The sequence below is a fragment of the Carcharhinus amblyrhynchos genome, chromosome 20 (genome assembly GCF_965287045.1).
Source record: "Carcharhinus amblyrhynchos chromosome 20, sCarAmb.v2.hapA, whole genome shotgun sequence".
Classification (NCBI taxonomy): Eukaryota; Metazoa; Chordata; class Chondrichthyes; order Carcharhiniformes; family Carcharhinidae; genus Carcharhinus; species Carcharhinus amblyrhynchos.
The window spans coordinates 27,198,093-27,440,822 of NC_137343.1; the positions used below are offsets into that span (position 1 = coordinate 27,198,093).

Here is a 242,730-nt window from a genome sequence, read left to right on the forward strand (position 1 = left end):
ATTCTCTGGCCCCGCTGCAGTGAACGGAGAGTTGGCTGACTGCCAAAAATACTTCATCCTTGCTGGCAGCAGAGGTGGGAAGTGAATGGCTGGAAATTTTTGGCCATAGACTTGATGACCTTTAATTGGAACTTAACTCCCAGGAACCAGCTCAGAAAACAAGCTCAGTAACCAGACTTGTTGACATCCAATTGTAACAAAATAAAGCCCCAGAGAGTGCAAACTGCTCCAATGTTGCATCTTATAATAGATCTTAACTGATTGTTTCTGATTTCAAACTGCATTGACATTTCTGAAATTAATAGTCACGGTGATGTTAAGTGTTTCAATCCATGAGAATCACACAAGGTCATTAATTTCTTGCCACGTTTCAGAGAGTGTGGAAGTGGGTTTGAACCTTTGCACTCACACAGGGGAGGAAATAATCAACACTGAACCCGCTTTAACCGGAAAGTCCCTGGCTGAACGTCCGCAATCCTGAGCAAATATCACGTAATTTCATGTCAGTATAGATGATCCTGACAGGGGATTTTTGTGAGAAAATGACTGGAGCAAACACCCTTGTCAAAGTTCCTCAGTTAAGTTTGAGGCGTTCACGTCAGAGCAAAGACACATGGTTCTCCAGTCCTGCGATCTTCCGTTTGCACAATTTAATTGGGTAACTATCCAAACATGCACTCAAGCGGAAGCAAACGTTTTCAAAAGGGTGAGACAGTGCTCAGTGAATTCCACTCACTGTTGTGATTACTGCTCCTTGATTCTAAAAAGCAGTTTATTTTTAATTTGTGTTTCAAACTCCCGGTTAAAACACGCCACCTGCTGTGAATTTGCAATATGTGACTTTTTAGTCAGGCACAATCATTGGGAAATTCCTGTTTCACAGCCCCTCATCGGGGCGGGCGGGTTTCCGGTTCTTCCCGCCAGCGGAATCTTCCCTTTGAAGTGAATTAATTTATTGTCACATGTATTGAGATACAGTAAAAAGTATTGTTTCTTGCATGCTATACAGATAAAACGTACTGTTCATAAAGTACATAGGGGTGAAGGAATGTGGTGTTAGTCATAGCTAGGAGCAAAATGAGATTGTTTAAAAGATTTAAAATTCCCCTGACCCAGGCGGGGCCCCTTAGCAGTGGGATGGGTAAATGGCAGCAGACATCAATGGGATCAGAGGTTCCTGGCGGTGGCCGTTAGCGTTGCCACCTCAGATATCAGGAAACACACCACAGTGGGCTGGAAAATCCTCCCCAACACATTTTCACATCTTTAAAAAAAAGCAAACCACTGCTGATGCTGGAATCTGAAACAAGAACAGAATGCTGGGAAAACTCAGTGAGTCTGCCACGTCCATTCTTGACCCACTGTAATGCTCCAGCAAAGCCTGCTGCAACTTGGAGGTGCAGCACCTCATCTGCCGGTTGGGCAAGTTGTGGCCCTTGGGAGTCACCGTTGAGTTCAGCAACTTTAAATTGTGACCTCCTCCATCTCAAACCCCTTTTTATCAGAGGCATTCAGCCTCTGATTTTCGGGTAAGCATTCTCCAAGGCAGCCTTCACGACACACAACAACGCAAAATCACTGAGCAGAAACTGATAGTCGAGCTCTGCACACATGAGGACGGCCTCAATCAGGATCTTGGATTCATGTCACACTATCTATAACCCCCATGACTTGCCTGGACTTGCAAAATCTGACTAACTGTCCTGGCTGGAGATAATTCGTACCCCTTTAACCTGTGCTTAACCTTCTCTCCACTCACATTGTCTGCACCTGTAAAGATCTGATTACCCGTTAAGACTCACATTCTAACCATTATCTTGTAATTGAGTATGTGTCGAAATATGCTATGTGAACTGAACTCTTCACTCACCTGATGAAGAGGCAGTGCTCCGAAAGCTTGTGCTACCAAATAAACCTGTTGGACTTTAACCTGGTGTTGTGAGACTACTTACTATAAATATCCCAGACACATATTGACTCCCCTTCCTCCTCCCACACCAGGCCATCTGTCTTTTGTACTTGAGGTTGCCACCTTTTGTTGCAATCATTCACAAAGACAGATTAACATCTAACACATTCTCTCTTTTTTTAAGAACATAAGAACTGGAAGCAGGAGTAGGCCATCTGGCCCCTCAAGCCTGCTCTGCCATTCAATAAGATCATGACTGATCTTTTTGTGGACTCAGCTCCACTTATCTGCCTGCTCACCATAATCCTTAATTCCTTTACTGTTCAAAAATTTATTCTTGCCTTAAAAACATTCAATGAGGTAGCCTCAACTGCTACACTGGGCAGGGAATTCCACAGATTAACAACCCTTTGTGTGAAGAAGTTCCTCCTCAACTCAGTCCTAAATCTGCTTCCCCTTATTATGAGGCTATGCCCCCAGTTCTAGTTTCACCCATCAGTGGAAGCAACTTCCCTGCTTCTATCTTATCTATTCCCTTCATAATCTTATATGTTTCTGTTAGATCTCCCCTCATTCTTTTAAATTCCGATGTGAACTCAGTCTACTCAGTCTGTCCTCATAAGCCAACCCTCTCAACTCTGGAATCAATCTAGTGAATCTCTTCTGCACCCCCTCCAGTGTCAGTATATCCTTTCTCAAGTAAGTTTAGTTCTGACAAAGAGCTAAAAGGACTCTAAACATTAACTCTGCTTTCTCCCCCTACAGATGCTACCAGATCTGCTGAGTTTCTCAAGCATCCTCTATTCTTGTTATATTTTCTCATGCGTTTGAAGCGCATCTCACATGGCAGAATTAGGAAATCGCTGCATTGAGGAAGAGTTAAAGGTCATGCAAATAATAGTGAGCCGAATTGGATTAGACAAAAATAACTGACTGAATTTTAAGACTGAGGTTGAAGTCCTGCCATATGGGTTCAAAGTGGCACGGTGGCACAGAGGCTAGCACTGCTACCTCACAGCACCAGGGATCTGGGTTCGATTCCCGACTTCGATCACTATCAATGTGGAGTCTGCACATTCGCCCCATTGTGTGTGTGTTTCCTCCGGGTGTTCTGGGTTCCTGCCACAGTCTGAAAGATGTGCTGGTTAGGTGTATTGGCTATGCTAAATTCTCCCTCAGTGCACCTGAACTGGTGCCACAGTGTGACACCTAGGGGATTTTCACAAGAACTTCATGTTAATTGAAACTGTGTTAATGCAGGCCTACTTGTGACACTAATAAATAAACTTAAAACTTAAACTGGGAAGTGAGCTTGCTCTTGCTGGAGGCATACCCCAGCAGCGGCCGACACTGGAGCTGCCCTTTCTACTCAGCCAGCTCAGCAACACCATTGCAAATGGTGGTAATTGCAAAACTACAGGATGAGGGCACACCGACGGCTGAGCATCTTCGATGGGGATGCCAGCGGCAGGCAGGATCCTGAGCTTTATAAATAAGAGCATGAACATAAATAAGGGAAGAAGCTAACCTGTATCCAACACTGGTTTGCCTTTCTGGAGAAGTTCATCCAATTCTGGACACTAAGGATGTGAGGCATTGGAGAGGGTGCAGAAAGAATCAATAGATTTATTTGGTGGAATCTGATGGTCAGCCAAGGCAGAAAGAACCATTTAATCAACACCTCCAGAAAAGAGAAAGAACTGATCCAAACAGTTAGGGTGATTTTGACATCTTGGTAATAAAAACACTCGCTGTCGAGATTGATGAAGATGAAATTAAGAAATCATGAGGGGTCTAGACAGAGTAGGTAGTTGGAAACTGTTCCTATCGGTAGAAAAATTGAGATTACGGGACACTGATTTAAAGTAACTGGCAAAGGAAGTAATGAGAATATAAGGACTTCAGCAACAGGTGAATTGAAGTAGGGAGGAATGAAAATGTTATGCCAGGTGGGACGAGGCAGATTTGATGGTGGAAAAGATATGGGATCAAATTCTGAGCCCAGGGTCAAATAAGGTTTCAGTCAGCCTCAGGCAGCAGTAGGGAGAGGGATTGAGTCAGTAGTTAGAGAATAGAGATTGCACAGGGAACAAATATCAATGCTTTCAGTCTTCCCGATGTGTCTGCTCATCCAGCAATAGATGTCGGACCACCAGTGTGACATGTCAGAGGTTGTGTTAAGTGTTGGTGGGATAAAATTGGGTGTTGTCAGCGAACATGTGGAACCTATTGCATTTTTGGAGGATGTTGCTAAGCAGCAGTATGTAGATGAGAAATGGGAGGGGACCATGGATAGATTCTTGGGGGACACCAGAGGCAACAGTTTTGAAGTGGAAGCAGAAGCCATTTTATGGCTATGGCCATTTGGATGGGAGTGGAACTAGGTGAGGGTAGCTGAATGATAATGGAATCGTATTGGAGATTGGTGTGGTCAACCACATCAAAAGCTGCAGACAGGTCAAAAAAGATAAGGAGAACTAGTTTATCATGTTCACAGTCACAGAGGAGATTATAGGGCAATTTCAGTGCTATGACAATGGCAAAGGCTGAAACATTACTGTGATCTTGGTAGAGACCATTAATGTGTTTATTTTTTAGTTTAGAATCCCCAGGTATTTGCTAAAAGAATTAAGCTACAACGCTCACAATTTAAATCAAAATAATTTTACGACAAAATAAATAAAAATAAAATTTAGAGAACATGAATACTGATAACTACACTCTATCTTAAATAGTTACATGAAGATATTAAGTATGTAATAAACAGATACTGAAGGTCAAACTTCTTAATTCAACTTTCCTTCTAAGTTCATTTGATTTACACCCCAGTAAACGCGTGTAATTTATCAAAACAAAATGGAAGATTTTAGACTACATAGTATTTCAAAAGATTTGCACAACAACTGAAATTTCTTTGGCTGTCCAATTACCTCCAAGGTTGGCCCTGCAAGCTCCCCATTCAACAGACGTTACTAGTGTTTTAAAGGTACCTCAATTCAGAAGTCCTCTACTCCCACTATTCTTTAAAACTGGAGCCTTCTATCTAAAAGTGTTTCCCTCACAGTGGCAAAGTGTTTAGCACTGCTGCCTCACAGTGCCAGGATCCCAAGTTTGATTCCCGGCTTGGGTCACTGTGTGGCATCTACACCTTCTCCCCGTGTCTGAGTGGGTTTCTTCCGGGTGCCCCAGTTTTCATCCACATCTGAAAGACATGCTGGTTAGGTGCAATGGCTGTGCTAAATTCTTGCTCAGTGTACCCAAACAGGTGTTGGAGTGTGGCAACTAGGGGATTTTCACAGTCACTTCATTGTAATGTCGATATAAGACCACTTATGACACTGGTAAATAAACTTTAAAACTCTCAACTCTGCTTGGCTACCCCAGAGGTTCAAACTCAATGTTTGTGAAGTCCTTCAGGTTTAAACTCTTTTAGCCAAAACTCAGCATTTCAATTAAGGACTTCAAGCTCTCAGCTTATTCTAAAACTAAAATCTAAAAATTTAAATCCTGCTTGAGACCAGAGCTGGAGACATACTCACCCCTATAATTAATTCGTCTTTGACCTTTATTTTTCCCTATTGTTTATCTCCCAGGCAGCCTGGGCACATGAACATTTATTGGGAACCAGGTGCTTTACCAAAAATCATCTCATAGAGAATCTTAATTCTTATCATGACTGTCACTCCAAGGTTAAGGGTGGAATGTCGCCATTTTTTTGGCAGTGTCTCAGGCAGTAAAAATGGAGGGGAATCTGCTGGCACAGTTGGCAGGTTTTCCCATTTTTTTTTAAAACTGCCAAAAGAAACTAAAGGGCCGGTCCCTTGCAGGGAAGAAGCTGTTCTTGAATTGTTTGGTGTGTGTCCTCGGACTTCTGTATTTTTTCCCGATGGAAGAAGGTGGAAGAGAGAATATTCTGGGTGCATGGGGTCCTTGATTATGCTAGCTGCTTTGCCGAGGCAGCGGGAACTGTAGACAGTGTCTTTGGATGGGAAGCTGGTTTGAGTGAAGGACTGGGCTTTGTTCATGAACCTTTGTAGTTTCTCGCGGCCTTGGATAGAGAAGGAGCTGTACAGAGCTGTGCTACAACCAGAAAGAATGCTTTCTGTCATGCATCTTAACATGTTGGTGAGAGTTATAGTGGACATGTCGAATTTCCTTAGTCTCCTATGTAAGTTTAGGCATTGGTGGGCTTTCTTAATTATAGCGCCGGCATGGAGGGACCAGGACAGGTTGTTGGTAATCTGAACATCTAAAAACTTGAAGCTCTTGACCATTTTTACCTCATCCCCATTGATGTAGACAGGGGCATGTTCTCCACTACACTTCCTGAAGCTGATGAGAATCTCCTTAGTTTTGTTGACATCGAGGGAGAGATTATTGTCTTCGCACCAATTCACCAGATTGTCTGTCTCTTTCCTGTACTGTGTCTTGTCATTGTCTGAGATCTGACCCACTACGGTGGTGTCATCAGCAAACTTGAAAATTGAGTTGGGGGAAATTTGGCCACACAGTGATAGGTGTATAAGGAATATTGTAAGGGTCTGAAGATAAGGGCACTGGTGTTGAGGATAATCACAGAGGCGTTGTTGCCCACCCTTACTAATTGTGGTCTGTGGGTAAGGAAGTTACCGAGTGTAGGGTGTCGAAATTTGCTGATGACACCAAGATTGGTGGAACGGCAAATTGTGCGGAGGGTGTGGAGAGTCTACAGAAGGATCTAGATAGGCTGGGCGAATGGGCCAGGAAATGGCAAATGGAATTTAATGTTGGCAAGTGTGAGGTGGTCCACTTTGGTAGGAATAATGGTAGGAAGGATTATTACTTACGTGGCGAAAAACTGCAGCAGGCAACGGTGCAGAGGGACCTCGGGGTCCTTGTGCATGAGTCGCAAAAACCCAGCTTGCAGGTGCAGCAGGTGGTCAGGAAGGCTAATGGGATGCTGGCCTTCATAGCGAGGGGGATTGAATATAAAAGTAGGGAGGTCTTGCTGCGGCTGTATAGGGCATTGGTGAGGCCGCAGCTGGAGTACTGTGTGCAGTTTTGGGCGCCGCACTTACGCAAAGATATTTTGGCCTTGGAGGGAGTGCAGAGGAGGTTTACTAAGCTGATGCCGGAGTTGAGGGGGTTGAGCTATGAGGAGAGGCTGAATAAATTAGGCTTGTACTCGTTAGAGTTTAGAAGAATGAGGGGAGATCTCATTGAGACGTATAAGATGATGAATGGGATGGACAGGATAGAGGTGGAGAGACTCTTCCCGCTCAGAAAGGATAGTAGGACTAGGGGGCACAGCCTCAAGATAAAGGGGGGGTGGTTTAGAACGGAGTTGAGGAAGAACCTCTTCACTCAAAGGGTGGTGAATCTCTGGAATTCTCTGCCCGTTGAAGTGGTGGAGGCTACCTCACTAAATATTTTTAAGACGCGGGTTGATGGGTTTTTGATAAGAGAGGGGATTAAGGGTTATGGGGAGAGGGCGGGAATGTGGAACTGAGCCACGACAGATCAGCCATGATCTTATTGAATGGCACGGCAGGCTCGAAGGGCTAGATGGCCTACTCCTGCTCCTATTTCTTATGTTCTTATGTTCTTATCCAGTTGCAGAGGGAGGAGCCAAGCCTGTGGTCATTCATGTTGGTGTGCCCTCACACTGACATGAATGGACAATTTAACATGGGAGACTAGCAGACGTAAAGGCCTGATAACGAGATTGAACTTAATTCAAATGGGAATCCTTTAAATTAGGGATTCCTATTATGACATTGGCCAGGGGTGAGAACATTCAATTGTAGAAGTCTCACTGGCTTAAAAGCCATTTTTGGATTCCCATGTGATTTTCCATCCCCTCTGCTGTTCTCGTCCCCTCGAAAACAGGAATGAAAAAGCCACCTCCCCCAAAATGTTTCCCTCTCCAAAAGCACATGAGTCATCACAACATGTAGCTATGGGAGAAATGGATGTAGATGTGGAGGATGACAACATGTTGAAAGACTTTGTAGAGGGAATCAAAGTTGAGGGAGTGATGAGAGCAGATTTGAAAGGGTGGGTGCTAACACCGGATAGGAACAGCTCTATCTACTCTGTCCTATCTGTTCAAAATATTAAATACCCAAATCAAATCATCCCTCAAGCTCTTGTTTTAATTAAAACAGTACCAGTTTTTCAAGTCTTCCTTCATTCCTATTTTACCAAACTGCATTCTCATACATTCACATTATATATATCCTGCTCTATTGCCTCACTATCCTTTCTATAATGTGTTGTCCAAAGCCACAAACATCTAACTGTAAACTGGCCAATATTTTGTACAGATTCACCACTATAACTCAAATTTTATATTTTATTTCCTTTGTCATAACATCCAGTAGATCTTTAGCTCTTGATCCAAACTAATGATATACACAGTAAACAGAAATGTCTCCAGACTCTGTGGGACATCATTATCCACATCGGACCATGCTGAGAAGCTGCCTTGAACTCCCACTTTCCAGACCTGCAGAGCTGCTCCAAGACTAGAATGCTACCACTCAGCCAACGTGAACATCTTCCTAAAATACAAGTTGATAGTTACTAATTACTCTCTCCTCATATGGAGATTTTAGTAATTTCATCTCTAATTAACAATTCCAAGATTATCTCTGGCTTCCCTTGTGAAAATAGGCATTACTTTGGTCAATCTTCAATCCTTCAGCACATGTTCCTTCTTAATAAAATTCTGAAATGTCATTTTAGAATTAATATTATTTTCCCAACCTGTATCCCATTTGGCTCTCCTTTAGTTTAACCAGCTTCTTTTCATTTATTCCAAACTTCATTTTGACAAATTCAAATTTACCTGTTTGCTAATATCCTTCATGTTTATAAAACATGAAGTGAATATCCCCATCAATTTCTATTGATCGCCCAACTTACTATCCTTTCCTCTCTTTTTACAAGGTTCTTTTTCCAGTCATAGGTGTAGAGCTTTTACTTTTTCTACATTTATTATATGCTCTCCTCATTGCCTCTCACTTTCCTTCGTACTCTTTTGGCCATTATGGAGTGTATATGTGGGAGGGAGTGAATGAATGTGTGTATTTGTGCAAATAAATGATTATGTGTAAGTGTTGTGTATGTGTGTGTGTGTGCAGGAGGGAGTGCATTTGTGTGGGAGTGAGTGAGGGAATGAGTGAGTTTGGGCAAGTCAGGAATAGAGTGTGGGGGAGTGAATCAGTGTGAGGGTGTGTGGGGGGTGATTGAGAGAGTGTGTGGTGAAAAGGTTGAACAAACCTGGTCTATAGGGAAGAAAGTTGCAAAATAGATATTTAATTCATCTGCTATCTCCTTATTTTCCATTATTAATTCTCCAGACTCACGTTCCATCGGTCAATGTTCACTTTGTTAACTTTTCTTAATTAAATATTTTGAGAAACTCTTTATTTCCTTTTATATTTCTTGCTATCTTTCTCTTGTACTCTATTTTTTTCTATCCTTAATATTTTTGTCAATCTTTGCTTTTTTTGCCCAATTTTCTGACTCGCCATCCTTCTTTGCACAATATATGATTTTTATTTAAGTTTGATACTATCTTTAACTTTTCTAATTAACCATGTATGGAATTCCCCTGGAATTGTTCTCACATTGGAACATATCTATGTATTCTGAAATGTCCCCTTAACTGTACACCACTGCACTTTTATTGACCTCTGTCTTCACCTCATTTGCATGCTCAGTTCAGCTAGCTCTGCTTTCATGCCCTCATAATTTCCCTTATTTAAATTAAAATGCTAATCTTGGAACCATTCTTCCCTCCCGCAAACTGAATGGAAAATTCAATCATATTATGATGATGCTCCCTGGGGATGTTTTTATTGTAAGGTAAACTAACTGCACCCCTGGTCTTTGTGTGCTAATCTGGAGTTCTAGTTCAACTGTGCTGGTGTGTGCTGTGAAGATTACAGCTGAAGGCATCCCTGTGCTTGCAGATAAAAAAGTGTTTCTTTCTCTCTGATTGCTGGATGCAAGTCAACAAAGCCACATTTGAAAAGGTAACAAGACAACTTCTTTCAGCTACCCTGCAGAATCAAGAATCTCCTAACCAAAAGCTCAACTGCCAAAGCCAGTGCTGGAATCACCCAACTTAATGACTGCAACATTTCACCATCTACTCCTCACTGCCCAGCCAAAGACTGAATCATATGTCTTTCTTTTTAAACTTTTATTTTTGGACTCATTTATTATTTTTAAACTGTGTGCATGCATGTTGCATTTTTATTATTGTGTTTTACCGCACTATTCCACCAAACCTCTACATCTTGGGACACTAAAGGGCAATTTAACATGGTCAATCCACCTAACCTGCACATTTTTGAACTGTGGGAGGAAACCCATGCAGATAGGGGGAGAATGTGCAAACTCCACGCCCAGTCATCCAAGGCTGGAATCGAACATGGATCCCTGGCACATTTAATTCAATAGCCATCACCTTTCCTATCATGGGATAATTTCTGGTATGTCTCTGAACGTGTGAAACTGTCACAGGCAAATGATCTACTGGTGAAAATTAAGGAGTACCAGCAAAAACCAGTTGGTGGCATCAACTCAATAGGTAAAGGTAAGAGTAAAAATGTATTAGCCATTAGCATGGTACACTAAATAATGACACTTTGTATCATAGGAGCATACAGATAAGTTCAGTGACCATCTTTGCAATCGACTAGCAGCTAACAATGGTATGCCTTTATATTGCCTAAAAATAGTAGATCAGGGTCTACATTCAGTCAATAATGTAAAATGTCAACCATATAAATAATGACAAAACATTTGTACACCATATATTATACTCAATGCTTCTTTTTCTAGCTGAGCATAGTTGAATTCAGTATTAGTCAGAGTATGCAAAGAAAACTCTATTGGTTGTTCTTCACCCAGAGGCATTATACATGAAACTAATGCCCCTACTCCTCAAGATGAAGTGCTGCAAGCAAGCAACAATGATAGCTTTGGATTCAAATGAGCCAATATTTCACATTTCTGCAAAGCATCTTTGACATCCTTGTATGCTTTCTCACATTTTGATGTCCAGTCCATGACTGTTTCACACATACTAACTTATGCAATGGCTTCAATAATATAGCTAAATTAGGATCACATTTGCCAAAATAATTTACTAGTCCTAGAAATGACCTCAATTGCATTGCATTCATCAGACATAGTGTTTCTAAAATAGCATTCACCATTTTACTGCTTTATGTAAGCCTTTCCTTTTAATAATGTAACCAAAATATTGGACTGACATCTGGAAAATGTCACACTTTTCTTTCTTGATATGCAGACCATGTGCTTGAAAACATTCCTGTGTTGCTTCTAAGCTTTTCAAGTGCTCTTGTTCACTGGACCCTGTAATTAGAATATCATCCAGGTAACATTGTACATCACAGAGACCACTTAAAATCTGATCCATCAATCTTTGGAATAGGGCAAATGCGGATGTGATTCCAAAAAATAAGCTTTTATTGTGACAAAGACCTTCATGAGTAACAATGGTAAGCAATGCTCGAGATTCAGCAGCTACGTTTTTCTATACACTTGTGAAATATAAATCTGCTAAATTTCTGCCACCTGATAACCCAGCAAACAAACTTTCAATTAAAGAAAGCAGATATTGATCAGTACATAACACTGGATTTATAGTTGTTTTAAAAATCACCACAAATACAAACTAAACCATCTGGGTTCATGACAGGCACGATGGAAGCAGCCCAGACACTCATTGCAATCACCTCTAACACACCAGTGTTAATGAATCATATTAATTCTTCTTCAACCTTGAGGCAAATTGCACATGGCACTGCTCTTGCTTTGAGATTATTGGTTGTCTAGGCTTTTTCTTGAGTTTCACTTGAACTCCCTTCATTGAGCCAAGTGTCTCTTTGAATACACTCTTGTATTTATCCAGAAGATATTGTAGGTCTGTTTTGGCATCGACCAATCTGTTGACAGTACTCCAGTTAAACTTTATCTTCTCCAACCATGACCTTCCAAATAGAGCTGGAAATTTACCTTGAAGTACATGGAGAGGCAACTCCACTATTTGTCGATTCGACTCTACATTGACCATGATGTAACCCTTTCATGTCACAATCATGCATGTCCTCAACATTTTATCAGCTTGTTTTAAAGAAAGACACTTCAGCTTTTGTTGCTTACGTAGTCTCTGGAATTAAAGATTCAGCAGCACCAGTATCAACCTCAATCTCTATCCCAATAAGTTGTTTGCTTAACTTCAGAATCAGCCAGAATCTATGGAATTCACCATATATGGATAAGATGTTCAGTTGGAGATCTTCATCATATTTCTAGATATTCTCTTCTTTACAGTTGTAATTCTTTTCTTCCAAGTTGCAAATTTATTTTGTGAAATGCAATGTGTTCTTCTTCTTGAATGTACCCAGATTCTTTGTCTGAATATTCTTCACTGGGGAAGCTGGTCTAGCCCAACAAACTTCTGCAATATCACCCATTTTGCCACAATTCTTCCATTGACAATCCTTCCTCCAATATTTGTTCACACAATGGGCCATTTTGGCACATCTGTGACACGCTTATTGCTGTTTTAACTTTTTATGGGCAGTTCCTAACTTGTAGATCATCATTCCTGCATCAGATTGAAGTCTATAGCAGCCAATTCCACTAGCATTGTGATTTCCACTGTTGCCTTTAAAATCAAAGCCTGTTCAGTAACCAACCCCCTTTGGATAGCCTCATTTTGGAGACCACAAAGTAGATGATCACAATGATTACCTCAGGTAACTCATCAAATTCTCAATGCTATGCCAACCATTTTAAGATTCCCATGAACTGAGCAATGCTTTCACCTGCCACTTGATTAATTCAATGGAACCTGAACCATTCTGTGATGATCAATGGCTTTTGAGAATAATGCTCCGCAAAGATCTTTGTCAAGTCATCATAAGTTTTGGTCCCTGGCTTTTCTGGATTACATGATGTGGAGATGCTAGTTTTGGACTGGGGTAAACACGAAAAGAAGTCTCACAACACCAGGTTAAAGCCCAACAGGTTTATTTGATAGTAAACACCTCAAGGTTTCAGAACGCTGTTCCTTCGTCAGGTAAGTGCAGAGTTCTGATCACAAACAGGGCATATAAAGGCACACACAGTTGACAGAATACTGATTAGAATGCAAGTCTATACAGCTAACCTGCTATTCAAATCTTAAAGGTGCAGACAATGTGAGTGGAGATAGCATTAAGCATAGGTTATCTCCAGACATAGGTTGTCTCCAGACAGGACAGTAAGTGAGATGTTGCAAGTTCAGGCAAGTCATGGGGGTTACAAATAGTGTGACATGAACCCAAGATCCCGGGCGAGGCCGTCCTCATCTGTGTGGAACTTGGCTATTAGTTTCTGCTCAGGACTGCACTGTCATATGTCGTGAAGGCTGCCTTGGAGAAAATTTACCCGAAGATCAGAGGCCAAATGCCCGCGACCGCTGAAGTGTTCACCAACAGGAAGGGAGCAGTCTTGCCTGGTGATTGTCGAGCGGTGTTCATTCATCCGTTGTCAGCATTCTGAAACCTTGTGGCGTTTACTATCAAATAAACCTGTTGGACTTTAACCTGGTGTTGTGAGACTTCTTGTGTTTGCTGGATGAACCAAACTCTGGAGAAAATTGAAGGCTTTACTTCCTATTGTACTGACAAAAGCTGGTTTGCAATTTTATTCATTATACAAAGTGCAGAAACAGCTCTAAATAGGAACTCCATGATTCATTTTCTTCATTGAAAGGCCCCATGGATGTTAATTGTCCTGCCATTTATCTTGGAGGCACGAGTGACTCGAGACTGTTCACTATATTGTTTTAACTGGCTTCCCAGTACTCCCCTATTACCATTGAAATCTGTTGACTTGACTTTCAAACAGCCCCAGCCGTACAGCAGAGAGCATCCTTTCTTTTTAAATATCCCAAATATTGCCTGGAGTCTCACTCTTTGCTGATCAGAAAGACACCCTTATTAAAAACCACACAGATGTTACTCATGATAAATGGTTGCAATGGAAGAATTACTTCACACTTGTCTTTAGGTTCAAACTGTTTAATTGTAGGCCTCTGCATTAGAGCTGCAGGCAAACAAGGAGCTCAACTCTCAAAGTGTTGCAGCTGTTTCTATTTATGACACAATCAATGTTAGAGGTTTTGCTGGCAATTCTCTTAATGAGATGATTGCCACACACTGATTGACAATAGAGGGCATTTTCTCTTACTTTAATCCTGTTGCTGCTTCTCCCCAGCTTTAATATTCAAAGCGTGAAGACCACAATGTTGTTTTCTTCTACATAGGATCATTTCTTGATGTTCTCAATTAAACAAACTCCCAACTCATTGCCAATGTTTTCTTTGTTTGGGGTTTGTTTGAGTTTAACACAAAAAGAAAAAGATGTGGTTTTCACATATAGATTCAAACTAGCAACAAGATTTATTTTAGGAGCAGTAGAAACTGAAACAATACAGCAGCCTGCGCAACAGTCTAATGACATCACCATCAAATCATGTGACTGGGTCTTAAAGCAATCATGCAGCTACTTAAATATATAACACTTCCTGCCCGATTTTACCATTTTCATTCCAAGTGTTGAATCTGGGCGTAATGCACATCTGACTTAGTAATCTGCTTTCTGACGCCCCCATACGCACTCAGCCATCTCCAGTCCCATTTGCGCTGTGGGCGGGACTTAGCGCACCCAAAACGATCGGAGTTCTGAACTGCGCGTACACAGTTGGAAAAAAATTTGAAAAAGCGCAGCCATGTTAGATTGCTCCCAGGCCACAGAAAGTGGAGAAAGCAGCCTGGGAGCAAAAGCGGGAGTGATAGCGCCCACACACATCACTGTCCCCCTTACCCACCTGCCCCACTACCCACACACATCACTGTCCCCATTATCAACTGCCCCCCACTACACAGACTGATCACCACCCCTGCCCAGCATGTAAATGCATTTAAATCACCATTGCGCCCATTTTGGGCGCGAAGCGGATCGCCACCATTCCGGGTTTCGTTAAAGTGGCAATCTGCGCGGACGCAGATCACACTATGGCCTCACACCCGACTTTACCATGTTTGTGTTCCTCACCTGAAATCAAAACAAATTGGGGGATCTTGCCTGGCAACCAGTTATAGCAATGTAAATAAAATCCCCCATGATAATTGCTGAATCTTTCTGATAAGCCTCCATTATCTCTTCCTTAATATTCTGTCCCACCATGTAGTTGCAGTTAAGAGGCTGTACACCATTTCCACAAATTACTTTTTGCCTTTATCTCATCGCAACCCAAATTGCTGCTACATCAAAGTTTCCTTAACTTTTGTTATCCCTTTCTAATGCTAATATCATAATTAATAACTGGGATCACCTCTCTGCCTTTTCCTAGCTTTCCGTCCTTCCTGCCAAATTCATTTCAGAATCTATGTCATCATGTAGCCATGTCTCTGTAAGGCTATCAGATTGTACTTAGTTATTCTTTTTTGTGCTGTTTTCTTTTCCTCACGAATGATGCATGCACTCAGCTACAAGGCCTATCATTTTTGTAATGTCTAGCCTTATCTTATTTTCTGATTTACTCTCAGGTTTGTACTCTCGGTCTCTTCTTTTAACAGTCTGTTTATTATTTTCCATTTCTCTCTTGCGTTATCTCTGCTCTTTGGTTTTACACATCTTCCCAAATTTGATTTCTTGTCCCCACTATTTTGTTTAAAATCCTCCCTGCTTTCCTAATTATGCAGCTCACTTGAACGCCAGTCCTACACACAGCAGGTGTAGACTACCTCAATGGTACAATCCCCACTTTCCCCAGTTCTGATGCCAATGCCCAACAAGCTAGTCTTCATTCATTTCTCTAATTTTATTTGTCCAAAATCAATTTGCAATGGCTCAGGTAATAATCCAGAGATGACCATTGAGGTTCTGCTTCTTAATTTGGTCTAGTTCTTCACACTGCCTATGCAGAACCTCTTTCCCTGTCCTGCCTATGTTGTTGGTACCTGCTAGATCCTCCCCGTCCCACTACAAGTCTCCCTCTAGCCCTAAGCACATGTCCTGAACGCTGGCACCAGGCTGGAACATAGCTGCCTGTACTCATGCCCTTTGCTGCCGAGATCAGTGTCAATCTCTCATTGTACTGTCTCATACTACCACCACATTCCTTTTTGCTCCTCCCATTTGAATGGCTTCTTGTGCCACAGTGCCATAGTCAGTCAGCTCCTCTACCCTGCAGCCCCACTCTCACTGAAATAAGCTGAAAGAACATCAGAAGTGTTGAATGGTTGTACAGGCAGACTCTCCTGTCCTCTGAATCCCCTTATCTGCCTCAGCTGAAGTCACACCTTCCTGTTTCAGACTGCCTGTCCTAAGGGGTGAGACCATTTCCTGGTATCCAGGTAACTTCTCCCCCTCCCTGATGTTTCACAGTGTCAGCAGCTCAGCCTCCAGATCAAAGCTCTTGAGCCAAAGCTTCACAAAAGCCACAGACACTTACTGCAGACATGTTTGCCCTGGATCACACTGATAGCCAGGATCTCCCACATGCTGCAGCCATGACACATATTAGAATGGCAGGACAGGTGATGTGTGAATTAACTATTTAATCATTTTTTTGTTTTGTGAGTATTTCATTTATCTTTCCACAAATTCCTGTACTTTTTTAAATTTTAGGACTGGAACAGACCTTAACCATTTATCAGATACTCTCAATACAGTTAGCTTCTTTTTCTGTAGTAGAGTAAGAACCAAGTCACTGTGTGGAGTTTGTACATACTCCCGGTGTCTGCGTAGGTTTCCTCCAGGTGCTCGGTTTCCTCCCAAAATCCAAAGATGTGCGGGTTAGGTTGACTGGCCATGTTAAAGTTGATTCTAGTGTCAGGGCAATTAGCAGAGTAAGCGTGTTGGGTTACGGGAATGGGGCCTGGGTGGGATTGTGGTCAGTACAGACTCAATGGACCGAATGGCCTCCTTCTGTACTGTAGGGATTCTATGAAATCCTACAGGGGGAAAAAGCAAAAGGAAAGGAACACATCCTGCCCCTCCTCATCGAACTCCCCCCTCACGAAACTCACAGCTGCATACTCAGTTCCTCAGCTGCACATTTTTCAATCACTCCAATATTGGTAAAAACCTGAGAAAATACTACATTCAGCAATAAAGGCCCTACACTCTGGAATTCCCTCGTATTACCTTTTCTCCTTTAAGACAGTCATTAAATCTCCATCTTTGATCAATCTTTTGGGCATCTGACTTACTGTCTCCTTATGTGACTCAGCAGAATTTTCACACCTCGCCCACCTCAGGAATCATAGCAGGCAGGCCATGGACCCTACAAAGGTCCACCGATCTCAGATGGGATTTTCTGGTCTTGGGGTGAATGTGGCAGTAAAATCTTGCCCTCAGTGTCAAATTTTGGTTTATAATATCTTGTGATGTACCTTTGGACTATTGAAAAAGTTACACTGTGTTTAATGAGATGTAGCACTAACTTCATCAATACTGCAAAACACCCTGACCAACTCAAAAAAACTTTAATATTTATGAAGTAATTTCTCCACCTTGGTCACATATTTACGAAAATATTTTTTTCTTTTGTCTTTATTTTTTATTTTAGCTTTTATCTTAATGCAGCCATGCATGTATTTTGCCACCTGAAAATACAAATTAAAAAGTGGCGTTTTTCCTTCCTGATTTGCTGTTTGATTGGTTTGTCACCTATCTGCTTTTAGGCATCACTGCGGCTGCACACCACACATCCACTTGCGTGGTACCAGATTCAAACTGCCACTAGGAAGGAAGAAATTTCTTTCATAGAGATTGCTAAATGGTTGTGTGTAGTTTCCTTCAAGGTCGATGGAAATGCCCTTTGCTATGCGTCTGACCATGAAATCCATGTCACTTGCCTTTTTCTATTCCCTCTCCCAATGTTCTTCAGACACAGCCCTGTTTTAAACTCTAACCTTCTCTTTATATTCATGGCTCCTTTAGTCAGCCTTTTTTTTGATTACCAGTGTTTGAAGAGACACTGGAGGGGTGGTATGTAGGATTGATCTATGCTACTGCATTTGGGTTCTGTGGTGTAATGGTGAGCACTCAGGACCCTGAATCCAGTTATCAGAGTTCAAATCTTGGTGGAACCTTGCTTTTTATGGGCAGCATGGTGGCACAGTGTTTAGCATTGCTGCCTCACAGAGCCAGGGATCCAGGTTCAATTCAGCTTGGGTCACAGTCTGTGTGGAGTCTGCATGTTCTCCAAATGTCTGCATGGGTTTCCTCTGGCTGCTCCAGTTTCCTCCCACAGTCCAAAAAAAAGTACTGATTAGGTGCATTGGCCATGCTAAATTCTCTCTCCATGTACATGAGCAGGCATGGAATGTGGCGACTAGGGGATTTTCACAGTAACTTCATTACAGTGTTAATGTAAGCCTACTGTGATACTTAAACCTAAGAATTTTTAGTTGAATCACGGGACTGATGAGTTGTGCAGTATCAGCAAGCTTGTTTCCCTTGTACAATCCTGGATTACAATTTTCTGTAACAGCCTCGGAGAACTACCAAATTCCATGCGTTGGAGCCAGTGTTCTCAGAAGCCATTGGAATAAGAATTTCCTAATTACAATAAATAATGTTGGGTAGGGAGGAATCATCGGTGTAAAAAACATTTTATTTTGGATGTGGTCATGTCGCTTGCTTTTTTCTCAGATTTTAAACCCAACAAAGTGTCACTGGAACAAACCTGGCTGCGTACTAGAGAATTTGGAACTGCTTTAAAAGACTATATAAAAATAAATTTGAATATTGAAGACATATCTCACTGTCTGAATTGCATCCAATTGGAAGCCCAAACAAATTAAACATATCAGCTTACGGCCCATGGCATTGCACACAGAAAATGAAGACCAAGTGTAGTTTTCAGATAAAGCCGAAGACGACTGGACCAGGGCAGGCAGATTTAATTCTGTACCCATTAAAAGGTGGTGCATTTTATTATTTTTAGATTCCCATGATAAGACTTTGCCAAATTTATAGCAGAATGCACCAATTTTTTTAAAAAATCATTCCATGGGCAATGAGCACCACTGGCTGGATCTGCATTTTTTGCCCATCCCGAATTGTTCTTGAACCAAGTGACATACTAGGTCATTTCAGAGGACATCGAATCAACCGTATTACTATGCATCTGGCGTTACATGTAGGCTAGACCAGTTCAAGATAGCAGATTTCCTTTCCTAAAGGCCATTAGTGAACTAGATGGGTTTTAACGACAATCAACAATGGTTTTATGGTCACCGTTTGAGTTTGAATTCCAGATTTTTATTTTAGCATCTACCTTAATGGGATTCGAACCTGGGTCCCCAGATTACTAGTTCAGTGACAATACCACTGGGTCACCACCTGTTCTAAATGAAATATATCTTGGATTAAATCACAGAATTATCTTCACTTATGCAGGGCACAGGTGGCTGATGTTCTATTTCAATTACATCTTAATTTTTTAAACTGTTCATATAATTTACTGACCACCTATATTTTATTTATACAACTTACATTAAACTCTTCTCTGTTTGAATCTGTTTCCTTCCTCCATTATTCTGCTTGTTGATAATTAGCTCCTGGTTGTAAACATTCCTCCAGTACCTTGCCCAAGTGGCATTCTTCATGTAAGGGCCTCGACATCAGGTAGGCTATTAAACTGTGGAAAACATCAAACCGGAGCTTTACTTTGCACATAGACCTGATATTTGCCTGGGTCATCATCTGAAATAGAGGTATTAACACATTTTGCCCTTTTCTGGTCCATGATCATAAACTAATCTTAGCTACAGCTAACTCAGCACAAAGCAGGAATTGATTTAATGTTGAATTCACACACTTCTCTTAGTTTGTCTACTATTTTTTAATCGAAATCCTATATACCATTGTGGCACAGTGGTTAACACTACTGCCTCACAGCACCAGGAACCTAGGATTGATTGCTGGCTTGGATTACTGTCTGTGAAGAATTTACACACTCTCCCCCTGTCTATGTGGGTTTTCTCCAGTGCTCTGGTTTCCTTTCAGTTCGAAAGACGTACTGGTTAGGTGCATTGGCTATGCTAAATTCTCCCTCAGTGTACCTGAACAGGCACTGAAGTACAGCAACTATGGGATTTTCATTGCAGTGTCAATGTAAGCCTATTTGTGACACTAATAAATAAACTTAATGAAACTTTTTTAAAAAACCAGAGCCTGTCCATTCCCATAGAATTATACCTTAGCTTGTGCACTTTTAAGAGGGAAATTATCGATCATTAACAGTCAAATAAACCACCATACATAATGGATGTTTCAATAGAGTGATGTGAAGATGCCAGCATTCAACTTGGGTAAACAGCGTAAGAAGTCTCACAACACCAGGTTAAAGTCCAACAGGTTTATTTGGTAGTAAAAGCCACTAGCTTTCGAGCGCTGCTCCTTCAGCAGGTGAGTGGGAGTTCTGTTCACAAACATGGCATATAAAGACAGAAACTCAATTTACAAAATAATGGTTGGAATTCAAGTCTTTACAGGTAATCAAGTCTTAAAGGTACAAACAATGTGAGTGGAGAGAGGGTTAAGCACAGGTTAAAGAGATATGTATTGTCTCCAGCCAGGACAGATGGTGAGATTTTGCAAGCCCAGGCAAGTCGTGGGGGTTACAGATAGTGTGACATAAATCCAAGATTCCAGTTGAGGCCGTCCTCATGTGTGTGGAACTTGGCTATTAGTCTCTGCTCAGCAACTCTGCATTGTCGTGAAGGCTGCCTTGGACAATGCTTACCCGAAGATCAGAAGCCGAATGCCCGTGGCTGCTGAAGCATTTCCCAACAGGAAGAGAACACTCTTGTCTGATGATTGTTGAGTGGTGTTCATTCCCCCATTATCATAGTGTCTGCATGGTCCTTAGTGTGAAGCAGGATTGCAAATGATCCAACCCTTTTTGGTTGCTTGCAACGTGACATAGCAAGTTGTATCAGGATCTACACAAATTCCAACAGCCACCATCATTTACAACTGGAGCAGATAAAAGAACTTTTAGTTTCTATGAACTTTTAATGATGATTGGCTGTACAATACTAACTTGTTTGGAAGATTATCTAAAGTATATTTGCACTTCACTTGGGAGTTCTGTGTTAGGTCAGTTTAAAGCCAACACATTTATGCACAGATTAGAACCTGCAATGGATCCAATAAGGGAAAGCCAAATACTGTGGAATATATATCCAAGCAGCATGCTCAATTTCAAAATATAATTACACAAATAAATTAACAGCTACATCAAGAGGGCCAATGTGGAACACACATCATTACTTTTGAAACTAACAGGCTGAAACTGAAGACAAATTTTCAAGAATGTAGCATTTAGTTACAACAACCTCTCAAGTCTGCAAAATGTGCACTTCCTACCATAAGCATTTGAAAATATTCTACCACCTGCATATATCTGATCTAATTAAAAATAACTCACTGGGATGAGTAAACACTGAAGTTGCCAACATAAACACTAAAGTCATGGTTGTACGGCCCATGAGCTGACCATGATGTCTGCATATTAGATGAACAGCTTCCTAAAGTTGTATTCACCACCGGCTGATAAGTAAAAGGAGACCACACCAGGGGAAGTGTTTCAATAACAATGTTTATTTATATATTTCAATGATAGAAAATGTTACATGCATTCTGAAACCTGGTAAAATTTTGTCAAAGATTTGAGAATATGGCATGAAGTATGATGATGTGGGTATGCCGGCGTTACCTTTCAAAAGTGATAGCATATTAACAGAATACTTCGCAGAAGACCCAGCAGTGACATGTATCTATCGTGACAATTGTATTATAATACTGAACAAACTGATCTCAGCTGGGACATCAGTGCCCTCAGCATCCCTGGGATGGGGATGAAAGAGGGTAAAAGATCAAGCACTAAGATAACGCTGGGAGTGACACTGGAGGTCCACTCCAATGCATTCCCCAACCACACAACAAGTGCTCTTTCTGCAATATTGGCTGAAGCCAATTGTCAATCCTGATAAATAAATTTGAACCCAACTATCTCACGTGGTGCTCAAATCCTTTTGTGGGCTTGGCTGACCAAGCCTCACTAACAACCCATACTGACAGCGTTCAAGTTTGTAGAAAAAAACCCACTTCTTTCACCTTTTTCTGTCTCTCACAAACACGTGCATGCACATATCAGTTTCTCACATTATAATTCACTTTCACTTGTTTTATTCTGCATTTCTGTTTCACACACTTCACTCTCACTTTTCTTTCTGGTATTTTCATTTTCCTGCCTTGTTGCAAGGAGCAGAATTTTGGTTGGGGCATGGCGGGCACAGTGTCACCTGGATTTTGCTTATCCATAAAAAATGCAGGACTCGGATATTGTCATTGTGACTCCTGACAAAAAAAAAGTTCTTTGGGATTGTCCTCATGATTTCAAACAGTGATCTCACCAACGAGGATGAAGCAACTGATATTGATTATTATCCAATGGCCTGAGCTAAAGAAAAACCATGCGGATATTTGGAAATCAGTCTCAACAAACCTATCAACACTTAATGTCTAATCTCATGCGAATAACTGCCAGACCCTCTGGGTGGATTTTTGGCCTGTTGCATAGGGATAGCAGGAATTATAAAGGGTTACGAACCAATCGCCAGCTCAAAAAAAAACCCAATTTACTTGAAGAGATCCACACAGTTAGTGTTTGGAACACCAGGAGCTGTCTTTTTCTAATGGCTGAGTGTCCCAGGATGAGCGTTAATCTTTCACAACTGCTGAATTCACATTGGCCATGCTAAATTCTCCCTCAGGGTACCCAAACAGGCGCTGGAGTGTGCCGACTAGGGGATTTTCACAGCAACTTCACTGCAGCCCACACTTCAGTAGCCTGATATAAGCCTACTTGTGACAATAATAAATAAACGTTATTCCCATATTGGTAACTCTTATTTCAGATGCACTGCCAGGGGTGGTGGTACAAGCAGATGTGATAGGGGTATTTAAGGGGCTTTTAGATAAACACATGAATATGCAAGGAATAGAGGCATATGGCCCAAGGGCAGGCAGAAGGGATTAGTTTACTTTGTTGTCATGTTTGACACAACACTGCGGGGCTGAAGGGCCTGTTCCTGTGCTGTACTGTTCTATATTCTAATTGCCTAAACTCCTCGAAATGCCTCCTGGAATTGAATGGGCGAGATATAGAGTCACTTGACAATTACACAATGCACATCATGATGTACTTTAGCTTCTGGGACACTGGGCCACACAGTGTTGGCTCAGTAATGAATTTTGTTGCTGGAGGTGGAGCAATGAAATTACTGTCCGATTGATGGAGCTGCCCTGGCCATTACACGGGGGCGGGGGCACACAGACAAAACAATGGCCTCATTGCAGTGCCCTTCACACGGCGAAAAACATTCATTTCGATGAGTCATTTCGGCTCGTGATACACACGCATAAAAAAAATTCACTTCTCCCACAACCAACATTTGCAGGGTTTTTTTTGAAAAACCCTGGTGAATGTTTTGGGGCCAGCGCTTCTGAGCTTCTACTTTCACTGATGGCGACCTCCCTTCTCTTCGAAACAGAAACACGTTTCACTGATCGCATCCTGACTGCGGCCTGCGATTATTCAGCAGTTTGTTCTGCTCGTATTCGCTCTAAAGGCCTCAATGATACCAGTGCACCAGCTCCATTTTGTTTCGAGCAGAGATTTCCTTATACAGTACAGAATATCCATCTCCCTCTCTACAGAACAAAAACACACTACGCCTCAGGGCTATTTGTGCAATCCGAAACTATTTCAGGAGCCCATAACCGCCCACAGCTCTCAACAACAGAGACACTAAATATACAGCAACAAGAGTAATCGTCTTGTATCAGTCTGCCATGACTTGTAGCTCCCAGTGTAATGGCAACACAGAACGGCGAGCATTTATACTAAGAATATCTTCGTTTCAGAAATCGGATTCAGCCCCAATTGCCCTCTAAAATAAATTCAGCATTTAGCAGCTAATTTTAACCTTTTTACAAAATTAGCGAACGAGTATATAAAGACGCAAAAAGTCACACCAAGAATTTGTAGGCGAGACGTTCACAGCATTTTTTAAAATAAAAAATGTGAATTAAATGCACCTACCTTTATTTTTAAAATGTTGTGCACAAAACGAGGAATGTAATGTAAATTTAAAGATCGCAAACAGTGAAGAATGATTCAATGAGAACTCCACGTTTATTTTAAACCAGTGAAAATTTGCATTATTCACAGTGGAAATGCTCCAAACACGGTACTTCGCCGGATTCGGGTAATAGAATAAGAGTGGTACAGACCTTCGTTTTAATCCAGGTTTAAAATAATGTCACTTACGGCAGTTGTCGGCGCACTACCGACTAGATTTTGAGACGAAGCTCAAAAGATATTTTTTTCCTAATATATCTGCAAGTTGAAAACGTGTATGCCATACAAGAAAGTGTTTTTAAAAAAAGCAACGACAGTCCTGGATAAGGAGTCAATGTTAATTTGAGGGGTTGGGGAAGCAAGGCCCACTTTGAAATACGAAGTTTGGCGATTTCCTCTTGCAGATCCCATCAGAAAGAAAAATATTTCTGATTCGAACCCGAATATTAAAAGGATTTTTCCTTCTGAAATGAAACCCACGCAATTACTTAGCTTTTAAAGGAAATAAGAGATCCGAAACCAAAAATTAGTAAATTGGACATTACTTTTAATAGATGTCTCAATTATCTTCAGTTTCAGAATCACTGTAATGGACGGCTATATTAAAGGATTCGAACACATTAATTAAAAGGAACAATTCTAGTAGGGATTAACACGTCCAATTAAGGACAACGCCTAACTACTACAGTAAAATTAGGAAGCCCTCTATCCATTGTGTACATTTTAGAAGTCTTAACGAGTTAAGGCAAATAACCATAAAGAAAGATTCTTGGTAAACAACCCAATTGTGATTTTGGCGTACAATCTTCTAAAATGCAAAACGCACCTATACATATATTAAAAAAAAATCAGACAATGTATCTTCAAATTGAAAAACACTGCTCTCAAACGATCCATTTTTAAAATCCGCTTTTAGAAGTTGCATGAAAGAGCACATGAGGGATTGAAAAAATATTTTTTTGCTTCATTTTCTTTAGACTTCATGTCAATGTAACTGCAGACAGCGCGGGTGTGCCGTGACCTAGTTTCGACCCTAAAAGCTGCATTCCGAAAGGAAAATAATAATACCCCCAAAATAATAATAATCTTCAGGCTTTTAGCACTTCGAGGTAAGTGCATCCGAATTCGTCAGCAGTCCTTCCAGAGTGGTCAAAGGAATCTAAAATCAGGTCCATTTTTTTAATGTTTTCTGAAAAGGCAAAATGTAGAAAACCCACTGTGCTTTGAGACTGTGAAGAGAGATCTTTCCATTTGGTGACAAAAAGGAGAGAGAGGGAGGAAAAAGAGAGAAGAGAGCCGTCCTTGCTCTTCTTGCTCCTGTTGTTGTTGCTGCTGCTGCAGTGGAGAGACAGACACACACAAAAGCCCAGTTTGAGCCTCGCCTCTCCTTAAGGAGCTTTCAATCCAGCTTCGGAAAAAAAAACACCCACAAGCTTCATACAAGCTCCTGTCTGATTGGCTCCAGTTAGCAACCAACCTTTAAACAAGCCCCACACAAAAAAAAATCGGCCAACCATTCAAAGCACTCGGAAGTTAACGATTGTGTGACAGAGAGAACCCCGGGCGAAATTCCCTCTCCTCCCAGCTATTTGCTAAAGAGAGAGAAAAAAAAATAACACGCACCACACATTACCCACAAAAACAATCAGCAATGGCGAAATGGAAGTTAATGCTCAGCCGGGCTCCTCAAACTTGAGGCCACCTCTAAGCCCGTCTTGTTTGGAGAGGCTGCGTAAACCTAACATGGATTCGCGGCCCTGATTCAAACATTCGCCGTAAGTCAAGGTGGAGGAGCAGGCAGGAGGGGGGGGTGGGATAAAATTCACTCCGGTTTTTTTGTGTGTGTGCGGGGAGCCGCTGGTCCCCGGGGCGGGGGGGAGGTGGCGGAGGAAGGCAGGGTCCGGAAAAGGTTTTGAATGTGGCGGAGGGAATGGGAAACTAGCTGGGGTGGCCCTGGGCGGGTGGATTGTGGGACAGACACACTGAGCAGGAGCACACAATATGTGTTGGCTTGCAAAAAAAAAGGAGGCAGCCAGCAGCAGCCGCACAATGTAATCTAATCAGCGAAATGTAATTGTTTTCCAGATCACGCTCCCAAACCGACAGAAATCGACGACAATGTCGTTCAAGGAGCTGAAACCCGGCGAGAGACCGAGGCAGCACGAAGATCATGGCAAGAAACAGAGTTCAAGTGAGTGTTTTTTTCTCTCTCTCTCTCTTCCCCCCCCCCTTCTCGTCTCTTTTTCTCCAATACTCCCAGCCAGCTCTCCACATCCCCCCTCCACCCCCCCCCCCCACCATTTCATGTGCAAACCTATTTATGAAAGAGAGACAGAGGAAGACAAAATAAAAATTCGTAGCCCAGGCGTTTTGTCAGTTTTGCTTGAAAACCTTTCCTGTGTGTTTTTTTTTCCCCTTCCCTTCCCCTTCTTTGCAGGTTTGATCAATGGGATGGAGCATAGCCACGCAGGAGGGAGTTCAACGGAGAGAAAAAGTCACCATTGGCGAAGTTATAAGTTGATTATTGACCCAGCGCTGAAGAAAGGACAACACAAACTCTACCGCTACGATGGCCAACACTTGAGTCTCCCTGTGAGTGATATTTTGGCAGTGTGGCCATTAACTCCACGTCTGTTGTCTTTATCACAGGATGCTGCCATTGTTACAGTGTTGTAAGCGAATAAAGTTACACTGTGGTTCCTGCTTAAAGCTGACAACCCACTCACTCGGTGGCACGTTCGGCTGTTTGCCGCACATTCTTTGCACCTTTTCAAAACAAATTGACATCAGTCGTTTTATTCCACTGCAGAATTCCGGCGTTCCACCGGTTGATACCGTCAGAGACCCTCGACTTGGACGCATGTGGACCAAAAGCAAAGAATTGGATTTACCTGTTCCGAAATTTAAGGTAAAGTGGGGTCAATTTCAGAATACTCTCCCCACTCCTAAGTGGTGTTTCCTGACAGCAGTGTTGTTTGTGACTGTAGTATTTTCACCCGGTAACTCCAAAACGTAAACAAATAAACGTTGAAGCGACTAAAATAATCTTTTTTCTCGAGTAGCGAGAGAGACAGTTAAGTTTGTTTGATTGGTGCCCCAACAGATCGATGAGTATTATGTGGGACCCGTGCCTCCCAAGCAGGTAACCTTTGCAAAGCTGAACGACAACATACGAGAGGGTTTTCTGCTGGATATGTGCAAGAAGTATGGCGAGGTGGAAGAAGTGGAGATTCTTTACAATCCCAAGAACAAGAAGCACCTAGGAATCGCCAAAGTGGTGTTCGCCACGGTGAAGGGAGCCAAGGACACAGTCCAGCACCTCCACAACACTTCCGTGATGGGAAACATCATGCATGTGGAACTGGATACCAAAGGTGCAATAAAGTTATTACTTTTATAACAACTGGCTTCCCTCCGACTATGCACCCCCATTAGGATTTAAAGCTATGCTTGTTTCATCCCGAAGGACTGTCTTGTAAATATGTAATATTGACTCATTCTATAACACCGATTGAGTCACGTGTACACACAAATGTAGCTTGTTTAATGTTGCTAGGAAACAGGCAGAGGGACTTGCTGTCGTTTGTAAAATCCACTTAACCTGGGCATTTGGAGAATCCCGGTGCTGGATGCTAATGAGTGGCTAAAGCTTTGGAATTCGCGTTGCTGTCTTTCAGTCTAAACTTTGCAAAGTCGCGTTAGTTTTTATAAAGATCACAATCGCGTGTAGTTCTGATCGATATGTTGATTCCAGACTATGGGGGGGATTGCCCTTGTGTCCAATCGGCTAGTTATTGTGGAGACCTCTCTGCGTGTGTGTGTGTAAGGTTAAAGGCTGTAAGCGCCGCAGTCATCATACTCCTGCCATTCTGTAGGTGAACATCGGCTGAGATACTACGAGCTCCTGGTCAATGGTTACTTTACCCCTCAAACTCTCCCTGTGGGTTCCGATACTTTTTTGGACGCCTCTCCCATAACAAACAGCGAATTTGGACAGGTATGGACAGTTTTGTTGCATCTAAAGATATTGTAGCACCGGATTTACAAATGATTGCAAATGCATTTCATTCACTCTAATCCCTCCGCCCCCCTACATGCTTTTGCCGAGCTCTGTTTACTGTCATGTGGGATGGTATGAATCTCCACACACGCCGTGTTAGTGATGCTCGCTGTCAAAAGGCTGCTTAATGTGGAGGCTGCTTAGCAGAAGTTGCGCGGCTGTCAGAGATCTTTAAAGCTGGTCAGCAAATTAGCAAGAGGCGAGATATATGTTGCAGGATATAGAAATACAACTACTTGCACCGTACGTTTTAAAATAATTACTCAATTTGGGATAAAATTGATTCTGAAGCAATTTAGATACCTATGCTCTGGAAACTATTTCAGTAATCTTCCTTAAAGTTGACAATTTCCAATTCCAAATAAAATCAAATGTGAACTTTTTTTAAGTAGCAGCGCCCCCATAACTTTTTTGAGATAAGGTGTTCCTTAGTCCCAGTAGGCAGTTGAATTGAGTGTTGAGGTGTTAGAGAAATCATCCATCAGTGTCCACACCTTAATGCCTGGTAAATTGTAGCTCCAGCCACTGATTATTAAATACTACTGAGATAAAGATATCTATTGTTCCCTAGTCAATTAAATTGAGACAGTTGCCAATCTCAGTCGTTCCTTAAAGCTGTTTGGATACGGTGGTAATTGTGAGATGTTTGATAGCCCAATTTCTGCCTGGTCACAAACTTGTCTTCTGCCTGGACAGACTCTCTGATAAAACATGTCAAAGCTGCGGGGAATGACACAACTAGGGGAAATACATTTCTAACTTTTTTTTGTAAAGCCCCATGTTTTGGCCTGTCAGAAGTTTAATTAATTAGTGAAAATAAGTATTTCTGACTTGGTGTCAATGAATATTCTGTCATTTAGTTGCTGTTTTACTGTCAACTTTATAAAATTTGGAACTATTAAATAAAGCACATTAAAAATGATATGTTTCAATCTTTAAAAACAAATTCCGCCTTCATTATTTTGCAACATGTCTCAGTTCACCCTAACTTGTATTTTGCTGATGGTTTAGTGGAAATGTGTTTATTTATTTAAAATTATTGTGACTTAAAACTCTTCATTTCATCTGGAGCATTTAATTACATTTTCCAGTCCTTTAGCTCTCTATCTTATGGGTTACACTATCACCATTGAATCCCTGCAGTGCTGAAGGAGGCCATTCAGCCCATTGAGCCTGCTCTGACTCTCCAAAAAGAACTTCTAACAGAACTAGGCATTGTGGTTGCAGGAAGGATGTTCCCAATGGGTGGGGGTGTCCAGAACCAGGGGTCATAGTCTAAGGATATGGGTAAACCTTTTAGGACTGAGATTAGGAGAGATTTCTCCATCCAGAGAATGGTAAACCTGTGGCATTCACTACCTCTGAAAGTAGTTGAGGCCAAAACATTATATATTTTCAAGAAGGAGTTAGATATAGCTGCTGGGGCAAAGGGGATCAAAGGATATGAGGAAAAGATGAGATCAGGCTTTTGAGTTAGATGATCAGCCATGATCACAATGAATTGCAGATTAGGCTCGAAGGGCCAATTGGCCTACTCCTATTTTCTATGTTTCTATTCCCTAATACACAGGTTCCTTATGCTCCCAGTATAGCTAAAAAAAAACTTAATAAAACAGAAAAAATTATTTAGTGTGTACATATAAAATTGTGACTTAAAACTCTTTGTTTTATCTGGACCATTTAATTACATCTCTATAGTTTGAAAGCTTCTATCTCTATAGTTTGAATGGATCACTGATTTCAGATAACTTTCAAAGTTACAATTACATTACACCCAAATAATAGGGCAGGATGTACTATTTTAATATTGTGCATTTAAATAAACATCTGGTATAATTGAGAAAAGCAGACTGAAAAACTCCCAGGTTTGAACTGTAATATTTGTTGAGTTTACTGATGTTAGACAGATTGGCTCTTGGGGTGCTATGATTAATTTTAACCTCCCAGGGCTGGAAAGTGGAGAAATAACTACTCCTGATAGTGATCAAATGACACCCCTTTATTGGATGTGTGTATATTTGGATGTCACGTGACTAAAGATTAGACTTGGTTACAATCGCCCTGATTGAATAAACTGCCAATAATCATGGTGCTGGCTCATACATGCATAGTGACCACGTGGACAAGGTATCAGTGAGCTGCTGGAAATGATAGAACTTCACCTCAGTCTGTGTGCCAGCCTTTAGAAAAATGGAAAAGAAAGGAGAAGAAATTTGTTTAGGATAAAATCTTTTAGAAATTTAGTTGGTGTGTGTTATGTCAATTTGGTATTTCATCACACTATGCATTTTGGTCACCTTTGTGCATTAAGTTTAATTCAATCAAGCAACTTTAATACTGATTTCCCAAACCATTTAAAATGAACGCTAGGCGTATAAGTTCCTCATAGAGCGATTTACTGTTGAAAGCTGCTTTTAAGGGCAACTTAAGACCAGTGCTGTTAATTCCTGTCTAGGAGTGGTTATTTCTCCACTTCCCAGCCCATACAGTGTATGTTCTCAGTTGAATATTTGCAAGTCTTGTTGTTAAGAAAGATCTTTAACGTTTAATGTATAAACTGACACGCTGATCACAGTACTGTTTTTTAGGATATAGATGTATTTTATCTGTTCAGACAAAATGTTTGGTTTAAATAAAAATTGGCAGTATTTCTGAGTATAAGTAACAGTAGAAATATGCCAGTCAGTATTTCTTATAATTTTTTAAAAACTAGATTGGTAAAATATATGATCAAAATGTCATTTAATTGTGTTGCATTTAACTATTATGGAGTAGCAGATACTATTTCCTCATCTTAAAAATCCATTAATTTCATTTTGTGTTGTCCCTTTTTTTTATAATAATCGTGTTCTTTTGCCCACTGACTCCAGGCAAGCAGATACCTTACCACTAATACTTTGTCAATGTCACGTTGAACTGTGTATTAGAATGTTTATGAGAATGATTTGTCTATATGTTATTTACTCTGCTTTTCTTTGAAGCCAATAATTTATTTTGGTGAACTGGAGGCACCTCTCCGCTTTGGTACAGTTGGATTCATTAACTTGCCATATGGGAAACATAGGATATATTGTGCAGATAATGAAATGATATCAGTGTGATATTATTCAAAGGTTACTTATACTTCATGGGTTTTTTCCAAAATCTAAGTTAAATGGAAATGTTTGTTTTTGCCAATTAATATGCAAGAGCACCACCAGCTAACCAAGTAATGATATAATATTTAAACAGCCTTTCAGAAAAACTTGAGCAGAATGAAATAGTTACAGAGATTCAATCAACGTAGATTTAATTATAGATTTGTAAAGTGCAGTCTTTAAAACGTGATACTGTACCTTTTGAGAAGAGTACTCTCCCAGACATGATGTGAATCCATTTCAAACCAACACCACATCTATAAAGTAACCACCCCCAAAATATGTTTTTTTTTGTACTTCTAATTACTGTGTTGCAACCTGTAATTTGTCATTCACAATCAGTATAAATTTCTAGTATTATAGTTCCCATGTTAATGAAGCTTCACCAAACCCATGATCTCTGCCACCTAGAAGGACAAGGGCAGCAGATGCATTGGGGATACTGTGATCTGCAAGTTCCCCTCCAAGTCCCATGCCACCCTGACTTGTAACGATTATTACCGTTCCTTCACCGATGGCTGAGTCAAAATCTTGGAACCCTTCTCTAAAAGTACTGTGGGTGTACCTGCATCACATGGACTGCCGTGGTTCAAGGGGGTAACTCACCACCAATTAGGAACATAGAAACATAGAAGCAGGAGAAGGCCTTTGACCCTGCGAGCTGCACAGCCATTCAGTAAGATCATGGCTGATCTGATTGTGGCCTCACTCCACGTTCCTGTCTGTCTCCCATAATCCTTGACTCCCATGGGGGTTAAAAATCTGTCCAACTTAGTCTTGAATGAAGGATCCAATTTCTTGGCATTCCACAAACTAACAATCTTCTGAGAGAACAATTTTCTCCCCATCTCAACCCAAAACAGAAGATCTCTTTATTCTTAAACTGTGTCCTCTAGTTCTGGTCTCCCACACAAGCTGAAACATCCTCTCTGTATTCACCCTGTCAAGCCCCCTTGAGATTTCGTATGTTACAATAAAGTCACCTCATTTTTCTAAATTTCCAATGGAAATAGGTTTAACTCATTGCCCATTAGGGATGGGAAATAAATTCTGGCCTTGTCAACAATGTCCACGTCTCATGAAAATATAAAAGCATCTCATGAAATAATGAAAAAAAAAATCTGTAAACGCTCAGCTGATGTGTACACTGTCTATCTAGCTTGTCTGATTGGTGCAGAGTAGGAGGGTCATCTGTTTTTACTAGGAAGATAATAGCAAAATTATTATTGCCCACAGCATCCTTGGACTAGAGAGCACTTGTAAACAAACAGCCAGCATTCTTGCTCCTGCTGGAACATACATACAAACATAGGAACAATGAATTAGCAAGAGAAGACCACTCAGCGTTTCGAACCTGCTCAGTCATTCAAAAAGACCATGACTGATCTGATTGTAAGCTCAACCCCACATTGTTGCCTTCTCTGCATAACCTTTCACCCCCTTATTAATCAAGAATCTCATCTAGCTCTGCCTTATAAATATTCATACACTCTGCTTCCACTGCCATTGAGGAAGAGGGTTCCAGAGACTCAGGACCCTCTTGAAAGAAATAAACTCTCTCATTTCTGTCTCAAATGAGTGATCACTTATTTTTGAACAGTGACCCCTACTTCTAGATTCTCTGACAAGAGGAAACATCCTCTCCACATCTACCCTGTCAATACCTTAAGGTTTTGATCAAATCTCTCACTGTTATAAATTCTAGTGGATACAAACCTAACCTCTCCAACCTTTCCTCATAAGACAACCCATTTATTCTTGGCAGTCTGGTGAACCTTCTCTGAACTGCTTTTTACCAGCTGCTGGATAATGGGACAGAAGGGAGGAGGGCAGGTAAAATAGTGTTGGGATGCTCCTGATCACTGTTCAGCCACCAGGAATGTTTCCCACAGAGCATGTAGCCTTTTGCATAAAGAAGTCTTCGATTTTACAGGATTACTGGTATTTTGTTGATGGTGTGATGGCTTGCCCACCATGTGATGGCTGCCAATGTCATGGAGGTGGCCTTGTTGAGGTGGCATAGCAGAATATTGGCTGATTTGGGGCAGGAGGAGGGCACGCAATGGTCCCACAGATTTTGCCCTTCTACGAAGCATTTCTCTTTCGTCTTGCAGGATCTGATGCCCTCCACCTCCTGAATTTTAATTTTGCGTACCTGACCATTTTGAGGCACCCTCAAGATCTTTGGCTGCTTTGGCTGTGTCCACCTCTCTGTGGTATTACTGAGGTGTCAGAGCTTTTAGCCCTCTGGGCCAGTAGCATCAGGAGCCTGCCCACTGACTTTAATTGGGCAGTGAGTCTATAGATGGTCAACTAGGAAGCTGCATGAGGTAAAGTCATCCAGTAGGGTCTGCTGCTAACTCAAGACCCATCTTTCAGCCCAATGTTGAGCTCCTGAAGCTTGCAGTAAAATGTAGCTCTTTGTCTATTTGGTTAGACATGATGATGACCAGTTATAAGGGTGCAACAGTGGTTAGCACTGCTATCTCACAGTGCCAGGGACCCATGGTCAATTCCCACCTTGGGTTACTGTTTGCATGTTCTCCCTGTGGCTGCGTAGGTTTCCTCTAAAGATATGCAGGTGAGGTGGATTGGCCATGCTAAGTTGCTCCTTGGTGTCAGGGGCATTAGCAGGGTAAATATATGGGATAACAGGGATAGGGCATGGGTGGGATTATTGTTGGTTTTTGCTTGATGGGCCGAACAGCCTCTTTCTATACTGTAATGATTCTATAATAATTCCCATGATCAAATAACTTAGTCAAAACTCATTATTTGCTGATGCTTTTGAGAAACATCTCTACAATGAGAAAGTGGATGCTGCTGCTTCTTCAAGTATCAGTAAAAATGGGAAAGAAGAACTGGTGATGGGAGGATATTTAAAACCTAAACTAGGAATTTATAAATTAAACTAGTTTCCTTATTGCTTTGAATAACTTGTTTTTCAGGGAGAGATTAAAAGAATAGTTCACTTGTTGCTTTATTGTTATGGGCAGTCTTCTGGCATTGGTAGCTTGGAGTGCTTATTTCCATTATAAACAAATCTGTGAAATAAATATCAATATTTTTGAAGAGTTGATTTACATAATTTGGGCAAGTAAATTAGTAATCCGAGTCCAAAATGTCAGTTAACAGGGATTGGATTAATTATTCAGTGAATGTAGTGAGGTGCATAGACAAGTTTCGATCTTTAATATCAATTATCAAATATTCATTTCCGGTGCTTTTGCCTTAGATGGAGCTGAAGTAGCATTTTAAAATATATTTTCCAGCCCATTTCTTTTTGAATAAAGCTAACTTCTATCATACAGCAACAGAACTTAACACTTCATCTTTAAAATTGAATAATACAATCATTCATGTTTCAATTTGAAGAAACATGCCACTGAACCTTTGTAGAAATTTAATTCAGTTGATCCTTTTCAGCTGTAATTTCTTTTCTGTTTGGGTTATGTTCAAATCTAAAAATACACAGTGAAGAAAAGTGGGCAGCACGGTGGCACAGTCGTTAGCACTGTTGTCTCACAGTGCAAGGGACACGGGTTCGATCCCCGATTTGGGTCACTGTCTGTATGGAGTCTGCATGTTCTCCCCTTGTTTGCGTGGGTTTCTTCCGGGTGCCCACAGTCCGAAACTTGTGCTGGTTAGGTGCATTGGCCACGCCAAATTCTCTTTCAATGTACCCGAACAGATGCCAGAGTGTGGCGACTAGGGGATTTTTACAGTAACTTAGTTGCAGTGTTAATGTAAGCCTACTTGTAATACCCATAAATAAACTTTTAAACTTGTTTAAATTTTGATTTTTGCAATCCATTTCATACCATTCCATTAATTCCCTTTTTAAGTCATGTTATTCTATTGGACTAATTCATATATTGACTGTTTAATTACGAAGTTGGCAAACAACATAGCACTCTTTGTTTATATTGTTTAGAAGCAAATAATTGAAAGTATACTTTCACGCACAATGCAGTTGTTAAGCATGGGTTTGTATTTGTGATTTTCTGCATTAGAGATCTCTAATCTCAGCTGGGCTAATTTGGACAGGGGCAAATGAGCAGTGGGGAAGCCAAGGTTGCTGAACAGGGATAGGAGTGGGCCTTTAAGCTTGTTTCATGTCCATTATAATGTCCAGCAGCAAAGTTGTAAATGGTGTAGGTCTGGGCAATGCGCATGCAGCAGTGGGCTGTAAACGTGGCAGGAATTACCAGAAGAATCAATGGGAAACGCAAGTACTTCAAGCCAGTCACAATGATGCTGCACATTAGTATGCTGCCATATTGCATGGTGGAAGGATAGGTCTTTAGTTCTCTCTGCTTCGTTTTGCCCCTGTTTGTCTGAGGTGCCGACTGAACATCTAGACATTCCATCCACAGGAACAGGACATCAGAAGATGTGTCAATACAATTAGCTGTGCATCTTCTAAGGGCCAGCTGTGAAGTGGTTGTAGCTGAATCAGGCTGTGGTAATAAAGCTGATTAACCGAGTCAGCTAATTTCACAGCAGAGCCACAAGCCTAATTACAGATTGAATTTGGAGGAGGCTATAAATGAATACTTGTAAGACTTCTTCCCTTTTTGCAGAAAGATTAGTTGATTTAATCACGTTTACTTCTGTTCTGGCGTCCAATAGTATTAAGAGTTCATTGTTTGAAAACTATGAATGGTGGCACAGTGGTTACCACTGTTACCTCACAATGCCAGGGATTGGGTTCCATTTTGGGTGACTGTATGGAGTCTGCACATTCTCCCCCTGTCTGCGTGGGTTTCCTCCAAATGCTCCAGTCTCCTTCCACAGTCTAAAGATGTGCAGGTTTGGTGGATTGGCATGTTCTATTGTCCCTTTACTATCCAAGGATGTGTAGGTAAAGGGGATTGGCAGGATAAATAGGTGGGTTTATTGGGATATGGGTTTGGGGTCTAGGTGGCATGCTGTGTTGGAGAGTTGATGCAAACTCAAATGGGCTGAATAGCTTCCTTCTGCACTGTAGGGGTTCTGTGAATAGTGTAGAAAATTGTGTGCATGCATAGATTTTCATTTTGGCTAAAACTTTTATCCTTTTTCTCCTCCCACCCTTTGCTGCAGGTGAATGATCCACTGAAATGTAGAACGGGTGAAAATTACCTATCCATGGGACCATCTGTAACCCCTAATAGTAGTACCCCATTTTCCCATGATACTGCTTATTCCAGTTGTCGCCAGGATACACCAAATTCCTATAGCCAATATACGCCACAGTCCTCCCAAAGCACGCCACATACACCAAGGTTGGGAACCCCCTACTCGCAAGATTCCAGCTATTCCAGTCGACAGAGCACGCCAGCTTATTCTTACTCCCAAGAATCTGGGTACAAATCCAGAAGACCCGAATCTAATTATCAAGATTCCTTCAGGAGGTTGGGGCACCATTACTCTCACAACACCGGATCTTACAGAGCTACTGAGCTATCAGTCAACGCTTACAAGTCAGCTCGCTCAGAGAGTGGCTCGTATTCACATAATCCTTCAGCAAGCCAATCTGGGATAAGCTACCAGTCAGCCTTCTCACCATACCAAAATGTGCATTCTGCCCAACCCCTGTATTCCCGCACTCTGGATCAACAACATGGTCAGACATCCAGAGATCATGATTACAGAAGACCTGTGCCACCAGCTGAAACTTTTGGGCATAACAATACCAACTTGGACACTGTGCCTGTAAAGGAGAAGGCAGAAGATCCAGTTTCTTCGGAGGGTAATGTCTCAAACGATAAAACGCCCGTTTCCGTTAGCAAATCTCCTGAAAGGGCTGCCACTCCTGAGGCCCCAACGTCTGAAACGCCAAGTAGTTCAACACAACCCAACAGTTTAGACTCCCGTATTGAGATGTTGCTGAAGGAGCAGCGGACAAAGCTTCCTTTCTTCGACCAAGAATCTGATGTCGATGTTAAAATGGAGCATAGTCCCATATCCTCTTCTTCCTCCCAGCTTTCGCCATTACCGCTTCCTGGGTCAAATACCCACTCGCTTCAGCGAGGTCCTACTCCGTCGTCCCGTCCTTCCAGCACGGGTCTAGAGGATGTTAGTCCAACTCCTCTCCCAGATTCAGATGACGAGGATCCTATTTTTGAAACTGCTCAACAGAATCAAAGCTCTCGGTCTGCATCAGAGGCCAGTATGACGCCTGTTGACCAGTCTAGTCAGATGAGTAGATTTTCCACATCTTCAGATGGTAGGACTCCTGCAGTTAAAGCAGAGAGCTGTGAAGCAAGCAAGGAAACGGCTGAACCTACACCACCTCCTGATACACTGGAAGAAGTAAGTAAAATCGCTTTAATGCCTAAAGTTTGCATTATAATTTAGAAACACGTTGTGGTCAAACATAATCTCACAAAATTCCTAAGAGTTATTTACCTGCTATAGGAAGGATGTTCGTAAACTGGAAAGGGTGCAAAAAAGATTTACAAGACTGTTACTGGGACTGGAACGTTTGAATTATAAGGAGAAACTGTATAGGCTGGGAGTTTTTTTCCCTGGAGCGTAAGAGGATGAGGGGTGACCTTATGAGGTTTATAAAATCATAACGGGCATAGATAAGGTGAACAGCCAAGGTCTTTTCCCCAGGTAGGGAAGTCCTAAAGTAGAGAGCATAGGTTTAAGGTAAGCAGGAAAAAATTTGAAAGGGACCTGAGGGGCAACTTTTTCATATAGAGGGTGGTGCCTGTTAAAAGAATTTGGACAGGTGCATAGGAAATGTTTGAAGGATATGCAGCAAACACAGGCAAATGGGACTAGTTCAGTTTAGGAAACCTGGTTGGTATGGACAAGGTGGACCAAATAACCTGTTTCTGTGCTGTATATCTATATGACTACAGATGCAGGATATCTGTGTTTTGTTTGGTGATGGAGTCGGTGCGTGGCTGGAATTTAATTCCATTTGTAAACTTGCTGTCTCCTTTTTTAGGCAGAGATGAGGATTACTTTCCCTATCAGGGTTGTTTCGTTCCCTAGAAAACAGCGGAGGCTGAGTTTTCTAGATTTTGATGGATAAAGGAGTCAAGGGTTGGGGGATGGGAGGCAGACAGGAAAGTGGAATAGAGACCAGGGGGATCTTACCAAATAGCAGAGCAAACTCGAAGAGCCAACTGACTTAACCCTGCTCCCTGTGTGACAATTAGAACGTTTATATTGCCGCCATACCTACGATTTAGTTTCATGTTTTTTGTTGGGTTTCTTATAGAAAGGACTTTAGCCAACCACAATATATATACTTGTATAGTACCTATAGCATAATGAGATGTCCCAAGATACTTCACAGGAGCAATATAAAACAAAATATGATACTGAGCACAAAAAGATCTTACCAGATTACCAGAGCCTTGGATAAAAAGGTAGGTTTTAAGCATCTTAAAGGCGGAAAGTGAGGTAGAAAGGTGGAATTGTGCAGGGAGGACGTTTCAGAGCTTAGGCGCTTAGTAGTTCCTGATACAGTGGTTGAATGATTAAAAGCAGGCATCCTCAAGAGGCAAGATTTAGAGGAGCGCATAAACTTTGGGAGTCAGTTAGCTCAGTTGGCCGGTTAGTGATGCAGAGCGATGCCAACAGCATGGCATCAATTCCTGTACTGGCTGAGATTATTCGTGAAGGCCCCGCCTACTCAACCTTGCCCCTCACCTGAGATGTGGTGATCCTCAGGTTAAATCACCACCAGTCAACTCTGCTGCTCAAAGGGGAGAGCAGCCTATGGCCATCTGGGACTATGGCAACTTTACCTTTGTTATATTTTGGAGGGTCGTGGTGGTGGTGGTGAAACAGATTCTAGAAATAGGGAGGGGCGTGACTATGCAGAGATTTGAAAACAAGATTGAAAGTCTTAAAGCAAAGTCGTTGCTTCATTAGGAACCAATATAATAGGTGAATGTGCCTTGGTATGAGTTGGCACAAGGTGCAGAGGTTTGGATGACCTCAGGTTTTACCCAGGGTACAATGTGGGAGAACAGCAAGGAGTGTAGTGTTGGCAAAGTCTAGAGGTAATGCAGGCATGAATGGATTTTTCTGGTTTTCTGTTTTTTTAGTAGAAATGGTCTTGACTGTGTCCTAATTCCTAACTATAAAATTTGGTGTGGAGATGCTGGCGTTGGACTGGAATAAGCACAGTAAGAAGTCTCTCAACACCAGGTTAAAGTTCAGCAGGTTTATTTGGCAGCACCAGCTTTCGGAGCCCCAAGCTCCTTCCTCAGGTGAGTGAGGAATTGTGTTTACAAACAGGGCATGTAAAGACACCAAACTTAATTTACAAGATGATGGTTGGAATTGCAAGTCTTTACAGGTAATCAAGTCTTAAAAGGTACAGACAATGTACTCACATTGTCTCCACTTACATTGTCTGTACCTTTAAGACTTGATTACCTGTAAAAACTCGCATTCCAACCATTATCTTGTAAATTAAGTTTGTGTCTTTATATGTCCTGTTTGTGAACACAATTCCTCATTCACCTGAGGAAGGCGCTTGGGGCTCTGAAAGCTAGTGCTGCCAAAAAAACTTGTTGGACTTTAACCTGGTGTTGTGAGACTTTTTACCATAAAATATGGGTCAGAGTTGTGCAGCAGATTTTCAGACTGCTTTTCAATGGGTATTGTGTGTGGGGAAAGTAGACCTTAAGTTTCAATAAATTGCAGCTGTTCAATCAGAAGCTAAGAGATGAGATAAACACATAAGGGCACATATTGCCAACAATTAGACCAATATACTGGATTAATACTCTTTGAAAAGTGTGTACAAATAATCCTGAATTCACTACAGAGTAACATTATAGCACGAAACCAGTTCAGTGCGAATTATTCTACTCAATTTTATAAATAACCATGAGATAGCTTCTACATGAGGCAACAATACTTTTAGAATCATCATAGAACCTTATGGCACAGCAGGCCATTTGGCCCATTAGGCTTGTGCCAACTTTTTGAAAGCACAATCCAATTAGTCATTCTGCTCATTCTCCGTAGCCTTAACATTTCTATTCCAGGTCCATTACTGTAGAATCAACTTCTATCATCCTTTCAGGCAATGCTCTCCATTATATGATTTACTAAATAAAAGTAATTTTCCTGTCTCCCCCTTTTTCTGCCAGTTATTTAAAATCTGTGTCCTTTGATTACTAACCTGTCTGGCATTGAAAACAGCTTCCCCTTTTTCTTCAAAACTCCTTCTCGGTTAAATCCTTCCTTAACATTCTCTACCCTTGGGAGTACAGGCAGGTGTTTGTTTCTCATCACCATCTGCATCTATTCCTTTCATAATCTTAAGTAGTCCAATAAGACCACCTCTGAACTACCTTTTTCTCCCTAACATAAGCATTCCTAGTACTTTCAGACACTCTCTGGGTTGGCAGAGTGGCATAGTGGTTAGCACTGCTGTCTCACAGCACCAGGGACCTGGGTTTGATTCCCAGCTTAGAACATTGTCTGTGTGGAGTCTGCACGTTCTCCACGTGTCTGCATGGGTTTCCTCCAGGCGCTCTGGCTTCCTTCCACCATCTGAAAGATGTGTTGATTAGCTGCATTGGCCATACTAAATTCTCCTTCAGTGTACTAGAACAGATGCGGAGTATGGTGACTAGGGGAGTAAATTCATTGCAGTGTCAGTGTAAGGCTACTAAATAAAGCTTTCCTTAAAGCTTAGACACTGCATTTCATCTATCACTATAGTTGCCCTTTAATGTAATGCTCCAAGACAAGGTGTTCTCCTCTCTATAATGATGCCCAACCTGCCTATATTACTCTTGGTAGGGCAGATCAGTGCTCTTCACAGCTGTCACATCCTGAGATTTGTGCTTAATCTTTCAAGCTAGATATCCTAAGCTCCTATTTATTTTGCCAGCAATACACATGGTGCTGATGGTTTCAGGATGCTTTCTACTAAAATCCCAAGATCGCGCTGCTGTGTTGTCTGTTTCATTTGGTTTGCCCACTGTTTGTTTCCATTCCCTACTTTTATGACTGTATTTCTCTGTGTTAAATGATATCGCTCACCCCTGTGGCAAATTTTCCCACCCACTCCAGATTCCTCTTCACCTACATCCAAGAGTTCTAAATAGGTGGTTGCAGAGATAGTGGATACACTGGTAATGATTTTCCAAAATTCCCTAGGTTCTAGAATGGTCCCAGCAAATTGGGAATTAGCAAAGATAACTGCTACACAAGGAAGGAAGAATAGAGAATACAAAGAGCCACAGGCCAGGTGGCTGACACCAGTCGTTGGGAAAAGGCTGGAATTTATTATTCACAAAGTCTTAAAAATTCACTTAAAATATGGTAGTATCAAGCAAAGTCAACATGATTTTACAGAAATGGAGTTGTGTTTTACAATTTTTATTAAGAGTTCTGGATGTAACTGATAGAATAGATAAAAGGGAAATGGTAGAGGTAGTATGCTTGGATTTCTCGAGGATTTAGTTATCTTATTTTCATAAGATGCCTCACAAAAGGTTAATACAAAAGCTAAGGGCTCATGGAGTTGGGGGTAATATATTAGCATGGTTGGAGGATTAGCTAACAGGAAGCAGAAAGGAGGGATAAACAGGACATTTTCACATTGGCAGGATTTAAACTGGTGGTGTGCTGCTAAAATATATATTGATGATTTGGATGAATAAAGACTGAGAATAATTATTCAAATCTGCAGATGATAATAAAGTTGGGTGGGACTGCCAGCTAGAAAGAATACAGAGAAGGGCTGCAAACAGATACAGATACGTTAAGTGGATAGACAACTAGATAGAGTATAATGTGAGGGAGTGAGAGGTTATTCACCTTGGTAATCTTCTTTGGAATCCATTTGTCTCAGGAGATGATGGACTGCACCCAGGGTGTATATCACTTACATAAGAACATAAGAACATAAGAAATAGGAGCAGGAGTAGGCCATCTAGCCCTTCGAGCCTGCCCCGCCATTCAATAAGATCATGGCTGATCTGTTGTGGCTCAGTTCCACTTTCCCGCCCTCTCCCCATAACCCTTAATCCCCTCTCTTATCAAGAACCCATCAACCCGCTTCTTAAAAATATTTAGCGAGGCAGCCTCCACCACTTCAACGGGCAGAGAATTCCAGAGATTCACCACCCTTTGAGTGAAGAAGTTCCTCCTCAACTCCGTTCTAAACCGCCTCCCCTTTATCTTGAGGCTGTGCCCCCTAGTCCTACTGTCTTTTTTGAGCGGGAAGAGTCTCTCCACCTCTATCCTATCCATCCCATTCATCATCTTATACGTCTCAATGAGATCTCCCCTCATTCTTCTAAACTCTAACGAGTACAAGCCTAGTTTATTCAGCCTCTCCTCATAGCTCAATCCCCTCAACTCCGGTATCAGCCTAGTAAACCTCCTCTGCACTCCCTCCAGGGCCAAAATATCACTTCTGCACTGAATATGGTCTGTGGCATTAGAGGCCAATTCACAAATGGCAGTCCCTTCCCCAGCTGGCACAAATGAACAGTATTATCCTAAGATCAATTGATTTTTTTTTAACCTTTGGCTGGCTTCCTCTTCTGTCATCTGGTCATTTCTTTTGCCCTCTGCCTTTCCCATGCCCTTCCAGACTGCTAGTCTCTAGGCACTGCAGTCAGCAGCAAGGACTTTCCATGCATCGACACTGACCCTGGGCACCTTGAGGTTTTACTTCAGGATGTGGGTGATCTGTTGGTCTCATGCCAATAGTAAGCTCACCATGAAGCATGTCTTTGGGATAGGGCTGTCATCCATTCAGCACACGTGATCCAACTATCAGAGTCCCTGCTTGCTTGTAAGAATAATAAAGTCGATTATTTCTTAAAAGATGCGAGATGTTGAAGTTGAGAGGGACTTGGGTATATTTGTACACAAAGTTAGCAAGCAAATGGTTTGTTGGGCTTTATTGCAAGGGGTTGGAGTTCAAGAATAAGCAAGTCTTGCTACAATAGGGTTTTGGTGAGGTCACACTTCGAGTACTGTGTGCAGTTCTGGTCTCCATGTCTAAGGAAGGATTATACTTGCTTTATAGATAGTACAGCAAAGATTCATTAGATTGGTCCTTGGGATGAGCAGCTTGTCTAGTGATGAGAGGCTGAGTAAATTACATCTATACTCTCTGAAGTTTAGTGGAAGGCAAGATGATTGAAACATAGCAGATCCTGAAGGGGTTTGAAAGGTTTTGACACAGAAGTTACTTTTCCCAACTGGGAGATCTAGCACATGAGGGGAATAGCATCAAGATAAGGGACTAATCGTTTGCGGCTGAGGTGAGAAGAAATTTTTTCATTCTGAGGGTTGTGAATCTTTGGAATTGTTTTCCACTGTTGAGTATATTCAAGACTGACTGAGATTGATAGGTTTTCGATTTTCAGGAACCTGAAGAAATGGAGAGCAGACCAGATTTGATTTGATTTATTGTTGTCACTATGTATTAGTATGCAGTGAAAAGTATTGTATCTTGCATGCTATACAAAGTATACTGTTCATAAAGTACACAAGGGAGAAGGAAAGGAGAGGATGCAGAATGTAGTGTTACAGTCATAGCTAGGATTTAGAGAAAGATCAACGTAATATCTAGTAGGTCCATTCAAAAGTCTGATGGCAGCAGAGAGGAAGCAGTTTTTTGAGTTGTCTGGTACGTGATCTCAGACTTTTGTATTTTTTTCTGTCCTTTTGTAATTTTTTCCCGACGGAAGAAGGTAGAAGAGAGTATGTCAGGGGTGCATGGGGTCCTTGATTATGCTGGCTGCTTTTCCGAGGCAGCAGGAAGTATAGACAATGTCAGTGAATGGGAGACTGGTTTGAATAATGGACTGGACTTTGTTCACGACCCTTTGTAGTTTATTGTGGTCTTGGACAGAGCAGGACCATACCAAGTTGTGATACATCTGTAAAAGTTGGTGTGAATCGTAGTGGACATGCTGAATTTCCTTATCCTCGTGAGAAAGTGGAGAAGTTGGTGGGTTTTCTTAACTATAGCGTCAACATGAGGGAAGGTTGTTGGTGATCTGGAAACCTAGAAACCTGAAGCTCTCAACCCTGGAAAGTGGAGATGTGGTAGAAGATTAGCCATTATTTCAGTGGAGCAGGGCTGTATTTCCTGTGTTCTAATGTTCTGTGCTACTGGTGCAGATTTTTACTGCTATTTATAATGGATCCCAAATTGATACTAGTCAAAAGTGAAGAGCTTTGTTACTCTCCCTTTTGCAAGTTTATTACTGCATTCAAACATAGCGTCTCTGGACAGGTGAAGGGCAGGAGGTTTAAGGGGGGATACGAGGAAAAGCTTTTTTACCCAGAGGGTGGTGACAATCTGCCTAGGAGGGTGGTGGAGGTGGGTTGCCTCACATCCTTTAAAAAGTATGTGGATGTGCATTTGGCATGTCATATCATTCAGGGCTATGGGCCAAGTGTTGGTAAATGGGATTAGGTGGGAAATTTCTGACATGTTGGTGTAGACTCAATGGGCCGAAGGGCCTCTTCTGCACTGTATGATTCTATGATATTGATACTTGTGGTACTCTGACACCCTCTTGCCATGTAGTTGCTAGTTCCTTAATAACTGTCCTTTGCATCATTTAACACAGCTAATTAGTTATCTGCTTTAAAAGCTTAAGTCTATTTCATGTCTTTCTATGTTGTAATTTTCTGTATGGTCGTACGTCAAAGTCCTTCCTAAAGGCGAGGTATATTAAATTTACAGACTTTCTACTGAGCTAACATGATTACATATTCAAAAAAACCCAATGGCATGAATTCTTTTTTTCACTTTTCTTCCATTTCAAATATTCTGTTACTTCCTGACTGTGAATGTCAAACTCGAGTTTATAGATCCCTGGGCTACCCTTCCGTCCATTGTTATAAATTGGTGCCAGATTGGACGCTCTACTCCAGTGCTCTTTCCCAGTTTGGCCCCATGCATGATCTCAGAGAGAAAACTTTAGTGGAGGTATCGAGTGAGGAGGAAGAGTAGCCACCAGTTGCTCGGAGGAGGGTGGTAGTGAGCAGCCAATGCTGCTTTGGAGCTCGCGACACCAAAGTCTTGTCTTATGGGTTGTGACCCACTGGGAATCTCTGCCCTGGTCTTTGGCAGATTTCCTGTATTTAGTGAATCCTTTGAAATATCCATAAAGATGTGGTCAGTCTCTGATGTCCCTTTCTTTACTAAGCAGGTTTACGCCTATAGTACCAGGTTCTTGCTTCCTTTGTCTGGTCACTTCTTTGTGGGTAATTTTCTCCTTGTCTTTTTAGACAGAGTCCTCTAATTCATAAAACAATCCATAAAAAGATTACAGTTGCTTATTTATTAATTACCAAAACTTTCCTGGATATCCCCCTACCAGGGGTCTCACAGTTTTCTATATCCCATTTGACTTTCTTAACATTTTTCTTGCATTTTCTTTTCCCCCTTCATTCCTTTGGGAAGATGCCTTCCCTCCAATAAACCATCTCTTCACAGCAGCATATTTCAGGGGTGTGAAAGGGGTGATGTGTGAGTAAGCCTGTATCCCATCATCTTTCTGTCCTGTTGGCTCTTAGAAAGTGCTGTGCACTGGGGAAATGGATTCTGGCCAACCTCAACAAGATTTTGCACATTTTTCTATACTTTTTGGCTCTGATAACATACTTGGACTTCCTGACTTTGAAGTAACTTTGATGGAGAAGTACCATTGGTTGCCTTGAATACCTTCCGCAAAGTCTATCTACCCTACTGCAAGCCAACTTTCCTTAAATGTACCATCAGTGCTTCTTATTGAACCAAAAATATAAAAAGTTAAATGCAGGAGGGATGGTGGAAATTAATTGTAGGCTCGTGTAGTTTATGATACTTTGCATCTATCTATGACCTCTAGCAGGCTGTTGCACTACATCACTGAGGAATAAAATACAGTCTGTAAGCACAGTTCCTTTCTCAAACTGCTGAGGATCATACATTTTTAACCACAAATCCAGGTTCCAACTGGAGGATATCCAAAATAACTTAAATGTGTACTTATGGTAGGGGTGAGAACCACATGCACACAACTTCCCGACAGTTTCACATTCAACATGTGCCCTCATGATGAGTTTGAAGAAGCAAGTTGTGAATTAGATGGTGATGCTGTGTTTTCTGTGATGATAGGACATGTGTTCACCTCCAATGTGGTGAGTATTTAAGTACTGCTGGGATACATGGAGGGATAATAAGCGAATGTAAAGCCTTTCCCCACGATCCTAAAGGAATTCCAACTTATCCCACTTGTATATTTTATATCAGGTATTTACAGAGGCCTTAACATGACTCCTGAGACTGACACAAGGGAGAGATGAGGCAATTTGATAATTATGTGGAGGAAGGAGAGTGGGAGGGAAATAAACTAAAAAAAATGGAGAGGGAAGAAGAAATTTCAAGTTGGGAGGAGTGAGACTTCCTGCTGCTAGATCAAAATCTTTATTCTATTCATGTTCCTGGAGTAATTTACCTAAACGTAAGGGTGCCTTATCCCTCAGGCACTGCTTCATAGTGGGCCGGGATTTTGGAGCTGACTCTTTGAAAGGTTTACGTTCAACGGAGTGTAGGTAGGATGGAATTGGCAAGATTTCTGATGTGTAATGGCATCCTGCTGGTCCCTCCTTCATGGAGAAGGAAGTGAATGCAAATGGAGCCTTCCTCCTTCCTGTTTAGGAATTTTTCTGAGGAAAAAGCAGTGGGGACCTGGTGGTCTTAACCAGGATTCTGGCCTCTGTGCCCAGAATATACCCTCCTAAACCAGGAGTTTTGGAACTCTAGTTTTCAAAAGTATTTTGGGAGAAGTTATGTTAATTAAAATAGAGGACCAAATCTGTCAGACCTAAAGACAAAATCAGTACTTTTTTTTCCAAATATGGAGTGATGCACCATTCCTGAATGCAGTGGTTTTCAACCTTTTCTTGGCTGAGAAACCCTATAAATATATTGTGAAATTTTTTGGAACTCTAATCCTCCCTCCATATATAATAAAACAAAACTTCAAAGTAAAGCATCAGTGAATGAATTAAAATGCCAAAAGTTTAATTATTTTTCATTTAAATGGAAGAAGAACACATCTTTAAAAATTGGTACAAATAAATTGATACAATTTTCAAATTACTTAAAAATTACATGGAGCCCTTTAGGGATGCTGGCAGAACCCTTGGATTTGGAACGAACCTTGGTTGAAAAAAGCACTATCTCAGTAGGCAACTGGATAAAAGCAATACCTTTTCTTTAGTTTCAGCTAGTAAGGATTTGATACCAGTCTAGGCTGACTATTCTCAGTAAAGGCAGCAGCAGGGTGCTGGAGTTGACTTCAGCATTCTCAGCTTGAGGGGAAAAATCATTGAGTTCTTGCTCTTTGGCTTTGATATTAATGCAAAAGCAGGAAGGGTGCAGTGGAGCAGGCTGCAGGCAGAGAACTTAGCAAGGCCAGAGCCCCTCAACATTTAATGGCAGGGCCTTATTTCAATGGATGTTTGCTGTCTCCTACCAGATGCCTGGCTAGTGGGTGATAGTAGGAATTTTGTGTTGAGAAGCTGCAGCTGGCGGTTGGTGAAGAAGGCCCTGGAGTGTCAGTGGACGGAAAGCTTTGCAGGTGATTGGGAGTTTCAACTAGCTCAGAATGGGGGCTGAGGAAGCCCAAGGACTCTTTAGGGTTCTGGGGAAACCCTGCTTTCTCCCTGATCTGAGACAATTCTGAGAGTAGATGATCTTAGCTTAATCAGTCATGATTCACCCTGAATCTCCCTCCTAACATTCAGTTCATTTTGACCGCTCAGCGCAGATTTGTCATAGAAGGACCAGAGTGGGAAAGTAAAAAGTATTGAAAAGAGAGACCAGCAGCTAACATAAAAGGGAATGCCGAGTTCTTCTATAAGCATATAAATAAGGGACAAAAGAAAGAGTAGGGATGAAAAAGAGGACTTGCATGCAGAGGAAGGAGAAATAGCAGAAGTATTAGGTGAGTACTTTGCATCTGTCTTTACAAAGGAAGAGAATGCTACCCAGGCCAAGATGAGAGAGGAGGTAACTGGTATACAAAAAGAATTTACAGTTGAAAAGGAGGTGGTGTTAAAAAGGCTATCTTAAAATTGATAAGGCACCATGACTGGATGAGATGCATCCAAAGATGCTGAGGGAAACGAGAGTGAAAATTTTCAAGGCACTAGTGGTGCCTGGGGACTGGGGAATTGTGAATGATACACCCCTGTACAAAAAGGAGTGTAAGGATAACGTCGGCAACTATAGAGCAGTCAGTTTGACTTTAGTGGTGGGGAAACATCTGGAAATTATAGATCAGAATTCAATTAATACTAAAGTGCAGAATAATTAAGGAATTAAAGGACAGTCATTAAGGGACAGTCATGTTTAACAAGCTTTCTGGAGTTCTTTGAGGTAGCAGAGAAGGTTAATAAGGGCAATTTGTAGATGTAGCATATATGGATTTTCAAAAAGTATTTACCATACAACACACTTATGAGCAAAATTCTAGCTCATTGAACAAAAGGGAAAGTAGGCACTTGGATCATCGGGGCAGTGAGGGCCTAGTGGTATCATTGCTAGACTATTACTCCAGAAACTCAGCTAATGTTCTGGGGACCTGGGCTCAAATCCTGCCACAGCAGTTTGTGGAATTTGAATTCAATAAAAAATATCTGGAATTAAGAATCTACTGACGACCATGAAACTATCTGGTTCACTAAAGTCCTTTAGGGAGAGAAATCTGCTGTTCTTACCCAGCCTGATCTACATGTGACTCCAGAGCCACAGCAATGTGGTTGACTCTCATCTGCCCTCGGACAACTTGGGATGGGCAGTAAATGCTGGCCGGGCAGTAAATGCTGGCCAGCCAGCAACGTCCATGTCCACAAATAGTTAATTTAAAGAAAAAAAAAATTGATTGAGTGACAGGACACAGAGTAGTGATAAATAGTTGTTATTGAAATTAAAGGTAGGTTTATAGTGGAGTTCTCCAGTGGTGAATATTGGAACCCTTGCTCTTTCTGATATACATCAATGACCTAAACTGTGGCATTTAGGGTATGATTTCAAAATTTGCAACTGATGCAAAGATGTTTTGAATTTCAAAAGGGCCATGCTGGTGGTTTGGGAAGACAAGTGACAAATGCAGTTTAGTACAGAAGTGTGAAGTGATTCATTTTGAAGAATATGGCTAGACATGTAAAACAAAAGGAAAATCTCAGAGGTGCAGCAACAGAGGACCTTGGTCTACACGTACATACGTCATGAGAGATGGCAGGACAAGTTGACATAGCAGTAAATAAAGCGTATAGTAACTTGGGCCTTACTAATAGGGACATTGAGTACAAGAGTAAGGTGAACATGTTGAACTTATACAAAACACTAGTTAGGCATCATTAGGAGTACTGCACTCAGCATTGGAGAATGTACAGTGGGGTTTCACAAGAATGATTCTAGGGATAAAGAATTGTAACTGTGAGGATAGGTTGAAAAGACTTGACTTTTCCTTGGAGAAGGGAAGGCTGAGAGGAGACTTCATAGAGGTGTTCAAGATCCTGAGTGGGGTGTGGACACGGTAAATATGAGAAACTGTTCCCATTGAAGAGAACATCAAGAACTAAAGGTCACAGATTCAAAATAATTGGCTAAAGGAAAGTGAGGAAAAGTGCTTTCACCTTAGGGTGGATGGAGTCTGGAACAAACTTCCTGAGAGACCGGTGGAGGCAGCTTCAATCGAGGCCTTCAAAAGGGAATTGGATTGCTGTCTGAAAAGGAAGCATGAGCAAGGTTATGGGGATAAGGCAGGGTAGTGGGACTAGGTAGAATGTTCTTTGAGAGTCAGTAAAGACTTGATGGGCTGAGTGACCTGGACTGTAAAGATACTGTGATAGCGTACTGTTGAATTGTGTCCATGTTGGATGAAGGGAGCGTCCCTCAAAAGAGAAAAAAAAATGCCTTTTCATCCAGACAGAAAGAGGGAAGAAAGCAAATAAAGGATGTTGGCCTTCGAAGAAATGCTGCTGATGGAATTAGATTTGCCACCACTTTGGAAGTTCCGAGGAGCCCTGAGTGAATAGTCTGGAATCTGACGGATGTAACTGGAGATATCCAAACTTCAATTTCCAGTTGATTTGTTATGAGTTGAATCCTCAATTTGGCCAATCAATGATTTGATCTGATATTCTATTCTGTGCTGCTTCATGTTAGGCCTGGACCAGTATTATACTAAACTTTGTGACAAATGAGGTTCCAGAACTGGATTGAAACACAACCTTTTGGATAGCAATCTGATGTACAGTAAGGTGAATAGTTTGTTGAGAAATTGAACACTCCTATTTGGTCAGTTGAATACCATTATAATCTCACATGTATAATATGTTTTGCATGTACGTAATTGAATTTTTGTAAGAATTGCTCATTTAGAAAACAATTGGCACAAGTTCATAGGTAACAATCTTTACCTATTTAGTATTTTATTAATTATCAAACCTTTTCATTTTATTTTACTTTTCTTACGGTGTGCGTTTTCACAAGCCATAAAAAGTTGTGTTCTGATCATTGAAGTATAATTGGCTGCAGCTTGTAGCCAGCTTGCGAGTCTCTACTGGGATGTATGCCTGTAGATATCTTGATTCTGCGTTGTAGCAGAAACGCAGAATCGCCAAGCAGAAACTGATAGCCAAGTTCCACACACACGAGGATGACCTCAATTGGGATCTTGGGTTCATAACGCACTATCTGTAAGCCCCATGTCATGCCCAGGCTTGCAAAATCTCACTAACTGTCCTGGCTTGAGACAATTTACACCTCTTTAACCTGTGCTTAACCTCTCTCCACTTGCATTACTTGTTAAGACTCACATTCCAACCATTATCTTGTAAAGTGAGTCTGGGCCTATATGTCCCTTGTGAACCCAACTGTTCACTCGCCTGATGAAGTAGCAGCGCTTTGAAAGCTTGTGCTACCAAATAAACCTGTTGGACTTTAACCTGGTGTTGTGAGACTTCTTACTGTTCCCACCTCAGCATTTCCACTTCATGCCTTTTAAACTAATTGAGCTCTCACTCCCAAATCAAAATGTCTCTCTGGACTGCACTTCCTTACAAGTAGTGTGGATATCATGTGTCCAACTAATTAAGCCCATCTGATTTGTTTTTGATTTGATTTATTATAGTCACATGTGTTGGGATACAGTGAAAAGTATTGTTCTTGTGTGCTATACGGAAAAAACATACCATTCATAGAGTACATAAGGGAGAAGGAAGGCCGAGGATGCAGAATATAATGTTACGGTCCTAGCTACGGTGTTGCGAAAGATCAGCTTAATGTATGGTAGGTCCATTCAAAAGTCTGATGGCAGCATGGAAGAATCTTGAGTCGATTGGTATGTGATATCAGATTTTTGTATCTTTTTCCTGACGGAAGATGGTGGAAGAGATTATGTCCCAGCATGCACAGGAGACATCCTGCCTTGCTTCCCCTACTGACGCAAAATCTGAAAAACCCCCATATCCAGCATGCATCTAAATTGAACATACTGCAGCAATGGTGCAACTGAGGTTAAGGACTGTACATTGAGTTCAGTACAGTAAGAGTTACAGTACTGTAAGTAACTGCTGGCTCCAAGTGGAGAGGATCTCCAAGAAGATCGCGCATATCGACACAAACATCAAATTTCTACAAAGATGCAAGAATTCTTACCCCAGTTCAATGCTGGCATCTCCACATATTGAATTCAGTGGCAGAGGCACAGATCAGGGGCTTGCTCTGTCTTTGGCATCAAGCTTTTTGAATACTGTTGCAAATGTACCCATTCAGTGAGCATTCAAACCTCCTAATTTCAGCTCTGCCAATACAGTGGAGTAAATTTTCTGTTCCCTCCTGCCGCAGGAATCGTAGCAGTTGGGACATAAAATTTGGTGGATCGTGTAAAGATTCTTTGACCTCTGGTGGGAATTTCCGGTCTTTGGGGGTGTAAAGGTGGAAAATCCCAGCTGTTGTTTAGAAAATTGAAAGGCAAAATCAATTTTGATATTGTTTAATGCTCTATTTTGTTCAGAACTTGGGGAGAACCTCCCTGCTCTTTTTTGAACAGTGCGTACCTGGGAGGGCAGATAGGGCCTCTGTTGAATCTCTCTGCTGAATGATGCATATGACATTGTATTAACCTCTTAGTATTGCATTGGTGTTGACCGGGATTATATGGTCAGATCTGTAGGGTGGAAAGTCAACTCGCAACCTTATCAATCAGATACGAATATACAGCTAAGCCCAGGCTGGAGGCTTAATGGGCCTGGCAATGACCACTTTCTTCCACTCTTCAATGACATTGTCATCACCTAGTCCCAATTGAACAATCTGTGGACCTGCATATAGCCACCATGTTGATGTGATTGGTCCAGTTAAGGTTCCGGTTACTGATAACCTTTAGGATGTTGATGGTGTGGGAATAACAATGCTGTTGAAGTCTGGGGAGATTGTTATTTTTTCTTGTTGAGAAAGTAGTCATTACCTGCACTTGGGGGTTAGCCTTGGCTTAATGGTAGGGCTCTCAGTCAGATGATTTTGGACTTGAACCCCATTAAAGAGAATGCCCACATAATCTAGACCGGCACCACTACAATTGCTGAACAGTATATTGCCTTAATAGTGCTGTTTATGACTCTTTTTACATTAACATTGTGATAAGTGGCAGGGCTGATGAAGCAGTAATTGATTGAATTTGATGTGTTGTCCCTTTTCTGACTGAACGTACTTGGGCAATTTTCCATGTTATCTGGTAAATGCTTGTGTTCTGTCTTTGCTATTCAAGCGACTGGTTCTGGTGTGGAATTCTTTAGGAGCTATAGCTTTCGCCATGTCGTGTGCTGTCAAATATCTGTGCCTTTAACACTGGATAGTGGGGTGTAAACACTAATTTGATTGAAGCATCATGTGAAATCTGATAATTTAAGAACTTTTTTTGCTCCAATGTTCTGCAAATGGCACCAATTTATAATTATTTTGCCAAAATACATCAGTTAATTTTTTTGGGGGAGCTGGTGGAAATCAGTTATTTTGTGTCAACTTGCTACATTCTAATGAGTGAAGGTAACAAAACAAAAGTGAATTTAAAATAAAAGCACCTTTGGAACCAAAAAATCATCTTCTCTCAAAATCTTGGTGGACAGTGAGAGCCTTTTACCTTGGATGGTGATGGCTAACACAAGGGGACATAGCTTTAAATTAAGGGGTGGTAATTATAAGACGGATGTCAGAGGTAGGTTCTTTACTCAGAGGGTAGTAAGGGTGTGGAATGCCCTGCCAGCAGCAGTTGTGGACTCGCCAACTTTAGGGGCATTCAAATGGTCAACGGATAGGCATATGGATAACATTGGAATAGTTTAGGTTAGAGGGTCATTAGATTGGTTCCACTGGTCGGCGCAACTTTAAGGGCCGAAGGGCCTGTACTGCGCTGTAGTGTTCTATGTTTTATGTAAACAGTCCTGAGATTGCAGCACGTCATACACGGAGGTGGTGTTGCTTCACAATTCCACAACTCCTGTCAACACAGCCCTGACTTCAATTGGGCTGGGATTTTTCTGGCACCGTTATGGTGATGGGATCCATCATAAGAGATTCGGTGGCCCAGCTTGATCCCAGAGGCGGACGGAGCCAGAGAATCCGCCCTTGGTCTTTGCCAGAGAAAAGAATGGGATGAGGCAGCTATCTCCTGGGCACGTTGGGAGCAAAAATGACAGGGGGGCCAAAAACTTGCTGCTGTTTGCTTTGTAAGAGATGGCTGTGGAGCATAATAAGGACAAGGAAAGGAAAGGGTGCAGTGACTCGCCTCTTTTACCACTCCACACTCAGTTAAAGCAGAGGTTTTGGATTTTAAAACGATGCTGTATTGCCAGTTTGACTGTGTGCAGTTGTAAGGATGAAGCCAGACAGGTTCTTGTGTTAAACATGTAAGGGATTACTTCTATTGCTAAAATCCATCCAGATAGATTTCCCAAGCATGCAAAGAGTGAAAGTACATCTTTACAGACATTGTCAGATGTGTAAATGTAGCCAAGAAATAGCTTTTTTCCCATAGATTCATAGATGTTTGTAGCACAGAAGGAGGCCATTTGGCCCATTGTGTCCAAACCCGACCACTAAGATTTGATTACACTAATCCCATTTTCCAGCACATAAATATCTGAATACTTCTTTAATGTTACAAGAGTTTCTGACTTGATCATCCTTTCAAGCAGTGAGTTCAATACTCCCACCATTCTCTGGGTGAAGGAAATTCTCAGTTCCATTCTTAGCCTTTGACCTCTTATCTTAAGTCGATGCCCCCTGGCTTTTAACCCCTCCACTAATGGAAAAAAAGTGCCTTCCTATTCACCCTATCTGTGACCCTCATAATCTTATACACCCCTATCAGGTCCCCTTCTACCTTAATATAAAGGCAAAGTATTGCGGATGCTGGAATCTGAAGTGAAATCAGAAAATGCTGGAAAATCTAGATGCTGTCAGATCTGCTGAGATTTTCTAGCATTTTCTGTTTTATTTCCCTGTCAAATCCGCTGCTCCAGATAGCTCAGACCCTCCAGCATAGGATCCTGGTCTCCTCTGCACTCCCTCCAATACAAACACAACCTTCCTATAATGTGGTGACCTCAACTGCACATAGCACTCCAGTTGTGGCCTAACCAATGCTTTATACCGTTCCAGTATGATCTCCCTGCATTCTATACCTCAGCCATTAAACACAAGTGTCCCTTCCTAACCACCTTATCTATAAAATGAGGAGGCGACGGCCTAATAGTATTATCACCAGACTATTGATCCAGAAACTCAGCTAATCCCAGAGTTCTGGGGACTCGGGTTCAAATCCCACCCTGGCAGATGGTGGAATTTGAATTCAATAAAAAAAATCTGGAGTTAAGAACCTACTGATGACCGTGAAACCATTGTCAATTGTCAGAAAAACCCATCTGGATCACTAATGTCCTTGAGGGAAGGAAATCTGCCCTCCTTATCTGGTCTGGCCTGGCCTACCGGTGGCTCCAGAGCCACAGCAATGTGGTTGACTCTCAACTGCCCTCCAAGGGCACTAGGGATGGGCAGTAAATGCTGGCCAGCCAGTGACGGCCTATGTTCTATGAATGAATAAATAAAAGAACAAATATATAAAAAAAAACTACCTGTCCTGTCACCTTCGGAGAGCTGGGATATACACTCCCAGATCCTTCCAATCTCCAGTACTTTTCAGGGTCCTAACATTCATCAGATAATCCTTTGCATTGTCAGCTCACATTTTTCCAAGTTAATTCTATTTATCGTTTCTCTACCCCCCAGACCAGTCATTGATGTCTTCCTGCAGTCTACACTACTGCCTCCTCACTACTTGCCGCCCTACCAATTTTGGTGTCATCCATGAACTTCTTGATCGCACCTCTTTATATATTTAACATGAGTACATAAGAATTAGGAGCAGGAGTAGACCATCTGACCCCTCGATCCTGTTCAGTAAGATCATGGCTGATCTTTTTGTGGACTCAGCTCCATTTACCCGCCTGCTCACCATAACCCTTAATATATTTACTGTTCAAAAAATTATCTTGCTTTAAAAACATTCAATGAGGTATTCTGAACTGCTTCACTGGGCACAGATTCACAACTGTTTGTGAAGGAGTTCCTCCTCAACTCAGTCCTAAACTGCTTCCCCTTATTTTGAAGCTATGCCCCCTACTTCTTGTTTCACCTACCAGTGGAAACAACTTTCCTGTTTCTATCTTATCTATTCCCTTCATAATCCTATATGTTTCTATTAGATCTCCCCTCATTCTTCTGAATTCCAATTCAAGTCCACATCATTAATGTACACCATAATTAGGTAAAATAAATCAATTGTTTGAGTATTTTGGTTCTTACTGAGGCATTTGATTTTCAGTTGTGGTTGGTATATTCCCCTTTTTCCCTAAATCTCTTGTGTAGAAAGTCTCTGCAGTAGAGATGGAGACATATTTTTCTTCTCAGCAAAACAGGTTTCAGACCTGGGGTGGAATGTTGAGAGGTGGGGATAAGAAAGACAGCCATCCTGCTGCATCACAAACACGAGCTCAGTCACATGGTTTAGTCAGCAGTTCAAATAAATCAGTCGTGAATTCCGAAAGGAGCTGGTTGCCCACATCTGGGCTGATCTTTAGCCATTGTCTCTTTTAGTTGAGGTAATTATTTTTCAATGTCCCAGGCATTCATTCCCTAATGATCCATCCTTTACCTTGATGAGATAAGAAGGAGCTGTTCACACCTCCGGGGTGCTCTTGTCTCTGTTGTAGACTTTATGTCTCCCTGGAATGGAATGCAACTTCACAGGTGCAAATTAGCAGTGACTTCAATGTCCTTTGTTTAGCAGAAGTGTCTTTTTATATATGTGTGACCAGCTGATGAATTTCTGTTCTGTATGGCACATCTTTGTAACAAATGGCATTGACAAAAATCTCCAGACAGGTCAGTGAACAAGGTGAAACTGAAGACTGAATAAAGCTAAATTTTAACTTAAATTTTTTAAAAAAGGCAGACAGGTGCTATTTAAAAAGGCCAAATCAATTTGATGTGCACATACAGTATGATAGCCTGTCAACTCTTCAGCCATTGCCAGATTTATTATTTATGTGCTGAATTTTCTCTTAACTTTTCAGATATTTTGCACACTTTAAACCTATAACTAGGTGGTTAGCACTGCTGCCTCTCAGCACCAGGGACCTTGGGTTCAATTCCCAGCTTGGGTCACTCTGTGCGGCATGTTCTCCCCATCTGTGCAAGTTTCCTCTGGGTGCTGTGGTTTTGTTCCACAGTCCAAAAGACGAGCTGATTAGATGCATTGGCCACACTAAATTCTCCCTCAGTGTACCCAAACAGGCACCGGAGTGTGGCAACTAGGGGATTTTCACTAACTTCACAAAGCCTACTTGTGACACTAATAAATAAACTTTTTAAAAAGATATGTTGCATTTAAGATATTGTATACATTAACTTATGCGCAATGTTTTATCATACAATGTCCTAGCAATGTTAGACTTGTAAGCTTCTTTTGGCAGATAATTTCATCCTTAAATGGTAGTTTACACAGTCCAGTCTTGTGTATGATAGCTTGAAATAAGCAAATTACTGATAATAAATGTAGATTGTTAATCGGCCATGTCTGCTTCTGCAGCTTTTCTTTTTCACTCTTCTGTCAAAATCCTTCTCCATGGCTTAGTTATCTTGAGACGTGCATTTTCTAAAGCTCATCTAGCTGACTTCTCCCTCTTGACCCCTCACGATCTTCAGTCTATCTCAACTGCTGCACATTGAGTCAAGACTCCAGTCCCCTGTGTTTCCCTGGTTTCTCATGACCCAGCATGTCACTTTCAAAACTGTATTTCTGTTTTCCAAACTGCATGGCCTCCGTACCATGACTGTGTTTACTTCATACCCCGACATGCTTTATCTACTCCCTCAACTCCATCATTGGTGTCTGATCGACAACGTTGCCCTTTCTTTAAGTGGGCGGCACAATGGCACAGTGCAAAGCTGCCTCACAGCTCAAGGGACCTGGATTCAATTCCAACCTTGGGTGATGGTCTGTGTGAAGTTTGCACCTCCTCCCTGTGTCTGTGTGGGTTTACTTCCAGAGTCCAGAGATGTGCAGGTTAGGTGAATTGGTCACGATAAATTGCTCCTTACTGTAGATGCAATGGGCTGAATGGCCTCCTTCTGCACTGTAGGGATTCTACATTCTAAGTGAGGATTTCTGTATGTATTTGCTATCCTTCAGTGTTCACAATAGTTTGGACAGAGAATACCATAGTATGGAATTGATTTTGTCAACTTTTGTTTAAAAAAAAGTTTATCTTCAGAGCAGTCAGATTCTTTGCAAACATTTCTGGAAAATGCTGGTGTTATTTGGCTTTGTTTCAGTGTACCAGTTTGCACTGAAATTGGGCAGTAACGGATCTGTAAGAGTGAAGATAAAGGGTTGATGGGATCTTCTGGTCCTACCAAAGATGCCCCCCCCCCCCCCCCCCCCCCCCCCCCCGTGTGACAGGATGGGTGAGCCACACAGGATGCCGTAGACATTGGGTGCTGGAAAACATGCTGGGGGTGGGGGTGGGGGACTAATCCCACCCAGAATTTTTCAATAAGATCTTTGCTGCCACTTTTCTTCAAACGTTTTCGCAACTCCCCAGTGTGTACACCTTCATTTTACACAGTACCGAATGATCTGGTAGTACATATGCATTCAAAGTTAATTTGTTTTAAGCTCTTTAAATATATTAGCCTTAAAACTGTCTTGCGTGGCTATAGGTAACAGTTGGTCAAGGTCAAATTTTATTGCCCATTAACCTGATGATGACCTTTTACTTTTTTTTGCATTCATTCCATTGAGAAAGGAATTCCTTTGTTTCCTTTTTGATGTCAATATCTCTGCAGTGGACATTCCATTCAACTTGGAATCATGGGGACATACATGATGCTATTTGTGGAAACCTGGGAACTTGTTAAAAAATTATAGTTCAGTGAAATCAGTTTGCTAATTTTGGAAATAATGATTCTAAAGAAAGTTTCTATTTGAATTTAAACCAGCATGATGACAAAGTGGTTAGCACTGTTGCTTCACTGCACCAGGAACTCAGGTTCAACTGTCCGTGTGGAGTTTACACATTCTCCCCATGTCTGTGTGGGCTTCCTCCCACAACTTACATGGGTAAAATGAGTATAGAGGGGTATGGACCAAATGCAGGCAATTGGGACTAGTTTAGGGGTTTAAAAGAAAAGGACGACGTGGACAAGTTGGGCCAAAGGGCCTGTTTCCACACTGTAAACCTCCAGTCCAAAAATGCGCAATTTAGGTGGGCTGGCCATGCTAAATGGCCCCTTAGTGACCTGACTTTCATGGGTTAGATGGATTAGCCACAGTTATAGGGATAGGATGAGGGAGAGAGCGTGGATAAGGCACTCTGTCAGAGAGTCAGTGTAGACTCAATGGGCTGAATGGCCTCACTGCACTGTAGGGATTCTATGAATTGCTCCTTTGAGAAACATTTTTAATTGAAAAAAGTCCTGTTGGACCTCTGCTGCTGCCATGCACTTCTGCTATGCTTTCTTCTTTTAATCGGGAAGGCAGATGGGTGACATGGTCCCAGTATATTTCTGGAGCATTGCTTCTATGACTAGCTAATAAGATTTGTGATACTGCAGAATGGGTCTGGCTTAAGCACCATTTCTCCTCTCTCTCTCTCTCTCTCTCTCTCTCTCTCTCTCACCACCATCACTAGCACAGTTAGATCCTTTAACTGGAGTACTTCAACCAGTGAGCTGGATGAAAGCTGTAGTAGTTCACTTCACTGGAATAATATCCAGTTATTTATTTCTAGCCTGGTTTCATTTGTTAATGTTTTATTCAGGAATCTACATTGGCTATTTTAAATACTTCAGAATGAGTAGCTGGTGACTTCTATTCCCCCTACATCCATTGCCCGCGTTTCTGTGCAATTCTTGCATCTTCCCAACTCTTACACTTAGTAATTCTAAAAACGGTGAAAGCACTGATTTGGGAGGGCCCCTCATTCAAAACCTAAATTACTGATAAAATCCTAATCTTTATGGCACAGGTCCAGAGACCGGTGAGAGAGTGAGACATTAATGTACTGTACAAAGTTAATTGCCCAAGCTAAGATATTGTTGATGTCCATCCAGGGTGGCACAGTGGTTAGCACTGCTGCCTCACAGCTCCAGGGACCCGAGTTCAATTCTGGCTTCGGGTCACTGTCTGTGCAGAGTCTGCACGTTCTCTGTGTGTCTGCTTGGGTTTCCTCCTGGTGCTCCCTTTTCCTCCCATAGTCCAAAAGATGTATCGGTTAAGTGCATTGGCCATGCTAAATTCTCGCTCAGTGTCCCTGAACAAGCGCCGGAGTGTGGCAACTAGAGGATTTTTACAGTAACTTCATTGCAGTGTTAATGTAAAGCTACTTATGACACTAATAAACTTATTTTTTTCCCTCATTCATCTGTAGATTTTTACATATTTGGAACAAGTACTTCACGTACGTCAGAAAGTCTATCATTGTACTGAAATAAAACATGTGCTTGGAATTGTTCCACTTTTGAGTATACGAATGTAAATTATTATGTGATATCTACAATATTTTGTTCCATTTCTTTCAAAAGAATGCAGCAAAAGTGCACCAGAGTTCAGTAATGAGTGACTCCCGGTTTTAGGTGTGATTTATTTCATCAGACTGTAATTTTGGTATAAACTGTAATGTTTCTGTCTGGATTTTCCTTTAACCTCCAGAGCTTTTCGCAAGAATTGTGAACCCTGACAAATTGCTAAATTATTCTAATTGCATCTTGTAGCTGACTTAACGTTAAATGTGTATTTTTAAATAGTGGATGGAAGCCTGGCTGTTTGCGGGCTTTATTTGTACATTTGTTTTTTTTTTCAATCCATTAGATGCAGCCAAAAGAATGACAAATACAGTAATTTTAAATCCAGGAATGACTGGCAAAGAACTGGAGAACACTTTTCAGTAGGAAGTGCAGAGTAGGAAGTAAATGAGAGATACTTTCACTGTCAGGTATATTTTTTTTAAACTCATTCTGTTTTGACTTCAGTGATTAGAACTGATATGTGTGCATTAGTCTAAGCTGCTGTCACAAGCTTATTTGCCTCTTGGACTGTAAGTTTGCACCAATAACAGAAAATGACAAACTTGCAAAAGTGCAAATTAGTTATAATTGAAGGCTGGCCCTAACTCCCAGACTTTACTGTCTCAATATATAAATAGGACAGGACAGAACTATGATTCTATGATCTGTTTCTTTGGGGCTTTTTGTGGCAAAGGACCCCATAATCCATACGCACCTGTAAATGGTCCTCACAGTTTGAGTGAAATCTAGAAACACTGTGTCATTGTGCTTGACAGGCACAAGCAGGTGTTTTTTTTCATTGAAGCCCAGTCGAAGTCTGTCTTTCTTTTTTTTAAACTAATGATTCATAACATTTGTTGTAGCACCTGTTTCCAAGTGCAGGAATACCAAAAGCCAGGCATATGGACATGTCAGTGGTGTTTGGAATCCTGTTATATATGGAGGCGACCCGAATGGTTACACTGTCATAGTCTGCTTTTTAACCCAAGTTGCTATTAATTTGTACATCCCCTATTTGCATATTTGATTTGTTTCACTTTCAGAGGCGGCACGGTGGTTAGCACTGCTGCCTCTCAGTGCCAGCGACCTGGGTTCAGTTCTGGCTTTGGGTGACTGTCTGTGTGGAATTTGCACTTTCTCCCAGTGTCTGTGTGGGTTTCCTCTGGATACTCCAGTTTTCTCCCACAATCCAAAGGTGTGCAGGTTAGGTGGATTGACCATGCTAAGTTGCCCCTTGGTGTCAGGAGGATTAGCAGGGTAAATACATGGGGCTACAGGGATAGGACCTGGGTGGGATTGTTGTCCATGCAGCCTCAATGGGCTGAATGGCCTCCTTTTGTACTAGGAATTCTATGAATAGTTATTTTAAAATCCCTTTTAGCAACAGTACAATCAAATCAGTTGATTTGAATGAGATAAAGACTAGCTTGTGTTGGAATGAGAGAACTTGTCTTTTTCACTCCTCTTTCTTATAAATCAAAATAAATACTTTGCCTTTGTATCCCAATGCAGTTTATTGAGTTATATTTATAGCATTAAAATATTGAGAATAGTTGTGTGTTGCAACTAATATTAAAGTCGAATGTTAAAGATGGAGTCTGTATACTGGGGGATGGGGAGAATGAGGACATATACAACTAGAGCATATAACATTGTCTTCTCATTGTAAATCATCCTCCTGAAACCTCAACCAATGACGTTATGTTTGACATTATGCTTATTTTGCTTATTTTAACTTAAATTTTTTAAAAAAGGCAGACAGGTGCTATTTAAAAAGGCCAAATCAATTTGATGTGCACATACAGTATGATAGCCTGTCAACTCTTCAGCCATTGCCAGATTTATTATTTATGTGCTGAATTTTCTCTTAACTTTTCAGATATTTTGCACACTTTAAACCTATAACTAGGTGGTTAGCACTGCTGCCTCTCAGCACCAGGGACCTTGGGTTCAATTCCCAGCTTGGGTCACTCTGTGCGGCATGTTCTCCCCATCTGTGCAAGTTTCCTCTGGGTGCTGTGGTTTTGTTCCACAGTCCAACAGAAGAAATTTTGTTCCCATTCACGTTATGTTTCTATAAAAGTTAGATTCCGTTTGGAAAAGGTTTTCTCTTCGAGGTACTCAAGCCATTATGAATGTTGATTAGAATGGTTACTAGAATTGGGAGGGGTGGTGGGTGACAGGATGAAATACAAGCCTAGGCTATCATAAACATCGGAGTGTTTATTTTTGCCTCGATTAGCCTCGAGGCAATGAAGTTCAAAGAGTATTTGATCTTCGGTATTTATTTCTACGACTGAATGGTTTGAATTAATTGTGTCCAGAATGTTGCTTTCCTAGACCTGAAATGTAGGCAACGCCAAGCCCCTACGCCATGGGGCTGGATTATCTTTCAATGTGGTAATGTGGAATCTTTATGGGTCGATCTTCAAAATCACAAAGTTGAGGGAGGGTCAGAGGATTACTATATTTTCATTCACTTGCTCACACACACTCTCACCTCACAGACTCTCTTGCTTTCACTCTTGCCCTCTTCAATTCTCACATCGTTAAGGATGCAGATCAATTACCCTCTCCTGTTTCTCTAATTAAATAGAGAGAGACAGACTCTGGGCTGAGGTACAAATCTGTGTTCTTTCAACCAAGCTTTAAACCTCACCCTGACTCTCAGTATGATTTAATATTTTCATGGTACAAGGAGAAATAAGAAACTGGTTGTATTTGCCTGGAAAACTAATTTACTTTTACATATGTTGCGTGTGAAATAAACCAGCTTGTTGCTTTATAATCATGTCTTGCCACACAAAAGTTCTGTATTTCAGGACTATGAAGTAGAATTTCCTTGCTGGTATGTACAGGATCATAGCATTTAAATGAAGGGTCTATAGTGTGAACTCCAGGCTATGGAATCTACGTTCAGTGGTGAAGTACACTTTTGATTGTATGAGACATTAGGTTCAATAATGGGAGTGACACACAAAGCTTCAGAGAAGAGAATGTTCAGAGTAGATCTGTGAAATTTGTAACAAACTATTTAACCTAAGACCTAAAATTACTGGACATTTTTCTCAATCGAGATAAATGACACACAGCGATTTCTTTGGACATTAATTTCAAATCCTTATTGTAATAAAATCAATTTTATTGCAATCAGGCTCTTATTTTCAGAAGCTGATGCTCAAAGTATGCTTTGACCACTGACGAAGGCTCGAAGGGCTAGATGGCCTACTCCTGCTCCTATTTCTTATGTTCTAAGTGAGTGTAACTCAGAATCTCACCTTGTGGTAACTATTCTAGCGCAACTCACTTTATGGACTAGTGGTGTGGTAAAGGTAGTGATTAGTATTGTGACTGTATTGGTTATTTTGCATTTTCTTTGGGGCATATTGTGTCATCTGCTGCAGTTATTAAGGTGAACTAATTATTAGACGATGTCAATCCACAATCAATAACGTGGAGAAAATATCTAGAATGAACTCTATCCTTAATAAGTACTTTGTTTTGGAAGTGGAAGAGGTAATGGACGTGGTGACAGTTGACAGGAAGGATGCAGTGAAAAGATTGGCTTTACTTAAGATTGGATGGGTTGCCTAGTGACCCACACTCAAGTTGCTAAGGGAAGTAGAGGTGGAGATAATGAGTTTAGAGTTTATTTATTAATGTCACAAGTGGGCTTACGGTAACACTGCAGTGAAGTTACTGTACAAACCCCCTAGTTGCCACACTCTGGTGCCTGTTCTGAGGAGAATTTAACATGGCCAATGCAACTAACCAGCATGTCTTTCGGACTGTGGGAGGAAACCGGAGCACCCGGCAGACATGGTGAGAAGAAACTCTGTACAGACAGTGACCCAAGCCGGGAATCAAACCCAGGTCCCTGGCGCTGTGAGACAGCAGTGCCAACTACTGTGCCACTATGCTGCCCAGAGATAATGGAAAAGATTGTCCTAATCTTCAACTCCTCTGGATCTGAAGGAGGTGCCATAGAATTGAAAAGGGGCAAATGTTCAAAAAAAAAGGAGTCGATTTAATATCAAGGATGGGTAAGATTCTAGAAACTATAATTGGGGGGAAAAAATTACAAGACATTTTGAGAGCTTTGCGTTAAGCAAGGAGAGTTGACTCAGATTTGCAAAAATCAGTTTGTATTTGAGTAATTTGTTTGAATCTATTGATGAAGTAACTGCGAGGGTTGGAAGAAGGGAATGTGGTAGATGTTATTCATATGGATTTTAAGAAAGAACTGTACAGTGCACCATAAAAGACTAATTATCAAAATTAATGCTCATTGGATATGAAGGTCAGTATCAGACAAAAAAAATGGTTGAAGGACTGAAACAATGTGTCATGGTATATGGCTGCTTTTCAGATCAGCGGATGGTAGTCAGTGTTCCTCCCCAAGAGTCTGTACTGGACCACCATTTTTTTGAACATTTGATTTGATTTATTGTCACAGGTACTAGGATGCAGTAAAAGTACTGTATGTTACGTGCTATATAGACAAAGCATACTGCTCGTGAAGTACATGGGGGGAAATGAAAAGGGTAGGGTCCAGAATATAGTGTTGCAGCTACAGGTAGGGTGAAGAGGAAGATCAGCTTAATGTAATGACAGGGAAGAAGCAGTTCTCGAGTCGGTTATTACATGCTTTCAGACTTTTGTATCTTTTTTCTGATGGAAAAAGATGCAAGAGGGAATGTCCGGTGTGCATGGGGTCCTTGATTATGCTGGTTCCTTTCCCGAGGCAGCAAGAAGTAAATGGAGTCAGTGGATGGGAGGCTAAGTTGCGTGATGTGCAGGCTACGTTCACAACCCTTTGTAGTTTCTTGTGGTCTTGGTGAGAGCAGGAGCCATGCCAAGCTGAGATACATCCAGAAAGGATACTTTCTATGTAAAAATTGAGAGTTGTATGTCTAATTTCCTTAGCCTCCAGAGAAAGTAGAAACTTTGGTGAGCTTTCTTAACTGTAGCATCGGTGTGGAGGGTCCAGGACAGATTGTTAGTGACCTGAACACTTAGGAACTTGGATATTGGAATACAGAATAACATTTTTAAAAATTGCCCATTGTACCAAACTTGTGATAAGAATGGAGGATAATAGCAATCATCTGCAACAAAGCATAGATAGGATAGCAGAAAGGGAAATGGCAGATGTGATGTGACTTAAAGAAGTGTGAGGTGATCCATTTTAGTAGCAGGGATCAGGAGAGGCAATACAGAATTAATGGTACTGTTGCAAGAGGGTGCAAGGAGAGAGAGACCTGGGAGTTTATGTGCATTAGATCAGTGGCTCCCAACCTATTATATGTCACAGCACACCCCTATTCATATATAAAAAATTGAGGCACATTTCCTATTTTCTCTCTTCTTCCCTTATTGGAAGTTTATTTTTAACTTCTCCCGATCCTGTTTTTCATTAACCTCTCCCTGCCTGTCTCCCTTCTCCCATAGTTTTTATGCCCTTCTTGAGTTTTCATTTTTGTACAGGCACAAGAGATCTTTGTCTTCAGCTCAAGTCCCATTGGCCATGTGTATGGGTCTGACCAACATAAAAATTCTAAACCACGCACGTGCAGCTCTTTCCCAGCATGCGCATGTGCGGGAGGCTCCAGATTTGTCGGGCCTTGGAGATGCCAACACAGCTGAAGACAAAGGTTCATATTAATTTAAATCACATGAATTTTCAATCTTTTTGATTTTTTTTGCGGCATACTTGGGAATGGGGTCTTCACAGTATTGCTCACTGGTTCGGAACTATCGCAATAGAGCTTTGAAAGTAGTTGGACATTTTCAAGAGTATACTTTATAGCAACTGTATTGTGGGCTTCATTAATTGAGATATTTGAGTACAGAAACAGGGAAGTTATGCCAACCTTTTATAAAGCTTTGGTTAGGCCACAACCACACCATTGCACTCGTTTCTGGTCAGCATGAAGATGCGAGTGTCTTGGAGAAGATGCAGAGGAATCTGACCAGAATGTTCCAGGAATGAGGAAATTTAACTGCAAAGTGAGGTTGGAGAAGCTGGGTTTATTCTCTTAAGAGCAACGGAGATATAGGGATGATCTGATAGAGGTATACAAGATTAGGACAGGTTTTAGATAGGTAAACAGAGAAAAACCTGTTCTGATTAGCTGATGATATAAGGCTACAGAGATATGGGCTTAATATTTTGGACAAGAGATGCGGTGGTGGGGGGAGGAAGAGGATGTGACGAAGAACATTTTACACAGCATGTAGTAATCACCAGGAACTTGGTCTTCACAAGGATCTTGGAAGTGGCGACAATTTCAAAAGGAAATTGATGGACATTTGAGGGAAATGACCTTGCAGGGCTATGGGACAAGAGCAAGAATAGGACTGACTGGATTACTCTCCAGGGAGCTAGCATGGATTCGAGTGGCTGAATGGCTTCCTTTTGTGCTGTAATGACACTAGCTACAAAAGAAGTTATTAATTTGGAGTTGACTTCTAAGAAAAAAGGCTCGATGGAGCAATACTTTGTAAATGTAAATGTTGAGGAAAATGTTAAATTATACCCATGACCTATTTTAACATGAATAAATGGTCCAGATTGCACCAAACTATTTCGAATAGTTCGAATCACTGCATTACCTGATTACTCTGGAGGGTAGTAACTGCTGTCACATAAGCAACTTATTTGAAGCCAAGATTGAACCATTTACATTTAAATGGTGTTGTTCACACCCCTGGCATGTCCCGTGCTGATTCACAATTAATGAAGTACTTTTGAAATGTAGGAAATGTGGTAGCCAATTAGCACACAACAAGCTTCTTCAGACTAGTGTGATAATGACCAGGTAGTCTGCCCGAGTGATGTTTGTTGAGGCATAAATGTTGGCCAGGACGCTGGGGAGAACTCGCCTGCTCTACGACAAACTAGTGCCAGGGGAATTTTCACATCCAACCTGAGAGAATATACAGATGTTGGTTTAATATCTTTGATTGTTGATGCTGCACACGATTGTCTGTCTGGATGTTGTGATTGTGTCTCTCTGAAATGGAACTTAATCACACAACATTCTGACCTGGAGTTGAGAGAATTGGCTGATTGTTGATACAATTGCAAATGAAATTGGCTTGCAAAACCAACTCAAAAAGCACAAAGGATTTATTCAAACTATAGGAAACACCTGAAGAATGCTTCCACATTCTCTTCCAGTTTGAAGAGCCAACTTATACAGGCTCTTAATCTTTCCGTTGCTTAAAAACCATGAAGACTGTTGATAGTTTGTTGTAGTGTCTGCCAGATCATATTTTGTAGTGTGTGCGTAGATTGGGTATTAAAGTATGAGCGATTAAGTTGTCCTCGGAAGAGACAGCCATGACATCGAAGTCTTTTTTCCTGTATGTTTCCCATTTTAAAAAAATTCTATCTCCTTTGATGCCAAAGTTCAAACCACATTGTAGCTCTCCCTTTGCACTTTGGAATGTGAAATGCAGAAGACAATAAATATGCTTTAGCTAATACTCACGTAACTGTTGGGTTTTGAACCATCAGATCACAGAGTTCTGCTTTTGGGTCTGCAGATTGACCCGTTGTGATGCCTTTTTATTATACTCTGCAGCATTGAAGTGGAAATGACTGCACAGTGATCCCAAAGATGGTATATGCATAAAGTCATAAATGCAGGAAGTATCATTAAAAATTATTCCCATCCCTATGCTTTTATTTCTCTTTTTATAAAAGCTCTTTTGCTCCTATCTTTGTTCTTGAACCTTGCTATTTCTAAAGCCATTCCAGTCCTCAAAAAACTGTATTCTTCTAATTCTGACCTTGAATGTACCCCCAACTTTTTCCCCCCAACATTGTAGCTCAAGCCTTCAAATGTCTATGCTTCAAGCTCTGGAATTTCCTCCCTAAACCCTGCTACCTCTCGCTCTCTCCCCTCCATTAACATCCTCTTAAAACCTTTCTTTGACCAAGCCTTTGGCCAAGTATCCTAATGTCTTTTTTTTGGGTGTGGTGCTAGCTTTCTGTCTGATTTGTACTCTTTTGCAGGCCTTGGAACAATTTACAATTTAATGGTCTGTATAAATGCAAATTGTTATGATGATAAGGGTGGTGACAGCTTTTGCTACCATCTCCAATAGCTGTTTTCCACATCCTTTTCTAAAATAGGGAGCACGGATTGATTTCTTTCCTTGATTTTCATGGTGAGTGGATGATAGTAACAGTAGAAATCTTGGCTAAATGTTCCTCTCTCTGCTCTGGGTGATGAAGGCAAATTGCTTTGTTGCACCCGACAAGTATTTTACTGTGAGCTACTTGGGAGAGGAAATTACGCTGTGGGTTTCCTCTGAAAGATATGCTGGTTCGGTGCTTTGGCCATGCTAAATTCTTCCTCGGTGTACCCCAACAGGCGCCGGAGTGTGACGACTCGGGATTTTCACAGGAACATCATTGCAGTGTTGATGTAAGCCTACTTGTGACATGAAAAAATAAACTTTAAACTTGAAATCATTATTATTTCTAGCTATTTAAAATATTATTTACTGCATACAGCAAAAAATCCATGTTATTCAAAAAACTCTAAGGGTTAAATGTTAAGTAACTTCAAGCCTTTAACAGTACTTAACCCACAGATTAGTATTTTTAGGGTGATACATCCTTGTTCAATTACTCCAGATTTCAACAAACATTTAACTTGCATTACTTCAGGTGCCACCTCTTCAGGTCCCGTCTGCACTTAATTAGCTCCACAATAATTACATTAACTGGAGCCAACCAGCTGGAGTTGCTAAAATAAGACAGTAGATATACTTACAAATGTTACCCGCAGTTTCCTTCTGCATTTGCTGAATGTTGTATCTTGAGGTTCGACATTGCTGTTGCTTCAGTCCTATTTCCCAGGGGTTGTGTTTGTATCTGGCAGTTAGAGCTAAATTGTCACAGCTCGGATAAAAATATACTGCCAGACAATGTTGTAAGTACCTTTGGTACCTGTAGAAAAATAACAACACCTATTGTTTGTTCATCACATAAGCATGTCTGTCTGGAACACAATAGATTCTTTGATGTACCACATAATTAGCATTAATGACTTTTTACGGCACTGCTTTTGTTTATTGCTAGCTGTTTGTTTACTGGTATCGCTGTACCACAATATATAGTATCTCATTTTTCAAAGTGTTTTTGGTGTAATTTTGGGTTCCTGGTGTGTTTGAAGACAATGAGCCAAAAATCTGTACATTAGTAAGACTGGGACCTGAAAGTGTGATGGGAAATCAAGATGTGGAGATGCTGGAGTTGGACTGGGGTAAACGCAGTAAGAAGTCTGACAACACCAGGTTTAAGTCCAACCGATTTATTTGATGGTAAACTCACAAGCTTTCCATGCAGACGCTACGACAATGGGTGAGTGAACATCGCTCGACAATCACCAGGCAAGACTGTTCCCTTCCTGTTGGCGAACACTTCAGCGGTCACGGGCATTCGGCCTCTGACCATCGGGTAAGCATTCTCCAAGGCGGCCTTCACAACACAAGATAGCGCAGAGTTGCTGAGCAGAGACTGATAGCCAAGTTCCGTACACATGAGGACAGTCTCAACAGGGATCTTGGATTCATGTCACACTATCTGTAACCCCATGACTTGCCTGGGTTTGCAAAACCTCACTTACTGTACTGTCTGGAGACAATACACATCTCTTTAACCTGTACTCAATGCTCCTTCCACTCATGTTGTCGGCATCTTTAAGACTTGAATAGCAGGTCAATTGTAAAGACTCGCATTCTAATCAGTAATCTGTAAACTGTCTGTGCTGCTATATGCTCTGTCTGAGGCCAGAACTCTCCATTCACATGACGAAGAGGCAAACCTCGAAAGCTTGTGAGTTTACTATCAAATAAATCAGTTGGACTTAAACCTGGTATTGGCAGACTTCTTACATGGGAAATCAACCCAGGGACCTGGGTTCTATTCCTGGCTTGGGTCACTGTGCGGAACCTGCACATTCTCCCCGTGTCTGCATGGGGTTTCCTCTGGATGCTCCGGTTTCCCCCCACAGTCTAAAAAATGTGCTGGTTATTGGCCATGTTAAATTCTCCCTCAGTGTACCTGAACAGGCATCGAAATATGGTGCCTGGGGGATTTTCACAATAATTTCATTGCAGTGTTAATGTAAGCCTACTTGTGACACTAATAAGTAAATCCCAATTGGTCAGAGAATAGGCATCTGTTTGTACTCCCCCAGTGGTCAAACGGGCCAGTTTAATGATGAAATGGGGGATGTGGAAAGTTTTCTTTTGCTTAGATTTCCAGTCTCTCTCCCCATCCCTCGAATCAATGAATGGTAAGGTTTTACATACAGTAAAGTTTTTGTCAATGGATACTGTTTAATGTATTCTTTGGGGTTATATGCTAATTAAGAAGTATAAATTCAACTTCTAAGATAAACTAGGAAATTTTTCTCGAACCTGAAGGTCTTCAGCCTGCCACTACAGATAAGGGGGAGAGAGAGTGTGCTTCCATCTTGAGGCACCTGCTCAGACCATTAGCTATAGTAGCATTCAGTCCATCGAGTCTGCTCTGCCATTCAATGAGGTCACAGTTGATCTGATAGTTAGTCAATACTCTATACATACTAACATACGACCTCCAACACCATAAGCTCTTGCCTTTTGTGCAGTACCTTATCAAACATATCCTGGAAATCCAAGCATATTACATCTACTGGTTTGTCTATCCTGCTTGTTACCACTTCAAAGAAGTCTAATAAATTTCTTAGACATGATTTCCCCTTCATGAAGCCATGTTGATTCTGTTTATGTTATGTATTTCTAAATGCTTTGCAGTGCCATCTTTTACAACGGGCACTAACTTATTCCCAAAGTCAGATGTGAAGCTAACTGGCTTATGGTTACCTGCTTTTTGTCTCCCTTTTTGAATAAGGGTGTTACATCGGCTGTTTTCCAATCACTGAGAGTTTTCCAGAATTTAAAGATTCTTGGAAGATTGCTACCAGTGCGTCCACTATCTCTGTAACTACTTCCTTTAATATCCTAGAACGCAACCAATCAGGTTCAGGGGACAAATCGGCCCTTAACCCCATTAGTTTCCCTAGTATTTTAACTCTTGTGAACAGTATTGTATGTAGTTTTCCCTCCCTCCTTCCACTTTTGTCCCTTGATTATTTAGTATTTTGGAATACTGTTAGTGTCTTGTAGTATGATGACTGACGCACTGTTTTTATTTAACTCTTCTGCCATTTCTTGGTTCCCCATAAACATGACAGAGGGTCATCTGGACTTGAAACGTGAACTCTTTTCTCTCCTTTATAGATGCTGCCAAACTGGCTGAGATTTTTCAGTATTTTCACTTTTGGTTCCTGGTTCCCCATTATTATTTTCCCCAGTCTCATTCTCTAAGGGGCCAATGTTTACTTTGGCCTCTCACTTTTATTTTATATAGCTAAATATTCTCTTGCTGTCTGTTTTTATATTATGCTCTAATTTACTCTCATAGTTTATCTTCCTTTTTTTTGGTCGTCGTTTGTTGGGTTTTTTTAAAAGACTTTCCCAATCTCCTGGCTTACCACTTAGATTTGCCACATTGTCTGTTTAATACTATCCTTAACTTCCTTGGTTAACCATGGTTTATCCCATTCCTAGAATCCTCCTTTCACACTGGGATATTTCTTTGTTGTGAGTCATGAATTATTTTCATAAACATTTGCCATTTTTGTTCAGTTGTCTTGTTGCTAAGCCCCCTTCTCAGTCTACTTCAACCAACTCTGTACACATTCCTTTATAATTACCATTATTAAGTTTAGCACAGTTGATTCTGGCCCAAGTTTTTCACTTTTAAACGGAAAGCTAAATTCTACCATGTTATGGTCACTCTTTCCTAGGGGTTCTTTTATTCTGAGATTCATTGTGAAACAAACTCGTTATGGATCATTAGATCCAAAATAATCTAATCCCCGGATGGATCCACAAAATATTGTTCTGGGGATCTGTCCTGAATACACTAATTAATTCTTCCCCATAACTACCTCTGCTAATTTGATTTTCCCAATCCACAATGAAGATTAAACTCCCCTGTGATTAAATTATTGCCTGTTTTTTACATGCCATCATTATCTAATGTTAGGGGGCCTATAGACTTCCCACTACTGTTGTTTTCCCCTTGCTATTGCTTACCTTCACCCATATGGATTCTACATCTTCCAATCCAACATCATTTCTTGCTATTGTACTTACTCCATCGCATACTGACAAAGCTACCCCACTACCCTTTCCTTCCTGCCTGGAATTATGAAAAGTCACATACCCTGAATAGTTTGTTCCTGGCCTTGATCGCCTCATAACCATAGCTTTGTAATGGCTGTAAGATCATACCCTATTAACTTCACTTTGTGCCATTAATTCATTTATTTTTCTGCTGAATGCTGTGTGCATTTAAGTAAAAATCCATTAACCATACCTTTTTACATTTTTTTCCCCCTTTGACCCTATTTGCTGATTTGTTTTTTAATGTTTGTACACTGTCCCTGTCACACTCTGGGTATCATTACCTCATTAGCAGCCTTGCAGTGCTGCCATGCCCTTTTGCTATGTAAGCCAATGTATCCCTTCTCTAGAACCTTCCTCTCCCTCTGTTTAGTTAACCCCCTCTCTACTTACCTAGTTGTGAGGTTTGCAAGAACACTGATCCCAGCACAATTCAGATGTAGGCCATCTCATCAGTACAGCTCCCAGTGCCCCTAGTGCTGATGCTAGTGCCCCATGACCCGAAACACACTGTTACCACACTAGTCCTTGAACCACTTTTAAAATATTTGAAGTTTAAAAATAGCCACTGCTGCTATACCGCCATTGTAGAAGATGTGCGGCCATACCTGTACCCAGATAAAGTGTGGGGACAGCAATGTAATGGGTTTGGAATTTTAAAAATTCTTTCACATTTATTTCCTGTCCTGATTGCCATTGAGAAGATGGTGGTGAGCTGCTTTTTTGAACTGCTGCATTCCATGTGGTGTACTTACACTCACAGGGGAGGAGTTCCAGGATTGACCCAGTGATAGTGGAGGAACAACAATATAATTTAAGGATGATGTGTGGCTTGGAGGGGAATTTGCAAGTGAAGATGTTTTCATAGGCCTTCTGCCCTGTTCTTCTAGCTGGTAGAGGTCACGAGTTTGGAAGGTGCTGTTGAAAAATACTTTGTGTGATGTGGTGCATCTTGTCTATAATGCACACTGCTGCCACTGTGCACCAGTGGTGAAGGGAATGAATTTTCAAGTTGATGGATGGAGTGCAATTCAAGGAAGCTGCTTTTTACAGGCTGGTGATGAGCATCTTGAGCATTGAGCGTTGGAACTGTACTGATCCAGCCATTTTTCTGACTTGTGCCTTGTAGATGGTGGACAGACATTTGGGGACAGGATGAGTTGTTTGCTGTAGAATTCCCAACCTCTGACCTGAAGCGGGGTGGAATTCAGTGATCCTAATACAATTGAAAGTTCTGGGGAGGTAGTTCAATTCTCTTTTTTGTTGGAGATGGTCGCTGCTGGCACTTGTATGGTGTGAATGTTACTTGCTGATCTCTTTCCAATCCTCCACTATCCTTGTCCTCCATCTTTAAAGGGGGAAAGAATCTCTCATCCCATGTTGTATCAACTAACTTGTCACATTATTGTTCATTTCCATTTTTCCATTTCAATGTCTTTTTAAGCTTTAGGTTTTGACTCTTAACTCGATCACAGAGATGAAGCTTCCATTCTCCTGATTGAATGATGTGCGATAGTGTGTTTGGTATCTGTATTTTGGACCTTCCTTCACCCAAACAAAAACTAAAGAAAACCTAAAGCTCATCTCTAGCCAACAAATATAGCGTGCAGAATAAATGGAGACACGTATAGAGAAAATCTGTTCTGTGCTAGCTGCATCAAACAGAGGTGCAATTGCTTAGTATGTTCCCTTCTTAGTTTATTTTAGAAGTAGAGTTTACACTCCTTGATTAGCATTTAATGACAGAATATGTTATGTATTTTGTGACAAAACCTTAACAATGATTAGTTTCTGTACATCAAACTGCTTTTAAAAAGTTCATATGTTAGTTGAAAGAGAGGCCTTGGCTGGTGGAACAAAGGGAACAGATGTGAGAAATAACTTTGTTTCGGAAGAATGGAAAGTGGGTTTAGGGATGTAAGGCTATTAGACATCCTGAAATTATGGATTGATGGGACTGTGGATGGCTTTAAAGGTGAGAATTAGAATCAAATGGTTCACAATCAACAGAATTCAATGGAAAACATGGCTATCTTGAATATTGTTGAAAATAGAGATGTTGCCAAAGTTTCTTGTCTCACACTCATCAGGACAAACACAAGAATGTTAAATGTCAAGCTATCAATGATTTTTACTGCAGGCGGAAAGAATGCTGCTTGGTTGCCATGGTGATTCTGATTAGCTGAATTGTTGCCATGGAGAAAGCAATGGAGATCTGTAGGCTGTCCAAGCTCCCAGGTGATTCCAAAAAGCTGCAAGACTTGAACTTTTGTTTGCAGAGAAGAAGTTTCTATGTGTGTATGTATGGATGTATGTCACTTTCAGCAAATGGAAATGAGCTACGTTATGAGCTCAACTAATATCATAAATTGATTGTTCATGTAGCTATTAGTGCACCTAGTATTGTTCAACATGCGTCTGAAATACGGGTGAGGACATGGATTCTAACATTTGCAGTAGCAGGTCATTTATGGAGGTTAGAATTGTAGATAGCTGCGAAATCCTCCAAGGAATCTACACCCCATTTAATCCTGCCCTCTTGGGTACCCTTGATTTTAATTCTCTGCCAATGGTGATCATACCCTTTACCTGCCCTGAAGTCCAAAGCCCTGGAATTCCCTTCCTAAGCCTATCTATCTCCCTTTCCTCCTTTAATGTGCTCAATGAAACCTCCCCCTTTGACCGAATGTTTGGCAATCTTACAGTTACATGTGTCTTGGCATCAAATTTTATTATTCATTACGTTTTCATGGAACAACTTGGGATGTTCTGTTACATTAAAGGCATTATATAAATACAAGTTGCTGCTACAAAAAGGAGAAACAGTCTAGATCAAAATTAATAAAGGTGCATATTAAAGTACTGGTTGCATAGAGATAGGGGCTGGAGCAGAAGTGGGTAGTAATTCAGAGGTGATGGATTGAAATGGAGAAGAAACTTAAATAAATTAAGCAGTGTGCTAAGGTTCTGCATTTCAGCGTGAGATTACTTGAGTTAGATGTGGTAGATAAAGTAGGTGTTTGTGAAAACTGAAGAGCATGGCTTTGGACTTGCTGATGTTTAGTTGAAGAAAGTTTTTTGGCATATCCAGGTGTTGATGTTGAACTGACAATTGGAGAGTAGTGAGCACCGTGAGGAGAAAGCAAAGAGAAAGCTACCTGAGTGTCGTTAGTATCTGTCTGGAAGTTTATTCCTGCAAGAAGGTTGATGTAAATAGTCCTGGATGGAGACCTAATGATGGAACATTGACAAACACAAAAGGTGAAGTGTGCATGTTTGTGGGGTGGGAGTTCAGTTATTGTTGAAGCTGATATAATGATCAGTAGGAGTGGAATCAGGAGAGAACAGTGCAGCAGAATGTCAACTGTGAAAGTGAGACATTGAAGAAAGACAGAATGGCTGATTGTTAAGAGTAAAGAAGTTAAGAAGGATGAGAAGGAAAAGGGAGCAGCATCTGCGGTCAATGTAGAATGTTGCTGGGAGAAGCCTAATTGGAGGACCTGTTTCAGAAAGAGAGGTATGAGTATAGCGAGATGGTTGGCTGGAGAAGAGGAATTTGAAGTTGTTTGCTCTCTGGGTCAATCCTGGAAAGAGTGCATGGAAATTAGCCATAGAAAGTAAATATGGAAGAGTATTCATTCAGCTGGGCAATGTTGTACAGGATATTAGCAACTGTTGGTGCAACAGGCAAAAATTATTTTGAAGTCTTTGAAAGTAAGCCTGTTAACTTGTCGAGTATCTTCAACTTTGTGTCTGTAAACTGACAGAGAAGTCAGATTGAGAAAGAAAGCTGTAAACATAGCCTTGTCTGAGAATTCCAAGTTGTCCTTTTTTTGTGTATATTCCACAGTTATTTTTAAAATCTCCTCTTTTTGGATAACATCCATTTTACAAACTTCAGTGTTGTTAAAAACGTGTTAAATCTAGGGAACAAGGTATTGGATAATCAATGCACTAAGTAGATTTGGGGGGGGGGGGCGGGGTGCAGCAGCAAGACGGCACACTTAAAGGGATTGCCTGTAGTAGCTTAGGCAACAATACAACAAACTTACTGATTGCATTCCAATCATGAAGTGCCCCTGTTGATTCAAACTTTTTATTTCTCTTATTCATCCAGCAGCAAAATTAGCATGTTTTAAGAAGCCCAGATTTCCATAGGAAATGGTACATTTGATTTTTCCATCATTAAATTATGCCTCAGAAGGATCAGAAAATCAAGACCAAATCAAGTGTTCTTGGGATTGAGCACTTAGGAATATTTTATGAATGTTAATTTCACCAGAAACTAATGCAAAATGAACATGGTTTTTCACCCAATGCTGTGCTGCATCCATCTTATTACCATGCAAAAATCAAATTAGTTAATTCAGTAAGATGAGAATCCTCGCAATATTATGAATTCAATTTACTTTTAGCTATTTCTGCTCTGCCTTTTTGAAAGACCCTAATGTATGCAGATTGGTTGCTATATAAATGTACCTTATTTCTCGTTGTGCCATGTATAAAACAACTCTTGTGAATTGAAAGTTGCCCTGTTATTCCCAGAGACAATACCAACAAGTGTGTTCACAAAATGTGTATTGCATCTACTTTCAGTATTTGGGAAAGCAATTTCATACCAATTTCTAACATGCTGCTGAAGTTGTAAAAATGAACTAATGCTGGAGCCCAGACATTGGATCGTTTTTCAAAATAAAATTCCACCATCTCTGTATTTGAAGTCCCAGTTTGAAGAGCATGTTTGTTTTTGCCCAGTCCCAGCGCAATATACCTGAGGGTGTATTTAACTTCTTTCTATTGTGGTTAATGTCCGTTAACTTGGTGTGGCTGAGGAATTTGTTTTATTTGAATGCTGTCCATTTTCTTGCATGTCGTTTGTGGACGCTGCTTTTCATTGGCTTCATGACAACTCCTATAACAGAGACAGTCTTGTGGTTTGTGAATCCATATGGTCTAGGAGGATCCCACAATTAAACCTTGATCCGTTTTGAGTTGGTTGACATCTGCCTGGTTGGTGGTGGTTGCATCAAGTTGACTTTATCAGTCTTGGATTAGGGAAGAAAAGATCGATCATGATTCCCGTTCTTGATCACTTCCCAGGGACTTCTGCTAGAAATGTACAAGTGAGAACAGTGACAATGCTGTTCTGATGCCCTCTCTAGTTGAATAGCCTACAGCTATTTGCTGCCAAGCCTTAAGTGACGGACATTCACAGAGGAAATACTGGAGGACTCTGATGATTGTGGAGTCATAACCAAAGCAAGAACGCGATACCTTTAGATTACAGGGGAGAAGATTATCTATTTTAAACACTTGTGAACTAGGAGCAGGAATAGACCACTCGGCCCCTCTAGCCAGTTGATAAGATCACAGCTGATCTGATTATCTCTAATAACCTTTCACCCCCTTGTTATTCAGTCTCTCATTCCTTTCTCTCTTTATCTTTTTGCTTGTATGTTTATTTTTTCTTTCTTACTCTTTCAATAGGAACAGTGGGACTTTGAAACTGCAGAAAATTGCAGGGAATAGGAGATTTGAAATTGGCCTCTGCTATATCTTGGCTGAATAGTAGCTGTGCAGTGCTGAGATCTTCTGTTTTGTATGGTTCAGTGCTACCTAAGACTGCAAAAGGTGAAATTTAAATGATGGCAAAGGGAACGGAAGCTATAGTGCCTGTATCACAAGGTCTCCTTTCCTTTGGGGAAAATAGATTTCTTACTTTCTGAGACAGATTGATTAGTTATAGGTCGGGTAGAGTTTATAATGTCTGGTACATGAATGAATGATAAATAATGAGCAGCTGCACATCCAGATCATAAACAGAAACACCCTTTTAACTTCCCCCTCCTTTTTCCTGTGTTGGGCCTGAAGTTGTATCTCTGGGCATTTGCCCATATCATGCATGGCTAGCAGCAATGCAGCATGACTGCTGCTCTCATGCACGTTGCATTGCATCCAATTGCTACCTGCCCAATGGCCTTAGTCAAGATGGAGGCATTTACCATGTGGCAAATGTTGACTGTGAACCTGCAGCCCTCGAATGGCACAGCACTTTAAACACTTCACGGATTATATATATTAATATATTCCCCTTTTTCCTTCCTGTGTTAGATGAGCTCCCAAAAAAGTATGGATTTGAGGTCTTACCAACTCAACCGGTATAAACTTCAAACAAAAACCATCTGAAATTTTATCTAAACTTTTGGAGCATTTTGTATTGCACTTCGGGTGCACTTTACGAGAAGCTTTGAGTTTGCGTTTAGACAAAACATACGCAGTTGGTCATTGTTGCATTTTTTTTTTGTCTCTTCTATTTCTCTTTCCTTTTTAAAATCATACGGCAAAGAGTGATGCCATTCCGCCCAGTGTGTCTGTACTAATTTGTCTTACTCCCCAAGTCTACCCCAAAAACTCAGTATTTTTTCCCCTTCAGGTTTCCTTTTGAAGGTTTCTGTTGAATCTGCTCCTAACAGTCTTTCAGGCAATGCAGTCCAAATCACAACAATTCCCTGCTTATAAAAATCACTCCTGATTCTTTTGCCTCTCACTGTAAGTCTGTGTCCTCAGGTTATTGACCCTCCTCCCACCTGAAGCTGTTCCTATTTATTTGCTCAGTTTTGAATGCCTCTATCAAACCTCCTTTTGACTTTCTCCACTCCTGCCACATAACGGATGCCCCTCATCCCTGGCACCATTTAAGTGAATCTCTTATAGCACTGCTCCACAGCCTTGCTACCCTTCAAAAAGTGTGTTTTAAAAGTATTTATTAGTGTCACAAGTAGGCTTGCATTAACACTACAATGAAGTTAGTATGAGAATCCCCTAGTCATCACACTCTGGCGCCTGTTCAGGTACACTGAGGGAGAATTTAGTATGGCCAATGCATCTAACCAGTACATCTTTTGAACTGAGAGAGGAAACCAGGGCGCCCGGAAAAAACCCATGCAGATGCAGGGAGAATGTGCAAACTCCACACAGACAAGCCAGGAATCGAACCTGGGTTCCTGGTGCCATGAGGCAGCAGTGCTAAGCACCGTGCTACCCCACATTGCCACCACGTCACCACAATGGTGCCTGAAATTGGGCATAATATTCCAGCTAGGGCCTAACTGTTTTATGAAGATTTAGCAAAACTTCCTTACTTTCTGTTATGCTATGAATAAAGGACTTTAGGACAAGGATTGATACATTTTTGAACAGTAAAGGAATTAAGGGTTACGGTGAGTGGGTGGGCAAGTGGAGCTGCGCCCACAAGAAGATCAGCCATGATTTTATTGAATGATGGAGCAGGCTCGAGGATGTCAGATGGCCTACTCCTGCTCCTAATTCTTATGTTCTTATAAAGCCAAAGATCCTATCAACTTTCCCAACTTGTCTTGCTATCTTCATAGAATTGTGATACAGGTCTCTGTGTTCCTGCATATCCTTTAAATTGCACCTCTTTGTTACATTGCCTCTCCTCTTGCTTCCAGCAAGACCTATCACAAATTCCATTCAGTCTTTGTCCATGTCCTCCTGAAGTCTGTTACCACTTTCATTCTTCACTGTATTTGAGTTTCATTTCATCTGTTAAACAGTGTACGCAAAGACATGTAATTAACGTATATTATAAATAACACTGACCCTAATACAGGAGCCACTGCATACTTCCTTTCTATTTTGATAAACAATTGTTGACCATTGTCTGTATTTGTCCTTAGCCAATTTTGTATCTCTGCTTCCACTGTCCCTTTAATCCCACGGCCTTCAATTTTGCTTACAAATTTGTGTGTACTTTGTTAAACATCTTTTAGCTCTATTTGCATAACATAAAACATAAGGCCCTTATCAAATCTGTTCACTAGGTTGTCAAAGAACAGAATCAACTTGGCCAAACGCCATTTGTCCATCTCATTTAATTAGCCAATAATTTTCCAAGTGCCAATTCATTTTGTCTGGATTATTGTCTCAAAGTTTCTCCACTGCAGTTAGGCTGACTGTCCTGGAATTGCTGAGTTTATTCTCTCTCTTCTCCTCCCCCTCTCTCTCTCTCTTTCTTTCCCCACCCCCAGTACAGGTTGATTTGTTTCCTCTGTTATGTAACTGCTGTAGCATTCAATACATTCTGCTCTACAGCATTCTGTTAATGCAGACCAGCTCGAAACCTAAAATTATTGAATAGAAGGGTACAGTTTGCTCCTGACAAAACAGGGTCAGCTTAGCTGGTAACACTCAAGTCTCTATCAAACCGTCTGTGTGTCTAAGCTGTGAATTTGTCTCCGTTAATGCACAAGAACATGAGAAATAGGATTGAGAGTAGACTGTATAACCCCTCAAGCCCGTGGCTGACAACCTTAACTCCACTTTGCCACTTTCTCCTCATATTCCTAAGGGATCAAAAATCTGTCCAACCCAGCCTTGAATATACTTGATGATTGGAGCATCCCTAAGCCCTCAGGGGTGGGGAACTTTCTTCAGAACTTTTTGAATGAAGAAATTCCTCCTCGACTCAGTTTGATCCCTTATCCTGAATCTGTTCCCCTCTGTTCCAGATTGTTTACCCCAGTCCAACGTCAGCATCTCCACATCCAGATTGTTGGGCCAGGGAAAATAAGCTCACTATGTTGACCCTGTCGAGCTTCTTCAGAATTTTGTACTTTTCAGTGGAATCGCCTTTCATTCTCTTAAAGTCCAGATAATACAGGCCCAGCTTTCTGGGGATCATACTATGATGAGTAGCTTTAATCCCAAAAATCCATCTTATGAATCTTTACTATAAGAAAATCCTTTCAAACTGCATATAGCACTCAAGGGTGGCATCATTGAGTTCTGTAATAGTGTGATAAGACTTCTTTATTCTTGTACTCCAATCCCTTTGCATAAAGGCCAACATGCCATTTCCTTCTAATTGCTTGCTGCACCTGCTAACTTTCACTGTTCCTTGAGTATACACAGGTGTCTCTGAACAGCAACATTTCAAAGTTTTATACCCTTTAAAAAAAAGTATTCTGCTTTTTTATTCTTACTATCAAAGTGCACAACCTCACACTTCCCCACTTACACTCCATCTGCCACCTTGTTGCCTGTCACTTAACCTGTTATGTATCTCTTTGCACAGTCTTTCTGCCGTCAGCTTGCATTCTCACCGAGCTTTATATCACCTACAAGCTTGGATACATTTGGCGCATTAATCTAAATCATGAGCATAGATTGTAAATAGCTGAGCCCCAACTTGAACATGTCCTCTTTATACCTACTAAGTTTTGTGTCTGTTAAGCCAGCCCCCATCCATGCTAAAGCATTCTGCCCAATGCCATGAGCCCCTCAACTTAAGTATTAACCCTTTATGTGGCATCTTGTTGAATCCCTTTTGAAATTGGAATGTATTACATCTACTTTTATCTGCCCTATACGTTACACCCACAAAGAAATTAATACATTTGTGAACTATGATTTCAGTTTTTTTAAAACATCGTTTTCTGAGAACATCGTTAAAACTTGCTCAATATGAAAATCCAATATTTTCCTGATGACTGGCTAACTGGCCAATATTCCATGTTCCTTTTTTTGAATTGCAATGTTACATTTCCAATCCAGTGGTACCGTTATGGAATCTAGGGAATGTTGGAAAACCATAACCTGCACATTGACTATCTTAGCAGTTACCTCTTAGAACCAGAGAATGGAGCCTTCAGAACCAGGGCATTTGCCAGCCTTTAATCCTTTAGTTTTCTCCAATTTTTTTTTCTGCTAATACTAATTACTTTTTAAGTTCCCTCCAATTTTTCCATGCGTGGTGATAGTGACAAGCATGTCTCAAAGATCAGGTTTAACACAACATTAAAGATCAATTTCAAAAAACAAAATGTTGATGTATGAAGGAAACAGCTTGCTGAGACAAAAGAAGTCATGATGTGGATATGCTGGCGTTGGACTGGGGTAAACACAGTAAGAAGTCTGACAACACCAGGTTTAAGTCCAACCAATTTATTTAATATAAATCGGTTGGACTTAAACCTGGTGTTGTCAGACATTTTACTACAAGTCGCCATAACGAATTGATAGTTTGAAAAATGAGTAATAAATAAAGAAGACCATCACAGCATGTGCGTGCGTGTGTGTGCGTGTGTTCAGCTCAGTCCCATTCTGAGTGCTCACTTGCTCACCTTCACCTGCTGTGAGGGTCAGGTTGAATGAGAACCCTGGGACTGGGAGCGAGCCAGCCACACGCTGCCCACACCACATGCTCACATTGTTCTTCCCTTTGAAAGCCATGGGAAAGTGGGATGAAGAGTTTCCACATGAGTCTCTATCAAAATTCATGTACCTGGAGTTGCTAATTGTTGCTGCTGCTCCAGTTGCACCCTGTTTCTTTCCTATGTTTGCCACTGAAAGCGTGAGGAAAACGGATAATGATTGGAGGAGCAGCCTCCTGCAGAAATTTTCAGCCTCGGAGTTGCCCTACTGACATTTTCAACAGTTGCTTCAGGGGCCGTATAGAGGGGCTTCTGCAGGTTGCAAGTTGGGCAAACCTTATACAGAAGCTCTTGCAATCCATTTTTATATTCCTGGCAAGTTAACCTCATTTTCTTTGCTGATTTTTGAAAGTTTCTCAAGTCATCAGACTTATAACTTCTCAGCAATATTACATGCCTCTTCTTCAAGTATAGTGCTATCCTTAACTTTCCTAATAATCCAAAAGCAGACTTTTGCATTGAATTTTCATTTTGTAATGGAATATATTTTTGTTAAATATGTTAATAATTTCTTCACTGTTTATTTACTGCCATATCTTTTTAGTTTGTTTATTCAATCTGTCATAGCCAGCTCTCTCCACATACCTATGTAATTAGCTTTATTTAAGTTTAAGATTCTTGTTCTGGACTTGAGTATGTTGCCCAAATCCCACTGTGGGAATGGGCACATAACTTAGATTCATGTTTTAATACTAAAGGAGCAAACATTGTCAAATATCATGTGTTTCAGGTGAGACATTAAACAAAGGCCCCATCTGCTGGTTGGGATTCATTTAAAACATCCCAAGACACTGTACGATGGAGGAGAGAGTCCTTCCAATGATCTGGCCAGCATATTCATAGCAGATTTTAATATATGATGGAGGAATGATAGAGCAGCTTGTCTTTTACCTCCAACGAGTTTATTTTGCATACAGCTCAGCACAGACACAAATCCCTTATGGTTTCCCCACAGCAACTCTTGCAGCCATGTCCATTTATACTCTTGGAGGTTGAGCCAATAACCGTTACCTGTCTTTAGTAAGGCAATTAACTTAACGATGTAGTTGCCAAAACATGCACTTGCTGGTGCGGTTGCATGTTTCTTCTGCAGCTGATGACACTAGAAAGACATTATCTGGTCGTTCATTCATTTGCTGCCTGTGGAACCGTGTTATGCTCAGATTGGCAACCTCGTTTTCCTCCACACAAAATGTAACTTCACTTCAAAAGTGGTCCATTAGTTGTGATGCATTTGGACCATCCCGAGGGTCTGAAAGACACAATATAACTGCAGAGACTTTCTTTTTGTTATTAATTTAAGGGAAGTTATGATTGGAATTTGTGCTTTGCTAATTCATGGTCAGTTGGATAATCCAGCCCTTCTGTTAGGGAGCCTAGATGCTTTGCTTTCTGTGGAATGTGCTACCTATCACTATCCTGTTAGTGAAGTGCCAGTTTAAAAACCTATCAAACATTTTTGTTAAATAGGAATTCTTTGCATAACAAGGAAGTGTGTTTCTGAATGTGTCGACAGAAGCACTGCCTTCTCGAATTTCCCTCAAGTTTGCACAAGTGTCAGGGGGAGGGGGTGGACAGACTGGTGTGGAGGGGTGGGTGATGGGGGAGGGGGAGAGACGAGAAAGCCCTGAGTTAATTGTCTATCAACGTGCTGCAGTTTTTACTGTAGTAACAGCGAGATGTGGAGATGCTGGCGTTGGACTGGGGTAGACACAGTAAGAAGTTTGACCACACCAGGTTTAAGTCCAACCAATTTATTTGATAGTAAACTCACAAGCTTTCGAGGTTTGCCCCGTTGTCAGGTGAATGGAGAGTTCTGACCTCAGACAGAGCATGTAACAGCACAGACAGTTTACAGATTACTGATTGGAATGCGAGTCTTTACAACTAAGCTGCTATTCAAGTCTTAAAGAGGCCAACAATGTGAGTGGAAAGAGCATTATGCGCAGGTTAAAGAGATGTGTATTGTCTCCAGACAGTACAGTAAGTGAGGTTTTGCAAACCCAGGCAAGTCATGGGGGTTACAGATAATGTGACATGAACCCAAGATCCCTGTTGAGACCATCCTCGTGTGTGGAACTTAGCTATCAGTCTCTGCTCAGTGACTCTGTGCTGTCGTGTGTCATGAAGGCCGTCTTGCATAATGCTCTTTCCACTCACGTTGTCAGCCTCTTTAAGACTTGAATAGCAGGTTAGTTGTAAAGACTCGCATTCTAATCAGTAATTTGTAAATTGTTTGTGCTGTTATATGCTCTGTCTGAGGCTAGAACTCTCCATTCACCTGACGAAGGGGCAAACCTCGAAAGCTTGTGAGTTTACTATCAAATAAATCGGTTGGACTTAAACCTGGTGTTGTCAGGCTTCTTACTGTAACAGCGAGAGACAGACAACGCAGATTCAAAGTGATGGAGCCTGCCTCGCAAACTTGCTCAACTTCTCTTGACCGTGCTACAGATAAAGTGGGTAACAGAGCTCCTTGTGAAGCATTTTGTTTGGCATTTTGGGAAGCTTTAGACAAAAATTCCAAATGAAAAGTGCCTGGTTAAACTAAAAACCACAGGAATTTAAGGCTGCATATTAGGCAGGATAGACATGGCCCTACTGCTGCCCCACAACCACCTATCCTTCAGCCCCCCTCCCCCCACAGCTCCTCCCACCATCCAATAGACAGTTGGCTAAAAAGTAAAAATACTTGGGACAGTTCTAATGTCGTTGCATGAGGAATGCACAGAGTAGAATCTAACAAAGCCAATACTTGGAACCCCTACTATTTCTAATCCTTATTAATGGTCCAAATTTTGAAACCAAATTGCAAAAAAGTTTAGATCAGCAATGGCACTGGATAGTTGAATGTTCAAATAATACGTCACATGTTGCACATGGGTGGAAAAAAAAGTGCATCATAAATATACAGAGAATTGAATTGATTTGGCAGATGGAGAGGTTGAGAGACAGACACTCGAGGTGTCTGTGTTATACTGCAGGGTCCAGCAGAGCTACAGAGACAGGCTTCTGTCCAGCAGCTTAAAAGCAGAAGAGTGGCAGGAGATCACACTCCACTGATCGGACCTCTGGATCAGCATAAAAATAAAACTGCCTCTGTAAATTGCTGGACGTGACGATAGAATCTTAACTTTCAACATTTGAGTAAGCTTTCATATAGAAAGACTTTACAGTGCACTGTACGCACCACAATTGGAACAATGTGTTCATCATACCACAAGAATGTATGCAGTCATTGCAGAGGGTGGCGAGAAGGCAGCCAAGACTGATTCCAGATTTTAAGTGGTTGCACTGAGAGACTGATTTCGAGTAAGTCAATTATGATAGAATATACAGTGTGTTTTTGTTACCAATTCAAAATCGTTTTTGCACTCAACACTTAAATGATCTTATCATTTGAATAAAGCACTGCCATTACAATGAGAAAGATGGGAATTTGAGCTCAACACTGGACTTTGTGATGCTGGCAGTCCCGAGCCAAGAACATGGCTTCAGTCACGCTTCCAGTGCCATTCGCACATGTCCAGTTATGGGAAAGCATGAGCACAGGTGCACTGCGGATATACCAGAATCAATTGAGACTGTTGCCACCTTGAATGCCAAGTGACCATTCTGGCTTTCTTGACATCAGTTTAAGAAACATTTTTGCCTGTGCTGCTCACTCCCAGATGATCAGGAGTATCTCAGCATGAGGTCTATCAGCAGTACTATTTATAGGGCCAGGTACCAAGTTGCCCTTGCCTTCAGCTTGGGTTGATTACTGTTTTGTGTATGCAAGACTATGAAATGGAGGCACCAAATGGATTGAGCTCTGTGAAGAAGGTTCTCCGCAGAAGGCCGTATCCACTAAGGGTTTTTCAGGAACACTTGTACCTCCACCTCACTTGGGATTAAGGCTACTGTGGTAATGAACTTCTATACATTCAGGTCTCCAAAATATCCCAGATTGTCATCCATTAGAGCAACTGAAAGGGCACTAAGACCACCTGCTCCAGATGGGGAAAGTACACTGTCTTCTCCCTCATCAGGGGCAACCATTATGAAGGGGCTGGTGGTTTTGCCAAGGTAGTAGGGATTCCAATGGCTTTGAGCCCTTCACTTGCAGGTAACCTTGTCTGCAAGAGGGATGGCGGACTGTCAGTGATTGCATTGCACGTTGCATTACGTTTGGGTGATGTGCCTGTCATAGCTGAATAGTTGGAGGTATGTGGAAGAGTAGAGAGGTGGGCATAAGGCTGGCATCATTGGAAGGTCTGAAAATGAAGTGCTATATGAATGTTGGGTGTGAGTATGGAACTGTTGCTGTGTAAATGATGAGGGTTTGATGCCACAGATTTGCCAATCTTAATCATATGTGTAAGGTACTTCTTCTGATACCACTGCCAGGTCTTTGTGGCCAGACCCCAGACATTCACCTCCCTTGCCACTTGTTCCCTTTCCATTTGGAAGGTTGGCCTAAAGGCCTTCTGGTCACTTTGCAGAAAGATGACCTTTCCCCTTCTGTCCAGTGCAACATTGATAAATCTGGTGACCTCCTTTCTAGCCTGGCTTTCCATTTCCCTTGTTCAGACTTGCAGCAAAGTAATTTCTGTGAAACAGTGCAGTTTCGTCTTTTTAAGAGATTCAGACTGTCTTTAAGAGCTGGAGGCTAACTGGAATAACATGGAGGGTGCTAGCCTTCCATGCTATTCATGGAATCCCTACAGTGCAAAAGAAACCATTTGACCCATCGAGTCTGCACCGATTGCAGATACCCTCTCTGACAGAGTATCTCACCCAGGCCCTCTCGCCTGCCCTATCCTCATAACCCCATACATTTCCCATACTAGTGAGGGAGCAACACAATACTGTCTGCCTCCACGGTAACGGGCAGGGGCAAGTTGTGAATCTTAAGTGCCACACCAAGAACCAACCAATTCCTGGCCTATAATGTTTAAACATTGAATTATCAAATAATTTAGCAACTCTGAATTAAGATGAATGGACTGTGCAGGACTGGATAGTGGGCCATGTGGCCAAACAATTTCCTTTATCTCAATCTAGAACCAAGTCGGTTCTACGCAGAATCTAATTTGAAATACATAAAATATTAGACTGTGAATACAATGTAAACCCATAATTCTATTTCAGATAAAGCAGGACTGAACTTTCAATTAGTCTGAAGTAAATTGAAAGCAAGTTGGGAATAATTTTTTTCTCCCCGTCATAAATGTTTCCAATAACCTGGCAGCCAGGGTTATGGATTCATTAATTAGAGGTTGTTTGGTGAGTCCCTGCTGACTCTGTGGAGCAATTCAGCCTGTTCCATTCTTCGAGTCTACAGGTCACTAGGCTACAATTGTCAATTTGTATCTTTTCCTGAAACTCTAGAATGTACTCAATTGTCTATGATACCAAAAATGCATAGAATATGGAAGAACTTAAGAACAGCTTCTTCTCTGCTGCCATCAGACTTTTTATTGGACTTAGCATATATTAAGTTGATCTTTCTGTATATCCTAGCTATGACTATAACATTACATTCTGCACTCTCCTTTCCTTCTCCCCTCTGTACTCTAGGAACAGTACGTTTTGTTGGCATAGCGCATAAGAAACAATACGTTTTATTATATCCCAAAACATGTGACAATAATAGATCAGTTCAATCAACTTGGTAATCTTTCTTCCCCCTTCCCCACCATCTCCAGCATTGAAGTATCACTGACTTGATAAAAAGGCAAAAATAATTTTAGAAAATGTGACCAAAATATACATAAAGGCAAATAACTGCAGAAGCTGGAACCTGAAACAAAAACAGCAAATGCTGGAAAATCCCAGCAGGTCTGACGACATCCATGGAGAGAGAACAGAGCCAACATTTTGAGTCTGGATGACCCTTCGTCGGAGCAAAGTATACACATCTTTTATCTAGAAAAAGTCAAAATAATGTAAAACATGAACTTTTCAACTTTTTCTAAGACTACTTTGCCAAACAAGTTGTAATGAGTTTGTTTAGAGGTGTCCTTTTTTATAACGAATACAGCATATTATGTGTGACAAGTGAAGCAGCGCTTAGAAACATTGATCACCTGGAATGTATTCTACATGTTTACAACAGCAGCGTACATATTTTTTATACACTTGAAAAACTGAATGTAAGCTGAAAAATTCTAGTGAGAGGCATTAGCATTATTGAAGTTTGCAAGGCCTTATTCGTGAATTAAAGTCTTGTACATGTTAAGCAGAATGTTTTTCCTAACATTGGGTACTATTTCAGGGATTGAAAAACGATACAGTAAATGCAGGCAATTTGAAATAAAATCAGAAGATGCTGGAAATACTCAGTAGGTCAAGCTGTATGCTGTCTGACCTGCTGATAATTTCCAGCATTTTGTATTTTATTATTTCAGGTACATTTGACAGAAGGAGGACTAAAAATTGATTTAATCTTTTATCACTTGGTTGCATATGTCTTTATCTTTGCTGTAACCTGTCACATCATAATCTGAATGCACAGTAAAGGTACAGAGCTCACCCCCCCGCCTCCTTGTATGATTCATCTTTCCTATGTAAGGGTAAAGATGTGCGTGTTTATCTAGCTGGAAATATTTTACTTTCCAGGAGTTAATCTTAAACACTACCTTACCAGTCTGAGGAGATCTTTTAAAAATTTATTTTCAAATCCTTTCAGTGGGAATTCCTACTCTTGGGGCATGTGCAAGGATAAATCAGGCTGTGTCCTCCACGCTTATTCAAACCTGTAGAATATTCTGTGCAGCTCAGGCTAAAACTAACTTCTAATCCATTTCGGGAGAAAGGATGATATTAAGTAAAGGGTACAATTCTAAAGGGCATGTAGGTGCAGAGGAACTGGGGGGTATATGCGCCCAAATCATTGAAGGTGGCAGGACAGGTTAAGCAAGTGGTTTAAAAGGACAAACAGTCCTGGGCTTTATTATAAAGACATAGCGCAAACAAGCAAGGTGATTATGGTGACCTTTATAAAACACTGGTTCAGCCTCAACTGAAGTATTGAGTCCAATTCTGGACACCACACTTGAGGAAGATTATGAAGGCATTAGAGAGGGTCAGAAGAGATCTGCCAGAACAGTTCCAGGGATGAGGGATTTCAGTTATGAGGTCAGATTGAAGAAGCTGAGTTTGTTCTCCTTATAAAGAAGAGAAAGTTCAGAGGAGATTTGATATAAGTGCTCAAAGTCATGAGGGGTCTAGACCCAGCCAATGGAGGGAAACTATTCCCAATAGCAGAAGAGTCAAGAACCAGACGACATGGATTTAAGGTGAATGACAAAGGAATTAAAAGCGACTTGAAGGAAAATTTCTGATGCAGTGAGTGGCTTGGAAATACAATGCACTGCAGTATGTGATGGAGGCAGATTCAATCATGCCTTTCAAAAAGGGCTTTGATCATAATTGGAAGTGAGAAGATTTGCAGGGCTACATGGATAAGGTGTGGGAGTGGAGCAAACTAAGTTGCTGGTGGAGAGAATCGGCATGGGCTGCTGTGCTGTGAAGTATCTGGACAGCTCTTGGATGTAGAGCTGTTGGCTAAAACTAGCAACAGCAGACAGAACTCATCCAAGCTTGTTGTGGGTTTAAATATCCAATTAAGGCATTGACAGATTGGTCTTGGAAAGGTTGTTAAACCTATGACCTCAGCCAAATATGGCCTTAAACACTGGCAGTCTAGGTGCTGAAATCCAGCCTGTTCAATCTTCCTTGTGCTTTTATTTCATTTTCAAATTTTGTGAATGCAGATTTAAGTACTGTATGTTGTCTCTGAAGCTCTATGATACTGTAGACACCTAATTGGTGCAAACGTACAAAATCCGGACGTCTAGGAAGTGACTGCCTAACAAAGTTTACTCTGGCATAATTGCATAGTCAATAAGGCAAGTAAACTTCCCTTTAATAGTCAGTTAAAAGTCATGCTTGCTTCTTTAATACAATTAGAGGTGTCAGAGAAGAATGTTATCTTATTAAAGGTTTTAACCTTGAAACGTAATGATTTTCATTTTACCCACACACAGGCAGATCCACTCTCTCAGCATGTATTAATTTCTCAAAAGAAAAAAACAATATACCGTTACTTGGCCTAGCAAATCAAATAATTTGCATTTTCTAAAACCTGAGTTCCGATTTTGAGTTGTGATGGCATTGATCAGTGTGCTTGACATTCTACAGATGGGCAGAATTTGGTGAGATATTGTCGAGAACTTGATTTCCTGAATCCTCCCTTGCACTCCCTAATGCACTCTCACGTGCGTCACAGTTGGATCGGGCAACAGTACATTTGATTCTGTTCTAGCTGTGATTTTTATATGCAGCATATGACTGTTTTAAAAATTCTTTCATAGAATGTGAGTGTCATTAGCAAAGGCAGCAATTGAGAAGGTGCAAGATGCAAGAGTTTCTGATTTAATTTAAAAACGGGATGTTAAGGGCCAACATGTCAGGTCTCTGACCTTTCATTAGAACAGTAATGGACCTGAAATATTGGGCTAGATTTTTGCCAAGTAGGAATACCTTGGAAGCCCTTAAAAAAAAAAAGTGGCGGGTGGGTTCTGATTCTCAGATTCTCAACCCCATGCCCAGAGTTCATGATTTTTGGGAGTGCCTTTTAAGGATACAGGATGATCTGGGCCACAAAGCTGCTTTTCAATAGCCCAAGTGGCTGCCTCTGAATTTTTTCCCCAGGTAGGCTGGCCTGACTGTGGCCCGCATCCAACAATGAAAATCCCATCCTTGCGAGCACTTTCTGTTGCAGTGGGTCGGGTAGACCAAGAATTTTCCCCACTCACTTGCCTCAATGACGAAAATCTAACCCATTAACTGTGTTTCTCTCACATCAGATGCTGCCAGACCTCAGTATTTCTAACATTTACTGTTTCTAGTTTGCCTTTTCAAAAATATTCATTCATGGGATCTGTGCATCACTGGCTTGGCTAGCATTTATTGCTCATCCCTAATTGTCCTTGAGAAGATAGTGGTGAACTGCTATCTTGAACTGCTGTAGTCCATGTGTTGTAGGAGCACCCATAGTGCTAGTAGGAAGGGAGTTCCAGTATTTTGACCCAGCGACAATTTGGGGACTCGTGGGCGGTGCTCCCAAACATATGCTGCCCTTGTCCTTCTAAGTCTTAGAGGTCACAGGTTTGGAAGGCAGTTGATAGGGCCTTGGTGAGTTGCTGCAGTGTAACCTGTGGATGGTATGCATTGCTGCCACTGTGCATCGGTGGTGGAGGGAATGAATGTTTCTGGAAATTCCAGCATCAGCAGTATTTTACTTCCATAATAGATTTTAGTTGAGTTGTGGCAAAGCTTACTTAAAAGTTAGACTTTTAGGCCTAAAAGGGATACAATTCCTCTACATATGGCAGAAAAAAGACACTATGTATTGTGTGCAGTTTTATCCATACAATCATGATGTCCTTTGCAACTCATTTTCTGTCCTTGTTTTCCCTGACCTGTGACACTTGACACAGTTGACAAGGCAGTTCTCCATTTCATCTCCTTCATGGGACTTTACTTGTGTGCTTCCACTTCTACCTGTTTCACTGCTTTCCAACAATAGCTTCTCTTTCTGCCCTTGTGATTCACTGCCATAATTCTCCAAGAATCCATGCACTTGAACATTGAAAAGACTACAGCATTTGTTCCAGGCCCACACTAAAAGAATTCACTTTTCTGCCCTTGCCTTCATCGCCATCATCAAATGTCCGTTGAACCAGAGATTGTGTAACTTCACTCTCCCATATATTCATCATCAAAACTACTATTTCTAACTTTACAATATTGCTAATCTTCTTCTTTTCCTTATACTCCCACTGTTGGAAAAGCCTTATTCCAAACCCCTTCATCTTTAGACTGAATTCATGTAACCTGGCCTCTAGACTTCTATCTCCAAACTCCATTGTGATTCCTGTCTTGATGACTTTGTGGATGCCCAACGTAACCTCCACTGATCTACTGTGGCTCCCTCTCCCCAGTGTCTCAAATCTAAATTACGTCCTCATCTACAATTCTTTATGGCCTTGTCCCACTGTACCATATGATCACCTGGAGCCTTCTAACCCCACTGCCATTTGTCATGTGCTTCATCATCATTGTGGAAGAAACTGCAATTGTCTCCAGAATGTTCTTTCTCTCTCCCTCCTTGCCTTTACATAAAACAGTCTGAAAACCCATGAGTTTTGGTGATCTTTGCTGACTTTCTCCGAGACCTAGTTCCTCCTCTTCTTCTTTGAATTGCTTTAAGAATTTTTTTTTCTATTCGACATGCAGTGTAGATGTAGTTTATTTTTTATCATATACCTTATTGTTGGAACTGTAGGAATTTATAGCACATTCAGACCAATATGTTTCTGCTGGCGTTTTCCTAGAGCAATCCATATCTTACCCCACTGCCTCGCTTTCTCCCTACAGACCCATCAACTTATCTCTTTCACACGTTTATCCACATTTTCTTTAAAAGATAAAATAGGCTGTGCCTCAATTACTTCCTGTGGCAGAGCTCTTAGTCCTGTAACAACTCTGCCACAAGAGTCAGATCACCAGGAATATATGAATTAGAATTTTTATCAAAAATACTTTCTCAGTAATAAAGAAATGCTGAAAATGCTCAGCAGGTATCTGTGTTATTATTTCAACTGTTCATCTGAACTGGAAAAGGTTAGCGATGTAATAGATTTTAAGCAAGTACAGAGACAGGAAAGGTTGGTGGGGGATTGGCGTAGGGGAAGAAAGAACTACAGGGAAGGTTTATGATGGGGCAGAAGGCAGGGTAGTTTAAATGACAAAAGGAATGATGGTGCAAGGCAAATTTGGCTGGTAATAGGACAAAAAACAAAACAAAACAAAACGTAGAGGCAGAAATAAGAATATCTGAATAAGTGCCAGTAACTGCTCTCCGAAAGACTGGGAGCGATGTTTCTGATCTATAATTGTTGAACTTGGTATTGAACCTAGAAGCCTCAAACAGTCTATAATGGAAAAGATGAGGTGCTATGCCTTGCACTAACATTAGGTCATTGTCAGAGGCCAAGGGCTAAGATGTCAGGGAGTGGAAGTGGAGGTTCCAATTAAACGGGCAGGTTTGGTCATGTTTCTAGAATCAGCAGACATGTTCCACAAAGTGGTCAGCCAATCTGTACTTGGTCTCCCCAGTGGAGAAGAGAACACGTTGTAGTGTACTGTATTTGCTGCTCACATTGTAAGAAATGCAGTACATTGTTGCTTCACTTGGCAGGAGCACCTGGTGCTCTGGATGACAGGAGTGACATTTCTGGCTGGAGTTTGTGATTAGGATTTGGAGCCTGGCTATTTTTCTTCCCATTCCTCACCCTGAACATGTTGCGTTTGTGCTCACCTGTCTAATGTCAGCTAATTGCAGATTGAAAATTGAACCAGGGACCTTCTGACCTGTATGGCTTGATGTTAATGTGGACAGGCTACCATATTCTCCCTTGCCACCTCTCTTGCTTCAGTACTGATCTGCAAGCAGCTATCTACGAGCTAGCTAAGAGACAAATGACATGCGACCCTGAGCAAAACTCTCCTCCCAGCTTGATTTCAGTTATATCAGCTGCTTGTGATATCTGTAAAGTTTTCTCTAAATTGTTAAGCATTTGCATGCAGTTTCGATCATAGTATCAAAAGTCAAAGCAGTCCTAGAACTGTGCTGCTTAGAACACCATAATTCTACCTTAAATTTTAATTTTCTTTCCCCTTCAATTTATCTGCAGCTGAAGATATTGATTCCTGATTGGGTTTGGTGTCATTGCTTATAACTCCAGTTCCTTTGTCCAAGTAACCATGTTAAATGTACATAGTAGTTATTTGACTGTGGGAGGCATGTTATTGCTACAGATACTATTTTCAGCTGACACTTGGGTGTGGGTACTTGCTCTAGCTAGGTTTTGTGCTTAGGATTGTGAGCCCTATCTAATTTTCCCCTTCCTCACCCAAGGCTGACGGGATCAGTAGCTGTGCTAACCCACCACCAACCAGACTGCAGACTGAGAACTGGATCTGGGATCTTTTGGTCTGAATAGCTTAGTGTTACCCAAGCAATCTATCCTTTTCTGCCTTGCCACCACTGACTATTGTGAAAACATTCTTGAAGCAAATTGTTTTGACCAGTTATAGATTTCATAGAATCCCTAACAGTGCGGAAGAAGACCATTCTGCCCACCGAGTCTGCACCAGCTCTCCGAAAGAGCAACACACCCAGGTCCTATTCCTGTAACCCCACTTTTTATCCTGCTAACCCTCCTAACCTACACATCTTGGGACACAAAGGGGCAATTTATCATGGCCAGTCCACCTAACCTGCAAGCCTTTGGACTGTGGGAGGAAACTGGAGCACCTGCAGGAAACCCACGCAGACACAGTCTTTTGGCACTTCTCTTAATCTCTCCTTCCATGGCTTGGGATATGTTTCATTTATCAATTTCTATGGCTGGAATTTTTCTGCCATTCACGCCGGTGGGATTCTCTAGCCCCACTGCATTGTGAGACTTCTTACTGTGTTTACCCCAGTCCAACGCCAGCATCTCCACATCATGACTACTTTAACCTGGTGTTGTGAGTCTTCCCACTGCATTGAACAGAGGTCTGACTGAGTGCCAAATTCTGTGCCCTCACTTGCAACGGCACTGGATAATTCCAGCCTATATGTTTCAGATTGAAGTTGCCACAGTTATTATGAAACAGAACACAAACTAATTCCATGGGATATTTATTAGCATATGCAATAAAGATTTTCGTGTAGCTACACTCCGTGACAACTTGGTAGTATTGAGTACTATTTGACTGAAAGTTGATCTAAGGTGCATTAAGAAGTGTGAAAATAAAGAGAGGTCACTGCAGGTAAAACGTGCAACTGGCATGTTACATTGAATTACAAAGAAATTATAAGCTCAGAAATAACAACCAACCCAACCAGCCTGTGCTGGTTTTTACGCTTCCTATGAGCGCCCCACTATCTTATCTCATCTAACTTTACTTGCATATCCTTCTGTACTTTGTGTTCATGCCAAGCTTTCTCCTAACATGCATCTGTGCTAGTTGTTTGAATTACTATTCCACGTTCTCATAAATAGGCTTTAAAATCTGTGCTTTATTGAACTGTACAGACCCCATCTAGTGGTATTGTGTACAGCACCAAATCATAAAACTCCTGCAGTGCAGAAGGAGACCAGTCAGTCCATTGCATCTGCACTGCCCCTTCCACAGAGCATCTTACCCAAGCCCTATCCTCACAACCCCATGTATTTACCGCAGTAATTCCCCTAACCTACCACACATTTTGGGACACCAAAATAGCCAATTCACCTAACTAGCACCTCTCTGGAATGTGGGAGGAAACCGGAGCACTGGAGCAAACCCACGCAGACATGGGAGGAATGTGCAGACTCCACATACATGTGACCCGAGGCTGGAATCAAACCCAGAACCCTGGCACTGTGAAGCAGCAGTGCTAACCACTGTGCCACTCCAATCACTCTGCCTTCGACTCATTATTGCCAACTTAACACATCCACAACACAACAATATAAAGACTAGGTTGCATACACTAGACTGTATCTGAAATAGTCATCCAGGAGTGAGTCAAAGGACTTAACATAATTTTGGGCATGTTACCCCACTTAAGCTTCACTCTTCATTTTGGTGTCAGCTGAGTGTCGTAGTTTGGTCTTCATTTTATTACGAGACCGTATGTGATCATCATCATTGTCATCTTTTTACCCCACTTCTCAAACACACTCAGTGATGAGTACTGCGTTGATCATTATTTTCTGTATTTTTCACCGTCCACTTCTGCAAGAAATTGTCTGTTCTAGTTGCTCCTTCACTCACTCACTTTGTTTCTGTGCAATCCTGACAATTGCCAAACCAGAACCTGCACTGATATTTCTTAAGCGCTGAACGTAGAATCATAGAATCCTACAATGCAGGAGGAGGCCATTCAGCCATTGAGTCTGCACTGACATAATCCCGCCAGGCCCTATCCCCATAATCCCAAGCATTTATCCTAGCTAGTTCCCCCTGACACTAAGGGGCAATTTAGCATGGCCAATCCACAAAACCTGCATATTTTTGGAATGTGGGAGGAAACGGGAGCACCTGGAGGAAATCCACACAGACCTGGGGAAAATGTGCAAACTCCACACAGACAGTGAACCAAGCCGGGAATCGAACCTGGGTCCCTGACAGCAGTGAGGCAGCAGTACTAACTACTGTGCTACCATGCCGCCCGTAAATCTCAAGATGGGATGTAAACTAACATTGTGATTTTTTTTTAATGTTCGCCTGGCTTTATGCTAACTTGTTCTTAAATGTGGGAACTTTGCTTATTGAAGGTACTTTGCGCACTATCCATCTCCTTTCAGCACACACAGAATGCTTATTTAATTAGCACATTGAGTTAGCTAACAAAATTTACTTTGAATGACAGACAGATCTTCCAGTGTCCAAAGCACTCACCATGGTGCACTTTGGGATCCTGTGCAAGTCCCATTGTAGCAACATTAGGGGAAATGCCTCGGAAGGTTCCCCCTGCGCCCCTCCAAAAAAGTCTCCAGCTCTGAATTGACAGTCAGACTTCAGACAGTTCTGACATCCTTACCTGAATGGTTACCCAGAAAATGTTAGAAAAACCCTAGTCCAACTATTGGGTAACTGTATAACTGACACTCCAGCTAGTCTAATTTGACCCCCAAATCTCAATCTCTCTCTCTCTCTCTCTCTCTCTCTCTTCCCCCCCCACCCGGATCTGACTAGCCCCACTGCCTAAATTCCACCCCCATCCCAACTCCCTCGTCCCAACCAAGCTGCCCCCCTTCCTGTTTACCTCACCCACCCAACCCACTTACACACCTGCATACTCACCTATCATCTCTTCACTCATGCTCATTCACTAAAACACTGAAAAGCTGTTTAAAATTACCCAAAGCTTCTCTGTCTTAATGAGCACTTAACCAGAATACAGCAGCTGATGCTGTAAAAGGTAGGTGTGACTTGGCCTTCCCCGGTGATCCAGCACAGCGAGGAAGCAGCTCCATGGAAGACCGCTGCGCATTTCTGAAGGAGCTGTATTGGAATATCCAGCCAGAAATGTGGAGCAGAGAAGAGTTGTGACTCTGAAGAGTCGGAGCAGTGAATACCACTCATTGGAAGATTCGGGTGTGAGCCCTGAGTGTGAATATTCACAGACTATTCAATTTCCTTGACAATATACAACATAAGCACACACATTTCCAGCAGGCTATTCAGGCATTGGAGCTAGGATTGTTGCCCAGCTAGTCACTGGATATATTTAATGATTTATGGAAGAAGCACATAGGATGTGCAAGTGGGTACAAGAAATGTAGCATATGCGTGCGCAATGTAGCACTGTGCACGCGCAATGCAGCACTCTTCCCAATTATGTAGAGGAAATTGAGTTGTAAATCTCTGAAGTTGTAATGAGCATTATTCTAAAACCTATTAAAAATGTGAACAACTTCATAAACATTTAAAACTATTGAAGCTCCTTGAATGTTGGAAGATAAATGATGCAAAGATTTCTAGTTTCAAGAGGAAGTAAGAGACTAAATAATTTTATAATGTATCATCAGCTGCTCAATTTGTAAATGTACTACTCTAAGTTACTTGTGCTTTGATCTAAGGAATAGATCTGACACCTGGTGGGGTGCTGTGTGTAACTTAGTGAGCTTTTGAAGATTGTATCTTAACGTGAGGAAGCTGGAAGATGATATTCACTTTCTTCCATTATTACATTAGAATTGTATAGAATACAGAGAATGTAATTTTTATACCATAAGAATTTATTAGGAAAAATCAAAGTACTTATCAGCTATAATGTTTCTTTAATGTAGCTTGCCACCTGAGGGTGAGTTATGAATAGAACAGCAACTACCATGACAGGAATTGTATTCTTTTAAGAACTAGAAACATGTTCTATCACTATGATTGGAGTTGAATCTGCGCCATTGCTTTTTCTCCAATAAACACTTCTAAGCATAATTTATTCTTGAAATTTGATGGGGGGTTCATTGTTAGTGTAGCACTTACTGCGTTTGATTGTCACATAATTTGTCGGTGAATTTCAACTGCATAGCGTTGATCTATGTAGCCCTATATTTTCATTTTAAATGTCATTAAACACTTAAAATGTGAAATTTAAATCTATGCCTTCTCACCTTGATGCAGTTGTTGGTTTGATTCTAAAGCCAAATATTTAACCCAATATACTGTATGGTAGTGAGTTTCCATCAGTTCTCAGCCTTGCTTAGAACCGATGTCCAAAGATATTGGACATCAAGGAAAAAGGTACACCTTTGTTGTAGTTTTTAAGAGGTGGCCAATAAGATCATCTTTTTAACTGACAAAGGGTATTGCAGTAGCAAGGGGAAGTGTTGGAAATTCTGACAAAGGGAAAAATTATCCTAGAGAATTGACAGTGTGCTAAATATCAGGAGGGCTGGCAAGGTAACTTTTCTTCTTCTTCTTCACCTCTGGATTGTCTGCCACAAGATGTGCATTTTAGAGGGAGCGTTTTAAAAATCCTTTTTGAGTGTTGTGACTTTTCTTAATAGACAAGAAGCAGCTTTTCTGTTAAATTTAAATAAAATTAAAAGATAAATATTTATTCACATACCCCAATATGTAAAAACAATGAGAACACTCATTCCCTCAGGCGCATAGATAAATACACTCCAGTAAAGGATAGTAGGACGCTCAGAAAGGATAGTAGGACTAGGGGGCACAGCCTCAAGATAAAGGGGGGGCGGTTTAGAACAGAATTGAGGAGGAACTTCTTCACTCAAAGGGTGGTGAATCTCTGGAATTCTCTGCCTTTTGAAGTGGTGGAGGCTACCTCGCTAAATATTTTTAAGACGCGGGTTGATGGGTTTTTGATAAGCGAGGGGATTAAGGGTTATGGGGAGAGGGCGGGAATGTGGAGCTGAGCCAAGACAGATCAGCCATGATCTTATTGAATGGCGGGGCAGGCTCGAAGGGCTAGTTAGCCTACTCCTGCTCCTATTTCTTATGTTCTTATGTAAAGATGAATTCTGGAGTCAAAGCATGCACTTAGGTATTTAACAGAATAACAAAAAAGCAAATCACACATTTAAATTAGTCCTTTAAGTTGCAAACGTTGCAGGCCTGATAAGTTTGTTTTGAGGGACTTTGAATATAAAAATGGAAGTTGAAAGCTGCTTGGTTCCACGTGAACTGCGAGTTTCTGGAGACATTAAACTTTGCAGGTGAAAATAAATTAGTCCCTTTCTCATGACCTGGGTTAAATGATTTGAATTAGACAGGGTGCCATTCTTCTTGTTGGAGGATGGTCCCTCTTGTATCCTGTTGGTCTTCAGTTCAATTTACCCCTGGCTGGCCACTGGAATAATAAGAGGTCAGTTTCGATCATGTGATCACATTATCAATACTTCGTTGTCCATACAAATGATTCAAAGTTAGAAGCCATTGCTCCACAATGGGAGATGAATGATGGCAATTTACATCTTACATGCGATAAACTAGTTTCCCCCCCTCTAAAGTTTAGACAGATACCAAGTCTGGAATGACCATTGAATTTGAGCTTTGGTAAATACCCTGAAAATTGGATCTGTAAATTCAACAAGTGGCATTTTGAATATATTTTCATGGAATAGCTCTGCACTCATGCATATTTACATTTTAATCACTTTCCAAGGATATGAGTCATTTCTATGGCTGAGCAGAAAGGACAAAAAATTTTTGCAGAAGGATATGATTAATTTAAAAAAAGCAGAAGCTAATTTCAAAGAATCCACGTTGTATCTTAAACGTTAAGAATATAACATGCCTTTACTGCACATGATGTCAAATCTAGTTCCTCTATGCTGTACCATTCTGAATTTAAAACCTCTATTACTCATCTCCACCTGTTTTAGTACTAACAATTTTGAATAGATATTTAGTTGGGTGGCAGCACTGCTGCCTCACTGGGGATCCAGGTTTGATTTTGGCTTGGGTCACTGTGCAGAATCTGCACGTTTTCCGTATGTCTGCGTGGATTTCCTCTGGGTGCTCCGGTTTCCTCCCACAGCCTGAAAGATGTGCAGGTTAAGTGCGTAGGTCATGCAAAATTCTTCCTTAGTTATCTGAACAGGAGCTGAAGTGTGGCGTCTAGGGTATTTTCACAATAACTTCAGTGCAGTGTTAATGTAAGCTGACTTGTGACACCAATAAATAACCTTTCAATCAATGTATCAAGATCACTTGTTGATAATTACAGATTTGTAATGTTTTCCCTTCAACACAAGTCTCTTATTCTGTTAATTTGATCATACAGATACTTGGAAGTAATTGGAAGGAAACAGCTTGATTGTATATGTGATATTACATGATGCACTATAACAGAGAATCTCAATTGTTTCCATCTATCATTTGAACCCAATTTTAGTTGATGCAGGATGACATCCGAGCTAAAGAATTAGTTCTGCTGTGTAATTGTTGGATGCCTGTTTGAGTGACAACAGCTGATTTAAGGGAGATAATGTTCTCAGTGTGTGTTAGAAAAGCAGAATGGTGTAGTGAAATTCTAGAAAGTTTCTTGCCAAATGAAAGTGGCTCTTCGCTCAAGCCCTCCTCTGTTTTTCTCCTGGCTCACTCATCAAAAACCTTTATGAGGATTTCACCTTGAAATCATTCCAATAGCTTTATGCAAACTGCAACATCATTGCACACACTCCAAAATTAACATTTTGGAACATTATTTCTTGATTAAGAGAATATTTGGCTTTGCTGAAACCCGCATTCATTCCCCTGTCCAAGTGTACAATACTTCAATTACAGCCACTTTTCCACATCATTATAAGCAGTGACTTTTCCCTGTTCACAAAAATGCAACCATTTAAAGTGACATTCCAATAAAATCTTACACTGGGTTTAAAGACGTGTGCTTTTATTAATTTTATAAGGAAAAATGTAAAAAATACTGAAAATCACTAGCTTTGATTTGACCCACCCCCACGCATTGTGGGCAGGCACGGTGTTCAATATGTGTCTGGAGCACATCACAAAGAGGAAGCTGCTATTCATTGTTTCCTCTAAGGGAAACCTGCAGCCACTCTTAGCCTCAACAGTCAACTTTCCACTGACCCAAGACCCCCCCAACTGCCCACCATCCTGCTTTCTCCCCTCACTCCTAATCCACTTCTGATTGCTGATTTTCCTTCCCTATTCGATCACGCTTCTCATGCTGTTGTTGATTCCTCTTGTTTAAAGTTTATTTATTAGTGTCACAAGTAGTCTAACACTGCAGTGAAGTTGCTGTGAAAATCCCCTAGTTGCCACACTCCAGCGCCAGTTCGGGGACACTGAGGAGAACTTGGCATGGCCAACGACAGGTCCATAGCAAACGCAGCAGGTCCACAGCTGACACCATTTCCCTGGTCCTGCACTCAACCCTGGAACACCTAGAAAACAACAACACCTTTGTCAGACTCCTATTTATTGACTGCAACTCAGCCTTCAACAACATTATTCCCATGAAACTCATCTCCAAACTCCATGGACTGGGCCTTGGCACCTCCCTCTGCGACTGAATCCTGAACTTCCAAACTTACAGACCACAATCTGTAAGGATAGGCAGCAACATCCCCTCCATGATCATCCTCAACACCAGTGCCCCACAACGCTGTGTTCTCAGCCCCCTACTATACTCTTATATACCTATGACTGTGTGGTCAAATTCCCCTCCAATTCGATTTTCAGGTTTGCTGATGACACCACTGTAGTAGATCAGATCTCAAACAATGACAAGAGAGTACAGGAATGAGATAGAGAATCTGGTGAACTGGTGTGGCAACAATAACCACTCCCTCAATGTCAACAAAACGAAGGAGATTGTCATCGGCTTCGGGAAGCGTAAAGGAGAACATGCCCCTGCTTACATCAATGGGGACAAAGTAGAAAGAGTCGAGAGCTTCAAGTTTTTAGGTGTCTAGGTCACCGACAGCTTGTCCTGGTACCCCCCGCCTGTACTTTCTCAGAACATTAAGGAAATTTGGCATGTCAGCTACAACTCTTACCAACTTTTACAGATGCACCATAGAAAGCATTCTTTTGGTATGGCTCCTGCTCTGCCCAAGACCACAAGGAACTACAAAAGGTTGTGAATGTAGCCCAATCCATCAAGCAAACCAGCCTCCCATCCATTGACTCTGTTTACACCTCCTGCTGCCTCGGCAAAGCAACCAGCATAATTAAGGACCCCACGCACCCTGGACATCCTCTCTTCCACCTTCTTCCTTCGGGAAAAAGATACAAAAGTCTGAGGTCATGTACCAATCAACTCAAGAACAGCTTCTTCCCTGCTGCCATCAGACTTTTGAATGGTCCTACCTCGGATTAATTTGATCTTTCTCTACACCCTAGCTGTGACTGTAACACTACATTCTGCACTGTCTTGTGTACTTCTCTGTGAGCGGTATGTTTTGTTTGTATAGCGCGCAAGAAACAATACTTTTCACTATGTAAATACATGTGACAATAATGAATCAAATTTTTAAAAAAAATCAAATCAATGCACCTACTCAGCATGGCTTTCAGGTTGTGGGAGGAAACTGGAGCACCTGGAGGAAACCCACACAAACACGGGGAGAACATGCAGACTCTGCACAGACAGTGACCCAAGCCAGGAATCGAACCTAGTCCTGGCACTGTGAGGCAGCAGTGCTAACCACTCTGCCACCCTGCTGCCTTTGGTTGCTGGGCAGGTTGCTAATTAGGCTGTTTGCCAGGCAGAAATGGAACAAAAATGTCTTAATGAGCCCCCTTCCCTTGGTGCTCATGAATACCAGAGGCCAATAGTTATTACCTTGCACACTTATCTGTCAACTGGAATAACATGATTCTAGTCTTGAGATAAGGGTGGGCTGTTCTAACTCTGTGCATGATTGCTCAATTATGAATTTGGCATTCACATCCCCATCAATTAGAAGGGATAAATTTTGCTTTGTCATCTTATTGCATAATACTTGGTAGTGGAGAAACCTCCTGCTATTTTGATCACTGATGAGCTTCTTGTATTACCGCAGTGCCATGTCTATGTTTAAATTAATTAGATTAATCTGCAAAGTTCACAGCTTTTACGCAGTTGCCTGGAAGTAATTAGGTGATCCGTACACAGAACCAGTTGTCAGCTGGTGATCTTTGTAAATATATTATCAATGGAAAGCATTGATTGCTAGTTCATCAGTTGATGTACGATTTGTTCAGCACGAGTGACCAGGCGGAGTAGATTTGATAGGCAAGACAGAGGTTTTGATTTCAAAAAGGGTATTCAGTTTAAACGTGTATTTGTATGTCACTGGGAAAAGATCTGTCAGTAGGAAAGGCAGCTGTATTTCAGTCATAGATTATCTTGGAATAAGCTGTATCTTCCTTAGTGCCAGAAAAGACAGTCAGGGCTGAAATTTACTCCTCTACTGCATTTTAAAAAATGAATCGGTATTCTTCTGTTTACATCACTTCTGTTAATTAACTCTTGCTGCAGTAGTTTATTGGAAAATGTATTCTTTCTGAGGATTAGGATAATGATTTGGTTTTGAGGTGAGAAATCCTCATGTTGTGAAATGTTGGTAAGGAAATGTGAAGACCATGCTTGGCATCAAGCCACACCGACAGCAGGCTAGTGGCCGGGATTCCAGAGCTCACTTCAAAAGAAAATATAATCTGCATTGGTAGAAAGCCACAAGAAAGCTGATCTCAAATTACAGTATTACTACAGTCCCCATAGAGGCTGATAACATTTAAACTGCCAGTTAATAGCTGAAAATGATGATACAAGATTTGACATTTTAAGACATGCATAAAACAAATGACAAAAAACATTAATTAAACACCTTTTTTAGGCAACTTATACTTTAAACTACGGAAAGGAATGTTCCCCTTTTATACTTATCGCACATTGCACTTTCCACAGTCCTTAGAGCAAACATTCCATAGTCACTTCCAGCTTCCAGAGGATTCATGTTGTCCTGTTTTGCCAAGCAGTAAATTTGAGTAACTGTCTCCAGGTGCTTTGGTGCTTTCCTCAGTTGTCAGAGAGATTCCCAAATCCACTACCAGCAGTAAAGCCTGCTCCACCGATTATTCCCTCCCATCCCATCCTGGTCAAAGCTCTCCATAAATTAGTTTTGATAGTGTTGTGCACTGTTAGTGAATACTCAGAACTGAATGAGATGCTGAGTATTAGATATCTGCTTCAATCCCATTATTGATTCTGTTATTTTATTAAAATAAAGCAGTACAAGCTCTATCTCAAGTTTCATTTACTGGTTAACATAAAATCTTTCTTAGTCCTCAGCAAACATGCTGCATTCGAAGCCATGAGGCTATGAGACGTTGGCTTTGTGTATCTTTCTTCTCCCAGTCTGAAGTTTAATGAGGTTCACATTAATATTAATGCCACTGTTTCCTGCCAAGTTGTTTCATTCTTGTTAAGCTCCTCGAAGCTTTTCAAATAGAAATATGACATTTCCTTATTAGACAATCAGTTCTAAATGTTACAGAATGTAAACCAAGCAATACCTTTTTTAAAAAAAGTCATGCAACGTGAACATTGTTGCCCATCCCTAATTGCTTTTGGGAAAGTTTTTTACACTGTTACTGTCCACGCGGTTTAGGTATGCTCACTATGTGCTGTTAGGAAGGCTGCAGGATTTTGATCCAGCAATAGCCATGGAGCAACGATATTGCTCCAAATCAGTATGTGAAACATAAAGTAAAAACTGCAGTAGAGTCATAGAGGTTTACAGCATCGAAACAGGCCCTTTGGCCCAACTTGTCTACACAGTCCTTTTTTTCAAAACCCCTAAGCTAATCCCAATTGCCCACATTTGGCCCATATCCCTCTATAACCATCATACCCACGTAACTATCTAAGTGCTTTTTAAAAGATAAAATTGTACCCGCCTCCTCTTCTACCTTTGGCAGCTTGTTCCAGACACCCACCACCCTGTGTGAAAAAATTGCCTCTTTGGACACTTTTGTACCTTTCCCCTCTCACCTTAAACCTATGGCCTCTAGTTTTAGACTCCCCTACCTTTGGGAAAAGATATTGACTATCTACCTTGTCCGTGCCCCTCATTATTTTGTAGACCGCTATAAGGTCACCCCTCAGCCTCCTACGCTCCAGAGAAATGGAGTGGAAACATTTGAGAGGACTATTTTTAGAAGTTGTACAAAAGTTGTAAACATCAGTTCCTGCAGATTTCACATTTGAGATCGAGCATACCATAACAAGAAGTACTACTGTTTTCAGTTAAAGTATTTACATTTTATATCATATTCAGTTAAACAATGATAAATTACTTGATTATTTAGAGGTTATATAATTTTACTTTAGTTTTGTGTTCGAATGTATGATTACTAAAATTATTTTAATTTCCTTGTTTTAACAGAGCCAACAGTCATCAGGGGAAGACATGGAGATATCAGATGACGAAGCAAATACAAGTCCAATAACCAGTGCAGAGTGTACGGAAACAATTGTGGTCAGCTCCTCTGCTTCTGCTATACCCATACCACCACCCGGATTCCATCCACTACCTCCACCACCTCAAACTGGATTTCCATTGCCGCCACCTCTTCCTCCGCCTCCCCCACCTCCTCCAACCCATCCCACTGTTGCTGTTCCACCTCCTCCACTTCCTTCTCGACCAGACTTGTGCCCTCCTGGTGTGCCACCTCCACCCCCTCCGCCACCGCCTCCACCGCCACCACCACCTCCACCTCCCCTGCTTCCCCACCTTCATCCATTCCCTCCCAACATGTATCCATTGATGTCCATGGACCTAATGAACTGCATAGGCAATCAATGGGGGAGCATGCAGATGTCCTTTCAGATGCAGACTCAAATGCTGAGCCGTATGATGCAAGGTCAAGGGCCTTCACCTTACCCACCTTTCATAGCTGGTGGAATGAACTTGCAGTTTGGAAATATGCAACCATACCGCCCATATCTTATCAATTCAAGTCTTGCTCATGGTCAGCAATGGACTCCGTTGCCAAAGTTTGATCCCACCGTCCCACCACCAGGGTATGAAGTCAAGAAGGAGGATCCTCACAAAGCCACCATTGATGGAGTCCTGCTGGTGGTCATGAAGGAACTTAAGAACATAATGAAGCGAGACTTGAATCGCAAAATGGTTGAGATGGTGGCTTTTAGGACTTTTGATGAATGGTGGGAGAGGAAAGAACGTAAAGCAAAGGTAAACTACTCTTTTTACAGTTACATTTTGATATTGAAGTGTCTTCTGTATTTCAGACGTAATGCTGACATTTTGTTGTTGAAAATGTGTTCTGTTGCTGTCCCTGTTAAATTAACCATACTTTTAATACTTTTTACTACACAAAGGATTTGCTAATGAATAATTCCCCTGAAGTCTACATAAGAATATATCTCTCTCTTTCACAGGGCATGCATAATGTTGGAATTGACAGAGTTACCTCTTTAAATGCTGCTACCTCAGTATGATAGAAAACTGACGGGTACACCATTCCTAAAATAGATTCTCCTATTGAAAGCTTATCTGGGCAAGAACTTGCAAATGAATGTTTAGCATGAGTTGATCAGTTAAGGGTATTGGAGCCCAAGACTTTCTGGTTGGTGTTATTTGAATTCTAACATTAATTTATATAGTGTTACAGTAGTGAACGGGAAACCTAGGCTTGGATATCCTATTGGTGATTGTGATCATTGGGTTGGAAATTGTGCACTGTATACTCTAAGGATCTCAAAAATAGTTGGCTGCAGCCTTTCTAAACTAAGAATTAAATTGTTTCAGAATAAAACGTTATCCTTTTTACATCGATTGGCACAAAATTAGCACTGTTTAATAGGATAAAAATAAGCAACATCAACACGTGAGTCAATATATATTAAATCAAAGAATTGTCTCTTTTTAGGGATGTTGCATTGTTTTTAAATATTCACTTGGTTGTTTCTGGGATTACGCTAGTTGGCAAGGGCCTAATTCTTCACAGGTTTTTAACAATATTTTATTACTTGAGTTTGATGGTTTCCAGGTGTTCACTTTGACAGTCAATGTACAGAGTTATGAAAACCATGCTAATGGTTTGGCTACAGTGTGCGGAGACTTATTAGCAAAAGAAACTTTGATGAGAACAGTATCAACTGAAGCTAACAGGAAATTACCAGATGAGGTTATTACTAATTCCTTGCTGCCTGGAGATGCTTGTCACCAAGACCATAAGATGCAAGAGCAGAAATAGGCCTTTCGGCCCATTGAGTCTGTGTCGTCATTCAGTGAGTTCATGACTGGTCTGCTGTGATCATTAATTCCACTTTCCCACCTTATCTCTATCACCTTTGATTCCCATACTGGTTAAAATCTGTCTATCTCAGCCTTGAACATACTTGGTGACCCAGCCTCCACAACCCTCCAGTAAAGAATTCTACAGATTCAGTACCCTCTGAGAGAAGAAATTCCTCCTCATCTCCGTTTTAAATGGGCCACCCTCTAGAGCCTTTGGCTGTAAACTCTCCCACAAAAGGAAACGTCTTCTCAGCATCTGCCCTATCAAGCACCTGAGAATTGTAATAAAGTCACCACTCATTTTTCTAAACTTCGGCGAGTACATGCCCAACCTACTTAACCTCTCCTGATAAGAAAATCCCTGCATAGCCAGGATCAAACAAATGAACCTTCCTTAGACAGCCTCCAATGCCAGTATATTTGGATTTGTGCTTGTATCACTGTCCTGTTCTCTCACAGTGGCCTGAATATTATGAGTTACAAAGGCTGGGGAGGGGCAGAGATCTGGATGTGAAGAGCAGAAACACTGGTTTCCCTGCATGCTGTAGTATTAACCTGGCAGTGTGCATCTTGGCAGGTTCTCATAAGAACATAAGAAATAGGAGCAGGAGTAGGCCATCTAGCCTCTCGAGCCTGCCCCGCCATTCAATAAGACCATGGCTGATCTGTCGTGTCTCAGTTCCACATTCCCGCCCTCTCCCCACAACCCTTAATCCCCTTGCCTATCAAAAACCTATCAACCCGCGTCTTAAAAATATTTAGCGAGGCAGCCTCCACCACTTCAACGGGCAGAGAATTCCAGAGATTCACCACCCTTTGAGTGAAGAAGTTCCTCCTCAACTCCGTTCTACCCCCCCCCCCCCCCCCCTTATCTTGAGGCTGTGCCCCCTAGTCCTACTGTCCTTTCTGAGCGGGAAGAGCCTCTCCACCTCTATCCTATCCATCCCATTCATCATCTTATACGTCTCAATGAGATCTCCCCTCATTCTTCTAAACTCTAACGAGTGCAAGCCTAGTTTATTCAGCCTCTCCTCATAGCTCAACCCCCTCAACTCCGGTATCAGCCTAGTAAACCTCCTCTGCACTCCCTCCAAGGCCAAAATATCCTTGTGTAAGTGCGGCGACCAAAACTGCACACAGTACTCCAGCTGCAGCCTCACCAATGCCCTATACAGCTGCAGCAAGACCTCCCTACTTTTATATTCAGTCCCCCTCGCTATGAAGGCCAGCATCCCATTCGCCTTCCTGACCACCTGCTGCACCTGCGGGCTGGGTTTTTGCGACTCATGCACAAGGACCCCGAGGTCCCTCTGCACCGTCACATGCTGCAGTTTTTCACCATGTAAGTAATAGTCCTTCCTACCATTATTCCTACCAAAGTGGACCACCTCACATTTGCCAACATTAAATTCCATTTGCCAGTTCCTGGCCCATTCGCCCAGTCTATCTAGATCCTTCTGCAGACTCTCCACACCCTCCGCACAATTTGCCGTTCCACCAATCTTGGTGTCATCAGCAAATTTCGACACCATACACTCGGTTCCCTCCTCCAGATCATCTATATAAATGGTAAATAGCTGAGGCCCCAGCACTGACCCCTGGGGCACTCCACTAGTCACCAACCGCCAATCCAAATAGCACCCATTGACCCCCACTCTCTGCCTCAGAATTCTCCAGTCAGAATTCATCCGTACTGGCAAACCAGAGGGTTTAAAGTAATTGGCAAAAGAACAACAAGGAAGATGAGAATTATTTTTAACCTCGCAAGTTGGAATGAAAGGATTGCAGAAGCAATTTCAATGGGAACTTTCAAAGGGAAAATGGATAAAATCTTATTTTAAAAGTACAGGTTTTCAGGATAATAGGACAATGGGAAGGGATGGGGCTGCGGAATGATTTGGATACTTTTTCTAAAGAGCTAGCACAGGCATGAGGGGCTATGTCGCTGCCTTCTATGCGGTTAAACTTCTAAGTTCTGAGAATAATTAGTGGATTTAGATAAAGAAGACGAGGCATAGTTGATGTAGACAAACCAAATCTGGTGATGAATTACTGGACCGTTTATGTTCTTAGTTTGTGGCCCTCTGTACTAACAGAGGAAAAAATGGAGTGTGTGAGAAGGGAATGCATTAAATATTGGGTAGAAAGCTCCGTATATTTAATACAGTCAGTCTACAGCTTTAGAAACTCAGTGATTAGTAACTTCTTCTATGGTGTGAACGCATGGTTGGTTTGGGTGAATAGGGGCGGGGAAAACTATTTAGATCAATAGGTTTATAATTAGCTTTTGGACTAATTTGTTAATTGGTGAAAGAAGCCAGTTATTTAAATGGGTTAAATTGTTTTTTTAAATCTGTGGTTGGTGAAGGAAAAGTAATTCGGCTGAGCTGCTTGTAATTGGTAGTCAATTCAATGTTTGCACGAGCAGTGATAATTTGGAGGAAATGTTCTTGACATGGTAGGGTAATAGTCAGAATTGCTTTATCCACGTTACTCGGGTGGCAGCCGATTTTTATTTTTGTTCTGTTTGCAAATCATGGTATTATCTTTAGGGATGTCCAATTAATGCATCAAAACTCCAGAGCTTTTGAATTGGGAGCTCCTAACCAGGTTTGACTAGGGTAGAGGTGGGTGGGGAGGGGGGTGAGCATCTAATCAGTTTACGGGGCTTGGCCTCTTAATTCGTTAATGTGCAGCTCAGTAGATTTTAGTGCTGGTAGGTGAAGCACAATAAGCAGCTGGTGTGTTACATTTAATGTTACATTCTGTTGAGTCGCAATTCAAACAGTTGAGCAACCCCAATATTCCTAATGGGCCCGGGGGTGGGGGAGTGATTATGTTTGTCCAACATTGTGTGCCCATTCCTGCTATGTTGTGTCAGATGTTAGGCTGGTGTTTCGAATATAGCCTTGTCAGACTTATTGAACAACTCTTCTCAGTGAAATCATCAATACCGTTTCCCATCCAAATACTTTTCAAGCAATTCTTAGATCCTTGCGCCTGATTGCCATTTATTTAAAGCTGATTTGTGCAGGAAGGAGTCAGCCTAGTCAGGCTCCCGACACCTTTAGTTTGGTGGCTGTATAAAAAGCTTTGATGCTTGCGTCCCTTAAATGTCCGTACCAAATTAAATAACCATCACCATTCATGGCTCATGTGTAAAGGAGGTGTAAATGTCAATGTTTGCTGGAAGCATTATGCTTTGATCACTCGTAACTATATTTGGGTTTTGTGATAAACTAATCAGCTTTTACTATGTTTGGTAAGATATTATTTGAATGCAATTAACAAAAGTTCCCGAGACTGGGTTTTGATCTTTGTCCGTTGTACTTGGTAAAACCTTTGTCTTTTGGTCAGTGACAGTGTTGGGAAAAGTCTGTCTGCTTTCAAATTTGATGTGGATGTGCTGGCGTTGGACTGGGGTAAACACAGTAAAAAGTCTGACAACACCAGGTTTTAGTCCAACCGATTTATTTGATAGTAAACTCACAAGCTTTCAAGGGGACTCCCTCTTCGTCAGATGAATGGAGAGTTCTGGCCTCGGACAGAGCATATAAAGCACGCTCTGTCCGAGGCCAGAACTCTCCATTCACCTGATGAAGAGGGAGTCCCCTTGAAAGCTTGTGAGTTTACTATCAAATAAATCGGTTGGACTAAAACCTGGTGTTGTCAGACATTTTACTGTGCTTTCAAATTTCACAGTTGGTCATTGTGCTTGTCTGCTCAAGGCTGACTTGACACAAAGCTGTCACTGTGCAGCCTCTCAGGACGGTGTTAAGAGGCCAACTAAAGATCGACAAAGTTTAAATGGTGCACAATATAGTCAAAGCAAAACTGTTAGATGAAGAGGGATCTCCTTCTGTAGTAAAGCATGTTATTAATTTCCAGACAAGCAGCAAGTTATTAGCAGTGTTGAATTTGTTGCTAGGATATCTGTGTTTGAAATGTGGTTGTAAATCCTAGTTATCTCCATTCTCCTACCCCTGGGGGTACGGATTTCTCGAGAGGCCAAGTTTCCCTCAGTCTCTACTGAGACATCTGCAGGTGGTAGCAAAAACATGCTGCCCTGGCCTCTCCTTACAATCTAATAAATTGAACAAGGGCAACTAGGGACGGGCAATAAATGCTGGCCAGTCGTTGATGCCCATGTCCCTCAAATGAATAAAAAGAACGCCACATTTGGCCAAAAAAAATGAAAATGCCTCTAGGAAATTTCCTGTGTATTCAAAATTATTTTCTGGTGGTTAAACTAGACTTTACATTTAACAGAGTAAATATAAAGCACAATTTAAAGAATCATACTTGTGCAATATATATCCTCTCACCTGCTCCAGAATTAGTTATGCCACTGGTCAAGCTATTCCAGTACAGCTCCAATACTAGAATCTACCCACCTAAGTGGAAAATTGCCCAGGTATGTTCTGTCCACAAAGAACTGGTTAAATTTAATCCAATCGATTGCTGCCTCATCAGCAAAGTGACGGAAGGAGTTGTTGGCATTGCAATCAATTAACGCTTAGCCATCAATAACCTGATAACCAGTCCTTACTTCACCAAGCCTCGTTACATCCTTGATCCAATGATAAACAAAGGGGTTGGACTTTGGAAGTGAGGTGAGTGTGACATCAAGATAGTTTTTGGTTGATTTGTGTCATCAAGGAGCTCGAGTAAAATTAGAGTCATTGAAAATTGAGATGGTGGGAATGGGAGGAAGCCACTCCACTGACGGAGTTGAACCTAGAACAGAGAAAGATGGTTGTGATTCCTCAGGGCAGTGTGCTTGGCTGAACCATCTTCAACTGCTGAAGTCTCTATTATAGAGTCAGAAGCAGGGATGTTTGGTGCTGATTGCACAGTGTTCAATTCCATTAGAAATGCCACAGAGCAATCCATGCTGGGATGCAGCAAAACCTGGACAACTTCGAGGTTTGGACTGCTGAGCATAGCAGGTGATGTTTGTGCCACGTGTATGCCAGGAAATGACCGTCTCCAACAAGACGGCATCTAATCACCTCCCCATGACATTCAGTGGTATTAACATTATTGATTCCTACATTATTAACATTGTAAGAGCCAATATTGATCAGAAACTCATTGGACTAAATGAGTGAAAATAGCAATTGTGTGATGCATATTGTATGAACATTGTCGCCAGCACCATCGGCATAGTGACACCAGAAACTACCTGCATTTTGGGGGGAAAAAATCTATTATTACACTGCTGGGTGCTTTTCCAGGTTGTAGACATATGAAATTACAGATATGCATTACTGTAATGAAAGCCTAGTGATGACACTGAAGTCTTTATGAAAGGAATACCTACACATTAACACATGCAGAACATAATTAAGTTGTAAGTTAAATTGAATGACTCTTTACTGTGATAGTGATTTAGGAATACTGCAGCAAGTGTCAAAAACCCCAAACTCATGATAATTAGCATAAATCAGTGGACACCGAGACCTGATATTACTGGTTTAGAAAAAAGTCCTGTTTATCCACTGCTGCTAAAACCTGAGGAAGATCAGTATATCCATCCTGCGATTGCAAATGCTGTCCTTCTCCTTTTATTGTGAGGTTCTTTACCTGCTTTTAGAATATTCATCTGAATTATATCAGTAGAACAAACAATACAACACAAGTGTGAACACTTAGGACATGTGCTTTTTGCACGTCCTCACTCACCTGATGAAGGAGCCTGAGACTCCAAAAGCTAGTGCCAAATAAACCTGTTGGTGTGAGACTTCTTACTGTTTTTGCACGTGGCCATGATAGCTGCTGGAGCATCATGCGGTGTGCTCCAAAGGGAGCACAAACTGTGCTGAGTGAGGTGGCTTGTTTCTGTCTGGAAACAAATCAACGACTAAGTTACTAGGACCACCTGGGAACTAGGTCAGCTACCCATTTCACAGAGATGGGCAGCCTGTTAAGATGGTTGAGGCCCCAGTTTGGGGATGAATTTCTGCCGCCTTGATGGGGGGGCCTTCCCATCTCGTGTAGAGGCCACCCACTCAATGGTGGTGGCCTCCTTCTGGTATGCTGGGGTGTGGAGGAGAACATTGGAGTCAGAGGCTGCATTTATAATAAACAGCAATCGTGCAGAGATTGAACAAATGGAGATGTTTCCCCTACAACCCAATTCATCTACCAGTGTGGGTGTCAGTTGTTTGGTCAATGTTCTACAACAAGGCGGTGCCACTGTGGTCTGTAACCTGCCTCAGCAAACCCCACCAGTACTGGCTTCTGACAGGGCTGGCAGTACTGGAGTCCACCTTATTACGATGGCAATCTCCAAGGCCAACTCCTGGAAGATTAATGTTCCGGCTGCCTGGCAGCAAGTGCGGACTCACTAAGCTTTTGTTCCCAATGTCAGAGTCCCCAAGTTTGCAGGAAATCTCTGCTCTCTGACTCAATTTATAGTAACCTTACCACAAAACATGCTTTGAGATAGGGGTTCATCTCAGATGTCAGCAGAAAATTGAGCCAGCTGTCATGTCTCGCATGATATTCAATTCCACGGCATGATAGAACCTGCTTCGTACTCGTACCATTGTGCCAGCCTGTATGGCTAAGAACACTGCCAAGGAATAACAGCAGAGACCCTATGGCAGCAAGATTGGAACCCACACCCCATCATAAAAATCCACTTGCTCATCACAGATCCCATAGCCTGCCCACCTGGCTTCAACCTGCCATGCCAACACTGGGCATTCCTCTACAGTTTCTGCACTGGCCGAGGCCTCTGTGCGGCAAATTGGTGCAAGTTGGGGTGGCACAGTGATTAGCACTGTTGCCTCACAGTGCCAGGGACCCGGGTTCGATTCCCGGCTTGGGACACTGTCTCTGTGGAGTTTGCATGTTCACCCGTGTCTGCGTGGGTTTCCTACGGGTGTTCCACTTTCCTCCCACAGTCTGAAAGACGTGCTGGTTAGGTGCACTGACCTGAACAGGTGCCATAGTGTGGCGACTAGGGGAATTTCACAGTAACTTCATTGCAGTGTTGTGACTAATAAATAAACTTAAAAAAGTGGAGCCTTGCAGGGAACCCTATCAATGATTTATCATTGAAGACTGCCCCCTGATAACATTCAGCAGGGCACAAGGAGTTCCATTTAGCCACTACAGAAGGTATTGCCTGGCTTGGTGATCACTGCACACACACACACAAAAAAAAACTAGTACCCAAGAGCAATTTCTGCTCCATAGCGTCACTTTTATCACACAGTGTGGAGATGCCGGCATTGGATTTGGACACATAGTGACATAGTGTCCACTCCATAGCAACACGGTTAGCATAATTGCTTCACAGCGCTAGGGACCCAGGTTCGATTCCCGGCTTGAGCCACTGTCTGTGTGGAGTTTGCACATTCTCCGTGTGTCTGCGTGAGTTTCATCCCACAGTCTGAAAGATGTGCTGGTTAGGTGTGTTGACCTGAACAGGTGCTGGACTGTGGTGACTAGGGGAATTTCACAGTAACTTCATTGCAATTGTTAATGTAAGCCTTACTTGTGACTAATAGATAAACTTGTTCAAGTAACGAGCTTGGGAAACAACTGTTGTGCATGTCTGTGAATGAAGCAGTTGTTATCTCAAAAAGCAATCCTCTGATGTAGATTCAGAAGAATGGGGATTGCAGGTGGCATTCTAGGCAGGTGTATTTACTCTTCTGGCAATGAATGATGACATGCCCCGTTGCAGCTATTAATGTATTCCCAGATATTTTTTACCTGAAAAAATAATTTAGTACTTATATTTGGAGGCTGAGCTACCTCAAAGAGGCAAACGTGAAACTGTGTAAATTCTTCCAAATTTATTCAGCAGCTGGGCGCCTTATTTTAGTTACAGTTAAGCTGATACTTATGCAATGTATGGGAAAGCAGGAAATGTCTACTCAATATTCCAACCTGCTATGCACATTTCCTTAATGCAGCTCACAGGTGCCTTGTTTGTGCAGCTGCCTTGATCTCTGTTTTCCCAATTGAAAAGAAGCCCCTTTCTTTTTACTTTCTGGTTGGCATCTCCAAAATGCATTATTACCCATATGAATACCAGCCTTCATTCTCTTACAACTTTCACGAACAGAATGAGTTTCCATTTTCATCATTGTGCGGCGAGTTTGTGAACATAGGTACAAAATCATCAATCTGAATGCTCCACAATTTTGGCAGTTGTCATAATTAATCCATTTTATGATTGTATGACAATTAAAGGGTCAGGAAAAGTTGAGGAGAGAAGTCTATCCACTGTAGTCATGGCTTGCTCATTTTGGCAAACCCAGGGACAGGTGGCAAGGATCAATATAATAAGGTTTTACTGTTATCTGAATTTGGCTAGATATACTGTTGGTGTCTTGAAAAATTAATGGGGAATTGCTGCATTGCACCCAACAAAAGTATCTAAAATTTTTGTAGTCTACTACATTTTACATAGCTTCACCTTATGGTGGGAGGTTACTGTGTAGTAGGTGGTGGACTATATGCAGCATCAAAGGTATGTCTGCTCAAATCAGCCAAATCTACAGAAGTCTGTCATAGACAAAGCCTTTGCTTAACTGCATGAGCTATCCAAGTATCAGTCATTTTTACATGCATTCAATATCTTAACCTAACATCAGATCTCCCCAGCCCCTTCGATCTGCTTCAGAAATGAGCTCCTGGAGCATCTTGGCAAAGGACTAATACAATTTTATCTTCCATAAGCACAGGGTAATGGAGCTGAGGGCTCAGGAGAGGTTAGTAAAGTTTCCAGACTACGTAATAGAACAAAGGGTATAGAAGGTCGCAGGCATCTAACCTCAGGCAGAGCAAAAAAGGTGACAAGTATAAGAAGGGAGGTAGTCAGTGCAGGACTGAGAGTGTTGTCCCTAAATGCGCACAGTATGTGGAACAAGGTAAATGAGCTTGCTATGTACATTGAAATTGGCTGGCATGATGGTATGGGCATCACAAGAGATGTGGCTGCAAGGGGCTCAAGCTAGGATCTAAGTATCCAAGGATATATTGGAAGAACAGGCAGATGGGCAAAGGGGGTGGGGTTGCATTGTTAGTGAGGAATGAAGTTAAATCGAAAGCAAGAAATGATATAGGATCAGCAGGCATAGGATCTCTGTGGGTAGAATTGAGGACTTGCAACAGTAAAAAGATCCTGATGGCAGTTATGTCAGGATGTGGGGCAGAAAATAAATCAGGAAGATAGAAAAGGCATCTAAAAAAGGCAGTATTACAATAATCATGGGGGACTTCAATATACAGGTGGACAGGGAAAATAAATAGTGAACCTCAAGAAAAGGAATTTGTGGAATGTCTAAGATTTTTTTTGGAGCAGCTTGTGACAGAGCCTATTAGGGAACAGACGGTTCTGGATTTGGTGATGTGTAATGAGGCAGACTTGATTAAGGAACTTAAGAAGAAGGAATCCTTAGGGACCAGTGACCACAATATGATTGAATTTACCTTGCAGTTTGAGAGGGAGAAACTGGAGGCAGATGTAACAGTGCTACAACTAAATGAGGTAATTACAAAGACATGAAGGAGGAGCTGGCCCGAGTTGATTGGAAATAGAGCCTAGCAGAGCAGACAGTAGGACAGCAATGGCAGGAGTTTTTGAGAGTTATTCAGGAGGCATAACAGAAATTCATTCCAAGGAGGAGGAAACATGCTAAGGGGAGGGTGAGGCATCCATGGCTAGTGAATGAAGTCAAGGACAACATAAAAGCAAAAGAAAAAACATACAAAGTGGCAAGGATCAGTGGGAAGCCTTTAAAAGCGAGCAGAGGACAACTGAAAAAGCAATAAGGGGGGAAAAGATGAAATATGAGTGTAAGCTAGCCAGTAATATAAAAGAAGAAAGGAAGAGTCTTTTGAATATGTAAAAGATGAGAGAGACAAAAATAGCCATTGGGCCACTGGAAAGTGAGGCTGGAGAAGTAAAATTAGGAAACAAAGCAATGGGAGAGGAACTGAATAACTATTTTGCATCAATCTTCACAGTGGAAGTCACTAGTGAGATGCCAGAACTCCGGGAGAGTCAGGGGGCACAAGTGCGTGTAGTGGCCATCGCTAGGGAGAAGGTTCTGGGGAAACTGAAAGGTCTGAAGGTGGTAAATCACCTGGACTGGATGGACTACACCCCAGAATTCTAAAAGAGATAGCTGAGCAAATTGTGGCGGTTTCGGTGTTAATCTTTCAGGAATCACTGGAGGCAGGGAGGGTACCAGAGGACTGGAAAGTAGCTAATGTAACATCACTGTTTAAGAGGGAGGGAGGCAGCAGAGGGGAAATAATAGGCCAGTTAGCCTGACTTCGGTCATTGACAAGATTTTAGAGTCCATTATTAAAGATAAGGTCACAGAGTACTTGGAAGTGCGTGATAAAGTAGGACTGAGTCAGCACGGCTTCGTCAAGGGGAGGTCATGTCTGACAAATCTATGAGAGTTCTTTGAGGAGCTAACAAGTTAGATAAAGGAGAACCAGTGGACATAATTTATTTAGATTTCCAAAAGGTCTTTGACGAGGTGCCGCATAGGAGACTGTTAAACATCCATGGTGTTAAGGGCAAGATTCTGGCATGGATAGAGGATTGGCTGACCGGCAGAATGCGGTAAAAGGGGCTTTCTCAGAATGGCAGCTGGTGTGCCTTTGGTGTCAGTGCTGGGACCACAACTTTTCATAATATACATTGATGACTTAAAGGAAGGAACTGGAGGTACTGTTGCTAAGTTTCCAGATGATACAAAGATGTAGAGGGACAGGTAGTATTGAGGAAGCAGAAGGACTTGGACAGGCTAGGAGATTGGGCAAAGAAGTGGCAAATGGAATACAATGTGGAAAAGTGTGAGGTTATGGACTTTGGAAGGAGGAATGGAGGCATAGACTATTTCCTAAATGGGAAAATGCTTAGGAAATCAGAAACACAAAGGAATTTGGGAGTCATTGATCAAAATTCTCTTAAGGTAACATGCAGGTTCAGTCGGCAGTTAGGAAAGCAAATCAATGTTAGCATTCATGTCAAGAGGGCTAGAACACAAGAGCAGGGATGTACTTCTGAGATAATATAAGGCTCTGTCAGATCCCATTTGGAGTATTGTGACCAGTTTTGGGCCCCATATCTAAGGAAGGATGTGCTGGCCTTGGAAAGGATGCAGAGGAGGTTCACAAGAATGATCCCTGGAATGAAGAGCTTGTTGTATGAGGAATGGTTGAGGACTCTGGGTCTGTACTCGTTGGAGTTCAGAAGGATGAGGGGGAGCTTATTGTAACTTACAGGACACCGTGAAGCCTGGATAGAGTGGATGTGGAGAGGATGTTTCCACTAGTAGGAAAAGCTAGAATCAGAGGGCACAACCTCAGGCTAAAGGGATGATCCTTTACAACAGAAATGAGGAGGAATTTCTTCAGCCAGACAGTGTTGAACCTGTGGAACTCTTTGCCGTAGAAGGCTGTGGAGGCCAGGTCATTGAGTGCCTTAAAGACAGAGATCGATATGTTCTTGATTAATAAGGGGATCAGAGGTTATGGGGAAAAGGCAGGAGAATGGGGATGAGAAAAATATCAGCCATGATTTTAGAAGAATGAGGGGAGATCTCATTGAGACGTATAAGATGATGAATGGGATGGATAGGATAGAGGTGGAGAGACTCTTCCCGCTCAAAAAAGACAGTAGGACTAGGGGGCACAGCCTCAAGATAAAGGGGAGGCGGTTTAGAACGGAGTTGAGGAGGAACTTCTTCACTCAAAGGGTGGTGAATCTCTGGAATTCTCTGCCCGTTGAAGTGGTGGAGGCTGCCTCGCTAAATATTTTTAAGAAGCGGGTTGATGGGTTTTTGATAAGAGAAGGGATTGAGGGTTATGGGGAGAGGGCGGGAAAGTGGAACTGAGCCACGACAGATCAGCCATGATCTTATTGAATGGCGGGGCAGGCTCGAAGGGCTAGATGGCCTACTCCTGCTCCTATTTCTTATGTTCTTATGTTCTTATGATTGAATGGCGGAGCAGACTTGATGGGCCGAGTGGTCTAATTCTGCTCCAATGTCTTGTGGTCTTAACTTTATATGCTGCAATATCATTAGTTTATATAGCATTTGCAAGTGAAGTTATGTAAAATGTGACAAGCTGCAGAGTTTGTAGAATGTGATGTAGTTTTTTTTAATTCATTCATGGGACTGGACGTCACTGGCTGGCCAGCATTTATTACCCATCCCCATTTGCTTGAGGGCAGTTGAGAGTCAACCACGTTGCTGTGGGTCTGGAGACGTGTAGGCCAGACCAGTAAGGACAGTAGAGTTCCTTCCCTGGGACATTAATGATCCAAATGGGTTTACTTATGTGTGGCACCTTTGCTGCTTTGTGACCATTCTCTCATTCTGCTCCTTCAGAGTGAGGTAGACAGCTGCTGCAAACTGCTGGCTGCTCTAAGGATGAGGAGGACCAAGTGGCTCGTCCTGGATCCAGTGGATTTCAATCTAAAAGAAACAGTCCAATCCACTTCACAGTTAAGTGTAAGGAAACTGGATGTTGAGCCAGCTAGTGGGCGAAATTAGGACGAGTTAAGATTCAGGTAAAGATTTGGGTTTTGAGGGACTTTGAAGCTGGAAGGAAAGGCAGAGAGACTGAAAGATTTAAGGAGGAAGATTCTAATTTGGTTGGAAGTAACTGGAAAACAGCCTTCCAGCTTGCACCCCCGCATTATTAACAGGGCATTCTTACCACGTATAGGCCAAGTTCTAAACTCCCATAATTTTCATTACTAGTCAGCAACATGATGGCAAGAAAACACACATTTCATTTATAAAATGAATTAACCATGTTTTTAGAGCTTGTGCCAAAGAAGTAAAGGCTACTTGATGCAGTGTACAACTAAAAAGGATCAGATTGCTGAAGAAGGAGCAAAGAACTGGAGCTGTTTCAAAGGGAGACTGAGAATATTATTGATTTACTAGTGCAGTTTGCCAGTTTGGAGGATGGGCTCACTGCAGGAGAGGTCATAAGAACACAAAGTTCTAATTATTTGTGCAGGTTAGGGGAGAAACCCACCAAAAGGGATGTTTTAAGCTTCAAACCTGAAGAGCAAAGAATGGGTAGATTAAGAGTTCAGTTACGGTGGGTAAGAAGGCAGGATTCGGAGATGAAGGAAAGTGGCTTGGCTCATCCCAAATGCCAGCAAGGCACTGCTCACTTTTTCTCCTTTAATGACCTGAGCCCTGCTGAAAATTTACTCTGATCACACAAAGTGATATCTGTACAGCAGAGTGATGAACTGTCTGTCCTCAGTGTTTGTATTTCTACATACTGTTCAATATCGAAAGCAGCACAAGTGACCTGAGGGCGTGTGTAAAAATCCCTATGCATCCCAATAATGAGATAATGTCAAACATTTTGATTTAGGGGGAAGAGAAAGTGGCCTTTCCAGTGGGCTGGTTAGAGTTTTGGAATACTCCCTAGGAATACTTCCTATTTGAAGCCTGAGAGCATAGTATTGAACTCCACGGGGCCCTGTCAGATACACTTCCCCTTTACATGTCCTGAAGATTGTACCACAGGCTTGTGACAAAATAGAAGGAAGTGATTGTGCAACCAAAGTTTATAAAAGAGAGCTTTTGCAAGAAAGAAAGAAGAAATTGTTCTGCCCAAAGCTATGGTGTGTTATTCAGTGGAACCTATTGATATCAAATCTTGTAGAATAAATCCCAGTTAAAACTAAATTTCCCCTGAACATTATTGTTAAAACTAAATGCCCGACAGCTTCAAGATTCAAATTTTATTTTATTTTAAAGTGATCTGGCTCAGTATAGGGATGCACTGACATGCTTGTCATTGCAGAGTTAAGCCCATAATTGGCCAGTGTGTGATTTCCCAGCTATCTTAGAGGCTGCCTAGGGGTACATCGACAGATAAGAGAGCGAAAGGCAAAAGGCATGATGTGTTTTAGTTTTGGCAAATGTCTGATTTGCAAGCAGAGTTCCCATGAATGTCAGGGATGAGAAATCTCCTTGGTAGACGTCATTCCAGAATGTGAAATGTGAATGTATCTCCTGAGGATCATTAGCAACGCCATTGAATATTAAGGGGTGATGGTTAGATTCTCTTGTTGGAGATGGTCATTATATGGCACTTATGTGGCATAAATGTTACTGTAGCTGGGGGCATCTGGGAATCCCATGGGAGTTTGGTGAGGTGTCCTATGTGGGCCTTTGTCTGTGTCTTTAAAATAGTTACACTGAAGTTAGAAATGCCTTTAATTCTTTTAACTCTTTCATAGTAACTATTAGTGTAACACTGGCAGAACCATTCGATGTTGTCAATTTAAGTTGTTTTGTTGGATGGCTCCCAGCATAGTGCAGTTGTCCAGGGGGGATTACGCTGCTAGACAATTGCTGAGTAAACCCTTGGGAGCTTCCAAGAGGGATTTTCCAGCACATCTTTGGGGTCCCCCCTCAAATCGGATGCTGGAAAATCAGGAAGTTATGTGCCTATATTGCAAGTGGCTGAGGTTCGATAAATCTTTTTGTCTGTATCTGTCAGAACTGAGGTGTCTGTAACTACAAAGATTGTGTTTTGTTAGTTAGCATCCGCACAGTTCAGTTTATATATAAAAGGCAACCAAATGAAGCACTTAAAAAATTGTTAATGGACAGCATGTGAATTTGTTTAAAGTGAGCATTTGCTTTGAACCTATTAATTTCGCACTGCATGCTTAATGAATACCTTGGCATAGGGGTGCTCTCATTTAAAGGCTTTTGCGTTGTAAAAATGAATTCAAGTAAAAACTAGTCCTGTATGACACTGTGTTTAATAGTAATAATTGAAATGACATTTATTATAAATATTTTTGTATTGTAAGTATTCTAACAAACGTGATTGAGTCTCATGAAACATTCAAAATAAAATGTGTGGAAAATACATTTTATGCGGTCATCTGCATTAGACATTAGCAATTTGATTCACTCTGTTTCATGTTGGAAACCTTTTGTTCCTTCTAATGCTAATGGTGAGATATATGGTAAATACATGGCAGTAAAATGAGAGAGTGCTATGTAAATGTAGAGAGGCACAGGGATGCAAGACGTACAGATAGGGAAGGAAATACATACAAGGGATTTTCCTCCAACCACAGCTCTAATTATCCATAAATCACAATTTTTGTTGTCAGAAGAATTAGTTGGAAACTTATCTTTGATTCTGGGTAATTGATGACAGGAGCATTTAGAACCCTTTGCAGCCAATCCGATTATAGTTCATCAAAGGGAAAATGCTGAAAAGCACTAAATGGGATCAACATGGTGTATATTTTACTATAAATTCCATGATGCATTTTATATAGTAATATCCAGGTAACGTAGATTTATATTTTTGCAGTGAGAATGTTAAAGCCCCATCGTCTCTCTGCTTTTTATATCCCCATCCTTGCATTCTTGTTTTCGTGAAGGCAGCCTTTTCTGTGCCATAGGATTCTCTGTCAGGAAACAGACATTTTCAGCAGACATGTTCCAACTCCTCCGTGTACAGGGGAGCAACTTATTGTGTAGCCCGCCATCTAGTGCATGGCTGAGAAATGACCATTGATACAGATAGCTGAGGAAAGCAAGTGTGATAAATAGGCAACTTGAGGAAGTGTTTCCGCAACACCATGTGCTGTAGAAATTGACCTGTTCTGTATTACATAGCACTTCTGCAAAAGGTTGTTCCATTTGAAAACAACTTCTGTTTGGAAGCATGTACATATATGGCCTTGCAGCAATTTTAAGTGGTGAAAGCTGCTGAATGACATCCTGCCCTGTACAAGGTTGACATGAGCATTTCTGCTGTTCAGTCTGCCATTGCTTTTAAAAACATTGCCACTTTTGACATTTAATCTTTGTGTTGCGTTGTTCCTGGAGGCATTGACCAGAATTGTCTAGTGGGGGTGTGCTACCCAGAACAGTGCCTTGGAATTGCAGAGCACACAACCGGCCTCTTTGTCCTGATGTACCAATGCTGGCTTTTTGGAAGAACTACCCAATCAGCCCTGCTTCCATACTCCTTCCCCATACCTCTACAAATGTTTATTTTTCAAGTATCTATCCAATTCCTTTTAGGGGCAGCATGGTAGTTAGCACTGCAGCATCTCAGCGTCAGGGACCCAGGTTCAATTCCACCCTAAGGTCACTGTCTATGTGGAGTTTGCACATTCTCCCTGTGTCTGCATAAGTTTCTTCACGGGTGCTCCAGTCTCCTCCCACAGTCCAAAGATGTGCTGGTTAGGTGGACTGGCCATGCTAAATTGCCCCTTAGTGTCAGAGGGACTAGCAGGGTAAATATGTAGGGTTACAGGGATAGAGCCTGGGTGGGCTTGTTGTCGATGCAGGCTTGATGAGTTGATTGGCCTCTTTCTGCACTGTATGGATTCAATAATTCTATGAAAGTTACTGTTCTATCCATTTCCAACACCTTTTCTGGCAATGCCTTTCAGATGATTTAAAAAAAAATTGCTTAAAAAAATTCTCATCTTCTCCCTGGTTCTTTTCTCAGTTATTTAAATCAGTTGCTGTTGTTCTGATTCTTCTGCCAGTGGAAACAGTTTCTCTGTGTCTATTAGTGGTTTTGTCAATGGGCTATTAATGCGAAGACCCAGGACTCTGGGGACCCAGGTTTGAATTTAAACACAATTAAAATCTAGAATTAAAAGCCTAATGATGACCACACAATCATTGTTGCAAAACCCTAACTGGTTCACTGTTGTCCTTTTAAAGAAGGAAACCTGCTGTCCTTGCCTGGTTGGCCTATATGCGAGTCCAGATCCACAGCAAAGTGGTTGACTTTAAATGCCCTCTAAAAGAATCCAGCAAGCCACTCGATTTAGGGGCAATTAGGGATGGGCAATAAATGCTGACCCAGCCAGCAATGCCCACATCACATGAACGAATAAAAAAAACCTCTTATCTGAACCCTTAATCAGTTTAGAATGCCGCTATTAAATTTCCTTTTGTACTCAAAGAACAGTCCTAGTAATTGGTTTATATTCCGGATTCTGATGGAGAAGTCCAACTGACAGTGTAAATGCAATATGAAGAAACAGCCCTGGGCTTAAACTGATGATATTATACTTGCAAGCATCGGGGAGTGGACAAAGAAAATGCTTCAAAGACACTCTGAAGCGCTCCTTGAAGTGCAGTAGCACTGACCTTAATAACTGGGAGGAGATTGCAGCTAATCATTCAAAATGACAACTTGTACATCAAGCTGCATCACACTTTCAGTCCCAACGTCTTAATGATGGGCAGAGCAGTGGCAGAGGAAAGAAAAAGGAAGAAAATCCTGCATACCAGATCCTGGAATATGCTGCCCTGTTTGCCCAAAGATATGCAGGTCAAGAATGAGCCAAATGAATCACATAACCACATGTGCCAGAAACTTACAATCCTGAGGAGATGTTATCTTCAAACCCAGAGACAGCGATGTAAAAGTTGAGAGAATCCAATTTTTACTTAACACCAATTAGACTTTATAAAAGAAAAGAAAGTATTTGCACAATGACTGTCATGACCATAGGATGTTCCAAAGTGCTTTTCAGGAGATGTAGTACTGTTCAAGTATGATCACTGTTGTAATGTAGGGAAATGTTGAAGTTGCCTGTAATCAGTCTTGCTTTCCTCAGCTCTCTGTATCTGTGGTCATTTCTCAAGCCCAGCCACTGGGCACAAAGATACTTCTTTTCTTCGCTGTCTCAAACTTTGTGTTTAAGAAAAAAAGTGTGAAGAAGCAACCGCGGTCATTTACAACGTAAAGGTATGCTCTTTGGGAATAGTAAATACTGTTTATGTAATTCTTCAGCCCTGTGAATTGACCTACCCACAACAAAAACAGCATTCTAATTTCCAGCCTCAAGGCAAGAAATCATTTAAGTAATTCATCCAGTATTTACTTAACACTAATTAGACTTTATAAAAGAAAAGAAAGTACTTTTCAAGTGTGATCACGGTTGCAATGTAGGGAAATGTCAAAGTTAGTTTGAGCACAGTAATGTTTGAAAAACGGCAAAGATTTGTAGCTGTAAAGGAATACACACACTGATATTTTAGCAGATTATCACATGGTATGACAAACCTTATGCATCCTCTGATCTTGTTGTGGCCATCTCTGGACTTAAGGATAACATCGCCTCAGGATTGTAAGTTTCTGGCACGTGTGATTAGGTGATTCACTTGGCCCATTCCTGACCTGCAGATCTTTGGGCAAATAGGGCAGAATGTTCCAGGATCCGGTGTGTAGGATTTTCTTCCTTTCCTCTGCCGCTGCTCTGCCTCATCATTTAAGACGTTGGGACTGTAAGTGTGATGCCACTTGATGTACAAGTTGTTGTCATTTTAAATGATTAGCAGCAATTTCCTCCCAATTACATTAATGTCAATGCTACTGCACTTGAAGTCTCTGAAGCATTTTCTTCCTTCTCCCCTGGAACTCCAACCATTTGAGAATTGACGAAATGGAACCTGGTGGGAGATGTGGTATTTGGCCATTTTTAAAGTTTAAAGTTTATTTATTAATGTCACAAGTAGGCTTAGATTAACGCTGCAATGAAGTTACTGTGAAAATGCTGTAGTCACTATACTCTGGCGCTGTTTAGGTACACTGAGGGGGGCATGGCCAATGCACCTAACCAGCGTGCCTTTCAGACTGTGGGAAGAAACTGAAGCACTCAGAGGAAACCCACGCAGACATGGGAGATGGTGCAAACTCTGCACAGAAGGTGACCCAAGCCGGGAATCAAACCTGAATACATGATGCTGTGAGGCAGCAGTGCTAACCACTGTGCCATCATGTCCAGATGTGGAGATGCCGGCGTTGGACTGGGATAAACACAGTAAGAAGTCTGACAACACCAGGTTTAAGTCCAACCGATTTATTTGATAAATCTGTGCTGTTATATGCTCTGTCTGAGGCCAGAACTCTCCATTCACCTGAAGAAGGGGCAAACCCTAAAAGCTTGTGAGTTTACTATCAAATAAATCGGTTGGACTTAAATCTGGTGTTGTCAGACTTCTTGCTGTGTTCACCCCAGTCCAACGCTGGCATCTCCACATCTGGACATGTCTGTGCTGTTATATGCTCTGTCTGAGCCCAGAACTCTCCATTCACCTGAAGAAGGGGCAATCCCCGAAAGCTTGTGCATTTACTATCAAATAAATCGGTTGGACTTAAACCTGGTGTTGTCAGACTTCTTACTGTGTCCACCATGTCCAGCCCATTGATGATCATTTTACGGTTTACCTAAATGCTTGTGGACCTTCCTTCAAGAAAAGATGGCACAATAGCGCAGTGGTTAGCACTGTTGCTTCACAGCTCCAGGGACCTGAGTTCGTTTCCTAGCTCGGGTCACTGTCTGTGTGGAGTTTGCACATTCTCCTCGTGTCTGCGTGGGTTTCCTCTGGGTGCTCTGGTTTCCTCCCACAGTCCAAAAATGTGTGGGTTAGGTTAATTGGCCATGCTTAAATTGCCCCTTAGTGTCCTGAGATGTGTAGGTTTGAGGCATTAGTCAGTAAAATATGTAGGGTTATGGGAATAGGGCCTGGGTGGGATTGTGGTTGGTGCTGACTCGATGGGCCAAATGGCCTCTTTCTGTACTGTAGGGTTTCTATGATTTCTATGAATAAGGACACCAAAATTTGTTCGATGGTTGTCCCATTGGATCTGGAAGATAGGCAGAGGCATTGTTGATGGAATTTCTCTAGCACTTTGTGTCACTTGTATATGGTCTGAGTCTCACTGCATTACAGGAGTGTGATAATGACAGCTACTTTGTACACAGAGACCTATTTTGACTTGTGGGGCTCTTTGATGTCATTCATTTGCTGCCATTGTTTGTAGCAAGCAGAAGTGGTGCAGTTGATTTTGGTGTTGGGTTTAGTTGTCAACAGTGACTTTTTGAGAGAGGTGGCTGCCAAAATAGGGGGAGTGTGCAACTTATTCCTGAATTTCTCCTGCAACATTTTTGGGAGATGGAATATTTAGTTGACCATCTATGGGTTGATATGAGTTTTGTTTTGGCAACATTCAAGGACAGATCGAATAGTTGATAGTGAAGAGGATAGCTCTTGACTCCAGAATGATATCAAAGGTTTAGTTGTGTGACCAAAGAAGTACCAACTGGAATTCTATCCGAAAAAGTGTGAGGCAATGCATTTGGGGAGGACAAACAAAGCAAGGGAATACTCAATAAATGGGAAGATACTGAGAGGGATTGAGAAAGTAAGAGACCTTGGAGTACATGTCCACAGATCCTTGAAGATGGTGGAACAGGTGGACAAAGTGATCAAGAAAGCATATAGAATGTTTTCCTTTACTGGATGGGGTATTGAATACAAAAGCAAGGATATAAAGATGGAACTGCATCAAAAGTTGGTTCAGCCACAGCTGGAGTTTTGTGTACAGTTCTGGTCAGCACATTACAGGAAGGACATATTTGCACTGGAGAGGAGATTAATAAGAATGTTGCCAGGGCATGAAAATTGCAGCTTTGAGCAGAGATTGGATAGGCTGGGGTTGTTTTCCTTAGAGCTGAGGAGACTAAGGGGTGAAGTAAATGAGGTGTATAAAATTATAAGGGGTAGACAGGGTAGGCAGGAAAAACTTGTTTCCCCAAACTGAGGTGTCAGTTACCAGACAGCATAGAACTAAGGTGATTGGTAGGAGGATTAGCAGGGCCATGAGGAAAAATTTTTTCATCCAGAGGGTGCTGGGCATCTGAAATTCTTCGTTTTAAAAAATATCTGGATCTGCCTCTGAAGTGCTGTAACCTGCAAGGCTATGGACCAGGTGCTGGAAAATGGGCTTAAAATGAGTGGCTAATTTATTTTTTCTCTCTCCTTTTGATGGCACAGACATGATGGGCTAAATGGCCTCTCTCTGCACCATGATTTTCCTGTGGTTCTTGCATGTAGAACTGAAGAACTCAAGAGGGGCTTGCAAATCCTGTGCAGGGCGGGCAATGGCACTGCAGTCATCCGCAAACTGTAGATCAAATATGTCTGTGGTGGTCAGTTTAGTTTTGGCATGGAGGTAACTGAGACTAAAGAGTTTTCATCTGGATGGTTCCTAATACTGATACCAGAGAGCAGTTGATCTTTGAGGTGAATAACCACTGTCAGGAAGATTGTAAATAATCTGATGGCTATCATTGCTTTGCTTGAGCCCAGATTCTGAAGGTCTTGTTCCACCATCTTCCACTAAAGACTGTTTCAGTTATATCATGGTGAAACAGTTAGGAGAATTGGTAGTGCAGTAGTATTGTCACTGGACTAGTAATTCAGAAACACAGGATAATGCTGTGGGGACCTGGGTTCGAATCCCACCATAGCAGATGGTGAAATTTGAAGTCAGTAAAATATCTGGAATTAGAAGTCTACTGATCACCATGAAATCATTATTGATTGTTGTAAAAATCCATCTGGTTCACTAATGTCCTTTAGGGAAGAAAATCTGCCGTCTTTACCCAGTCTGGCCCTCGTGACTGCAGAGTAACAGCAAAATGGTTGACTCTTAAATGCCTCAGGGGTGGGCAACAAATGCTGGCCCAGCCATGGACGAATAAAAAACAACAATTGAAGGACTGTGATGATCATCAGACCTCTAAAGCCTCTCCTCGTGTTTGACGAATTTATTGGAATTCTATGAGGATGTGACTAGTGCGGTAGACAGAGGGGAACCGGTGGATGTGGTGTTTCTCGATTTTTAAAAGGCGTTTGATAAGGTGCCGCACAAAAGGTTGCTTCAGAAGGTTAGGGGGCATGGAGTTGGGGGTAAGGTGTTAGCGTGGATAGAGGATTGGTTGTCTAATAGGAGGCACAGAGTTGGTACCAGTGGATGCTATTCTGATCGGCAGTTGGTGACTAGTGGAGTGCCACAGGGATCGGTGCTGGGGCCTCAGCTATTTACCATTTATACAGATGATCTGGAGGAGGGGGCTGAGGGTAGGGTGACGAAATTTGCTGATGACACAAAGATGAGTGGAAAAGCAAATTGTGCGGAGGGTGTGGAAAGTCTGCAGAGGGATCTGGATAGGCTGAGCGAATGGGCGAGGACCTGGCAGATGGAGTACAATGTTAGCAAATGTGAGGTTATCCACTTTGGCAGAAATAATAGTAGTAGGGATTACTATTTAAAGAGCGAAAAGCTGCAGCATGCTACGGTGCAGAGAGACCTGGGGGTCCTTGTGCATGAGTCGCAAAAACCCAGTCTGCAGGTGCAGCAGGTGATCAAGAAGGTGAATGGGATGCTGGCCTTTGTAGCGAGGGGGATAGAATATAAAAGCAGGGACGTCTTGCTGCAACTGTACAGGGCACTGGTGAGGCCGCAGCTGGAGTACTGTGTGCAGTTTTGGTCGCCGCACTTGCGCAAGGATATTTTGGCCTTGGAGGGAGTGCAGAGGAGGTTCACTAGGCTGATACTGGAGATGAGGGGGTTAGACTATGAAGAGAGACTAAATAGACTGGGTCTGTACTTGTTGGAGTTTAGAAGGATGAGGGGGGATCTTATAGAGACGTATAAGATAATGAAAGGGATGGATAGGGTAGAGGTAGAGAGATTCTTCCCACTCAGAAAGGATAGCAGGACTAGAGCACACAGCCTCAAGATGGGGGGGGGGGGGGGATGGAGAGCGGGGGGTGCAGTTTAGAACGGAGTTAAGGAAGAACTTCTTCACTCAAAGGGTGGTGAATCTCTGGAATTCTCTGCCTGTTGAAGTGGTGGAGGCTACCTCACTAAATATATTTAAGACACGGGTAGATAGGTTTTTGACAGACAAGGGAATTAAGGGTTATGGGGAGACAGTGGGAAAGTGGAACTGAGCCACTTCAGATCAGCCATGATCTTGTTGAATGGCGGGGCAGGCTCGAAGGGCTAGATGGCCTACTCCTGCTCCTATTTCTTATGTTCCACCACATCAAAGTGGCAATCCATAGAGAAGCCTCTGACTTACTATTAATGGACAACAGAGACACTACTGTATATATAAAAATATAAAGTAGATTTGATTTGCATTTAGAAGTTTTTTAAAAATTATTAGTGTCATAAGTAGGCTTACATTAGCACTGCAACAAAATTACTGTCGCCACACTCCAGCGCCTGTTCAGGGACATTGAGGGAGAATTTAGCACAGCCAATGCACCTAACCAGCACGAATTTCAGACTGTGGGAACAAACCAGAGCACCCAGAGGAAACCCACGCAGACACAGGGAGAACGTGCAGACTCCGCCCAGACAGTGACCCAAGCCAGGAATCGAACCCAGGTCTCTGGCTGTTTGAGGCAGCAGTGCTAACTACTGTGCCACCATGCCCCCTCTAATTGGAATGTCTATGCTGCCTGAGCCTAGCACATCTGGGAAATGGACTGTCAGTTAGTAACAGCAGCCTGAAACTTACAGGCACTGAAATGTAATCAATTCTGACGGTCCTGAGGCTGTATAAACACTAAGCCTATGAAAAACAAAATTCCTTCCTAACTGCAGAATGGTAACTTGAAATTATGCTGTAAAGCACCCAATCATTACAAAATAATAGATATCGCCGATTTGTAGTGATACAAGTGGTGACCCAAATTTCTGTGTGCACACGGGAGGGGGTGGGTAGGAGGTGGATGTGTGTGTTTCTTCCTCTGTCTTTCACTTCTAGTGCACAGCCATCAATAAAAATGCAAACCTAGTTATTTGTTGCTGCAGAAGTTACAACAGGGGAATAGGCTATTTGGAAAATCCAAGACTCTGCTTGGACCTGGAACCAAACTGCTAGGAGTATATAGTATTCTGTCAATCACCATGAGACCACCTGTTACTGTGTAGCTTGCGAATCTGTGCCTTTCTCTTGCAACTCGGCCAACACTGTCTACCTGATACGTTGCAAGAAAGGATGTCCCGAAGAATGGTACATTGGGGAGACCATGCAGACACTACAACACGGATGAATGAACATCGCTCGACAATCACCAGGCAAGACTGTTCCCTTCCTGTTGGCGAACACTTCAGTGGTCACGGGCATTCAGCCTCTGACCTTCGGGTAAGCGTTCTCCAAGGCGGCCTTCACGACACATGACAGCGCAGAGTTGCTGAGCAGAGACTGATAGCCAAGTTCCACACACGTGAGGACGGTCTCAACAGGGATCTTGAGTTCATGTCGCACTATCTGTAACCCCCGTGACTTGCCTGGGTTTGCAAAACCTCACTCACTGTGCTGTCTGGAGACAATACACCTCTCTTTAACCTGTGATCAGTGCTCCTTCCACACACATTGTCGGCCACTTTAAGACTTGAACAGCAGGTTAGGTGTAGAGATTCGCATTCTAATCAGTAATCTCTAAACTGTCTGTGCTTTATATGCTCTGTCCGAGGCCAGAACTCTCCATTCACCTGACGAAGAGGCAGTCCCCTCGAAAGCTTGTGAGTTTACTATCAAATAAATCGGTTGGACTAAAACCTGGTGTTGCCAGACTTTTTACTGTGTTTACCCCAGTCCAACGCCGGCACATCCACATCATTTCTCCAAGGGGCCAGAAGGATTTGTGAGCAACTGGTGGCCTATGGAAACATTCACTAAACCTGTAATTGACTTCTGGATTTTCTTATCTGAGCCGTTTACACACACATAATACTAAACAGAAGCCATAAAGATCCGGAGTAGGTTCATCACAATTGCATTTCTGCAGAAAGCCACATGAGAGCAGCTAATGTTTCCAAAATGTCCTCCTTAAAATGTTTTCAGATTTTAAAAAGCTTGTCTCAGTGACAAAATAACTTGTCTCTGTGCATTTTCCACCAACATTTCCGACTGTAAAACTTTATTGCCTCCATGTATAAAATGGAAATTGTCTGTAAACTACGACAGTTGCCATCTCATGATAATGCTGCAATGACACAACTGGTGAGAAAGTATAATTACAGTGCACATAAAAATGAAGACAGAATGTATCACTTTCAAATGAGGACCAAGTTATGTCTTTGCCCTAGTCCAACTATCCCCTGCCTTCATAGAATCTCTACAGTGCAGAAGGAGGCCATTCAGCCCATCAATCCTGCACCAACAACAATCCCACCCAGGCCTTCTCCCCATAAAACCATGTATTTAGCCTCCTAATCCCCCTGACATGAAGGGGCAATATAGCATGGCCCATCCACCTAACCCACACATCTTTAGACAGTGGGTGGAAACCAGAGCACCTGGAGGAAACCCACACAGGCACAGGGAGAACGTGCAGATTCCACACAGAGAGGCACCCAAGGCCGGAATCAAACCCGATCCCTGGCATTGTGAGGCAGCAGTGCTAACCACTGTGCCATCTGTTTACCTGAACATTACATTTGCTCTCGACCCCTTTGAATCCAACACTGTGGGGAATTGAACAATTTTCAAAAAAAAATTCTTTGTGTTATTTTATGTGAAATGAAAAGATTAACACTGCTACTTTAAAATAGAGCGTCAAGGAAATTTATGTGAAAACATTAACCTGAGCTAGCTGAGAAAATTAATCCACTCAAACTGGTTTCTTTTATTATGACAGTTGTTTGTAGCATTTCCTAAAGCTGTGATGTTCACTTTTTCAACTTCAAATTGAAATTATTCCGGCTGTGTTCTCCTTGTGCTCAAAATAATGCAAAATCTCACTAACTGTCCTGTTTGGAGACAATACACATCTCTTTAACCTGTGCTTAACGCACTCTCCACTCACACTGTCTGTACCTTTAAGACTTGATTACCTGTAAAGACTCACATTCCAACCATTATTTTGTAAATTGAGTTTGTGTCTTTAATATGCCCTGTTTGTGAACAGAACTCCCACTTACCTGATGAAAGAGCAGCGCTCCAAAAGCTATGGCCTTTGCTACCTGTTGGACTTTAGCCTGGTTGTGAGACTTCGTACTCAAAATAATTTCCAGGATTTGCTGGCAAATCAGTGGACTGGAATAAACTAATTATTGAACAATCAATGTGATAGTGTTGCCATCACCTTGTCTAGATTATGTATACTTCATTGTTATGGGTGCAATGGCTTAGAACTCTGAACTTAAAGTACCAGGTTTAATATGTAGTCATTTTTTTTTAATCACAGTTTGATGTTGGCTGGATGGATAAATTCTGATAATGATGTTTCATGTTTTCTCTCTTGCAGATTAATGTGTGCATACATGGGTTTTGTACACTTTTTTTTAGGGTCTCACTCAAATTGATGTGATGTTAGTCAATAACTTGTAAAAAAATCTTCTAGTCGCACGGTGGCACAATGGTCAGTGCTGCTACCTCACAGTGCCATGGATTCCCAGCTTGGGTGACTATGCAGAGTCTTCTTGTTCTCCCTGTGTTTCCTTCAGGTACTCAGGTTTCCTCCCAAAGTCCAAAAGACATGCTGGTTAGTTGCATTGGCCATGCTAAATTCTCCCTTAGCATACCCAAATAGACACTGGATTGTGGCGACTAGGGGATTTTCACAGTAACTTTATTGCGGTGTTGATGTAAACCTACTTGTGACAGAAACAAAATAAAATTCTAGTCAGGGTGTGAGTTGGTGGTGAATATATTGAACTCTCATTTGGCAGATATAATGGTATGTTAAGCTTAAAGTCTATCTTTTTGTACGTTAATTAAACATGAGTATGAAATCTTAGTCGAGGTAAAAAGAAAATTGGCAAAAGCTGAAGTGTCAAAGCAAAGCTAAAAACAATGAGAGGGCTTGGCCACATCAGAAAGAGAACCTATCGACGTAGTTAAAGGGTCACATCCAAAACATTAACCCGTCTTTTTGTCTTCCAAATGAGGATCAATATGTTATGCAATCCCAGCATTTCTTTTATAGACCAACAATAGATAATGACCTGCACAGTATAGACTATTCAATGGCTCAGATATATACATTGACAGTCTAATTGAAAACTGGATAGAAAGTTTAACTTTAGCTGTGTTAAGTGCTTTAGATCATGTGTTTCAGCAGTGAAACTTGGCCAGTGTAAAATTTCTGTTGCAGCACACAGTCAAATTGCATAGTGTTGCAAACTGTACTTTGTAACCAGATGGAAACCCAGATAATGTATGTAAAATAGCACTAGACAGCGTCCATTACTGGGTCAAACAGCTTCTTGCAAAAGTCCAAAGTGAGTTTGGACTTTTATTAAAAAAAGGGCTTGAGTGAATTGATCTTTTATGCATCAGACTTTCACTGAATATTAACAGTAATTAAATCCTAAAAGGAAATAAAATATTTTGGTGTAGACCAGGATTTAGCAAATTGGAAAAGGAGAGACTTGCAGAGAAACCAGAGACTGAGTGTTACGATTAGCCAACATTGACTAATACATTATTGTTGCCTCATGCGAGTACAAGGCTGGACCTTTGACTTTTTTCATTGAGCAATTCCTGTGTTCCTAACTAATCAGGAGTGACCAAGAGTTGACGGAGGTTTAGAAAATTTTTTTTGATTTAAAAAAAAAAGGAAGGTTGGAGGACTTAAGGGAAGAAGCTCCAGAGAGCAGAAAGTATTGCATTTATATAGGGCTTTTCACATCCATCTAGCACCGCACAGTGGTTAGCACCGTTAAATCAGTGTCATGGACCCAGATTCAATTCCCGCTTGGGTCGCTGTACGTTCTCCCCATGTCTGCAAGGGTTTCCTCCAGGCACTCTGGTTTCCTCCCACTGTCTGAAAGATGTGCTGGTTAGGTGCATTGGCCATGCTAAATTTTCCCTCAATGTACCTGAACAGGTGCTGGAGTTACCATTGTAACTTTATTGCAATGGAAGCCTATTTGAGACACTAATAAATAAAGTTTGGAAAAAAAAACCTTAAAGCACTTTACAGCCACTGAAGTACTGATGTCTAATGATGAGATGCATGGAAGGGTCTGCACAAACGGCCAGAGGTGATGGAATGAGAGATTTTAAAAATGATGATTTTAAATTGAATGTTTTAGGGGATGAGATTGTGAGGCCAATGTGGACTGGGTTTATGGGTAAATGGCACTGAATGTAGGAAAGGCTACAAAGTGACTGTTACATCTATTACTCAGTTGGAACATCTTTAGTGTTTCATGCAAGGGATTATTATTGAAATGCATTAACTTTTTATGTAGGAAAACTCAGCAGACATTCTTCAGTGACAGCATGTCAGAAACAGCAATCAGATAACTAACCAATTAATCCCTTTTACTGCTCCTTGTGCAAGAATGGCCAGGACACCAGAGGTATTCTTTCCTCACCTTCAATAGCCCCCTGGAATTTTTGACCTTTCATTAAAGGAAAACAACGTAATTATTCATCTCTTTCTCAGTGCTACATTAGTATGGTTCCAATTATGCAGTTAAGAGCCAGGGTAGAATTTGAATTCAAAACCTTTCAGTGGACAGGTTTTGCCATTTGAATCAAGCTTATTGGTCTCTCAGTGATTACTAATAAAGTGATTTTCCTATACCATTGTGCTCTAGGCAAAATTCACACGTGCTGTTACAATTCAGTAAGCATAATCATAGAATCCCTACAGTGTAGCAGGGGGCGGCATGGCGACACAGTAGTTAGCACTGCTGCCTCAAGTGCAGGGCCCAGGGTTCGATTCCCTGTCACTGTCTTTGCAGAGTCTGCATGTTCTTCCCCGTGTGTGCATGGGTTTCCTCCCGCTGTCCAAAAGATATACTGGTTAGGTGCATTGACCATGCTAAAATAAAAATTCTCCCTCAGTGTACCCAAACAGGCGCAGAAGTGTGGCAACTGGAGGACTTTCATTGCAGTGCTAATGTAAGTCTACCTGTGGCACTAAGAAATAAACTTAACAGCTTATTTGGCCCATCGGGTCTGCACCGACTCTCTGACAGAGTATCTTACCCAGGCCCACTACCCTGCCCTATTCGGTTACCCCACACATTTACCATGGTTAACCCTAACCTACGCATCTTGGAACACTAAGAGGGAGTTTAGCGTAAAATCCCTATAGTGCAGAAAAGGCTATTCAGCCCTTCAACTCTGCACCTCTGACAGAGTATCTTACCCAGGCCCCCTCTCCTGCCCTATCCTGATAACCCCACAAATTTACACATTTACCATAGCTAATCCCCTAACCTACACGTCTTGGGACACTAAGGGGGAATTTAGCACATTCAATCCGCATAACCTACACTCCTTAGGACTGTGGAGGCACCCAGAGGAAACTCATGCAAACTCCACACAGTCACCTGAGGCCGGAATTGAACTCAGGGCCCCTTGCGCTGTGAGGCAGCAGTGCCACTGTGCCATCATGCCTGTGCATCCTTGCATGAAATTCCTATTTAATTTACCTCAGACTGCCCTTGGGAGAGCAAGTGGTGGCAGGCCTGTAACTGCCATCATTTCACTTCATTGTTATTAACTCAATACTGTTTAAACATAATCCAAGAAGGGTAAAATCTATACCTGCCCTGCCGAATGTTTGTCATGGTTTAAGTGGCCATTTTCCAAGGACACACTGCTGTCTGGGAACTTTGACTCCCAGCATGCACTATGATAAAACTGTCCCTTCCCATGTGAAAATATCATGTGTCCGCTATGTAGTTCTCTAAAATTCTGATCAAACAGCTGCCCGATAACTCTGCTCTTTCAACCATTTTCTAATTTAGAAATGTTTCTTTAGAATTATGGACTTCATTTACATATGAAAGATTCCAGAACCCTGTTCAAACTAAAACATTCTGCTTTTAAACAGTGTTGGTCAGAAGCAGGTGATATTATGGAGTCAGCAAATCAGGCAAGAAGTGTAAGTGTGTCTGAAAGATGGTCATATAGTCTGATTTGAATTGTGTGGTGAGGAACTTCACACTTGTGTTTTCCTTTGTTTCTATGGACAGCAAAGTGGTATAGGACAGAGTCGGGGGTGGGGGGGGGAACCGAGTTCACATGACTATGCTTGAATGCTGATGTACTTACTGATTTTAGGTTTCATTATTGCTACATTAAATGTCTTTTCCATATCAAATATGTTGTAAAAGCAAAATATTGCGGACGCTGGAATCTGAAACAAAAACAGAAAATGCTGAAAAATCTCAGCAGGTCTGACAGCACCTGTGGAGAGAAAATAAAGCCGATGTTTCGAGTTTAGATGACCATTCTTCAGAGCGAGGAAGGGTCATCCAGACTTAAAATGTTGGCTCTATTCTTCCCTAGAGATGCTAACATTTCAAGTCTGGATGACCCTTCGTCGCTCTGAAGAATGGTCATCTAAACTCGAAACATCGGCTTTATTTTCTCTCCACAGGTGCTGTCAGACCTGCTGAGATTTTCCAGCATTTCTCTGTTCAAATGTGTTGTAATTGTTTTCCCTGTATATTTTTGAAATGCAGTGCTGAACTGGTTTAACCAATTGAGTCAATTTTTTTTTTCCAAGTTTCTCATTCTGTCAGTACCCTCGCATCATCTAACCCAGTTCCTTGGATGTGTTTTTCTGTCAGTCTGCATGCATCACTAAAATGTGAATGAGATTGTGAGTCTATGCAACAGGCCAATCAATCCCAAACATCCAAAAATAGACGGAACTGCTCATTCACCTTGGTGCATTTTAGAAATAATCCCAGTGTGCTCATTCATCTTTAGGAATGAAACTATTTAAACAGCTACTAGAAATAATCTCAAAACACGTGCTTTCTGTGGAGTGAATTTAGGTTTAAAATTTGCAGTGTGTGGAGAGCAATACTAATTAACCAGTTGCGTGCTTTTAAAAACATTCTTTCACGGGATGTGGGTGTCTCTGGATAAAAGTCAGCATCCCTGATTGTCCCTGAGGAGATGCTGGGTGAGCAGACTCCTTGAACTGTTGCATTCTTTGTGGTATAGATACAACCACAGTGCTGTTAGGAAGGGAATTTTTGCCAGGATTTTTACCCAGCGACTATAAAGGAGTGGCGATATTGTTAAGTCCGGCTGGTGAGTGGCTTGGAGAGAAACGTGCAGGTGGTGGGTGTTCCTTCGCATCTGCTGCCCACATCCTCCTAGTGGTAGAGTTCACTGGTTTGAAAGGTTCAGTTGAGTTGCTCGTTGATGGTACACACTGTGCTGCCACTATAGTTTGGTGGTGGAGGGAATGATTGTTTACGGTGTTGGATGGAGTGGACTGTCAAACAGGCTGTTTTATTTGCATTTTTTTTTGAGTCTCATCAAAGCTGTGCACATCCAGGCAATTGGAGAGTATTCCATCACACTCCTGACTTGCGCCTTGTAGATAGTGGACAGGCTTTAGGGAGTCAGGAAGTGAGTTGCTGATCTTGGTTTCTTAAGTAATGACCCTAATTTGCTTTCATTGAATTATCAGAATATGTGTTCCTTAGGATTACTATAGTGCTATGTAAACACTGTCAATGGTTCTACAGTTTTGAAGCAACCTTCAGGGGCTCATGTGGAACTTCATAAATAAAACTTTAATAAAACCACACAAGACGTTTTTTTCATGTAGAGGTCTTGGTTTTCCCAGTGCATGGTCTTCTGCACGTGAGCTGGATTACTACTTCTGTTGCTACTGGCAAAAATACTTGCCATTAAAACAGATACATTGGTTGAGATGGTATAAAGTTTGCAGAAAATTGCTCTTTTGAGTACTCAGATTTGCAGGAGTAAGAGCTCCAGGTTTGTCAATTTTTAACAATATCATTGATGTACAATAGTTTCAACACTTCTTCAAATATTTTTTATTGGCTTTCTTCTTAACTCCATTCTAATTGAGAATGATGGTCTCATGCACTTAACGACATGGGGAACAGTCGTGCTGAGGAATGGAACAGCCTCTACTTTGAAGGCAGCATGGTGGCTTCACAACTCTAGGGACCGGAGTTCAATTCCCGGCCTTGGTCTCTGTCTGGGCAGAGTTTGCGTGTTCTCCCTGTGTCTGCATGGATTTTCTCCGGGTACTCCGGATTCCTTCCACAGTCCAAAGATGTGTGAGTTGAGTGCATTGGCCATGCTAAATTGCCCCTCAGTATACTGGGGATGCATAGATTAGCGGGATTGGGAGGGTAAATAGATGGGGTTACTGGGATAGGGCCTGGGTGGGATTGTTGTCAGTGCAGGCTCAATGGACCGAATGGCCTATTTCTGCACTGTAGAGATTCTTAGTCCAGTACTCCCAAATCAGTTACAGATCAATAATATGTAAAATAAAACTCCCTCTACGATTCTTCAACAGTGTCCCCATTCCGTAGCGTCAGAAGACCAAGTCTACGGTACCATTGTGATATATTTCCACTTCCTGTAGCAGCCATTCTGTGACTCCTGTAAATGAGGTTGTCAAGTTTGTTGTCCCTGGTGGAAATGGGCTCAGACTGCCTCAAGCCTTTTTGTGCGGGGCCCTTTTTAGCTAACAGAGCAGACATTAATTTTGATTAATTGATTGGGTTTTAAAATTCAGTTGAGGCTCTGAGTCCTTTTGGAGAAGGAAACCTGTCATCCTTATCCTGTCTGACCCTTGGGTGACGCAAGTCCCTCACCAGTGTAGTTGACTCTTAACTGCCCTCTCCGATGTAGCCTAGAAACCATTCAGTTGTATATAAATAGAAAGAATAAAACAGGATGGCCCAACAACCTTGAAATAAGGACACAATGAAGACACATCCAGGAAAGTCAGCTTTGTAGGTTCGTTTACACTAATATCTGCAAGCTGATCTCACATTTGGGGAATTATCCCCTAGATACAATCAAGTAACAACTGGATATTATCATATTCACATAGTCATACTAACCCGTTATTGTTCCAGAGAGGGCACATTCATTCCTAATAAAAGAATCATGTTCAAATTCAAGTTTTAGTGGATGTAAACTTTATTATAGGCTCCTTTGATTTTTATTGAAACCAAAGCAGTGTGTTGTCTTGGTGGTACAGTGCTTATTCTTTTATAGTGCTTATTTATTTAGATATGCTTTGCTAACTTCAGAATAAGTACACATTGATCTCCACAATTCTTCATTTTGTTTGATTTCCGGTCCTACACTTTAGTGATTCCTTTTGTTTCACCATCTCCTTCTGCAGGCTTCACAGACACCAGTTAAATCTGCAGATCAAAATAAGGATGAGGAGAGACCAAAGCCTAAAGAATCAGCTCCGGCATCAACATGTCTGTTGGAGAACTGGCCGAAAGGAGAAGGACTTGGTTATGAAGGCATGGGTCTGGGCATGGGACTGAGGGGTGCAATCCGGTTACCATCCTTTAAGGTAAGAGAAAGAGGATCACAGGAGGACATGAGTTCTGCTAAATTCAATATCGTGGGAGATTTGCAGTATCCAGCTACATAATTTTTGGTTCTTGACTTGTCATTTTAATTCCAATGGTTGAAGCGTTTATAAAATTATAAATTGAAGAAATAGTTATTCGGTAGTACTGAATGTGAGTATCTCTGAAAAAAGAGACATGAGGGGCGATCTTACCAAAACAATCCTAAGTGCCAAACAAGTGTGAAAACAGGAGAGAATTGCCTCCATGTTTTGGGTGAACTCCCATATGTTACCTTATGGCAGTTAGAAAAAAAAACCCAAATGTGATTCTCACCAGTAGGGGGAGTGGACAGAGTCTATTCATGCCGAGAAGCCGGCTGCAGACTGTTAAAGAGCGTTTCCCGGACGCAAGCCTGATTACATTGGCAGAACGGGGCCAGTAATATTACGAGAGATGAGAAACCAGGTGTAAACCCCATTCTTCACGTCTTACATGATCTTACCTGTGAGACGAGCTGGTAATATTGCCCCCATGTTGTCAAAGTTTTTTGTTTGTGCTCATCAGGACAAGATTATAAAAGGAACAACAATTTGTTTTGCATGTGAAGACTGTTGATTGGTTGGCAAGTGGACTCTGATAAGTAGAGGTATTGCCACCAAGAATGCACCAGGGTACAGTTGACTGCCAAGCTGTTGTTTAACTTCAAACCACCACAAGGCATGTTAACTCCGATTGGCCAAGACATTGCCATGGTGTCCTTTTAACAATATCATGTTTGCCTAGATAGATGTTGTTGCCATGGGAATCTCCTCTAGGCCCAGCTCTCTCAAACATCTTCATCAGTTTCTATGAAAAATATGTTTTTGATGGAATGACACCTGACCTTGTATCCCTCATATATTTCTGATATGTTTGCTATATTTGAATCTGCAGCTGCATGTAAGAATTTCCTTTCACATCTTAATGGGCTATAGTCATCCTACAGTCAAATTTGCCTTTAAAATGGAGCAATCAAATGAACTCCCTTTCCTCGACATGCCAGTTGAGAAATCTGTCGGTGGGTTCTCTACTATTGTCTACCATAAACCTAACTTTATATTGGTCAATATACTCTTGGAAAACCTCATAAGCTCAAAGTCCAAGCTTGATTCTGAAATAGGGCACAGCAAAGCCATCCTGCAGGATAATAGCTACCCTGATCGTATCATTTCACGCAATATATTGTGCAAATTCATAAATGGACCCAAGGCTGTGGCCTTTGGTCCTGAAAAGTGCCCAATTTACCTCAGACTACCCTGGAAGGATAAAGTACAAACTGTACCCAACTGGTCCATGCTTTCAAACTCAAAACATCGAATTACATCTAATATTAGACACTGTGATTGGACAGCACTTGCTAAATAATTTTGACTGTGTTAAGAATTACACTGACAAACAATTAAAATGATCAGTCAGGCTCAAAGTATGGCTCATTTGGTCAGGCTAGAAGCTACGATTTTTTTGTTTATATATCCAATTCAAAGTGAGACATTCCCGATCCAAGCTGACAAGACAGGCATCTCACGCCCAGTCTTGGGCTTGATCTGCATGATTCAAGCTAATTGGAGGAGGCATCGCGCTTTCTCCAAGGCTCGATCTCATTTGTATCTTAGCCAAAAGGCCGAGATGCTGTTTTTAAAAATTGCTTCAAATGAAGTCTCAGTGTAACTTCATGGCTTCAACCAAGTGCAGGACATTGATACTACATTTGATCTTAGCCGAAAGGCCAAGAAGCAATGCTACGTATATATTCACACACAGGGTCCTATCCTTTGCAGGCAGAAGGAACATCCCTATGAATTGTACCATTTTCAACTAAACAAAAGCTTGGGGGAACAACCATCCTCTGGTTCATTTCCATGGCAATGCCTCTGCCAATCAGAGTCCACTTGCCAACCAATCAGCACTGTATTCTCATGCAGCACAAATTGTTGTTCCCTTTACAATTGATGATCTGTCCTGACGAACGCAAGACAATAAGCTTTGACAGCTGTCTCTTTTCTTTTCAGCAATATTCAAATTGACGAAAAGCTTTCATGCAATGCAGTGTTAGAAAATAAATTGTACTATTTTTGGTAACAACTGCTTAGCACAGGGGTTTTCAACCAGATTCCCTGGGGAGACCATATAGATAGCACATACAAAGATGTCATGCTATCATTACTTGCAAAGCATGAGTAAAATGCCTTCTTTGGATTCAAAATATCCAATTAGTCAATTCATCTCATGCCAAAACTGCCACGAAAAATATTTTGAATATATGTGTGACTTGTTCACTGACATCTAATCAGACACTGATTTCAATTGAAATGCTGCTGAATCCCATTGTTGCAAGGCTTCAGTTCATGGTCCTTTAATTCTCCTGGCTCCTCTGACTAGATTGATAGGTGCATTGACCAGAACAGGCAGCAGACTGTCGCGACCCAGGGAATTTCACAGTATCTTCATTGCAGTGTTAATGTAAGCCTTACCTGTGACTAATAAATAAACTTGTAAGTAATGATAGCGCATACAAAGATGTCATGCTATCTTGAAGACTCTACATGGTCTCCCCAGGGAATCTGGTTGAAAACCCCTGTGCTAAGCAGTTGTTACCAAAAATAGTACAATTTATTTTCTAACACTGCATTGCATGAAAGCTTTTTGTCAATTTGAATATTGCTGAAAAGAAAAGAGACAGCTGTCAAAGCTTATTGTCTTGCTCTCATCAGGACAGATCATCAATTTAACTTCAGATTGACCTCACCAATGGGACGGGCACGGTGGCACAGTGGTTAGCACTGCTGTCTCTCTGCACCAGGAATCAGGGTTCAATTCCAGCCTTGGGTCACTGTCTGTGTGGTGTTTGCACATTCTCCCCATGTCTGCGTGGGTTTCCTCCAGGAACTCTGGTTTCCTTCCACAGTCCAAAGATGTGCAGGTTAGCTGGATTGGCCATGGTAAATGTGTAGGATTTCAGGGTTTGGCCTGGATAAGATATTCTGTCAGAGATGTAGGGGGATAGTGTAGGGGGATTATCAGGGTAAATGCGTGTGGTTACAGAGATAGGGCCTGGATAGGATTGTTGTCGGTGCAAACTCAATGGGCCAAATAGCCTTCTTTTGCACTGTAAGGATTTTATGATGTACCTGCGCTAATATGAAAACATGTTTTATAACCTGCTTTTCACAGAGGTATAACCAACTGAACATCCACTGTTCATTGGGGTAGAGAATTTTGAAAATTTATCACACTCATTTTCTCCTAATCTCCGTTCTAAATGTGAACATACGAAATAGGAGCAGAAACAGGTCATTCAGCCCTTCAGGCCTCCTTGTCATTTAATAAGAGCATGGCTGATCTGTTTGTGTTGAGTTCCACATTTCCATCTACCCCCAACAATCTTTGATTCTCTTCCTTAACAAGGATCTATGTACCTCTGCCTTCCAAATGTTCTGTGATCCCGTCTCCATCGCTTTCTGAGACAGAGTTCCAAAATCGCACAACCATCTGAGGGAAATAAATTCTCTTCAACTCTAACTGATTAGGGCAATCCCTCATTTTAAAACAGTTTTGGACTCACCCACAAGATAAAACATCCTTTCCGCATCCATCTTGTCTCAACCATTCAGGATCTTATATACTTCAATCAAGTCATTCCTCACTCTTCTAAGTTGAAACACGCCTAGTATGCCCAACCTTTCCTTGTAAGACAGCCCACGTATTCCAAGTATCAATCTATGAACCTCCAGTAAACGTCAAAATGGTTGAGCCTTATTTCTAAAACTGTGATGCCTAATATTAAACTACTCAGCCAGGGTATAAAGACTATCAGCATTGAGGATTTTATGTGCCGAAAAAGAACTGTGTGATTGCTCTGAGTTCCTGGTTTTGTACATAAATCATTCTGTAGTACAATGAGTGGAAACCCAGACTCCTCTGACTAGTAAAGTAAAATAAGTAGCATTCCTGCCTTTGTTGCGTCTCCTATGAGATGGCATTCATAGAATCCCTAAAGTGCACAAGGAATCATTCGGCCCATTGAGCCTGCACTGACAACAATCCCATCCAGGCCTTATCTCTGTAACCCCAAACATTTACCCTGATAATCCCTGTACACTAAGGGTTAATTTAGCATGGCCAAACTGTGGGAGGAAATCGGAGCACCTGGAGGAAACCCACCCAGACATGGGGAGAATGTGCAGACTCCATGCAGACGGTGACCAAAGGCTGGAATCGAACCCTGGAGTCCCTGGTGATGGGAGGCAGCAGTGCTAACCGCTGTGCCACCATGCCTCATTAATGTTGATGGTCATATTAAACACATAGGAATTTTGCTGCCTGGGGCCAAAATAGTTGCATGTCCCAGCCACTGACAGGTTGAACAGCTCATCCCCACACCCCTCGCACAGGCCTGCAAAACTGTTTTGTGCTCAATGGTTAATACTTTCCTCAGGCACTGGACAACGTGCAAGGGCCAGAATCACGTCACGTACAGTTGTTTCTCTGGCTGCTATGGTATCTGGCCTAGAATACAAACTGGCTCACTTCCATAGCATTGAGGTCCTTGGGTGTTATCAATATTCAAAGTCACCTTTGCAGTAGCCTTTCTTAATAAAAAAAAACAGATTGTTTCTATATGGAAAGTGTTCTATGAAACAGACCCAAAGAACAGTCAATGAGATTTGCCCAGGAAAAGTAAACAGGGCATAAAATATAATTTAAAAAAGTACATTCCTTCAGTGTATCACCAAGGTCCGTCAGTATTGATCCTACTTTACGAACATACAAAAATCCTAATTTGCAACAGTACCAGAAAAGCAGGAATATCCATATTGAACAACAAACAAGCATAGACTTCTGAGTATGAATCTGTCTTGATTTCTGTGAGAAAATGAAAGCCCCAAAACTTTAATAAATTGGTTGTCATGACATGATCTTTTCAGTAAGGTTCAATTTTTATTGCTCACTTCATACTTGGAACTATCTGAAGATCATGTTAATTAAGCAGTTTTTAACATGACATGATTGCAGAGTCCACAGTGCAGAGTCCTATTCTACTGCTGTATTTAACATAAAAATCAGGAGCCTCTTTTCCAACAGAAACCCTGATATTAAACCAGCTCTGAATAATAAAATTTAGCAGACTTGCCCAAGTTGATGAATATTTCAGCAGCGATGATACAGCTCAATTTCCTGCACTAACAAGTCTTAAGAAAATTCAAGGACAACATAATCTTTTGGTGCTCCATCCGTTCCTTTATAATCTGTCAACATTCTCAACTTTCAGCAATTTCCAATATTTTCGAGTTCTTGTGTTAACATGCCATCTACAATCTTTAGGAATTTCACACTGTAGTCTTTCTCTCCTTGAAAATTTCCAACATCAGCAACTATGGTTGGAGTAAATTATCACAGATTTACAGATTGCTAAATGACTAAACTTGTAGATTAGTTCAGAACTGTGAAACTGTGTCACGCAAATTCCATTTCCATTTGGTTTATGAAGTCTTATTTAAAATGTTGTCGTAATCAGGGCAGTGTATCACAATGTAAATGCAATTGAAGAAAGGCAAGAATCGGGCAGCTTTATGTTTGGTCTGAAGTTCAGGCAGTAAAAGTACTTTGCTAAAATAAAATCTGAAACCAAAAGAGAAAATGCTGGAAAATCTCAGCAGGTCTGGCAGCATCTGTAAGGAGGAAAAGAGCCGATGTTTCAAGTCCAGGTGATTTTGTCAAAGCTCAAAGGTACTTTGCTTATTAGGTTTAAACACTTCACACAAACAAGTCTTATTCATGACTCTTTAACTCAAAAAGAGAAATAAACTGCTTTGTAAAGAGTTGTTAACAATTAACATTGACTGTTGAACTTCTCACATGTGGAGGGTAATTCTTATGCCATAGCCACTATGAAGTTGAAATAAACGTGGATATTACTGAATAAAGATCATTACGTGTTACAAATTGTTGAATTCTCTATCATACAGTAAAACTAAGCACTTAAACAATTTTAATTTACAGTTTAGTTATTTTTATGTTTTTAGCAGTGCTTCCAATACTACTTGTATTGTTTTCTGTTTACCTGCCCAATTTCTTGCTCCTTTTTTCACACTCGGTTTATCTTTGTGCCTTACTTTTTCCCTTTAGAAAGTAACTCGAGTCATATTCTGATCTCCTGGTTTCACCATTCATTTTGGAGATTGGAACAACTTTTCAGTGATTTAGCACCAGTTTTAATGGCCGCTTTTTCATCAATCATTGCCAAGATTGGCATAGTCACGACATAGGTAGAGTTTGGTTATAAACGTCAAAGTTGAAAGAAATTTTGCCAAGGTTGCATACCTGTCAGTGCTCCATGATATTTGGCTGCAATGCTGTAAGGATTGATTCTGTTTCTCTATCTATATAATCCTGGATGCAGTGTCTTAAGCAATGCTTTCACCACATCTCAGTTTCCATGGACTTGTGAGGAAGACTAACAGTAGGCCATTTTGAATCTGTGGTAAATTGTTGAGAAGCTTGGAACACTGTGGGATACCCTGAAATGAAGCCATGACTGGAGTTTATGACATTTTCCCACACAAAGTTGTGTCCTCCTGATTTGAGAAATGTTGCCCTCTCCCTGACACCCAGGTTGGGATTTTCCAACTGGGCTCACCCCAAAACGGGGATATCCTGACCTTTGCATAGTCTACCTCCTGTTCCTATGATTCCCATAGCAGATGGGATCGGAAAATTCCCCCCCTTAGTTTCTGACCAGTTAATGTCGGCAGGCCTTCATAGAGTACCGCATTGGTCACAATATTTCATATTGACAAACCTGAGACAACCCTTGGTTGATCTTTACAACATTTTAGTGGTTGAGGCATGACTTTGCTACAACAGTTATTTATTTGAAACACGTGTATAGCAAATGTGGAAATAAAAGACCTACTTCCACAGTTATCATGTCATTAGTTAGCATACAGGCTTTATTTATAGACTGGCTGAAAACTGCCAGAACAGCTGCTCTGGCTTTTTGGTCAGTCTTAACAGAAATGTTCAAAGTGGTTGCTTTCAATGCAACAATCTGTAAATGTGGGAGTTAATTTTTTTTGTGTTTATATCTTTGAACACTGGTAAATCCATTACAGCTGCATATTCATTGAGTAATTGATTAGTTGTGAAGAATGTGTCTAAGATTTTCAGGATAACATATCATGTTATGTCTCGGTAATAACCTGCAGGTAAAGAGGAAAGAGCCGCCTGATGCTGCTTCCTCAGGTGACCAGAAGCGAATTAGACCATCAACGCCACTGGATGATGATGATGAAGGTTGGTGTATGTTTAACACGCACTTAAATACTTGACCAACTTTTAATTTTTGCAAACACAGATTAAGCTGCAGTACAACAGTGTGGAGATTGCACAGTGCCAGGGACTTGTTCAATTCCTGCCTTGGGTGACTTTCTATATGGAGTGTGCATATGCTTACCGTGTCTGCATGGGTTTCCTCCCACATTCCAAAGATGTGCAGGTTAGGTTGATTGGCCATGCTAAATTGACCCTAGTGTCAGGGGGATTAGCAGGGTAAATATGTGAGATTACGGGAATAGGGCCTGGGTGGGATTGTGGTTGGTGCAGGCTTGATGGGCTGGACAGCCTCCTTCTGCACTGTAGGGATTCCATGATTCTATGATGATGAATAGTCTTCACACAGATACTTTTTGAAGTATTCTTATATCGGCTTCCCTCCCTCAGCCCTAGCACTGGGTGCAGGGAGAATTCAGTCTTCGTGCCTCTGTACCCTAGAATTCATTCCTAATTCCTCCACTTTGCTGCTTCTTTCCCCACCTTCAGAAACCTCATTGAAACTTGCCCCTTTGTGTCCTTACTTGCCTTCCCAGCTTCCTCCCACCATTTGCTACTCAATAATATTTCATACCTAACAAGCCACCTTGGGCTACTTCAGTATTTGAAATACTCTAAATTAGTTGATGCAAGTTATTTGGTCTGTACCACATGCAGTTTGTGAACAAAATATCCTATATTACATGTACTGCATAGACACATTTCTGTGTAATCTGCTGTAAAATATTCCCTGGTAATGTCATGGTTATGATGTCACAAAGTCAATTATTCACGAACAAGAAATGTTATTGGCTTTTCTCTGAAGTTCTGATATTAGAGAAGGTTTATAATGTAATTGGCTTTGTCAGTCGCTATGTGAGTTTACCACAATGCAGAGTACTCATTTCATCTCTTCATCATTTGTAACAGAGTCTGAGCGTGACCGAGATATGTCAGACGTAGCCAGTCATTCTTCTGAATTGTCCAAGAGAGATTTGGAGTCAGTCACGGAGAGGCGAAAACCAGCAAAACCTTTAAAACTAGACAGTGAAGGGGAGGAAGAAGAGGAAACTTCTGGGAAAGAGGAAGAGGAATCCTCGTCAGAGAAAGAGGACGAAGAAGAGCAAGATGAGGAAGAGATTTCTGAAAAGGCTTCATCAGAAAAGGTTACTTTGTCCTTAGGTGTTTTATGTTATAAGTTAACACGGATGACTCAGGAACTTGTCCAACCCAGTTCACCATCGAGTCATAGAGGTTTATAACATGGAAACAGGCCCTTCGGCTCAATTTCTCCATGCCACCTTTTTTTTCAAAAACCCCTAAGCTAATCCCAATTCCCGCATTTGGCCCATATCTCTCTATACCCATCGTACCCATGTAACTATCTAAATACTTTTAAAAAGGTAAAATTATACTCGTCTCTACTACTACCTCTGGCAGCTTGTTCCAGACACTCACCACCCTCTGTGTGAAAAAATTGCCCCTCTGGACACTTTTGTATCTCTCCCCTCTCAACTTAAACCTATGCCCTCTAGTTTTAGACTCACCTACCTTTGGGAAAAGATATTGACTATTTACCTTGTCTATGCCCCTTGTTATTTTATAGACCTCTGTAAGGTCACCCCTCAGCCTCCTACACTCCAGAGGAAGAAGTCCCAGTCTATTCAGCCTCTCCTTATAACTCAATCCATCAAGTCCCGGTAGCATCCTAGTAAATCTTTTCTGCACTCTTTCTAGTTTAATAATATCCTTTCTATAATAGGGTGACCAGACTTGCACACAGTATTCCAAATGTGGCCTTACCAACGTCTTGTACAACTTCAACAAGACATCCCAACTCCTGTATTCAATGTTCTGACCAATGAAACCAAGCATGCCGAATGCCTTCTTCACCACTCTGTCCACCTGTGACTCCACTTTCAAGGAGCTATCAACGTTTACCCCTCGATCTCTTTGTTCTGTAATTCTCCTCAATGCCCTACCATTAACTGAGTAAGTCCTACCTTGGTTCAGTCTACCAAAAATCCATCACCTCGCATTTGTCTAAATTAAACTCCATCTGCCATTCGTCAGCCCACTGTCCCAATTGATCAAGATCCTGTTGCAATTGGAGATAACTTTCATCACTGTCCACTATGCCACCAATCTTGGCGTCATCTGCAAATTTACCAACCAAGCCTCCTATATTCTCATCCAAATCATTAATAGAAATGACAAATAACAGTGGGCCTAGCACTGATCCCTGAGGCACACCGCTGGTCACAAGCTTCCAGTTGAAAAACAACTCTCTACGGAAGCCAATTTTGTATCCATTTAGATACCTCACCCTGGATCCCGTGAAATTTAACTTTATCCACTTCACTGAACCTTTGAGTGGCCACAAAATGGTGCTTTGTTCTCGAAGGATTGTGCTGGAATATAAGTTCAATGGTGTTAATCACTTGAAGCCACTTTCACATTAAGAACAGATGTGTGAAAACTTGAAACTGAAGTCCAGTACAAAAAGTCTTAATTTAGTTGTAAACAAATATCTGGTCCACTTAGCTGCAATAGGGCTAACCAAGTAAAATGTGCTTCTGGAATCCCTCTTGCATCCACTTGATGTCTAGTATAGCTTGGAATTAATCTGAATCATAGCCTGTTTTTTGTAAGCATGGCCTTTAGAGAGGTGAGGTAATGTACTGTTGATTTGATGGGTGAAGAGGGCTGTTATAGGATGAAAGGGAAATTTACATTGTTATGATCCCAGCTGATGTTGTTACTGGGCAATCAGGTCCCAGGGTGGAAGCCCAGCCTCATGACTTTTATTTTTGTTTGGAAACGTGAATGAACATAGTCAAAGAACTGCCAATTAACTTTTAACAAAAGAATAAGATGCTTATTAAACAAGAAAAGATTAGCTATAATACACTACTCCTTCACCCCACTATATCTGTACAGGTATATACAGATTTATAAGGATTGCACAGGTTTGTATTCTAATGCTCTCAGTAAGTACATAGTCCATGTAAGCTAACAGGCGAAATGTGGTCAGGCACCCTGCATCCTGAAATCATGTGACGGATGCCACCCAAAACAAGTTCTGTGGATTTCTCATCAAATTCTGCCAGATGTTTATAACACTGAGTCAACTAATCTCATTGGAACATTGACTTCCACGTGAGTGTTTCCAATCATCACACTCGAAGAACACATTTTGAAATCTTCTGCCAAACAATGCTTTCTCTCGGATACCTTCACCAAGGATCCACATCCAGGATTTCAATCTCTTCTTACATATTCCTCTGTCCTGGATTGCCACATGTATTCAAGCTTCCATACAATCTCTCAGCCATCCAGCCATGTCAACGGAACACCATTGCTTCACAGGGTCCAGTAAGGTGCCACCAACTTTAGGATTGCTCGAGATGGCTGGCTTCTCACCTAATTGACTTTAATAAGAACATAAGAACGAGGAGCAGGCGTAGGCCATCCGGTCCCTCAAGCCTGCTCAGCCATTCAGTAAGATCATGGCTGATCTTTTTGTCAACAAAGCTCTACTTACCCGCCCGTTCACCATAACCCTTAATTCCTTTACTGTTCGAAAATTTACCTATCTTTGCCTTAAAAACATTTAATGAGGTAGCCTCAACTGCTTCACTGGGCAGGGAATGCCACAGATTTACAATCCTTTGGGTGAAGAAGTTCCTCCTCAACTCGGTCTTAAATCCGCTTCCACTTATTTGAGGCCATGCTCCTTAATTCTAGTTTCACTGACAGTGGAAACAACTTCCCTGATTCTATCTTATCTATTCCCTTCATAATCTGATATGTTTCTATAAGATCTCCCCTCATTCCTCCAAATCCAAAGAGTATAGCCCCGGTATACTCCACCTTTCCTCATCAGCCAACCCTCTCAACTCCAGAATCAACCTAGTGAATCTCCACTGTACCCCCTCCAGTGTTAGTATACCCTTTCTCAAGTAAGGAGGTCATAAACTGTACACAGTACTCCAGGTGTGGCCTCACCAGCACCTTACAGCTACAACATAACCTACTTGTTTTTAAACTCCATCCCTCTAGCAATGAAGGACAAAATTTCATTTGCCTTCTTAATTACCTGCTGCACCTGCAAACCAACTTTTTATGATTTATGCACAAGGACACTCAGATCCCTCTGCACAACAGCATGTTGCAATTTCTTACCATTTAAATAATAGTCCATTTTGCTGTTTTCCTACCAAAATGGATGACCTCACATTTACCAACATTGTACTCCTATCTGTCAGCCCCTTGCCCACTCACCTTAGACTATCTATATCCCTTTGCAGACTTTCAGCATCCTCTGCACACTTTGCTCTGTCAATCATCTTAGCGTCATCTGCAAATTTTGGCACACTACACTTGTTCCCCAATTCCAAATCATCTATGTAAATCGTTAAACAATTGCGGTCCCAACAGTGATCCCTGAGGCACACAACTAGTCACTGATCGCCAACCAGAAAAACACCCATTTACCCCTTTGCTTTCTGTTAGTTAACCAATCCTCTATCCATACGAATACATTACCTGTAACACTGTGCACCTTTACCTTATGCAGCAGCCTTTGATGCAACACCTTGTCAAATGCCTTCTGGAAATCAAGATACGTCATATCCATAGGTTCCCCATTGTGCACCATGCATATAATGTTCTCAAGGAATTCCACTGATTTGTCAAAAATGACCTGCCCTGCATGAACCCATGCTGCGTCTTCCCAATGGAACAATTTATAGCCAGATGCCTCGTTATTTCTTCCCTGATGATAGATTCAAGACTTTCCTCACTACAGAAGTTAAACTAACTGACCTACAGTTACCCGCCTTTTGTCTACCTCCTTTTTTTAAAACAGTGGACACTTGCTGTTTTCCAATCTGCAGGAACCATCTGAGTCCAGCGAGGTTTGGTAAATTACCACTAGTGCATTTGCTATTTCCCCCATTATCTCTTTTAGTACCCTGGGATGCATTCCATAAGGGCCAGGAGGCTTGTTTACCTTTAGCCCCATTATCTTGCCCAACACTATTTCTTGAGTGATAATGAACACTTCTAGGTCCTCACCTGCCATAGCTGCCTTGTCATCAATTTCTGGCATGTTATTTGTGGCTCCTACTCTAAAAACTGACACACAATACCTGTTCAATGTCTCAGCTATTTCCTTATTTCCAGTTATTACATCCCCCTCTCATCCTCTAAAGGACCAATGTTTCCTTTAGTCACTCTTTCTCATTTTATATATTTGTAGAAATTTTTGTTATCTGTTTTTATATTCTGAACTAGTTTACTCTCATAATCCATCTTGTTTTTCTTTATAGCTTTTCTCGAGGCTTTCTGTTGACCTTTAAAGATTTCCCAATCCTCTAGTTTCCCACTAATCTTTGCCACTTTGAATGCATTTTCTTTCAATTTGATACCCTCCTTTATTTCCTTAGAAATCCATGACTGATTATCCCTTTTTCTACAGTCCTTCCTTATCACTGATATATACTTTTGCTGAGCCCTGTGAAAACTTGCTTTGCAAGTCCTCCACTGTTCCTCAATTGTCCCACCATAAAGTTTTTGCTCCCAGTTTACCTTAGCCAACTCCTCCCTCATCCCATTGTAGTCTCCTTTGTTTAAGCGCAAGACATTGGTATTGGATTTTACCTTCTCACGATCCATCTGTATTTTAAATTCAACGATACTGTGGTCGCTTCTTCCAAGAGGATCCCCAACTGTAAGATCATTAATTATTCCTGTCTCATTACATAGGATCAGATCTAGGATAGTTTGCTCCCTTGTAGGTTCAGTTACATACTGTTCAAGGAAGCTATTACGTTTACATTCAATGAACTCCTCCTCAAGGTTACCTTGACTGACCTGGTTTGACCAATTGACATGTAGATTAAAATCCCCTGTGATAATTGCCATACCATTTTTACATGCATCAGTTATTTCTTTATTTCTTACTCCACCATGATGCTATTATTTGGTGGCCTATAAACAACGCCTATCAGTAACTTTTTATCCTTACTATTTGTAATTTCTACCCAATGGATTCAACCTTTTTTTCCATAGAACCTATATCATCTCTCACTTTTACCCTGATGTCATCCTTAAATATCAGAGCTACACCACCTCCCTTACCTTCTTGTCTGTCCTTACGAACAGTCTGATACCCCTGGATATTTAATTCCCAGTTGCGACCATCCTACAACCACGTCTCTGTACTGGGCACCAAATCATACTCATTCATGATGATTTGTGCCGTCAACTCATTTACCTTGTTTCAAATGCTACAAGCATTCAGATAAAGTACTCTTATGCCAGTTTTTGACCTTTTTGAATTCTAACAACTCCATTAATAATATCTCCTGAGTTCTCCTTCCTTTTATCTTTTTTTCCTGATTTTCGATGTAGTTGAAACCTTCTCCCCACATGTTAACCTTGCTTCCTATTAACAGTTATAATTCCCATAATTTTACTCTTTCCTTCCCCTCAACTTGCTAGTTTAAAGTCCTTGTGACCACTCTATTTATCCTTTTTCCTAGAATACTGGTTCCAGATTGCTTCAGGTGAAGACGATCCCGCCTGTTCCAATACTGATGCCAATGCCCCATGAAATGGAACCCCTCTTTCCTGTACCATGCCTTTAGCCACGTGTTAACTTCCTAATTTTCTCATCCCTATGCCAATTTGCCTGTGGCTTGCGTAGTAATCCAGAGATTACAGGTCCTTGAGGACCTGTTCTTTAATTTAGCTCCTAGTGCTTCATAGTCCCCAAATAGGTCCCCTTTCCTAATCTTGCCTTATCTGTCCCAATGTGGACCACAACAACTGGATTCTTCCCCTCCGACTCCTATATTCTTTCAAGTCAGTCAGAAATGTCCCTGGCACAGGCAGGCAACATACCATGCGGGACTCACAATCCAGCTTACAAAGAATCCCCCTACAACTACCATGTCTTTATGCTCCCCCCTCTTGAATAGCCTCCTGTAGCACAGTGCAATGGTCAGCTAGCTCATCCTTCCTACAGCCCTTTTCCTTGTCCACACAGGGAAGCAAGTACCTCATACCTGTTGGACAAAGTCAAGAGCTGAGGCTCCTCAGTTCCTGAAATCAGAATCCCCTGACCTGCCTCACTTAAATCTGGTTCTTACAGCTGTCTCTTTAACTCGGATTACTTTGTACTTGAATTTTCCTGAACCCGACCTTGTTCAACTTGTTCTTTGTTTCTTTAACAAAACTGTCCTCCTGAGACATTCGTTTGGTCCCCACTTTTGGACTTTTGTTCTTTAGAGAAGTCTGCTTTCTGTAGCTCATTGGTCCTGACCAGCTCCTCCTCAGTCTAGCTTACAATGAATTTACAAGTTCTTTCTGTCCTAGGAGGGCCCTTAGTTGTGAAGCAACAATCCAGTTTTCCTTTAAGCCCTGTTTGCTTTCATGTCATTAAACCTCAATGCCTGCATCTGAACCAGACTGAAGTCAACCAGACCTTTTCAAATACAGAAACCCAAAATTAAACTTAAAGCTATACCTTATTTCTAATACCCACGAATACAACTACAAATGACTTAAACCAGCTCTATTGCCTAACAGCAGTCAAACTATTCTGGGAAACATCATTAATGACTGAGTACAAAGACTCATCCAACTCTTAGATCTATATCACTACCATTTCCAATCAGCAGCCAGGTTTCCAGAAGATGCTAATCTGCCTAAAGAGGTAGTTTCTTAACGGTATTAAAGTTGATTCCAATTGTTTGGCCATCTGTAGACATCCAAAATGATGAGTCTGGAGAGAGAAATATTAAATTCAAATTATTTTTTTAAAAGTTATGTTTTAAAAATTATATATTAAAGTAAGTTTACAGTTGGGTGGCACAGTGGTTAGCACTGCTGTGTCACAGTGCCAGGGACTTGGGTTCAATTCCCGGCTTGGGTCGTTGTCTGTGTGGAGTTTGCACTATCTCCCTGTGTCTGCCTGGGTTTCCTTCGGGTGCTGCAGTTTCATCCCACAGTCTAAAAGACGTGCTGGTTAGATGCTTTGACTCGAATAGGTGCCAGATTGTGGCGACTAGGGGAATTTCACAGTAACTTCTTTGCCGTGTTAATGTAAACCTTACTTGTAACTAAAAAATAAACTTTAACTTTAAAAAATGGAAAGAAACTTCACCCTTTTCTCATTTTCACCTTTAAGGCATTCTAATGGTGTGAGCCTTACGTTGTATGAAGTACGGCATGGTAGCACAGTGGTTAGCACTGCTGCTTCACAGCTCCAGGGTCCTGGGTTCAATTCCCGGTTCGGGTCACTGTCTGTGTGGAGTTTGCACATTCTCCTCATGTCTGTGTGGGTTTCCTCCGGGTACTGCGGTTTCCTTCCACAGTCCAAAGATGTGCGGGTTAGGTTGATTGGCCATGCTAAGAAATTGCCTCTTAGAATCCAGGGATGTGTAGGTTAGAGGGATTAGTGGGGATAATATGTAGGGATATGGGGGTAGGGCCTGGATGGGATTGTGTTTGGTGCAGATTTGATGGGCCGAAGGACCTCTTTCTGCACTGTAGGGTTCTATGATTCTACACCAAGATATGAAGTACACCTACGTAAAGACATTACACTTTGTACAATTATTTGACCCATGCACCACAAGGAGACACCGGTTATAAAACTTCATGTGAATAAAATGATTTTTGTTCTCAAGTGAACTTGTGTGCAGCCATTACTTTCTGCCATTGATCATAAATATGGAATTAATTTTGGTGAATATTTTTAGGAGGAAGATGGTGAGGATGATGAAGCTGATGCAGAGACCAGTGAGAAAGAGGGGCTGGATTCTGAAGAAGGTGAGGTCTTGATCAGGTGACTAACTGGCAATAAGTGATATTTGGATTGTAATAACTTTAACATTTTAGAGTCATAGAGATTTACAGCATGGAAACAGATCCTTTGGCCCAACTTGTCCATGCCGCCCAGTTTTTATCACTAAGCTAATCCTAATTGCCCAGATTTGGCCCTTATCCCTCTATATCCATCTTATCCATGTAACTGTCTAAATGCTTTTTAAAAGACAAACTTGTACTGGTCTCTACTACTACTTTTGGCAGCTTGTTCCAGACACTCACTACCCTCTGTGTGAAAAAATTGCCCCTCTGGACCCTTTTGTACCTCTCCCCTCTCACCTTAAACCTATGCCCTCAAGTTTTAGACTCCCCTATCTTTTTCTGAGTTTAGTCCATATTATTGTTTTTGTGTTGACCTGCATACTAAGTCAATATAAGATGGTCAGCATTGCATTTTAATGTAGAATGTATAGCTCCTTACTGTGCCTGGTCGCTTTAAAAATCCCCAATTCTATTGTTGTAAATTTCTAGAAGTTTTTTCTCCCATTTTGGCTCTTTTGTGTTGTATGCTGTTTTCGTAAAGGAGGGAGGGATAGTCAGCTTGTCAATAACCTCTTAATTGTCACTGCTGTAGCACCAGCTTGGAGATTTATGACAGGGATATAGATTTCTGTTCCCCAATGATTGATTATCCCTCGGTGCTAAAGGTATATTGAATTAGATGTAAAGTTACTTCCTATTGTACTGCTGAGCAACACAGGCTAGTGTATAATTGTATTGTAGTTCTGTTCGGCTGTTTACTTCCCACTGATTTATCATATTGGGTGCTGCAAATAACATTGCAATTCCTGTGTTTACAGATGAAGTCATCAGTGTTGCCTCGTCCAAAGTGGAGGTGGAATATTCTGAAGATAGTGATGAATCCTCAGAATATGAATCTAGCTCTGAGGATGAAGAGGAAGAGGAGGAGGAGGAAGAAGAGAAAGAAAAACAGCCACTGTTACAAGTGGCTGAGATAAAGGCAGAAGAAGAAGAATCAGCCCCTGAGGTGGAAGAGGTGGTCGATGCCCCAATAGATAATATTACAGATGAAGTCCTAGCGGAAACAGAGCCAGGCTTATTATCAGTTTCATCGCCGGAAGGAGTTCCAGGTAGAGATAACTGCACACTTGTTACAATTAATAATCAAACTATATTTTTCTTTGCAAATCTTGATTTGATTTGGTTTATTATTGTCACGTGTATTAGTATACAGTGAGAAGTATTGTTTCTTGCGTACTATACAGACAAAGCATATTGTTCATAGAGAAGGAAAGGAAGGTGCAGACTGTAGTGTTACAGTCACAGCTAGGATGTAGAGAAAGATCAACTTAATGCGAGGTTGGTCCATTCAAAAGTCTGATGGCAGCAGGGAAGAAACTGTTCTTGAGTCAGTTGTTGCAAAACTGTAAATGTCAATCCTCAAAGTCACTGAGACATTAGAATCCATGAAGAGTAATAGACTGTGGCAACACTTTCATTATTATCGTTGCATAATTATCTGCTATTTGTTGGGGTTAGGCACTGTTGTCTTATGCTTGGGGTGGGGGGTGGTGTGTGTGTGTGTGTACCACATGTGCAGTACTTCAATGTCAGCCCAAAATATTAATTTTCATAGAACATTACAGCACAGTACAGGCCCTTCAGTCCTCAAGGTTGTGCCAAGCTTTGTCCAAACTATGATCAAGCTATCCCACTCCCTATCATTCTGGTGTGCTCCATGTGCCTATCCAATAACCACTTGAAAGTTCCTAAAGTGTCCGACCTTATTTTTAGTAATAGTTTTGTTTGTGTGTTTGGGTTGGGGAGTGGAAACCATTCCATCAGGGCGTGACTCTCTTCCACCAATCTACTGCAATGTTAGCCCTGTCCAAAATATAAAAACAGAGGTTATTAGAATAAATAGGTTAGATGCATCTACCCTCCCACCAGAATTTCCTCTAGGGATAGAAAGAGGCAGATATTCATGAGAAGTGTGATTTGTCTGTAATTCTTTTATGCTCTCCCATCCAGATGCACAATTTCCATACTTGAAAACCAGAAACATTTTGAGGCTAAGATGTCTCGATTGTATTGCAGGAACATAAGTAACTCGTAATGCATTCTTTGATAGTGAGAATTGAGCTGAAGATGCCACCTACAGTTGCATGTTACATGGAGGAGTCAGGGTGCTAATTTCTGGCACAACATATCGCATTGCTGTTGTTGGATTTTTTTTTCAATCAAACAGCTGTTTGAAGGATTGCTATGTAATGTGCCAAATTGTGCTGAGCACTAGAACATGCCGTTGATTCCCCACACAAAATAAAAGTTTAAATTTACTGATTAATTAATTTGCACCCTAGCTTTTTAATGATTGGATATGGCTAACATAGCAATTTCAAAGTGGTTATCTAAACTTGATAGAGCCTTTTAGGGTAGACATGGTAATGTTTCCACTCGAAGGAGACTCAAAAACTGGGGGCCGTATACATCAGATAGACATTGATAAATCCAATAGGAAATTCAGCAGAAACCTCTGTATCTAAAGATTAGCAAGGGTATGGAGTGCAGTACCACAAAAATTAGTTCACGTAAAAAACATAGATGCATTTAAGGGCAAGCCATATCAAGCACATGAGGGTGCACTGATAGATGAAGAGGAGCGAGAGAAAGCTCATGTGAAGCATAAATGTTGGCATACATTAGTTGAGCCAAATGGCTTGTTCCTCTGCTGTAGACCCAATGAAATAACTGGAGAAGTTTGGGTTGTTTTTCTATTAGGTCGGGAAGGTTGAACAGAGATTTATTAGAGGTGCTCAATATTAAGGGGTTTTGACAAACTAGACCGGCAGAAACTCTTTTCAAAGAAGGGTAGGTAACAAGACAGTAGATTTAAAATAATTGGAAAAAAGCCAGGGACTAAATGAGGTTTTCTGATCCAGAATGAGTTGCCTGAAAGGGCAGTGGAAGCAGATTCAGTTGTACGTTTCAAAAGGGAACTGGATTGCTACTTCAGAAGGAGAAAAAAAATTGCATGGCCGTGGGGGAAAAGGGCAAGAGAATGAGAGAAATGTGTTTGCTTTCAGATAGCTGGCACAAGTGTGACTTTAATGAAAGGAGGAAACGAGATAAAGATGGATAAATTTTTTGGCAGTTTAAATCTGTAGGCAGTTTAATTGTTGTTGCTGTTGAGGTTTTTTTTTATTTGAGTCTTCCATTGATCTTTTCAGCAGTGGAGGAGCCTGAGCCAAGCATTCAGTTGGAACCTGAAATTCCTGAGTCTCAAAAGGTAGAAATAGCTGAGGATGTTGGAACTCACCGGCCGCCCACGCCAACAGGAGCCTTGGCTGTGCTATCAGTTATTAAAGGCAGTGTCCTGAACAAGTCTGATGACAGTGACTCAGAAATGCGTAATAAAATTAAGTTCACGTCGCCATCAGCAGATGAGGATGACGGTCTTCCACGCACACCTGGCAGAGAAATCTTGATCCATTCTGATTCTGACGCTTCTGTATCATCCCTTGTAAAACCAACTGTGTCCATACCAGCAATTCCTCCAACACCAGGCAGACAGGAGATGCCTGTTGTCATTAGATCACCTGTACCAGAACATCCAACTTTGGTGAAAACAGCGTCTGAAGATGGTCCTCCAAGAACTCCTGGCCGTGATTTTGTGGCTGATTCTGCAAAAACATTAACACCTTCCCTGAGCACAGAGACAATTCCACCGACACCAGGAAGCGAAGGACCACTAACAGGGAACAGCTTGACTCTGAGCTCGCCTCATGTTCCTGGCAGTCCATTTACATATCCATCTCAGTCACCTGGAGTAAATTCTGGAGTTCCTCGCACTCCAGGCAGAGATTTTAACTTTGCTGCAGCTTTCCCTGAAGCAAGCACTGCCGCATCTCCATTATTGCCATCTAAAAAGCCATCACTGGATGGAGAAAAAGAAAATCTCATGTCTTCTAGTCCTTCCCCATTACCAAATGTGAATAGTTTGCTACCACCTTCCCTTCCTCTCCCTGTCGCATTCATTACTCCTCCTAACTTTCCAATGGAACTTGGTCTGTTGCCCAGTTCTGCCTCGAGTCCATCAATAAAGCCCACCACTATAACTGTGCCAAATGACAGAGAGAAATTGGAAAAGAAACCAGAAATTGAAACAGCATTAATCTTGTCAGAACCAGTAACACCTTTACCTCTCAGCAGTGTTCCAAACCAAAAGATCCCACATCACAAGATCAGCTATGCAAAGGAAAAGCAAGCGTCTGAACCACCAGTTCCCACTTTTGATTCCCAGTTGAAAGAGGAACCAAAGGTTAAAGTTGCCAGTAAGCTACAACCTCCTCTGCAGGCCAGCATAGTTCAAGCTGATATTAAAGACCTCCGTAGTCAGTGGAGTGATGATCAGTTTGGTGTGAAAGACCCAGCAGCTGTTACATTAGACTTTCGGGAAGATGTCTACTTACAGAAGATTAAGTCTTCTTCAGAGGAAAGTATCAAGGTTAACACTGACACATTTTGGGACTATAAAAGCAAAAAACAACTAAAAGAATCTGATAGGTTGGCTTTGAAAGAACTGCAAATGAAGATCAAAATTGAAGATGAGGAGGATGAAGATGAAGAATATGAAGATGATGAAGAAGATAAACAAGAAAAGGCTAAATTTCGAGAACGATGGACACGAAGGCACAGGAAAAAGCATGATGATGCTTGGTATGATGATATTCTATCATCTGAATCTTCACCTCGGTCACTATTTAAACCTCGCTCTGAATTTGAAGAGATGACCATTTTGTATGATATCTGGAATGAAGGAATGGACGAGGAAGATATTAAATTTATGAAGATCACCTATGACAGAATGCTGCTGCAGGATAATTGCATGGACTGTCTGAATGATACACTTTGGGTCCACCATCCTCATATCCTTTCAAATTATGATACTCATATCTGGCATCTGTGATGATTTTTCTTTAGCATGGTCACTAGTCTTTTGAAGGAAGAGAACTTTATAGTACAGTACAGTTCATCGTCAATTATTTCTCACTCCTAAATTTCTTGGTGCTGCTCATAAATGGAAGAGTTAATTAATGGAAAACAATTGGACATTATGATTCTTGCTCTTCTGATTTTTCAGTTAGAAAAGAATAAGAGAAACTTAGTTATTCATATGCGCAGTATCCCATATTGAATATTTACTTTCCGATTCTTTCACATATGAACACACACTTGAAGCCATACATTTATGCATGTATAACATTGAGCAAGTGGGAGAAATTCAGTTTGTACATATAAACTTTAAAGAAAAATGTTAATCCAACCCCCTGTAGCTGATTTGAAAACTGCACTTTCTGATGTGCAACTGAGTCATCCATTACCAAAATACTTCCAAATTCAATCTCTGGTCTATACAGAGATGGCTGCTATATAGGACACTCCATTGTTAGACTCAATTTCTCTGAGCTAACAATGGAAGTAAAAAAATCAGACAGACTTAATATTGACCAGAAGAGACAAAATAAGTGAAATTGAAAAGGGGTGCATCAATTTGATAAACATTTAAACATTGTATATTCTTTTGCATTCATCATGTGTACCAGAGTAAATCATCTCTGAGATTCTTATTCCATTTCAAACTAAACAACTTGTTTGTTCACTCTACAGATACTGCTTGACTTGCTTTTCTTTGTTTCTAATTTGCAGTTTTGCAATTCACCAGTCTTCATTAATAATCCCTTCCTTTGGCTGTTTTGACAATATTTAATGCTGCATGATGTTAAATCTTTAATGCATTTTTAATAGCAGATTTAAAGAGCTTTAAAATTAGATGTAAGCAATTATTGCCATGGTGTATAACCTGAGTCGACTGTACACTTACAGTAGTCTATAAGTACCTTACAAAATTGCATATACCATTTAAAGCTATGTTTCTATTTATTTTTATAAAGTCCTGAAAGCAGCCTTTGCATTACAATCTACTGGGTTTAACAGACATATGGGCTTCCCTGCCAGATCCTTGTATCTATCCATCTGTATGTTGTGAAGATATATTATGAGATGTTCTTTGTTAACAAATATTCCTCCTTGTATCACAATTTTGAGTCAGGCCTTCCGAGTCAGCACTTAACTGCCAAAATCAATGTTTAAAATGGCAAAAGCCTTTCCCAATACATCCACCTGTAACCATCATGGCTTGTCAATGAATCAGTTGAGTCACTTAAATGCTTCTTGAACAACAATTAACATCCCCCCCGCTACACTGCCCCAACTAGTAATTGAAATTTCTGATGCTCAAAATAAGGTTTTAAATGAAGCTAAGTAAATCAAAAACATAAATATTTCACAGCACATTGTTAAATGTACTTTTTTTTAAAAATACCTTTACCAATATTTTTACTTGAAGGCCTCAGACTGTACAAATGTTATGGACCATGATTACAAAGTTTTATCTCAACAATCATTCAGGCTGCACCTTGAACATATGAACTTACTGAATTTCCCAACATGCAATCTGTGCATCTTCATGACTAGGAGTCCATTTTTCATAAAGATTTAAGGATTTATTTTCTTTTTGCAAAAAACTTGGAAAGAAACTGGAGATAAAATCCTTAAACCTTTATATTGAACTAATCTGACATTAAAAAGTTTTTCTATCATGGACTGCTCAAAGACATAAAACACCCATGATTGGGGGGCCTTTTTTTTAGTTAAAGACAGAGATTGTTCATGAAAAAAAGGAATTTTTTTGGTCACTGTCTTTTTAACATTTGAAATTTTAGTTTTAAAAAAATCTCTTAAGCTTAATGATTTCTTCAAAAACGGAAACTGTGGGTGGCACAGTGGTTAACACTGCTGTCGCACAGCGCCAGGGACCCGGGTTCAATTCTGATCTAGGGTGATTGTCTGTGGAGTTTGCACATTCTCCCTGTGTCTGCATGGGTTTCCTCCAGGTGCTTTGGTCTCCTTCTACAGTCCAAAGATTACCCCTTAGTGTCAGGGGTCTAGCAGGGTAAATGTGTGGGGTTATGGGGATAGGGCTTGGGTGAGATTGTGATCGGTACAGACTCAATGGGTCAAATGGCCTGCTTCTGCAGGGAATCTATGTATAAATGACAAACTTGATACATAATTCACAACTCACAACTTATTTATAGAAATGTATGTTTTATAGAGTACATTAGTGCACCCAAAGATAAATTATTTATCATCTTTAAGAAACACAACTTTTATTAAAGTGATTTAATCCATCGTTATCAAATGGATGTTGCTGACTAGCCACAGGTTTGGCTAAGGTGATATAGCTGCAGGCGCACACACTCATTTTAGTGGAAAAAAATCATGCACACAGTCATATATCGTCGTACCAGTTCATCAATAATCTCTACCATACACCATGCAATTGTGTTGCGATCACATGCCCCAACAATGGTGTCCTTCAGTCATTTTTTTGTACACTAATGAAGAATGCGATTAGTTACAGCAATATTTCCAATTGGCCTCATCTGACAATTGGCTAATGTATTGCATAACATTATTTTAAAGTAAGAACTTTTAGGCTGACCATAAGAAGAGTGATGGTAGTGGGGAGATGAGGGGGTTACAATGGTTGGGGAAATATGCCCCGTGGCATATAGCAGGCTGTACATGGATCAGGTGAAGGGTGATGGTCCAGAAGGCAGCAAGGGTTTGGGCCCTCATGGAGTGAAATGGACCCATGAATGTTTGGTTCCTATACTCCTGGACTGCTGTCTTCTCAAGGCTACTAAACTGGGGAGGCCAGGGGCAGTAGTGAAAGCGCATTCTGTCTCTCTAGGCCACATGTTAGCAATTCTAATTCTGCCAGACTGGATTCCCCAGTTACTACTTTTCTTTGGCCCTCAACCCTCCTTTACCTCGAGATTTCTCTCTCTAGAATTCCATTCCCTGTTCTCAAGGTCCCAGGACTGCCACCGTGTTCACATTCCCAGTTTCCCCCAAACTCAGAAACTACAGCAATATTTCAGAAAATTCCCTCTCCACTTCCACCAGAACCAAATGCCAGTGCTCCTAGATACTGGAATCCCTCAAAATTATCCTACACTCTGAAAATCCATCTCAGTGTTTTCAAAGCCAACTCCCTAACCAAATTAGTGTGTTGTAAAATAATTTTGGAACCAAACAGAAAACATCTGTGTTACTTTGTTAGTAGAAAATGTACACACTCCAATTACAGAGAGAGACAAACAAACAAAAGAGACAAACAATAAATATAGCAGAAATACAGGAACCAATCAGTAAACACTAAATTTAATGCTTGAAAAAACTTTTAAAAAGTTACAAACCAATGTAGTATGCCCTGAGATGCCCTTCTACATCTGGTGCGGTCAGAGGGAACTGACATGACCCCTATCTCTCCTCTCTGCTTCTTAATGCAATTATTAGGCATCCACCAATGAGTCAAACTCTACATTTCATCCCCAGGTCTACTACACATCACATTGCTGCTCCATTGATGCCAACTCCCTACATCCAATCCACTGATTCTAGTGCCATTAAAGTTTATTTATTAGTCACAAGTAGGCTTACGTTAACACAGTAATGAAGTTATTATGAAAATCTCAAATTAAATTGTCGGAATTCAAAAATATGCCACTATCTTCAGAAAAAGTCATAATTTTTTCCCCTAATGTCCTGCTGCTAGGTGAAAGATACTTGATTCAAAGGAGAAAGGAATATAATGCTTTATGACTTCTACAGAATAATGGACAGGCACTGGAATTTATTCCCCATTGCACTAATAAAAAAAACCCCAGTTAACAATTAATAAAAATGAAAATTGGTTGGAATGTGAGTCTTTACAAGTAATCAAGTCTTAAAGGTGCAGACAATGTGAGTGGAGAGAGGGTTAAGCACAGGTTAAAGGGATGTGTACTGTCTCCAGCCAGGACAGTTTGTGAGATTTTACAAGCCTAGGCAAGTCGTGGGGGTTACCTGTAAAGACTTGCATTCCAACCATTCTTTTGTAAATTGAGTTTGTGTCTTTATATGCCCTGTTTGTGAACAGAACTCCCACTTACCTGATGAAGGGGCAGCGCTCCGAAAGCTAGTGGCTTGTCTACCAAATAAACCTGTTGGACTTTAACCTGGTGTTGTGAGACTTCTGACTGTGTTTACCCCAGTCCAACACCGGCATCTCCACATAGCACCAGGGACTCGGGTTCAATTCCAGCCTCAGGTGACTGTCTGTGAGGAGTTTGCATGTTCTCCCCGTCTATGTGGATTTTCTCCGGGTGCTCCAGTTTCCTCCCACATTCCAAAGATATGTATGTTAGGTGGATTGGCCATGCTAAATCACCCCTTAGAGTCAGGGGGACTAGTTAGGGTAAATGCATGGGGCTATGGGGATAAGGTCTGGGTGGGATTGTGGTTGGTGAAGACTAGATGGGCCAAATGGCCTCCTTCTGCACTGTATGCTTCTATGACTCTATAAGGAAATTGAATAGGCACCTGAGGGGTACAACTTGCAGGGATACAAGGATAGAGCCAGGGAAATGTGATTGACTGGATTGTTCTACAGAGACCCAGCTTGGGCTCAACGGGACAAATGCCTTCCCTCGGTGCCTTCATGGTTTTATGACTCTGTGGGTTGGATTTTATGTTCTCAATTAGGTTGCTGCCCGTGTCAGTGTCTATATGTCTTTCAATGAATTTTGTTTTGCACTTTTAATATATAATGAAGACTGATCCTGAGAATAAAAGCCTTTATAATTCTAGCTGTGACAGTAGATCAGTCTACAGAAGGCTGATTCTTAGAACCCACAAATGTTATATTTGAACCATATTACACTGTTAATGTAGCTGCAACAAAAACTCAACACTATTTTTTATATTAACTCAAAGTACCAAGAGCAGACTATATTGTGGCATCTAAAACTGGGCAATGAGAAACTGGCCCTGCAAGGAAGCAAGGGCAAGGAATAATGGCCGGGAAGCAAGCTTTCTTTGCACTTGTAGTCAACCTCCTTCCTGCCGAATGGCCACTAATTGATCATCTGATGCTTGATTGGATGGACGGAGAAGATGGAGGCGAGAGTGACTGGATGCATTGGTTTCCATTCCACCTCCCTCAGCCTGCCGGAAAACATAAAATCTAGCCTTCTGCCTTTATCTTGAAGCAAGGTTGTGGGAAAAGCACACTTTTTAATGCAATCTTTTGGTTCTAAAGTTTCACTTGCTGTGTTGGGGTATCTGAGAACACTTCAGAGTTTCTCCTTAACAACTTGCACATACCTATAGTTCCACTGTTAAGAAAAAGAAAAAGGAAGATGGAATGAGAGAGCATGTTACTGGCTGTGCCCGCAGTGAAGGCTATTACAAAATCAGTAAGAAGGACAAAGCGAAATACCTCAACATCAGTGGAACGTTAGCTGATGAGCCACCAGCTGACACACAGGTAAGATTACTGAGCAGAAAGAACGTTTGGAATTGGGATTCTGGTTCCATAACATTTCCCACCATTTTTCTCTAAACGCAATTGATATCTCATGTCCAAGGTTGAATTCTGAAGTCACAGTAGAACCTGTGCAACAATATTTAATAATTTTATTTGCAAAAAATGGTTATCTTCCATCATTTTTGCTTTTAGTTTGGTTCTGGGGGATTGGATGCATTCAAACTGATCTAAGTTGTTTGAAGCTGAAGTGTGTGTTATTGTATTGTGATTGAGAGTAAATGAATGTGCAATCTGAAACTGCTTTTAATTATTGTGAAGTTGGATAAGTTACACACGTGCAAAAGGAGAAAATTAAGTTTGCACGTGACTTGGTTTTGGCCAGACCTGTCCATGTTCAGCGATCATATAAACATTTTGTGTTTTAGCGATTTTTAGCTTTATGCTGTTAACATTTACAATTCAGCAAAGTTAGTTAATTTCAGTATCTTTTTAAGGGTAATCATTAGTGCACTGTACAGCTCTTCTGATTCACTATGGAATATTGTTGAGAGTATATTTCAATAATTTTACAAAATATGCAAATACACCATAGAAAATGTCCTGTCATTCTGGCCATGTGCTATATTAACGGATTCAGAACCCCACCTCAAATATGCTGTGATAAGTTTACCATTATGCTATTTATTAGATATAACCATTTAACTGAAGTAAATGAAGGACGCTGATGGCCTATGTGACATGCATATTAACCTTGTAAACCATGTTATCAAGTAGTCTCTCAAAAAGTGAGTTGTGTTATTAAGATGGTACTTTTGTGTGGTTTCCTTCTGAATGAAGATTTGTGTCCCCGAATGAAATGTAATAGCTAGACCCTGCCTACTCCCCACCCCAGAACACTGTACAAACATTTGTGGGGATTTTTCTTATTTCCCGTGATGAAATTACTTGATAGTTATTAGGTATTCTCTGTTGCTCACTCTGAGTGACATTCTTTTCCCACTCCCCATTTAATGTTGGCATTTCCTTATTTTCATTCTCTGATGGTTCACGGAGTCAGTGGGGTTCCACCTGGATTGAATTCTGCCACAGACTGTGCATGAGAATTCCTATTCTTGCTAAACTGTGCAAAGGTTCCAGTCCTACAGTATGGAGCAGTGTTGAATCACCTGGAGACCATCAATCAAGTAGCAGCTGCAAGTGACAGCTGATGAGCAGAGGACGATGATTTGGATGGTTCCATGATTTAAAAACAGCACTGCAACTTTACAATGATCCTAAGCATGATTGCTGTTGTATTTTTGGAGAATTGAACTTATTTGCCAGGTTGTGATAAAGCACAATACCACGAGGCAATGAGAGTGTATAATTTGCATAATACTCAACCACAAAAGTATTGAACGAGGCAAATAACTAATTATACAAACTCTTCATATGTGATGTGCAGGAATAAAGTATATTTGACAGTGCAGATTCAAGCAGCATCAATTATAATAATGCATTCTCCTTCAAACAGGGAATGAGTATTCCAGCCCAACCACATGCTTCCACTCGAGCAGGCTCAGAGAGGCGGTCAGAGCAGCGCAGACTCCTGTCATCTTTCATGGGTGGCTTACCAGCAGACAGCGATCTCCTTAAATTTAATCAACTGAAGGTTTGTGATCTCAGTTCCATTCTTTTTGCCTGCAGTTTGTATAGTTTTTGATTTACTTTATTATTGTCACATATATTGGGATACAGACAAAACATACTGTTCATAGAGTACATAGGGGAGAAGAAAAGGAGAGGGTGCAGAATGTAGTGTTACAATCACATCTAAGGTGTAGAGAAAGATCAACTTAATATATGGTAGGTCTATTCAAAAGTCTAATGCCAGCAGGGAAGAACTATTTTTGAGTCAGTTGGTATGTGTCCTCAGACTTTTATATCTTTTTCCCGATGAAAGAAGGTGGAAGAGAGTATGCTCAGGGTACAAGGAGTCCTTGATTACGCCGGCTACTTTTCCGAAGCAGCCCCTTAATAGGGCCCTAAGTATAACATATTTCTATCTCTGGATGTGTTCATTTACAGGGCAGCATGATGGCACTGTGGTTAGCACTGTTGCCTCACAACACCAGAGACCCAGGTTCAATGGGTAACTGTCTGTGGAGTTCACACTTTCTTCCTGTGTCTGCGTGGGTTTCCTTCGGGTGCTCCAGTTTCCTCCAATAGTCCAAAGATGTGTGAGTTAGGTTGATTGGCTGTGCTAAATTACTCCTTAATGTCAGGGGGATTAGCAGGGTAAATATGTGGGGCTACGGAGATAGGGGCCTGGGTGGGATTGTTGTCAGTGGAGGCTCGATGGACTAAATGGCAGCCTCCTGTACTGTAGGGGATTCTATGATCTAAGATTTTCATTGCACCAGTTGCCAGCTCAACCTTGAATTTGTTCTTTGTAGAGGTGAACTGAATGCAGTGAAATATCTTCCTTTGTATCACACTACTGACTTTTTCAGCAATGACCATGATCTTTCTGTTCGTTTTATTCCTGTTTTGATATATTTAAGCCACTTGGATGTCTTGCTGAAAACTGTGGGTAACTAGAAGCAATTAAAATTAGTCCATTGATTTCTTTTTCATTATCTTCATCTATCTTTCTCTCTTTTTTCCTGAAATTCTTCTGTTATTCTTGCTGGGCAATGGTTTCACGGGTGCTGGACTCTCCCTGGTAATTTGCCCAAATGGTCATCTTTAGTGTGTGACTCACTGTAGTGAGTGTCAACAGACTATTTAACGCCAGGAAATTACAGCTGAGTTTGATGTGCTGTTTTCCACATTTTAAACCAAGAGGGCAGTCTCCCTTTCCCCTCCCCTGGCTCTGGTTGGCCAACTCAGCACAAACTGGGGATCACATCTGGGATCCACCTATTCTCCAAAACCCATACTCAGGTGAGTCTGGACAGCAGCCTAAGTTGGAAACCAAAAATGGATTGTGGGGCACAAAAGGAAAATGAATTTAAAAAAAGTCAAAACATGCATTCTTTGGTCTATTTTTGTTTTTATAATATTCATTCATGAAAACAAGAGTTGTTTTTAATGGGGAATTTTAATTATCTGCAAATTGACTGGGAAAGTAATAGTGTAAAGGCAGAAGAGTTTCTAGAGTGTGTTTTTTACGTCCATATGTTTCCAATCCAAAGAGGCACAGCTGGGTCTTGTTCTGGGGAATGAGGTGAGTCAATTGGATCAGGTGTCAGTCAGGGAACATTTAGGGGATTGTGATAGTGGGCTGGACAGAAACACCTGGATGGATAGAAAGATAAATGAGTGGATTCGATCAAGATTCAGGAATCTGAATCGTTGCTAAGTACTGTCAGAAACAGAAAGGTGGCCAACTGTACACATTGGAAACAAAGACCCAACAGTTTTGTCTGGATGAAATGGAAAGAGAAATTGAGGGCAAAAATTAAAGAGGAAGAAGAAAAATCAGGTGGGTGGGTGGATAATGAGATTGAAGAAAGCTTGAAGAAAACCAGAGAAGAAAGTTAAGTTGATTGGCCATGCTAAATTGACCCTAGTGTCAGGGGGATTAGCAGGGTGAATTTGTGGGGTTATGGCAATAGGACCTGCATGGGATTGTAGTCAGTACAGACTCAATGGGCCGAATGACCTCCTTCTGCACTGTCAGGATTCTATGATTCTAAGATGCGAAACGATGCCAAAAGCCTCATTAAGGCTACATGAAAACAAATAAACAATCAAAGTATCATACAGTTTAGGCCACCTATGGAAAAGGACAAGGAGCAATCCAGACTGATAATTAATAATCGAGGAAGAGTCAACTTCAATGGGGGTGGATGTGGATCCGGCCCAGATAAAGCAGAGTCAAAGATGGGCAAGCAGAACTGTAACAGACCAATGGGTTTCTTGTAAAGAGAATATAGTTTAGGAAGAGTCAAGATACATTCCTATGTAAGGAAAGCTAGGGCAAAGAAATCCACTACTGCACCTGCCCATAACTGGGAGCTGGGAGCAGGCAGCACCTGTCAGCACTGGCATCTTTTTGTTCTTTGGACCAAAATGTGCCCACAAATGAAGAAGAATGCTATGAAAACCTGGGTCGTGTGACCTAAAGTGGAGCACCATTGACAACATGTGTTCCAGGCAGAGAACGGGGAGATTGCAAAGTGAGAGGGAAAAACAAACGTCCTAAAAGGGGAGTCTCAGACAAGAGATTGAGACATGAAGAGGTCCTAATTAAGTTAATGAGAAGGAAAAGAGCAGCAGTTAGCCTACTTTAGGTGAAGAGAGCTCAGCAGAAGCCTGGTAATCAAAGAGGACTCGGGAAGTCCTGATGAGCCATCAAGGCTGTCGAAGGCTGGTGATTCCTTAGTGCGGGCTGTCAGGGAAAAGATATCCCTTGCAGCAGAAGTGCTCAGGGCCGAAGAGCTGAGGTTATGCTTATGAGTTGGTGCTCGAGTGCATATTTAGGAATCTGGGGAAATGGAATTTTGGCAGACGGGAATGAAACCCACAAAGTTGGTTGTCCGAATTGGAGCAACTTTGTAGACCATTCCCAGGTTATGCCTTTGAAGGTGAAGACAGGAATCCCCTGTGAGTTTCATTGAGATTTGTTGATTCAATGTTTACTGATGTCTGTGTGGATTGAGAAATCCACAGACTCTGTCTTGGTCGGATCTGACATTTAGTATCTAGTGCGATGTGTTTGACTACAATTTGCCTGTTAATTCACATAAACCTGATATTAACCCTGAATGTTAAGAGTCTATGATAGATGTTGTAAATTGTTTTATCTTTTGGACCTTGTACAATAATATTTATTTTTGTTTGTTCAAAACTGATGCAATCTTGTGGCTATATTCCTAGCAAGTGTCTAGAATCTCAAACTTTGCTTTAAACAAAACATTATTGGTCCCAAATCAAATCTCACCAATAACTTGTGAATCTGGTCAAATTTTAAAACACATAAGATATGGGCCAGAATTCTCCGATCTCACTCACGGCTGGGATTATCCAGTCCTACTGCAGGGAAGGGAATTTTGTCTGAGCACCAAATGCTCCATTGTTGTTGGCAGTGGTGGTGGGGCGGCTGGGGCAATGTGGTGAACAAGATCAGAGAGTCTTGGCCATGGATTGCAAAAAATTTGACAATGTTTTGTGCATGTCCATTTTTAACCACTGACGCTCACAAAAGGCTTTATTTTCAGAAACCTATTCTCATTGCAACTTGTCACTTACAGTTCCGTAGGAAGAAGCTCAGATTCTCCAAGAGTCATATCCACGAATGGGGGCTTTTTGCAATGGAACCCATTGCAGCAGATGAGATGGTCATTGAGTATGTTGGACAAAATATCAGACAGGTAAAGACCAGTTTGTTTCTCACCCTTAGTGATATACAAATGTTTGGGTTGGATCTCTAACTTATAACACTAGGAATGCTTCTAGCCGTGCTTGAGACTGTTCACAACAACTTGCATATGCAAATCACTGCAGATGCTGGTATCTGAAACCAAAAGAGAAAGTGCTGAAAAATCTCAGCAGGTCTGGCAGCATCTGTAAGGAGAGAAAAGAGCTGATGTTTCAAGTCCAGATGACCCTTTGTCAGAGGTTTAACGAAGGGTCGTCTGAACTCAAAGTATCAGCTCTTTTCTCTCCTTACAGATGCTGCCAGACCTGCTGAGATTTTCCAGCATTTTCTCTGTTAGTTACATATGTATAACACATCTAACATAGGCTATCGCAAGGTGCTTCACAGGAATAATATCAACACAAAATTTGACATCAAGGTACATCAGGAAATATTAAAACAAGTGACCAAAGAAGTGGGTGATAAGGATTGTCAAAAAGGAGGGAAGAGAGGTATAGAGGGAGAGGCATAAGGAGGAATTAATGAGCTTGGGGCTTAGGCAGCTGGTGGAACTATTAAAATTGGGATATGTGCCAGCCAGCACTGAGATGTTGGAGGGTAGTAGGACTGGAAGAAGTATGGAGGTGGATGAGGCCATGGAAAGTTTTGCAAACAAGGATGAGAATTTTAAAACTGAGATGTTGTCAGACCAAGAGCCAATGTAGATCAGCGAGCAAAGGAGTGATAGAACAAGACTTGGTACGTTAGGATATGGATAGCAATGTTCTGGATGAATTTAGGTTCATGGAGGGTGGAAGATGAGAGGAAAACAATGTAATAGTCCAGTCAAGATGTAACAAAGGCATGGATCAGTGTTCTAGCATTGAGATGGGGAGGAGATGTCGACATTGTGGAGGAGGTGGAAGTACACGATCTTGATGGTGGAGCTGATGTATAGTCAGAAGCTCAACTCAGGGTCAGATAGGAAACAACAAAGGCTAGTGCCCCTGACAACACCTCGGCTGTTACTGAGGACATGCCTCAGAACTAGCTGTGCCTCTCAAAGCTGTTCCAGTACAGCTACAATACTGGTATCTACCCAACAATGTGGAAAATTAACCAGGTTGGCCTGTCAACAAGATGTAGGACAATACAGCCCCATCAGTCTCCTTTCAACCATCAGCCAAGTGGCAGGAGTGCGTCAGTGACGGTATTATCAAGCAGCTCACTGATGCTCAGTTTGGGTTCCATCAGCACAACTTGGCTCCAGATCTCATTATGTTCTTGATCCACACATGGAAAAAAGAGCTGAATTCAAGAGATAAGGTGCAGATTATTGCTGTCATCATCAAGTTAGCATTTGACCAAGGGTGATATCAAGAAACCCTGGCAAAATTTAAATCAATCAGGAAAGGGGGACACTCCATTGGATGGAGTTGTACCGAACACAAAGGGAGATGGGTGTGGTGGTTGGAAGCCAATCATCTTGTCATCAGGACATCACTGCAAGAGTTTCTCAGGGGAGTGTTGTAACCTAAAGTTAAAGTTTATTTACTTGTCACAAATGTGTGTTGTGTTGTTTGTCTTTCGTTGATGAAGATGTTGACACCATTAGTCATTTTAAGGCTGGATGTGGTGTGTCCAAAGATGACCAATCAGGCCAATTTGGACGTGGAATGTCCTGGCACATATTGGATAGATTTGTGTAGACGCTGTAGTTGTTGCACTGGTGGCTCTGACCTTGCGCAGCTCGTGCTTAAGTTGTGCGTCAGAAACGCACCTTGCTTCATAAGCTTGACAGCCCTTGTGGATGAGGCAGTGCCAGGTAGCGCGGTTTTATGCCAGTGTTTCCCAGGTGGTCGTGCCTATGTCAAGCAACTTCAGGGAGGCCTTGAGTGTGGCTTTGTAACGTTTCTTCTGCCTTTCATGCGAGCATCTTCCAGCAGAGAGTTCCCCAAAAAGGAGCTGCTTGGGTATGTGCTCATCTGCCATACGGATGACATGACCTGCCCACCAGGTCAGCGCTCTCATCAGCAGTGCGTGCACTGATGGTAGCCTTGCTCTACAGAGAACTTCAGTGTCTGGTACTTTGTCTTGCCATCGGATGCGTAATATTCTGCAAAGACAAGTCACGTGAAAATGATTGAGCTGTCTTGCATGCCTTCGATACATGGTCCACGTTTCACAGACATACAGGAGGGTAGTGAGTACCGCGGTGCTGTAGACCTTCAGTTTTGTTGCTGGGCTGATTCCTCGATGTTCCCATACAGTGGGGTGCAGTCTACCGAAAGCAGAACTTGCCTTTGCTATTCTGCAGTTAACTTCTGCATCAATAGTCACTGCCTGGAAGAGGGTGCTGCCAAGATAAGGGAATTGGTCCACTGCCTGTAATTTCTGCCACAGGACTCTTAAATCGGCCTCGCAGGTGGAGGATGTGGTCAAGAAGGTGTATGGTGTACTGGCCTTCATTAATCGAGGGATTGAGTTTAGGAGTCGGGAGGTAATGCTGCAACTTTATAAGTCCCTTGTCAGGCCTCACTTGGAGTACTGTGCGCCGTTCTGGTCGCCTCACTATAGGAAGGACGTAGAAGCTATTGAAAGGGTGCAGAGGAGATTTACAAGGATGTTGCCTGGATTGGGAGGCATGCCTTATGAACATAGGTTGAGGGAGCTGGGACTCTTCTCCCTGGAGAGACGAAGGTTGAGAGGTGACCTGATAGAGGTTTATAAAATGTTGAGAGGAATAGATAGGGTGGATTCTCAGAGGCTATTTCCCCAGGTTGAAATGGTCACTACGAGAGGACACAGATTTAAGGTGCAGGGAAGCAAGTACAGAGGTGATGTTAGGGGTAAGTTTTTCACTGAGGGTGGTGAGTGAATGGAATCGGCTGCCATCAGTAGTGGTGGAGGCGAACTCGCTGGGGTCTTTTAAAAGACTTCTGGATGAGTATATGGGATTTAATGGGATTGGGGGTTATAGATAGGTCTATGGATTGGTAGGTATTGATGTGATCGACGCAACTTGTGGGCCGAAGGGCCTGTTTGTGCTGTAGTGTTCTATGTTCTGCCCTTTTATTGTGATTATGGGTTATGTGTATGGTGCACAAGGAGCAGGTTGGTGCGTGATTTCGGTCCTTTTAGTCACAAATAAGGCTTACATTAACATTACAATGAAGTTACTGTGAAATTCCCCTAGTCGCCATACTCCAGTATCTGTTTGGGTCAATGCATCGAACCAGACATCTTTCAGACTGTTGGAGGAAACCGGGACATCCGGAGGAAACCCACACAGACATGGGGAGAACATGCAAACTCCACACAGACAGTGACCTGAGGTTGAAATTGAAGCTGGGACCTTGGCATTGTGAAGCAGCAGTGCTAACTACTGTGCCGCTCCCTTGGCTATCTTCAACTGTTTCACCATAAACCTTCCTTCCATCATAAGGTCAGAAGTCAGAATGTTTGCATATGCTTGCACTATATTCATTCACAATTCTCTCAGATACCCAAAGTAGTCCATGTTTGCATACATCGAGATCTGGACAGTATTCAGACTCAGGTTGATGCATTACAAGCAACATTTGTGTCACTCCAGTGCCAGGCAATGATTCTCTCCAACAAGGGCATTTAGGGATAGGCGATAGGCGATAAATGCTGGCCTAGCCAGCAAGGTCACATCACGTAAATTTAATTAAAAAAGAGAGAATCTAACTATCCTCCTTGATGTTCAGTGGAATTGTCATTGCTGAATTCCCTAACATTAACATTTTGCAGTTTACCATTGGTGAAAAACTTAACCCACCAAATAAATACTTCAGCCACAAATGCAGATTGGAGACTGTGTGAATTTTGCAGTGTGTAAATTATCTCCTGACTCTGTCCATCAAATATAAGTCAGGGAGTGTGATGGAATATTCTCAAATTGCCTGGATGAATGCAACTCCAATAACACTCAAGAAGATTGACACCATTCAGGACAAAGCAACTACCCATTCACCACCTTAAACATTCACTCCCTCCACTGTTGGCAGTATGGTAGTGGTATGTACCATATACACAATGCACTGAGTTACTCTCAAGGCTTCTTTGGCAGCACCTTCAAACCAACAACCTTTACCATTTCGATGGATATGGGCATCATGACGCCATGAGAATACCACCACCTGCAAGTTTCTCTCCAAGCCCACTCCATCCTGACATGGAAAATCTTGTTAAAATCTTAGAACTCCCTCCCTAACAGCACCGTGAGTGTACCTATACCACATAGCCTGCAGCAGTTCAAGCAGGCAGCTAACCCACTATTTTCTCAAGGACAATTAGGGATGGGAAACAAATGTTGGCCTTGCCTGCAGCTCCCTCATTCCATGAATGAATTTTTAAAAAAACCAAAGACACCAAGGTGGATGGTCCACTGAGCCTCCGACAGTGGCCAGCAAGCAATATAGCGTGAGTGGTCAGGAACAAAGACACTGCTTTCAGTCTTGATATTTACTTGGAAGAGATCTAGCAGTTCCATTAGTTTAAACTGAACAAGCAGCCTGAAAAATCAGAGACAGTGGAGGGCGCCAGGAGAAGCAGTGGTGAGGTAGAAACAGATGATGTCAGCATGCATGTGGAACCTAGCATCATGTTTTCAGATAAGGTCATCAAAGCCGCATGTAGGTAAGAAATGGGAAGTGGCTGAGGATAGATCCCTGGGGACACAAGCGCTAAAAAAGCAGGAATAGGAAGAGGCGCCATTGCAGATGATTACCCGGTACAACTGCATAGATAGGAATGGAAGCAGACAAGGAAAGAACTACCTAGTGGATGATGTTGGGGAGGGGTTGAAGGAGGGATGGTAGGGATGGTCAAAAGGTCGGCAAGGATGAAATGGGATGGTTTAGTGTGGCCATGGTCATTTGTGACTCTAATAAGGATTGTTTTAGTGCTATGGCAGTGATGGAAACCTGCATAGAGGGATTCAACCTCGGACTCATGATTAAGATGGGTGATGAGACATCAACATGTTTGTTGGACAAAGGGAGGTTGGAGATGGGGCGTGTGCTTTGCAAAAACATTGGGACCATGGTGAATTTTTTGAGGAGGGGGTGATAATGGTAGCTTTGAAAAAGAGGGAGACAGCCTAAGTGGAAACTATTATCATCTTTATTTGCTAAGTATCAGTTGTCTCTGGTTAGCAAACCAGGAGAATTGTATGTCATTCTGTAACCATTATGGAAAACTCATACTCTTACATTTGCAAAAAATGCTGCAGAAGATCTTAAAATGCTTTGAAAGAATGGCTGCATGAATGATATAGCATTAATCATGAGTACCCCAATGGATAACTGTGTACCTGATTTACCACACACTGACCCTGACTGTCTCATTGGTTCACCTATGGTAGATATGGATGATTATTTGTATATCAGAATTGTAAAGTTACGTTCACTGGTCTTGCGAGTTATTTAGAATGTAGGAATTAGGAGCAGAAGTCGGCAAATTCAACCCTTTGAGCTTGCTCTGCCATTCAATCATGGCTGATCTCTCCCTGGTCTCAAATCCACCTCCCCACCTCTTCCTCATATCCCAGTATCCCTGTTTTTAGGGAAATTCCTTTAATTTGTGTCTGATTTTATTTCCCTTCAGGTTATCGCAGACATGCGAGAAAAGCGATACGAAGATGAGGGAATTGGAAGTAGCTACATGTTCAGGGTGGACCACGATTCCATTATTGATGCCACAAAGTGTGGCAATTTTGCCAGATTTATCAACCATAGCTGCAATGTAAGCACTTAAATTTGTCAAAAGTGTTGATGTCTTAACTTGCAACTTTTAATATGTAACAGATTTGACTTGAATGTTTATATATTATAAACTAGAAACTTCAAATGATCACTAATTTACTAATAGTTAACTCTGCCAAACTTTGAAATATAAACAGAAAATCATGAAAATACTCAGCAGACAAGACAGTTTCTGCCAGATTTTGATTTGCTGACTTTACAGTGAATGTTAGCATATGCAGGCTTATCTTGAGATAACAGTAGATTTACAATTGCTGTTATAATAGAAGCAACATAAGCAGTTGCATTTCTTGCCCTAATCCACAGAAATGCAATTTGCAGGTCAAAGCTGTTGAGACTAAATTGGAACTTACTTTCTGTGAAACCAGAATCTTGTAATTACTTGGGTGCCATACAACATCAACACTCCTTGAACTCTGAGCTTAAGTTTAAATTTTAACTAAACCAGTGGCTTTCACAACAAATCAGGAGTCAACTGAATTGACTTTTAGACATGAATGTTCAACACAGCAATGATTTTTGGAAATTGTTCATGGAAGATTTCTTCATGTTGAGAGAATAGTATTGGGACTAAAGAAATACACGCTAAAGCTGAAGGCGTCTTCGACCACTAACCTAGGCCGAGAAAGAAATCCTAGACATAAACTTGGTGACGAAACCATTGTACTGTCCTTCCTAACTGTGCATTCCTTTTCTCTATTAACAGCCTAATTGCTATGCTAAAGTTATCACAGTGGAGTCGCAAAAGAAGATAGTGATTTACTCCAAACAGCAGATAAATGTGAACGAGGAGATCACGTATGACTACAAATTCCCCATTGAAGATGTGAAAATTCCATGTCTGTGTGGTGCAGAACACTGTAGAGGAACCCTCAATTGAAAGGGTCTGATCTGAAATGCTCTATTTGAGAGCAGTAACCTAGATGTGGTTGCACTTGCCAAACCAACAATTCGCACTTCTGCTGAACCTAAGGCTAAAACGCACATCAGTGTTGGGACTGCATTTAGGATTCAGGTGCTCTTCCTCTGGAAAGAAAGGTGTTTACCACTTCATGTCACAGTAAACTAGTACAGTACTAGTTCTTCCTCCCAGGTCCCACGCAGTGGAGCAGGGTCCCCACTCTTCCTTTCGCCTAAGTGAATGCTGCTACTTTTTCTTTTGAGTTCTTTTATGCGTTGCATTAAAAAGAGAAAATGCGAAGAAATGGCCATTGAATACTTGAAAAGGTTTATGGTTTGCAGCTGAAAAGACATTTCTACGCAAGTACTTCAAGTAATTGATGGGAATCTATGGCCTCAGCAGTAGCATCCTGTATATTTAGCCTGAGTTTGGTGCTTTTTTTTTTCAATGCTTTAATCCCCCTTATTTTCCTTTTACATATTTTAATGTTAACATTTTTTTGCAAATTGTAGATATGCTGGCTTAGCAAATTTTTATTTTTGTGCTAATGCACTAGGGTTTGGCCCATGGAGGCTTTGTGCACTATTCGCTTACAGACTTGCACGTGACTATTGGTAATCACCTTCTCTGTATAAAATTCCAGGGTTTTTTGTGCTCTAGTGGGTATCCTTAGCCAAGAGAGCTCTCTTCCTGTTGTTTATATTGTACAAAATAATTTCTATCTACAGGAAAAAAAACACAAAAAAACTTTCTAACCTCTGACAGAATTTTCACAACAAATTTCATTTATAATTTTTGTGAAGTTTTCAGGGATCATTTCAAACATGTAAACATTTAAAAAAAAAAGTTTTTTGAGCTCAATTTTCATCTTGTACATAGCGCACCCAGGTTTCTCCTCTCTGAACATTGTTTCTTGTAGAAACATATCCTTTCAAATAAAAAAAAGAATTTTGCTGGTTCCTTTGTACTTCAAAAGCTTGTAAATAATTTATTAAGAAAGTGAATATTGTAATTTGGGTTGTTGAAATACAACTCTGACTAGAGGAGGCAAATTAAAAAGAAAATGTTTAACAATGAGCTGGTAGCAATTTTTTCAGCTTGTGTCAAGCTTTGTATCATGTAAATTCTGTATAAATATTACCTCTATCAATTACCTAGATTTATTGGAAGCATTAAGGAATACAGTGAAAATGTTAAAAGGTCAGATTTTTTCATCTCTGATACTGCTGTGCAAATTGTATTTATTTGGAGGAAGGAAGGAGTGTACAGAAATTAGAGAAAAAAAGGCATCCCTTATATGTGTGTTAGCCAAGCATAAACTGGATATCAAAGTTTTTAGTTCCTCCTTAATATCCACTGTAATTTTTTTCTCAAAAACACTGTAAGGGACACTCGGTACCTAATAAAGGGTTATTATTTTAAAATCAGCTCATTTTGCTTGTTTTTTCCTAATATTGTACAGGTGCTGTTATTTTAACCCTTTCACTCATAGATACCAGGTTACCAGATTTAATTTGATTGTTCCCTGGACATTTATATCCTCGTAAACCAATGTATGTACAGTAGCTCTCTGATCATCACTGTATTTAATCATTCTGGCACAAATAAATTATAATTTCTCATGGAAATCATTACTCAAAAATATATTTATTCATAAACCTATGATGTTTCTGTAGCTATCTTGTCACTTTTATCAGTCTTTAACACTTGACCGAATACAATTCCTTCATCACTTTGCTGGGAACAAACTTGTCCTGTGACTGGTTGCAACTAGGAAGAGGTGCGTGAAAGGGTTAAACCTGAAAGTGTTTGGGGTTTTTTTTCTCCAAGAAAGTGGGGTGTGGGGGACCCAGTGAATTTCAGAGGGGTCAAGGTGTGAAAAGGTTTGAAAGAACAAGAAATACACCTGTTAGCTCTAGGGTTTTTGTTTCATTACAGTTTCTGTTTTGGTGATGTAGGAATTATTTTGTGCTTGCAAATTTCCAGATGGAATCAAATGAATTTGAGTGTTTTTGTTTTGTGCAAATAGAAACTGGTGTTAAGTGTCTCATTTTGATGAAAGTGAAACTGTTCCGTGGTTGTGTTTTACTTGTAAATATTTCTTCATATTTTTGTGAATTCATTACTATGTAACAATGTATGATAGTACCTTTTATAAAGCAATCCATAAATATACTGACCTTTTCTTACAGATAAACTGGATGTGTCATTTATTCTGAAAAAGTCATTTTCTGTACTTCAGGATTTGCACATATGTTTGTTGCATTCCCCTGGGCTCTGGTAAAGTGATTCATTTTAATTACCAGATTAAACACTTGAGCTGTTTGCTGTATCCTTTGCATATCAAAGAAGAGAAGCTTCTCCATCTCTGCTACAGTTAGAAGAAACTGTTTCATACTATATTGCAGATTTAATTGGCTGAAAATTTATCAACATTATTCATTTAAGTAAAACACCAACATAAGCTGAGGAAGATAAATAACTGGGAAAATCGAGGAATATTTGCATCTTTTATAGGATTTCAGGATGGACAGCACGGTGGCACAATGGTTAGCACTGCTGCCTCACAGTGCCAGGGACCCAGGTTCGATTCCAATCTTGGGTCACTGTGTGGAGTTTAGTACTTTCTCCCTGTGTCTGCGTGGGTTTCCTCTGGGTGCTCCGGTTTTCTCCCATGCTCCAGAGATGTGCGGGTTAGATGGATTGGTCATGCTCAATTGCCCCTTGGTGTCAGGGGGTTCAGCAGGATAAATACATAATGTTACAGGGAAAGGGCCTAGGTGGGATTGTTGTCAATGCAGGTGCAATGGGCCAATTGGCCTATTTCTGCACTGTAGGAATTCTATGATGTCAAATAAGAAATTTCAAGATATTACAAAGATTATTTTGATGCTTTAGCTGATGCACCACAGGCCCAGGCAGAGAAACTTGGGAGTTTGTGAATTTTGGAATTAACGTGGTAGGAGCTTATCTTAGGAGAAGTAAGAAAAGCCTGTTCAAATTTCACCAGTGGATGCCAAAACACCAAATTTCAATTATTCAGTAATATTCCACTCATGAAGGTTAGATTGAACACCCGTGCTCTTGCTATCATCATCTTCCCATTCTACTTTGTTACATGCCATGTAGTTGCATTGCTGGGAGATTTCCTCTGTGCGTTACTTTTTTCTGTTAGAAAGCAGATGGAATTTATTTAGAAAGAGATACATTTTCCAACCACTGCTGTTTCCTTATCTACAGTTTTGATTTACGTCATGACAAAAACAAACTTGTGTTTATATATTGATGTTCATATCCCTGGGACAGCCAAAAGTGGCACAGACATGATGGGCCAGTTGGCCTCTTTCTGTGCTGTGAACATTCCATGATTCTATGAAAAATGTCTCTCAACCAATACATTGCTATATGCAAATAATGAACATGTCCACAGGAAACTCACATGAACTACAATTATGACCAGTTTATTTGTATTTTTGGTGGTGTTGATTGAAGGATACATGTTGGCCAGAACACTGGGAAATCTTCTCTGCTCTTTGAATATCGCCATGAGACTTTTTACGTCCATATGGACAGTCCTTGGTATACATTTTATTTGAAAGACAGCACTTCAGCCTAAATCCAGCCATGAATTTGCAGTTTTCTGACTCAACATTGCAATGTAGCTGATCTGAAAGCATAGCTAGCTGGCAATAGTGTTTTCTTCCCCATCCTTTCCTTTTGCCCATCAACCTTTAACCTCAAGTTTTCCTTCTGCTACATACCTGAGTTTTCCACCCACATGCACCCAGCTCACAACTGTGATAACGAAAACCCTTGGATCTATCAGATATCAATGTCAATCTCTGCCCCCATCAAGGCCATGAACTGGGTCTTTCGCAGAGCAGTGGATCACGGTCAACATACGAGGACTAATTAGGCAGGGGCGAAGCACTAAGATGAAGTGTTAGAAAGGAACTACAAAGAAATGACAGTGACAAACAGCAATAGAATAAAAAATAGTTCAAAAATCATGGGTTTAGATGGAGGAATTGCAAGACAGATTAGGATAAGTTTAGAGTACATATGCAAATGAGGTTGGCAATAGCAAAAACCTAGCTGAAAGACAAGTCATGTGAAATATTTTAGGCTCCAATATATTCAGAAAAGAATGAAAAGAAGGGGTTACAGTATTGATCAATAATACAGGATGAATATAAGGACATGCCTCTCCCACCATTTGGAGCTCTGTATTGCCATTCCAGAGGATGCCCAACACTATTCCAAGTTAATCAGGCACTGACCTGGACAGCACCAGTTTCCCAGTGAACTAAATCCCCAGTAATATGGAAAACCTGCCCATGAAAACTTCAGGCCAATCAAAGGTTGGCAGCACCAGCCACTGTGGGACCACTGCCAGTGTTGCACTGGGGCCTCCCCAGAGGATCTGTGATGGACCTTCTGGAAGCAGGTAAGTTTGGTGGGAGGGGCTGCTGGTCTTAGGGCAAGGGGGAGAACAGCGAGGGCAGATGGTGATCTTCTGTGGGGTCAAGCCTTCCCAATGCTGGGACGCTGGATGAAGAGCAGAGTTCCTTAGAACAAGGAGCCACCATTCCCCTGAAGACTGCAGACAAACACAACAGGATTTGCTACATAGGCTCCCCAAATTGTGAGACCCCCTCCTACTGCTGCTGTAACTATCAGTGGCAGCAGGATGAAGCCTCAGTTGACATCTAGGCAACAAATCCACCCACATGTTTCCTCACCATGGACTTAATTGGAAAAAGACAGAATCTCCAATCCACATCTTCTCATCTGCTCACATGCACCTGCTTCTCCCCATCCCCCCGAACACGCCTTTGGGGTAGGAGAGGTGTCACTAAATTCCACACACTCTTACAGCAATAGTAGGTGATGATGTATATGAGGGTTTAACATCATAATCTTTTTGGTTAGTTAAAATTGAGGAACAATATACACGGCTAGGTGTATACTAAAGGTCAAGCATCTTTGCAGGAAAGTTGCAAGAACTTTGAGAAAGTGAAAATGGGAGACTTCAATTATCCCTGTAGAGACTGAGAAAACAACAGTTACAAGCAGGAAAGAATTCGTGATTAAAGGGACAGTGGATCCAACATTGGCAAAAGGACAAAGCAGAGTGTAAAATTCTTTCAGGTTGGATGGAAGCATACAGTGTTGTCTCCCAATGTGTTGGGACAACGGCTCTTCGTAGATTAATGATGTGGACTTGGGTGTTCAAAGCATAATTTCACAAAATCCAGAAATGCAGTAAATAATGAGGAAGATTGTAACAGACTTTATTGGGATAGTGCATCCACCATGCTTCTAGGCAGTGCATTCCACAGCAAAACACTCACCGTTTGAAAAGGCTTTTTCTCACATTGCTTCTGTTTGTTTTGCAAATCACTTTAAATCTGTGCCCTTTCAGTCTCAATCTTTTACAAGCAGGAGCAGTTTCTCCCTATCTTTGCAGCCCTCTCATGATTTTGAACACTAGCAAATCTCCACTTAAGCATCTCCTCTCCAAGGGAAACAGTCCCAACCTCTCCGATCTATTCAGAACAGAAATTTCTCATCCCTAGACCTATTCTTGTAAACCTCTTCTGCAATCTCTCCAGTGTGTGCACATCCTTTCTAAAACTGGAAGTTATAATCTGTAGTTGATTATCAGTATGTGATGTAAATAAAAAGTAAAGTCGCCGTAGTCTGCTTTTCTCTTTGAGGGGGTGAGCTGACTGGTGGTGATTTAACCTGAGGATCACCACACCTCAGGCATAGGGCAATGTTGAGAAGGTGGGCCCTTCATGAAAATTCTCCCAAATTCAATTTAGAAACTCTTTCTCCTCTCGGTCCATTACACTACCACTATTCCAGCCAATAATAGGGTAATTATTAAGTTCCCCATAATTACTTTACAATATTTGCATCTCTCTGTATTCCCCTTCAGATTTGTTCCTCTACGTCCTTCTCACTAAGTGGTCTGTAGACTATAACCGAGCAATGTAATTGCATCCTTTTTGTTCCCTAGCTTTAGCCAAATAGATTCTGCCCTCAGACCCTCTGGGAAATCCTCATTCTCTAGCACTGCAATGCTCTCCTTAATCAATACTACCACTCCTCCTCCTTTTCTCCCTATCCTATCTTTCCTAAACACTTTGACCCCTGGAAAATTTTACACATAGTCCTGCCCTTTCTTGAGCCAGGTATGCAGAGGAGGTTTACTAGGCTGATGCCAGAGTTGAGGGGGTTGAGCTATGAGGAGAGGCTGAATAAACTAGGCTTGTACTTGTTAGAGTTTAGAAGAATGAGGGGAGATCTCATTGAGACGTATAAGATGATGAATGGGATGGATAGGGTAGAGGTGAAGAGGCTCTTCCCGCTCAGAAAGGACAGTAGGACTAGGGGGCACAGCCTCAAGATAAACGGGGGTCGGTTTAGAACGGAGTTGAGGGGCAACTTCTTCACTCAAAGGGTGGTGAATCTCTGGAATTCTCTGCCCGTTGAAGTGGTGGAGGCTGCCTCGCTAAATATTTTTAAGACGCGGGTTGATGGGTTTTTGATAAGCGAGGGGATTAAGGGTTATGGGGAGAGGTGGGAATGTGGAACTGAGCCACGACAGATCAGCCATGATCTTATTGAATGGTGGGGCAGGCTCGAGGGGCTAGATGGCCTACTCCTGCTCCTATTTCTTATGTTCTTATGTTCTGTTATTGCCACAACAATAATTCTGTTCCCATAACTCACCAATCTTATTAACTACACTCTATGCATTCACTTACATAAGTATAACCCTTCATTACTTTTTCCTTACTTCGACTCTGCCTATTAATTTACTGTTCTCTATTATAGAATTATCTGTCTCCCCAGTATTTTGTGCACCTTCATATTACTCTCAATATTTTCTCCTGGTTCCCATTCAAATAAACATGCTATTCATGGATATGACTCGAGCTGTTACTTGAGTTCTGAAACCCAGAGCTCAAGTTTCTGCAGCTGACTGCACTTTCTGCACAAATGGTTTTCTAGGTCACCAGTAGTGTCCACGACTGCCCACATATTACAGGATGTGCATTCCACATGACTGAGCTGCCCTGCCATGTCTTAACCTTACTGCCCTTACTTTAACTATTTATTTTGGTTTACTTTTATCATTTTACTTTATTGATCCTAACTTCCCCTTTTGTTTTTTACTCAAATCCAAGTAGCTATTTCTTTTGAAAATAACATGCTTTTCTAATTTACAGCTACTTAAAGGCACTCCCAAACAACATTTCTTACCAGCCAATTAACTTACCCATGCATTGATCTCCCACACGAACTTAACTCACTATTCACACAGTCTCTGTCTCACTCTGGCATAATCTCTGTCTCCTTGTGCACCCGTTACATCTGGCTGAAGATTATTGCAAACGCTTCAATTTTATCTTTTATTCTGATGTGCTGGATTCCCCCATCATTGAGTTTGGGGATATTTGTGGTACCTCCACTTCCAGTGAGTTGGTTAACTGTCCACCACTATTCACAATTGAATGTGGCAGGACTGCAGATCTCTCAGATCCGATCTGTTGGTTGTGGAATCATTTAGCTTTGTCTATCACTTGCCGCTTATCCAGTTTGGCATGCAAGTAGTCCTGTTTTGTGCCTTCACCAGGTTGACACCTCATTTCTAGGTATGCCTGGTGCTGCTCCTGGCATGCTGACCTGCATTTTCCATTGGACTAGGATTGATCCCCTGGCTTGATGGTATTGGTAAAGTGGGGGATATGCTGGACCATGAAGTTATAGATTGTGATTGTATATAATTCTGTTGCTGCTGATGGCCCACAGCACTTTGTGGGTTGTCTTGGGTTGCTAGATCTGTTTGAAATCTATCCCACTTAGCATGGTGATAGTCCCACACATGACTGAGGATATCCTCAATGTGAAGATAGGACTTTGTCTCCACAAGGGCTGTAGGGTGGTCACTCCTACTGATACTGTCATGGACAGATGCATCTATGGCAGGCAGATTGGTGAGGATGAGGTTAAGTATAGTTTTCACTCTGGTTGGTTCCCTCATCACCTGTCGCAGACCCAACCTAGCTGCTCTGTCCTTGAGAAGTGAGCCAGCTTGTTCTGTGACAGTGCTACCAAGCCATTCTTGGTAGTGGACACTGAAGTCCCTGACCCAGAGTGTATTCTGCACCCTTGCCACCGTCAGTGCTTCCTCCAAGTGGTGTTCAACTTGGAGAATTACTGAATCATTAGCTGAGGGGGTCTAATACATGGTAATTAGCAAGAGATTTCCTTGTCCATGTTTGACTGATGCCAAGAGACTTCATAGGGCCCAGAGTCGATGGTCAGGATTATTAGAGGAACTCCTTCCCTCCCAATGTGTACCACAGTGCCGCCACCACCTCTGCTGGGTCTGTCCTGCCGGTCGGATAAGGCATACCCAGGAATGGTGATGGTAGTGTCTGGGACATTATCTATAAAGTATGTTTCCGTGAAAGTGTCTGGCTGTTACTTGGTAAGTCTGTGAGACAGCTCTCCCAATTTTGGCACAAGCCGCCAGATGTTAGTAAAGAGGGCTTTGCAGGGTCGACAGAGCTGAGTTTGTCATCATCATTTCTGGTGCCTCGGTCAATGCCGGGTGATCCGTCTGGTTTCATTTGTTTGTTGACATTGTTATGGCAGTCTGAAACAATTGATGGATTGCTGGGCCATTTCAGAGAGCAGTTAAGAGTCAATCAAATTGCTGTGGATCTAGAGTTACATGCAGACCAGATTAAATAAGGGTGGCAGATTTCGTTCCCTTCAGGACATTAGTGAACCAGTCAAGTTTTTACAACTAATGGTTGCATAGTCATTATTAGACTTTTAATTCCAGATTTTTTATTGAATTGAAATTTCACCATATGCCGTGGTGGGACTCAAATCCAGGTTCCCAGAGCATTACCCTGGGTCTCTGGATTACTAGTCCAGTGACAATACCACTGTGCATCACCTTCCAGTGTCTTCAATTATTTAGACTAAATAAAAACAATAATAATTAGGAATAAATGTATCACTTAAAGAACATAGAATACTCCAGTTCGTCAGATTATTTTGTTCCATTCCTAAAACAGTATTTTCCAGTGATGACTCCTCACATGCACAAAGCAAATCTAATAATATTAATTCCCCAATGTAGAAAAATGTGCAAGTTATTTTTAATAGTATAGTAATTTGTACTTTGTATTATGTAAAACATAATACCTTTGGATTGTAATATCTCCCTAAATAAAAATAAGATAAAAGAATGTTCAGTTAAGAGATTTGGCTTGGTTTGAATATGCAAAGTTTTAAAATTAATTATAACCACTTTGAATTGTTCAAGGTAATTTAAAATAAAGAATGTGTCTTGTGATTAGGAAAATACAGATTTCTAAGTTTGTGAACATACCTTAAAATATAAGTGATACATAATGTTATCCCTAGAATTCTATGCATGTTCTGTGTTTTCTGTCTAGGAGTCAGACAGATTGCTACTACACACATAGCTGCCATGATACACTGTATGTTCCAATGGAAATAAGTCAATTTTAATGAATCATTGATGTTGCTCATTGTAGATTAGAAAATAAACTCTTTTTAAGGACAATAGTACTATGTCTTATTCTGTTGATAAAGCTTAATTATATAATTCAGTTTGTTCTTTTAAGACAACAAACTGCAACTGTCGCAGATTCAGGCCAATTAGACATTAAACTATTTTCTGCACTGTACTTTTTTTGAGCACGACTGCTGAATTTAATACTATTTTCTCTTTACAAGGCAAATGACTGACACCTTACATTGTAACATCTGTATCTTTTTAAATAGATACTAATAGATCAGCCACAGCTTTGCCCATTAGAAGTCAGATTATTTGCTATCAATACAGACATATGCATTTCAAATGTTTTATTCCACTGATGAAATTGAATTGTTCTTCTTTAAGATCAAACATTTAAATGTTAAGTTGACAGAATGTCATATCTATCACAGTTTGTTTGGTAATGAGACAGTGCCGGACGTGTTTAATTGTTCTTCAGGCTCCAAATCAAAACCAGAATGAAACATCTGGCTTCACTTATTTCTTTTCAAGTAAAATTGTTAAAGTTAGTTTTTAAATCATTTAAATCTATAGATAGTGAGACTCCTTTTTTAACAAGGTCATTTTTCCTGTTGAGAAAATATCTTCATGGATTCTGGTTTTCTTTCAAAAAAAACTGATGGAAGAAATTTGCATTAGAAAATCAACCAAAGAATTTGACTGGCATAAATTCATCAGAAACATTAACATGACAGAGAGGACAAAAAGTGTAATGCAATGAACAAGAAATACATCGACACATACCCTTCAATATATTACTCGTGGTAAATTAGGTTATATAAATGCAAGTTTTTTTTCTAGTTGGGAATTGTCGATATTTGTCCTCATGTAGTTTGATGTGGGCATTTTTTGTCTTTATTTTGTGGTGTTGGTGGATTTTAGGGCTGCTGTTGGAATGGGCTGGCATGCTGTAAAATGGTGTGCTGTGTTGAAGATGTTGTGCCCATTTTCTACCTGTTTCTGCTGGTATTTTACCAGCAGCAGGGGAGGTCCATTCTTGGGTTGTCTGAAGCTCACATGGAACGGCTCTCTCCTCCCCAACACCATGTCCCCCCCATCTCCCCCATTTACCCCCCACCCCCACCCCCATTCCTCCTTCCCTCCACTTTCCAGAACCTGGTTCTGCAGATTGGCCCCTGCAGAAGACTACAACCTTCTAATCTGGCTCCATCGACAGTTGTCACTGGGGATTGCCTGAAGTCCCAAAAATGACCACTGCTTCTGGTGGCACTACTGAAACTGCAGAGCCTCCGATCATCTGATTGGCCAGATAGTCTTGGAGAACGGCACTCCTCTCAGATGGGGGCAAAAGTTTCCCCGTGAACCAATGGTTTTAAAATTTGCTCAGAGCAACCTAGCAAAGCAGCATTGGGCTCACCCCAAATTTTCACCTGGGGTCATGGGCCGCTTTCTCAGTGTAATTTTATATTTGTGCCTACACAATTTCTTTGGCGGGGGGGGGGGGATTGGTGGTGGTGGTGCAGGGAGACTGAGAGCCGTATATAGATTTGATTACAAAGGAGTAGCTGGAGAAAAGGTAGGGAGAAATCCAGGTGGCCATCAGCGTTCTAACAGGGGAGATGTACAGCATGAGTAGCTGAATTGGAGTGAGGAAGAGAAGGTCAGGAGATCACAGGAAAATCAGGGAGATACAGAAAGGCAAACATAAATTGAAGGAAACAGATGGGGAAAAGCAGGGCAGTCATTGATGTGGGACTGCGATCATGTGAGAGTTCAACGAATAAGGCAAATTTGAAGTGATAAGATGGGAGGGAGGGGTAGTTATTCTATCTGTGCAATGTGACACATGTAAAAGCTGACACATGTAAAAGCTAATTTTTTGATGGTTGCATGAGGGATTGTCATTGAGAAATTAGTGTTGATATTCAGACCGTAAGAAGTTTGACAACACCAGGTTTAAGTCCAACCGATTTATTAGGAATTAAACCTGGTGTTGTCAGACTTCTTACTGTGTTTACCCCAGTCCAACGCCGGCATCTCCACATCATGACTACTATTGAAATTCAGACCACCAAGGCTGATCAAACTGAAAAGCTTGATTGGCTAGAATAAAATTGGCTAAAATAGAATAAATTTGGAGGCGGTTTTAATAAATTTGTCTACAATTAGATTTGAGAAGTATTGGAAGTGTTTTCTAACATTAACACGAGAGAATACAAATAACACCATAAATAGATTGTAGCATGGTAACTCTTTGCGAGCTGTGATGGTATGATTTGTATGTTTATCATGCAAAACAATACTTTTCACTGTATCACAGCACATGTGACAATAATAAATCAAATTAAAAGAATTAAGTTTGAAATTTACTGGTTATATCAAAGATGCAAGATAATCAGATAATTTTACTGTTCCACAACATTCAATCCAAGCTACATTAACTAGCCACACAAACCAAATTAATTATAGGAGGGGAAATACAAGGCACAGAATGAGAAGATTGACTCCGAATAGTCAAGATCATCAAAAATGAAAAGTACAACACATTGGTATGCATTAACTAATACTTATTTATTGGCACATCTAAGATAATACAGTAACACCACCAGAAAGTAAAGCAATGGTGAGGATATAGATGTAAGTACAATTGTAATTACTACATCATCACATTCTCCATCTGCTATATACAGCCTTGTCTAGCTAGAATGCATATTAATGTACTAAATTCTATATTTGCTGTTGGGCACTATTTTTTAATAGGAAACATTTTTCTCCCTAGTAATAGATTATTTGCTACTACTTAAAATGGAATGGCAAAATCCTAGGATATTTTCAGTCACATTCATTGGCAGTCACATTTTAGATATAAAAAAGTGATACAAACTTGGACCACTGTTTCCCAAACTGCTGGAAATGCACAAAGTGACAAAGAATTTTTTCTGAAAGTAATATATATAACCCTTCAAGAACATAAGTTTTGTTCCTTCAAAGTTTTAGTTCTCTGTAGGCTTTCATTGAATGTATGATTTTCCTGCTCCTTCAGTGGAGTGAAGTTAATTTTAGGGCAAACAATAACTTTTACTTATATAGCACCTTTAACATAAAACATTCCAAGACACTTCATAGCAGCCTCATTAAACAAATTGTGACAGCGAGCGATATAAAGAGATATGATCTGAGCACTCCAAGTGCTCATTTAAATGCTTCTTAAATTGTTGAAAGGGTTCATGCTTCTATCAGCCTTTCAGGCAGTGAGTTCTGGATTCCTGCCACCCTCTGGATGAAAAGATTTTCCTCAAATCCCCTCTAAATCTCCTGCCCCCTATCTTAAATCCATGTTCCCTTCTCAAAGAGACAGATTTTAAGAAGTGTCTTAAAGGAGGAAAGTCAGGTGTAGGGAGGGTATTCCAGAGCGTAGCGTCTAGGCAACTGAAGGCATGATGGTCCACTGCTACCATATGTTCAAGCAATTAAAATCAGGGATGCACAAGAGGCCAGAGTTAGAAGAGTGTGAATAGTCAGAGGGTTGTAAGCACTTTTTCAATCCTTTCTCTGCTTTCATGAAATTTGCAGGAAGTTTTTGGATGATTTTTATCACAGAGAAATGTCATAGTCAGAGGGTGGAATTTTCCCATCCTACCACGGGAATGGTGGTGGGCAGGAGAGGGCCATGCAAACGTCTGTTGGCTTCGGGTGGGATTTTCCGGTCTTGGTGTGAGCGTGGCTGGAGAATCCCACCCATAGAGTTTTATAGCACAGAAAGAGATCCTTCGGTCGTTTGTATCTGTGTGGCCCATCAATTCTAATCCTATTTTCCAGCACTTGGTCCATAGCCTTGTATGCTTATGGCATTCCAAGTGCTCATCTAAATGCTTCTTAAATTGTTGAGAGAGTTCCTGCTTCTACCACCCTTTCAGGCAGTGAGTTCCAGGATTCCCGCACCCTCTGGATGAAAATGTTTTTCCTCAAAACCCCTCTAAATCTACTGCCCCTCTCCTTAACTCCAAGATCCCTGGTTATTGACTCCTCTACTAAGGGGAAAGGTTTTGTCCTATCCACTCTATCTATACCCCTCATAGTTTCGTAAACCAATCTTATTGGCCCACCAAATAAAGAAACTCAAATTAACAATGGCACAAGTTAAAAGGGGCAGCTCCCAAAAGGAAGGGAACGGCCCAAAACAAAAGACAAAGCGGAAAGGAAACTTAAAACACCAAATCAAAATGTGATTAAAGGAGTCAATAGTGCATTGCAATCTCTGTGGTGCCCAGCAGGCACGGAAGGCACTTATAGTTTTGTAAATCTTGATCAGGTTTTCATTCTTTGCTCTAGTCTATCTTCACTGCTGGGTGGGGGTGTTTATATTAGAGACAGCCAATTTGCTATGATTTGGAATGCACTGCCTGAAATAATAAGAATGGCATTGGTAACTTTCCAAAGGGAATTGGGTAAATATTTGGAAAGTGCTGGGCTGTGGGGGAAAGGGGCAGGTCTGGTCCTAGCTGGAGACCCTCTTGTTAGGGCTGAACTGTGAGGACTAGAATACAAGAGCAGGGATGTACTTCTGAGGCAGTACAAGGCTCTGCTCAGATCCCATTTGGAGTATTGTGAGCAGTTTTGGGCCCCATATCCAAAGAAGGATGTGCTGGCCTTAGAAAGGGTCCAGAGGAGGTTCACAGGAATGATCTCTGAAATGAAGAGCTTGTTGTACGTTGACGAAGAGACAAAGCTCCGACATCTCGTGCTACCAAATAAACCTGTTGGACTTTAACCTGGAGTTGTGAGACTACTTACTGTGTCTACTCCAGTCCAACGCCGGCATCTCCACATCACGTATGAGGAACGGGTCTGTTGGAGTTTAGAAGGATGGAGGGGGGGGGATCTTATTGAAACTTACAGGATACTGTGAGGCCTGGATAGAGTGGACGTGGAAAGGTTGTTTCCATTAGTAGGGAAAACTAGAACCAGAGGGCACAACCTCAGCATAAGGGGACGAGGAATTACTTCAGCCAGAGAGTGGTGAATCTGTGGAAGTCTTTGCCACAGGGGGCTGTGGAGGCCAGGTCATTGCTTGTTGTTAAGACAGAGACAGATAGGTTTCTGATTGATAAGGGAATTGGGGGGGGGGGGTTATGAGGAAAAGGCAGAATAGATAGGTTCCTGATTTATAAGGGAATGGGGGGTGGGTTATAATGAAAAGGCAGGATAGGTAGGTTCCTGATTTATAAGGGGATCAGGGGTTATGGGGAAAAGGCAGGAGAATGGGGATGAGAAAAGTATCAGCCATGATGGAGCAGACTTGATGGGCTGAGTGGCTTCATTCCGCTGCTGTGTGTCTTGCGGGGGTTGCTGGGGCTGTGCTTTCAGCGGCTGCTCCGTGAGGGCGGGATGTGGGACTGACTTCCTGAAGCCAGACGGAGCGGAGGAGGAGCCAGGGCGGCAGTGGAGAGGGAGCGGAGCGGAATGAAGTTCAGCTCGGTGCTGGTGACCGGCTCCAGCCGGGGTCTGGGTCTGGAGCTGCTCCGCCAGCTGGCGCAGGCTGAGCCGCCGCCTCGGTACCTGTTCGCCGGCTGCAGGGACCCCGAGAGCCCGCGGGCCCAGGTGAGTGGCTTCAGGCTCAGTGTGAAGACCAAGTGAATAAACTTCACTCCTCCCCACCCCCATAACTATTCTAATCTTAAACTTAAATTTTAATCTTTCACCATGAGAAAGTGATTAATGTTTTCTTTCCCTGAAAAAGACCAGAATATTGGAAATGGTGCAATCTTACATTAATATCTCAACATATTTTAGGCAGTATTTTCCACTCACTGTTATTGGGCCACCATGCCATGTGGTCCAACCTTTGTCCCTTATTAAGAAGCAATCTTTCACCAAAAAGGAGCAGTGGCTTGTTTGAGGTGCTTACCTTTCCCAATCTTGTCTATCTCTTCCAAGATTGTACAAGAAGTGTGTGGTATTGTTTGTCGTCCCTTAACTGTCTCTGGGAATGGTGCAGTGGAATGCTAACCAAGGCAGATCCTCCTTCCATCTACTTCAAAGCCCTCTGGAATATTGGCTTTTGTCTTGAGGGAATTAGAATACAAAAGTGAGGGAAGAAATGCTTCAACTGAAGGGGTGCCTTGAATGAATCACATCTGGAGTGGGTGCCAAAGCTCCAGAAAGATTTATAATTGCCTCAGAAGAAGTATCGTGTAGATTCACCACCCAGAATGACATCAGACTTTACAGGATTAGATTATAAGAATGAGTTAACACAAACTGGGTTGATATTCTCTTGAATTTAGATGGATAAGGTTGATCCAAACAAGATGTTTATAATGGTAAAGGGATTTGAGTGTGGATGAGAGATTTCCTATGGAGGAAAACTACTGTGTGCAGTTTTGGTACCCTTATTTGCGAAAGGATATATTGGCCTTGGAGGGAGTACAGAGAAGGTTCACCAGGCTGATACCGGAGATGAGGGGATTAGTTTATGAGGAGAGATTAAATAGACTGGGCCTGTACTCGTTGGAGTTGAGAAGGCTGAGGGGGGATCTTATAGAGACTTACAAGATAATGAAGGGGCTAGATAGGGTAGAGGTAGAGAGATTCTTTGCACTCAGAAAGGAAACAGTGGGCACCGCCTCAAAATAAGGGGGGGGCGCAGTTTAGAACAGAGTTGAGGAGGAACTTCTTCTCTCAGAGGGTGGTGAATCTCTGGAATTCTTTGCCCATTGAAGTAGTGGAGGCTACCTCGTTGAATATGTTTAAGTCACAGGTAGATAGATTTCTGATAGATAAGGGAATTAAGGGTTATGGGGAGCAGATGGGAAAGTGGAACTGATCCACTTCATATCAACCGTGATCTTATTGAATGGCAGGGCAGGCTCGAAGGGCTGGATGGCCTACTTCTGCTCCTATTTCTTTTTTTTTATGAATCCAGAACAAGGGTTCATAAACCTGAAATTAGAACTATCCAGTTTTGAATGCAGCTGTACTAAGTTGTGAGTAAACCCTTGGTGTGCAAACATCAACTGTCATTATGTGCTGAGGTTTGACAGCCCCCAGGCTTGCGAAAGAAGGGTCTAGCCACATTGCCATGTAACACTCCATTCAGTTGAATTGTGCTGTGTTATCTCTCCATTATAGAAAAGTTTATGGCTGGTGATGAGAAGGGCCTATCCTGTCACATCTTTCCTGCACATTCAGAATCTCCCCTTTCGCCTGTTGCCTTTGATGGGGAAGAAACTGTTCGTCTCTTTCTGTTAAAAGAAGATTTGGGAAGAGAGGCAGTGGTTTTTGTTGAGGTTCACCCTAAGCTGCTCCATGACATAGGACACTACTCTTTGAGCTGTTTTCAGGAATATTAGCATTAACTGTGGCTGAGGACCATCAATTTAGTGAAAGATGCAGTTTGATCTGCCTGAAACTTACTACTTTTCCAGTGCAAAGAGTTCTCCATGATTAAGTGTTGCAGACTGACACATTTCAAGATTCATAACTATATGCTGATGGTTGTACTAAAGCCTGAGACAGCCTTGAAGGCACAATGGGGGAAAAAACCACCATAAGTGGTCATAGTGCACTGAAGAGCTGGAATCGGGGTAAAACCCCTCGGCTGTATGTTTGATATGTGGTGAATCTTCTAAATATTAATTGTAAATTTAGTATTGGAATAAACTAATTTGATTTACACTTTATGTAAGTGCAGCACAATGGCGCAGTGGTTAGCAGTATTGCCTCACAGTGCCAGGGACCTGGATTCAATTCCAGCCTCGAGTAACTGTGTAGAGTTTGCATGTTCTCCACATGTACATGTAGGTTTACTCCAAGTGCTTCAGTTTCCTTCCACTCCAAAGATGTGCAGGTTAGGTTGATTGACCCTTAAAAAATTGCCCCTTCGTGTCAGCGGGACCAGCAGGGTAACTAGATGGAGTTACAGGCATAAGGCCTGAGTGGGATTGTTGTTGATGCTGGCTCGATGGGCCTAATAGCCTCCTTCTGCACTGTATTGATTCTATTCTAATGTCAACATTGAATTGTCATGTAATGTACTTTTATAAATTTTAGGAATAAAGTATATTTTGGAGGAAAGAGGATGGTACTGAAAGACTTTTTGCACACGGGTTAAGAAAATCTGGAATGTTCTCAAAAACCTGTGGATGTTGAGTCAATTGAAATTTTTAGGACTAAAGTCAACAAATTCTTATTACTTAAGGGTACCAAGGGATATGGAGCAGAAGTGTATAAATGGAGTTACATGTACAGATTAGCCATTATCTGATTGAATGGTGGAACAGGCTCAAGGAGATAAATGGCCTGCCAATGTTCCCACACAGCAAAATCTCCACTTCACTATCCAATAAAAGGCTTTGTCATTTCACCACACATTCCATTTGCTGTTGGCACCTTTTATCCTGCTTTCCTTTATCAGCTACCTTTGCATTGTACAGCATATACAAAGGCTGAAAATGCATGAAGTACTTTGAAAAATCTGGAAGAATTATCATCTTAATTTTGAAAATGTTAACTCTCGTGTTACCTGTCAATAATGTTATCAATGGAACTAAAACTTCAGTCCGTAATGTAATGTCATCCAAAAGGTCTTAAAACATACAACTTCTTTTTCCTTCAGATACCATGGTAAAGAATCATAGAATCCCTACAGTGCAGAAGGAGACCATTCAGCCTGTAGAGTCTTCAGCGACCACAATCCCACCCAGGCCGTATTCCTATAATCCCATATATTTACTCTGCTAATCCCCCGACTCTAGGGTCAATTTTATCATGGCCAGTCAACCTAACCTGCACACCTTTGGGCTGTGGGAGGAAACCGGAGCATCTGGAGGAAACCCACACAGACACAGTGACCCAAGGCTGGAATTGAACCCGTGTCCTTGGCGCTATGGGACCACTGTGCTGCCCAAGAGGGTGTTGATGACCATTTGCTTCTATTGGATTGGTCCATAATTATGCTTGGCAAAGTACTGCAGTGGTTTGCTGCAGTTTTCTCCCTCCCCAACAGCTCCGTGGGTATATCTATAGTAAGAAGTCTTATACTTTTTACTATAGGTATATTTTACTATCAGTATAAAGAAGTAATATCTTCTTTATACCTATAATAAAGGTATGTAAAGGTTATATACCTATAAAGATTAACGGTCCAATAGGTTTATTTAGTAGCACAAGCCACAAGCTTTTAGAGCGCTGCCCCTTCATCAGGTGAGTTACCTATACCTGTACCTCAGGGACTGCAACAGTTCAGGAAGGCAGCTCACCACCACTGCCTTCTGGACAATAAATGCTGGCCTATCCAGCGACACCCACATCCCATAAGTTAAATTTTAAAAGTATGGCTGACCAAGAGCTCTCCCTCTCTGACAGTCTGGAAGGATTCACAGACTGACAATCGACCTGTTTGGCCACATTATGAATGCACCTTCCATGGCCATCAAGCCCTGAAGTGGGACTTGAACCTGGAACTTCTGGTCCAGAGATACGGATGCTATCACTGCACTACCGGACCTCCACACAACTCAGCATATGTTACCTGAAGAAAAGTTTTATGGACTCCAAACATTGACCGTGTTTCTCTCTTCGTTGATGCTGCCAGACCTCCTGAGTCTTATTTCAGATTTCCAGCATCAGCAGTATTTTGCTTTTATATCAGTATGTGTTCAGCTTTGTTCTGAAGCATCTTTTCACTAATGAAAATCTTTCCTAACTCTGTCTCCTACATGTTTCCATGAGAGAGAATTTGCACTTAACTGCAAAACGCTACAGTAGCTGGCATCAAAAAGTCACTGATCATGTAAAACAGGTCAGACAAATTTTTGATTGATAAGGGAGTCAGAGATTATGGGGGGACAGACAGGAAAGCAGAGTTAAGGCCTCAATCAGATCCATGACCTTATTGGATGGCAGAGCAGGCTTGAGGGACCAGCTGGCCTATTTTCTGTGTTCTCATGTTATGTAACAGAAGATATTCTGTATGAAACCCATGTCTCTATTCTCCACAGGATCTTGAGAACCTGGCAAAGCGTTTCTCGAACATAAAAGTACTTAAGTTGGGTAAGTGTTTAGGGATCCTGTAGTAATTTTAGATAAGGATGCACTGTAAATTTTCTTACTCTGAAGTTTTTTTTACCAAAGGTTCCATCTTTATGTATAGATGGCCTACATCAGAAAACAAATCAATACATTGAGCTTATTGGTGCTATTAGTGTAAATATTTAATGAAATTCATCCAATCATATTTATTGAATATACTCATTGATATTGATTAGCTGAATTTATAAAGTTGAGTTTTTGGAGGTAGATGCTTTAAGTTGGTACTTGTCCCCTGTAATATTTGGATGAGTACAGAAACCTTTAAAAGAACGTGGGCAAACAATTCCATAACATTGAGAAAACCTTGCAAAACTGCCTTGAGGCGGCACACTGGTTAGCACTGCTCCCTCACAGCACCATGGACCTGGGTTTGTTTCCTGGCTTGGGTCACTGCCTGTGGAGTTTGCGCATTCCCCCCATGTCTGCATGGGCTTCCTCCAGTTGCCCTGGTTTCCTCCCACAGTCTGAAAGACATGCTGGGTTAAGTGCATCAGCCATGTTAAATTCTCCCTCAGTGTACCCAAACAAGTGCCAGAGGGTGGCGACTAGGGGATTTTCACAGTAACTTCATTGCAGTGTTAATACAATATTATTGTAGCACTAATAAATAAACTTTAACATGCATTGTTCTCCATTTCTTCTTGTCTTTGCCCTCAGGCCCTTTCCAAACTCAGCTTGTCCACATGACCCACCTCTTGCTCCTCCAACTCTACTCCCACTAACCAGCTGATCACACAACTTTCCTTCCTGGTTCCCATGCCAGCTGATATTGTCAGCAGTTCTCTCTTCAGTTACTGACTCTTGATTGCATCGTGATTGTGCTGATGGTGTGCATTAACTGATGATGGACTGGAGCCCCTTTGAATAGAGAGAGAGACTGAAACTCTGGTTGTTAAATCAATAGATGTGTGCTAGTAATGTGTAACTCTGCAAATAACTATACAGCTGTGGCGGCAATTCTACCCTTCACCAACTGGCTTTCTGGAATGGAACGTGGTAGCAGAGAATGGTTGTCTGGAGGTGAAGGTTGGGAGCTGAGAAAAAAAAATCAGACAGGAGGCTGCAATCCTAGTAGCCATTGTGGAAAATGTCAGAAAGTAAATTATTGAGGTATGATTATTCTCGGAGTCTGAACCATATGATCAATACAGGAATGATGTATATGTGAGGACATCGACCAAAGATGAAACAGATTCCACTCAATTTATCTAAAGAAGAGGCAGAGGTTGGGAACCTGAGAAAATAAACAGAAGTGTAAACAATATTTTGGCTAATTGCTTGCCCTGATGTAGACAGTCATTATGGAATTTGAATTAGACGTACAAGGCAAGAATGTTGTGAGTTAATGATGAGATATCCCCAAGACAGTATAAGTAACTGATGGAAGCTGTGTAACTTTGAATAGAGCTTCCAGGCCAGTGAGGGAAGGATTGGCCAGTTCTGTTGGATTTGAGATTCAACCTAGAATTGCGTATATGTAGGTATTTGATGAGAACAGAATCAGTTTGGCAGTGTCACCTGGAATATTTGTTTAGAGGCTTGTGTGTTTTTATTTTGGCTACTTGGCAGCGAAACTGTAGGTGATGATTGCATTTGCAGTCACATCTATGCAAGGCATGAATACCTTCAGCACTATTCAGAACAATTCAACTTCTATCTTAGGTCTATTTCCCAAGCAGTCAATTTGCAGAGCAACACAGGTGTTGGTCGTAGTGTGCAACAGTCTCCTTTATACTGTAATGTGGTGAGTTGCTTTTAAAATGGAAAAATACAGTATAAATATGGAACTAAAACCCTTATTATATGATGATTTAAAGATGTTGATGACCTTGGCAGCATCCAAGAGTGTGCTGGTCAGATTGGGAAGATATTGGAAAAAGATGGTCTAAATCTGCTAATAAATAATGCTGGAGTCAGCTATGGTGGCGCCCTCAACGAAGTTACTCCTGAAATAATGATGAATAGTTACAGGACCAATGCTGTTGGACCAATGATGGTAACCAAGGTAACATCTCATTCTTGTACTTGTTGCAAGTTTGCAATTATGATTGGTTTTAATATATTGCATCATTGATCCCACCTTATTCTTTGAAGAATGGGGAAAGTAGAGCTAGGGTACAGGGTGACCGTCATGCAATCCTTTACACAGGAACAGGCGCAAGTAATATTGTATGAATTATATACTCAATGTAACAAATTTTGTACTGTGGTGGGCACCATGGCGGCTTATTTAAAAATCATGCTTGCAGCTTGCCTTGAGTTTTTCAGCTTCATCTGTATTGATGAACTGTTGTGATTCCGGTTATCCACATGTGGTCCTCATTAGATGGACCCTCAGTTTGTGCCAACTGCAATTTTGGCTGAATTAATTGGTAATTCTGAAGGAGCAGAGAACATTGTCATTGAGAAGACTGAGCAAAACATTTTAGAAATTCAATATTTAAAACTAAATCTTGAATTTCTAAAATAAAAACATAAAATGATGGAATTGCGCAGCAGGTCTGGTAGCATCAATGGAGAGAGAAACAAGAGTTAACAGTTCAGTTGGACGGTTTTCAACAGAGTGTTGGTTGTGTAATGTGTTGAGTTGCTTTTAAAGTGGGATAAGCTATACAAAGCTTGTATGATTCCACATCAAAATCTATATATCATTTCCCCAAATATTATATTATCATATCCTTTTGATAATATTATAGACACATATTGATTGTTATTATCAGTTAACAATTCTCATCACATTGCTAAGCTTTATATGTTTTTAAACCTAACATGAAAGCTTACAAAAGAGCAAATGGGATAGCACACATGTTCATCTATGGTACAGTGTCCCTTTCCCTAGTATTTTAAATATTAATTTCCATTATAAATACTATCATTGTCTCAACCATTTTTGAGAAAAAATCTTAATTTTCATTGTAGTTCTTTCATTTTCTAATTACATCATTTTTAATCAATTTTTAAATAAACTAAGTCCTATTTTCATTTCAGATGTTTAATATTTGTTTGTGCTATTTCCTCCTTTATTTTGCAGACTTTTCTGCCAGCTTTGCAGCGAGCAGCACAGCTGAATGATAAATTTAAAACAACAGTTATCAACATGTCCTCCATCATGGCCTCCATGGAGCAGTTTAACAGTACAAGTCTGGCAGCATATGCATACCGGATCAGCAAGGTCAGTATGTTCCAATATTACAGAGTAAAAATGATGAAACAGATATAAAAGACACCCCTTGTGCAAATATTGGTTGTACTTGCTCCTCTTCCAATTAATCTTCTTCCAAAGGAGCAGTGCTAGGTGGTGAACCATAGAATTTTACAGCAAAGCAGGAGGCCTTTCAGCCCATTGTGTCTGAGCCAGCCCCCAAAGCACCTATCTATTCAAATCCCATTTTCCAACCGTTGGTCTGTAGCCTTGTATGCTATGGTGCCTCAGGTGCTCATCTAAATGTTTCTTAAATGTTGTGAGGGTTCCCCCTCAACCACCCTTTCAGATAGAGTTCCAGATTACCCATCTGGAGAGAAGGACATGGGAAGGAAGAGTAGGGGGGAAATACGTAGGCAGTTCAGGGAGTTGGGAGCCAGGCTGAAGTGCAGGGCCTCCAGGGTGGCGATCTCTGGGCTGCTGCCAGTGCCCAGTAATGGCAGGGATAAAAATAATGAGATCCTACAGCTGAATGCATGGCTGAGGGATTGGTGTAGGACAGAGGGTTTTAGTTTTGTAGACCATTGGGAAGTCTTTGCGAAGGATGGGCACTTGTACAAATGGGATAGGCAACATTTAAATGGGAAGGGCACAAATATTTTAGCTGGGAGGCTAGCTGGAGTGTTTCGGCAGGGTTTAAACTAATATGGAGGGGGGTTGGGGAGGAGACAGACAGCTCAGGCACTGGGATTGAGAGTGAGTTGGATGCCAGGGTAAGTCTAGATGATAAGAAAATCTCCCAGGAGAAGGAGGATTCAAGTGGGCCTGAGGGTCTTCAGCGCATCTGTTTTAATGCGAGGAGTGTGACGGGTAAGACGGATGAACTTAAGGCCTTGATGTTTGCGAGGAATTTAGATGTGGTGGCAGTGACGGAGACTTGGTTAAAGGAAGGGCAGGACTGGCAGCTAAATATTCCAGGGTATAAGTGTTTTAGGCGTGATAGGGGAGGGTTGAAAAGAGGAGGGGGAGTGGCGCTCTTAGTTAGGGAGCAGATCATAGCGGTGCAGAGGGAGGATAACATGGGGGGGTTGGAAATAGAGTCTCTGTGGGTGGAGTTGAGGAATAGGAAGGGAGCCATTACTATGCTAGGAGTGTACTATAGGCTGCCCAACAGCCCGCAGGCAGTGGAAGAGGGTATATGTAGAGACATTTTGGACAAGTGTAGGAAGAACAGGGTTGTTGTAGTGGGAGATTTTAATCTCCCTGGGGTGGATTGGAAGGTGCCTAGAGCTGGGGTTCGGACGGGGAGGAGTTTGTAAGATGTGTATTGGAAGGGTCCTTGCAACAGCATGTAGATAGCCCAACTAGAGAGGGAGCTATACTGGATTTAGTTCTGGGCAATGAGCCGGGTCAGGTGGTTGAAGTTGTGGTAGGTGAACATGTGGCTAATAGTGACCACAACTCTGTCTACTTTAGGATACGAATGGAAAAAGATGAGTGCTGTCCTAAGGGGAGGGTGCTAAATTGGGGGAAGGCTAGATACAGCCGGATTAGGCAGGAGCTTAGGGATACAGACTGGGATAGGCTGTTGAAAGGCAAGACCGCATTAGGCACGTGGGAGTCTTTCAAGGGAAAACTGCAATGGGTGCAGGAAAGGCATGTGCCGGTTAGGAGGAAGGATGGGAAAGGTAGGATTAGAGAGCCGTGGATTACTAGAGATATAGAAGACCTCGTTAGGAAGAAACGAGAGGCGTATGTCAGATCTAAGCAGCTGGGAACGGAGAGAGTGTTGGAGGAATACAGAGAGAGTAGGAGAGATCTCAAAAGGGGAGTTAGGAGAGCAAAAAGGGGGCATGAGATGGCTTTGGCAGGTAGGATTAAGGAAAATCCAAAGGCGTTTTACTCCTATCTTAGCAGCAAAAGGGTGGCTAGGGGTAAAATCGGTCCTCTCAGGGACAGACGAGGGGAATTGTGCTTAGAGGCTGAGGGAATGGGGGAGATCCTGAATGAATACTTTGCGTCGGTATTCACGAAGGAGAGGGGCTTGATGTCTGGTATGGCCATCGAGGGAGCGGTAGACCAACTGAAAGATCTATCGATTACGAGGGAAGAAGTGTTAGGGCTTTTAGGTAGCATTAAAACCGATAAATCTCCGGGCCCCGATGGCATTTATCCTAGGCTGCTTAGGGAGGCGAGGGATGAGATTGCTGGGCCTCTGACACAAATCTTTGTCTCTTCTTTGGACACAGGTGAGGTCCCAGAGGACTGGAGGATAGCGAACGTGGTACCGTTGTTTAAAAAGGGTAGGAGGGATAACCCGGGTAACTATAGGCTGGTGAGTTTAACGTCAGTGGTAGGCAAGTTGATGGAGAGGATTCTTAGGGATAGGATGCATGAGCACTGAGAGCGTTGTGATCTGATTAAGGATACGCAGCATGGCTTTGTAAAGGGGAAGTCTTGCCTTACAAATCTGGTAGAATTTTTTGAGGAGGTGACAAAAACGGTCGACGAAGGACGGGCCGTTGATGTCGTCTATCTGGATTTCAGTAAGGCGTTTGACAAAGCCCCTCATGGTAGGTTGGTAGAGAAGATTAAAGCTCATGGGATACATGGCCAGGTATCTAGATGGGTTGAGAACTGGCTTGCAAAGAAGAGTCAGAGAGTAGTTGTGGAGGGGTCCTTTTCTAGCTGGAGGTCTGTCACTAGTGGTGTGCCGCAGGGCTCAGTACATAAGAACATAAGAACATAAGAAATAGGAGCAGGAGTAGGCCATCTGGCCCTTCGAGCCTGCCCCGCCATTCAATAAGATCATGGCTGATCTGTCGTGGCTCAGTTCCACTTTCCCGCCCTCTCCCCATAACCCTTAATCCCCTCTCTTATCAAAAACCCATCAACCCGCTTCTTAAAAATATTTAGCGAGGCAGCCTCCACCACTTCAACGGGCAGAGAATTCCAGAGATTCACCACCCTTTGAGTGAAGAAGTTCCTCCTCAACTCCGTTCTGAACCTCCCCCCCTTTATCTTGAGGCTGTGCCCCCTAGTCCTACTGTCTTTTTTGAGCGGGAAGAGTCTTTCCACCTCTATCCTATCCATCCCATTCATCATCTTATACGTCTCAATGAGATCTCCCCTCATTCTTCTAAACTCTAACGAGTACAAGCCTAGTTTATTCAGCCTCTCCTCATAGCTCAACCCCCTCAACTCCGGTATCAGCCTAGTAAACCTCCTCTGCACTCCCTCCAAGGCCAAAATATCCTTGCGCAGGTGCGGCGCCCAAAACTGCACACAGTACTCCAGCTGCGGCCTCACCAATGCCCTATACAGCTGCAGCAAGACCTCCCTACTTTTATATTCAATCCCCCTCGCTATGAAGGCCAGCATCCCATTCGCCTTCCTGACCACCTGCTGCACCTGCAGGCTGGGTTTTTGCGACTCATGCACAAGGACCCCGAGGTCCCTCTGCACCGTCGCCTGCTGCAGTTTTTCGCCACGTAAGTAATAGTCCTTCCTACCATTCTTCCTACCAAAGTGGACCACCTCACACTTGCCAACATTAAATTCCATTTGCCATTTCCTGGCCCATTCGCCCAGCCTATCTAGATCCTTCTGCAGACTCTCCACACCCTCCGCACAATTTGCCTTTCCCCCAATCTTGGTGTCATCAGCAAATTTCGACACCCTACACTCAGTTCCCTCCTCCAGATCATCTATATAAATGGTAAATAGCTGAGGCCCCAGCACCGACCCCTGGGGCACCCCACTAGTCACCAACCGCCAATCCGAATAGCACCCATTGACCCCCACTCTCTGCCTCCTATTTGACAACCAATCCTCTATCCACGCTAACACCCTACCCCCAACTCCATGTCCTCTGACCTTCTGCAGTAACCTCTTGTGAGGTACCTTATCAAACGCCTTCTGAAAATCCAGAAAGACCACATCCACCGGCTCTCCTCTATCCACCGCCCTAGACACATCCTCATAGAACTCCAGTAAATTTGTCAGACACGACTTCCCTTTAATGAAACCGTGTTGCGTCTGCCCTATCAAGCAATTCCCTTCAAGATGCCTCGCAATTTCCTCCTTAATGACGGATTCTAACATTTTACCTACCACAGACGTTAAACTAACCGGCCTGTAATTCCCCGCCTTTTGCCTGGCACCCTTCTTAAACAACGGCGTAACATTAGCCGTTTTCCAATCCTCCGGCACTTCCCCGGAATCCAGCGACGTCTGGAAAATAACCACCAAGGCATCCACTATCACCTCCGCCATTTCTTTCAGAACCCTCGGATGCATTCCATCCGGTCCTGGGGACTTGTCCACAATCAGCCCCTCCAGTCTGTCGCGCACCACCTCTCTAGTAACAGTAATGTCATTAAGACCCTCCAGTCCTACCACCTTTCCATCGCTAACACCCGGCAAATTATTCACGTCCTCCTCCGTGAAGACAGAAACAAAAAAGTTATTCAAGACCTTAGCCATATCCCCATCCCCTACCACTAGGTCCCCTTTCTCATCCGCTAAGGGACCAACGTTCACCCTAGCCAGCCTCTTCCTTTTTATATATTTATAAAAACTCTTGCTATCCTTTTTTATATTAAGTGCTAGCCCAGCTTCATAGCTTCTTCTACCCTCCTTTATCAACTTTTTTGTCAATCTTTGTTGACATTTAAACCTTTCCCAATCCTCTTCTCGCCCACTGCTCTTAGCTACTCTAAATTCCTCCGCTTTTAATTTAACACTTTCCTTCACCTCCTTCGTTATCCACGGCTTATTACCTCTCTTCCTACTGTCCTTTTTAACCATCGGAATAAATTTCTGCTGAGCACCAAGAAAGATCTCCTTAAAGATCCTCCACTGCTCCTCAGCAGACCTACCTTCCAACGCGCTCCCCCAGTCCACATTCGCCAATTCTTCTCTCATCCTACCATACTCCCCTCTATTCAAACAAAGGACACGTGTCCGGGAACCCACTTTCTCCTCCTCCATCTGCAACAGAAACTCCACCATACAATGATCACTCTCTCCAAGAGGATCCTTCACCTCAAGGTCCCTAATTCTACCCGCCTCATTACATAGCACCAGATCCAAGATAGCTCGCTCCCTCGTCGGCTCCAACACACACTGTTCCAGGAAACTATCCCGGCAGCATTCCAAGAACTCCTCCTCGAGCCCACCTCGTCCAACATGGGTCGACCAATCAATATGCAGATTGAAATCCCCCATAACTACTGCCGTCCCATTCCTGCACGCCGCACTTATTTGCGCGTTAACAGCCCGCCCCACCTCCAGATCATTATTCGGGGGCCTATAGACGACACCCACCAGCGTCTTCCTCCCTTTGCTGTTCCTAATCTCCACCCACAACGATTCCACTTTCTGCTCTTTGGCTCCGATATCATCCCTTGCTACCACCTTGATGCTGTCCTTAATCAGCAGAGCTACGCCACCCCCTCTTTCCTCCTGCCTATCCTTCCTAAACACTTGATAGCCCTGTACATTCATCTCCCAGTCCCTGTCACCTTGCAGCCACGTCTCTGTAATGGCCACCAGATCGTATCCATTTGTGTCGATCTGCGCCACCAGCTCATCCACTTTATTCCGAATGCTTCGTGCATTCAGATAAAGCGCTTTCATCCCAGCCTTCTTCTGGACCCTATTTGCCGTAACGCCACCACTTGGGACATCCTCAGCCTCTTCCCTTACCTGTACCCTATCCTTAACTGTAGACCTCCTAACATCACCTACCCTCGCACCCTCCCCCCCCCTAATTAGTTTAAAGCCCTGTCTACAGTCCTCTTTACTCGATTCGCCAGCACTCTGGTCCCAGCACGATTCAGACCAACCCCATCCCGCCCGAACAAGTCCCACCTACCCCAATACTGGTGCCAATGCCCCATAAATTCGATCCCATTCCTCCCACACCAATCTCTGAGCCACCCATTCACTTCCTTTATCCTGTCAACCCTACGCCCGTCTGCACTCGGTTCAGGCAGTAGCCCAGAGAAGACCACCTTGTCGGTTCTACTTTTTAATTCCATTCCCAGCTTCTCATACTCCCTCCCCAGATCCTCAGTCCGCACTTTGCCTACGTCGCTGGCACCCACATGTACCACCACAACTGGGTTCTCACCCTCCCACTCCAGATTCCTCTGCAGCCCAGCTGCGACATCCTGTACCCGAGCACCAGGCAGACAACACACCCTTCTGTGCACTTTGTCATTGTGACAAAGGACAGTGTCAATACCCTTCACCCCACTATCTCCAATCACTACTACGTTCCTTTTCCCCTTCTCTTTGCCTATGTCCTGCTGCATCACTGTACCGTGTGCAGTTTGCTCACCAACCTCACCTGCCTCGTCCTCAGTACTGGGACCTCTTCTCTTTGTAGTGTATATAAATGATTTGGAAGAGGGAGTAAGTGGTGTAATCAGCAAATTTGCTGATGACACCAAGATGACTGGATTGGCGGGCAGTGAGGAGCAGTGTCTGGCAATACAACGGGATATTGATAGGCTGGTATATTGGGCAGATACATGGCAAATGGCGTTTAATCCGGATAAATGTGAGGTGATGCATTTTGGCTGGAATAATGTAGGGGGGAGTTATATGATAAAGGGTAAGCCCATAAGGAGTATAGAATCGCAGCGAGACCTGGGGGTGCAAGTGCACAAGTGGAGAGTGTGGTGAAGAAAGCCTATGGTATGTTAGCCTTTATAGGAAGGGGTATAGAATATAAGAGCTGGAGTCTAATGTTGCAGTTGTACAGAATGTTGGTTAGGCAGCATTTAGAGTACTGTGTCCAGTTCTGGTCGCCTTACTACCGGAAGGACGTGGAGACTCTGGAGAGAGTGCAGAGGAGGTTTACCAGGATGTTGCCTGGTATGGAAGGACTGGGGTATGAGGAAAGATTGAATAAATTGGGGCTCTTTTCCCTTGAAAGATGGCGACTGAGGGGGGATCTAATAGAGGTTTATAAGATTATGAAGGGTATAGATAGAGTAAACAGAGGTAAGCTATTTCCTATGATAGAGACACACAGGACAAGGGGACATGGGCTTAAGGTGAGGGGGGAGAGGTATAACACAGATATTAGAGGGAGGTTTTTCACACAAAGGGTAGTGGGGGTACGGAATGCTCTGCCAAGTAAGGTGGTGGAGGCAAGCACGCTAGAGTCATTTAAGAGTAACTTAGACAGGCACGAGTGGGTTGGAGATGGGTGGATATAGGAGATTGCTTTAAATAAGGGTCACTAGCATTGGGGCGTCCCTGGTAAGGTAAATGGATATCTTTTTTCTCTTTTCATTCACAGGTTTTAAGTCAGTCCGCCTTGTTGTCCAACGAGGGGCATACACGCGATGGGTTGTCCTTGGGCTGCTCTTGGTTGTTCGAGATTGGCCTAGTGCTTCATGTCGTTAGTGTGTGCTTAAACTGGACCAGATACTGGGCAACACGACAGCTCAGTGACTATCACTGCTAGCTGTGCAGACACATGGATTTGGGCCAGTGTCTGTGGGAGTTTGCGCATTCTCCCCGTGCTTGCGTGGGTTTTCTCCGGGTGATCCGGTTTCCTCCCACACCCCAAAGGTGTGCTGTTAGGCTGATTGGCAGTAATAAATTGTCCCTAAATTAGTTTCCCTCAATGTGGATGGCCATAAAACATTAGATAAGGGTCATGGGTAGAGGGGGGGTCTGGTGGTGTTAAGATGGCGGCGCGGGCTCGTTGGGCCGAAGGGCCTGTTTCCCAGGCTGTTTTTGTTCTTTGTTATCACCCTCTGGGTGAATAAGTTTTTCCTCAAGTCCCCTCAAAATCTCCTGTCCCTCATTTTAAATCTATGTACCCCGAATATTGACCTTTCTCTACTAAGGGGAAATGTTATCTACCCTATCTATGTCCCTCATAAAATTGTATACCCTTTTCTGTTCTAAAGAAACAGTCGCAGCCTAATGAGCCTCTTGTAGCTGCAACATTCCAGCCTTCTGCCTACCTTGCCAGTGTAAAATAGCCTGTATCATTTTGGATTTTCTAAATCAGAACATGGAGAGAGTAAGCAACAATGAGTAATGATGAATGTGTACAGGCAATGGTTAGATCTCAGTTCAAGTACTGTTCATAATTTTGGTTAACCCATGACAGAACAGATATCAAAACTACAGATAGTACACCATAAATTCACTAGAATAATGCCAGAGATTAGAAACCTTATGGGTTGGAGACACCAGGACGTATTTAAGTTTTTTTTTAATTATGAAGGTTTTGCTGGTGAATAGGGAAATAATATTCCCTTGGTTGGGATGTTGTTGGCAAGGAGTCATCAGTTTTAAAGCATCACTGTTTGAGTGGAAAGGGAAGTTGTTGGAAGAATTTTCCTTTTAGAGAGGTGCTAACATAGTGCTTCCCAAATTTTTAGTCTGACCCCATTCAGATGCCTCAGACTTTGCATGAACCCAGAGTTTAAAAAAATTGGGGCATACGAGAGTTGTTGGGGGCGGCAGTGAAATTTAGCAAAGTGGGAAATGTTTAAACTTGCAGGTTTTTAAAAAAAATGTACGCTTACCTTTTCACAGTTCTTTTTGCTCCAGGAATCAGGGGTCAAAGAAATGTTTGTTAGGCCACACCCACCATTAGAAAAAAGCGATGATTTAAAGGAACTTCGCAGCTGTCAAAACAGTCCATAAGAAATCCTGACCTTTGCTTAACAACAGGGATTGTAGGCAGAACCCACTTAAAAAAGTAAAAGTAGTAGTGAATAAGTATTTGAAGCAGAGGAAGGATAGGGGCTATGGGAACACTGCAGAGCAGTAGCATTCATCCTTGCATGTTCTTGGTTTAGCTACAGTGACCCAAATGTAGTGGTCAGTGGCATGGGAAGAGTGGTCCCTGCTGATTGTGAAGAAAGCTGTCCACAGTGACCTAGCGGTCTTGCCCAACAGCAGTTTGCATCTCCCTCCAAATCCAGACAATGTCAGTGTTATCTGGGACACTTGTTTAGAGGCTTATGTGTTATTAGTGGCAATGTCCTCATATCAGTGATGGTTGCATACCAGCTTGCTGACAATCAAACTGAAGTTTTCATCGACAGCAAACTTTGAAGAAGTTAAAACCTTGAATTTTAATTTAAAATTTCAGGTAATGAAATAAATGTATGATTGTATAAATATAGAACTAAAATAAAGATAAATAAGACCTTCTTTAAATTTACGAAGTTAATTTTTCTATCATTGTGGAGAAATTTGGCATTCCACGGATTAGTCTTTTAGGGCCAGTAAAATTATTTCGCAATAATTATGATTAAATATGCTGTTTAAAAGCCCAGTTACGCCTCATTCAGCAAGTTGCAACTTTTTCAAAGTGCAACTAAGTGGAAGTTTTAGTCAATTTATCATTGCAGTCTGTGAAAGCCATGACAGTGCACCCTATGGAGGAGTACAAACTCGGTGACAGTAACTGCTGCATTATTCTGTGTGTGGCCAGGCCCCTGAAGTTGATGTTGATTTTTTTTTTATTAGTGTGACAAGTAGGCTTACATTAACACTGCAATGAAGTTACTGTGAAAATCCTCTAGTTGCCACACTCTGGTGCCTGTTTTGGTACACTGAGGGAGAACTTAGTATGGCTAATCCACCTAACCAGCACGTCTTTCAGACTGTGGGAAGAGACCCACACAGATATGGGGAGAACGTGCACACTCCGCACAGATAATGACCCAAGCTTGGAATCAAACCTGAGTCCCTGGTGCTGAGGCAGCAGTGCTAACCACTGTGCTGCCCCCGTTCATTGAAATAACAAAGGTAAACGCTAACAATTTCATTCTTCATACCAAACCAAAACCCAGGCCAGTCACTGAAAGGCTGTAAAGCACTGCAGTGTGCTCTTAGTTTATGTTCTCTGATCTTCAAATGACAATCATTAATCCAGTTTCATGACGATATTGGTTTCTAACCAGACTGCATTGAACATGGTAACCAAGTGCTTGGCCAATGAGCTGAAACCCCAAGGAATCCTTTGTACTTCACTGCATCCTGGCTGGGTTCAAACAGAGATGGGTGGTGAAAAGGTAAGAAAATAAATACTGAAATCAGGTCTAAAATTATAACCATTAATACTATGTATATGTTACACTCTGGCTAAGTAGTAAATCCCATACTGTACACTTAAAAAAAACCTATGTTTTGTTCTTGGATAAATAATTTGCATAAATATTATTCTTCAGTTAGTCTATTTTATCAATTTTCTTTTTTTTTTGTGGCTTCCATCAACCTTTATCCTAATCTGTTGCCAAGACTAAACTCTATGAATTTGTGTGGAGAGCCTGCAGAAGGATCTAGATAGGCTGGGTGAATGGGCCAGGAAACGGCAAATGGAATTTAATGTTGGCAAGTGTGAGGTGGTCCACTTTGGTAGAAAGAATGGTAGGAAGGACTATTACTTACGTGGTGAAAAACTGCAGCAGGCGACAGTGCAGAGGGACCTCAGGGTCCTTGTGCATGAGTCGCAAAAACCCAGCTTGCAGGTGCAGCACGTGGTCAGGAAGGCAAGTGGGATGCTGGCCTTCATAGCGAGGGGGATTGAATATAAAAGTAGGGAGGTCTTGCTGCAGCTGTATAGGGCATTGGTAAGGCCGCAGCTGGAGTACTGTGTGCAGTTTTGGGCGCCGCACCTGTGCAAAGATATTTTGGCCTTGGAGGGAGTGCAGAGGAGGTTTACTAGGCTGATACCGGAGTTGAGGGGGTTGAGCTATGAGGAGAGGCTGAATAAACTAGGCTTGTACTCGTTAGAGTTTAGAAGAATGAGGGGAGATCTCATTGAGACGTATAAGATGATGAATGGGATGGATAGGATAGAGGTGGAGAGACTCTTCCCGCTCAAAAAAGACACTAGGACTAGGGGGCACAGCCTCAAGATAAAGGGGGGGGGCGTTTTAGAACGGAGTTGAGGAGGAACTTCTTCACTCAAAGGGTGGTGAATCTCTGGAATTCTCTACTCGTTGAAGTGGTGGAGGCTGCCTCGCTAAATATTTTCAAGAAGCGGGTTGATGGGTTTTTGATAAGAGAGGGGATTAAGGGTTATGGGGAGAGGGCCGGAAAGTGGAACTGAGCCACGACAGATCAGCCATGATCTTATTGAATGGCGGGGCAGGCTCGAAGGGCCAGATGGCCTACTCCTGCTCCTATTTCTTATGTTCTTATATTTTTCAGATGGTGCCACTTTGACCTTTGTTGTCCTGTTCCCCTGTTTGTGTTGTATTGCAGTGGTTGAGTAATGGTGAAGCTTATTTTCTTTCACTGAATTAGCTTGAAGGTGAAGGAAAATCCACGGGACCACTTCATGTGCTTGTCTATTTGTATATCCCTTCAAGCTGTTATGGAAAAATCACTTTGTTACGATGCTGACTCTCTTTACCTTAAGGCTGATTCAATAATGCCATGGATGGGAGAAGTCAGCCTGTTCATGTTAATCCAAGCTTTCCCAGGATCTGGCAACTCCACACTGGTTTGCCAGTAGATCCAGAGCTAATCACCCTTCGCAAAATAGACTACAAACTGAGAAACTTATACTTTTAGACCTGACTAACATTCAGTTTTTATTTACTTTCACAAGGCACCACTCACTAAGGAAGAAAGTGTTCGTGGAATTCTCAAAGTACTGTCGACACTTTCAGAAAAAGATAATGGATCATTTCTAGACTGGAGAGGCCAGCGTTTGCCTTGGTGAAGACTAACTTTCTCAGCATTTATATATTGATTTTGTGAAGAGGAAAACTGAAAAGTGGCACAATGTGACTTCATATGCAAAATTGTTACTGATTTTCAGCAATACTAAAAATGCTTTTGAATGATTGCAGTGTTCTTGAGGTACACCTGATTCTTCCTTTTTAATGATTAGATATAAAATGGTGACTTAATAAAATTATTCCAAAATGGTTACTTTAACTGAATTGTGCATTTTTGACTTTTTCATGCTCACATCTTGTGGCACATGTTTGAGTTATCAGGGAACTGGAGAGGCTGCAAGCACAGATAGTGCGAAGGGTATAAACGATGATAAGCATCTGTAACAAGCCCAACACTTGGGAGAATTGGGACCCCACTGGGAAAATACAGTGGGTTGATCAACTGCAACAGAAAGTTTCATATGAATTAGGGGTGTCAACTTAAAAATGTGATATGAAAAGTAATGAAATATAGATATTAAATACTGTTACACATATTTAACTTTAACAGAATTGACCGAACACACAATTTTTCTCCAGAAAATAAATGTTTTTAACTATTCAGAAATTACATTATAGATGCACATTGGTTATTATTTGGAATTACGGGCGAGACTTTAGACAGCGTAGACATAGAGTACACAAGGTGGGCGGAGGGGCATCTGAAGAAATCATTCAGGAACCTGTACAATTTTGATTACCATATGATCAGTGAGCTGCCAATGTGAAAGGCAGTTCATTATTTAGGTGAGGAATTGGGCCAGGAGACCACTGCTCAATCAAGCCTCTGATCAATTGATCATATTGTGGCAGTATTTGCAGGATTCATGATCCAAGTGTGCATGGAATAAGCCTTGAAGTTTTATTTATTAGTCACAATTAAGCTTACATTAATACTGCAATTAATTTAGTGTGAAAACCCCCTGGACGCCACACTCTGGTGCCTGTTAGGGTACACTGGGAGAATTTAGCTTGGCCAATCCACCTGACTGGCACATTTTTCGGATTGTGGGAGGAAACCGGAACACCCAGAGGAAACCCATGCAGACACAGGGAGAATGTGCAAACTCCACACAGACAGTAACTCAAGCTGGGAATTGAACTCATGTCCCCTTGGTGCTGTGAGGCAGCAGTGCTAATCACCGTGCTGCCCCCCCCCCCCCCCCCCCCCGCCACTTTGTCCTCAGCCTGAAACCTCACTTTTGACATGCAGAGCGATGAGTTTCTTTTTATTCACTGGGGACATGGGGGTTGTTGGCTGGCCATCATTTATTGCCCATCCCTAGCTGCCCTTGAGAAATCGGTGGTGAGCTGTCTTCTTGAATCATTGCAGATCATGCGCTACGGGTTGACCCACAATATTATTAGGGAGGGAACTGCAGGATTTTGACCCAGCAACTGCAATATATTTCCTAGTCAGGATGGTAAGTGGCTTGGAAGGATGTTGTCATGTATCTGCTGCCCTCGTCCTAGATGGAAGTGGTCGTGGGTTTGGAAGGTGCTGTCTAAGGATCATTAGTTAATTGCTGCAGTGCATTTTGTAGATAGTATACACTGCTGCTACTGGAGGGAGTGGGTGTTTGTGTGTTTGCCAATCAAATAAGCTGCTTGATTGAGTGGGGAAGATGGAACATTGCAACAAAATAAAAACATTGTGGTTGCTGCCAGGAGTGCAGCCAAACCTGCATGATGCACTGCTGGTAATCATAGATTAATGGAGTGAAAATCCTTGTAGCCTGAAGTCAATGAGATCTTAGAATTGGAGGAACACAGCAATCTTCATGAAACCTGGAACTCCTTCCTCCTACTTCTGAATGTTGCTGGGAAAAGTGACAAAACTGCTTCAGCAAACAAGATGCCAGCCATCTGGTAAATGCAGCATGGAGCACAGACAGATTTGACTGACACACACACAATTTTAGGGCTGCACCTTGACTGTAACATGCAATGATGAATCCACTCTGGCAGTTGGTTTTAGGTCTTGTAGAACATGACACTGTTGCAGCCTCTCCAGAGAAGCATAACCTCCTTATGTGCAGTTCCTTGGAGATGCAGGTATGTTGTCCAGCGACTATTGAATCTGATTGAAGGGTAAGGATTATGTCTCCTAGTTTAGGCTCCTTCCAATTGCAGCTCAGTTTTCTCCTTCCTTCTTCCTGCTGCTTCTTTTACCAGATTGGGATTGGCAATTCCTATGAAGAAATAAATGCAATACACGCATTAATAGTTTAGAATGTGGATCAGAAACTACAATCATCCAAGGAGAATAATTCCCACAATTTAATGTAAAGAAAACTTTACAACTTTACTTGAGAGCATTTGATTATCCCTTACATGGAGATGGAAATGGCCCCCTCTGAATTTAAATGGAGTTACTCTGGTTAATCTGGTACAAATTGTGCACAAGATCTGGTTGATGTTTTGGCTCAGGTAGGAACAAGCAAAGGCTATGGGCCCTGAGAGTACTATGGCAATGATATTGAAGATGTGCTCCAAAATTGGCTGTGTCCCTAGTCATGCCATTCCAGTACAGCTATAACACTGGCATCTACTTGGCAATGTGGAAAGCTTTCCAAGCTATGTCCTGCACAAAAACGCAGGACAAATCCAACATGGCAATTACCACCCCATCAGCCTATTCTCAATCATCAGCAAAGTGATGGAAAGGTTGGTCAACAGTGCTATCAAGCAACACTTGCTTAGCAATACCCTGCTCACTGATGGTCAGTTTTGGTTCCACCAGGGTCACACAGCTCCTGACACTATTCTCCCCTGAATCTGGCTAAGTCATGGGTTCTATTTGTAGATATGCAGGGTAGAATAGGTGTAGGGTGATGCGGTGGCGTGGGCTTGTTGGGCCGAAGGGCCTGTTTCCCGTGCTGGGTTGTTCTTTGTTCTTTGTACCTCATTACACCCTTGAACAAAAGAGCTGAACTCTAGAGTTGAGGTGAGTGACTGCCCTTGACATCAAGGCAGCATTTGATCAATTGTGGCATCAAGCAGCCCTAGCAAAACTGTAGTTTGTGGGAATTGGGAGGAGTGATACCTGGCACAAAGGAAGATGATTGTAGTTGTTGGAGGTCAGTCATCTCAGCCCCGGGTCATCAGTGCAAGGGTTACCCAGGATAGTGCCCTGAGCCCAACCACCTTCAGCTGCTTCATCAATGACCTTCCTTCCACCATAAGGTCAGAAGTGGAGTAGGTTGCTGATGATAGCATATTCACAACTCCTCAGATACTGAAGTAGTCCATGTCCAACTGTAGTAAGACCTGGCCAGTTTCCAGGCTTGGACTGACAATGAGCAAGTAACATTCACACTACACAAGTGCTCGGCAATGCCATCTCCAACAAGAGAGAATGTCACCTCTTGACATTCAATATTACTATGGCTGAATGCCCTACTATCACCCTCCCAGGGGTTACCATTGACTATAAACTGAACTGGACTAGCTATTTAAATACTGTGGTTACAAGTACAGGTAAGAAGCTAGGAATCCTGTGATAAGTAACTCACCTGACTCCCAAAGCCTGTCCACAAATACGAGACACATGTCAGGATGTGATGGAATACTCACCACTTGACTGGATGAGTGCAACCCCAAATTGACATTATTCAGGTCCAAGTAGCCAGTTTGATTGGTACCGCGTCCACAAACATCCATTCTCTCCAATACTGATGCTCAGCAGCAAGTGTGTACCATCTACAAGATTAAGTGCAACTCACCAAAGCTCCTCAGACAGGACTTTCCAAACCCACGACCACTACCATCTAGAAGGACAAGGGCAGCTGATACATGGAAACACTAGCACCTGCAAGTTCCCCTCCAAGCCACTCACGATCTTGACTTGGAAATATATTGCCGTTCCCTCACTGTTGCTGGATCAAAATCCTGGAACTCCCTCTCTAACAGAACTGTGGCTGGACTTACACCACGTGGACTTCAACGGTTCAAGAAGGCAGCTCATCCCTCCTTATCAGTGGCAATTAGTTATGGGCAATAAATGCTGGCCCAGCCAACGACACCCACATCCCATGATTACATTTTTTTAAAATATATTTCGATTCAATTCCAAATGCTAGGCCAAAGATTAAGAAATAGAACCTCCAATGATCATCTTGGCCACAAACTATTCAGTACTGCAACAGTCAAATTAGATCAAGGGAAAGATTTAGACTCCTGTGGCATTGGGAACAGTTTTGGACTAGCAGTCAAGTAACAATAGGGAAGCCAACAACTGAACAGAGCTGTGCCCAATAGAGAGGGTCAGAGATTAATTATAGCCTGTAGAGTTAAGTTCCATTTACCTCTTATCTGCCGATTTGACCATTTCATCTATATCTTCTTGTAGCCAAGATACTCGCCTCACTGTTAACCACTCAACCAATCTTTGTGTCATCCACAAACTTATTAATCCTACCCCCCTCCCTCCCCACAGTCATTTATATAATGATATAGATCCCTGTGGTATGCCACTGGACACTGGCTTCCAGGCACTAAAGCCTCCTACAATTGAGTCAATTTTGAATCCACTTTATCAAATTATCCCGTTTCCCATGTGCATTTGCCTTCTTTACAAGTCTCTGCTGAGGCTTTGCTGAAATCCATAAAAATCAACTGCACTATCCTCATTTACACACCTGGTCACCTTTAATGGAATCGAGAAAGATTTTTAGAGTTGTGGTTCACAGCACCTCAGAGAGATGTTGTAAACTATTGTCTATGGAAGCCTTTTGAAAGATATACGCAAAAAGTTTGCCCCTCCACTCACTCTCATGCCTCCTATGCCCACTGGCCCACTATACACTGCATAGAACCAATGAAACCTATGCTGGTATGTAAAAAAAGCTTTTAAAATGCTATTTATAATTTTCCACAAAGGAAATACAAGTGTAAAACATCCAGGCCCTTTAAAGTCTCATTAGTGGAAACTGCAAAATTTGAAACTCTTAACCTTGTGTAAATAAATATTATACAATTGTAGCAGAAGCTAGAAAGCCAAAGCTGTCAATCAAGCAATATTTTCTTTGGGGCTCAGATGTTTCAACGGACTAATGGATTTCTGGCTCTCAGCTAAGCCTCATCAATATTCTACAATAGAAGATTTTTGGGTTCTTTTTTAAGTTATCTGCCATTTTATCCTCAAATTATCTCTTTGCCAGTCCTATTTTCCTCTTCATTTCCCTTTCACCTTATTGTATTTGGGATAATTCACGTGAAATGCATCATTGACCCTCTATTTTTGATCTCCTTCATCATCCAAGGACCTGGGGCCTTAATTCCTTCATTTCTTGGCCTAGGTAGAATGCACTTAGCCTGTACCTGAAACATCATATCCTTACAACTCATTAATTGCCTAACTACATGGTTTTTTTGTTGATCTTTGTTCCATTTTACCCTGGCTAAATTCTGCTGAGGTGTCGGTGTCCCCGTGGAATAGATGACTCCTTCTACAGAATTTGTTTTAATTTCCAAAGAATCTGAAGCACTCTCTCCTGCATCATGTTCCCAAATCATGCATTGATTGTCCCTATCTTCCTATTTCCACTCTCACCGGTATATGTCACTAGGAGTAATCCAGAGAGCTTCAAGGTCCTACTTCTTAATCTTCCCCCCAGCACATGAATATCTAACAGAAAGACCTCAATATCCACTCTCCTTATGAGATAATGTGTAACACAAAGGTCAGAATTCAAGGAACACAGTTATCTTGGAGTGTTGTGTGGTTGAAGGAGATTACACAGAGAAGAAGGGGGATAGGGTTGTGGAGGGATTTTAAAACAAAGCTGAGAATATTAAAATTGAGGTGTTGCTTAACCAGGAGCCCATGTAGGTCAGCAAGAACAAACATAATGGGTGAAGGAGGCTGCTTGCTGTATGTTGGTAACAATCACAATTTAAGCTTGGAAAGGTGAAAGCTCTTTATGTTTAATATTTGCCATGCTGCCTTTGTTTGGACTGCTTCTGTTAAAAAATTCCATGTTGCTCTTGTGCAGTTGTGCAAAGTAGCCTTCTGAACGTCAGACATAAAATTAGATCCACGCTCTATATTTACGGATAATGCAATTATAACAGATAAGATGTGATTTAGAACACGGATAGCTGAGTTTTTCCTCACCTCAAGATTTGGGGAGAATTCAGGTAAATCAGGTGGGGAGTGAAAAGCTAGTGGGACATCAAATGTTCACATTCATACAGTCCTGCTGCAGCAGATTGTACATTTGTTAAGCTGAATTACAACTTGTGGAAAAAGGAACACAGCGAATAATGTCTGAATTCCACGACAGGACCACACTTCTTTCATAGGCACAAGCAGTGAGGCTGCCAAGGTCACCTGTTGCTGGTGCACTTGTATTTTGAGCTTTGCGGTTGCGATTTGAGCCGGGGCGGTGTGGCCGCTGCCGGGAGCCGTAGTCAGTCTGTTGGCAGGACAATGTCGGACCAGGGCCCGGAGAGTTCATTGCAGAGAGTGACAATGGCGGATGTGCAGCAGCTGGTGAAAAAGAAAGATGCCATCGAGGCGCAGATCAAAGCTTACTATGATATTTTAGAAGGGGTGAGTGTTACAGGAGCTCTTGGTCATTCAGCAGCCTGAGGGATCGGGCTGCCCTCACTGCTGGCTGCCACTGCTGGGGGCCATGATGTGGAGCTGCCGGCGTTAGACTGGCGGTAAACACAGTAAGGAGTCTCCACACCAGGTTAAAGTCCAAAAGGTTTAATTGTAGCAAACGCCACTAGCTTTTGAAACTGGACGTTCCTTCGTCAGTGGGGTGAGAGTTAACAGCCAGTTCTGAAAGCTAGTGGCGTTTGCTACAAACAAACCTGTTGGACTTTAACCTGGTGTTGTGAGACTTCTTACTTTGTTTACCCCAGTCCAACGCTGGCATCTCCACATCATTTGTGCAAGAGCCCAGGATAAATGTGATAAAGGCAAAATACTGCAGAAGCTGGAATCCAAAACAAAAACAGAACATGCTGGAAAATCTAAGCAGGTCTGACAGCATCTGTGGAGAGAGAGTTGAGTGTGGATGACCCTTCGTCAGAGCTCAATACAGGATAGATTTACATGCTTCCTGTTATGAAAGATGTACTTTTGTGACTACATATATGTGTGACTGCACATCATAGAATGGGACAGTGGAATTCTCTGACATCTTCTCATGATACTGTTACCTTTCTGTAGTTGCTTCACTCATTTGCAGTGTGTCGGAACAATGCTGTGTTGTTTTCCAGGCATACGGTTCATTCAACACAATGCATGATCCATAGGGATCATAGTGCATTCCTGAAGTAAACAGTGCTTGAGTGTATGAATTGCTGTGTGAGAAGGGCATGTGAGGCTGGCATTTTTTTCTTTCAAAAGTCTGACCAGAAGCAGAACAAATCATCAACAACATGCAAGTTAATGAACGACTGAGTAGTTAAATGACCTCAAAATCATGATAGATTTTCATGATAGCAACGTGAAAATATATTTGTCCATTTCAAAATTGAGTTAAAGTCCAGTGATCACACATATCTAGTGTGATGACATAATGACCCATTGACAAACAGAATAGCTCCACTTTTAAATGTACCAAACCCACTAATTTAGTGGTACAGTGGTTACCGCTGCTGCCTCACAACGCCAGGGATCTGGGTTTGGTTCCTGGTTTGGGTCACTGTCTGTGTGGAGTCTGCAAGTTTTCTTCGTGTCTGTGTGGAGTCTGCAAGTTTTCTCCGTGTCTGTGTGGAGTCTGCAAGTTTTTTCCGTGTGTGTCCTCCATGTGCTGTGGTTTCCTTCCACAGTCCAAAATGATGTGATGGGTAGGTACATTGGCCATGCTAAATTCTCCCTCAATGTACCCAAATAGGTGCCTGAGTGTGGCGACTAGGGGATTTTCACAGTATCTTCATTGCAGTGTAAGGCTACCTATGACAGTAATAAATAAACTTTAAGCTTTAATTGACTTCTGTTATGTAAATTCCTGATTCAGACACAATTTAAATTCGTCAGCTTACATGACGTGGTATCACAGTACATTTGTTGCTTGAGTTATTTATTTATTCAGTGGTATGATGAATAAATATCAAAGCCATGACAAATTATTTGACATGTTATCTGGCATTGGTATATATTAGAATTACATTATAAAATGATAGAATGATACAGCATAAAAGGAGGTATTTTGCTCAATGGTGCCAATGGCAGCCCTTGTATGGCTATCCCACTCCCCTGCTTTTGCCCCACAACCCTGTGTTTTTTCCCTTTGTTTATTTATTTAGTTATTTAAGTATTTATTCAATTGCCTTTTGAATGGCATTGTTGAATCCGCTTCCATCAACCACACTTTTATTTAATTTATTTATTCATTAATTTCACAATCAGGCTTACATTAACACTCCAATGAAGTTACTGTGAAATTCCCTTACTCTCCACACTCTGGCACCTGTTCGGGTACACTGAGGGAGAATTTAGCATGGCAAATGCATCTAACCGGCATGTCTTTCAGATTGTAGGCGTAAACCAGAGCACTGGGAGAAAACCCATACAGACACAGGGAGAACGTGCAGACTCCGCACAGACAGTGACCAAAACCAGGAATCAAACCCGGGTTCCTGGTGCTGTGGGACAGCAGTGCTAACCACTATGCCACCGTGCCGCCCCAGATCTCAGATCATCATAACTTGCTGTGTTACAAAAATCCTCACGTCTCCTGCGGCCCTTTTACCAATCACCTTTAAATCCAGTAGTAAATAATAAATGTAAGTGTTAAGGCTAGGCACAGAATAGGTGCAAAACCAGCAAATAATGATTGTTTTCAAGTATTTTGTTGCATTTTAACACTAATTGTAGCTGTTGAACCTGTGACTTACAGCAAAACAAAGCTGGAATGGATGAACCTTTAGTTGATATTGAAGGATATCCACGGACAGATATTAATGTTTATGAAGTTCGAACAGCCCGACATAATATCATTTGTAAGTAATGTTGATGTATTTTTAAAACATTGTAATATCCTAAAGGGAACTGATGTTGTTCTAAGCTATAGAATCATAGAATCCCTCAGTACAGAAGATCGCCATTTGACCCATCAAGTCTGTACCGTCCACAATCCCACCCAGGTCCTATTCCCTTACACACACATTTACTCTGCCCCTCCCCCTGACATTAGGGTCAAGTTAGCATGGCCAATCAACCTAATCCACACATCTTTGGGAGGAAACTGGAGCACCTGGAGGAGACCCATGTAGATATGGGGAAAAGTGTAAACTCCACACAGACAATAACCCGAGGCTGGAATTGAACCTGGTTCCCTGGCGTTAACCACTGTGCCAGGTTAACAGTTTTTAAAAAATGAGTATCTGAATCCTGATAATTCTATGCATACAATACTGTACTCTTCTAATACAAATTAAACCATGACCGTCATTCAGATTTGTCAATCTCATGTATGAATTTTTTCTGGTTCGTGTTTGGGGCTTGTAATGAATTTCTTAAGATGGCCAAATGCTTTGTCATAGTGAAGGTTGAAACTACGTCCTTCCCTCAAAGTATTCTCTTTGAATTTATATGTACGATGAATTGATAGCGCCAGTGAAAAGCTACGGCCATCTCTATCTCTTTGAGAGGGAGGAGATTTAGAAGACAGTGATAAGGAATAAAATTAAAGAATTTCTAAGATTTATATTTTACAGTACTTTTGTATTCATCAAGCTGGGAGATAACTGTGCTTAAAAGTGAGTTGTTTTGAAACTGTATCAGTGGGAACTCAGTAGCAAATCACCTCACCTTATTGGAAAAGTTTCATATCCCTATTTTCCTTTGACTCCCATTGACAGTACACCTGAAACTGAATAAGGAAATTCCAGTCAAACATATGGCCTGTGACATGCAGGTCTGGTATGACAAGTTTTGCTGCGACTTATTATTTCATTAGCCTATTGTAAATATACTGCGGATGTTTCTTGTTTTTGTGAGGTCTACAAAATGATCATAAAGACTTGATGAAACAAATTGAGGAAGCACTCCACCAGCTGCATGCACGTGATAGGGAAAAACATAGACTGGATGAAGCAGGGGTGCATCAAGAAGCAATGGAACAGGAGATTACCATACCAACTGCTTTTGCCAAAATAGACGCTGTTACTCCAGGTTCACCTGCCAGCACTTCAGTGAGTACAGAAAAATCTGCACAGACCTAAGATTATTTCTAAAATATATAGTCCAAAATACCTTAAACCAAATTATTTTCCGTGACAAAATTCTTCTAAGTAGCAAACAAATGTCAAATGATGTTGCTTGTTGTATCTTGCATACTTGTTTTCTTTTCAAGTACCATGTAGCATTCTGGTCGGCAGTATAAAACAAATGAGTTCATTTAGTGAGTTAGTGCAGCCATTAAATGATATTTCATAATTTCAGTTGACGACAATCTGTAATTTGAACTAAGATTATGATACATTTTTATAATGTTATACAGGGCTGCTCCTAAAATTCATAGATAGACTGTTCACGATCAAGTTGTCTTTAGGTCCATTAGGAGGTTTAACATCATAAAAGACTTTTTAACTTGCAGGTACTGAGGAAATGGAGCCATAATGGAACTGCTATAGAGTAGAATACAAGCGGTTGGACTTTGCTTTGAAGTTTTTATTGAAGTTTTTATAGTGTGGAGGTTGGCCTATAGAGTATTGTACTACTCAAGCCTGGAGGTGATAAATGCATTGATGAGAGCTTCAGGACTAGATTGGTTGAGACAGGAATGGAGATGGACGTGTTACCAAGATTGAAGCCTTTGTGATGGAGTGACTATGGGGTCAGAGGATCAGCTTGACATTAAGTTGTGTGCTACACCTGTGAATAGTTCATTTTCACAGGTTCCAACAGGTTCATGATCATTAAGCAACAGAGTTTGTGACTGGGACTGGAGACAAAGTCAATCTGCCTAGATTTTCTTAGACTAGAAAAGCAATCTGAAAGTGCAGAGGTTGTGCAAGTGAAAACTGACCCTATGTCTTTGAATGATGTTGCCAAGAGAGAACATATGAGAAATAGCAAGAGCCCAAGGATAAATTCATAAGAGAAACTTGAGTGATAATGACACAGACAAAAAAAAGCTGAAACTTGAGTTGCACTGGCTGTGGTTGGGAAGGTAATTGTGGAATCAACCAAAGGCACTAAGCTGAAAGCTATACAGTGAAGGGGTGGTGTTGAAGTAGGATGATGTAATTGCAGAGAGGGTAGGATGGAATAATCCACTGGAGTCACAGAGGATGTCAGTTGTGTGTTGAATTGCATTGGGGCACATATATAATGGGAGAGACTCAAATATGGAGATGGACAATTGATGCAGACTTGGAAGGTGACAGGATACTACGATCTTTGAAGGAAAGAGGGAGATTAGAAATGGAGGAGAAATTAAATGACAGTACGCCATAATGTTCATTTATCCCGTGTGTCATGTGACTGGAACGGAAAGTAGGTTTTCTAGACCACTGGAGAGTTCACCCTTCATTAAGTTGAAGTTGATGTGTGGCAGTCAATGAGGTTGAGAGGCACGAAGAGTTACAATGGTGTTTGAAAAAGAAGGCAATTTTACACATGTAAACTCTTTCTTTTTTTCTCCTAGGGTTTGCAGGTTGGTGATGAAATTATAGAATTTGGTTCTGTAAATACACAAAATTTTCAAAACTTGCAAAATATTGCCACAGTAGTTCAGCGGAGTGAAGGGGTGAGTGCCTGTTTCATATTTGTGGAAAATGCATGCTTTTTTCATCACATTTGACCGGTTTTGAAAATAATTAAAACTGTTTCAGATAATTTTTCCTTGAACTTCTTTTGGTTTCCTATATAAGAACATAAGAAATAGGAGCAGGAGTAGGCCATCCAGTCCTTTGAGCCTGCCCTGCCATTCAATAAGATCATGGCTGATCTGTCGTGTCTCAGTTCCACATTCCTGCCCTCTCCCCATAACCCTTAATCCCCTCACTTATCAAAAACCCATCAACCCGCATCTTAAAAATATTTAGCGAGGCAGCCTCCACCACCTCAACGGGCAGAGAATTCCAGAGATTCACCACCCTTTGAGTGAAGAAGTTCCTCCTCAACTCCGTTCTAAACCGCCCCCCCCCCCTTTATCTTGAGGCTGTGCCCCCTAGTCCTGTCCTTTCTGAGCGGGAAGAGCCTCTCCACCTCTATCCTTTCCATCCCATTCATCATCTTATACGTCTCAATGAGATCTCCCCTCATTCTTCTAAACTCTAACGAGTACAAGCCTAGTTTATTCAGCCTCTCCTCATAGCTCAACCCCCTCAACTCCGGTATCAGCCTAGTAAACCTCCTCTGCACTCCCTCCAAGGCCAAAATATCCTTGCGTAAGTACGGCAACCAAAACTGCGCACAGTACTCAAGCTGCGGCCTCACCAATGCCCTATACAGCTGCAGCAAGACCTCCCTACTTTTATATTCAATCCCCCTCGCTATGAAGGCAAGCATCCCATTCGCCTTCCTGACCACCTGCTGCACCTGCAGGCTGGGTTTTTGCGACTCATGCACAAGGACCCCGAGGTCCCTCTGCACCGTCGCCTGCTGCAGTTTTTCGCCACGTAAGTAATAGTCCTTCCTACCATTCTTCCTACCAAAGTGGACCACCTCACACTTGCCAACATTAAATTCCATTTGCCATTTCCTGGCCCATTCGCCCAGCCTATCTAGATCGTTCTGCAGACTCTCCACACCCTCCGCGCAATTTGCCGTTCCACCAATCTTGGTGTCATCAGCAAATTTCGACACCATACACTCGGTTCCCTCCTCCAGATCATCTATATAAATGGTAAATAGCTGAGGCCCCAGCACCGACCCCTGGGGCACTCCACTAGTCACCAACCGCCAATCCGAATAGCACCCATTAACCCCCACTCTCTGTCTCCTATTTGACAACCAATCCTCTATCCACACTAACACTCTACTCCCAACTTCATGCCCCCTGACCTTCTGCAATAACCTATTGTGAGGTACCTTGTCAAACGCCTTCTGAAAATCAAGAAAGACCACATCCACCGGCTCTCCTCTATCCACTGCCCTAGACACATCCTCATAGAACTCCAATAAATTTGTCAGACACGACTTCCCCTTAACGAAACCGTGCTGTGTCTGCTCTATCAAGCAATTCCTCTCAAGATGCCTCGCTATTTCCTCCTTGATGACGGATTCTAACATTTTACCTACTACAGACGTTAAACTAACCGGCCTATAATTCCCTGCCTTTTGCCTGGCACCCTTCTTAAACAACGGCGTAACATTAGCCGCTTTCCAATCTTCCGGCACTTCCCCGGAATCCAGCGACATCTGGAAAATAACCACCAAGGCATCCACTATCACCTCCGCCATTTCTTTCAGAACCCTCGGATGCATTCCATCCGGTCCTGGTGACTTGTCCACAATCAGTCCCTCCAGTCTGTCGAGCACTGCCTCTCTAGTAACAGTAATGTCATTGAGACCCTCCAGTCCTACCACCTTTCCATCGCTAACACCCGGCAAATTATTCACGTCTTCCTCCGTGAAGACCGAAACAAAAAAGTTATTCAAGACCTCAGCCATTTCCCCATCCCCTACCACTAAGTCCCCCCTCTCATCCTCTAAGGGTCCAACGTTCACCCTAGCCAGCCTCTTCCTTTTTATATATTTATAAAAACTCTTGCTATCCTTTTTTATATTAAGCGCTAGCCCAGCTTCATAGTTTCTCCTACCCTTCTTTATCAACTTCTTTGTCAATCTTTGTTGACATTTAAACCTCTCCCAATCCTCTTCTCGCCCACTACTCTTAGCTACTCTAAATGCCTCCGCTTTTAATTTGACACTTTTCTTCACCTCCTTCGTTATCCACGGCTTATTACCTCTCCTCCTACGGTCCTTTTTAACCATCGGAATAAATTTCTGCTGAGCACCAAGAAAGATCTCCTTAAAGATCCTCCACTGCTCCTCAGCAGACCTACCTTCCAAAGCGCTCCCCCAGTCAAGATTCGCCAATTCTTCTCTCATCCTACCGTACTCCCCTCTGTTCAAACAAAGGATGCGTGTCCGGGAACCCACTTTCTCCTATACACCAGATCTGATTAAAAAACAGTATGGATTGAAGCCCTGCTGTTATAATATTAATATCATCAATGCCCTTGCATAGAATTTTCAAAAAAATGTAAATGTGGCCCGTCACAAATTTATTCCAAGCACAATCCATTTGAACATTACTTTTGCTGGGAACTTTTGGCTGAGCCTGCATTGTTACCTGGATGCAGAAAAGGGATAGGCATGTAACTAGCTCTCTCTATTCAACAGCAGTGCTTTTAACCAGCTGTTAGTAAGTGCTTTCAGTATGTATTGATTTGATCTCTAATTTTCTCGTCCCCTGCTCTGATGCAAAGTATTCACTTTCTCCTCTTGTTAAAGAGGAATGTTGTTACAGATCAAGGTGTAATGAGAGCATAAGAGAATATAGAGACTCCTTATGGTAACTGAGATGGTAGACGAGTTGGTCAAATAGGCGGATAAGTGGCAGATGGAATTTAACCCTGAAAGATGTGAGATGATGCACTTTGGAAGGAGTAATTTGACAAGGAAGTATACTATGAAATGTCTGACACTAGGAAGTTCCAAAGGACAAAGGAACCTTGGCGTGTTTGTCCGTAGATCTCTGAAGACAGAAAGGCAGGTTAATAGGTTGGTGAGAAAGGCATACGGCATACTCACCTTTATCAATTGGGGTATAAGTTACAAAAGCAGGGAAAGGTCTTGATGGAGTTGAATAGAACTTTGGGGAGGCCACAGCTGGAGTACCATGTGCAGTTCTAGTCTCCACATTATAGGGAGGATGTGAATGCACTGAAGAGGGTGCAGATGAGATTCACCAGGATGCTATCTGGGATGGAGCATTTAAATTATGAAGAGAGGTTGGATAGGCTTGGGTTATTTTTGTTGGAACAGAGAAGACTAGGGGCAATCTGATTGAGATGCTCAAGATTATTAGGGGCATGGACAGAGTGGATAAGTAGCAGCTGTTCCCCTTAGTTAAAGGTCAGTTATGAGGGGACACAAGTTAAAAATGAGGGGTGGGAGGATTAGGGTGGATTTGGGGAAAATCTTTTTACTCAGAGGATGGTGACAATCTAGAATGCACTGCCTAGGAGGGTGGCAGAGGTGGGATGCCTCGCATTCTTTAAAAAGTACCTGGATGAGAACTTGGTATGCCATAACATTCAAGGCTATGGCCAAGTGCTGGCAAATGGGATTAAATGGGCAGGTCAGGGCCTTTCATGCATCAGTGCAGACTCGGCGGGCCGAAGGTCCTCTTCTGCACTGTAGTAATCTGTGATTCTGTGAACTGAGAAGTCTAGAATGAGGGCCTAAAGATATTGGTCAGCATGAGATATAGGATAGTTAAGAGGACTTTTCTTTGTCCTGGAGCTGACAATTGAAGGAAACACCATATCACTATTTAAGAACAGGTTAGCTGCTGGGAGTAAAGGAATATAGGAATAGAGAGTAACAAGAAATTATCTGCTTCTGCAGAAAATAAATGGTTGTGCCAAATGGCCTGTTTCCTTTCTGTAATTTCTATGTAATTTTATGCCCATACTAAAAGCTACCAAGAAGAAGTAGGAAATAAATTTAGCAGAGATTTTAAATTATTTTATTCCTGTTTTTTGTTGTTTAACAGGGTGTGGGTGTTACGGACTAGACCAGTGCCTATCACTATTTTTCCTTGAGAAAGTGATGGTGTGCCACTGCTTTGAAAAGTTGCATTCTGTAGTGTAGGTGCAACTACAGTGCTGTTAGGGAGTGGGTTCCAGGATTTTGACCCAGCGACAGTGAGGGAACAGTGCCGTGGTTCCAAGTCACAATGGTATGTGGCATGAAGGGGAACGTGCAGGTGGTCGTGTTCCCATGTGTCTGCTGCCCTTGTCCTAGGCAGTAGGCTTTGCAGTTTTGGAAGATGTTATTGAAGGAGCCTTGTTGAGTTGCTGCTGTATATGTTGTAGGTGGTGCATGCTGCTGCCACAGTGTGTCAGTGGTAGAGAAAGTACATGTTTGAGGTGGTGCCATTCAAGCAGGTTGCTTTGTCCTGGATGGTGTAGAGATTTTTGAGTGTTGATGGAGCTACAATCATCCAGGTATGTGGAGAGTATTCCATTACACTCCTGATTTATACCTTATAAATGGTGTCTTGGTTTGTGGAGTCAGGGGAGTTACTCACTGCTGAATTCTTAGCCTCTGACCTGCTTGTAGCCTCAGTATTTAAACAACTGGTCAATGCTTACCTCCAGGATGCTGATAGCAGAGGATTCATGCCATTGAATGTCAAGGGAAAATGGTTGGATTCACTCTTGTTGGAGATGTTCATTGCCTGGCACTTAAATAGTGCGAACGTAACTATTTGCTTGTCAATAAATCCTGTCATATTCTATTGTATCAGGTATAAAAGAACTGGTGAGAAGCCTATTTCTATTTTCAAAAGTAATGTTAAAAAAAGTTAATGTACAGAAGCAAGGGCAAAGGTAATATTAATTAGAACACACTAAATTTTCGATTTATACTGGCATCTGTGTATTTTGTAGACTTATATATTTTGTTTTTTTCTGTTCCAAAACTGTCTTGGCAGCCCCAGATCTCAAATGGGGGAAATAGTTGGGGATAAAAACATATTTTTGGGCACTTCATTTTACTATTCATTTCATTATATCAGTTTGGCTAGTTGAATTCTGTCATCTTAACCCAGACTTAAGGCTCAAATCGGTACCAGAACCTGAGTTCTAAATTAGGCATGAAGAATCTGAGCTGTTTGTTTTCATGGAATCTTGAGACCAAGTCCCACATTTATGCAGTGTTGCCATTCACTTAAATTTACTTAACTTCTGATTCCAATGGATCAAAACTCTCAACTCTATAATATTCAAAGGTGGTAGACCATCAAATAATAAACATAATAAATATTTAAAAATTAAAAATCAATGTTAAACGAGAAGGTAGAAGCGCAGATTAGTAATGAGGTGGGTTATTGTCAAAAAATAAAAGGGACACAATGTGTGAACATCGTAGTGTACCAAGGAATTGTGCAAGTGTAGGAAAATTTGATTCTAGAACAAACTTAAAGGCTTTGTATAAGAATGCATAATGCATTTGGAATGAAATTGATGTGTTAACAGTGCAAATATAGACAAATGGGTATGATTTAGTGGCGATTGCTGAGATGTGGTTGCAGGGAAACCAGGTTTGGGAATTGAATATCCGAGGGTACTCAGTATTTTGGAAGGGTAGACTGAAAGGAAAAGTGCTTTGTTGATGAAGGAGAAAATCAGTGCTGTAGTGAGAAATGATATGGGCACTGGAAATTAAGATGGAGAATCAGTCTAGGTAGAAATAAGAAATAGCAAGGGAAAGAAGTCCCAGATGGGAATAATATATTAGGTCCCCAAATAGAAGTTCTGCAGTGGGGCACAGTATAATGAGGAAATTTGTAATGAGTAGTGGGTTGTAGGATTAGGGAGAATGGTCAGGTAAGTGGAGTTGAAGCTGAAATAAGATCAGCCATGAATGACAGACATATTGAATGACAGAGCACGCTCGAGGGTTTGAATTGCCTCCTCCTGCTCCTAGCTCTTATGTTCTTAAGTAAATATGAATACAAAAGGATTTTTTAATAAAAGCTTGTATTTGTTCTGCAGAGCTGCAGGAGATTCAAAAATACTTCACAACTAATTAAGTACTTCTGTTGATGTATAGTAAAATGGATTAGCCAATTTACACATATCAAAGTTCTACAATCAGCAAGGAGATGAATGTTAACTTATTTTGGTGGTGTTGGCGGAGGAAGGAATGTCGGCCAGGATACCGGGAGAACCTCTGAATATTACTATGACATATTTTATGCCTACCTGAACAGACAATTCTAAAACCGTGGTTTAATGTGTCATCCATCAGGACAGATCTCTGACAGTGTCTTAGTACTGTACTGTTCAGTTTGCTGGAATAGGTTTAAATCTATAACCTTGTGATTCAGAGGCAAGAATGTCATTTCTAAATGCAAATGGGACTGAATTGCCTGGGTTTCATCGACCAATTACCAGTGGTGTATTGGGGTTGGATATTGCTAAGGCATGCTGACTTTCCAGCACTGTGAATGCACTTCTTTGATTGAAATGTTGATTTTAGGATGGATAACAAAGTGCTGTTCTATTTACTGATCCATAAAAGAGCAGGGTGTTTTGGTGTCCTCGTCAATTTTCCCTCCCTCAACCAACACCAGATTAACTGAATGAGATCTTGCTTTTAACAGTGCAGTTGCAACATATGCTAATATAGCATTCAAAGCATATCAAAGTAATTCACCATATGTAAAGTGAGTTGAAATTTCCCAGACAATGTAATTAAGCACTGCGTAAATGCAAATCAATTTTTTCCCTTACTGGTTCCTAAATTATTTTGATCTTTGCAGAACAGCAAAACAATATAATTTTGTCAAATAAAAGTGACTTTTTGTGAGAGAAATTAAGTTGAGAGAAATTAAGAATTAATATTTAATTCTTTAAGACCAAAATGACTGACTTCATTTTAAACTGTGAATGTAATTAACTTGCTAATTGCTCTGATCTTGCATTTAAAAGGTGAAAATTGCAATAATCAGACTCTCGATTTGCAAAGTAATAATGTTATTACACTTATGGGGAATTTAAGCTTGTCTTCTAGTTTTTACATATCAGATATATTTTGTTCCAGAAACCTTTAAACGTAACAATTATTCGAAATGGACAAAATGTACATGTGAGCCTCACACCTCAGCGTTGGAGTGGAAGAGGATTGTTGGGGTAGGTTTCACGGCATTACGATAACTTACAGTAGACATGATGGAGGAAGAAGGTGATGTTTATATCAAATAATATGTCAATGATCAACTATAATTCAATATGTAACACAACTGTTTCAAAATTACTGGAGAACATCTCATTATCTTTGAAAACTTACTATCTGATCTAAATTAGTCTGCTGAAGCTTGTATCCAATGGAAGTCTGTGTACAGTGGTGTCCCGCAGGCACAGGTGCTGTCCCTTGTTGTCTGTAGTATACATTAATGACCTAGATGTGAATGTGAGTGATATGATTAAGTTTTCAGATGACATGAAAATTAATAGTGAGAAATAGTGAGGAGGAAAGCATGTGAAACAGTGATCTGCAAGCTCTGTAGCTTGTCTGGCAGTTCTAACTTTCTGCCTCAACATGAGTTCTAATCATTGTAGGCAACAAATCTTTAAATTCTTCCAACAGAATTATCTCTGTAAGAGTGCCATATGTTTCTTCTATTTTTAATGTTTGCGCCCACTTGTCAAAATGACTTTGTTTAACCCTTTTGAATTCAATACAAGCCTGTCCAGACTCTCTTCTTGCAGCTTGAAACTTTGCCTTCAACTTCCATTACCTCATAAGCACCAAATGGCTTTCCTCACTGTCTCATAGTCCCTAGATATTTCCTTCTGATAAAGACGTATAGATCTCACTAGCCCTATCTACAAGTTTAGTCTGGCAGAGCGGGGTCCTAATGACTTGTAGCTGTTTCAACTGTTTAGTTATTTTTTAAAAGCACAGAAAAATGCCTCGGCATCCTCTGTCGAATTTGGGGAGAGCTCCGTCTAGAACCACTTTCCTCTGCCATCTGCATCTCTAACTTAATTTCTACTTCTCTTTGTAATTGAAGCCTAGCTAATTCAAATTCCTCACTTCTTGAAATACTGGGTCAGGCTAACCCCTCTATTTAAATGCATTGCTATGCTTTCAATTAGCTCAGCAGTCTTAGCCCTTTATCTAAGACCACCAATTTATCTGCTAGTTGTATCAATTTGGTTTTAGGCACACCATTCAAACTTGCTATGGTTATATGGTCTACATCCACGTAAGATCGAGCTAGATCCAGAGCAATTTTGCAGCCTTCTTACTTTAAGTAACACATTCTCACTTGGTTCCATGTGATCCTCACTTTTGTTACATTCAAAAAGTCAAAAATCCCCTACACCAAGGAATTAAGCTTTATTAAGATTTTGGTGAAGAACTCCCAGTTTTCTGTTACAAACTACGCGTGTGGTATCTGCGAGGGCATCTCAACTTGAAACACTGGTTGTGGTGGTGTATAGTTTTGTGTTTGGAATGGTGTGAGGAACCAGGTGAAACTCCACAGTGAGAAGAACCAACCTAGCCGTTATGTAACTATTACTAAAGACTATTAAAGTAAAGAAAAAGAAATACACACAAATAGGATTATAATACTCTATAGGACATTAAATACATGCAGATGCCGCAGGCAATTAGGAAGACAAATGGCATGTTGACTTTTATTGCAAGGGCATTGAAGTAAAAGAATAAATAAACCTTGCTACAATTGTACTGGGTTTTGGTGAGACTGTGGGCAGTTTTGGCCTCCACATTTAATAAAGGATATGTTCGCATTAGAGATGGTACAGCATAGGTTCACTAATTTAGTTTCTGGGATAAAGGGTTGTCCTATGATGAGAGGCTGAGTAAATTGGTCTTATATTGTCTGGATTCAGAACAATGATGGGCAAACTTACTGAAACCTACAAAATTCTAAAGGGGCTGGATGCTGAGAAATTGTGTCCATTAGTCGGGAATCGGAAACACTGGCACAGCCTCGGGATCAGGGGCCGATCATTCAGGGCTGAGATGAGGAGAAATTACTTCACTCGAAATGTTGTGAATCCTTGCAGTCCTTTACCCCAGAGGGTTGTGGACACTTCTTTGTTGAATGCAATTAAGGCCGGCGTTGGCAAAGTTTTGGTCTTTCTGAGAATTGAAGGATGTGGGGAGGAGGTGGGAAAAGTGGAGTTGGAGTCCAAGATCAGGCATGATGGTATTGAATAGCAGAGCAGGCTTGATGGACCGTGTGGTTTACTCCTGTTCTACTTCCTGTTCTGGTGCTGCAATTAAAGGGGCAGTTTTATTGCTAAAGAGTAAGAAAGCAGAGGGTATTTATTGGTCGTGAGATTACAATAACGTTTTGACTTGTGAAAGATATGCATATATGTTAATCCCTTCTATGAGAATGTTTAAAAATTCATCAATGGAAAATGAAAATTATTTCGATCTTTTAAAACAATTGGTTATCTGTGTCTTTGTTTACTATACCATCTCATATGTTTGTGAGATTTTATGTAGAAATTGATGCCATATTTTTAAGATTGATAAAATTAGATTTCTAAGATTGAATTAGGTTTGATTAGAAGTTAAAAGGCTATATTAAGTAATCCATCAATGAATTTGATTTTTTTTCACAAAAAGCAATGTTTAAAAATATTTTAAATCAAGGGCAATACAAGTCTGTTTTTGAATTGAAATAGTTAGAGTTTCTTTGATAGCATTCAAACCTCAGTTTTTTTTTCTTTGCCAAGCTTGTGTTACAAGCTAAGATCAGCACCAAAGAACATAAGAAATAGGAGCAGGAATAGGCCATCTAGCCCTTCGAGCCTGCTCTGCCATTCAATAAGATCATGACTGATCTGAAGTAGAACAGTTCCACTTTCCCGCTTTCTCCCCACAACCCTTAATTCCCTTGTCTGTCAAAAACCTATCTACCCATGACTTAAATATATTTAGCGAGGTAGCCTCCACCACTTCAACAGGCAGAGAATTCCAGAGATTCACCACCCTTTGAGTGAAGAAGTTCCTCCTCAACTCCGATCTAAACTGCCCCCCCTTATCTTGAGGCTGTGCCCTCTAGTCCTGCTATCCTTCCTAAGCGGGAAAATCTCTCCACCTCCACCCTATCCATCCCTTTCATTACCGTATACATCTCTATAAGATCCCCACTCATCCTTCTAAACTCCAATGGGTACAGACCCAGTCTGTTTAGTCTCACTTCATAGTTCAACCCCCTCATCTCTGGTATCAGCCTAGTGAACCTCCTCTGCACTCCCTCCAAGGCCAAAATATCCTTGCGCAAGTGCGGCGACCAAAACTGCACTCGGTACTCCAGCTGCGGCCTCACCAATACCCTGTACAGTTGCAGCAAGACCTCCCTGCTTTTATATTCTATTCCCCTCACTATAAAGGCTAGCATTTCATTCGCCTTCTTGATCACCTGCTGCACCTGCAGACTGGGTTTTTGCGACTCATGCACAAGGACCCCCACGTCCCTCTGCACCGTAGCATGCTGCAGCTTTTCACCTTTTAAATAGTAATCCCTCCTACTATTATTTCTGCCAAAGTGGATAACCTCACACTTGCTAACATTATACTCCATCTGCCAGGTCCTCGCCCACTTGATCAGCCTATCCAGATGCCTCTGCAGACTTTCCACACCCTCCATGCAATTTGCTTTACCACTCATCTTCGTGTCATCAGCAAATCTCGTCACCCTAAACTCAGCCCCCTCCTCCAGATCATCGATATAAATGGTAAATAGCTGAGGCCCCAGCAATGATCCCTGCGGCACTCCACTAGTTACCAACCGCCAATCAGAATAGTACCCATTGATACCCTCTCTGCTTCCTATTAGACAACCAATCCTCTATCCACGTTAACACCTACCCCCAACTCCGTGCACCCTAACCTTCTGTCGCAACCTTTTATGAGACACCTTATCAAACGCCTTTTGAAATCCTAAAAACACCACATCCACCGATTTCCCCCTGTCTACCACACTAGTCACATCCTCATAGAAGTCCAATAAATTTGTCAAACACGACTTCCCCTTAACAAATCTGTGCTGCGTCTGCTCTATCAAACCATTCTTTTCTACGTGTCTCGCTATTTCTTCTTTGATGATGGATTCAAGCATTTTTCCAACTTCAGACGTTAAACTAACTGGCCTGTAATTCCCTGCCTTTTGTCTGCTACCTTTTTTAAACAGCGGCGTAACATTAGCCGTTTTCCAATCTTCCGGCACTTCCCTGGAATCCAGCGAATTTTGGTAAATAATTACCAAGGCATCCACTGTCACCTCCGCCATTTCCTTCAGAACCCTGGGAGGCATTCCATCTGGTCCTGGGGACTTGTCCACCTTCAGTCACATTAGTCTATCAAGCACTACCTCTCTAGTGACAGTAATCACATTCAGGCCCTCAACTCCTACCATCCTTCTATCTTTAATATCTGGCAAACTATTTGTGTCCTCTTCCGTGAAGACCGAGGCAAAAAACTTATTTAAGGCCTCAGCCATTTCCTCATCTCCCACCACTACATCCCCCCTCTCATCCTGTAAGGGTTCAACATTCACTCTAGCCAGCCTCCTCCTCTTTATATATTTGGAAAAACTCTTACTGTCCTTTTTTATATTTAGTGCTAGTTTAGTTTCATAGTCTATCCTCCCTTCCTTTATCAACTTCTTAGTCATTCTTTGTTGATTTTTAAACCTTTCCCAATCTTCTAATCGCCCACTACTTTTAGCCACTCTGAATGCATCGGCCTTTAATTTAATACTTTCCTTTATTTCCTTCGATAACCACGGCTGGTTATCCTTTCTCCTACATTCCTTCTTTATCATCGGAATATATTTCTGCTGAATATATTACCTGTAATGCCCAATACCAACTATTTAATAGGAATATACCTATAGAATCGTAGAATCCCAACAATGCAGAAGAAGGTCATTCAGCCTGCACTGACAACAATCCCACCCAAGCCCTATCCCTGTAACTTCACCTATATACCCTACTAGTCCTGTTGTCACTAAGGGGCAATATAGCATGGCCAATCCACCAAACCTGCACATCTTTGGACTAAGAAAAAACTGGAGCACCCAGAGGAAACCCACGCAGGCATGGGAAGAATGTGCAAACGCCACACAGTCAACCAAGGCTGTAATTGAACTTGGGTCCCTGGCACCGTGAGGCAGCAGTGCTAGCCATTGGGCCACCCTAAGTATTTGTTTGTAATGTGAACTGAATATTTTTTTCACAGTTGTGCTTTTTGTGGGCAATTTGTGCTTTTGTGGGCTGCATGGTAGCACAGTGGTTAGCACTGTTGCCTCACAGTGCTAGGGACCTAGGTTCGATTCCCAGCTTGGGTCATTGTCTGTGTGGAGTTTGCACGTTCTCCCCATATCTGCATTGGTTTCTCCCAGTGCTCTGGTTTCCTCCCGCAGTCCAAAAGACGTGGTGGTTAGATGCATTGGCCATGCTAAATTCTTCCTCGATGTTCCCGAACGGGTGCGGAGTGTGGCGACTAGGGGAGTTTCACAGTAACTTCACTGTGAGCCTACTTGTAACTAATAAATAAACATTATTACTTTTTTAGTCTTGTTCACAGATCAAAAGAGATTAGTAAGGCGAAGCCTGACAATAATGCAAATTTACCTTATTTTACAGTGAGTGAACCAAACCAGCAGTTGTTCTCAGACACATTTACTTCAATCAGTAAATTTGTCTTTGCATAATTATGATAATAATAATGAACAAAGTGCACTTCCCCACATGATAGGTTGTCTTAAAGCACTTACAAATCGTTGGCTGCTTGCTGCTTCTGAGTCGAATGAAAGCTTGCCCCTGGGCTTTGTTTGAAGACTCAACTGAGAGTCTGTCATTGTCTCTGTTTCTTTTTTCTGCCTCTGCTCATAGTCAAAAAAACAAAGACTTTCTAACACAATGAGTTTGAGTGTTTATTGATTTCCCTGAGACAGGCTAACTAATTGATCATTCACTTACATTCCATGCGGAAATAATCTCAAAGCCAGCCCCGTAGTATTTTAATTGCCTGTTGTTTCAGTGCCCATTTACTTTATGAATACACGATAATTTAAAAATCAAAACTATAAAAACAACTTCCTGGCCCCAATTAATCACCTGTGACAAGCAAGGGAAGTGTTGTTTAAGGGTGGGAAGCTACTTGAAGATTTAATTACTAGGAGAACATATCCTTGGGTGAAAACATCCCCAATGTCAATGACACCTTTTTTGGTAATTTTTTAATAAAGAAATAAGGAATATTTCTTTATTCTTTCATGGGAGCTGGGTGTCACTGGCTGGGCCACCATTTGTTGCCCCATCCCTAATTGCTGCTTGAACTGAGTGGCCTGCTAGACCATTTCAGAGGGCAGGTAGGAGTCAACCACATTGCTGAGGATCTGGAGTCACATGTAGGCCAGACTGGGTAAGGATGGCAGATTTCCTTCTGTAAAAGGTGTTAATGAATGATAGTGGATATCGGGGCATCCTATGAAGCCAAGCTCCCTATTGCAATTGGGAACTTCATTTCAAATTTACTACTGCATATGTTTCCAGGGGCCAGGAACCATGGCAGTGTCAGGAAGGCAGGAGATTCTGGCAAATGCTTTCTTCACGCATTATGGGCCTAGAAGACCAGGAGTGCTCCTTCAGTCAGCCTCTCCCCTAGCAATCACTGCCTCCTCTCCCTGTCTCTCCTCATTCACCAGCTCACCAACCATTTGCTGGCTTCCCTACCTCAGACTAGTGACCTCCCCACGCCTAGCTCCAACTGCCAGAGAGCAACTCCCATGTGTCTCCAGCTGAAGCCTCAGCTGGTGTTGCTTCCTGCCAGCAGTGGAGTTAGGCAGAGGGCTTCAAGCTGGCAGTTGTCTCTTCAGCGCTTCAGTAGCACATAGTATTTGAAGTCAGAGATCACTAGGTAAATTTTCAAGTGTTTTATGTTTCATTATGGGCTGAAGAGTCTCTTGCTGTGCTGTAAAACTTTGATACGCTTTATTTCCAAAATATGTGGTAGTGCAATGTGTACTGTAATATGTTATAAAAGGCATTTAATATTTGAGCAGAATTTAATTTGCATGATTTATTTCTCCTTTTTCCAGGTGTAATATTGTTCCTTTGCAGAACTAAACATTCAATTCAGCATGAGAAAATCCTCACAACCTGCAAAATGTTCACACTACTGTAATGTGAAAATCGGAACAAGGATGGACGTTGGAACATTAGGGCCACCCATTTCAGTCATAGGTTTTGAATTCCTCTAACTTGAATATAGAGTAGTTTGCTTGTACAAGTTCTTCTCTCTTATTACTCCTTTTTTTTTCAAATTCAATTTGACATCATTTCATAGTTTTCTGTCACCATATCGTTCTGCTACTGAGGGGGTATTGAGACTGTGCCAGCCTTTGCAGTTGATACAGAATATTTGCTGATTTAAGAATGGACGACAGATTGAATTGATTTCTGTTGCTGTCTATTTCCAGTCTTTTCTCCCTACCTCAACCCTCAGCCCCATTTCAGTCTGATGGGTTTTCTAATCCCAGTCATATGGATTTCAAATTCAGGATATTATCAACTTCAAAATTGAAGCATTTTGACAATATAGTAGGATTGTTGGCATAATATTTGCTGTGGCAATAGGTCACATACACGGCTGAACATACAAATGTTTTCAATGTACTTCTGCAAAGCTTTACTCTACAGCATTGAAAATGCTGTTTTTAAAAGAAACGAAATGGGAATACACAGTTAATGAACTTTGCCATGTGTTAAGCATCACAAATGTTGAGGGGACTTTTTTTATACCGGTTAAATTATTATTTTTGGATATTTTCACTTTCAAAATGCTGAATATTGATTTGTATTTCATGTAAATATAGGAGCAGTTTATGAATAAAATAAATTCCATGTGTGACAACTATGGTGGTGTCTACTATAAAAGTTTTGTTTGAAATATTTGGAATTCGTTTATTTTATTGAATGAAAGATGATGGTGTTGGCGGCTAAATCCCTTATTGATGTTACATGCTGATCAATTTTTCCCTTCATAGCACAAATATTGTTTTCAACTTTTTATAATAGATGTGCTGGGGTGGGGAAGAACTTTTGGACTATATTCTAATCCAGTTAAGCTGCACTTAATTTTGTGCACTATCACGTGAACCAGTGAATATATAATTTGATTTTGACAGAATAAATCTTGTGAATTTACGTTTGACAAAGCAAAACATAATGTGAACATTCGATTATTTATTGAACATTTATTTACTTATAAAATGCCAACTCTGTGGATCATAGAATCATAGAATAGTGCATCACCAAAGGCAGCTATTCAGCTGGGTTTTTCAGAAGCAATCCAGTTAGTCCAACCACTCAGTTCTGTTTCTGTAACCCTGCAGTTTTTGCCCATCGGTTATTTACCCAATTTCCTTTTGATTCTTTATCACGGCCATGTGATTTTGTCCATCGCAAATTCCTGTTGCTTATTGTGTTAAAGTTTTCCACGTGTCGCCTTTGAGACTCTTCCCAGTCACCATAAATCTATGTCCTCAAATTATTGATGCTTTTACCATTGGAAACATAATTATTTTATCTAAGCCCTTGGTGGTTTTAAATACTTCTATAAAATATCTTCTTAGCCTTTTCTCCTCTCAAGATAACAGTCCCAATTTCTCTAGACAACCAACATAATTGATTTCACAAATTAATTTTCATCAAATCTCCCCATATCTTCCAAAGGTGCAGCCTGTTACTAGGGCATTGTTTCACAGGCAGCAGGAGTTATCTGACAGTCTCAACAAATCCTTTTTTTAAATGTGTGTCTGTCATTTGCAGAGATGGGATAAAAGAATGATGAGATTTGAGAGTTCATGCCTGCATTTCTGAAAGCATATTATCATGTTTTTGAAGTCCCTTTGTAACTGAATGCTGTTAACAAAATTCAAAAATAAATATGAAGTATATTTAATTAATGATTTTAACCTAATGTAAGTGTTTCTGATTCAAAATTGTTTTTATCCAGAATTGCCATTTGCCTTATAGGATTGTAGAATCATAGAATCCTAAAATCCCTACAGTGCAGAAAGAGGCCATTTGCTCCATCAAGTCTGCACCAACCACAATCCCACCCAGGCCCTATCTCCATAACCCTATGCATTTAACCTAGCTAGCCCGCCTGACACTAAGGGGCAAATTAACATGGCCAATCCACCTAACCTGCACATCTTTACATATTTACCCTGCTAATCCCCCTGACAACTAAGGAATAATTTAGCATGGCCAATCAACCCAACCTGCACATGTTTGGACTGTGGGAGGAAACCAGAGCATCTAGAGGAACCCCATGCAGACAC

At 41.6% G+C, this 242,730-nt stretch overlaps 3 protein-coding genes and 1 non-coding gene across 6 annotated transcripts; 3 read left to right on the plus strand and 1 right to left on the minus strand.

Annotated features, from left to right (window-relative positions):
- The first annotated feature begins 20,518 nt into the window (after nt 1–20,518).
- Nucleotides 20,519–182,333, plus strand: setd1ba (SET domain containing 1B, histone lysine methyltransferase a). 3 transcript variants are annotated; one of them, XM_080208309.1, is made up of 18 exons: nt 26,113–26,337; nt 26,584–26,738; nt 26,956–27,054; nt 27,250–27,520; nt 28,022–28,143; nt 36,429–37,640; nt 106,427–107,236; nt 141,292–141,474; nt 148,720–148,807; nt 149,753–149,988; nt 157,594–157,663; nt 158,521–158,811; nt 160,915–162,609; nt 167,953–168,119; nt 169,633–169,770; nt 173,357–173,476; nt 179,095–179,232; nt 179,959–182,333. In XM_080208309.1, exons 1-18 carry the CDS (start codon nt 26,265–26,267, stop codon nt 180,130–180,132), a joined length of 6,042 nt encoding a protein of 2,013 aa, XP_080064435.1. In that variant the 5' UTR covers nt 26,113–26,264; the 3' UTR covers nt 180,133–182,333. The 3 variants fall into 3 exon arrangements, with proteins under 3 accessions (XP_080064434.1, XP_080064435.1, XP_080064433.1); XM_080208308.1 differs by lacking the exons at nt 167,953–168,119; nt 169,633–169,770; nt 173,357–173,476; nt 179,095–179,232; nt 179,959–182,333 and adding an exon at nt 20,519–25,921 and having other exon boundaries at nt 26,232–26,337; nt 160,912–162,774; XM_080208307.1 differs by lacking the exons at nt 167,953–168,119; nt 169,633–169,770; nt 173,357–173,476; nt 179,095–179,232; nt 179,959–182,333 and having other exon boundaries at nt 160,912–162,774.
- On the minus strand, nt 143,061–143,252 carry LOC145356228 (U2 spliceosomal RNA). The gene has a single exon (XR_013889093.1). It is a non-coding gene; the product is annotated as a U2 spliceosomal RNA (small nuclear RNA).
- A 12,820-nt stretch (nt 182,334–195,153) lies between the features above and the next one.
- LOC145355873 (C-signal-like) lies at nt 195,154–214,898 on the plus strand. The gene is made up of 6 exons (XM_080208310.1): nt 195,154–195,328; nt 199,729–199,780; nt 201,637–201,824; nt 202,851–202,991; nt 212,912–213,022; nt 214,567–214,898. The coding sequence occupies exons 1-6, from the start codon at nt 195,191–195,193 to the stop codon at nt 214,678–214,680; spliced, it is 744 nt and encodes a 247-aa protein (XP_080064436.1). The 5' UTR covers nt 195,154–195,190; the 3' UTR covers nt 214,681–214,898.
- Nucleotides 214,899–221,068: 6,170 nt separating this feature from the next.
- Nucleotides 221,069–242,349, plus strand: psmd9 (proteasome 26S subunit, non-ATPase 9). The gene is made up of 6 exons (XM_080208311.1): nt 221,069–221,234; nt 223,537–223,639; nt 224,640–224,833; nt 226,291–226,392; nt 233,430–233,518; nt 240,481–242,349. Exons 1-6 carry the CDS (start codon nt 221,112–221,114, stop codon nt 240,506–240,508), a joined length of 639 nt encoding a protein of 212 aa, XP_080064437.1. The 5' UTR covers nt 221,069–221,111; the 3' UTR covers nt 240,509–242,349.
- The last annotated feature ends 381 nt before the right edge of the window (nt 242,350–242,730 follow it).

Coding starts and splice junctions, on each gene's coding strand:
- setd1ba (XM_080208309.1), top strand. CDS start 26,265: ATGTCGTTCAAGGAGCTGAAACCCGGCGAGAGACCGAGGCAGCACGAA. Junction 26,338..26,583: donor TGGCAAGAAACAGAGTTCAA/GTGAGTGTTTTT, acceptor CCTTCTTTGCAG/GTTTGATCAATGGGATGGAG. Junction 37,641..106,426: donor CTCCTGATACACTGGAAGAA/GTAAGTAAAATC, acceptor TTGTTTTAACAG/AGCCAACAGTCATCAGGGGA.
- LOC145355873 (XM_080208310.1), top strand. CDS start 195,191: ATGAAGTTCAGCTCGGTGCTGGTGACCGGCTCCAGCCGGGGTCTGGGT. Junction 195,329..199,728: donor CCGAGAGCCCGCGGGCCCAG/GTGAGTGGCTTC, acceptor TATTCTCCACAG/GATCTTGAGAACCTGGCAAA. Junction 199,781..201,636: donor CATAAAAGTACTTAAGTTGG/GTAAGTGTTTAG, acceptor GATGATTTAAAG/ATGTTGATGACCTTGGCAGC.
- psmd9 (XM_080208311.1), top strand. CDS start 221,112: ATGTCGGACCAGGGCCCGGAGAGTTCATTGCAGAGAGTGACAATGGCG. Junction 221,235..223,536: donor ACTATGATATTTTAGAAGGG/GTGAGTGTTACA, acceptor TGTGACTTACAG/CAAAACAAAGCTGGAATGGA. Junction 226,393..233,429: donor TAGTTCAGCGGAGTGAAGGG/GTGAGTGCCTGT, acceptor ATTTTGTTCCAG/AAACCTTTAAACGTAACAAT.